This window comes from Pelodiscus sinensis, chromosome 3 (genome assembly GCF_052426305.1).
Source record: "Pelodiscus sinensis isolate ZL-2025 chromosome 3, ASM5242630v1, whole genome shotgun sequence".
Lineage (NCBI taxonomy): Eukaryota > Metazoa > Chordata > Testudines > Trionychidae > Pelodiscus > Pelodiscus sinensis.
Window position 1 is genome coordinate 30,530,234 of NC_143054.1, and position 288,358 is coordinate 30,818,591.

Sequence of the window (288,358 nt, forward strand, 5' to 3'; positions counted from 1 at the left end):
TGACTTTAAAGGAGTATATAATTATTTTAGATTCTTATTTTAGTGATATTTTAATCTTTGAAAAGAAATTTGACTTTTTTTCAGATACAAAAGTACCCTGCTTTTAAATTTTCAGTCTCATTTTATGTACCATTTCATATACACATAAGATGAAGGATGAAATTGGATTCTAATTCAACATTTTTATGAGGGCTAAGTATAACACATCCTTTTTTGTAATTTGATGGTGCTTTCTAGACAGTTGCATATTGAGGAGAGTTCTTTTGGGTACTTAATGAAGAGCTGGTGCTTATTTTTTTAAATGTAATATCCCTCTTAGTATCTGTACACTAATCATTTTTAACATTTTTACACTTATTCATCCACTGAAGAAATATAAAGAAGAATAGTTTGAATGGTGCCTGCTACTGTCATTATAGTGAAAAATCTGCTAGTTTTTTTAAAAAAAGTATATAAAAACTGTTTTATTCAGCCATAGATATTCCCTCAGCTGACATATCATATAAGACAAGATTTCAGCGCAAGTAAAGTTGAAAAAGTAGTTTTGTCTGTGTTTCAAATAACACCTTACAGATTTTCAAAGAGAGGTGCATATAAATAATTGCATGTGGTCTCAAATACAAAAAGATTACCAAAATACATACATGGTATAACTCCTAGTGTAGGGGTGGCCAACCCGTGGCTCTGCAATGAAAAAATTGCGGCTCCTACATCCACAGCTCTTAAAGGGGCAGCGTGTTTCTGTCTGAAAGAGGCAGAGCCGATGTCCAATGCAGACTTCAAAATGACCGCCTTCAAAATGGCCACTTTAAAAGGGCAATGCCTACTCTGCTCTTAAAAGGACGGTGGCCAGACTTTTTTTTTTGGCTCAGCAACTTTTTTCCTTCCATTCTTTGCACTGTATCCACCACTAATTTGGCTCTTTGTCTGTAACGGGTTGGCCACCTCTGTCCTGGTGTGTACTTTATTATAGTGCTACAGGTTGAACCACTGAACCGGGACTCTCAAGACCATGGATGTCCCAGGAACAGAGAGTCCCTGTGGAGGGCTGGTGACTGGGAGCCCTGCAGAAGGACTAGAGCCCAGAAGTGCGGCAGCCTGCAGCAGGTGAGAGTGGGAGGACAGGATGCAGTGGGGCTGAAGCCCATCAGTAAAACTGCCTGGTGAGACTGGGAGGCAGCGGAGTCGCTTGGCAGCAGAACCAGGAGCCTCGTAGGCCTACTACTGCCAAGTGGCTCAGCTCCCTGTGGAACTGCGAGACAGGGTGGCTGTTCCGTGGGGCTGGGAGCTTGACAGTGGGGCTGCCTGGCAGCAGGGCCAGGAACCCGGGAGTGGGGCTGCCTGGTGGCACAGCAAAAAGCCCTTTGTTGGAACAGAGTCTGGACACTGTGTATGAAGCAAGCAGAAGGGTTTATTAACACACAACGCTGGTGGAGTGTCGTTTTGCTTATTAGGCTTGGTGAACACCTCCAGAGAATAGGTTACAGTAGATTATATAAGATGCTGATGGGCGGATGAAGTAATGGGGGGAGGGGAAATGATGAAGATCCCAGACCCCCTGGATAGGTGCTAACTGTGAGGCAAAATGAAGGCAATAATCTAAAGGTTACATAGTGTTTTCTGTCCATAACTTACAGAATACCTTATATCTAGTTAAACAAGTACTTAAAGCAGTCATCAATTGTTAATTATGTGTTAAGTGGCAATGTGTCTGTTAGCATCAGGAAGGTATCTTTGCAGGGATGTGATCCGTTGTTGTTTCATCTGGAGATTAAAGCAGAGACAGTAAGAATTTGTTCCTAGCACCATTGATTGTGTTATGTCCTGTCTCTCACCCGTTGTCTGGATCGTTAGCTCTATGATAACCTTCCTCCGATGGGCTAAGGGGTGGAGGGTAATCTTCATGTACTGTGTCTTTGATATAGAAGTTTTGTGTGCCTGTTCCAGACTTGAAATTTAGAATAGGGGTTCTTAATAAAACATCATAGCCTGTCTCAGAAGTTTTTACCCTACACCCAGCAGCCCTGCTGCTGTCCGGGGGAGCTTCCTGGTGAGGCCAGGAGGTGCAACTGGACTCCAGCAGGGGGGTTGCCCCCACAGGATGGAGCCTGGCAGTGGGGCTGTGCATGCTGGTGGTGGGGCTGCCCTGGTGGGGCCAAGAGCTGGCAGCAAAGCCATGGCTTGGGGGGCTGGTGACAAGGGTGGGCCCAGAAATGACCTTCCTTACTCCAGCAAAATCCCTCATCTAGGACTGGGCAGGTCCCGAGGGTGCCTGACCAAGGAGGTCCAACCTGTTGTTTATATAAAGATGTTTATACCATAGGGCTACGTCTACACTGGCCCCTTTTCCGGAAGGGGCATGTAAATTTCATGAGTCGTAGTAGGGAAATGCGCGGGGGATTTAAATATCCCCTGCGGCATTTAAATAAAAATGTCCGCCGCTTTTTTCCGGCTTTTAAAAAAGCCGGAAAAGAGCGTCTACACTGGCCCCGATCCTCCGGAAAAAGTGCCCTTTTCCGGAGGATCTTATTCCTACTTTGAATAAGATCCTCCGGAAAAGGGCACTTTTTCCGGAGGATCGGGGCCAGTGTAGACGCTCTTTTCCGGCTTTTAAAAAAGCCGGAAAAAAGCGGCGGACATTTTTATTTAAATGCCGCGGGGGATATTTAAATCCCCCGCGCATTTCCCTACTACGACTCATGAAATTTACATGCCCCTTCCGGAAAAGGGGCCAGTGTAGACGTAGCCTAGTAGTTTATTTCCTTGCCCCTAGTGAATAAACCATGCCAGTATAAGAACCTTTATAGCAGTGCAACTGCGTCCATGCTCGGTAGAGTTATGCCATATTAACAGTAGTAATATAGTTACAGTGATACAACTATTAAATAGAGAAGGCGTAGGTACTTAAAAGGTCATGGGTGAAATCTTGATCTCTTTGAAGTCAATGGCAAAGCTTCAATAAGACTTCATTAGAGTTATATTTCACCTTTTGTATGCAAACTGTATTAGCATTCACATAGGACTACCTAGCTTCCATATGTGCATGCAAGGATTTGCATAGTGCATATGTATAAATATACCTACACCTAACTTTAATAATCAGGCCTTAGATTAAAATATAAAGAAGTTTAAAAGTATCATGTAATTTATTCAGCAAAAATTACAATATTTATTTAACTTTGCATTTTCCTTCCCATTTACGGTGAAACTAACCTGGTCCGTTAAATTTTTGCAATTTTCCTTGGGATTATATGAAATGAGCTTTGAGAACATAAAGATTTTTCCTGAAAATAGATGTGTTTTCAAGTGAAAAATTGAAATTTTGCCATTTTTCTGGAAAATTAACCTGTTTTACAAAATCACAATGAAATGTGAAGTTTTCAGATTTAATTGCAAATATTTTACATTCATAATTCTATTGCATTAGGATTCCAGTTGTGTATAGCATTTAAGTGCATGTTTAGCCTCAGGTATGTCCTTAACTCCATCCCTATTCAGCACAGCACTTAGGTATCTGTTTAAGTCCAACTGAAGTCAATTAACCATTTGAGATGAAGAATGTGTCCTATGCTGAATAAGGATGGATGTAAATAGGCACAGCTCAAGTGACAAATACACGGCTAATTTGGGACCTACTACAATAATGCAGGATTTGAAATGGGAAAACCACAAGGGATGATTAATAAAGTAAATTAAAACTACCTTTTAATCTTTTAACATCATAGATTTCAGATAATATTGTTGGATCTCTTTGTTTATCAAAATCTGCATTTCAAGCCTATTTGTATCCCCTTTAATAGTAGTTTAAAAATTCTTTTGGAACCAGTTTAGTACCAAAGTGTGCAAAATTAAGCAAATAAATGTAAGTTGATCAGTTCATCCTCACATAGCTATCGCCAGGCTATTCATTTCTAATGGATTAAGCCTGTTTTAGTATTTTAAAAGTTTAAAAATCATGTTTTTATAAATTTTTAATATGTATATCCCAATAAAGTTGTGAAAATGTGGCACTCGGGACCAAGAAACCATTATGGTCTGTGATGTGCATAACCATATTTATATGTCTGTATAACTATTTACACATGATTATTTTTCCTCCTCAAATCATATATCATTTACCACTGAATTAAGTTCTATTTTCATGCTGCTACTTCAAAGAAAAGGTAAATTAAATCTCAGAATAACAGTCACATTAAGGTCTGAATAAAATGTATGAAAGGGCTCTACTGGGCTTTGGCTTTGGCAAAAATGATTTCCTTAGCAGTATTTTAAAATGAAAATATAACTTTTAGGGCATAATCCAAATGCAAAGTAAAGTTCTCAACTGAAGTTTCAAAATAATCCCCACTGAAAGATTTCCTGCAGCCGGTCTTTGAACACCAAATTTGACTTTACATAGACGTTATTTGAATGGAAAACAATGTAGGGCTATTTTCTAAGGGACCCTTTTCAGATTGCTCCATCCAAGAGGGGAAGTGAATAAGGAAAGGAGATTTTGGAGAAAAAGGTTTTTTGCCTGGAATGTTGACCTGACATAGGAACTAGAGTGAGTCAGGAAGAATCATCCCAGTTGGATTCATGGTAAGATTCCTACCAAAATTTAGACCGTGAGTTGACATCATTGGTTCATCCTCAGGGTTAGGATTTTAATTTTCTTTTTTCAAAACCCTGAAAAGGTTTATATATCCAACATATTAAAATCACAGCTTAATGAAACTAAATGCCCAGTATTAGAGATTTCAAAACAGTATGGCATTGCATTTCAATGGGGCAGCAGCATTTTGTCACAATGGGTTAAAGAAAAGGATATTTTCTACCTGTTTTCATTTTTGCTTTTTATGTGTTTCAATGCTCTTAACTTTTTTAAACAAATTTCTCATTTTATACACTTTTTCTTGTCCAGAGATATTGACTATCTCTACGAAGAGTCTTCTGACATGTCTTAAAGTGACAAAAGGTGTTATGTGATTTAGTAGTGACTAAGTATTTTACATTCTAAACCTCAAGAGTATTCTAAATCAGTTTGAAAAGAAAATTCCAAGTGTTGAATGGAAACTAGTTTAAGTCAAGAAGGGTGAACATAGCATTATTCAAACAATATAAGATGTTATAATAAATTATTGAATTTAAGAATCTAAAATATTAAATTTAGTTCTTTCCTATCTTGGTTACACATTCAATGTTATATTATTTACCTCAGTGCAAAAATAGTTATGCACCCAAATACCCACACATCGAGTTCAGAAAATATGCCTAAAGTGGATAGTTACGAGTATTCCTCAACTTGCCTTTTCTTGTTCAGAATATAATGCATTGTCCGTGAATTTAATTTTTATTCCAAAATATATATTTTTAAAAAAGTGTTATTTTTCAACAGATCCATAAACTTAGATCTTGGCGTATGGTAAATTAAAATACCACTGTGTTAGTTACACTGTGATGTGATATTTTAATAATTACTCATTTTTAATTTGTCTCAAAATTGCTGCACAGGTAGCAAGTTGTTATGTTTTAAAGGTGTTTTTAACTTGCCTATAAATGTTTTCTAATTTGTGTCTTTAAAATATGATTAAACAGCAGTTTAAAGAAAACCTGGAATTTGTTTTGCTAATTTCACTGATGTCTAAAAAACCTGCTAAATTGTAGAATTATTCAATGCATTGCAGCAAAGCATGTGATCTACTAAGCAAAGTAGATCTTTAAAAAAATGCTTTCTTGATCAGAAGATCACACTTCTGATACCTGAACTATTCAACACTACATTTAGACCAGCGTTTTTTAACTGTGTTCCACGGCACACTGGTGTGCCACGAGGCAGTCCAAGGTGTGCTGCGGAGATATGGTGACCATACATCCCTTTTTTTCCCGGGACAGTCCCGGATTTAAAGACACCCAGCGCTAACACAGCGCAGCAACAACTCCCTGCCTCCACCCACCATGTAAGTGGCTCCCTGGTGCGTGGGCAGCCAGGGCTGCTTCTGGTGGCACGCAGTGTCCAGAGCTCCCATGCAGCACGTGCCGCTGTCCAGCAAGCCCCTCTCCCACTGTGTGGCCCTTCCCTCCTGCTGTGGGACTGCTTCCACCATGTGCCACCAGCCCGGCCACCTCCATCCACAGGTAGCCACCACCGCTGCAGGAGGGGGAGGGGTGCTGGTTGGAGCCAGTGAGCCACTCCTGGGAGCTGCCACCAGAGTCCCGACAGAGACCGCGCAAAGCCAGACTGGAGGGCTGCAGAGTGGGGAACGTTCAATCTCTGTCAGTGCGCTCTCTGCACGGCCCTTTCTCCCCTCCGCCCCTTCCCAATCCACTCGGGGAGCAGCAGTGTACACACCTGCTCACTCTGCCACGCTCTACAAGCCAAATTTGGGAGGGGGGGCTTTCTCCCTCCCCACCCCCGTGTTCCTCCTATAGGAGCCAAAGCTGGTGCGGGGACTGGAATGTGGCAGTTACATTAGCACAGTGGGCTGCCCAGTTCCAGGCCTGGCAAGTGGTCCTGCCTTGGAAGCAGCTGGGGCCAGGGCTGCGGGGACTTCTGGGGCCCGACCGCAGACTCAGAGGGGCCCGGAGAGGACTAAGGGGAAGGAGGGTGGAAAAGGAAGGGGCTTGTGCTGAGGGGAGGGGGGCAGGACAGGAGAAAAAAGGGGAAGGCACCAAGGGACAGGGTGGAGGAGAGACAAATCCCAGGGGGTCAAATGGAGACAATGAGGAAAAGGGCAGGAGGAGGGAGGGGAGGTGTCAGTGGGGGTGTGTGTCACGTTGCTGAATTGGAGGGAAGCAGCCAGATCGCTGCTGCACCCCTAGGTGGGGGTGTTGGCCCCAGAAATTGGTGTGGGGGGAGCCATGTGGGGTATTGAATGGGAGCTTATTGTTTGTTAATCTTATGTACACTATTTATGTGAGTATATAATGTCTCTGTGTGTAGGTAGGAATCTGTAATCTGTGTGGAAGCTGAATATTTCTGTGAATGTGGTTAAGCATGGCTATGGACAGGCTGAGTAGCAAAGCCCTGTGGAACAATGACTCTCAATAGGCTATGGACACACCCAAAGAATGGGATTTGTCACCTGAGGGCAGCCAGCAGGAAACATAGAGATTGGCCTCTGACCAGGTGACTTGCTCCATACAAGAAGAGGCCAGGAAGGGAATAAAAGAGGCCATGTGGTCGAGGCCATTTTGTTCTCAGCTCAGCACTTCATCCCAGAGGCAGTACTGCAGGGATTGAAGAGCCCGGAAGACCTGTGAACCCATCCTGATCGCAGGATGTGCAACAAGGACTTTTAAACCAGCAGCTGCAACATCTCTGCTAGAGCCTGCATCGAGGACTGGGAGATTCGGTGCATGTAACGTACTGTACTTTCATAACCTTACTCTCAGGCTTTTCTTTCTTGTAATAATAAACCTTTAGATATAGATTCTAAAGGATTGGCCCAGTGTGATTTGTGGGTAAGGTCCAGAGGGTAAATTGACCAGGGATCTGTGGCTGGTTTCTTGGAACCGGACAGAACTTGTTCGGGGTAGGTGGGATTGGGTGCTAGGACCCCCCACCTGTGTATAGGCCCGGGGCCATCTGGGGCACGGATATTGCTGGGGTGTCGGAGGGATTTTGCTCGGGAGGCTTCAGGCAGGCTGCTGAAGCGCTCTGTGAGACTGGTTTGTGGCCTGTTTGGAGAGGTCGCCAGTCAGGGGGACTGTAAAGAGCCCCGGATTTGAGCAATTCGCCCTGAGCGGACGCCCTAAACTGTGCCCAGACACTGCCTGGTCCGTCACAGTGTGTTACACTGAGGGAAGCTTGTACCTAAATTTGCATCTGATTATTATTAATTAAGCCTCAGTGGAAGTTGCAGATACCACCAAACCTCATCTGTCATAGGTGTTTGCTGACCCAAGAATGCCGCAGTAAATAAAAACGTTGCTCACTTTAAAGGGGCCAAACCATATATTGTAAAAGTTTTAAAGGTACAACAAGAAAGGCAGGTAAACAATAATAGTTCCCAACCCCAAGAAGGAAAGAAGATAGAAAAGTACCCCACAAACACTAGGTTACACAAAATACAATAATTACACAGTCCAGTAGTTAACAGTGGGTGAGAAGCTCCTGTCTCTCAAACCTTTGGCTAATTTAAAGCCTCTGGTGAAAGACAAGGAGGAGATCCCTTGCAGCCGTGACCCGCTGTGGTGCTCTCGACCTCAAGCCTTAGGCTCCTTCTGAGCCCTCAGCGAGGAACAGAGAGGCAATCCCTCGGAGACCCTGGGGACGGGTATGGTGCAGGCAGGGGGTGATGATCCTCGTCTGGGGCCTTCCGCTCCTAGGCGCAGGAATCACCGGTGGAGACTTGCCTGGCGCTGATCTTCAGGTGGCTTCTGCTCTTCAGCAGGAACCAATGATAGACAGTTACCTATCCCTAATACCTGGAAACAAAACCTGACTAGCTAGACTCGACGCTCCCGTCATGGACAAGTACCCAGCCGCTGGTACGGTGAACCGACGCACTAATCCTAACGGACACACTCGATGATGAGATCTAGCTAACCCTAACTAACTACAGAGACTAACACAAACAGACAGGAGACAAGCAGGGACAATGGTGGCAGGAACAAACACAGACAACTGTAAGCCAGGCCTTCAAAGCACCCTTCTCATAAATATTCATGATCTTTATCTTTAAAATCATTGGACCCTGTACAGGAAAACAAGCGTCCCTGATTGGTTGCTTTGATAAACAAGTTGTAACAGCCTGGATCAGTGTGCTGCATGCAGCAGCACAGTGTGACATGTGCAGTTACTTGCGTGCCGTGTGCAACATTCCTAGAAACTTCTATATTAACATTCCTAAACTACTACATATTCATAACAAATCATACATATTAATGATTGCTTATACATATTAATGAGGTGTCAAAAATGAGCAGGCTACTGGTGGGAGGGTGGAGGGGACAGGGTGATGCTGGAAGAGGAGAGGGGAAGGGCATTGGGGGCAAGAGGAAGCAAGGGGAGGGGAATGTGCTGGGAGAAGGGTTGAAAGGAGGGGTGGGCATGAGGAATAAGGGGATGGAGCAAGTCATGTGTGAGGGCACAGAGAGGAATAAGAGGAACTGGGGTAGAGGGTGCTGAGGGAATGGCATTGGGTAGAAAAAGGGCAGGGGCAGTGAGGGAAGGAGGAAGCACCAGGAGGGTGCAGGTGCCAGGGGATTCTGGGGGTGAAGCAGAAGGGCAGACACCTGCAGGGGAAAGACCAGCACCAGAGGAGAGAGGGTTTGGTGGGGGCCAAACTCATCCCCTATGGGTAGGAGGATGGTGGGAAAAGTTATTTGAGGGGGTTAAAAGCTTAAAAGGGGCAAGCTTCCTTTTTTTTTTTTTGCTCAACAAAAATCTTTGGTGTTCCCCATTAAAAAAATTGTTTGGTGTTCCTCGGTCTTGAAACACTGATTTAGACTATCTAATAATCTAATAATGTTAACAAATAATAATTAAGGGATAGTAGGGATGGATAAAGAGCCTCCAAGTAACAATTTAATTCAAACTGAATATTAAGGGCTATCTATTTAGGAGTATTTGGAAAACAGTATAATGGAATCAAATCTGAGCTATGCAGTGTACTTAGGGTGGCATTAACACCAACCTCACAAACAGTGAGAAATAAATTTTTCATCATGGCTGCATCTAGACTGGGATGATTTTGCGCAAAAGTGGCCGCTTTTGTGCAAAATCTTGCCACCTGTCTATACTGGCCGCAAGTATTTGCGCAAGAACACTGACTTTGTAATGTACAAAATCAGTGGTTCTTACTCAAATACTCTGACATTCCCTCTCAGGGATAAGCCCTCTTGCACAAGCATTCTTGCGCAAGAGGGCCAGTGTAGATAGCAACGTTAATTTCTTGTGCAAGAAAGCCCGATGGCTAAAATGGCCATCGGAGCTTTCTTGCACAAGAGAGCGTCTACACTGACATGGATGCTTTTGTACAAAAGCAAATCTTTTGCACAATGGCACATGCCAGCATAAACGCTCCCTTGTGCAAATACTTTTAACGGAAAAACTTTTCTGTTAAAAGTATTTGCGCAAAATCATGCCAGTGTAGACGCAGCCCATGTGTGTCTATTCTTCAGGAGCATATAGTGGCAGAGAGCTTCAGGGAGCATTGAGTTTTCAGGGCACATGATGTAGAGGACTGGTAGCAAGATAAAAGTAACAGGCAGAGAGGAAAGGATCAGTGTATGTATGTTTGTATATAACATATATAACAACGTAGTTTTTATTGTGTGTGTGTGTGTGTGTGTGTGTGTGTGTGTGTGTGTGTGTGTGTGTGTGTGTGTGTGTGTAAATTTCACAATAATGAGACTGCAGAGAACACTTCTTGCAACCAGTCTTCCAAATGAGTTAGGAATGACTTCAAAATACTTGTTACATGACTGAGCCAAATCAACTTTTCAAAACTCAGGTAAATATGCCAGAGCAGGCACAAAGTCAACTGACTTGTCATTTGCTAATGGGGATTAGTGAAAGTGACTCCTCCCCCCACAAATGTTTTCAGTGCTGTTGTATCTATGTTGGATCCAGAATTAGGAATGTTAAGTGGGTAATTTGCTAATCGTGTAGTCGATAAGGGAGGTTAAAGTTCCAGCTCACACCGGGTCCAGAAGCTACCCCCACTGCAACTCTGCAGTTTAAATGTAGTAAGAGCTAGGTGAGCAGGCAGCCCAGACCCAGCACAAACCAGGATGGAACAAGCCCGACTCAGTCCTGGTTTGCAGTGGGTCTGGGATCTACCCCTGTCATGATCATGAGAGAAGGCCAGCAGCCTCGGGACTAAGGAGTTAACTATACCTAAGCCAGGTAGAGTCGGCCAACAGGAATGTAGGTAGGAATTTCAAACTAGGACAAAGGAATTTTTGTTTTTTCCCTTCTTTGTCCCTGGGCAGTTTCTCTCTAGCTACTGAGGGGGGCAGACACTATGTCTCCCTCCAAGAAAAGACTCTTCACTATCTGTAAGTGCTGTAAAGTTTAGGTAAATCTGTTAGGTTTTATTGTTTATGGTTTGGGAATGGGAATCTGATGTCTGTGCATTTAAAAAAGGGTTTTCCTCTCCTTTGTAAGTTTTGGCCCATGGTGGAATACCCCCATGAGTATATTAATGTGTGACTTTTCCATCTAGTCATATGCTTGCAACAGGAATATTGTGGTGATAATAAAAGGTCTTTCTCTTTTCTTTTTATTAACCTGGTATTGGTTAATTTGTGTGTCCTGATTTTACTTTTGGGGTTGAGATTTCCCAAGTAACCTTTCCCTGGTTTCTTTATTATTACTTGGGTGGTGTAGATAGTGGATTTTTTATCCCCAAAACCTAGGGGTTTAAGATTTTGGGGAGAAGCTTTATACCAAAGCCTGGAAAGATAAGGTTTTGGGGTTTTTACGGGCCCCCACTTCTGCATTTATCATGCCAGAGTGGGGAAAAAGCCTCGACAACCCCTGAGCCAGGACTGAGGCAGGCTGCCTGCCCAACTGGAGCAGCCTCTGCCTGCAGTGGGTCTAGGCTCACCAGGTACAGATGCTGCTCTGCAACAGCCTCCCCCACCGCCATGCTGCTGCCTCTGTTACTGTGCTCTCAGTTGTCTCTTCTTCAGACTGAACAAACCCAGGTTTTTCAATCTTCCCTGATGAGTCATGTTTTCTAGACCTTTAATCATTTTTGTTGCTCTTCTTTGGACTTTCTTCAATTTGTCCACATTGTTGCTGAAATATAGAACCCAAAACTGGACAGAATACTCCATTAAGACCTAATAAGCACACATGAGAGTGGAAGAAATACTTCTTGGCTGTGTCTAGACTGACTAAGTTTTTCCGCAAAAGCAGCTGGAGTTCTTCCTAACTACACAATTCACCAATAAGACTGGGCTTTTCAGTTAATCCTATCGACTACACGCATTCCTGCTGCCCTTGGATCAAAGGCAGCAGGCAGGAGCTGGTGCTGATAGAGATGCAGCAGCATGGACGGTGAGGAAGGCAGGTGGGAGCTGGTACATGAGGGAAATTGGCTCTCAGTGTGTGCTGGCTCCATGGAGCTACCTGCCACCCCCTTGCTGCCTTCCACAGAGATAGCAGGAGGGGGGTGGGGGACAGGCAGGAGCCAGTGCTGCCCCTATCAGAGGTAGCAGCTTGGGGCAGGAACGGGGAGGTTGCCACGGAGCAGTTTCTCTCTACAGTGGGCCCAAGTTACTCTATGGCAGTGGTCTCCAACCTTTTTACACTGAAGATCACTTTTTAAATCTCAGAACAGGTAAAGATCTACTGCTCCGCCCCTTCCTTGAAGCCCCGCCCTCTCTATTCTCCTCCTGTCCATCACTTGCTATTCCCAACCCTTACTTACACACTCTGATAAACAGTTTATTTTTAAATTATGTGATATATAAAATTAAAATCACGTTTATAGTTATGAAATAAATGGTCTGTTTTTTATTCATGCTATTTAAATCTAAAATGAAGCATTTATAATTATACATTTTGTGGGGACAGAGTTCTGCAGCTGGGGGCAGGGGAGAGGGAACAGGGTGCTGGGAGGGCAGAGGACAGGGTTCTGCAGCAGGGGACAGGGTGCCAGTGGGGACAGAGTTCAGGGAATGGGGACGGGAATGGGGACAGAGTTCTGTAGCTGGGGGCAGGGGAGTAAGGTCTGGGGAGTGGGGACAGGGTGCCAGTGGCAGCAGAGAGTCCCCTGCCTCTGCCTTGTCACAGGATTCTCCCCCCACCCCAGAGGGAAGCCAGCACATGCCTCCTCCGGGCCCGAATCCTCCCTTCTCTCCCCCACCGCGCAGTGCAGGGAAACCCCCGCAGGAGCCTGCCCCGGGGACAACCCCCTCTCCTGCGGCAGGGCCAAACCCCTGCGGGAGCCTGCCCTGGGGACAAGTCCCCCTCCCGCGGCAGGGCCAAACCCCCACAGGCACCTGCCCCGGGGCCAAACGCTCCCTCCCGCAGTGCAGCCCGGCCCGGCCCAGCCAACCCTTGCCGGCCAACCCCCTTCCTCCCCTCCCACAGCATAGCCACCCCCGGCTGGCGCCTGCTCTGGGGCCAAACCCCCCTCCCGCGGCACAGCACGGCCCGGCCCAGCCCAGCCAAACCCCGGGGCCAACGCCCGCTCCCACGGCGCAGGGAAACCACTGCACTCAACTCACCCCTCCGGCGCTGGCGGCGCAGAGAAGCCTCCGCACTCTTCCTCCGGGGCCGACGCCACCTCCCCCAGCACGCAACAGAGCTGTGGGAAGGGAGCAGCACTTCCAGAACTCCCGGAAGTGACGCGGGCTTCAAACAGGACTTCTGTCGACCCCGCAGGAAGCCGGCACTACACTAGAGGTAGGTAGTGGGGCTTCTCGGGGGTGGGGGGAAAATGGGGGGTGGGGTTGCCCGAACGCCTCGTGATAAACCAGTCGATCGCGATCGACGGGTTGGTGACCACGGCTCTATGGGATGCTGGCACAGCCTCTTGTCTATGGGGAGCTTGGGCCTTCTGAGGACAGAGGGTGCTCCATGGCAGCTTCCCCTACCCCACCGCTTGCTGCTACCTCTTATATAGCCCCACCCTCGGGACTATCAAATAATCATGTATCTACTAATATTTGATGTGATTATATGATTGTTCTGTTACTCGATATCTAACATCCCTAAACTGGAGTACTTTGCACTTTAAGTCACGACCTCTATTTAGGCCAAGCATGATCTTTTTCATAGGTTTTAATTATATCAGGTCCTTTGGTAGCTGAAGAACCTATTCCTTGAGCCACAGACTCATTGGCAGAGGTTGCAGGTGGTGTCAGGAGTCAGGGTTGTGTCACAGTTGCTGTGTGAAGATCTCCCTCCCCCCCCCTTTTTTTTTCCTGTCAATTTGCTGGGACATAGGCAAGACAATTTTCCTCAAAGATGGATTTTCCTCAAAGTCTTCCCTAATGATCCGTATGCTGGGCTACTAAAAGTCTTTATTCTCTTGGGCTACATCTAGACCGGCATGATTTTCCGCAAATGCTTTTAAGGGAAAAGTTTTCCGTTAAAAGCATTTGCAGAAAAGAGCGTCTAGATTGACACGGATGCTTTTCCGCAAAAGCACTTTCACGCAAAAGCGTCCGTGGCCAACGTAGACGCGCTTTTGCGCAAAAAAGCCCCGATCGCCATTTTCGCGATCGGGGCTTTTTGCGCAAAATAAATCTGAGCTGTCTATACTGGCCCTTTTGCGCAAAAATTTTGCGCAAAAGGGACTTTTGCCCGAACAGGAGCAGCATAGTATTTCCTCAAGAAGCACTGATTTCTTACATGAGATCGTCAGTGTTCTTGCAGAAATTCAAGCGGCCAGTGTAGACAGCTGGCAAGTTTTTCCGCAAAAACTTGCCAGTCTAGACGCAGCCTTGATGTTTATCTTGAGGATGTTCTTAAAGTGTTTCTTTTGGCCTCCCTGTTTTCCATTCTCCATTTGGTGAGTTAGGCATATGGCAATTGTTTTGGTAATTGTACATTGGCCACTGAATTTACCGTTAAGGTCACCTTTATACATATACCTGAGGGCTTCTGACACCTGTCCCTTCTGACCCTAGTTTAAAGCCCTCCCCGGTGAGTGGGTGTTGAGAAGATGCACTTCCCCTTCTTAAACAAAATACAGGACTATGTAGCACTTTAAAGACTAACAAGATGGTTTATTAGATGATGAGCTTTCGTGGGCCAGACCCACTTCCTCAGTGGCCCACGAAAGCTCATCATCTAATAAACCATCTTGTCTTTAAAGTGCTACATAGTCCTGTATTTTGTTTCAGCTACACCAGACTAACACAGCTACATTTCTATCACTATTCCCCTTCGTAGTTAGGCAGATACCATCTCATAAGAACATAAGAACGGCCGTACTGGGTTAGACCAAAGGTCCATCTAGCCCAGTATCCTGTCTACCGACAGTGGCCAGCACCAGGTGCCCCAGAGAGGGTGGACCGAAGACAATGATCAAGCAATTTGTCTCCTGCCATCCCTCTCCAGCCTCTGACAAACAGAGGCCAAGGACACCATTTTATCCCCTAGCTAATAGCCTTTTATGGACCTAACCTCCATGAATTTATCCAGAATTTATTGCTAGAAGAGTATCACTAGTAAAGGAAGCCAAAACTTTCCTGCTGGTACATCAGTGCAGCCATTCATTCATTTCCAGGATGTGTGAGTAAGAGAACAATTCCAAACTCAGAAGAAGCAAGTGCATCTCAAGGACAGAGGAAATGAAACCATACATTTTTGTCTGAGAGATTTATGAGATTATTTGATTAATTTTGCTGCCACTGTTTGTGCTCTGGGATTTTCCTGCAAGGCACTCTAATTTGCTTGTATTGTAAGGGTTATTTTATTGGATCCAACCATTTTCTAGCTCTGGTTGGGGACTGGAAAGAAGTGTTTGGTTAAATAATGTTATTCGAGTGATGTCCCTGTGGGTGCTCCGCGGTTGGTGTCAGGCTTGTCCCAGCGCCACGAATTGGCGACTTTTAGAGCAGTATCCAGTTGGGCTACACATGCACAAGCGATGAGCAGCTTTCCTGTCCTTTAAGTTAGCGCACGCAGCCCAATTCAACTCAGTTCCTTCTTCACCACCCTTGGTTATGGACAGAGTTGCAAACCCTCTCCTCTTTAGCATACTTCTGAAAGACGACGAGATATTTATTTAGATAGATAGTGTTGACTTATCCATTAGTTCCTTCCCTGTTAATACAGTTTAAACTTTTTTTCCCCTTCAGCTTGTTTATAGCTTAGTTATATTAACAGTTTACTGCCATGCAGCTGCAAGCTACAGCAAATTACAAACCAAATAAATAAATAAATAATTCCGCAAACACAAGCGGCTCCACTCATAACTACAGTCACAAGCAGCAGAGTCTGGCACTGGGAGAGATGCCAAGCTCTCCTGAAGTCAAAAGATACGACAACTGACAAGACTCTATGCCAGCCTCTGATGGTCACAACGAATGCATACGCTGTTCGGGAAGCATGCATGTTTCACAAAAATTTGTCCATTGTTGCAATCAGACAGCAAGAGCTCACAAGGATAGAGAGCTCAGAATACGCACACTGTCTATTGATAAAGCCCTAAACTCCCATGTCCACTCAGGGGAACTTCTCAAGCCCTTCACCTCAAAAAGCACATTAAAAAACCAAGGCCTCATTGGTCCGCTCCCTCCTGTTATGAATGAGTAACAGAGATGAACCTGGCACCTCAGGCATGGCAAAATCTCGAGCCTCCTCACTAACAGGTTCAACAGTGCACTCTAAACAGGTTGCGAAACCAGCTTCCCAAGCACGTACTAAGGGCCCCGAATTAACAGAGGCACCACTGGCATTTCTGGCACATGATGCCACCAGCACAGGCAATATCCTTGGATTGGTGCAAGCCCCTCGTGCAGCTTTCACCTCGGGCATTGAGAAATTATAGAGCTAGTTCTAATTGCCCTTCCATACCTCACATTAACCCCAGATCTCCAAGGGTATTAACTGCACCCATGCCTCCACCGCAAGCACTGGTGGACTCGGCAATGGGACACAAATCAACAACACACTGCCATTCTCCAATGTGCAAAACACATGCTCCACCAATAAATGACAGGAGATCTAGAATCAGATCTCCTGCTGAGTCTCCGGCACGACACTGTTCTTGCTCCCCATCGTCAATGGGAGGCTCTCTGCCCTCAGCATGCTCACCTACTTTATCACAACTCAGTGCCTACCACAGGGATACAAGGAGTGTGTTCTCTTTACAACACTCCTCCCCAGATAGACTGTATGCATCATCTGGGGCACACAGGCTACCACATTATCAATATACCCTGTGGCATCCCGACTGGCAGTACTATTCCTGGCATAATAGCCAGTAGTCCCCCTATCGCTTCTGGGCACCATAACACACCTCGACTGCCCCCCTCCACCTGCACAGAGATCACTGCCCTCTATACACTCTCATCCATTACATTCTCCATCTGAGGGCACGGATCTCAAGGAAGGGCAGACAGGATGATCCAACCATCCAACAATCAGACATTTCACCAACTGATAACTTCTCCTCTGCTCCTAATGAAGCAGTTATCCCAAATGACTCAACACCTAGTCACAACATGAAACAATTCCAGGAGCGTCAAAAGAGTGACTGCCAGTCAGGAGGTCGTATTATCAGGAAAAACACCACAGGCTTTTAAAGAACTTTCAGCCCTCTACAAAATCCAAAATTGCGCTGCCTCTAGATGAAGCAATACTTGAAGCAGCTGAATAAGTATGACAAACGCCAGCCACAGTGCCCCAACTAACAAAAGGGCTGATAGAAAGTACTTCATCCCATCAAAAGGCATGGACTTTCTCTATTTATACCCTCAATCCATTTCTTAGTGGTTGATGCTGCAAATCAGAGGTCTAAAAATCCTCAACACAAAACACATACACAAGACAAAGACCAAAAATGCCTGGATGTGTTTAGGAGGAAAATGTACTCCTCCTCAACCCTTCAACTTCGCATAGCTAACTACACAGCCCTGCCTGCAAATCATGACTTTGACAACTATGCAAAACTAACAGAGCTCATGCAACATCTCCCAGATGACAAGAGACTTATCCTTAAAGCCATCATTAAAGGGGGATATACTATATCCCATGCAGCTCTCCAAATGGCCCTCAACGCCACAGACACGCGGCAAGAGCTACGGAAAAGTCCGTAGTAATGAAACGTGAATCTTGGCTTCAAACAGCAGGAGTTCCTAAGGACCTTCAGGCCAAAGTAGAGGATCTACCATTTGATAAGGCCAAATTGTTAGCTGCAGAGACAGATGAAGCACTGCATTCTAGCAAAGACTCATGCACTACCTTATGCACGTTGGGGATGTACACTCCCCCCTACACAAGGAAGCGCTACACGCCCTGCCAAAGACACAGGGATACAACCTTTGGCAGACAAAAGCAGTATTGACTATTTGACCAAAACTGCTTCTGACTGTGAAACCAACACAGAAGAACCCCCAAACACATGCTCTTCCATTATGCAGGTCTCTAGACAGCATGTCTGAAAATTTAGTTGAGAGTCTGCTTGACTTCCTCTCCATACCAGTGCCAGGCAAGTCCAACATCTTCCACCACTGCTACAATCAATTGGCAGCAATCACATCAGATTGGTGGATTCTAGAATTCATCAGCCACGGATATTCTATCCCTTTCATAGCTATCTCCTCAACCTCTCCACTCTCTCTCTCCCTCTTCAGGGACCCCTCTCATGAAACATTGCTCCCCCAAGAAGTTCAACACCTGAGCTGTAGAACGAATCCCTGAACAATACTAAGGGACAGGTTTTAACTCAAACTACTTTCTCAAAGAAAAGAGAACAGGGGGTTGGACGCCTATCTTAGACCTCTGTCAACTAAACAAATACCTTTGCAGCAGCGTTTCAAAATGGTTACTTGCCATGATGATTCCCGCGCTGGACAGGGCAGATTGGTTTTCTACCCTCAACCTCTAAGACGCATGTTTCGACATCACGATACATCCGGTGCACAGACATTTTCTACACTTTACAGGAGCATTAGACCATTTTCAGTACTGAGGTCTTCCATTAGGACTCTCCTCTACCCACAAAGTCTTCTCCAAGACCCTGGCAGTTGTAGGAGAGCATCTGTAGCCAGACAGGAACCCCTCTTGTCACATCCATTTTTGCTTGCCTGGATATGCAGGCTCAGTGACCGTGAATGGCTGTAAACAGAGATATGCCAATTGCTGACCAAGAGGCTGCCGAGGAGTGCCCTTGACTAAAACCCATATTGATACGAACACACAGCCGTCCGCGGGGGGAGGAATCTCCCGCCCAGCAAAGAATATCCGGCACTCCTAATTTAGCTATCTTCCTCTTTTACAAGTGTAAGTTATTTGAAACTCCCTTGTAAGACTAGAGCCACAAAATGGACCAGTACAATTTGGCATCTTAAGATAAGAAAGAGGATACGAGCCCCCAGGAGTATAAAGATGGGTCCAGCAGCACATTTACTCTGAGTGTCAATCTACCATCTATCTGCTGGTCGGGTTAGGTGTTTGACCTCCTGAGGTTCCATGGGGATGCCCACTTCGTATTCGTCTTTCCTAGGAATTGAGGGACCAGCCCTGGCCTGACACGCTGGGACCGAGAGGCACAGAAGGGGGTAAAACTTGTACCTGGATGTGGTCCTTTGTCTTAAGTGTACACATAGACTTAGAGCTCTTTAAAGATTAAGCTGTCACTTGGTACCATTATTTCTATTTTCTATCTTTATTTTCTTTGTAACCATTTTTAAGATCTATATTTTTAGCAGTTAAGAAATAGAGCAATAGCCATTGTAACCATAAGATCTGTATTTGCTAGCAGTTAAGAAAGAGAGTGATAGCCACTGTAACCATATGCTTTTATAAGTCTTTTTAATAAACCTGTAACTGTTTAAGTTTTTAACCTGACTCCTTCAGTTGCTGTAACAGAACCAAGCACAATTTAAAAGAACGTCAGCCGGTCATAAGGGACAGGTATAGGAAGAGCTTGGGCATTTTGGATTGTGTCACTCCCAAGTGACAGATCCATTGGGGCATATCTCAGTCTTCCCTAGACTGCCCGCTGCGAAGGGATCCTGTATCCTAGCAGCTGAAATCTGAGATGTAATAAGCTCTTCCTATAAACTCTGGGGCATCTGTCAGCCTGTTGGCTGCCCTCCGCGACGGGACCCCGGTCCTAGCGGTAAAGACATGGACGTTAAACCTTTTCTCAGTCACACACTCACACTCACACACACACACACACACACACACACACACACCCGACCATCGACTGACAGCATCTCAGATGAAAAGATATCACAATCTTCTCGTATTTGGATGATTGTCTCATCTGAGGTCCCTTCCAACAGACCACAAGGGACATGATCAGATTCACAAAGGCCTTCCTTCAGTCTCCAGGCTTCATTATCAACTACTAGAAGTCTACTCTATGCCCCACACAATCCCTAGATTTCAAAGAGCTCGCACAGATTCTACAACAGCACACATCTATCTCCCTAATTACCATTTTGACAATATAAAAAAAACTGGTCACAATCCTCTCCTAATTTGTCTGAAACTCATGGGGCATATAGCAGCCAACACATATGTCGTCCCATATGCCAGACTGCACTTTTGATGTTTCCAACATTTGGACTTCCTCAATCTATATACCAACCAGCCGCCAAGTCCACAGACACGTTTCCCCTCCTCCGAAAGTCCTTACTCCCTTATAAAGGTGAATGCAAGGACAGAACCTCTGCAGTGGCATGCCCTTCTACCGAGATCAATTGTCCAAACAAATCACTACGGCCGCCTCACTGCTAGACTGGGGTGCACACTTCTAACAAAAATACGTGCAAAGGAAGTGGTCCAAAGATGAGTCCAGATTCCACATCAACCTGCTCGAGCTTCGAGTGGTTTACAACGTATGCAAGTACTTCCTTCCACATATTCGAGCATCTTTGGTGCATATCCTCACTGACAATACGACCACTATGTTTTACATCAACCTGCTAAAGGGGTTCGAAATCTCCTTTGCAATGTGCAGAGGCATTCCCGCTATGGAATTGGTGCATCCACCACAGCATAACCATCAAGGCAGTATACTTATCTGGGGACAAGAATATTATGGCTGATATCGATGCAACTGCAACTTTCTCACGGAATATGAATGGGAATTGCATGATCAGATCACCCATGATCTGTTCCAACACTGGGGTCAACCGCAAATAGACCTCTTTGCAACCAGCCAAAATTTCAAATGCCCCCAATACTGTTTGAGAGCAGGCATAGGACACAGCTCCTTGGGAGACACAATGCTCCTCCCATAGGATGCTCACCTATTAAATGCATTCCCTCCTATCCCTCTCATCCCCAGAATTCTCCAGAAGATACAGACAGACAGGGCACGTGTAAGTCTAATAGCTTCAACTTGGCCTCAACAGACATGATTCCCATGTCTTTATCAACTTATCTCTAGGACCTCCCTGCCCGCTTTTGATCCGCCTGGACCTCCTCTCCCAGAACACGGGTGCGATACTTCATCCCCAGCTGCCAACACTGCATCTGACGACACGGTACATGGTTCTCGGAAGCAGTGCGAGCACTGTCCTACTACATAGCAGGAGACAAACAACACGCAAGAGTTACCTGTACAAATGGCAATGGTTTATACAGTGGTGCACACGGAGAGGAATCCAACCATCTATGGCTCCGCTCCATTTGATACTGGAATACATCATGCTCCTGCAACAACAAAATGTATCCCTTTCATCACTCTGAGTTCACATGGCCGCGACTGCAGGCTTCCATCTCCCCGATTGATGGTTTCTCTATATTTGCCCACTCCATCTCTAAGAGATTTTGGAAGGGCCTACAGAACCTTCACCCATCAGGTAAACCAGTGCTCTCCACATGGGATTTAAAACTGGTCCTTCACTCTCAAAACCTTTGAGCCAATGGCAACTTCATCACTTACCTTTCTCACCATGAAAACGTTGTTCCTTCTGGCAATCAGGTCTGTAAGGAAGATTAGCGAACTTGTAGCTCTCAATGCCTCGCCTCCATACATGACCTTTTACAGACAAAGTTATTCTATGGTCCCATCCCTCCTTCTTCCCCAAAGTCATTTCCAAATTTCCTATCAATGAATTAATAGTCCTTCCCACCTTCTACCCAACCCACACCACTCCAGGGAAGAAGCCATATTACACACTTTAGATGTGCGAAGGGCCATTGCCTTCTATCTGGATAGGATTTCGACTATCCCAGAGATTTCTGGTATCCCTAGCCAAAAGGTCCAAGGGAAAACCATTTTCTTCACAGTGCATATCAAATTGATAACATTCTGTATTACTATCTGCAGGGCTTGCCGAATCACTATTTGCTATTTGCTCCAGAATAGGGCATTACCGACAACTCCCAAAGCCCATTCCACCAGCAATATGGCAACATCAACTGCCTTCCTCAAGGGAGTCTCACTCCATGAAATATGCAGAGCAGCGACATGGTCATCCTATTGCACCTTCATGAAGCGTTATGCAATTCCATCATGCTCGACAACAGATACTGCAGTAGCCAAAGCGATCCTCTCCATAGCCTGTAACAATTAGCTGAAGCCCACCTTCTGTCTAAATGGGCACTGCTATACAGTCACCAACAGTAGAGCATTCACCGGGACATCGATCAAAGAAGAAATAGAAGTTACTCACTCTATGCAGTAATGATGGTTCTTCGAGATGTCTGTCTCAGGCGGGTAATGGAACACCCACATTCTCCCCATTTCTTCTGGCATTAATAATCTGCTACAAGGGCTAACTTCAAAGGCAGGAACACCGTTCGCCGCTTACACAAGCAGAGCCTGAATGGACACAGCTCTAAAAGTCTCTGATCCGTGGTGCCAGGATGAGCCCCACGCCAACAGCAAAGCACCCATGGAGGGGACACATCTGGAAGAACCTTTGTTACTGCACTGAGTGAGTAACTTCTCTTTTTCATATATATTTAACATCTTGGACTCTTGTTTGAAGTAAAGGGGCTATAAGACTGCCAAACACTTAACTATGTTTCAAGATTTGAAAAGGGCCCCCCGGGGCTAGTTTTTTAAAGGATGGTTAAGCTGTTTAGTGCAAGTGAGTTATAAATCTTTCACAAAGTCCTAGATCTCATTCTGTCCTTCACTCCCCCTGTCCCTTTCCCCCACATGCCCACACCAACTGGCTGGTGACTTTCTGCATAGTATCATCTGAATTTCTGGAGATATACCTATCTCATAGAGCTGGAAGAGACTTGAAAGGTTGTCCTGTCCTGTCCTCTGCCCTCACAACAGGACTAAATATAATCTCTGACAGATTTGCCCCCCATCCCTAAATGGCCCCCTCAAGGATTAAGCTCACCACCCTGGGTTTAGCTAGCCAATGCTCAAACCACTGAGCTATCCTACCCCCCATATCAAGTCTTGTCCTCCAATTACTTGAATCTAGACAAACAATGGAACATTTTTAGTTGAGAAAAAAAAGCTAATTATGTCTGGGAAGTGATGGAGACTCCATAAAGCTCAAGAGGTTAACACAAGGGACAACAAATTAATGAGACTAACTATATGAATAAAATCGTTGTGGGCTTTTCAAGACTCACGAAGCTCTTCAGCACAGGGGCCCAGTTATCTTGCCTTTGGGAACCCTCCTTTCGCCGAGGGCCACTGCTGAAACGCCCACAAATCACAACTGCTCTTCGTCTGAAGTCAGTGCATTCACACTGAAGAGCCCCTCCCGTGTGCACTTCAGGGTGCTAAGCTGCGCACAGCGGCTGCGTGTCTTAAGTTATTTCACAAAAAACCACCAGGTCTGTAGGAAGAACATGTTGTGGCCGCGCTGTCCGTTACAAGCCGGTTCACTTGTGGCTGCACAAGTTAACCGGTTGCATTCAGTCCTGTCGCACCAGCAAGGCTGCAGGGTCTCCTCGGAGCCCAGGGACCACGGGCGGGGCGCGCGCTGGAAGAACCCGTTCGTTAAAATAACCGCTGCCAGTCACCCAACGGTCCCAGGGCGCCCCAGCCTGCACCTAACACGCAAAGCCCTGAGGCCGCCGAACGGGACGGGCCCTGCCGTTGGGCCAGGAACGCTTAGCAGGCACCCGCCGCTCTGCTTGGGGCCCGCTAGGGCAGCCCGAAGACCAGCGGGGGCACAGAACTCGGACAGGCGTCTCAGCCGAGGCGGAGTCTGCCGCAGGGAGGGACCAGCGGGGAGAAGAGAAGGCGACGAGGTCCCGCGGGCGTTCCACCCCCGAGGCCGGCCGGGACTAAAGGCAACTTAGGCCACTCCTGTGCCCAGGTCCAAGGCGTCGGGAGGACTCACGTGACCGGCTCCGAGGAGAGAGGGGGGCCAGGGAGACTAGGAGGAGGCAAGATGGCTGCCATCATCGCTGCCGGGTGCTGGTGAGGAGCCCTGGGAGCTGCCGCAGTTTGCGGAACGGGGCTAACCGCCGCCGTCGTAGTGTCTCCCGGGACCGGAGAGGCCGCCCTCCCGCCCGCGAGCGCCGAGTTCCGTCGGCTGCGAGGTAAGTAGCGGGGGAGTGCAGAGCTGTCAGTCAGACAAAGGGGTGCGAAGGAGCCGCCTTGACCCCCGGCTGCGGGCCCTGCCCTGTCTGGGGCCGGGCCGGGCGTGGTCGCTGTGCGGGCCGGGGTAGCTTACCGGCTCCGTGTGCCGCCCTTTGCCTGGCGGGACGCGGCTCCTTGCTGCCCGGGTTCGGCGGCGGTGAGGCTGTAAAGGGAGAGGCGGCGCCCACCTGCTCTATCTTCCCAGCTCCCACAGCCGCGCTGGGGGCCGTGTATTTAGAGCAAAACGCTTTCCGGGCTCGTGAACGGGCCTGCTCTTGGTCCATTTTCACCCCACCTATTGTGTAGTATATTGTTATTTACACACCTTTACATCCACGTCCCCCGTCCCGCCCCCGTGCAGGGAATCGTCATTTACACTCGTCCACCACCCCGGGATATTACAATCTTGAGTAGGTACTGTCAGCCACACTACAACATCTTTCTTCTTAATGTATTTTTTCCATTATTGCTAATATGGAGAGACAAACATTGTATTGATGTAAAGTATAACTCTTATTAACCTGCATACCCATAACACTCCCCCCCCCTTCAATAAACCTCCCCACCCAAAGGGAAGCTATTTTTTAAAACCTAGTATGCAGAGCAGGTGGAAAGAAATATAGCAAAGGAAAAGAAAATTGCATTTCAAATCCCCAAAACCATATACAAAATAAAAGTACTTAATTCCTGATTTACTGGGTAGACTATTTTTAAATGTCTAAAATATATTTCAGGAATAAAGCATGTGAAATAATATATTATATAGGACCAGCTTCAAGCATGTTAAGATCTCTTTGGTTAATAACATACAGTGTTGAGTTAAATGTGTTCATTATAGAGGACCTGCCATTTAAAGGCACCATTGAAATTAATTTAGTTTATAACAATATGAAATGATTATAGAAATATGATTATAGCAATTATGAAATATTAGTGTATACCATTTTTCTATTTTACAGCTTGTGATTAATATAAATATGAGAAATTAAGAAGTCTCTGTTTATTTGAAGCCTTAATTAAAAAAGTGAACTATAAAAATGGGAAACTGACAATCTGCTGCAAGGAGTTAGTCTAAAACAGAGATAGCACAAGATGCACTAGATGACTGAAAATGGTAATTTAGACGCCAGTTCAGTAAATTGATCATCGTGAGTGGACGCCTGCACTGGTATGAAGCACTGTTTTAAGTAGTCACTAGGGCTACACATAGGCAGATAGGTTGTCCATGTGGAGCAGTTAGGAAGATAGTAGTCTTAGTGCAGTTACTTTTTCAGGGTGAATAAATGTGTTCTTGCATACAAGATAAGAATCAAAACCATTTTTAAATTAGATTTTAATAAAGTATGTGTCATTTTTATTGCTAGATTATTTGCAGTCTCAGAGGGATTGTAGTATTAATCTGTATCTTAAAAAATAATGAGGAGTCAGTCTTGTAGCACCTTAGAGACTACCAGATTTACTAACTAGGGCATAAGCTTTTGTGGGTAAAAACCACTCCATCTGATGAATTGGGGTGGCAGTTACAGAAGTAGGAGTGTATGTGAAGAAAGTTGCTTATGTTAATGAAGCTACTCAAGTCAGGGCGGAAGTGGGTCATTGCTATATAGCATTTGGTCTGGAGATGTGAATATTCAGAGAGAAGAAACTGCCTTTGTAATGTGTTAACCCGTTGAGATCCTTATTCAGTCCTAAACTGATAGTGTTGACTTTGCAAATTAATTCCAGTTCAGATGTCTCCCCTGGTTACCAGTTTTGAAATTCTTTTGTAGAAGGATAGCTACTTTGAAATCAATTATAATGTGCAGGGAGGTTAAAATGTTTCCCTACAGCTTTGTGTGTGTGATCCTTCTTCATATCTGATTTATTTCCATTTATTCTTTGGCGTAGAAAGATTGTCCAATTTGGCCAATATATGGGGCAAAGCGATATGGTTGACACTTGATGGCATATATCACATTAGTAGCTATGCAGGTGGATGAGCCCCTAATAGTGTGGATTATGTGCATAGGTCCTGTGATGGTGTCACTTGATAGATGTGTTGGCAACAGGGTTTGTTGTAGGGAGAGTTTCCTGGATTTCTTCAGTAATTGTCAGAATTGCTGTAAATGCCATTTTTTATGGATCTATTTATTTGGTAGTGTGGATGTTTAATTTAAAAGTTTATGGACTTGTCATTAACCTTATATGGAATATGTGTGTGATGAATAGTGTTCATGTTGTAAGGTAATGAATGATAAAATACACCAGTGGGATATAGTATATACTCAGTGATGACTTTACTTTCTACTCTGGTTTAAAAAAAAAAAATCTGAGCGAATACTGTGCAAAATGGTGGAGTGTTTGAGAATTAGAAATTAGATCATTGGTCCTGTGTGTAGAAAAAAGAATTATGTATAAATAATAGTTCTCTGTGTAAATAGATCTTTTAAAATGAATATTTCCTCCCCATTGCACATCTGAGGTACATTTGTAGATTTTAGTAACTGTGTACTATAAAATGCAATTGTATCCTCTGTATAAGGAGTCATCTAGGAATTCTTTGTGAGTAAGGAAAATTAGCTTTCCTGCGCTGAGGGTCAGCCCCTGGGGCAGGCGCGCACACGCGCGCGGGGTTTTCCTGCGCTGGGGTCAGCCCCGGGGCAGGTGCGCATGGGGCTTCCCTGCACCGGGGGAAGGGGTTTCAGCCTCCAGGGCAGGTGCGCGCATGGGGTTTTCCTACGCCAGGGGGTCGGCCCCGGGGCAGGCATGCGCTGGTTTCCCTCTGGGGGGCGGGAATCCTGGGAGGAGGCAGATACAAGGGACTCTCTGCCTCCACTGGCACCCCACTCCTCAGCCACAGAACTCTCTCCCCACTCCCATATTCCCACTCCCCAAACTCTGTCCCCACTCCCCTGTCCCCAGCCACAGAATTCTGTTCCCCACTCCCCGAACTCTGTCCCCACTCCCCTGTCCCCAGCCACAGAACTCTGTCCCTATTCCTGTCCCCACTGGCACTCTGTCCCCTGCTGCAGAACCCTGTCCTCTGCCCTCCCAGCACCCTGTTCCCTCTTCCCTGGCCCCCGCCTCAGTACTCTGTCCCCACAAAATGTATAATTATAAAGGCTTCATTTTAGATTTAAATAGCATGAATAAAAAACAGACCATTTATTTCATAACTATAAACACGTGATTTTAATTTTATACGTCACATAATTTAAAAATAAACTGTTTATCAGAGTGTGTAAGTAAGGGCTGGGGATAGCAAGTGATGGACAGGAGGAGAATAGGAAGGGGCGGGGCTTCAAGGAAGGGGCAGGGTGGTAGATCTTTGCCTGTTCGGAGATTTAAAAAGTGATCTTGGGTGTAAAAATGTTGGAGACCACTGCCTTAGGGTGTGTCTACACAGGAGGGCTTAACTCGAAATAAGCCAGGCAAATTGAGCTACGTCAGTTGCATAGCTTATTTTAAATAGCTTATTTTGAAACTGGGAGCATATACATAGCACTTATTTTGAAATAGAGCACTCTTCCTCTGACTTTTCTTACTTCGGGTACAATGAGGGTTATAGGAGTTTGGGTAAGAAGACCTCCAGCTTGACAGTATTTCAACATTAGTTCGAAATAACTGCTTGCTGTGTAGATGTGGATGAATTTATTTCGAAATAATGTTGCTGTATAGACATACCCTAAGTCATCTCTTTTCCAAGCTAAGGAGCCCCAGTCTTATTAATCTCTCCTCACATGGCAACCATTCCAAATGTAAAAGCCGGCTCCCCATGAGAGGCAGCAGCACAGGGGGAGGGCAAGGAAGGGTGCTGTGGAGCAGCCTCTGTCCACAGAAGGCCCAGAGGTAGCAGCGCAGAGTGACGGGGGCTCCCCAGGGACTGTCAAATAATCGTAACTGCTAAGATTACTGATGAATAAAGAGGAAGCAAGGGCGTGGTGGGGGTCTGCAGGAGCCAATACACATGGGAAGCTGGCTTGAAACCACCTCCTCGCGTGTATTAGCTCCAGCCTGTCCCTCTCACCCTCTGCGCTGCTGCCTCTCTATCAGAGGCAGCAGGGTGGGGAAAAGGAGGTGGATCTATTGCTCCTGGGGAGCTGGACCCTACTGGATACTATGTCAAAATGGGTACTATGTATTTGTTATCAATTGAATGATAATTAAATACATTAAGAGTAAGAGGAAGATGTAAGTTCTCTAGTAGAATGAACGAAAGCTAATAATAGATAAAAAGAAGAAAACTGAAGTGTTTGGTGCCAGTTTTGCTTCAGTTTTCAGACAAATAAAGTCCCAGAGGACTGAAGAACAAAAAACATAGTACCTTTCTTTTAAAAGGGGAACAAAGATAATCCAGGGAATTATAGGCTGTTCTTGGGGGCCTTGAATAACTGCACCATTAGGCACACCAAGATAGACATCAACATCACAATGGTTTGATGCAATATGGTATCCACAGCAGGGGCTGTGCTTATGCTGTGGTGTCTTTGCAGGCAACCAGGGCTAAAAAGGGCGAGAAGACTGTTTCACATTGATCTCAAGCAAGGGAGGAGGGAGTAGACAAGCGTGTTATGGGATGCTGATGACATGAACCCATAACCACCTGCTCCACAGCTTTGGTCCCTGAGTACACTGGGAGTATAACCCAGAATGCATAGCAGCACAGGCACGGTGGGCTAGTTACCCACAGTGCATTGCTCTCAAAGTTTATGGCAGTCTCCCTAATGGGAGTGTGCTACTTCGATCTACATTTAATTCTTGTGCACAGTGGGGACACAGACCTTCGATTTTGCAAAATCGGGTGACCAGAACTCATCCTTAAATAGGTTTGACCTTATCTCATAGTATAGACATGACCTAAGCTGTGTGATTCTCTTTAGAGCTATAAAATCATCCAATAGATGTAGCTCCACAGGGCCTTCTGGGCCCAGAACTACTCATTAATCCTTGGTTGCACAGTGTGTGACTTTTACATATCCATGTGATGGTATGTATGTTAGATAAAAGGAAAAACTTACTTATCATAGGAGTAGTTGAGCTCTGAAACAGGTTTACACAGGAAATTGTGAAATCCCCATCATTAGAGATTTTTAAGAACAGTTTGGAAAAACACTTAGGGTAGTTTAGGTTTACTCAGTATAGCCTCAGTGCAAAGATCATGTCTGAGGTTTCTTCTAGCCCTACATTTTTCTCTGATACTATTATTGTGGAATGTGGAAGGATAGGGAATCGTAATCACTTTGGGATAAATTCATCCATCCTTATTTATGTTCAGAGCCCTGTGCAGATACAAAATTTATACCTGCATCTGTATCTGCAAAAATGAGCTTCGGATATTCACATTGACGTTTGCAGATATAGATACCTGTAGATATCTGCAAATTTGCAGTGTTCTAGATACAAAATTTGTATCTGCATCCATATACTCAAAAATGAGCTGTGGATATCCACATCCACGGATTCGGAAACTTACAGATATGAAGCGGATATCTGCAGATTTGTGGGGCTCAGTGTATGTTCACTAGTACATTAAAGGTAGCTCTTGGAAATCATTGAAAGTATTTGCACAGTGTAAGGAAGTAAGGGTGGCACAAGCTAACTTTTTACAATTAAGACTAGAACTGAAAGATGTGAAAGGTTAACTGGTAAACCTCCACTTAATGGGTGAGGCTTACTGGTTCCAGTTAACCAGTGGAGGCTGGAGCTGCTCCCTGCCCGCTCAGGGGCCCACCGGAAACAGATGCTGCTCCAACAGGTCTGCCTGCCAGAGCAGCCACTGTCTCTGGAGGGCCCAGACCCTGACACTGTGCTGCAGGCAAGGGCTGCTCTGACTGGCCAGCTGGATCAGCCCCTGATCATGGATGGCCCAACCCCCCCGCCGCAGGGTTAAACCAGTTAAACAGAATTTTATATCCCTAGTTCAGTGTAGATTTTTCAAAATTGATCATAGCATTTTATTAACAAAATATAATAGAATAAAATAGTTTAAAATTTGTGAGGAGGTAAGTTTTACTGACTCCCAATTCTTATTAACCTCTTGTAATAAGTATCACATAGAAATGTAATTACATTGTATCCCAATGTCTAATTTACAGTATCTAATATAGATTAGGGAGAATACCACATCTGTTTATTCAGTGTTCATTCAAACACTGCATTTAGATATTTTAGATATGCACACCTATTTTGCAGCAGATTTTCTTTATTCATCAGCAAGTACTGTCTTATGTATTTCAATTTCACATCTTTTTGCAGGTAATTGAAAAAGGCATCTTCCCCTCTCAGCAGGGAAGGGAAGGTAGATTTTGTAATAAAGACAGAAGAGAAAAATATTAAGGAAAACAAAATAAAAATACTTTGCTTTGTGAACTCCCTTAAATTTCATTTTTAAGAAACTAAATTGGTTAATTTTATGACCAATTTTTTTTTCTTTTTTTAAAATTAGGTTACGAAGTAGTGCTACAGTTGACTGTCTGTTACCTAGTCTAATTTTAAATATTCAGCTACTGACATGGGCAGAATGTCAACATGTGCTCTGGTGATTTGTCAAAATCAAATCACCAGACCACATATACTCTGCCTTCCTCTCTTGACAAATAATGGCCGTATTTTTAGTTTCCCTGTCAACATACTGAGCAAAGCACTGTGGATATGCATCCCATAGTACCTAGTGACACCACCTTTCACTAGGCACTGTAAGAATGCAGAACACATACTGTTTGTTTCCAGTCCTCCAGGGGCTTCTCGCTTCCTTATGGACCATTCTGTAAATTGCCCATCTTTGCTGTCCACTTCAGTATCTGCTGTGAAAAATCATGGGTGGCACATTTCTCTCCTATGCTGTGCTGTGTTTAGTGTTTTGAAGATGTCACGCATTGCAGCAGAGTTACTTTTGAAGTTACTGACAGAGGAAAAAGACTTGCAGGTAGATAACACTGTGAATGACAGGGATAGCAGCAACCTGGCATTGCATTTGGCTGTCACTGCACCTTTGCCTTTGGGCTTGGGAAACCAAGACTGAGTGGTGGGATCTCAATGTCATGCAGGTGTGGGCCAAAGGCCAGCGGCTACAGAATTTTAGGACGAGCAAAGCAACTGTCCTGGAGCTGTGTGGTAAGCTGGCACCTGAACTGCGATGGCAAGGACACCCAAATGAGAGCTACCCTCTTGGCAGGCTTTTGGGGCTGCTTCCTTGCTACTCATTCTGAGTAACATGTTCCCATGAAACAAAGGATGTGACAGCCTTCAACCTGATGCCTGATTTGGGTTGTAGAACAAGAAAACAGTGTCATTGTACTGTTAAACGTTTTTTCCTTGATTGATCACTGCATATCACATTCACACATCTAGTGTGAATGTTTTTTGGTAAGGGAGGGTTAGGAGTAGGGGAAAGCCTCGCAGCTCTGTGTAGATCCAGCTGCTGTAGTTACAGATGTGATGGGGAGTGGAGGTTGGCTGAAACTAAGGATTGCCAGACAGTGCAAAGGAGTGTGTGGGTGTAGAGCAGGGCTGGGCAAAATACAGCTTGGGGCCAGATATGGCCTGTCTAACAATTTGATCTGTCCTGCAGATTGCATCTAGCTCCTTTCTATGTACATCCTTCTGCCCGAATTTCCAGGTAGTGATTCCTACCACAGGAACCTATTTAAATGGTTCACTGTTGCGGCACTACTTGGCAAGGACTTGAGCTGTGAACCTTTTAAATAGCTTCATCCACCCAAGCTGGCTGCCATGCATTGCAGTAATGGGCAGAGTTAGGGTTATGAGTCCTTTACAGTGTTTTTAGTTCAGACCCTCCAGTCCCAGACAACTTCGTGGGGAGACTGGTCCCCAGCCCCACCCCTTCCATCCCAGGTCCTCCCCTTCCAGGGGTGGAGCCAAACTGTGACCACATAGCAAAATTAAGTAGCCTCCCTGTGAAAATTATTGCCTGCCCCTAGTATAGAGGGTGGGTTGCTGGACAAAGAATTCTGTATCTATTGTCAGAGATGTTGATGCCATTTCTGTTCATTCTGCATCTTGATTAAACATTTCAGCATCTCGGTTTGGTCCTCCGGGAGCTTGATCATACAGTCAATGGCATTTTTCCTATCTTTCATCTCTATTATTCATCTCCCCTCTCTTCTCTCTACCATTGACCTCCCTCACAATTTCCTCCCTATTTCGCCTTGGTCTCCCCCACAGTTGATGCTGTTGTTCAGCAGGAGAAGTTTTCTGAATTGTCAAGGTCTTCCCTGCAGCATACATGAACAAAAGAGGGATTGTAAAATTTCTGCTCAAGGTTTAAACACTTCACTCAGTAACACCTTTTGCAACATAAGCTGCCACTTTCCCATGGACTTTTGAGCAAAGCACACATCTCTGAAGGCTCTGTGAACATGGTGAGTTTTGGAGACAGGAACAGAGAAAATAAGGGGTGTAAATGGAGGCATAAGGCCTTGTGCAGCAGGTTTGTATTAGAGATGTTAGATACTGTGTAATTGGATAATCATGTAACCACACCCTATATGATCAGTTATATAATTATTCAGTAGTCCCTGTGGGCAAGGCTGGCAGCCAGTGTGCTCCCAGCCCCACTCCTGAGGAGCTCCCTGCATGTTGCTGCTTCTGTGTCAGAGGCAGCAGCGCAGGGTGGCAGGTGGGAGCTGGTCTGGGAGGGGAGCCAATTTAAAAACTGGCTCCCCGCACTGACCAGCTGCCCTGCGCTGCTGCAGCCCCTGTTTGTCGGAGGCATGAGCTCCCCACAGACAGACTGCTCCATGGCAGTCTTCTCAGCTCCCTGCAGTGCTGCCTCTGATAGCTGGCTCCCCATGCATATTGGCTCCTGCCTGCCTTCCCTTGTTCTGGTGCCTCTGATGGGGGACGGAGAGGTGGGGGGGGGGGGGAGGAGGCAGGCGGAAGGTAATATGCACAGGCAGCCCCCTTGAAAGCTGGCTTCCTGTGTGTACCAGCTGCCACTTGCCCCCTTCACCCTCTGTGCTGCTGCTGCCTCTCTATCAGAAGCAGTAGCAAGGGGATGGAGATGCAGGTGGCTCCTCAGGATCCTGTGCTTTGGGGAGCTGGCTTAGAAGGCAGCAAGAGGGTGTGTGTTGCATCTAGATAGCTGATAGGATAAACAGATAAGCTTTGCTTAATCGTGTACTATACTACACATTGACATCCCTGATTTGTATGGACATAATTCTAGTAATGCGCCACTTGTCCACAGGCTGGCATCACTCTTGCTGATATCTCACTCATTGAGGGTAAGCAGGGAAACCTGGGTTCTACTTCTGGATGATGGTGGTGTTTGCCCCACTCGTTCTACAGCCTAATAATGTGCCACTTTGGTTCCTTCAGTACTGATTGAAGAATTTACGGAAGAGTATCGTACAATGGCGGGGGCACTGCTATGGAATATGCGAGAGATGATTAATAAATACCTCAGGCAAAGTTCCCAGAGCATCTCTTTTCAGGATTCAATTGACATCTCAGTGTGCCTCAACATTTTGCTTTGACATAACATCTAGCCATGCAGGATTGCACCAGCTGACAGAAACACAACCACTCTCCTTTATTTCTCTGACCTTCTTCCTTCTCCCCCTCAAATCTCCAAGCCAGAGCCATTTATCCCGCTTCTCTTCTGAGCTACTGCTCAGAATCATTCACCTTTGGACTTGAAAACAGTTCCTGGCTGCTTTTCATACTAGGCAATCCTGCTGTGAGCCCCATGTCCTCATCTAGTTCTCCCTCCCCATCTATAATTTCATCCTCTGGGTTAAATCTTTTTCCTCCTGACTCAGTGCCTTTGAAAGTATTCACAGGGCTCTTTGCAGTAGAGGTGGGGTCTCCATTCAGGATTGCATCTGACTCTTTATAAAAATGGCATGTCTTGGGTGCAGCGCCAGAATGATGGTTTGTTTGCCTTCCTCTGAACTGCATTGTGTCCCACTTATCCCTTCTCACATAAGGATCGAGAAATGTGGCCATGTGTGTCCCAGTTCCTACGGGACACTGCCAGTTGTGACAGTGCAGACTACTCTCTGTATGCACTGATGAGATTCAAAATCTACACAGTGGTCCAAGCAGGTGAGCATCTGAAGTGACATCCAGGCATGATCAGCTGGGAAGATAGCTTGAGAGCACTCCATGCTGATTTCAAAGTTTTTTGGCTTGTGAGGAGGAGGAGTGGATTGTTGTCTACCTGGCTGCAGAGCAGTGGAGTTCAAAGTGCTGCCCAGAGTGACTACTTACACATTGTGGGAAACGTCTTAGAGTTGAATAAAGTTAATAAAAGCCTTTTGTGACACACACTGAATACTTGTGGACAGTACAGGGAGAGAAAAAAGTTCATGTGAAGGTGAAAGTTTTTTGTCATCAAAACTGGGTAGTGTTTGCAACTTTTATGTTGCCGTGTGAACACTATTGGGCTACGTCTACACTGCAGGCTTCTTGCGCAAGAACTGTTTTGCGTAAGAGTTCTTGCGCAAAAGGTCTTCCACAAGAGCGCATAAACACTGCCATGTGTTTTTGCGCAAGAATGTCCGTGGCAGTGTAAACACTCTCTTGCGCAAAAAAGCTCTGATAGCCATTTTAGCCATAGGGCTTTCTTGCCTGTCTATGCTGCCTTCTTGTGGAAGAACTCTTGCGCAAGATGGCTTATTCCTCACGGGGAGAGGAATAACTTCTGGAAGAAGCCCTATTTTCCAACGCTGTACTATATACTTGCATGCACAAGAATGCACGTAAAGTGTAGATGCTCCGCAAGGTCTTGTGCAAGAACCATTGTTCTTGCGCAAAAAGCCTGCAGTGTAGATATAGCCTTGGGGTTTTGTCACCAAAAATGGGTTTGGCAATAAAACTTGCCATTGTAGTCATGTCCGAAACAAAGGAGAAGAATTATTTAGAAATTAGGGTTTATCATACTTTCAGGATTTTATTCCCAAAAGGGAAGAGTACTGAGTTTAAGGAGGAATTTATTTTATATCAGTGACATGTGGGGAGCCCTAAACAGCAGTTTTACTGTGCTGCTAAGAAATCATTTATTTCATGATGCTTAGCATTTGAAAAAGTAAAACTTCAAAATGCATCTAACACAACAGATTTGATTTAAGCCACTGTTGATATTTTTTCCCTTGAGGACTGCTATGTCAGTTATTTTGCCATTTCCTGAATGTTTAATTGGTATCTGAGGGATAAAAATCTACATTAAAACAGAGCATTCACCAGCTGAATAATCATCAGCTTAAATAATAATTTGCAAAGCAGTACACTTATCTCTAGTGCAACAGGACTGTCTGCACTTTTGAAATGTGGAAGTCATTGACATTAAGGGAAGAATCTTGCTTTTAGTATGCAGAATACTCTTATCTCTCATACTCACTGTAGAATTGCCAACTGAGAATTTGCTGATACAATCTTATAAATATATAGAGTAATTTATTTTGGAAATGTTCATCACTTTCTCCTAATACATTTTATTTGTTGCAGGTTTTTTGGTATAGAAAAATATTTGTTCCTCTTGCGGAATGTTTTCAATAAAACATCAAAATAAAATATGTGGAATATGAAGGAAATCTGTAGAATTTTTGTTTAAAAAAAGTAGTTTTGTTGGAATTACAAAATGTAATTTTATTTACCGATATTAACTGTTTGCAGTATATGTTGTTTGGGTGATTGAATAAATGTTACTGTAACAAAGTCTTTTTCCTTATTGGGCTATTAAACTCCTGTAGAGCAGGGTACTTAACCCTTACCTAACTTTTAAGCATGGGAATAGTCCATTTGACATGGCATTAAGAACCTTGTGAATTGGAATTCTGGTGCTAAAAACAGTGGATGGAAGTATATTTGTTCTGTTGATGTCTATGATTTGTTTTTTGTTTGGAAGGGGTATCAGACCCCTTTGTATTTTGGCCACATCATAGCATGCTCAGGATGTGAACTGTAGATGGTCTGCATTCTTCTTTATGATAACATTGTGGGAGCTGACTACTTATCCATAGCTTCTTATAGAAGGGAAAAAATTCACATTTCTGCTTTTCTCTTGTGACTGTTTAGCCCTTATGGCAACTGAGCTAAATAAAGCAGGCAAAAGCTGTCAGAAAAAAACACTGTAGAAAATAGCTGAAGCAGGGAATGCTGCACAGGGAGAAAGGAAGATGGAGTGGGAAATGGCCCCAACCAGGGCAAACCCAGCATGATCTATACAGGCAGTCCCCGGGTTACGTACAAGATAGGGACTGTAGGTTTGTTCTTAAGTTGAATCTGTATGTAAGTCGGAACTGGCGTCCAGATTCAGCCGCTGCTGAAACTGACCGCCAGTTCTGACTTACATACAGATTCAACTTAAGAACCCCAAGCTGCCCCAAAGCAGCTGCTGCTAAAACTGATCAGCGGCTGATTCCAGGAAGCCTGGGGCAGAGCAACTCTGCCTCGGGCTTCCTGTAGTCAGCGCTGGTCAGTTTCAGCAGCGGCTGACTTGGGGACGCCTGGGGCAGAGCAGCTGGGGTGCTGCTGGGTTGCTCTAGTAGCACCGCTCCTCGGCGCTACTGGACCAACCCAGCAGCACCCCAGCTGCTCTGCCCCAGGCATCCTGATTCAGCCACTGCTGAAACTGACCAGCAGCGGCTGAATCAGGACCTGGGGCAGAGCAGCTGGGGTGCTGCCGGGTTGGTCCAGTAGTGCCCAGAGCGGCGCTGCAGGACCAATCGGCAGCGCCCCAGCTGCTCTGCCCCATGGTCCAAAACAAAAGCCTGGTCTGCTGGGGGGGGGAAGGGGGCACACTAGCTGCGTTCCCCCCCCCCCCCAGCAGACCAGGGACACGGGAGCAGAGCCGCAGCGGCAGCGGGGTGCAAAGCCTCAGAGGCGCGGGACCCCTCCGCTGCTGCGGCTTCAGTCCCGGTGCCTGTGGTCTGCTGGGGACCGTCCCCAGCAGACCACAGGCACCGGGACTGAAGCCGCAGCAGCGGTGGGTTCCCGTGCTTCTGAGGCTTTGCTCTGGCAAAGCCTCAGAAGCGCGGGAACCCGCCCGGTGCCCCTGGTCTGCTGGAGACGGTCTCCAGCAGACCAGGGGCACCGGAGCAGCTTACGAACGGGGCTTTCTCGCCCCGGAGCTCGCAGGTAGCAATCCGCCACCTCGACCTCCAGGGCGAGAAAGCCCCGTTCGTAAGTGCGGATCCGACATAAGTCGGATCCGCGTAAGTCGGGGACTGCCTGTACCTGGAACTGTGCAGGTGAGAGACTCCTTTCCCAGGCACTAAGAACCAACCTGCCATCTGGCCTTGAGCAAAGAAACTACAGGCCAAGCCAGATACTAGCTGCTAAGAGTAGCCAAAGAAGGAACTCCTACAGAAAATTCTGCAGTTTTGACCAGACTTACTCTGCTCTCTTTGGTTTAACTGTTTGCTCCAACTTCTATCTGCTTCCTTTCTAACAGTTTCTTAATTTCAGCCTTATACTGCATTTGTCCTTCTTGCCCCTCTTTTCTCCTGGGGATTCTTCATCTTTACTGTTCTTTCCCTTTAGCTCAGTGGTCACCTTCCAGTCGATATTCATGCAGTATTCTCAGCCTCTACTTGCTCCCCCCCTCACAACGTGCTGGCGCTACTGCATCCTGACACTTGCAGAATTGGAGCCAGCACTGGCTTCCTGTGGTGGGAGGAGGAAGTCCTGCAGCTCTGTGCCAGATCCGGCTTCCCAGGAAGCGCACACGTGCTGCTTCTTCCCTCCCAACAGCAGCACGCACACTTTCTTCTCTTCTCTTCCTTCCCCTGTGCTCTAGGGAGGCAGGGTCAGAGGGTGGGGTGGCCTGAGGCCTTGAACGTAATATTTTATTTAAAAATGAAGCCTGGCCAGCAAGCCCCTATTTGGGGCAAAGCCTTCCTCTGGCTGCAGCATCATAACACTGCTACATCCCCCACACACCCCGACTCTGAGACCATCATACACCTGAACTCTCTGCTCTGAGCCCCTACATCCTCAGTCTTGTTCCACAACACTCTTGCACCACCCACACACCAAAGCCCATCACACACCCAACCCAAACTCCTGCACCCTAATATTCACAAGTCTGTGGTTTGCTCAGCCCCCTAACCCACCACCTGATCCTAACACTCTCCAGCCTTGTGCCCTCTCCCTGAGCCAGCATCCCCTCCTGCATCTCCTCCTACATCCAGATTCCCTCCCAGAACTTGCACCTCTCACCTCTTCCCACCCCAAAATCCCTCATTCCCACCCCAGAGCCCACACCTCCTGTCTCAACCTGGTGAGAGTGAATAAGGGATGAGGACACCATCTGATGGAGAGGGTGGGAGTGTGACGTAGTGGGGGTACCTGGCTGGTTTCTATGCTGCTGGCTCTGGGGTAACCCCCCCTGGCTGCCGTGGGTACCACGACCCAGCAAAACAGGATGAGTCACTATGCAAACCAGTATGGCCAGACACCCCCCATGGAGAGGAACAAAGGAAGGTGGAATGCTGCCCTGGCTGGGGGGCAGGGCTGGAAGAGGGTTAGTTAGTGGCTGTCTGGGAGCATGGAGGAGACAGCCTAGGGAAAGGGGCTGGAGTTTAGGGGTCCAGTCTCCCCCATCTCAAGGGGGCCTGAGGCATCCTAGCCCAGCTCTGTGACCAGATTACATGTGTGCTGTGCTGTATCCTGGAGAGGCAATAAACTTCCTCTATTCCACCGGCTGGTGCAGTCTGTTTGTGCCATTTCGGGGTGCAGGAGACGGGGGACCCCCACATAAGGGATGGGGACACCATCTGATGGAGAGGGTGGGGGTCACAAGGAATGGGTGGGGTCTTGGGGAAGAGATGGGGTAGATCTTGGATTGTCCCGATATTTAAAAAGTGATCTTGGGTGTGAAAAGGTTGGAGACCACTGCTTTAGCTTAAGTTTTCCTAATGGTCTCCCAACAGTTTTCCTAACTGTCTTCCTTTTTGAGCCCCCAAACTAGGCATGCAAAATCCTATTTCATTAGTTAACGGGTTAAACAGGTAACTGATTAAATGGGGATGGATGAGGGGGCTGCTTCAGAGGGTCTGGAGTGCTCTTGTCCATTCACATCCCTACCCCCATCATGTTATTAAAAATTCCATGACTCACTTGCACCTCACTAACTGGCTTTCTGTATTTAAAAACAAGGGCCTGTATTAAAGGGTAGGAAGCAGGGCAGTTGCCTAGGGCTCTGTGCCACAGAGGGCTCTGTGCCACAGTGATCTCTGCAAAGTTACATTACAGAGACTTGGACTTCAGCCTGGGTAGCAGGAATCAGGGCACTGGGCTTCAAAGTCTATGCTGTCCTTGTTTGACCACTCCCCAGAAACCTGTTTGCTTCAGCTCGCCCTCCTCTCCCAGTGGGCTCCAGACTGCCCGATGGCCAAGGTGGGGGAAGAGCTGGGGCTAACCCAGCCTTGGCCCTGCAAGATGGCCAGGAGGGCGAGGAAAGCCTGGGCTGGCTTGGCCATTGCCAGGTGGCTGGAAGGAGGTGGAGGGGGGCCTGCTCTGCTCACCTTGGCCTACTCCTCCCTGGTGGCTAGGAGGAGAGCCTGAGGCTGCCTACCCCCAGAGATGGAGGGAGCGGGGATCGGCAAGCGTAGTGAGCACAAGGCACCACTCCTTAGTTAAGAATGTATTTTTATATCAATATGGGAGACCACCAGCCACCAATTTAACCATAAATTCCTTAATATAAGTATATAATGCACCGTTAGGTCTTTATAATTGCCCCAGACTTGCCAAACAGCCTGAAACTTAAGCGGTCACTACCCCCAGTACTCTAACAAAGTATTCATAAGCATGTGATCAGTATATTTATAAATAGGTCAAACTTAGGAAAACTGTTTCATGTGGTTGTGCTCCAGCATGATCAGATAGGGTCTCTTTTTTAATGAGGTTACAAATTTGCCTGACAAAAAGAATAATGTTGATATAGTATATTAATATCTAGTACCACATAATATTTTGGTTAAAAATCCTAAAATTTAATGTGACACAGCCATTTTTTACTCCATTTACTAACTGGTTTCAAATTCTCAGAAGTATAGCTGTGTTAGCATGTAGCTAAAAAAAGCTGTTTTAAGGGTTTGTTTTTTTTTTTTTGGTTCTTATTTCAAATTGTAATTGTAAGTGGGGAATTGTCCTTGAAACACTCTGTTTTCGGTTAGGTTTCTCAGGATCAGTTCTTGACCCTATGCTATTTAACATTTTTTATCAGTTATCTTGAAAGATCATCATCAAAATTATACTACTAAAGTTTGCAGATGACACAAAAATTAGGGGAATGGTAAATAATGAAGGGGACTGGTCATTGATTAAGAGGGCTATAGATTAGGGATATTAAAGACTAATTGATTCCCCCACCCCCACTTTCTGTCTCTATAAGATAGAGACCGCATAAGGGGGGAAGAGAGGGTACTTGAAAGCGGCAGCTCTGCACAGCTGAGCCCAGGACACAGCTGAGTCGAGGTGGCGTTCAAAGGGGAAGCCTTGGCTTTTCAAAGTGGCAGCACGTGGAGCTGGGGTCAGCTGGGGAGTCCCCAGCTGATTCTGGGTTCCGCGGAAATGTTGCACTGGAGCCTGGGATCAGCTGGGGAGTCCACAGTTGACGCCGGCTCCGCGTGGCATTTCAAAGCGGCAGCACTACATGGATCCCAGGGTCAGCAGGGGAAATAGGTTTTACATAGAAAATAGGCTTTACAGAGATTGAATTCTTTAGTCTATTTATTTAGCTTAACATCGAGAAGGTTAAAGGGTGATTTGATTACAGTTTTTAAGTATCTACACAAGAAACAACAATTTAATAGTGGGATCTTAAATATATTTTAGATAGGTAAAATACAATCCAGTGGCTAGAAGTTGGAACTATACAAATTCAGGGCGGAAATAAATAATACATTTTTGATGGTGAGGGTAATTAGCCATTGGAATAATGTATCATCGATCATGGTCAATTTTCCATTACTGACCATTTTAAAACCAAAATTGGATATAAAAGCTATGAGTTAGTAATTATTTCAGGGAAGGTCTATCTTCTGTATTATAGAGGAGGGTAGACTGATGACCAGAGTGGACTCTGGGGCAGAACTCTTAAAAATAACTTCAAATAATTGGAGTTTGGAAGATAGCTTGGGGCCAACTCTGCTGCAGTTGAGTTTCTATATACTAAGAAATAAGCAAAACAAGTAGTATCTTTTAGGGTGACAAGGACATTTAGGTGGTCTGTAATGCAGTCTTACACTGTAATGTGTGGGGGTGAGGTATGCACCCTGGTTGCTGGCTTCTCCCCAGATCGGCTCTTACCAGGGTGGGGGTGGGAAGGGAGCGGGTGTGTCCCAGTCACCAGTTTTGACCTGGAGTGGAAAGGGGAGAGTATACTATGGCCGCCAACTCTACCCTGGGGCCGTCCTGGGAATGGGAGGGGCCTGTGCAGGCCTCCCACAAGTGTTCCCTATTCCTGGCCTGGGCACAGGGGGACCACACTGGCCTCCTGTGGGTGCTCCCTGTACCCAACCTAGGGTTGGGATGCTTGCTGCCCCTTGGTGGTCATTCCACATTATAACTCTCTCCAACCAGACTCTTCTCTTTCCATTTTATGAGAAACAGTCTAATTCCAGGCACATCTCATTGTCTTGGCACAACCAAACTTTGACCTTGCTTTTAGTTAGGATAAGAGAAAGCTGCATACCAAATTTGGTGGTCCTGGTTCTTATAGTATTTTAATATCCCTAGGTACAGGAGGAGTTCTTGAACAAATGGACTCTCACACTGACAGTCAGACACACATTTCTAAAATACATAAAGTGTAAAGAATATTATTTTTCTTTCAGAAGCTGCTATTCTTACAAAATGCTAAGAATAGGGTAAGCATTTGAATTTTCAAAGAATTTCAAAAGATTTAACTACTCAGTCTTTATTAAAATGGAGAGTTAGAGTTGTTAGTCACGAGAAGTATTTTATTGCTGAGTGGCAGATAACTTACATGCAATAAGTAGTTTTCATTCTGTAATAAAATCAGATCTGAATGCTTCATTACTAACACTTTTTTTTTTTTTTTTAAAAATACAGGTATATACTGTTATAGAAGTACTTGAAGTACTATCTAAAAATGGCAAGTCTTATGACTCACAGTCTTGTGACCTATGTGGAAGAGGAAAATGTTCCTGCTCTGAAAGCACTTCTTGAGAAGTGCAAAGATGTGGATGAAAGAAATGAGGTAAGAAGAGTTTCTCAAAGATCTCTTAAATATTGTTACATGTTAATTGCAAGATAAATAACTGATAGAACATCACACTGGATATTAAATATAATTAGGAATGTAAAATCCTGTTTAATTGGTTAACCGATTAAATGTTATGTTTAACTGGTTAATCGATTAAATAAGAACCCATGGGGGAAGGGGGAGGGCACTCCAGTTCATTTGGGCTGCTGGTTAACCAGGAACTGGTAAGCATCACCCGTAAGGGTGATTCCTACTGGTTAACTAGTAGTATCTCTAAATATGATAAATTCCTATCCATAAATTTCTTATTGCTTAGTAGCTTTTTTTCTTTATTACACTGCAAGAGATATCCCATTGTGCAAAATTTATTACTAGGATAATTATTCATAATGCTACTATCTGGAAACATCCAATTAAAACTAACTTAAGAAATATGCCTGCTACATCAGAAATCTCTCATGGAGGAGTCAATGAATTTCCATAATGTAGTGTACTAAAAATAGAAGAAAGGACTTTATTAACATATTTTCCTTAATCACTTGCTGGTGACTACTTAATTACTAACCTTTACTAAAGCAGATGTCATCAGATTCCACATGTGAGTAGTTTACATTTTCAGGAAAATTACTGATTTACTACTTATAATGATATGGCTCTTGCATGCAGGCGTTCAGTGCATATCACTAAATATGAGGAAATTTGGACGCTGCTCTTTGCATTTTTAAGGGAAGCAATGATCCTTTCAGATACAGGGTAACTTCTAACTTGAAGACGTGGAGTGGAGTGGAGGAGAGTAGTGAGAAATTCATTGTCTCACGGGGGCCAGTTGTAAATACTTTCTGACAAATTCTGTCATCTGCAAACTCACTGTAAGCTTGAGTATATCAAATTCCCCCCTCCTGCCCTTCCTACTCTGTCTCACAATAAGAAATTATCTTCTACGATGCCATAATGGATGGAGGAGAAACAATCTTTTTCATAGCTGAGTGACTTATGGATTGAGAGTCACCACAAAAGAAAGTGTTTAGTTCCAAGCAATGTAATCCGGGATAGTTCTTTTCCTCCTCCAGCTGAGAAAGATGGGAAAGATGCCTTCTTGGAGAGAAAAAACAGGACTATGTAGCACTTTAAAGACTAATAAGATGGTTTATTAGGTGATGAGCTTTCGTGGGCCAGACCCGCTTCCTCAGATCAAATTGTGGAAGAAAATAGGCATGACCATATATACCAAAGGGATACAATCAAAAAAAGTGAACACATATAAAAAGGACAAATCAAAATTCGGGGGGTTTGTCCTTTTTATATGTGTTCACTTTTTTTGATTGTATCCCTTTGGTATATATGGTCATGCCTGTTTTCTTCCACAATTTGATCTGAGGAAGCGGGTCTGGCCCACGAAAGCTCATCACCTAATAAGCCATCTTGTAAGTCTTTAAAGTGCTACATAGTCCTGTTTTTTGTTTCAGCTAGACTAGACTAACACGGCTACATCTCTGTTACTATTCTTGGAGAGAGGTGTCTCCAAAGAAAGGACTCAACTTTGTATCAGTTTTCTTTTCGTATCATGAAGGCTGGATTCAGTCAGAGATGAGACTACCTGTTACAGGAGTGGGCAACCTACCGTCTGTGGGTCATATACAGCCCATCAGCTGTTTTAATCTGGCCCTCGAGCTCACACTGGGGAACAGGGTTAGGGCCCTGCTCTGCTCTGTGCATGCTGTGATATGCACTGCTCAGAGCCTCCAACCACATCCTTTGCCCCAATCCTCTGTCCAAGCCCTGATCCCCTTCCCATCCTTGTTCCAGCCCAGAGCACCATCCTGTACCTAGGGATGTTAAAATGTGGGGGTTTTGTAAACATGTAACTGCTGAAATTTTCAGCTGTTATATGCTTTCATGTGGGGTGAGGGGCAAGCAAAACCTGTTTTCCACATGTACTGGGTCCTCCCTGAACTCCCTCCTCCTGCTGTAGGTGAGCCACGAATGGCTTGTTCCCCTTGCGCTTCTGCCTCTGTATCCGAGGCAGCAGTGCGGCAGGGGTGGGGGGCAGGAGGAGCAGGGGCAGGTGGCTCATAGGGAAACTGCTTAAAAACCCCATAAGCACCACCTCCCACCTGCTTCACCTCCCTGATAGTGGTTACACAGTAACAAAATTATATGTTAGTTTGCATCTTTATTACATACTCCCACACTTCAATGTTCTGCCCCAGCCCTGATTCCCCTCCCTCCCTCCGAACCCCTTGGTCCCAGTCTGGTACCTCCTCCTGTACCCCACACCTTTCATCCCCTGTCTTTCCTCACTCTGAATCCCTCTGTCCCAGCCAGGTACCTCCTCCTGTACCCCAAATCCTTTATCCTCAGTCCTGTTCCGGAGCCTGCACCCCCAGCTGTAGCCCTTACACCCTCCCACAACCCAACTTCAATACTGTGAGCATTTGTGGCCTGACAGACCATTTCTGTACCCTGATGTACACCTCTGGCCTAGTACCTTGCCCACCTTTGGCCTAGTACCTTGCAGGATAAGACTAATAGACTCTGAGTTGCTCAGTTTTCTCATACAATGGCAATCATATTTGTATTCAGAAAATAAAAAAATGTATAACTGAACTATAGTTTCTGGACTTACAACAGAAATTTTAGTATGGACTTTTGGTGCTCTACAGATACTAACTTGTTGGTTGGACTATGGCTTTTTTTTTAATTGTATGGCTAAGCTTTTTGTAAGTGTGAATAGGAGAGAAGAATTCTGGATCTCCAGTTGTATTAGGTGGACAAATGAATTGTGGACTGTTATGTTATAGGTGTATTACAATGCTTTTCTAAAAGCCACTCTTCATATATTTGAAACCACTGTTTGACTATGTGCGGAAAGATTTAATATAGTGTTGCCATTTCGTTTTTCATTGAATTTTTTTGCATGTGTAAATGAGTTATTTGAGTGTTTGTTTCTCTACATACTGAATTAAAGCATAAATTATGAGAAAAATACCTGAAATTCTTTTATAGATTATGGGTACTTCATTTGTGATGTGTATATAACTGCGGGTTGTATAGCTTGTCTAAATAGTTCAGCTGTAACTATCATTTGATTACAGAATGGTCAGACTCCATTGATGTTGGCTGCCGAGCAAGGCAATTTAGAAATTGTACAAGAATTGCTCAAGAAAGGAGCTAACTGCAACCTGGAAGATTCAGTAAGTATTAGTGTCATTTTCTTTGTCCAAGGTAGTTCCTTAGCTAGCACTGATGTGTGTAGCTCTACAATATCATAGAATACTAGAACTGGAAGGGACTTCGAAAGGTCAAGTCCAGTCCCCTGCCCTCATAGCAGGACCAAGCACCTACTAGACCATCTCTGACAGATGCCTATCTAACCTGCTCTTGAATATCTTCAATGATGAAAATTCCACAACCTCCCTAGGCAATTTATTCCAGGACTTAACCACCCTGACAATGAGGAAGCTTTTCCTAATGTCCAACCCAAACCTCCCTTGCTGCAGCTGAAGCCCATTGCTTCTTGTCCTATCAGAGAACAAGGAGAACAATTTTTCTCCCTCCTCCTTGTAACACTTTTAGATACTTGAAAACAGTTATCATGTGCCCTCTCAGTCTTCTCTTTTCTAAACTATACAAGCCCAATTCTTCAGTCTTCCCACATAGGTCATGTTTTCTAGGCCTTTAATAATTTTTGTTGCTCTTCTCTGGACCTTCAATTTCTCCACATCTTTCTTGAAATGCGGTGCCCAGAACTGGACACAATATTCCATTTAATGATTTCTGATTGTGTTGAGGCTTGCTGCCATCAGCCATTTTGAAAGAAAATAATTTTTTAAAATTTGATTGGTGGGATGTTGCATACTTGTTCTTTGATACAACTTTAGAGAGAGAGTATGAAAGATTAGACAGAGGAAAAAATAATAATTTTATTTCAAAATGGCTGATGGCAGCAAGCCTCAACACAATCAGAAATCGAGATGGAAAGCGGGACATAAACCCTAAAAGGGGCATGGAAATCAATTAAAAGTATATAGTGATGAATGCTATTGAGATATATACTATGCAGACTTCATAGTTAGGAAATCAATGTAATATGAGATTTAATGCGAAGAATATCCACAACTTCAGAGTGGATGAACAAGTCACTCATTCATTAGTTGAATTAGCCAAGTATGTTATAAACATTAATTTGTACTTTATACTAAAACCAATATTTGGTAACTGTAAGGGAATGACTGTATACCAGGTTTAGTAGTTTGGTATGTAAAATCTCCATATTCTATTGAATTAAATACCACTAATTGAATTAAACTACTTTTTTCAACTCTTTTCTTATTTTAGGATAACTGGACAGCTCTTATTTCGGCAGCTAAAGAAGGATATGTAGAGATTGTAGCAGAGCTACTTAACTATAATGTAAATTTGGAGCACCGGGATATGGTATGATCTTTTTACTAATTTAAAATGGAATAGATACACTAATAGGGATATATATGACTTGATTTTTCCAACTGTGCAAAACCAAATTAAGATCTTCTATTGTTGGAGTGCTTTAAAATGTAAAACGTTCTGCTTTAAAATTTTATCTATTGATAGAAAAGAACATATTTTTCCAGGACTCTTTTCTTTTTCTGTATATTAAAAAATTACTCAAACTGTGAAGTGAAAACTCTGTTATTCTCTAGACTGTCTTCCATGCTGGAGGAATCTCAGATCTTTTAATTTTTAATTTACTTATGTAGAATTGTTAAATGTAATATTTTCAAATATATGTTATGGAGGGGAAAAAAACCAAGCATTTTAATGGCTGATTTTGTTCATTGTTTGGAGAACGAAGGATACATTTTAAATCCCTTTAGCAAGTTCAGTCTACTTTTGGAGCTTGATTATATGTGCAATTGCATGTATAAGTGATAAGGTAGTCTCCTGATGTGGCATATGTTAAGGGTTATTAATCTAATTGAATTGCACAATCCAATTCTTGAAATTCTGAGAATTTGATTTTGTTGTGGGAGGTGGCTAAAAAGGAAAATACTTTGTTGGTGTTCTTCAATAAAGTAAATGTTAATATGGTTGCTCTAGGTAGGGAGAAACCCATATTTGCTTGTCTTTTATGAAACCGTGTACAGTAAAGTGGCAAGCCATGCTCTTGAAATCTGTTTATGCTTCTAGAACAATGAGTTCAGATTTGTCCATGGATTTTCCCAATAATGTTTATTTAACCAACTGTAATATTGGCAGGTTTGTCCCCCTTCATTATGGAAGCATCTTATTCAGTCTATATACTGCAGTGCTTTTGTTTGAAGTCAATGATTTTATCTGCAGCAAGTTGGATAAAATTGTTTAGGAGAGAATTTTGATTCTTCCTCCCCAGATACTGCCCTAAGTTCTACATGATCTTTTTACTAATTTAAAATGGAATAGATACACTAACAGGGATATATATGGACTTGATTTTTCCAACTGTGCAAAACCAAATTAAGATCTTCTATTGTTTGAGTGCTTTAAAATGTAAAACGTTCTGCTTTAAAATTTTATTTAAAAAAGTTTAGTATTAAATTTTACATGTTTGAATTTTTACAACATTTACAATATTTCTTGTGATAGACTCCTGTTAATGAGTCTAAGAATAGATATGAATCTAAAAAAATGCATAAGTATGTGTTTTAAATAAATCACTCTGATATCTTCTCAATTATACTTTATAGGGAGGGTGGACAGCCCTAATGTGGGCATCTTATAAAGGTTGTACTAAAGTAGCTGAGCTGCTTCTTGAGAAAGGAGCAAACCCAAACATCACTGGGCAGGTAAGGCTTAATTTTTGAGAGGAGGAAAATCCTTCAAAAACCTGAATTGTATAGTGGTACTATTTGTGAAGAACTATGAGTTATATACAATTTTTGTAATGCATTTCATGGCAATAAATTGATTGTTTTATTATTTAGTTCATAGCAACTATTCTTAATTGGAGTAGATGATTTTATGTATTTAATTAAGCTTTTCATCAGAAAGATATTAAGATTGTGACAAGTAATTTCTATGTGTATGTACAGTAGAAGAATAATTCTATTCAGTTTTAATTACTATTTCTAGAAATAGATAATTTAATAAACACATATATAACTAGGAGTACAGGTTAAACCACTAAAATCTGGGATTCTGTGGTCTGGCAACATCTGTTGTACGGTAGAGAGGCAGCATCTATGGTATGGCCGGAGAGGTTCAGGGGTGGGCTGGCAGTGGGGAGTGCAGCCCCAGTGGCAGAGCACAGCCCTGGCTGGAGCTGGTGGCAGGGAGTGCTACCCCAGTATGGCTGCAGGTAGTGGGGCTGGTGCCTGGAAGAGCAGCCCCAGCCAATCTGGGACTGCAGGGAGTGCAGCCCCACCTGGGTCAGGGGCAACATAGTCAGCTGCGCCCAGGAGTGCAGCCCCAGCTAGGGCTGGCACAGCAGGGAGCACAGCCCCAGAGACAGTGGGGCCTGGGCTGGCACAGCTAGGGCCAGAGACAGTGGGGCCTGGTTTTCTCAGTGTGGTGGGGAGCACTGCCCTGTCCTCAGGCAAGTGTAGCCCTGGCAGGGCTAGGGACAGAGGGGCTGGCAGTGGAGCAGGGCTGACAGCCTTGACCTCTCTGGTCCAGCAAACTCCATGGTTGGGGATTGCTCAAGTTCCAAAGGTGCCAGACCAGGCAGGTCCTACATGTAGTAACATGTCTTTTAATTATTTCTTGGTAACTAATAGATAGTCTGGGTTGTATTATATATACAGGTATTCATGAGAACGTGTCATGACACTGATTTTTGGCAGTCTATTCTGTCTTCTGCATTTGTTGGCATCTTGAAGCGTATGTGATGTGATTATATACGTAATGGCTCTGTCATTACAATTGTTTTTTAGGCTCTGTCATTACAAGTGTGTAAATAGTGAGATATTAGGAAATTGTTACCTTTAACTGTTAAGGGTAACTGTTCTCTTTTACTGGGTTATGTCTACACTGCAGGGCTAAAGTCAAATTAAACTACGCAACTTGAGCCACGTGAATTGCACAGCTGAAATGAAATAGCTTTATTTGGCTTTTGGCGCTGTCTATACCGCAGGAAGTCGAAGAAAGAGTTTTCTTCCTTTGACTTGGCTTACTCCTCATGAAATGTGTATGTACAATGTGTACGTTACCATGAGTCAGAGTAAGAAGTCCTCCAGCTCGACTTTATTTCAAAATCAAGGCTTATAGTGTAGATGTGCACTAAGTTATGTAATGCTGCTGTGTAGACATACCCCCTTCTGATTACAGGATGTACTTCCCTGGTATGGCACCCTTAGGACCTGATGGGTCCCAAACAAGGGAATTTTTCAGACAAGGAGTGGTCAATGCTGGCCCCTCTGCTGCTGCTGGCCGGAGAGCTCCACTTTAGAGGGCAGCAGAGGCACTGGCATTGACCAAGCAGTGACTGGGGTGGAAGGTATTTGGGACAAGAGGCAGGGCAGCTGCGTAGACCCATGGCCCATCCAGTGGCAGCAGAGAGGCTGGCATTGACTGAGTAGGGCTCTCTGAGGAGGAGGCAGGATGGCTGTGGAGCCCCTGTAGGCAGGGGTCAGATAGTGGTCTGCAGTCTTGGCCCCTGCTCATGGGGCTTTGTAGCCATCCTCCATGTCCTCCCTCACTCTCCTTAAGTTTGAGCACCACAAATGAACCATTTGTAGTACTCAGGAACCTCTAGAAGGATGGGGAGGAGTTGCTGGACACATGGCCCAGCTTTTTCCCAGGAGCACTCCAGCTCTGGAGCACTCACAGGGATGGTGAACCACAGATGTTGCCAGATGATGGAAGACTGGAGTACAGAGGTCCAACCTGCTAATCAAGTGAAGGGCCTTATTTCCAGTATAGCAGTGAGCTACTGGAAGCATCCAGTTGACAATACAGATACAGATGAAGCCATGGGTTTGATGGACAAGGATGCACAGATTTACAAGGAAAGTACCAACAGAAATAATTTGACCGCTTCTGTCAGGAATTAGGAAATGAGAAGCTATCACTTCAGATATGACAGATTTCTACTTACTTAACAATAATGACAGGCTGTTACATGCCATTTAATTGGTAATAATTACTGAGGTATAATCAGTAGATAATGCTGTGCACATTTCTTTCATGTTTTGTGAAGTCCTAGACATTGTTAGATATTAATGTATAAATACAATAACCATTTATTTATTTAGTTATTTATTTTATTTAAATATTTTTACCCTGCCTTTCTATTTAAAATATTCAAGGCGGCTTACAAGAACAAACAAAAAAAATACAAATATATATAAAAATTTAAAATATGAGAATTTAAAATATGAACATCTTCGTTGTTTCACATGACTTAGTTTTTATATTGTTATTGTTTGATTCAAGCAATACAGTGTTTATCCAATCATTTGGGCAGCAGGACGTGGCCACTCGGATATAGTACATCTCTTGCTGCAACATGGAGCTAAAGTCAACTGCTCTGATAAAGTAAGCTATGATGGTGTTTAGCAATTTATATTAGTACAGAAATTTTTGTGCAGTCCAGAACAGTGTCAAAATGTTCAGGAAATTATCTGGTATATATTATCCAGAATTTTTCTTTTTCTTTAAAAAAATGCATTTATGCAGGAATATCAACATTTATACAACATTTTCTGATTAAGACATTTGTCTCTGATTCTGAAAAAAATGGTCTGAATTAAATTTTTTGCTCACATAGTTAAAATTCACGTGACATAGATCAAGCCACCAGCTTGGCAAGTATCCTTTGCAAGTCTTTGTGCTTAATTTAGTATTTAATAGTTATCTATGAATAATAAGCTAAATATAATATTGAAATATAGTGAACCCTGATTACGTTAAAATATGGTTTTTTTTTATGCTTTTATAACTCTTTGAAATGATGCTAGCCTAACTTGTGTGTACACACAATTCTGGTACCTAGAAACCTGTGAGAGAGGAGTTAAAATTGCAAGCATTTTAAATGTGCTAACTTCATTTTGTAAGGGCTAGCTTTTGTGACTAGTTGGTTGATCATTGTACAAATCAAATAGCTTCTGAGAAGGGATACAAATAAATGAAGCTTTAGCCTAAATGCTTAATGGAAATATTCAGAAGAAGTTGGATGACAAAATTATTTTTTAATTCAAAGTTACTTACTGGCCAATATAAGATACTCCAAAAGATGTTTAATGTTCCTGTTCCAAGGCATAGATCAGGTGTACTAATGAAAATGCAGACTGACACTTAATGGAAAGATGAAAAGAGAAGTAAATTACTGGCTGCTCAGTTTTGAAATGAAAATTCACTGTTGTTTTCTATTTTGCAAACTGGCAGGTCATATTTTTGAAAAAAATGAACATAATATTTTTACAATCTATATTGTTTTTCCTCAAAGTCCTGAATAACAATACAACATCAAAACCTTGCTTATTCTTTTAATTCCCTTCTGCCTCTTACCTTAAAGGGCATCTTACTTAATAGGGAAACTTACTTTTGAAATCTGGGTTGTTAATTTTAAATACTTAATGAGACGCTTAGCGTTACGAGAATAAAACCCTTTTCTCAGAAGTTTTTATGCTTTCATCTGTAAAAACTGCGTAAGTAGCTAGTCAGTTCGATTTTTCTAAACAGTTGCTATGAAGGTGACCCCTTTGAGTTATTCTAGATGTCTCTCTGAAAACTCTACTCCTGTTATATGTATCTATTGTTATTGGGGGGTATCTTTTTTTTTTTATACTGTAAAATATTTTTTTAAATTTTTGTGTATTTTATCATGCCATGCATGCTGTGCTAGACAATATATAGTCTTGCCATTGAATACAGCAACTCAACTTGAAAGAACATATTAATTTTTTGTGACTGATTTTGTTTATAGTATGGAACCACTCCATTGATTTGGGCTGCTCGGAAGGGTCATTTGGAATGTGTGAAATACTTGCTGCAGATGGGTGCTGATGTTGATCAAGAAGGGGCTGTAAGTAACTAATTTTGTTTACCATGGTAAGATGCATCGACTTCTTGTTTCAAGTATAAACAGACTAACATTTCTAGCGTGCAGAAATGAAACAAAACTACAGGTTGAACCTCCCTGGTCTGTCACCATCAGGACCCGAGTGCTCCCGAACAAGGGAATTTGCCAGACCAGGGGAGGTCAGGTATCCAGGCTCTCCTGGGGCTCCCCTCCTCTCTCTTGCCCTGGGAGCAGACAGGAGGCCTTACTTCCTCCAGCCCACCTGCCTGGTTCTGCTGCCCCCAGCCTACTTGTGGCACTCTGCTGCCTGCCCCCACCCTGCCAGGGACGGCAGCTGCCCTTGGGGCTCCCTGTCCTCGGCCATTCAGCACCATGCGGGGCAGCAGCTGTTCCCGGGGTTCCCTGGCCCCACGTGGGGCCACAACTGTTCTGGAGGCTGTCTATCCCTAGGTCACTGGCCCGGCTGGCTGCCACTCCCCAGACCAGCTCCACTGGTTCTATTTAATTTTTCTGAAATGGAATTGGCATAATTAGTGTATTGATTATTTTCATAAAACTGCAGAAAGATTGTACAGTTCATATTTTTTTCAAAATTTATGATTTGTTTTAGGTTTTAATGCTTGCATTTAGAAAGTTCTTGGAGATAGTACCTGTTTATTTTTAAAGTTTAGATAGCTTTCAGTATACAGATATTGTAATTATCTGTATTCCTTATTCAGTGTGTAATATTTTCTTTTTCTTTTTTAAGAACTCTATGACTGCACTTATTGTAGCAGTAAAAGGTGGCTACACTGACTCAGTAAAGGAAATTCTGAAAAGGAATCCAAATGTAAATTTAACAGATAAAGATGGAAATACAGCTTTGATGATTGCTTCGAAGGAAGGACATACGGAAATTGTGCAGGATCTGCTTGATGCAGGAACTTACGTGAACATTCCTGATAGGGTTAGTGTTCTGATGATAAACTTGGTGTCAAACATGTGCCTGATATATAAGACTGAATAACTTAAATGTAGTGTGTAGTGGTGTGATGAGTTTATTATAAGCTATATATATTTTATGTTGTTTTTAATTTTCTGCTACCAGGTGGCAGATTTTTATATTACCATTGTTAATCACCCATGGACAACATTCTTGACAGGGAAAAATACTGTTTGTATAGATATAGATAAAGTCTAACCTTCTGGCACTACCAGTTGTCACTAATGTATAGATGGGCTAGTGATCACCTCTTCAACGAGCCTTTTCCAAGCCCCTTTGGTTTGCAGTTGTCATGAAATCTTTTCACATCCTGGCTTAACACAACAGTACTATTCATTGTGGAAAATCCAATTATGTTTCTTAACAGATGATCTTCCTGTTTTTACATGTATTTCCAAAAGATATGCTGTAGATCAGGGGTTCCCAAACTTTTTGACATTGGGACCTGTCAATCCATTCACGAGCTTTTGGAGGACTGATAACATTCATTTGTATATTTGCATGTTCATTAAGCAAATGATGAATATTCAAATAAGTTGGCTTTTGTCCTCCCAAAGCCCCCAGTGCCAGCTTTAGCAGAGCTTTTGGTACAGTCACCCACAATATTCTTGTCAGCAAGTTAAGGGAATATGGATTGGTTAAATGGACTGTAAGATGGCTAGAAAGCTGGCTAGGCCAGGGTTTCGCAACTTTTTACTCGAGTTGGAACCCGTTTTTTTTCAGTACTGTTTTTTGCAGTCCAAAAATATAAACGCATATGAAAAAAAAAAGAACTAAAAATGAATAAATTTTCAGTGTTTCACCCGGCTGCATCCTACTCCCAACGTAGGCCCGGGCTTGGGGTACCCACATGGGCACTCCAGGAGGTGGGAGCAGATTTGTATGATCAGACAGCTAAGATTATGTTCTGTGAAATACCAACGCCTAATACGTTTGGCTCAGTGACAAAAACTTAGTGGTTGCCGCCATTTAAAAAAAATTGAAACTACTAATATCCACACTTAAATATCCACTTCATGAATCTCCGGAACAGTTTTGTACTAAACCGCTGACAGTATATACGGCATGAAAACTGTCTATTTTAAACATTTACAGAAACAAATGTTAAAATACTTAATACTTTCATCTTCTGTTAGGAGCAAGATATGTAAGTGGAGGGGATTGGAACTCTTCATTCTTTTTCTGATTAGGCTTCCAATATATGATGCCTGGTTGTGGTTGAATAAGTATCTTTTGGAACTGTAAAATAATTAGTCTTATTACATGCTCTCCCGCTTCTTTCGCCCCTTTCCTTTTCAATACAGATTTTGTCGCAATGATTAGTCAACTTAAAAGAAAATAAAATTTTGGTCAATATTACATTCACTAACACCCATTTTTATCTGCAACATTTAAGCTTAGAATTTTGGTACCTGGGAGGAGATGTTACTGAGACTCTGACCACTAGATTGCTTATACAGAGTGGTGGTCATGTTTAGATTTACTTGCTCATTTACTGATGGCACTTATTTTCTCTCTTTCATGGAGTGTGTAATTTTTTCCACAGTTATGCAAATTGAGAGGTATTAAATAAAATGTAAATTGGATTTTATGCCTTTATTCTTCAAATTGTACTTCTATGTAATTCCAATGATGCCGTGAAATTACTGCTTTTTTATGTTACGTCGGTGAAGCCAGAATTAGCTGCTTGTGTACAGCATTTATTTATCAAAAGATAGTACTTAAGTATCAAAAACTCCACATGCTCTATGAAGAAAGAGCACAGATTAAAAAAATACTTTTCTGTATTAATACCTATACATTGATACAAAATTAAGCAAGAAAAATTTGACTTTTCCTCATGTATTTTTCTTCATGTTCTTCCATGCTGGCACTATGTTACAAATTGAGGGACTAAATCTTAATCTTGCTTATGATTGTTTTACTTCAAACACTTAATGTCCGACCTCTTTTTTGAATAAAAATTCTCATTGAAAAATGGAAGCCTTTTCTACTGTGAGTATAGTTAACTAAAATAAACTAGGGATGTAAGCGACTAGTTGAATATCCGATAAGCAAAAGTTTATTGGATAGTCGACTGGTCCCTTGACTAGTCACTTCCCTATCCCCCTTTGCTGCCTCTCAGAGGCAGCAAGGTTGTGGAGCATGAGCCAGTGCTGGGGGGAGCAGGCTTATAATCTGGTTCCCTCCAGCACCCTCTTCATGTGGGATACGGGGGTGGTTCGGAATGGGTGTGAACCAGAAATCAGCTGATTCCCAGATGTTGTGCTTCTGCTTTTTAAATGTTATAAGAGCCTGCAGGCTCTTAATACATTTAAAAATCAGAAGTACAGTAGAGGGGAGAGGAGGATCCAGCTGATTCCCAGCTTGTGCTGGGTCCTCCCTACTGCACAGCCTTTTAAGTGGAGCCTTTGGCTATTATCTATGAAAAGTCGTGGAGATCGGGAGAAATCCCGGATGACTGGAAAAAGGCAAATGTAGGCCGGTCAGTCTTACCTCAGTTCCTGGAAAAATCATGGAAGGGATCCTTAAGGAATCCATATTGAGGCACTTGGATGAGAGGAAAGTGATTAGGAATAGTCAGCATGGATTCACAAAGGGCAAGTGGTGCCTGACCAATCTGATTAGCTTCTACGATGAGGTAACTGGCTCGGTGGACATGGGGAAGTCAGTGGATGTTATATACCTTGACTTTAGGAAGGCTTTTGATACGGTCTCCCACAATATTCTTGCCAGCAAGTTAAGGGATTGTGGATTGGATAAATGGACGGTAAGATGGATAGAAAGATGGCTAGAAGGCCGGGCCCAGCAGGTAGTGATCAATGGCTCGATGTCAGGATGGCGGTCGGTTTCTAGCGGAGTGCCCCAAGGTTCGGTTCTAGGACCGGTTTTGTTCAATATGTTTATTAATGATCTGGATGAGGGGATGGATTGCACCCTCAGCAGTTTGCGGATGATACTAAGCTGGGGGGGAGAGGTAGATATGCTTAAGGGCAGAGATAGGGTACAGAATGACTAAGACAATTTGGAGGATTGGGCCACAAGAAATCTGATGCGGTTCAACAAGGACAAGTGTAGAGTCCTGCACTTGGGACGGAAGAATCCCAAGCATAGTTACCAGCTGGGGACCAACCAGTTAAATAGTAGTTCTGCAGAAAAGGACCTGGGGGTTACAGTGGATGAGAAGCTAGATATGAGTCAACAGTGTGTCCTTATAGCCAAGAAGGCTAATGGCATATTAGGTTCCATTAAGAGGAGCATTGCCAGCAGATCCAGAGATGTCATCATTCCCCTTTTATTCGGCTGTGGTGAGGCCGCATCTGGAGTATTGTGTCCAGTTCTGGGCCCCCAACTACAAAAAGGATGTGGACGCATTGGAGAGGGTCCAGCGGAGGGCAACCAAAATGATTGGGGGGCTGGAGCATATGACTTATGAGGAGAGGCTGAAGGACTTGGGTCTGTTTAGTCTGCAGAAGCGAAGAGTGAGGGGGGATTTGATAGCAGCCGTCAACTTCCTGAAGGGAGGTTCCAAAGAGGATGGAGAGAGGCTGTTCTCAGTAGTGACAGATGGCAGAACAAGGAGCAATGATCTCAAGTTGTGGTGGGAGAGGTCCAGGTTGGATATTAGGAAAAACTATTTCACTAGGAGAGTGGTGAAGCACTGGAATGGGTTACCTAGGGATGTAGTGGCGTCTCCATCCCTGGAGGTGTTTAAGTCTCGGCTTGACAAAGCCCTGGCCGGGTTGATTTAGTTGGAATTGGCCCTACCTAGAGCAGGGGGCTGGACTTGATGACCTTCTGAGGTCTCTTCCAGTTCTATGATTCTAAGACTTTTAAAAAGCTAAAGCACGGTGTGTGTGTTTGGTGGGGTGGGGTGGGAGAAGAGACCCAGTGTGAGCTGGAAATCAGCTTTCCCAGCTTGCACTGGGTCCTCCCTGCTGCGCTTCAGCTTTTTAAATGTATAAAGAGCCAGATGGCTCTTAACACATTTAAAAGAAAGAGCCACAGTGGGCTTAACTCCCAGGGTGGTAGCTGACCCTGCTGCGGCTCCCCCATTTATTGACTGATTGACTATTTGATTGAAAATCCATCGACTAGTCAATTAGCTGATTAAACTAAATTTAACATCACAGTATAAACTAATAAGTAATCTGAACTTCATTATATAAAGATTTAGTAAAAATAGACCTAATATATGCATTCATGGGTTTTGACTTGTCATGTAATATGATTGCAGGCAAAATACTATGTTTTCCTTGATAAATTATTTTAATCAAATGAGGATTAATCTATTGTTCCTGTTTTCTGTCATTATAATTTATTTTCAGAGTGGCGACACTGTGTTGATCGGGGCTGTTAGAGGAGGTCATGTTGAAATTGTGAGGGCTCTACTACATAAATATGCTGACATAGACATTAGAGGTCAGGTAAGTACATTGGTGTTGATTTTATTATGTTCCTTATGTGAAATTGAGAATTTCATGGTTTTGCTAAATCTACGGCTTGAGTAATTTGTCCAAAATCTACTAGCCAGAGGACAACGCCTACTAATTGGTGTGAAGAAGTAATTATTGAATATATTTGATGCATTTTACTACTATTTCTGTAATATATATACGGAATAAATTGTATTGAAATTCACTGAATAGTACTTAGTTGTTGGTACTATTTGACAAGGGCCAATCACAACATCTTTCTTGGTTTTGTTAGAACTTCTTTCCCTTTTTAGCTTAACTCTTCAATTACTGTTCTTTTTTTTTCTTCCACGCTTTTGTTTTGACTCACTTTTTTCTGATTTGTTCCATGTTTCTCTTCTTTCCTCTGCCCCTAAAGCATCTCTCCCAATATAGTACTTATCTTCTCAAACTTATAACATTCAATTCTCTCTTGATAAACTTTCTAGCCATGTACAGAATTGATTGGTGCCCCAATGTCTGTACATTGACCTAGGGAGAAGCCAAGCTGTTTCCCCCAGCAGCTATGAAAGGGAAAGAATTTTTTTAGGCCTAATGCCATTATACTATCACTGGATCCTGCTTGGGAATTCCATCTTTGTCATATCAGATTTTGGCTAGTATATATCTGATACATTTGGCGCCTTTTGGTGTCCTCAAGGTACTGGAATAGAAAAGGAAAACTTTCTGTTAGTTGCTTGGCTGCTGTGGTGAAGAGGGAAGGCTGGGTTACCACTGCCTGATCTCCTTCCCGAAGTCATCTTGACTGAATAGCTTATAGTTCAGGTCAGAGATTTCCCAAGCAACAGTGGGACAAAACTAACTTGATTCTTTGATCATAAACTATTTGCAGTAAAACAGACTAAAGCAAGACCATTTTTCATTGTATTGTACCTTGCTAAAATTATAGCAAACAGCAGAGATAATTCAGTAATCTATTGGCAGACTTAGAAATGCTACATCAGTTCATACATGGTTAGTTTTTCAAGAGTTGTCAGGTTATCTTCAGAGGTAAAAGAACTAGAAAATTGAATTGTTTAAAGAAAATCTTTTGGTTTTGGAAGAGTTGATGATCATTGCCCATGAAAGCTGCTTACTTGCTTTTGGTGAGTAAACAAGTGTTCTCCTCTCCTCCCCCCACGCTCTGGTTGAACAAATTGTATGGCTTGTAGACCAAGTTTTAAATGTGTTAAAAACTACTCTATATTTTGGCTAAGTATTTAAGAACAAGACCATGCAAATAGGCAGAGTCATCAGTAGGTTTTCCAGGACACTAATCAAAATGAGTAAATATTTATAAACTCTGTTGTGGTAAGACCTTCTATTCTTCCTTGATCCGTGGTACATCTGCATCTTGAATACAGATGTGCTTGCCTCATCTCAAAAAAGATGTATTAGAATTGAAAAGTTTCAGAAAGAGCAAAAGAAATGATTAGGGGCATAAAGTGGCTGCCACATGACGAGAGTAATAAGACTGGGTCTTTTCAGTTTGGAAAAGAGACAACTAAAGGAGAATATGATAGAGTGTATAAAATCATGACTGGTGTGGAGAAGGTGAATAAGAAAGTTCTATTTACATCCTTCCAGAACACAAGAACTTGGGGTCACCAAATAAAACTAATAAGCAGCCGGTTTAAAACAAACAAAAGGAAGTATTTCTTCACACAATGCACAGTCAGCCTATGAAACTCCCTGCCAGAGGATGTTATGAAGACCACGAATTTAGCAGAGTTCAAAATTATTACTACTGTTGTTATTGTGTTCACAGTTGCTGTGGTCAAATCATTGCCTGGTGACCAACCTTCTAGTGATGAGCCTCTCCACACTTTGCTAGGCTGGTACTTGGACGGTGGAAATACAGTCGGCTGTCAGGACCGAACTTGAAACCTTTCCAGCTTGGTAGAACCTGCTGGAGCTTGCACTCCTCTGGAATAGCTTTCAAGAGCTCAGGGTCCCCTCCAAGCCATGATGAGGCAACAGAACAGGATTTTGTGGAGAACGATCTATGCCTGTATTGATGGTGTCCTCGAGGAAATCATGAGAAGGGAACAGGCAGGCTTTCGTAGGGGATTTCCCACAGTGGATCATATTTTTGTGTGTCACTGATGACTGAAAGGTGTAGAGAGTACATGAGCCCTCTATGTTTGTTATTCATTGACTATAAAAAAGCCTTTGACTAGGTAGAACAAAATGCAGTTTTAAGTGCTCTTCTTTTGCAGGGTTTCTCCTGTATATGTTAGAATCATACAAGATTCCATTATGGATATAACTACGGAAATGATCCCTTGATCATTGACGTTAAATGAGGTGTAAATCAGGAGGATGTTTGTGCCTCAAAGTTTTTTGCCAGTGTCCAGGAAGATGTCCTGTGGAAGATCAAAGTGAAAGATTAATTTCTTATTGATAGCGAGGTTCTTCAGATGCTCCTTTTTGCATATGACATTGTCCTAATTGCTTAAAAACCTGCAACATTGCAAACCCTCCTCAGTGACATCAGTAAGAATGCAAAGGAGATTGGCCTAACCATCCACACTGGAAAAACGAAGTGGATGAAAAACGCATATTGTTCAGAGTATGTCATGCTGTTGGATGGACAGACTGTTGAGCTGGTAGATCAATATGTATATCTTGGACAAACATTGCGATGGACAGTGAGTTGGGCCCAAAGTTGAGCAGGAGGAGGAAGTCAGGCTGGATTGCCTTTGGGAGTCTGCACAGTGTTTTTGTCAATCCCAAACTTTCCACCACCATGAAAGCCCATCTCTTTAACACCTCTGTCCTTCCAGTAAATGCTCTATGGCTGCGAAACCTGGAATAGGATGCTTACAGATTAAAGCTGCAAATCATCCAAAGAACAATGGAAAGATTCATGGTGGATGTAAGTATGCTACAACATGTTACTATTGATGATTTGTCTGCCAGAAGTGATGTCAACGATATCATCCAAGTTATGTGCGATCAGAAAAGGAGATGGATTAGCCATGTAGCGAGACTGAGACACAACAGATGGAGATCACGTATACTTCATTGGTATCCATCAGATGTAAAAAGGACAAGAGGAAGGCCTCCAGCATGTTGGGTGGATCCTTTATGAAAGATTCATGGAAGGACATGGATGAGAACTGCACAAAACCGGACAGCGTGGAAAAGTTGCTATCTGCATCAGTAGAGAGACTATTCACATCGATGAAATCACAGATCTTCCAAGTATTCCAAGTTTAAAAAAAAAATAGATAAAAATCACAGAGGATAGGTCCATTAATGGCTATTAGCCAAGAGGGGCATAGATGGTGTCCCAGACCCTAGCTTCTGCCAGGCAGAGCTGGGAATGAGTGACAGAGAATGGATCATGTCAAGATGACTTGTTCTGTTCATTCCCAGAAGATTGGATACTGGCTAGATTGACCTTTGGTCTGACCCTTTATGGCTGTTCTCTTGACCATAAATCTGGGACCAATTAGTCCTGCCTAAGCACAACCTGGTCTGGCTCTGTTTAGCAGTTCAGTGCCTACCTTCTACACTAGCTGTTCTAGTACTGTAGACTATAAAGCAATAATTTATGATTCTTTGTGCTGGCTATAACTTCTACCTACTTCTACACATGCAAAGAAAGAGCTTGGAGTCCTATAAAATAAAGAATATTTTCTGCTAATAGAGGTTCTTGTGGGGGAGGGTGTGAGGGAGAAGTAAAAGGAGCTGCTTTTCAGGAAGGGACCCACTTTTGTGACTGGATGTACGTACCAATCAACAGTAGGAGAGAGATTCATGGAGACCAGGAGCAGTTGGCACCATACCAATCTAGAAATATACCAGTTATATACAATATCAAATGACATAATGGAATTCCACATTGCAGGCATTCATGTCTCTTCGCTGCCCTTTAATTCATGAAATATTTATGGAAAATTCCCCACCAATGTCCTTTCTGAACTTGAGAGTGGGTGGGGAAAAACGTACATAGCGTGGGACAAGAAGTCAAACCCATGTTCTGAACCTGCTTGTACTATCAAAAGTATGTATGGCCAGCAAATTGGGATGGCCAGAAGGCTTTGTTGAATTGGCAAATGGTGTTCCCATCATTACCCTATGCAATACATGTTGGGTGATCCTCATTCCTCATAGAGATTAATTATCCAAACAGACTGCCTGGTATTCTAGTCTCTCTGAAGGCTTCCTTCTTTCCCCTGAATGTCACATAGTGTCTGACAATTACCAGTTTGTTTCTGCCCTACTGCTTCCAGGAAGCCAGTCCTGGGAGAAGGGATGGAGTGAATTGTTTCTTAGCTCTTGAAATTACATTTGAGAACCAAATTTACTTGTCTGCCAGTGTGCTGTTGCTCACATTTTATTTCTCATGTCTATCTGGAAACTCAGTATAAAGACCTCTGATCTTGCAAATGTAGAAGATTTGAGTTTTTTTATATTTGAATCGTAACTTATCTCAGAGAAACTAGCAATCTGGCAGAAAATATATTGATTTGTCCATAGGCAGTACGCTTTACTCTCAGTTGTGCCTAAAGCAATGCCCTAGAATGGTGTTAGGAGAAGTTGTTTGGTTAGAAGTCCTGACTATTTTGACTGACTAAAAATCCTTCTGGCACCTTGTACAGGCGGTAACCCCTATTTTCTAGCCAAATTCTGGTGCAAGGGGTTGTGTGCCACTCACCCCAAATCCACCTGAAGTTATAGTTGTATGTTGTAATGTCCTCTGCTTTTCTTGAACTATGATATAATCGTGCTGTATGACTTAGTGTTTTTCCCATATGTTCTAAAAAATGGATCCTGCTGGATGAAAACTGCTGTGTAAATCTAAAATGTTGTTTGTTTGTTTTTATAGGATAGCAAAACTGCTTTATATTGGGCTGTTGAAAAAGGAAATGCTACAATGGTGAGGGATATCTTGCAATGCAATCCTGATACTGAAATATGTACAAAGGTAAGTGACTGGGACTATAACCACAGATATGGTGTTTGTTGTTCTTCGTCAAGTAGTGTCCCTGAGGGTGCTTCACTCGAGGTGCTGGGCTCGTCCTGGCGCTGCAAACCGGAGGATTTTTGCTAGCAGTAGCCCTACCGGACCATGCATGCGTGACTGCTGCCTCATGCCACTCAGCTGAGCGTGGTCCGGTCTTGTCAGTTTCCTTTAACTGTCTGCGACCACAGACGGAGATAGGACGCGCGCTCTCTCTGATCTGAGGAGAAAGGGAACTTTAGTGTTTAGTACTTAGTTAGTAGTTTGTTAGTTCAGCGTTTCTGTTAGCTCTTCCTGTTAGTAGTTGTAGTTGTAGTGATTTTATTGCAGTTAAAAAAAAAAAAAAGAGCTGTTTCAGTTCTAGTTCTAGGCTTGTGTTTAAAACTAAGACTTTAGTACACATAGCATCATCATGCCAGGATCATCTGGCTTTAAGAAATGCTCACAGTGCCGGGAGGCAACGCCTGCATCGGGCACTCACGATGCATCAAGTGCCTGGGAGATGGACATATTCCGCTTAAGTGCGCACTCTGCATGAAACTGACAGCCAGGGCAAGGCGCGATAGAGAGATGAGGCTATGGATGCTTCTCTTCAGCAAAGCCCTCCAAGCGCCCGAAGAAAATGAATTGTCCTCGGGCTCCCCAGGCAGGCATGAAGCTTGCCTGACTACTAAGCAGCCTCTGTGCAAAATGTCAAGTCCCCCTGCCAGAGTCAGTGTGGGGGATAGACCTGGCACCTCAGGTGTACAGCCTAGGTAACCGACGGAGATGACGGGCAATGGCCATAGTTCATCAGCCGCAAGTCCTGCCCTGCCGAAACACATGGTACCAACCTTTGTTAAAGGGCCGTGGGCTGAGTTGGCACAGGCAATGGCTCTAATGGCTGTTCAGAAGCCGGCAACGGCCGCACCAGCATCAGCTTCTCCGGCGCCTGCACACATGGGAGCAACTCAGCTGGCACCCACAATAGCCAGAGTTAGGCACCAGACACTTCTCATCACCGATGCTGCTTCCGGTGCTGGAACAGCTGATAGCACCAGCGGCACCGGCTTACACGGATGGCAATGGCCGCTTTGCTGAAGCTGTCTGTGCAGCGATCAGCCCCTTGCACACGGCACCGTCCTCCCCATACATCTCCTCGGTACCGACCAAGGCACAGCAGAAGGCAAGGCGCATTTGAACGGTCTCCCTCACTCCAGATCGGGCTGCTTTCTCTCCAGGACCATTATCACCAGCATCATCCTGTTCTGCCAGTCACCATCGTGCTCCATGTTATGTTTCTACTAGGGAGCGCTACTACAGGTCACCTCGTCACTCCCCTTCACGACGGTATTATCGAGATCACTACTCTCGCTCCCCATCACATTACACCATGAGGTCTGTTTCCCCAAGGTCCTCAAGCCCTTCAGCATACTCACATCGCTATGGTACATCACAAAGATATTCCCCAAGATGCTCGCCAGGGTCGTATCATCACAGACGATACTATAGCCATTATTACCATGACCATCCATGCTCACTCAGCAGGCGATACCCGCGATCGCGATTTCCGTATCGCAGCAGTCTAGCTTCTCTATGTCACCCACCGTGAGAAGGAGAGACTGTGTTAATAAGTAATAAACTCTGAAAGTCTGTCATTGCAGGTATGTCAGCCGACGGTCAGCGCAGTGAGTCCCTTATGACCGGCTGAAGTTCTTTTAAATTGTGCTTGGTTCTGTTACAGCAACTGAAGGAGTCAGGTTAAAGCTTAAACAGTTACTATTTATTGTTACAGGGTAAACTTAGTTGTTAGATGCTACTACTGTGTTACAGATAACACAGACACTACAAAGGACAGGACAGAAATTACACTAAGAAGTCACTTACAGGTACCATGAAACCCTTTGGTTCTCTGAGCTCTTATTAAATGCATGCAAAATAGACACATAGCAGGTATATATTCTCACCCCTGCGTTCCAGACTTGGCGTGGCCAGCGTCTTTCTCTCAATCCCTCGGGAAGAAGTAGGGCGAGGTTGGGCGTCCCACAGACCTCGGGAGACAATCAATACCTGCCAGCAGGTATAGATGATTGGAGCTCAAATGGGGTGGGCGGCTGAACCTCTTTTTATACCCCTTGGGTCATGTAGGCTTCTTCCTGGTTTTAAGTGGCCAATTAGGAAAAATGGCTTTGAACACCAAGTTTCCCACGAAGGGTGCAAAGCATAATTTACACCTGGGAAAAATGCAGACAATGGGCACCTCTGGTATGTGATGGACGAAGATTCTTCTCCTGGGACAGTGCAGGCGTGTCCATTACTGGTACTAGCCATCAGGGCGACGGGAGGCCCCGGGTCATCAGCTAGCCCATTTACTGTCTGGTTTCTGTTTATGGTAGAGTCAGGGACAGGCAGCAAACCTGTGTTCCCAGGGCATCAAAGGCTGACTGCCTTTCTCTTGCTCTCTGGGGGGGGGGGGGGGGGGGAACAAGATGGGGCTCGTGGAAAAACAAGATGGGGTTTTGTGTCTGGCTACAAGGTACTGTAACTGAAAAGAGGAAATACTGTACGTAACAATGATTTAACTTTTTTTGCAAGTACATTGTTATCCATGTTATGGGAACTGTCCCTTTCTTTTAGACTGATTTTGGACTGTGTAATGAAGTGTCTGTAGGAAGGCTTTTACATTGTTTATGATCAATTTGCTATGTTCTTGAATAGTGAATGCATTTTTACCAGAAAAGTTGCGAAGCACTATTTTTTTTTTATGTAGTGATGCTTCTGAAATTATAAGTGTCCTCCCTTAAAAGTAAAGAATGTAGTTTGTTTAAACATTTCTAATTATGATGAGTCGAAAGACGATGTTTTTATGAAGGTTTTTATGTTTGTTTTTAAATCCTTTCATTTTTAGGATGGAGAAACACCTCTTATAAAAGCAACCAAGATGAGAAATATTGATATAGTAGAGCTTCTGCTGGATAAAGGTGCTAAGGTTTCTGCTATAGACAAGGTAAAGAATATTTGGTAATTTATTTTTAGTATTTCTGATCATATTAGTTTCGTACACAAGTGTGGTAGTGAATAATGAGTACTTTTTGTAGCCAGATAGAGCTCTGTTTTTGGGAGCAAGTCATGGATTTTTCCATCCTATAGCCTATATTTTATTTCCGTTCTCATATTGTAACCATCACTGTTATCTTAATCAACATGTGCTCTACCAGTGGTTGTAGTGCTGGTGTGCTGAGGCCATGGCTTGTGATGCTGTACTGTAAGTTGTCATGGTTTTCTTGTACTACCCTATCTGGCTATGTGATCTTACTTCTTGTCTTATACTTAGATTATAAGCTCTTCGTGACAGAATTTTGTGGGTTTTTTTGTTTTTTTTTCTTTTTGTATTGTGCCTAACACAATGGGATCCTGGTCCATGATTGGTCTCCCAGGTACTGTATTAATAGCCTTCTCTCCTTGCAAACAGGTTTCTGCATGGAGTCCATTCAAAGTGAAAGGATCTGCTAGTAGATACCACATTGTTCCAGCAGTTTAGAGTTGTTCAGTGTTAATGGCTCTTTGAATGTTCTGTGTCAGCTTCTTAGACATAGTCTCAGGCATAGTCTGTCCACTAGGTATCAAGTCTGTGCTACAGGATGGATGCTCTGATCTACGCTGAAGATTACAGTTATAAATAAGGTTGCCATCTAATCACAGAGAACCATACACTCTTACCCTGCCCCTTCTCTGAGGGGGAAGAAGAAAGAACAGGGAAAGAGATTGACAAAATGCCAGCAAAGGGTTTAAAAAGTGCAACAAGTGTCACAACCCTATGCTCACTTCAGATGGCCATGGGTCATGTATTCGCTGCTTGGGTGAGGCACATGTTCTGCAGAAATGTGTGCATTATTGTAGCCTCATGGACAGGGCCTGAAAAGACTAGAGAGCTCAGATTCAGGATGTTGCTGTTTGATAAGGCTCTGGAGCCTCAAACCAGGTTTGCAAAGGGAAGTACTCAGCAGGAGATCCCCTCTAAGCAAAAGAAAGGGGCAGGTTTGTTTTCATCTAAGCCGCCTGCAAAAAAGAGAGCATCTCTAGCCCGCTCCTTATCTCCCAGAGTCAGCACGGGAGATAAATCAGGTACCTCCGGCACTGGGCATCCCCATGCCACATCGTTTGCAGAACCGCAACAGCAAACTCCAATGTTGGGGATGCACATATTAAAGAACCGTTGTTACTGCACGGGGGAGTAACTTTCCCTTTCACAGGCCTTAAAATATGGAACAAGTCAGCTGAATTTTTTAAAATGTATTTTTCTGTTATAGTCCTCCTTGTCTGTATGTTAAATTTTGGTGAATTTCTTCAATGTTGTGTTCATGAGCACGTACCAGAGAGAATTTGTGTCACTAAGTTTTCCACAGTAATACTTTGGAATATGTATTATGTTCAGAATCTCACTTTTCAAAAATAATACCCATTGCTATTAAGAGAACTTTCCACTTGATCTAATTTCAGAAAGGAGATACTCCACTTCATATTGCCATTCGTGGAAGAAGCCGTAAACTTGCAGAACTGCTTTTAAGAAATCCAAAAGATGGCAGACTGCTTTATAGACCCAACAAAGCAGGAGAGACACCTTACAACATTGACTGTAGCCATCAGAAAAGCATTTTAACTCAGATATTTGGTGCCAGTAAGTGCGAGTGTTGTTTCTTTTTCTTAAGTATTGCTATGTGCTTTTAAGGAGAACAGAGTTCCTACTAGGACTTAAAGATTAAACCAGGTGCATTAGAATAATCTTCCTAGGCTGCCTTTCTGTTTATCCCATTGTATGATGAAAATTGAGTGTAGTTTAGAAAAGTGCAGTTTTAATGAGGGGAAAGGTGGTAATCTAAAAAGGAAATCAGAGCTTGACTGGTATATAGTAAGAAAATCCATTATTTTGGCGCCCTAATACAGTTATAATTAACTCTTTTGTCATTTGTTTCTGAACAGTAAACTCATGTGAAATGTGTTGACAAGGACTCCCTTACGTTTGGTTTTGGTTATATTTAGTTTTTTGTTTTGAAAGGAATTTATTTTCTTCAACTTGTTGCAACTATAGGATATTGTTTGAATCCTTGCATGCTAAATCTTAATAGTCTTGAAACTATAGTTCTTATGAGATGTGTCCTGTTTTCTTGCTATATTGCTTATGTACTTACAGTTGAAATCCAGTTGAGCTAGACTATATAATCAAAAGCAATGATTTTTAGTCTTCCATTGAATTTTTTATTACACAAGTGGATTTGTCATGATTTGAAGTAATTGTGTGAAATATATAACATGAAAAAACATAATGTGTTATATTTACATTGCAGGACATTTGTCTCCTACTGAAAGTGATGGAGACATGCTGGGTTATGATCTCTATAGCAGTGCCCTGGCTGATATTCTCAGTGAGCCAACCATGCAGCCACCTATCTGTGTAGGGCTGTATGCCCAATGGGGAAGTGGGAAATCTTTTTTGCTCAAAAAACTGGAAGGTAATATTTGATGATGGCTTTTTTGTATGTTTAGATACATTGTCTATAAAATATCACATAGGTGTTACTACACTGAGGTAGACCATCAAGTTCAGTATCCTTTGATTCAATAATACAACTCTTCTCAGAAACTCTCCTCCTCCATATCGTGCCCATAAGTCAGGGAAAATATATAGCATGAGGACTGATAACCTTTAAGTTAGTTAGTGCTGTCCTAAAATTATACATTTTATATAGTTTCTAACCAGTTTTTGCTAACCTTTTGGTCTACAGGACTTCCTGTAGTAGTGAATCCCCCACATGGTAATTCTGTTGCTTTGAAAATATTTAATTTTCTTAGTTTGGAATTCTACTTTGAATATTAAATAGTTTTATTTTTTTATTATATGAAAATGTGAATACTGATCGCCAGGGCTCGACAAATTATACAGTCTACTCGTCATGGGCGAGTAGATTGTAACCCGGAAGAGCTGGGTTCCGGCGATCTGCGCATGCACAAAACGATCTGCACATGCACAGATCGCCAGACAGCACGGCTGGCGAGTGGGGCTCACCGCGGTTCGGCGAGCCCTGCTGATTGCTGTTTCTTTATTACAGTAGACTTCTGATAATCCAGTACCTTTGGGACCCAGGGGGTGCCGGATTATTGGATATACCGGAGTATCAGGAGGTACTGCAGTGGTGGGGGCTGGGGCGGCTGGGAAAGGGGATCGGCGGGGAACGAACCCTCCGCTGTTTTGCAGGGAGGTGGGGGAAGCCCCGCGCAGCTGCCGGCGACAGGCCAGCTAGGGCTACACGCGGCAGCAGCGAACTTGGGGAAGCGGTGGGGCAGAGCAGTTGGGGTGCTGTTGGGTTGGTCCTGCAGGGCCGCCCCTCACCTGAGCGGCGCTGCGGGGCCAACCCAGCAGCACCCCAGCTTCTCTGCCCTGCCTCTTCCCCAAGTCCACCGCTCGTCAGTTTCAGCAGCGGCAGACTTGGGGAAGTGGCTGAGCAGAGTAGCTGCGGTGGTGCCGAGTTGGTCCCACAGCGCTGCCCCTCACCTTGCCCCCTCTCCTCCACTACCGCTTGCAGCCCCAGCTGGCCTGTAGCAGGCGGCTGAGCGGGGCTCTTCCCTGCCTCCCTGCAAAACGGTGGAGGGTTTGCCCTTCGCCGCGCTATTCCCTGCCGCCCCCTGTCCCCCCGGCCGGCCACAGTGCGGGTCCTGGCAGACCCGTCATGGATATAATCCCCTTCCCTTCTCCTCCCCTTCCCTTTCCCGGCTCGTGAGTGTGCGTGGGGCTCACAGGAGCTCCAATTGTCCAGCTGGCTGGAGCACTTCTAGGTTCTAGTTGGTGCTGGCCTATCAGGAGTGCCGGACCACTGGATGCTGGACAATTGGAGTTTTACTGTATATCATTTGCTCCTTTTATGTATATTACCCATTTTATCTTTCAAAACTAAACTCTGGAATTTTAATTCTCTTATGTGGTTTGTGATTCTAGTAACTTGTCTTGCCATTTTCTTGCCTTTTTTATTGTAGAGGTCAACTTTCTGAGAGTGCATAATTAGGCTAAATGCAATATTTGAAGAGAGAATCATGATTAACTCATTTAATGCCATTTAAATATTTTCCATGTATTCTGTATTGTCTGTTGTAATGCATATAAACACTTATTTACAATTTTGACAACTACCGCTCATTGAGATTTCCAGGTTGTTCCTGTAAATATTTGAGATGTTCTATCAAATTCATAAAAGTTAAACATACCTTCTAAAATGTATAATGGATTTATTCAATTTAATTCATCATCCTAATATCCAGTCACTCATGCTCACAATTTTTTTATGGTTTGAATAACTTAAAAGAATTAATACTTGAGCAGATATATCCATTCACTTTTCCACCTTATCCTTCCCATCATAAATAAAACTAACATACATTATTGGCTCTAATATCTGCCCTAAGTTAATGTTTTTTATTTGGAGAACTTTTGTTTGTTCTCAGTCTTTGCTAGCTGTTTCCCAGACATTTTTTAACCTAGGCTATAATATTGTTTCTCCTTTCGCTCCATGGACACTAACTATGTGTTGCAGGACATCTCATTTGTATGAACTTAAACTGAAAACAAGAGATAAATGCATAACATAATGACTTTCATATTATGATGGTTATCATCAGGGTTCTGATATAATTTCTTTAATTGGTATGCAGGGATTTATTTACGTGTCATAAAAATATATAGCTAAAGTTGACTTTTCTGTATGCTTTTCTCTTCTAGATGAAATGAAAACTTTTGCAGGACAGCAGATTGAACCTCTGTTCCAGTTCTCTTGGCTTATTGTGTTCCTGACGCTCTTGTTGTGTGGAGGGCTGGGTTTATTACTTGCTTTCACAGTAGATATAATGCTTGGAATAGCTGTCGCATTGAGCTTATTAGCAGTTCTATACATATTCTTTAGTAAGTCCATTTTCACTTCATATTACAATATATTGGTGCTATCTATCTTTAGATTTCAGTATTCGTAAGTAAATGTTGTGCTTCAGGAAAAAAATCAAGTAATTCTGCAAAAAATACAAGAAAACTCAGATTGTTAATTTTCATTGATTTTAATAATAAACATTGGTGAATAAACTTAGGAAGAACAGTGAAATAATGCATTTGACTTCATTAATATGGGTTAGAACAATAGCTGTTCAGTAAAAATTCATAGACTAGACTCCCATATATTAATTTTGTCACTTCAGTCTTATAACTGTTTATTTTTGACAGAAATGCTTAATATTGAGGCAATAACAAGGTTTTAAAAGTGCAGGGCTCAGTTTTAGAAATGAACACAATACTTCAAATGATTGACATGGTCTGATTAAAATTGTAGAAATATTTGAAAACAGTTGGAAAAATATATTAGGATGGGGTTAAGAGCTATATCACATTACTTATAAAATATTGTATAAAATGTAATTGTCACCAAAATCAACACTGCAAATCTTGGGAATTTAGAGGTAAATTTAACTGAAAAGATGCCCGTATGTGCTAAAGTGCAGAAATGCCCAGTTTAAGTTCTCAGAATATCCATAATTCTTTATAGTGGTACCATGATTAGGTCACAGAGGGTTAAAAATAACATTTCAAAAAAATTAATCTCAGAGCAGAGATTAATATGCTTTAAACATAAGTGCATGATTATTTTTTACTATCATTATAGGATTGAGTTGAGATTGCATCTGGGGAGCAGCACAAAGCACATGTGTATTGGTGAATCTGACTAGCATGAAGCTACAGACAGCTCTAAAAGCAGTAGTAGTTGGGGTCAGTTCAGTGATACTTGGCAGCTAAGTGATCTGTGAATGAGAACTCTTGACATACAGGCCCTTTCACTCTACTAAACTGTTATCGATTAAAGGAATTACAGCAGGCATATTAACTGGAGAAGGAAGGTGGTGACTGGTTGATTTACTGCATGTATTAGAATTCTACAATATAAATTATCTGAGCTACTGGCCTGGACCTGTTTTAGTCTATAACCATAACAACCAGATTCAGCTGTTAATAGCATTGTTTTATTGAAATCTAATTTCTTCAAACATAGACAGTGCACAAGTTTTCAATGGTATTTAATTATTTTGAAGACTCTCTTTCAATAACTGTCCATTATTAAGAAAGCTTGAAGAGCTATTTCTTGAGGGACATATTTTTAGTTTGTTTTAATTTCAAGTAAATAATTTACTTAATTCTGGAGTCCTGACTAGTATTTCCATAATAAAATATGATCAGTTTCTCATTAGCTTTCTTTCCAAGCTCTGCGTTAGACAATCTGTGTATGTACAGATACCTTTACATACCTGACAGAGTTCTCAGAACCACCTTTGTTTTCTTGCTTTAAAATCCCCTCTCAATTTTCAGAGTCACATTGCAGCTGCTATTCTTGTGATCAAAAAAAGACTGAACAAGGCCAGTTTTAGAATGCAGAAAAGCTCGTTTTCATTTGGCGATGGGACTTCTATTGGGTGTAACTGTACTTCAGTGCCTTGATGTAACTGCTTCCAAAATACTTAGTCCAGGACATTAGTTTGGAACTAGCTTTAAATAGATGCTAATTCTTTTTTTTTGCATGAGAGACAATTCCAAGTACAACTAAGCCACTAGGCTTCATCAGTTCTGCAAGTTTTGATAAGTAGTAAATTCTTACCTGTTGAGACTTTCATGACTTTCTTTATATCTCAATATAAAATAAAGCATTTTATTACAGCTGTGATTTACTTTGGTGGCCGAAGAGAAGGAGAAAGCTGGAACTGGGCCTGGGTATTGAGTACAAGGTTGGCAAGACACATTGGGTACTTGGAGCTGCTTCTCAAACTGATGTTTGTGAACCCACCAGAATTACCAGAGCAAACCACTAAAGCTTTACCTGTCAGGTTAGAGATATTTCATATGTACTTTTCTTTTTCTCTTTCCTTTGTAATTCAGCTTCACATACAGGCAGTCCCCGGGTTACGTACAAGATAGGGACTGTAGGTTTGTTCTTAAGTTGAATTTGTATGTAAGTCGGAACCGGTACATATTGTAGGGGAAACTCTATCCAAACATTTCTCCAGAGCTCAGTTTTATTCTCCCACACCTCACTTCCCTCAGTCCTTTATTCTTGAGCTGAGGGGTCTGCTGAGAAAAGCCGCTCCGCGTCTCCCTTGTCTGCTGGGGGGGGGGGGGGGGGCGCTAGCTTTGCATCTTCCTGGTCTGCTGGGCAGAAGCAGCTAGTGCAGGGTTGCCTCACCCAGTTTGTAAGTAGGGATCTGATGTAAGTCGGATCCATGTAACCCGGGGACTGCCTGTATATAACAATCTACAAACTGTGTAATTTATTCTCCTTCAAATAACTCTTTATGATCCAATAACAAAAAAGAGTATCTATAAATCAGGATAAACTTTTTTTCTACTTTGAAGAAAATAATATTGGTTGCCAAGATAACTATGCAAGATTTCAGAGGGGTAGTAGCCATGTTAGTCTGTCACTTAAAAAATGAGTGGTCCAATGGCACCTTAGAAACTAGACAAAATATATAAAAATGATGAGTAATCCTATGGCACCTTAGAGACTAACAAAAAATGTAGTATTGTGAGCTTTTGTGGGCACAGGAAGGCTTTATTTCTACTAGCTAATAAAGAACTTAAAGCTTCTTTCTACATAGAAGATGTATACTTTTTTCTCTCTCTTCAGATTTCTGTTTACTGACTACAATAGACTGTCCAGTGTAGGTGGAGAGACATCAATGGCTGAGATGATTGCTACTCTGTCTGATGCATGTGAAAGGGAGTTTGGTTTCTTAGCAACAAGACTTTTTCGAGTGTTCAAAACAGAAGAAACACAAGGTATTTATTACTTAAATTACTTTTCTAATTTTTCCAATTCACTGCAGTTGTAAAGTGTTCTGTTTTTTCACATGAGTACATTGTTATAAAAAACTTTTAGTTTAGACATATGTAGATTCATGTAACATCCAATAACTTTGATGTTTTATAGGTAAAAAGAAATGGAAGAAAACCTGCTGTCTCCCATCCTTTGTTATCTTCGTCTTCATACTCAGTTGCATTATTGCAGGCATCACGCTGCTGGCCATTTTTAAAGTAGATCCAAAGAACATGACAGTGAATGCTATTCTGATATCTGTTGCGTGTGTTGTTGGTTTGGCTTTTATCTTGAACTGTCGTACATGGTGGCAAGTGTTGGATTCAGTCTTAAATTCCCAGAGAAAACGTCTTCATAATGCTGCTTCCAAGCTTCACAAACTGAAAAGTGAAGGGTTCATGAAGGTAAGCTTTGAGATTATGTTAATGATTGGTACTAAGGAGTGCAGTAATCCTCTTACAGTTGGATGTCATCCATCTAATTAAACCAAGCCTCACAAAAAGAACAAACTTTCAAATAAATGAATATTGTTCTCACACTGAAAATTATATTCAGTGCATGTGATCTGTTCCACCAAGGATTACTTGATTGGCTAAACACATTTTTAGTTTACAGTTGTACTTGGTTGTAGAAAGACACAATACTCTAGACCAGGGGTGGGCAATAATTTGATGGGAAGTGTCTCCAAGATTTGGTAAATGGACAAGGGCTTCACTTTTCCCTGGAGAGGGGGGTGCAGGGTCTGGGACAGAGGTTGGGTGCAGAAGAAGGTTTGGGGTAGGGGATTGAGGTGGAGAGGGAGTTTGGGTGTTGGAGGGGTTTGGGGTGCAGAGTCCTGGAAGGGGTATGGGTACAGGAGAGGAATCTCGCCTAGGGGAGGGATGTTAGGGCAGATGCAGGGTCTGGGAGGGAGCGTAGAGGGAGGGGGATGCAGAGAGCTTGGGTGGCAACACTGTGGCAGAGGATTGGAGTTTTGGGGTCAGGAGACAGTATGGGTGCAGGAGAAGATTCTGGTTTGGGGGAGCAATGTAAGGAGTGCAGGATCTGGGAGGGAGTGTGGATGTGAGAAAAGGTGGAGGTCCAGAGGTAACTAAGCTGCTTCCAGCAAGCAGCACTTTCAGACCGGTTTCCCTGTCTGCCAGCAGCCCTAGACAGCTTAAAGTGGCTGGCTGTTCCATGTGGCTCTCTAGGGTGAATGGGAAGCTTTGTGTGTGGCCCTCATCTCCTGCAAAATCTCTCAGCTCTCATTGGCTGGTTTTCAGCCAATGGGAGCTGAAAAGCAGCACAGAAAGCCTCCGCTCCTCCCCTCCTCCCCCCATTTCAGAGTGACAGAGAGCAGCCTGCGACTTTGAGCGGTGCTGTTCTGTACTGCAGAGGTGGGCTGCAGGCCAGATTAAAAGGCCTGTGGGCTGTATTTTGCCCACCTCTGCTCTAGACAGTAAATTATTTAAATGACCTTTGAAAGAAGTCCCTCTCAGCACAGGGTGCTCCTCATTGTGGTTGGGGTTGAGAATTAGCTCTTACCTGTTCTGGTGCACTCTTCATTGGTTGTTTGCATCATGTTCTCTCTTTCTCCCACGGTGCTCTTTGTGACTCATGGCACATAATGTCCCCCTCCTCCAGAGAAACAAATTCCTTCCAGAAAAGCTATCTGGATGCTGCCTCGGGAGGCCTTCAGTTTCATGTCTCCAGTTCTTGTGCCACTTTTCAAGTGGCTTAGAGGGGAGTCTGCGTTCATCTTGTGCTCCAGGTTCCTGTCAAAGAATCCTATAACTGGCAGTCCATATCTACTCAAATTTACAACTTGTTGCTGTCTCCCTGGGCTCCTTTCTATCCTACTCCTTTATCTCCTTGGCTTTTCCTCTGCTCTCTGTGGCTGCTTCATCCTTCTCAACCTCTTGCCAGACTTCACCTTCCAGAGCAGAACTCCAGGGTATACTCGTCTTCTGAGTCTCCTTGTTTATTGCCATCTTTCTTTCCCTCTAGGGAGTGACTGCAGACCTGCTTCTGGCATCCCCTTCCTGTTGTCACTTTCTGGCTTTATACTCTGATCTTGGCTCATCCCACATCTGGGTGTCTTCTGCCACTAGGCCCTGTCAATCTGTGGTTCCTCTCCAGGTGCAACATCTGAAGTTAATTGGCTCTTTCTGGCCCACATTAATATGCTGAGGATATGCACGAGTTGGATGTCCAATCACAGGACCTGCACTAGTATGATAAAAGTAATTGCATCAAATATTAAGATACATATTTGATCTTATGAAAGCAAGGAAACTTTACTGCAATGTTAATGAAATTAAAAATAAACTACACACATAACTTTGAGTGTTGTCAGTTATTTGCCATCTCTCTTTAGTAAAAAAAAAAAAAAAAAAAAAAAAGAATAAAGCCAATAGGAAAGTGACTCAATTTTTAGGAGCCGGTTAAACACTTAATAACAAAAATGATAGCATTTACTGAAGAAGCCAACTGGTGACTTCATAGTTACAGATTGCTTTCTAAAATTGAATTAAAATGGAACTTAAATTCCTGTTTGTCCACTTTTCTTAAAGAGGAAAAATCAGTGTGAAATTTCACATGGAGTTATATTTTTATACCCTTTGAATTTGTATATAGTTTTTGTTTGGTTAGTTTTCTTAAATTTTTGACAAGTCTTTGAAATTAGATGTTGGCTGAAATTTGTTTGTGGACTGTCTTACGTTTCATTGCTATAGCTGAAAATATGTGCGCTGTGGACCTAAATTCATTTACTTGGTGCTGGGTTCTCATGAAATCTTGTTAGTCAGATAAAAGTTCTACTGTTTTATCGTATTCATCTTATTATGGAGAATAGTTCATGCCCAACTATTCTGGAGAAAATTATTTCCATCAGGCACTGCACTTGCATCTTTCTTGCTCCCTAGTCCACTTCCACTTGAATGTTAAGAAAACACTAAGAAATTGATTTACCTTAACCAGGGGACTGTTTCCCCAGCTCACTGTGTTTTGCCAACCCCCCTCTCGCAGAGTGTAGGTAATCCTTGCTCTCCCACCTGACCACCGGAGAGGGCTAGGCTGTGGCTGCACCAGCCTGGATCTCTGCTCCCTCCCCGCTCACCTGCCATCTCGGGTCCTGTCTCCCTATCCCACCGTGCAAGCCCAGGCCCCACTTCTCCCTTCCCCACTCCAGCAGTGCCCTTTCTCTTTCCCCCCAGCTCTAGCCCTTCCCAGTGGGGGCCTGGCTCTAACCCTGGTGGCTAGGTAGGTGCAGGGGTACCTGCTCGCCTTGTGTGGGGCGCAGTGAGGCGCAGGTAGTGCTGTGTACATGGCACCCCAGCACACTGCAGCCTGCTGAGGTGGGGAAAGCAACAGCGTGGGGGGCCACTGTCCCAGCCTCTCCCCCGTGGAGTTCCGCCGGTGCTGCTCGCTACCCAGCCCTGCCTGCAGAGCTCAGGGCTGCCAGCCACCTGTCAGGAGCAGTCGGAAAGGAGCATATTATATGAGTGCAGTGGCTTTTCATATAATAAATAAGAAAGTGCTGTAAAATTTAAAACAAATTTAGTTTTCTCCAAATTTCAGTTGATGTACCCCCCAAGACTTTTCTCGAGGACCCCTAAGGGTACTTGTACCACTGGTTGAGAAACACTGAAGTAAAGTGAGTAGGAGCTTGGTTTAAAATAGCAATTCTAAGTGGCAAGTGGGAGCAGCGAGATCAGGCTTGAGCTGGAAGAGAGGGCAGGGGGGGAAAGGGAAGAGGCAGGCGGGATGCAGAGTAATGTTGATGACATCACTGTCATCCCACAGGAAAAGAGGTTTTTTAGAGAGATTGTGTCATTTAGGGTTTCTTCACATAGTTACAAAAACCATTTAGACAAAGGCAGATAAGGAAAATCTTTGCATAAAATTTATGCGAAGTAATTCTTTTGAAGTTGGTTTCACTGGAGAAATTCTTTTGAATTCTTTTTACTCACTATTGAAATGCTGAGTTACTGTAAATACATATTTATCATTGTTAAATTAAGCTAGTATGATATTAACTTGTGATAGTCTGTGACCAGACTAAAACTACAGTAAACGAAAAATATTCATTTTTTCAGTACAGCTCTCTCAAACTTTTTCTTAAGTAAGAAAAAGCCTGATTAAGATACATAAATAAATGTTTTAATGGTTATTTAATTGATTTCTTTTTAGAATCCATTTGTTCACCCTTTTCAGAACTTAAAAGCATTAATGATATGATTGTTGATGGTTTTTTAAAAGAAATGGTATTTTTAAGAAAAAATATAAAATTTATTTAAAACTAGAATTGTGATTAGAATACCTTTACTCTACTTTCCAGGAAGTTCTCTCCATATTTCCACTAAATAGTTTCTATTTGTTTTTTTTAATTTTGAAAGTGTTGTGTTTTTTTGTTTTTGTTTTTTTTTTCAAATTTGCGCAGGTTCTGAAGTGTGAAGTAGAACTGATGGCCAAAATGGCAAAAACTATTGATAGTTTCACACAGAATCAGACAAGACTTGTTGTAATTATTGATGGATTGGATGCTTGTGAGCAAGACAAAGTTCTACAGATGCTTGATACAGTGAGTTATTATTTTGCAGAGATGATTTTTTGCTTTCCTCCCAGGGAACAGATCCTTATCTTGTATTAATTGTCCTAGCTCTAATAGAATCTGTAAGGCTACGTCTAGACTGGCCCCTATTCCGAAATAGCCATGCTAATTTCCAACTTTGGAATAGGGAAAGGAATAAGAGATCCTCCGGAAAAGGGCTTTATTCCGGAGGATCGCGCCAGTCTAGACGCTTTTTTCCAGCTTTTCCCCAAGCCGGGAAAAAAAGCGGCAGACATGTTTATTTAAATCCCGCGGGGGATATTTAAATCCCCTGCGGATTTCCCTATTCCAAAGTTGGAAATTAGCATGGCTATTTCGGAATAGGGGCCAGTCTAGACATAGCCTAATTGTTTATATCGGCCACAGATCTGCTCCCAGAAGTATTGAGACTAACTCTTTAATGATAGTGAAGTGCTTTGAGAGCTAAGGTGCCATATATTAGTGTCCTCTTGTGCTTAGTTCTTCAGGTGAAGAGTTTATTTTTGAAACTGCTCAACTAAAATTTATGTTAATTAAAAGGTTATTTTAGCTGAAAAAAATTCAGGAGTTAACAACTCAGTATTAAATTCTAGTGGTATGTCAGTCATAACTTTCATAGGATCATGTAATTTAATTACTTGTGACAGTATATGGAGTAGAAAAATGTTGTGTTTCACATGTATGTTGTGCTTCATCAGAACAAAATCAATATACAATTTTAACTATAAAAATGTTTAATGGCACATAGTAAAAAATAATTTACAATTTACCTTTTTTATTGCAGGTACGAGTCCTGTTTTCAAAAGGTCCATTCATTGCCATTTTTGCAAGTGACCCGCATATTATTATAAAGGCAATTAACCAGAACCTCAATAGTGTGTTACGTGATTCAAACATAAATGGACACGATTACATGAGAAATATAGTCCATTTGCCTGTCTTTCTTAACAGTCGTGGCCTCAGTAATGCAAAAAAACTGATGGTAGCTGCAACTACCAATGGAGATATTCCATATACAGATACATCAGGTAAGCTTGTAATGCAAGGAGGCTACAGCAAGGTTATAAAGTAAGTGATTTTGAAACCTTTCATCTTAAGCTTTTAAAATAACGTTTTGTGCAAATATTTGATATCCATAGACATTCTACAGTTGGAATAAACAAAATGCAAGTTTGAAATGTATTTTAATGAGAGTGTCATTTTTAGGAATACATGAAGATGTTGACAGAAGAGTTTCTCAGAATAGCCTTGGAGAGACAACCAAACTTGGCAGCAAAACTGCTCTTAATAGACGGGTGAGAAAGTAGCATAAAAAAAGAGATATTTACAATGTGTACCTATTTTCTGCTTTAATTATGATAATTCAAAACAATTTAATCATAATATCCCTTTCAAAGGCACATCAAACCCTTCTCTTGAAATCAACAAAATTAAACCCTTAATAAAAAGCCTGACTTTAAGCTCAACAAACTCAGGCTTGAGCAGAGCAGCTGAGAAGCACATTTCAGTGGCTATCCAGCCCACAAAAGCTTATGCCCCAACACTTCGGTTAGTCTGTAAGGTGCCACAGGACTCCTCGCCGCTTATCCAATCATAGAGACAGTTATTCCATAAACATTACTATCTAGGGGCTATTATCTGTAGTACCTCAAGATAATCTTTAGGATGAGACGCAAGAAGAAAGGTGGTAATTTTCAAGTAACTCAGACCTAGATCCATTTTTTGATTTTGCAGATCCCTTTTTGTAGCGTAACCTGTCATGGTCATGCATTGATTCTTCTGGGACAGCAGAGTAGCCTGGAACAATGTGGATGCACTGCTTTGACTTTTCTTATTATTCTGTGCAGAGCTTTCTGTTGTTTCCACACTTTTGGACAGAAACACTGTTAAAATCCATACATCCAGGAGCAGAAATGAACAGCTTCTGTTCCTGGGTGTATGGAATTTAACATTGTTTCTGTCCAAAAGTGTGGAAACACTGCAGATCAAAGAAGTATCCATTAGGACTGCAAAAAGCACTGTCTGTCCTCATGCCCTGCTATCAGGCTAGCCCAACAGCTGTGGGCTATTCTTTTTTTAGTTTCTTCTTAGTTTCTTCTCATCTGGCCCTGGCTAGAGATTAGGAGTCTGTTTGCAATCATTTGCTTCTTTAACATTTCTGTAGTTAGTCTCTCCGGTCTTAGTTGTAGTTTTCTTATCTTTATTGCTTCTTCCTGAACAAAAACAAAGAGAAAAAACTTTATTTTCCTCCCTTTTTTGTTGTGGATCCTTCTCCTAGTGGGGTATGTCTAGTGCATCAAGGCTTCAAGAAGTGCCACTTCTGCAGTGAGGCCACCCCTGTAGCCAGCAAGCAGTACTGGTGCATATGCTATTTTTGGGAATGTGGGGTCTGCCAGCAGCTCAGACCCAGAGCTCAAAAGGACCGCTCCCTGAGCACCAGCTCTTACAGAGCCATCTCTCTCCTCCCCTGTGCTGCTGGCTCTGTATCAGAGGTGCAGGGAGCTGGCATAGCCTCCTGTTTCCTCTTACTGCCTCCCACAGATGGTGAGGACGGCAGGTGGGAGATGGTACGCGTGGGAAGCCAGCTTTCAAGCCTGCTCCTCACACATATTGGCTCTCGCAAAGCTGCCTGCCATTGTAGGAGTGCTTGGGTTGCCAGCACTACTGATCAAAGAAGTTTGTAGTATCCATTAAGACTGCAAAAAGCACTGTCTGTCCTCATGCCCCACTATCAGGCTAGCCCAACAGCTGTGAGCTATTCCTTTTTAGTTTTTTCTCATCTGGCCCACACTGCTGCCTCTTTTAAGACGGTTCCCAGCAAGCACTGGCCCTCTCCTCCCATGTGATAGGGGAAGCAATGCACACTTTCTTCCACATTGAGGGAGGAGGTGAATTTCATATAATTTTAGGTTTGTACTCCAAGAGTGGCAGACACCTGGAGCTGTGTCAAGTTCCTTGAGCCAAGTCTTCCCAGAGCTGATCTCAATGTCTGTATCGTTCTGCAGATGTGTGTGGCCCTGCTTGTGTGCTTGGCTGGAAGAGGCTTATGCACCTGGCTCAGCAAGACTAGGTAAAGTGTGCCCAGGGTGACAGAGAAGGCAGTCTCGGTGGTATCTTCAGCACATCAGGTGGCATCCTAGCTGGTCCATCATGTCTAGCTATCATGCCTACCCCATTGACTTTAGCTGATGTCTTCTGGCTTTTCCAGGATTTGGCAAGGAAAGCTGTAGATACTCTGCAGATTGGAGGAAGTTAAGGATACCCATCACAAACTTGAAGTACTACTCCCCTCCTCATCCTCTAAAATAGCCCTTCCTATTAACCAGGTTCTCATGAATCTGTCATGAAACATATGGAAAACCTCAGCATATAACACACCTGTTCATAAGTGGGTTTATTAAAAAAATATTATGTCTGGCTGGAGAAATGGAATTCCTTGTCTTTCCCTTTCCTCCTCAACACCAAGTGAGGCCCACTGCCTATGAAAGGGTTTGTAAATGCTTGGACCTCTTTGGGATGAAAACCTTTACTTTAGTGACATTACCATTCTGAATTGATAATTATTAAGCCTTAATGGTTACATATGACTATGAACTATTGAAAATGTAGCAACTTTAATGATCAGTTCCTGAGTCACAGCTCAACCAGTTCAAAGCGATCATCCAGGAAGGACAGGTAGATGGCACAGTGCAGATGACCCAGTGGCCCGGTCTATCTCCACAGCAGTGGTTATGTGACTGTGCCTTGGTTACATCTGTCAGGCTTCCCTACAGAAGTATAGTTGGCCGTTGAAGACTTTCTTTTTCATGCCACCAGGAGAAGATGGATGTGTCTCTTCATACCATTATAGTTTCCAGGGTCACTCTTTGCACATTAGAAATCTACAGGCACAGACAAAAGAAAGAATTGAGTCTGCAGCCTCAACACAAACCACACACCTCCAAATATACCTCTCAGTGCTTTACAAATCTCAGAAAAAAGAATCTAGATTACCCAGGTGTAAACCATCTGGCCAATAGTCTTCCATGTCCCAACCATTCACCTCCAAACATTGAGTTTGATGTGTGGGTAGAGGTATCAGCAGACAACTCCCCCCAACTGCTGCAGCTGACCAACTCCTTTTGGCTATTATCTTGGAATGTTCCACTGCACCTGGGAATGAAGCGATGGGTCCTGGGAATTGTTTGCAGTGGGTATTCCTTCCATTTTAACTTCTCTTCTCTCCATAATACCCTTCTCCATCCCTCTTCAGGGATCCCTCTCTCAGGAGTTTACTACAAGAAATAGCTCATCTCCAGTTAAGAGCAGTGGAACCAGTATCTCAGCTTCAATGAAGCAAAAGTTTTTACTCTTGCTATTTCTTAATACCCAAGATAAAGGGAGGTTGGAGACCCACACTAGATTTCAGAGCACTGGAGTTTGTCAAAAAGGTCATTATGCTACAGTTGTTACTGCATTGGAACAGAAATACTGATTTTTGGCTCATGACCTTCTGGATGCCTACTTTTCTATTGCAATCCTACTGTCCCACAGATGGTTCTTTAGCTTTGCCCTGGGACAAGACAACTACCAGTACAAAGTACTCCCCTTTTGGACTACGTCATCTTTGAGAATATTCTCCAAGGATCTCTCAGTAGGCCGTGCTCTCTACGCTTCCAAGGAATCAAGATTTACTCCTGCCTGGACAATTGTCTCCTTAGAACACAGTCCCTCCAAGAGGCTGAGTCACCAAATCCACAATAAATTTACCCACAGAGCTCAGCCTACAGATGAGTGCCTAGAAATCAGTCCTCACTCTAGAGCAGCACCTGGAATTCATAGGCTCTGATCCTGACTTGGTACAGGCCAGAATGCCCTTCCACCTCAGGGTCATTGCTTCTTAGTGCTGACATATCCCCATGGGATGGCACACACATCTAAATGGCCTTACAACACAGTGCTAGTGGTCCCTTCACAGCTTCTGCAAGCTCAAGATGGTAGAAATGCCTGAATTTATTTCCTGTCGGTGATCATGGGATCACACACAAGTGTCCTAACTAACAATATAGCATATACGTATTACATAAACCAACAAAGAGGAGATAGATTGCTCTCCCTCTGTGTAGAGGCAATAAGACTATGGGTCTGATGATTCTCCCACAATCAGAAGCTTAGCTTCTGGGTATGCAAACGTTAATAGTGGACACTATCAGTCACAAGTTCCCCATATGACCACAAATGAAAGCAGTACTCTGTGACCTTTTCAGGTGGTGGGAGACATTGACTACAGACCTCTCTGCCACTTTCCTGAACAAGATAAAGTAAAACTCCAATAGTTCGGCATCCAATAGTCCGGCACTCCTGATAGTCCGGCATCAAAATGGCTAGAGCCTAGTGAGTGAGCTTCAGCAAAAAATGAGTCACAAGGTAACAGCGGCAGCAGCTGAACTGAGCAAAAAGGGTAAAAAAGGCTTAAAAAAACTAAAACATTACTGTATACTATATACAGTATGTACAATAAAAAGGGTTAAGAACACTTTATATACAGTATATAATGTATAAAGTGTGTGTGTGTGTGTGTATATATATATATATATATATATATATATATATATATATATATATATATGTATGTATATGTATGTATATATAAAAAAACCCATTTTATAGTACCTCCTGATAGTCCGGCATAGCTGATAATCTGGCACCACCTAGGTCCCATAGGTTCCGGATTATCGGAAGTCTACTGTATATACTCATAACTGCCCCAAATCAGAGATAAGAAAACACTGCCTGGGCAATACTCTTTGTTGTACAGTCAGTTCTTCTTCGAGTGGTTGCTCATGACTATTCGAATTAGGTGTACGCACTGCGTGCATCGCGTCTTCTGGAGCGTTTTCCCTAGTGGTACCCGTAGAGCTGGCAGGGCGCCACCTGGAGTGGCGCCGCCATGGCGGGGCATAAGTACCCCTGCTGGCGCTGCCCCACCTCGGTTCCTTCTTACCGCTCGTGACGGTCATTGGAGCGTGTCTCTCTCCTTGCTTAGTTAATGGTTCCCATTTCTCTCTTAGCATTGTAAATAGTTCTATTTGATAGGTAGTTACTGTCTACTTCATCCTTTGTTCATCCTCCCTTTGGGGGTGAGGAATGCCAGGGCCGCAAGGCTTCAAGGCGTGCGCTGTCTGCGCAAAGTTCATGCCCAAAGGAGATCTACACGACAGCTGTCTGAAGTGTCTGGGTGAGAGCCACCTCACAGACGCCTGTAAGATCTGTAAGTCTTTCAAGCCGCGCACTAAAAGGGAGAGGGTCTCTCGCCTAAAACTTCTCCTCATGGACACGGCTTTACAGCCGGTATCCACTGGCCAGCCTATGGTGCACAGTGCACCGGCTTCCACGCGGGATGTCCTGCCTCGGGCCCGGGCCTCGGCGTCGAGAACCCGGCATCGGTCTCACTCTCCGGCATCGAAGAGGGCGAAAGTCTTGTGGGAGGTCCCCGTCTCGGAAGACCACGCCAACCCTGTACCGTGGTGCCGACTCACCAATGCACACATCCTCTGCGGTGCGGCATAAGCGAGTGGAACGCCCCTCCAGCCCAGGGCAATTGCCCCCGCACTGCCCGTCCACGCCGGATACCTTTGAGGTGGCGCAGAACCTCATCAGTCTCACCACCTCCCCTCTGTCGTCGGTTGAGGCGGAAGGGTCGAGGTCGTCTACGCCAGAGGCCGTGCTGGCTCTGGCTTCGCCTCTGCACCGGCATGACTGGCAGGCTCAGGCCCCTTACACGTTGGGACCGTCCCTCACGGGACCAGTACCGATTGCCTCGGCATCGACGCAGTTCTCGATGCCGGCTCCTAAGCCTCACTCCGCATCCGACTGGGCTCGACCCCCATCGGTGTTGGGCTCTCACCTGGCCTCTCGTTTGGCTGCACCAGTGCCGTACCACCCTTGCCTTGTGTCTCCGTCCACGGCACCGTCGCCTTCGACTCTGGCTCAGAGCACCCTTCCGGGACTGTGCCCCCAATCGTCGGCACCCGGCTGTTCGGCACCGACGGCACCATCGCAAGCACTGGCACCGACCATATGGACCTTGCTGGTGTCCCAGCCGACGGTGATGTCATCCTCTTCGGGATTTGCCTCAGCACCGTCATGCTCTGCACCGGTGATGCAACGTGCACCGGGACTGGGTCTCCCAGCACTGCTTTTGGCGCCAACAACCCTTTCGGCACCGGGCCTGGGCCGCAACAGCCACCGGCACTGGCATATCCCCGCCGTGTACATGCCGGCAAGCCCGAGTCCATGGCCAGGTTTGCCCCTCCGTCAGTTACAGGTCACTCCTCGTCGGTGCCTCCCTGGTCAGAGTCCGATTATTCGTCCGATTCCAATGCGACATCCCTCAGGTCGGGGTCTTCGGGAGCCTCTTCGGCCCATAGATCCCATTCCCGACATCGACGTGACCATTCACAGGTGCAGCAGACTTGGCCGCCGCATCTGCGGTGGCCTTTCTGGATGCTGTGGGCGTACCACCAGTAGCAGGGGCCCGTGCACCCCTCTGTGGTGTCGGACGCTTCGGGTCACCGAACGCAACCATCAGTGTCGTTGTTGTGACCTCCTCCTTCTCCCCAGAGGCCGCCTACATCAGATCTTGCGGCACAGGTACAGGCCCCGGTGCCGGAAACGTGCCCGCAGGCGGTGCCCTATGTCCAACCGGTACCGCACGCGGCTCCTGCGGTAGGTCCGGCACCGATACAGGAGTCATGGTCATTATCATCTCCTGACGAAGCCCTGGCGGATCCTGCATCGGCCCTGCCTACTATGGATGCCCGAGCGCATCAGGAACTGCTCCGGCGTCTGGTTTCCAACCTGGGTGTCCTGGTGGAGCCTGTCGTGGAGGACACCGATCCGATGATCGATATCCTTTCGGATGACGCGCCCGCCCGTTTGGCTTTGCCACTTAATAAAATGGTGGCAAAAATTACCAATGCCCTGTGGCAAACACCGGCGACCCTGACCCCTACCTTAAAAGTGTCGAGAGGCGCTACTATGTTCCCCAGTCGGGGCACGAGCACTTGTACTCCCAGCCTGTCCCGGGGTCCTTGGTCGTCCAGGCAGCGGCTCAGAGGGAAAAGCTCCCCCAGCCGGGGCCGTCCCCGAAAGCTAGGGAACCCAAGCACCTTGACTTAATGGGCCGAAAAGTCTATGCCACTGATGGGGTGTAGCTCCGCATCACTAATCAGCAAGCGATGCTAAGTCGTTATGCTTTTAATACCTGGCAGGCCATGGATAAGTTCAAGGATAAGCTCCCTGCCGAGTCCCATCAGGTGTTTGCGGCCATGACCTGTGAGGGTAAGGCCATCGCCCGTACAGCCCTCCAGGCTTCCTTGGACGCGGTTGACTCTGCAGCTCACACCATGGCGTCAGGTGTGGTGATGCGCCGTGGTGCCTGGCTGCAAGTGTCTGGAATACCTCCTGATGTCCAGTCTACTATCCAAGATCTGCCTTTCGATGGAAAGGCATTATTCTCGGAGCATACGGACTCGAGGCTCCATACGCTCAAGGACATGAGGTCTACCCTTCGGTCCTTGGGGATCCACACACCGGCTCCTCAGCGAAGTCAGCTGCCCTACAGACAGCAGGGGAGACCGTAGTCCCAGATCCCCCGTGGGGAATACTGGAGATGCCGTCCTCGTGCTTCCGGTGGGAGTATGGGGGCGGCTGCGGGCTTCTCGGCCTCAAGGGGTCGTAGGCGCCGCCCGAGAGGGGACAACTCCCGTGGGGTTGGTCAAGGTCCCTCCCAACAGCACAAACAACAATTTTGACAGGCTCCCAGAGAGTCTCGCACCAGCCTTTCACCCTGGCCCCCTGTTTGGGGCCAGGTTATCCCGGTTTGCTCAAGCCTGGGCAAAAATCACAAATGATGCCTGGGTCTTAAACATAGTCAGGGGTGGCTATACCATCCCTTTTTTGGGCTCGCCCCCTTCCGACCCTCCTTCCACATCCCTTTTCAAGGACACTTCTCACGAAGACACCCTACGCCAGGAGGTACTGACGCTCCTCCAAAAGGGGGTTCCACCGCACCTGGAGGGCAAGGGTTTTTACTCCCGATATTTCTTAGTCCCCAGACCCAAGGGCGGGGTCCGTCCCATCTTAGATCTACGGGGCCTTAACAAGGTGGTCGCGAAATCCAAATTCAGAATGGTAACTGGCTTCTGTCATTCCGGTTCTACAGTTAGGAGACTGGTACGCCACTCTCGATCTCAGGGATGCTTACTTCTTTGTGGCAGTAAGACTCAGCCACGGGAGGTTCCTCCATATTATTGTGTCCCGGTGCCACTTCCAATTTGCTGTGTTTCCATTTGGCCTTTCTGCAGCACCCAGGGTTTTTACAAAATGCATGGCAGTCGTGGTAGCGTTCCTCCGCAGATCAGGGGTGCACGTGTTCCTGTAACTAGACGACTGGCTAATTGATGGTCGTTCCTATGAACAAGTAGAGGCCAACGTGTCCCTCACAAGGACCCTCTTCGTAAGGCTGGGACTCATGCTGAACGAGGAAAAGTCATGGTTGACCCCCCTCTCAGCGCCTCGAATTCGTGGGTGCCCTCCTGGACATAGTGGAGCTCGTCTCTGAATTAGCTCAGTCCCCCATCACGGCTGCCAGGATCTGCTCGAGGTTGCTGGGACACATGGCGGCGTGTACGTACGTGGTCTGCCATGCCCAGATGAGGCTCAGACCTCTACAGGCTTGGCTGGCAAGGGCATTCAGTCAATCCAGGGGCCACTGGGACATGGTTCTTATGGTGCCCCCAGAGGTAATAGTTTTGCTGCAATGGTGGACTCAAGAGTCTGTGGTGTACAGCGGGGTCCCCTTCTCTGTACCTCCCCCCCTTGCTCACTCTGGTCACGGATGCCTCGGACCTGGGTTGGGGTGCACACCTGGGGTGCCGCAGGACCCAGGGTCTGTGGTCCTCTGCAGAGCGCGCTCTGCACATAAATGTATGGGAGCTCTGGGCAGTCAGGAGAGCGTGCAGGACCTTCCTGTTAAAGCTCTTTCACCGCTCTGTTCTAGTCCGCCTGGACAACATTGCAGCTGTTTTTTTTACATCAACAGGCAGGGGGTGCCCAGTTGCCTCCCCTCTGCCACGAGGCCCTGAGCCTCTGGGAACTGTGTATACAGCACAGCATAACTTTGCAGGCAGAGTACCTGCTGGGTGCAAAAATTTACTAGGTGATGTTCTGAGCAGGTCCCTTGGAGCCCACGAGTGATTTCTCAAGGACTCGGCCCTTCATCAGATCTTCCGCAGGTGGGGCTATCCCCTACTAGATCTGTTTGCCTTGGCATGCAATACCAAGTGTCAGAGTTACTGCTCCCTGTTGGGCCTGGGGGAGCACTCCTGCGGGGATGCCATGATGGTCATGTGGCCGGCGGGCATCCTTTATGCTTCCCCCCATTCCCCCTAATTCCCAGGGTTCTGACCAGGGTCAAGACCTTCAGGTCCACGGTCAACCTGATAGCCCCCAGGTGGCCCAGTCAGTTCTGGTTCCCCATACTGGTGGACATGTCCACCAAGGAGCCTATAACACTCCCGCCAGCCTGGGATCTCCTAACCCAACTGTGGGACGGGGGGCCCATGGTTCACCCGAATCTCAAGACTCTACACCTAACGGCCTGGTTTATCCATGGTTGAACCAACCAGAAAGGGAATGTTCCCAGGAGGTACAGATGGTGCTCTTAAGTAGTAGGAAACCTTCTTCTACCAGACGGTCGTACGCTGCTAAGTGGCGGCGCTTCTCGTCCTGGGCGTCCCAAAGGGGAGTGCACTCGTCCTGTGCCCCTGTTCCGTCCATTCTGGAATATCTTTTTGAACTTGGGTCTGGTGGCCTCTCTATCTCTTCTATCAAAGTCCATGTGGCATCTCTCTCCGCCTTCCATGTTGGTTCAGCAGGAGTTTTCTCTGTTTTCTGACCCTGTGGTCAAAAGGTTCCTTACAGGTTTGGATAAGTTGTATCCCTCGGTTAGACCCCCTCTCCCCGCTTGGGACCTCAATCTCGTGTTGTTTAGACTTATGTCGCCCCCCCCTTTGAGCTGCTGGCTTCGTGTTCTTTGAAGCACCTCTCCTTGAAGGTTGCATTCATTGTGGCCATTACGTCTGCTCGCAGGGTTTCTGAATTGAGGGCATTGACTATAAATCTGCCCTATGTGGTATTTCTGACAATAACATGAGGCTCCGCCCCCAACCAGCTTTTCTCCCCAAGGTGGTATCACCTTTTCATTTGTCTCAAGAAATGTATCTCCCGGTTTTCTTTCCAAAACCCCATGCCTCCCCCAAGGAGCAGGTGCTCCATTCCCTGGATGTTAGGCGTGTACTAGACTTTTATATTGATAGTATCAAACCCTTTCACAGGTCCCAGCAGCTGTTTATTGCTGTCACGGACAGGGTGAAAGGGCTCCCCATTTCAACTCAGAGGTTGTCCGACTGGGTCGCAGGATGCATCAGGGAGTGTTATGCCCTGGCCGGGAAGGTCCTGCCCCGGGTTACAGCTCACTCTACCAGGGCACAGGCGTCCTCTGTAGCTTTTGGGGCGCAGTTTCCAATCACTGAAATTTGCAGGGTGGCCACGTGGCCGTCACTCCATACCTTTACGGCACACTACGCGCTGGGACAGCAGGCCAGGGAGGACGCAGGGGTGGGCTCTGCAGTCCTCAGCTCTATATTGTAAATATGTTTGGTTTATCAGTGTCACATTGCACTTTATACAATTTTTTCTGTGTTCGCTTGGTTGAATAAATTTTTTTGGGTTCAACTTTTCGTGGACTTTTCTGTCTGACTGCTCCGACCCCTCCTCCTTGAAGTGGGATTAGCTTGGAAGTCACCTAATTCGAATGGACATGAGCAACCACTCGAAGAAAAGAACGCTTACTTACCTGTAACTGTTGTTGTTCGAGATGTGTTGTTCATGTCCATTCAACTCCCACCCTACCTCCCCTTTGTCGGAGCGTCCGGCAAGAAGGAACTGAGGTGGGGCAGCGCCGGCAGGGGTACTTATGCCCCGCCATGGCGGCACCACTCCAGAGGGCACCCTGCTGGCGCTACGGGTACTGCTAGGGAAAATGCTCCGGAAGACGCAGTGCACGCGGTGCGCACACCTAATTCGAATAGACATGAGCAATACATCTCGAAGAACAACAGTTACAGGTAAGTAACCATTCTTTTTTCGGGGTTTGTCCCAATGGGTTCCTAACAGGTCCTCTACTCCAGCGATGATGATACACTTTTGTCTGCATGCGTACATACATTTGCTTCCCTGTCTAAAGTGTTAACCCTGTACACTTGAGTTAACACAGCAGACTCCTGAGAGAGTCCCCAGAGACCACAAATTAGATAAGGATCAAAATCATCCAAGCAGGTTTATTGCCAAATGATATACATTAACAGTTGTTAGCAGACAGACTCAACATTAAGCTGCTGTGCGTTCTGTAAGCCATGGCAATGTACCAACACTTATAAAGTTCACAAAGCACCTCTCCCCCCTCCAAAGGTCAGTTGGTGCTCACCCTTTGGGTTGCCTTTTTATAGACAGGTACAAACAAGTTACATCACTTCTTACATATCAGGTTGCTACCCTCTGTTACCTAGTTACCACTCCTGACCTTGCAGAATGGTGGCTTGCTTACTATTCTTCATGCTGTCAATTTTGACCCGGTCCTGAACCTAGGTTGGTAAGTACATTAGATTTTGGGGAGTCAATTGATACCCTTGGTCACATCCCAGAACCCTGCACTCCAGGGCCCTATGTCACAACTGCCTTCACCCAAACTCCCTCCCAGACTCCACTCTCCCTCTTTTACCTCAGTCCCTTACCCCAAGCTCCATTCTGCAACCAACCTCCATCCTAGATCCCGCACTACCTCCATTAATATGGAATAGTGCAGCCCTCGACTACTTTCCAAAATCTTGGATTGCTCCCCTGTCAAAAATTATTGCCCACCCCAATCTACAGCTCTCATAGGCACATACATCTTGAATAATAATCATTACTGCACAAGGTGAGTAACTTCTTCCCTTCACTGCTCCCACAAATGAGCAGAGTTCTTCTATCCCACTTGCAGAAAATAAATTAATTTTTAATTCATTACCCAGAAAAGCAAAAAATGAATTACTAGCACACTGTGTTGATCTCTCTCTCTCTCTCCTGTTTCCTGTATAATATTTTTCATAAAGTAATTCCTCATTTAACACGTGCCCGCTTAACACATTTTTGTGATAGCACGATATTTTTTAGGGAATGTTTTTTGAATTACATGACCATCCTCGGGAAAACATGATTTCCTCAGCTGGCCCATTGCCGGCGGCTGCACGGGGCTTCCCCCTCTCCTTGCAAAGCAGCAGAGGGTTCACCGCTTGCCTCGCTGTTCCTCAGCAACCCTCCTCCCCCTTGCCAGACGCAGTGCGGGTCCTGGCAGACCCATCACAGGAGCATACTCCCAACCCAATCCCCCTCCCCTCCCCTCTCCTCCCCTTCCCTTTCCCAGAGCCAAACACCTCCCATCCCTGCTGTAACCCAGTCCCTTTTCTCCCCCAACCTTATGTTCCAGTCCCAACAGACACCACCGCTTGAAACGCAACCCTCACCTTTTCCATTATTTTCTATGGGAAAATTAACCCCTTATAACACGTTTTCACTTAACATGATAATTTTCTGAAACATATCTATAGTGTTAAATGAGGAATTACTGTATTTATGATTTGTTAAAATTTTTCTAAACACAACAAATATAACAAAATACCAGATTCATCGAAATACACAAAGTAAATAGTTAGGAAAAAAGGATGGCAGAGGAAGAGACAAAATTGTTTTCATGGTCTACATTATCATAGATTGCTAAAAATCATCCAAAATTGCTTTGAATTTTTTCAGGTGTTCCTTTCTTGCAGAATGCCAGTTGTTTGATAGCCATGTCACAAAGGCAGGCATCAGTGGGAGTCAATTTCTCTATTTTTTCAGGTTTAATTTTTTAGTGACCAAAAGCTGCATGAAAGGACCATGCCACCTTGTTATAATGTAATCTCCAAATAGCAGAAATACATTTCAGAATGAAACTTATGGAAATGGCTCCAGTTTACCAACCAGTCTCAAACTATTCCTTTGTCCCATATCATACTGTGACGTAGTGAGAGAACCTGGCTGATTTCTATGCTGCTGGCTCTGGGGTAACCCCCACTGCTGCCGTGGGTACCATGACCCAGCAAAACAGGATGAGTCACTATGCAAAGGGATCTCTCAACCGGTATGGCCAGACACCCTCCATGGAGAGGAACAAAGGAAGGTGGAATGCTGCCCTGGCTGGAAGAGTGTTGGTTAGTTGCTGTCTGGGAGCATGGAGGAGACAGCCTAGGGAAAGGGGCTGGAGTTTAGGGGCCCAGTCTCCCCCATCTCAAGGGGGCCTGAGGTATCCTAGCCCAGCTCTGTGACCAGATTACATCTGTGCTGTGCTGTATCCTGGAGAGACAATAAAATTCCTCTATTCCACGGGCTGGAGCAGTCTGTTTGTGCCATTTCAGGGTGCAGGAGACGGGGGACCCCCAACGCGCCGTCACACATACCAAAAAAGTCTTGATATAAGGACACTCTGAAAACATATAAGCTAATGTACATCAAAGAAGTTACATTTCCAACAGTGGTCAGCATTTATGAGGCCCATTATGGGTCCCCACATAGCTTAAAAGATACTTGAAAAAGTATCTTTAATTGAATAAGCCACTGTCTCAAGTCTGTAGTTGCTTTTTTAACATTAGATACAATTATGTTTCAATGATTGGAAATAGTTGCATATCTAGCTCTCTATTTCAGTTGATTTGCAAATTATCAGTCTTCGGTAGCATTTTTTTTGTGCCAGAAAATCATAAAAGGTTGCCATTGACCAGTAAGTATTTTCAATATAAGAAAAGTTCTGGAGGTTGTGGAGTTCCCAATAGATCTGGTCCCAATATATTTGCAAGTAAGTGCATTAACTGGAGGTATGTTCATGGTCTGGAGCAGGACAAGCCAAATTATTGCTGAAGATCTACACATCATTGTCAATGAGCTGTGACACATTCATAATTCCTGGCTCCATCATCCAGTCCCTTTACATCAAGATTACATTATAACAAGGTGGCATGGTCCTTTCATGCAGCTTTTGGTCACTAAAAAATTAAACCTGAAAAAAATAGAGAAATTGACTCCCACAAAAATGCTTGGCTTAACAACTGCCTCCTAAACAATTTCTGTGTGATGTGTGCCAGAGCTATGAATGACAGTTCTTTGATTCATCAAAAGTAAAGGTGTTCTTTTGAGTTTTTTTGCCTTAATTTAAAAAGTAGTTTTCTCAAGAGTATGTGAGAAAATGGATGAAATGTAACTTTTTGAAGAGCCAGACGAATGTGGTGACAGAAGTTTTAAATGGTTGTTCATGAGAAATAACATAGAATTGCATTTTGTCATTCCTAATTGTGGTATGAAAAACTCTGCTGCTGTTTGTAAATCATATTAATGTGACTTATTAGAAATCACTAGAAGTTTTATCTAGTATCACTTGGATTCTTAACTCAATTAATTTTTGTTTCTTGGAAAATAAAATGAAAATGTACCTGCTTCATTTCAATCATTGCTATGGGATGGGGCTGGTGATGAGGAGGTTCAGTACACCGGCTGCCCTGTCGTACGACGATTATCCCAGCCTTCTCTCACCACGGCCACTCGGGATCTGGTGAGAAGCGTCTTTTCATGACTGATGTAGTTGAAAGGTGCATGTTCCCCAGCTTGAGCAGGTCTAAGTTCTTCTTCGAGTGATTGCTCATGTCCATTCCATGTAGGTGTGCGTGCACTGCGTGCATGTGTTGTCAAAAGATTTTTCCCTTAGCGGTACCCCTTGGACTAGCAGGGGAGCTCTGTGGAGTGAAGTATCAGAGGGGTAGCCGTGTTAGTCTGAATCTGCAAAAGTGGCGAGGAGTCCTGTGGCACCTTATAGACTAACTGAAGTGTAGGAGCATAAGCTTTCGTGGGCAAAGACCCACTTCGTCAGATGCATGTGGAGTGGTTGACTATATTGGCTAATATATACCCCTGCTGGCCCTTTACACCCTCCATTCCTTCTTTCCACTCCTGACGGTCATTGGAATGTGCTTTGCTCTTACTTTGCAAGCACCTCTTAGCTGTTCTCACCTGGTTTTTGTAGTGTTAGTTGGTGTTTTTCTAGCTGATTGTTTTCATCTTGTTGTAAATAGTTAAGTGTTTAATAGTTACTTAAGCGAGGAGCTCGGCTTTGGGCCCTGGTGTGTGGCAGGGCATGCTCGGCCCCCAAGGCTTCAAGCCCTGCATGAAGTGCCAGAAGCTTATCTTCTGTGGGGATCCCCACAAAGCCTGGCTCAAGTGCAGGAGTGGGCAATAATTTTTGGTGGAGGGGCCACTCCAAGATTTTGGAAAGTGGTCAAGAGCCACACTTTTCTGTAGAGGAGATGAGTGTAGAATGGAGGTTGCATGCAGAAAGGCACACAGGTAAGGGTGCAGGAGATGGTGTAAGGTCTGAGAGAGAGTTTGGCTGAAGGAAGAGGTTGTGACCTCGGTCAGGGTATTGGGATGTAGGGTCAGGGAAGGAGTATGGGTGCAGGAGAAGATTCTGGCCTGGAGGGAAGGACTCTAGGAGGAGGTGCAAAGTCTGTGGGGAATTGTGACATGGGAGAAGAGGAAAAGGGGGTGAAGACTACAGAGGGTTTGGGTGGTGACCCGATGCAGGGGATTGGGGTGCAGGGTCTGGGAGGGTGTTTGGATGCAGGAGTGTATTCTGGCCTGGGGGAGGGGTATAGGGTCTTCAAGGGTGTTGTGACCAGGGGCAGGCGGTGCAGAGGGTTTGGATGGTGACCTGGTGTAGGGAGTTGAGATGCGGGAGGGTCAGGGGTGCCAGAAGCAGGCTCTGACTGGGAGGCACTTACCTAAGCAAGCAGTTTTGCAGCACCCACAGGATAGGCTGGGTTCCCTGCCTGCTGCAGCTCCAGATCACTTTAAATTGCAGGCTTTTTACCTCCATGTGGTTCTTAGTTCTGGGAAGGGAAAAGAGGCTCATGCTGCCTCCATCCCCATGGCCAATCTCGCAGCTCCCATTGGCTTGTTGTTTCCAGCCAATAGAAGCTCAGAGATTGGCTGGAGTCAGTTCCTATTGGCCGGTTGTTTCCAGCCTGTAGGAGCTGAGGATTGGGCTGGAGGCTGGGAGATCACATGAAGCATCCGCCCCTCGCTGCAGAGGAGAGAGCTGCATGGACTGTGCTTTAAACCGTGGCAGCTATATGCCTGAGGGTCCTGGCAGGGTCATCCACAGATTGGATCTGGTGGCTTGGCGGGCCAGATCCACCTTCTGGGCCATATTTTGCCCAGCCCTGTTCAAGTGCCTTGGAGAAGCCTGCCTTTCTGAGTCGTGTAAGATCTGCAGGGGCTTCAAGCCCCATACCAAGCAGGAAAGAGTCTTGCTTGAATATCATCCTCATGGAAGTGGGTCTTCATACAGCACTGGCATTGGATCTGACACCAGTGACCCAGAGCGCACCAGCTTTGGTGTGTGAGGCACTTACCCCCCTCGCATGCCTCCTTGGTACCATGAAGTCCTCCGCATCAATTTCAGTCTTCAGTGCCTCAGAAGAAGTGGAGATCTAGCCGGGGCAGGTCTTGCTAAGGGATATGCCATCTTTGTGCACTCTGGCGGGACATGTGGCACCGGCAGATGCAGCTCATGTGTCAGCACTGCTCCAGCCTGTGTTGGGATCCAAGTCCCATGGAGGACCTCCTGGAACCCTTGACGCCTGACACGTGGGAGACCATGAGGGACCTCATCAAGTTTAGGCCACAAGGGACCTCATTGAGCTTATTTTGTCTCAGACCCCAGTACTGGGCCCGGTGATGGAGTGTGAAGCCAGATGGCACTGTACTATGGTTATGGCACCAAGCACCTCAGTACTAGATGCAAGAGGGCACCAACAACTTTGATGCCATGTCTGGTGGCAGCACCAACTCTGGTTCTGACTCCAGCTCAGGCACTTGCACCAATGCAGGTGGCCCATGTGGCACCTTCCCTGTCATTGGGCCCTCTTTCTATTGGCACTTCGGCATTGGGCGACACCGCTTCCCAATATCCCACTGCCTCCTCCTCGGCACTGAGGGAAGCCGGAGTTCATGGCTCAGCACACCTGTAGTTGGAGGTCTCTGGTTGTTACCATACCATCCTGATCGACCTCCATATACTCCACTGATTCAGGAGCAGAGTCTGCCATGCCATCGTGGGACACTAGGTCGAGGTCGCAGCACCTAATTTGCTCCCAGCACCAGAGTATGTTGGCACAGCAGTAGCAGCTATCCTGGCCTCCACAGCCTATGCCTGTCCAGCTGGTGCAGCAGCAGGGGCAGGTCCCTCCCCAGTGGTTGTTTTGGACCTCCTGGATGTATCATCAGACCCAGGGTGTGGGCCCTTCTACACCCGAATCAGTTGATTCGGGGCAGAGTAGTCTCCCACGTGGCCCTTGATGCAGCTGATGCAGCAGCCCACACCATGGCTACAGGCCTAGTGTTGTGCTGCAGCTTTTGGCTGCAAGTGTTGGGAGTGTCCCCTGAGCTCCAGACTACCATTCAGGACCTCCCTTTTGAGGGACCAGCCCTAGTCTCCAAGCAAACCGACCATCATCTGCACAGCCTGAAAGACACCCGGGCCACCCTAAAATTGCTCGGAAACTTCAACTGTTCCAGAATGCGGCTGCTCAAGTTTTAACTAACATTAGTTATATGGAACACATTATGCCAGTGCTTCGGCAGCTGCACTGGCTTCCGGTATGTTTCTAGGCACAATTTAAGATTTTAGTTACCTATAAAGCCTTAAATGAGTTGGGTCCAGGGTATGTGAAGGACCATCTTCTCCCATATGAACCTGCTTGGGGATTGAGGTCAGCTGGGGATGCTTTGCTTCGTGTTCCCCCACTTGTGGAGATAAGATTAACATCTACGTGGAACAGGGCCTTTTTAGCTTTTGCTCCCAGGCTGTGGAATTCTCTTCCTCAGGATATTCGCATGGCGCCAACGCTAGTGTTGTCTCGGCGTCAGGCTAAAGCCACCTTTTTTACTCGTGTTTTTATTAATGTTTGAGTCTGTATGTATATTTTCTCCTCTCTATATGTTTTTAGATGGTTATGTCCCTCCGAGGTCTCATATTTTACATTCTCATATTTTAAATTTTTATATATATTTGTATTTTTTTTTGTTCTTGTAAGCCGCCTTGAATATTTTAAATAGAAAGGTGGGGTAAAAATATTTAAATAAATAAATATCCGGGCTCCAGAGAGCCACTCCCTCTCAGGCAGAAGTGCTCCCAGGCCTGCCCAACAGGATTTTTCCCAGTGCAGTGGGAGGAATGAGAACGAGAGAAACAATGGGCGCTGCTCCTTCCCTTCCTCAGATTAGGCCTCTCCAACAAGACCCAAGGGCCCCGTCATGGATTTTGAGCATGCACTTGAGGACAGCCTACTAGCCTCACCTCTTCAGTTCCCTTTCTACTATGCCTTGGAGTCCATCACCTTGGATTGGTGGATCTTAGGAACAGTAGGAAGGCGATATGCCCCTTCTTGCCCCCTCCCTACTACCCCAATGCCCTGTCCTTCTTCGGGGACCCCCTCTCATGAGCATCTCCTGCTGGAGGAAATGCAGCAGCTCTTAAGTCCCCTGGAGTTCATGAGCAAGGATTTCCTGGTCCCCAAAGTGAAGCAGGGATTTTTCCTATCCTAGACCTCAGGAATCTAAACACCTTCATTGCCAGAGCCAAGTTCAAGATGGTGACCTTGGCTTTGATCATTCCTTCCCTCAATCTTGGAGACTGGTACGCTGCCCTTGATCCAAAGGCTGCTTATTTCCATAGAGGGAAACGAGGGGGAGGAGGGCCAGCAGGACAGGGTATATGTTAGCCGATAACACTTACCTTGCTTTAAGTTATGCTAAGAAGACCTGTATACTGAATTTGGCGGTCCTGACTTTTATCATGTAGGAGGAGTTATTGAACAGGCAGACTGACAAAATCAAATATATAGTAGATTTACAACGTGTTGCTTATTTTTATTATTATTATAGTTTAGCAAGGAACTTTTTTCTGTGAAAATATTTTCATTGTATTAGAACACATCTGTGCCTTTTGCCAAACTTGTAAAAATAAGAATATTTTTAAAGTACAAAATGTGTAATGAGAAGCCCTTCAAGTATATACAATTTGGAGAAACTGACCATACTTTCTGGGTTTTTTTCCACTTACCAGGATACTTACCGAAGACGACAGATGCATCGGACTATAACCCGCCAGATGTCTTTTGATCTGACCAAGCTCTTGGTTACGGAAGACTGGTTCAGTGATATCAGTCCTCAGACCATGAGAAGATTACTCAACATTGTTTCTGTGACAGGTGTGTATGATGTGTTTAATTGTGCACTGTATGCAGTATGTTGTGGTTATTGGTCAGAATTACAGTATGCTCTCAGGATGCTGCAACTCTCTGAGTAATATTTAGTACCAAAAAGTCACAGAACATCATGATATAGAAATTTAAAATAAGTTGTGGTACTTTGTATGAGGCACTATTTAAAAAATGGTACAGGTTGGACCTCAAAACTCCCTCGTCTGGCAATGTTTTTGGACCATGGAGTCCTTACTGTGAGCCCCAGTGGCCAGCTGGCAGCTCGGAGCCCAGCAGTGCTGGGGCTGCAACCATGCCCAGAGCCCTGGTAGCACAGCTAGGGCTGCAGTAGCCCTAATAGCAGGGCCAGGGTGGCTAGGGCTGGCAGTGGGCAAGGGAGGCAGGCTGGGGGGGCCAGTAGCAGGTGGACTTTTCCTGGTTTGGCAAATTCTGTCCTTCAGGACTGGTCAGGTCCCAAGGGTGCCAGATCAGAGAGGTCCACCTGTTGTTGAAAAGGTAATGTATGTGAATGGCAAAATACATGCATTTGTTTCCAAGTGCTTTTTAAAAATTCCTTCTTCTAAGGTAAGATGCTTTTCTGGAATGCTAGCAGCTATAGCCAAAAAATGATTCAGTGTCTTCATGTCTCCAAAACCAGAACAAAACTGAATGTTTTCTTACAAAATTAAGAATAACTTGAGCATTTTGTAAATCTTAAAAAAAAAAAAGTCAGTCATTAACGTTAATGGGAGCCATTCGGCTAAAACCCTGGTGAAATGCATCAAAAACATATTCTCGTGTGTATGATACATTTAGACTGCATTTGACATGAAGAATGACATTCTCATAATTAAATTAGGGAAATATGGTCTAGATGAAATTACTATAAAGTGGATGCACAACTGGTTAAAAGTAGTTATCAGTAGTTTTCTATCAAATTGGGAGGGTGTATTGATTGGGCTCCCGAAGAGGTAAGTCATGGAGAGTACTATTCAATATTTTCATTAGTGACTTGGTTGATGAAATTGAGACTCTGCTTATAAAATGTGCAGATAATATCAGACTGGGACGGGTTGCAGGCACTTCAGAGGACAGGTTGAAAATTAAAATGACCTTTAAAAATTGGTGTGAATTCAGCAATATGAAATTAGGTAAAGAGAAGTTCAGAGTACTTCACTTAAGAGAGAAAAATCAACCACAAAATTGGGAATAACTGTCTGAGTTGGGCAGGCAAATACCAGCCCACGGGCTGGATCAAGTTTGGCAGGATTGGCTACTAATGGGCCCCCATCACTATGTTTACCTGCAAATCCGTAGGTATTGGCAATCACAAATCCTGTTGGCCTCAGATTTGCTATTCCTGGCCAATAGGAACAGTGAGAAGTGTTGTGGACCAGGATACCGCTTCCTGCAGCTCCCACCAGCTGGAAACCGTGATCCACAGCCAGTGGGAGCTGCGATTGCTGGTACCTATCACTGTGCAAGTAAATATAGCAGTGGGGTCCCTCCAGGATTTAACCCTGGTGGTCCAGATCCAGCCAACAAGCCAGTATTTGCCCCTTCTTGGTCTAAGTGGTAATACTGCTGAAAAGGATTAGTGGGTGTGTGTTACGGATCAGTTTCCCAACCTGACACATTCGTTGAGTGTAGAGACGTGGCTAGCAGAATAAACTCTGAAACCTGTCTCTATAACTTCCAGAGACAAACTTGTCTGGTTTCAGTTTCTCTGAGATCCAAGAAAAAAAGATAACAAAACTTTGCTGCCACCACCCAAGTGTATTTAAAAAGATCTAAAATAAACATTTTCCAGAGAAGAGATCACTTGATGTCCTCCCTAAGGTAAAGCTATCCCCTCTGCCCCAACCTTCGTTTTACCTGGATTTAGGAAAACAAAAAGAGGGATTCTGCAGAGAATATTGGAGCTCTGCTTCTCCCAGGTAACTGCAATCTTAAGGACACAACAATCAGTCAATACCAGTTAATCAACAAAAAGGAAAACACTTTTATTATCAAAACAAAGCTACTGTTGCAAGCATAGTAAAAGACTGGGTGTTATATAGCCATGGAGTGAAATAGACTCAGGGGAAATCCCTAGGTTACAATTCTTAGTTACAAAGGAGAAAAACAATTAGCTATCTCAGATGTGATTTCCAACCCCCCAAACAAGGAAAACAATAAAACCTGAAGGACTATTTAAACTTTTCCCTACTTACATATTTCAAGAAGTCCATTCCTGGGAAAGCCTGTCTCCCTCCATACCTGAAAAAAACTTCTCTGATCTCAAAGAAGAGGGGGGGAACCCCCTCTCTCTGTTTGAAATTCCTGTCTGCATTTCACTGGCTGAATGCCATAGCCCCCTCCCTCAGGTGCATCTCCAGTTGCTTGTCCCTTACTTCAGGTAAGTCAGACTCTCCGTAGCAGCTCCTATTTATGACAGAGGGTTATTGTGCATCACAAAAAGCTTGAATGTGAATCATCAATGTGATGCAGCCTCCCAAAAAGGGTAACATGATTCTGGGGGAGTAATAGGAGTTTTATAAGACACAGGAGATTATTGTCCTGCTCTACTTGGCATTAGTGAGGACTCTGCTGGTGTACTGTCTCCAATTCTAGGCACCATAATTTAGGAAAGATGAGGACAAATTGGAAGGAATCCAGAGGAGAGCAGGAGAGCTATAAAAATTATGAAATATTTAGGAAACCTGGCAAAGGAGGAAAGGTTAATAAGATGCCTATTTTTAGTCTTGAGAAAAGATTAGAGATGGGGGGTGGGATGGGTTAGATGAACCTGATAACAGCCTTATAATATGTTAAAAAGCGGTTCTAAGAAGGTTGGTGATCAATTGTTCTCAATGTCCACTATAGATAGGATAAGAAATAATGCACTTCATCTTCAGCAAGGGAGATTTGGGTTAGATAATAAGAAAAACTCTGAGGGTAGTTAAGCTCTGGAATAGGTTTACAAGGAAGGCCTTGGGTTTCCTCATTGAAAGCTTTTAAAAACAAGCTGGACAAATACCTGTCATGGATGGCCTGTGTTTACTTGTCCTGTAATTCTGCAGAGGGCTGGACTTGAGGGCATCTTAAGGTCTCTTCCAGCCCTCCATTTATCTGATTATATAAATTAAATATATTTCCAGATTGTACAATATGATACAATGAAAAATGCTCACATTGCTATTATTTAAGGTGAACTGCAAGGAAAAAACAATAAAAAGGGTTTCTGTAATGTATAAAGAAGCCTCTTTTTTTTTAAACTCTTCTTGACTTTTATGTCAATTTTTGAGAGAACCATCTGAAAGATTAGTGGAAAACATCATCATTTAGGACTAGAACCTAGAGCTGCAGCCTTTAGTTGAGCAAGGAACAGATGATGTTCTTTGAATAGTGCCCCAAGGGTGCTCCACTCCAGGTCTGCATGTGCCCCACATGCTGTCAAATGGAGATCTCCAGTCCCACACTGAGATGATATAGGGCGGTGTGAGTGAAACACTCTGTTACTTCTCAACTGCCTCAGCCAGGGATGGAACTGCCCTGAGCGTGCCTCCACTTACTTTTTTTTTAGTTGTCGATTTAATTTTAGACAAACAACACAATGATCTGTTACATAGATATATAAGATGGTGCTTGCTCCTCTTCCCTATGCTAAAAAGCCTTCCGTGTTTTCTACATATCTCACCACATCCACCTTCAGACATCATACTTACTGGGGGAGCAAAACAAGCTAGTGGATCAACTCAGCTGTTTGTTTGCCCTCCATATCTTCTACATATCTCACCACATCCACCTTCAGAATAATACTTAACCTAGCGGGCCAACTCAGCTGTTCATTTAATACCCACAAATGGACATTCAGGGTGGACATCACCTTTTCCACATTCCACAGACCTCTTTGTGACAGGGAGCAATGGGAAGGTTAGGGTTTCAAAATCACAGCCAAAGGTCCATAGTGGATGAGTTTCACATCTCTTGGTCAAGTAACTGTTCTGCACCTTCTCACCCTTCCCTTTTATACACAGGGTCCTTCTCAAAATCTGGCAGGACAGGGCATCACTCATCTTAGTCGCACCACTGTGTCCAGACAACACTTGTTCACCACATTGCTGAACCGATCAGTGGACAGGCTGCTGGTCTTGCCCATACTCCCAGTCCTTATCACCTAGGACCATGCCCATGTGCAACACCCCAACCAGGAGTTCCCCCACCTCATTGTGTGCAACTCCATGGCTAACTCAGCTCAAGCTATAGTGCTCGGACTTTGTCCAGGAAGTCTTCCTCAGTAGTCGTAAATCCTCTTCTTGGGCCACATAAACAACAAAGTGGAAGCATTTTCCACTTGGTCCAACCAACAAGGTTTCTTCCTGAAGCAAACTCCCATTCCCACCATCCTCTACTACCTCCTGCACCTAAACAACAAGATGTGTCCACCTGACAGCCATCTTGATGTTTCATTCAGGCAGTGGGGATTGATTTGTTTTTGGGAACCTCATGGTGGGGTGATTCCTCAGGGGACCTGGGCAGGTTATACCCTCACATCAAAGATCTGTTCCCTAAATGGAATCTGAAGCTCATCCTTCTTAACCTCCTTCAAATCCCTAGCTACTTGCCGCCTGTCCTATCTCTCTTGGAACATAGTCTTCTTGGTGGCCATAACTTCAGCCAAACGCAGTCTCTGAGCTCGCACCTCTCACATCGGAACAACTGTACACTGTTTTTTATAAGGAAAGGTGAAACTGCACCTTCACCTGTGTTCCTGCCTAAGGTGGTCTCACATTTCCGTATGAATGAGGACACTTTTTGCCAGTGTTTTCCCCAAAATCTCACACCAGCGATAGGAGAGAGCATTCACTTCCTTTGAGTCAGACACACACTTACATTCTGTGCTGAATGCACTAAACCATTCCACAGTCAATGCAATTATTTATTACAATAGTGGTACTATGAAGTGGGTGCATAATTGACTGGATAACCATTCTCAGAGAGTAGTTCTTAATAGTTCATAGTCATGCTGAAAGGGCATAACAAGTGGGGTTGCACATGGGTCAATTTTGGGACTGGTTCTGTTCAGTATCTTCATCAACGATTTAGATACTGGCATAGAGTGTTATGCTTATGAAGTTTACAGAGGATACCAAAATGGGAGGGGTTGTGAGTGGTTTGGAAAATAGAGTCAAAATTCACAACAATCTGGTCAAACTGGAGAAATGGTCTGAGATAAATAGGATGAAGTTTAATAAGGACAAATGCCAAGTATTCTACTTAGGAAGGAACAATCAGTTTCACACATACAGGCAGTCCCCGACTTATGTCGGATCCGCAGTTACGAACGGGGCTGCCCCAGAGTACACAGACTGTGGGACCTCGCGGTCCTGCCGCCCGTGTACTCTGGGGCTTTCTCTGCGTCTCGCTGGTCTGCAGACTTAAGAACAAACCTACAGTCCCTATCTTGTACGTAACCCGGGGACTGCCTGTACAGAATAGGAAATGACTTTCTAGGGTGGAGTGCCGCAGAAAAGGATCTAGGCGTCACAGTGGACCACAAGCTAAACATGAGTCAGCATATGAGAGGACAGCGTGACACTGTTGCAAAAAAAGCAAACATGACTCTGGGATGCACTAACAGGAGTGAGCAAGACACAAGAAGTAATTCTTCCACTCTGCTCTGCGCTGAATAGTCCTTAACTGGAGTGTTGTGTCTAGTTCTGGGAACAACGTTTCAAGAAAGACGTGGAAAAATTGTAGAGGGTCCAGAGAAGAGCAACAAAAATGAATAGTCTAGAAAACATGACTTATGAGGAAAGACTGAAAGAATTGGGTTTGTTTAGTTCGTAAAGGAGAAGACTGAAAGGAGATGTGACAGCAGTAAGCTATAATTCTTCATTAGATTCAGGGCATTAGGTTTGTGGTGGTGGTGGTGAGTATTTTTGTGGTTTTGTTTTGTTTTGTTTTTTTTTGCTATAAGATATTTTCATGTAGTGATACACACATCTCAAAAACCCCCACAAAAAAACAAAAACCCTGCTTGGTATAGGCCAGGATAATTTTCAATACTGGTTGCTCCCTTTCTGAGTTTTCTTGGTTCTGAGAGCTTTCAAAAGTTTTAGCAGTGGTGGCTGCTTATCTTTTGTCAAGGGGCAGTTTTAGTATTTTCTAGACCTCAATAATGAGCAGTTTGAGGGCTGGTCTTGCAAAAACAGTGCTATCATCCACTCAGAGGGCTCTTCCTGAAGTTGGGCCTTCAAACCAATGTAAAAAAAAATCCATGTTTGTTCTCATATGAAAAATGCAATTTATCATAGTGTCTTTAGATTTGTTGATGACCAGGACCACCTACCTTTCCTTTGACAGTCACAAGATCATCAAATCTAGTAAAGACTATTCACAGGAACACTCAGACCTCAGAAAGAAACTGCTTTCAACTCCTAGGTCATTTGGAGTTTTGGGAAAGCTGTAGTTTGGGTAATTATTCTAAGATGTCACCTATTCTTTTCTAGTTCTCAAATTCTCCAACCTAACAGAAGTCTAGATTTCAGTGTTCCTGATACTTTTATGGTAAAAAATATTTAAAACTTTTGATGTGAAACAATCAAAGAGCAAGAAGGAGTGCATGCAACACAATTTTGTCTTTGCATTTCACCATTAGCATCAAATTTCTGACACCCATAACACGTCCCCTGCCTCAGATACAAAAAGGAGTACAGAGAAAATCCAAACTAACGTGTACTCAGGCTTGATACAATGAAGTGTGTGTGTGTGTGTGTGTGTGTGTGTGTGTGTGTGTGTGTGTGTGTGTATAGATATAGATAGTTTTTGGTACAAGTAAGAGAAGTTACTTACCTTTACAACTTAATATACACTAAGGGAGTGTCTAGACTGAGTTTTTTCGAGAAAAGTGGCCTTTTTAAAAAAAAAAACTTCACCAGCATCTAGACTGCTGTCACGTTCTTTCAAAATTAAATTGAAAGAATGCGGCAGTTTTTTTGAAATCAGTAAACCTACTTTTACCAGGAAGAATGCCTTTTTTCAAAAGAGCTCTTTGAAAAAAAGGCATTCTTGACCACAAACAGGGCTTTTTCAAAAGTGTGTCCCCAGACTGCCTGGGTGCTCTCTTTCGAAAAAGAGGCTCTCTTTTGAAAAAATGGCTCTCTTTTTCAAAACCCTGGTGGCAGTCTAGGCGATCTCTTTCAAAAGAAGCTTTTTCGAAAGGCTTATAGTCTAGGTGTACCCTAAATATAAAATATCTTTATAACCTTTCTGTGAACTGAAAAAAAAATGGTAAGGGGAAGGACCTATTTATTCAGAATAGGAAGTTTTTGAAAGTTTTTGCATATAGCAGCCGGTAGGATATGGGTAGACACATGCTGTAGTGAAAAGGAGGCAGTGTATAGCTACTGTTGCAGACCTCTGGCTTTGCCTGACAGTGGCTGGTGCTGCACTTCTGGGTGGTTAATCTTTGCCTTAGAGACTTGCTTTTGTTTTCAGTGTAGCCTCTCACCCTTTACTAGAGGCAAGGATCACACCCTGCTGAGCCACCTTCATCACAGGCCAATCAATGGGTTTGGGGTGAAACCCTCCTTGATCCCAGTTGCCAGCCTTGGGGATATACTCTGCAGTGGTGAGGGGAAGGTTGGGAGGAACCAAGGCCCACCCATTTCTCCAGGTTCCGGCCCAGAGACCTTAAGGCAGTGACAACAGGCACTGTTTCCTCCACTACCAGTGTAGCATCCTATCATTGGATCTCTCCCGAAATTGATCCCTCCTAGTACCCTCTTCCTGGTATCTGACCCCATCCTTCTTGCTTCTCCACAGTGCAACTCCTCATTCCCAGTCCTTTGATCCCCTACCCTCTCTGAAGGGAAGCCTTTTAACCTAGCCCCAGCTGGTCCTTAACAGGCTGCAAGTGCTTGGAATAGCCTGTGTTTGGCTCCAGGTGCCTGCCAGATTGTGCTGCAGCAGCCTCTGCTCTGTTCACTCAGGGAACAGTGGTCAGTATATCTGTGTTGTTTCAGACTATTATAACCAACTGGTGTTGGCTTGTCATGCTACACACAGCAGTGAATGGCTTTGGCAGAGCATAGGCAGAAGAGGAGGGCCTTTTCTCAATGCCTACACCCTACCAGAGCCTTTCCCCACTGCTGCAGCAGGGAAAAATTACAATGGAATTTTGCTCCTAGAGCCTTTCTGTGGAGTAAGGATGTTAATTTGTGGCTATCTGGTTAATTGTTTAATTGATACAATTTGTATTGACTACATGATTAGTTGATTAAGGCCACTCTGCAAAGCTGCAGCAGGTCTAGGAGCCACCCAGGCTCTTACTACATTTAAAATGCAGAGGCACAGCATCCACATGAGCTGAGACTGCTTGGTCCTGGCACACGCTGAGTCGAGCAGCCCCTGTTCACGGTGGCCAACCCTGTTCACTGAAAACAGGGGCTGCTGCAGGCTTCTGCCAGAGTAGCCTCTGTCGGAGGTGGCCAGGGCTGGCCATGAACAGAGGCTGCTCCATCATCCCTGTCTGTCAGGAACAGAGGCTACTCTGGCAGTAGCCCCTTTTGTGGAGGCCAGGACTGCCTCTGATACAGGCTGGGGGAAGGTGGAGCAGGTGGCACCATAGAGATGGTCTCCTGTTTCTCCCCCCACTGCTATCCCTATGCAGGCAGGTGGGGGGGGGGGGGGAGAAGCAAGTAGTCGACACTCAAGTCGACTACCCATTAGGCTTATGCTTATCGAGTAGTCGACTTGTTGACTGCTTGCTTGCATCCCTGATGGGGCGAGAGGAAAAAGTTTAAGCAGTTTCTTGTGGCAGGGAACAGGTCCAGTATTTGGGAGCCATTGGTGCCTTTCTCCGCTGCCTTGACTGACTGTGAGGCTTTTCTGCTCTGACAGTGAACCAATACGTTGCTAGAAATAGCAGCATAGATGGGGGACTGTAGGTTTCCCACCCCAGTCTAAAGCATTTAGCCCTAAATGACTGTGATTTTAATGATGAGAACATTCGTTTTTTAGAAAAATTGCATTTGTAGACAAGTTGCTAATATTAGTATTTCCATTGCATAAAAATGAGATGAAATGTGGTATTAACCTTTTAAAAGATAGTCAATATTAAGTATTTACAAATGTGACTTTCATGTACTCTTTGCTTATATAGATTTTTCTTATATTTAGCATAAATATTTAATACCAAAATATGAGTTCATTAGGTAGCGTTGGCAGTATAAAATTAGGAAAATTAATAATTGCAGATGTGTCAAGCTACCAGGGGAGTATTTTGATGCTGGCAGACAGGCATACTTCTTGGTGTGCAGATTAGGAAAGTAGTTTCCTATTTATAAAAAGATCCTTTTATTAAAAAAATTCCTAATTTTAAGTTTTAGAGCATGTTGAATTTCTATATAAAATTAAACTATATTTTCTTTGGTCTCATCAGACAAGCTTTTCAGGTTTTTGTTGGCGATTTTCTTGTTTATAGTATAATATCATTCAACAGGAATGTTACATTAAGTATTGTGTATAAGATATATGGAATCACAGCAGGTGTTAGTCCAGTCTTTGTTTACAAACCACCAATTGGGGGATTATAGTAGAGTAAAAAAGTAGTCAAATAGAACTACTCTAGCTCTGCCTTTTTAAATGCAGTAAAAGCTACTGGGAGCTGGGAGGGTGGGGGGAAGCAGTGTAACCTGTCTGGGCCCGGCATGGCTTCTCTCCTAGGGTATGTCTAGACTACAGGCTTTTGTCAACAGAAGTTTTGTTGACATATACGTCGAAAAAGCTTCTGTTGACAAAGAGCATCTAGACTACATCCAGTTCTGTCGACAAAGCAAGTCGCTTTGCCGACATGACAGTGTAGACGCGAAGGACAGTGTAGATGCAATAATGCCTTCTGTCGAAAGAACTCTGTCAACAAAAGGCGTTATTCCTCGTAAAATGAGGTTTACAGCCGTTGACAAAACTGCTGAGTTCTGTTGACGTTATGTTGACAGAACTCAGCGGCAGTGTAGACTCAGGTATAGTTTTTTCGACAAATCCCTGTAGTCTAGACACACCCTTTGATCTCACTGAGTCCTGTGCTGTTATCTGCCTTTTAAATGTAGTAAGAGCCACCGAGTGGCAGAACTGTAGCAGGGGTAGCGAGCACATTATCGACTAATCGATTAGCTGATTATCCCCAATTTAACATACCTAGATTATACAATCTTATATTCAAGAACTTAAGTATCCATGTAGTTAGATTTTATTTCCTAATATCTAAAGTAAATCCTCGTTAGTGCAGATTAAGTTGATTACTTCATATCCTTTCATCAATGGATATAGAATCATAGGACTGGAAGGGACCTTGAGAGGTCGTCTAGTCCAGTGGTTCTCAACTGGGCTATTCAGAGGCCTTCCAGGAGGTACATGAACTTATTTAGATATTTGCCTACTTTTCCCAAGTCTACTTAAAAAAAACCTTGCAAAATCAAAACAAACTAAAATTGCACACCAATTACTTGTTTATGCTGCTTTATATAGTATATACTGAAATGTAAGTGCAGTATTTTTATTCCAATTGATGTATTTTATATGATAAAAAGGAGAAAGTAAGTAATTTTTTAAGTACCGTATTTTCCGGCGTATAAGACGACTTTTATGCTAAAAAACATCCCCCAAAAATCGGGGGTCGTCTTATACGCCGGGTATACAGGCAGTCCCCAACTTGCAGGTACGAACGGGGCTTTTCTCGCCCCGGAGGACACAGACCGCGGGACCTCGCGGTCCCACCGCCCGTGTACTCCGGGGCGAGAAGCTGCTCCGCGTGTCCCTGGTCTGCAGACCATGAAGACGCGGAGCAAAGCCGCAGAGGGGCTCCGGCAGCGGGGCAGCCCAGGCGCGCCGCGGCTGTCCCGCTGCCGGCATCCTCAGAGGCTTTGCTCCCGGTGTCCCTGGTCTGCTGGAGACGGTCCCAGCAGACCAGAAGCACCGGGAGCAAAGCTGGGGAGGCGGAGGGGCTCTGGGGCGCTGCCGGTTTGCCTCTTAAGGGGGGGTAGTCTTACACGGTGAGTATAAGACGAAAACCTATCTTTTAACTAGAAAATTAGGGGGTCGTATTATACGCCCAGTTGCCTTATACGCCGGAAAATACGGTAATGGTGTGGACACTTTTTTTATATTTTTATTTCTGATTTTATAAGCAAGTAGTTTTTAAGTGAGATGAAACTTACAGTAAGCAAGACAAATCAGACTCCTAAAAGGAGCATGGTAGTCTGTAAAGAATGAGCGCCACTGTTCTAGTGCACTTAAGGCTGAACTAAGTATTATCTGGACCAGAGTTAATCAGTAGATGGACCATGGACCAAATTCAAACCACCAGATACCTTTTCAAGGATCATGGAATCTTTTTGTTTATTTATAATCATTATTGTTGTTCAGATGTGAAAAATGTTTTTGAATTCTTGATTTGACTATACCTTGAATAAGAAATTTGGACCTTGACAAAAAATAGATCTACACCATCCCTGACAGGTGTTTGTCTAACCCATTCTAAAAAAACCTGTGACAAAGATTCCACAAACTTTCCAGGGAATTTGTTCTAGAGCCATGGTGTCCAACACATTAGATGTTAACCACATGTGGGTGTTTGGCCGATTGACTGTAGGTAGTTGGCTTGAACAATGTGGATATTTGGCCGGTTGAGTGTGGCTAGTTTGCTGTAGCAGTAGCCACTATAGTGCCTACTGCTTCAGAACTGATTGAACACCATAGTTCTAGAGCTTAGTTATAATATCATTTAGAAAGATTTTCCTAATGTCCAACCTAAATCTCCCTTGTGGCAATGTAAGCCCATTGTTTCTTGTCCTCTGCTCATAGGCTACTACTTTTTGTTAGTAAGAGGCTACATGACTTTCAGCTGTTATGGTATGACAAAAGACCATGCTATTAAGAATTGTTTCCTTTCTCACCTCACCTTTTGTATTTTTAGGACGTTTATTGAGAGCTAATCAGATCACTTTCAATTGGGATAGATTAGCTAGCTGGATCAATCTTACAGAGCAGTGGCCATACAGGACATCCTGGCTCATATTGTATCTGGAAGAGACTGAAGGTGTTCCAGATCAGCTTACTTTAAAAACCATCTATGAGAGGTAGGAATGGTTTATGATGATGTACCAATATTTGCCAATATTTACCATATTAGTGTCTGAAATTCCCAACTCTTTCCCCAATATTTAAAATCTGTGTTAAGTATTGGGAAATGTTGACTTTTAAAAAAAGACGTTCTCTGTTAATTAAAGCAAGTATACTGTTTATCTGTGTGTACTGTTATTTTATTAAGATCTGTATGTGGTGCTTGTGCATAGTTGGTTAGCACAGCTATTGTGTTTTCATTGAGCTAATTTTCATCTCATTAAGACATCGTTTCTTTGCCATCTACAATCAAATTATAATTTTTAAAATATTAAAAGGGTCATAATATTGTATGAACAGGTGGGTGTTTATTTGGTAATATATTTAACAAAGGTTCTTGAATTATTTTCTAGACTTCTCAGTGGTTCTTTCAGAAGTTTATTATGGGGAAGGCTGATAGCATTGCTTGTTAAAGTTGTCCAACGCTTCCCATTATAACACCTTTTTTTCATTTGCTTTTAATTTTGCTAAATTTTCATAACATGTATTGGAATTTTACGTGCCAAGTGCCTATCTCAGGATGGACTTGTGTGGAATAATTTAGCCAGACATTTCCAAGAATGAGATTAGGGAAAAAAATATTTTGCCTGTTATAAAGAAAGTCTTGTGATCTTTTATGTTTTAAATTTCCTATGCTTTCAAACACGGATGTGGAAAATTGGCCTTTGTGTCAGATTTGTCTTCCTGTACTTGTGAAAATCTGCCCATATTTGGCCAAGGTACAAGACTGTGAAAAATCACAATTGACACATGCTCAGCAGAGACTTCACTGTAGAAGCTAAAATTGCTTAAGATTCTATCATCATGGAGTATGCTCAAGCATCTCACAGTTTTTAGGGTGACTGGACTTCATATGCACCACTCCCACAAAGCTACTGAACATGCTTCATCCTCTCATAAGTCTTTTATGTAACCTGACCTCTTGTGTGTCATTCCCCCAGAGCAATTAAGTATATTCCCTACTGCCTAGCTTTCAAAGCATGGGCATACTCTGTAGAGCCCAGGGCAAAGATGGACTTTCAGCACCGCACTTTGAAATGAGGCATAAGGATTTCCTTATGGTATTAGGTGAATCTTTACCTTGGCAATTGGTTTATTTGAGGATGTTCCAAAGAACATGTACTGATTGCTATTCACTGAATTCTCTGCTTGTTTACTGTGTTAAGTCTTTAAACAAACAAGGCTGCTAAGGTCATTGTCTCTCCCCTCACCTCCACTCCCTGGCTTCCAGAATCCTTTTTTCTTCCCCCTCTCCCTGCACTGCAGCCAAGAGCTGGGAGGGGGGGAAAGTGTTTGGAGCAGGGGAGCTACTTACTCAGCGTGCTGGCAGACAAGATGGTGGAGCCCGAGTCCTGCTGGACACTCGCTTGGTGGTATGGCTGTCCTCAGCGGACACTCTGCAGGATAGCTCTGCCCTGCAGACACTTTCCTATTGTGCTTCTCTGAGCAGCAGCTCATCCTTTTGTATGTTATGGAAAACTGTCCTTTCCCCAGGCTTCTGGTTGTCCTGGCACAATCAACTGTGAGCTTGCTTTAAGTTAGAAGAAGAGGAAGCTGCATACCACGTTTGGTGGACATAGCTCTGACTGATTAGGAGTTCTTCTTGAACAGACAGACTCACACATGGACACACTCTGAAAGGGTATGTCTACACATCAAAGTTAATTCGAAATAACAGCTGTTATTTCGAATTAACTTTACTAGTGTCTACACAGCCAAACCGCTATTTCGAAATAAATTTGAGTGAACCTCAAGGTCAAATTTGGTAAACCTCATTCTACAAGGAATAACTCCAAATTCGAAATAGCTAATTTGAAATAAGTGCTGTGTAGACACTTATTTCAAAATAAGCCTTCCCAGGGTGCCCTAGTGGCCACTCCAGCCTCAAATAAGAATACTCCTCTCCCTTCCCTCCCTCCCTGGAGCCTGTAAAGGGGTTGACTCTGCCCATAGTGCCTGTGCCAGCTCCAAGCCTGTGGGCCCAGAGCCAGCAGTCACTGCTTCTGTGTCAGTGGCCCCAAAACATGAGCCAGCAAGCCACTGGCAGCCAGCCCTCCGCCACTCCCCAGGAGCAGTCTGCCAGCTCCCAGGCACCTTCCTGGTCCAGGGTGGAGATCAGGGTGGACCGTACTCAGGTTTGGGGGGATGCCCTAACGTCCATGATCTCTGCACTAGACTGAGGAATGTGGCCATCTATGGCAGGATAGTTGCCAGCCCTGGCCACCAAAGGCCACATGCGAACCCAGGAACAGGTTCGCATGACAATCAAGTTGGTCCGGCAAGACCCCCAACCCTAAGCCCTGAGCTTCCCCTCTCCCTTCTTCCCCTTGCTTCCCGCTTCCACCTCCCTCCTCCCAGGTTTCCCTCTCCCCTCTCCCACCTCCTTTCTCCAGTCTCACCAGTTTCATCCCCCCCTGTGACATAGTGGGGGGTATCTTGCTGGTTTCTATGCTGGGGCTGTGGTAACCCCCACTGGCTGTTGTCTGTACCACGGCCCAGCAGGACAGGGGAGGAGTCATTATGCAAAAAGGGTCTCTCAACCTGTCTGACCAGCTACCCCCCAAGGTGAGAAACAAAGGAAGGTGAAATGCCGACCCTGGCTGGGGGGCAGGGCTGGAAGAGAGTTAGTGAGTCTCTGTCTGGGAAGCAGGGGAGAAGGAGAGGGGAGAAGGAGCTGGGGAGGGGGCTGGGATTGTAGGGCCCAGCCACCCCCCATCTCAAGGGGGCACTGAGGCCTCTTAGCCCCAGTTCCTGTAACCAGATGACATCTGTGCTGTGCTGTATCCTGGAGAAGCAATAAACTCCCTCTATTCTACTGGCTGGTGGAGTCTGTTCGTGCCATTTCGGGGGTGCAGGAGACGGGAAACCCGACGCGCCGTCTCACCCCCTACCTCCCAGTTTTGTTAAATAAGGAAAGTTTGTGTTCGTGAAAATACGTGTATTGTATTTGACATCAGGAAGGGGGGCTGGAACGATGTGGGGGAGGAATGAAGTACAACCCCCCAGTGGGGCAGACCAGGGAGGCTCTTAGTGCTCCTCAGGGTGGAAGCTCTCCCACAGGGCCTCCTGGATACTGACAGCCCCCTGATGGACCTCCTGGATGGCAGCCTGCAGAAAGTGCAGCCAGGCTCACATCAGCGCGTTCATGAGAAGCATCAGAGTGCCCAGGAGCAGCTCTGGCTCCATGTTGCAGAGTGCTATGGTGTCCTGAGTGAGGGCAACCAGAGCACACAGACACACAAATGCTTTGCTGTCCATCAGAGGTAGGCAAGCAAGCAGGGAAAGCTGAGAACCGGCTGCCTGGGGTGTGGGGGTCCCTTTAGGCACAAGCCTCAGATAGCCTCCGGCAGCAGCCACACAAATAAACTCCTGACCTGCTGGACCTGGTTCTGGCTGGCCTTCAATGCAATTCAGTGTCCACTCAGTGTGGACGAGCTATTTTGAAATAGCAAAACGCTATTTCGAAATGCATTTTGTGTGTAGATGTGGTATTTCGAAATAAGATATTTCAAAATAAGATATTTCGAAATAACATTGTAATGTAGACATACCCAAAGAGAGAGAGAGAGCTACAGGCTGCCATGTGACCCCAAAGCCGGGCAATTCCTTCCAGTAGTTCTTCAGTTATCATTAGGGACATAGATGTCTCAGGCATTCACCCAGTTAGGGATCAAAGAGCTCTGCAGCAAGGGAGGTTTGTGTTGGACATTTGGAAAATCTTCCTGTCAGGGTAATTAAGCACTAGAACAAATTGTCTATGGAGATTGTGGAATTTTCGTTGTAGGAGATTTTTAAGAACAGGGTAGAGAAATACCAGTCAGACATTTTCTATTTAATACTTAGTCCTGACTTACAGAGTCTACCTGGTTACTATTAACAGCATTTTGTTTATCATTTGATGAGCTTTCAGTATTCACACACTCTGACTGCAAGATTCATTTAGGGTTTCATTGGCCTTTTTCCTCATGTTAGAATGCCTGCTCCATCCTGGAACTAAGAAACAGAATAAACTACCCTTAGAGCCCATTGGGAGCTGTTCCCTTCTCCATTTATCTTTCAAGACCTCATTCCTTGAAGTCATTACTTTGGCCAAAAATCTGGGAGACGAGGGGGTATCTTTCTTGCAGATCCACTCTACAGAGTGTTTTAATAGAACAAAGTAACTTTATGACTTCATCCTCACTTCTTGTGGAAGAGCTCATCTTACTTGCACATGAATTGGGAAGTTCAGAGGCCAGTCTCTTATTCCAAACCCCACACTTCAAGGAAGAAAGCCAGTCTTCATACTCTTAATAAAAGAAGAGACATTGCATCCTACCTTGGAAGGACTAAGCTGTTTAAACTTTCCTAGAGTTTGTCCTTTTCATTGCCAGGATGAAAGAAGCTCCTGTTTGTACCCAAAGACTGTAAAAATGGATCTCAGGGTGCATTTTAGCATGTTGCAAAAGTTCTAGAGTGCACCCCTCCTTCTCATCTAGGGTAACTTGTCCATTCTAGTAGGGCTTAATTCATTCCTACTGCCCTGATTAAGGACATTCCCATTGTAGACACTTGCAGAGCTACCACCTGATTATCTGTGCATTTTTTCTTGCCACTGTGCTATTTTTCACTCTAGGGTAGATGAAGCTTTTCATGATGATGATGATGTTGATGTTGTTGTTGTTGTTGTTGTTGTTCTCAGAACTGTACTAGATCAGTTTCTTCAGCACCCACTTCAGTAGTTGGGGTGCTACTTGAGAGTCACCCAAAGGGAGCATCCCTAGGGAAGATTACTTGAAGGAGGGGAGATTATTTACTCGTATAGTAACTAAAGTTCTTTAAGATATTTGTCTGTATGGGTGCTCCAGTACTCCTCCTTATTCCTTTTTGCTTCAGAGTCCTTGCCTTACCAGATTTCATAGTTGAAAAGGTACTGAAGCAATGATAGGTCCTTGCCTCCCTAAATCTGACACTGCTGCTAAAAATCTCTTGATTAAAAGTGTGCAGTAAAGCTCACACTTAATGTGGAGCACCTATAGGCACAAACATCTTAAAGAATTCCATTTGCTGTACAGGGTAATAACCTCTGCTTTATCTGTTGTCTCAGATCAAGACATGAATCTGTATATAAGTTTTCGATCAGTTTCTTGTTTGGCCTTGCATGTAGAATAGTAATCGAGATGTAGCCGTGTTAGTCAGGTCTTGCTGTCTTTTTTTTGTTTTGGAGATTGATAACATTGTCTCAAGGAATTTTAGGTTACAAAACATCATTGCCTGGATTGAGTCTCAAGTTACAAGCAAACGGTATGCCTTTTTGATAGGGTTAAATGTTTATATCTAGGACAGTGGTCACCAACCAGTAGATCGGGATCTTGGAGCAAGGGTGGACAAAATCCTCTCAGCAGGCCGGATCCGGCTCATCTAGGACTTTGATCCAGCCTGCGAGGCAGTTCAGGCTCTCCCCTTAGTTCTTTGCCTGGAGCAGAAGAGGGGCACAAGCCCTTCAAACTGCTTCTATTTAAAGGGCTTGCATCTTCCCTGCACTTCACCTAGCAGCTGTGGGGAAGGCCTTTTCCTGTTGCTCTGGCTGTTGCCTAGCAACATGTTGCCTAGCCCTGGGGAAGGCACCAGCCCTTTAAATAAAATTAGCTCCCCAAACCTCTAGGGGGTTGTTGGACTGCGATCCCTTTCAGCTGTTTCTATTTAAAGGGCTTAACCAGGAGAGTGCTTTAAATAGAAACAGCTCAGAGGGATCTTGCATCTCCGGCAATGCACTAGAGGCTTTGGGAGCTGCTAGCCCTTTCAGCTGTTTCTATTTAAAGGGCTCTTGTGTTCCCTAGCTGCTTGGCAACAGATTGCCTGACAGGCACAGGGAAGGCACCAGCCCTTTAAATAAAAGCACTTAAAAGGGCTTGCAGTTCCCCCAGCCTCTAATGAGTTGTTAGGAAGCCAGACATGTGAGCCCTTTCAACTGCTTCTATTTAAAGGACTCACCTTCTGGGCAGCTGCATTGCCTGGCAGAAGCAATTGAAAAGAGCTCTCAGCTCTGCCCCAGTGGCCACTTAAACGATGCCTGGGAGCTGCCCAGAGGCATGAGCCCTTTCAACAGCTTCTATTCAAAGGGCTTGTGCCTGCTGGGCAGCTGCCAGGTAATAGGTTAGAAGTGGGGGGCATGGCTTTGTTTTCCTCTCCTTTCACATATGTGGTGGATAATCTCCCAAGTGACCTCCAAATTGAGCTTATTGACTTGCAGAGTGGTGCCTTGCTTGCAGAACAATTCAAATCAATGCCACTTCTGGACGGTAAATGGGAGGTTCAAGCAGCTGTACCAGTGGAGGTTCATATAAATAAAGCATGAAATGTAAATAACCCTGGTGAAACATATCTGCTCCATGGGCTGAAGTCATTATCCCTATGGTAATTACTGCTCCTGAAAGTGGCTGTCAGTGAGAGGCAGAGCAGGGGATCTCCACCTGCTGTCTTTGCCTTCAGACACCACTCCTGCAGCTCCCATTGATCAATAACAGGGAACCGTAGCCAGTAGAAGCTGTGGGCTCAGTGCCTGTAGATGAGGGCAGCTCATGGAGCCATTGAAGTCCATGCCAGCTGCTTTCAGGAGTGGCACAGGGCCAGGGCAAGAGTAAGCCTGCTTTAACACCACTGTTCCACCACCTGTAAGCCATCTCACTTAAACGATACCCAGCCAGAGCCTGCTTCTTGAACCCCTGTCCCAGCCCTGAACCTTCTCCTACATGCAACCTCCTGTCCCAGACATGAGTCCCCCTGCACCGAAACTCCTTCCCAGAGCTTGCACCCTGAAACCCCTCCTAGACCCCAATACCCTACCCTGGGCTAAACCCAGAGCCTCTTCCATAGTCCAAACTCTGGCCCACGACCAGAGCCTGCACCCCAAATCCCTACCCCATTATGGTGAAAATTGAGTGAGGATTGAGGAGGCAGAGGGAGACGGAGTGAGCAGGGTGAGGCCTCAGAGAAGGGGTGGAGCATGGGCGGAGCCTCAAAGAAGGGGCAAGAAGGAAGTTGGGCAAGAGTATTTGGGTTTGAGGTAGATCTTACATTGCACTTAAATTGAAAAAGTGATCCTGTGGTTAAAAGGGTTGGAGACCACTGATTTAAGAACAAAGAATGTAGAATCTATTTACAAAAATTAGGGGTAATGGTGGATAATCAGCTGAACATAATGCTTATAGTGTGACACTGTGGCCAAAAAAGCTAATGTAATGTTCCGGTGCATAAATAGAGGAATGTCGAGGAGTAGAAAAAGGGCTATTTTATCTCTGTGTTTGGCTGTGGTTAGATCACTGCTGGAATACTTGAGGTGGTATCCACAGCTCAAGAAGATGTTGATAAATTAGAGAGGGTTCACAGAAGAGCTGTGAGAATGATAGAAGGATTAGGAAAAAATTATGTCCTGCTATGGTGGCCAGGTGCTTAAGGCTCTTTTAAATTGCCACGAACCAGGACAGCTGTCCCTGTTGCTCCTCCCATTTTGGCAGCTCTGCCAGTAGGATCCAGAAGTACTACCAATCAGGAGAGGAAGAGCAAAAGGGGTAATGACATTAAAGTGCTGCTGGGGCAGCGCTTTGACATTGACCATGTATGAGCCAGGGCTCATACCAACCCACTTTCACTTCTGTCTGTCTGAGAATGAGTCACCAGGACTTCTAACAAGGATAGGTGTGCACTGCTCTCTTATTAGCTCATGGCATATTTATATCTGCCAATCACATGCATGAGGCACCAAATCAAGAGTTTTGGCTAGATCTGCCATAACTACACAGCTTGATTTCAAGAAATATAGGTGAACAATTTCTTGTGTACACTTGTGTTGTATATTTGTGGTAAGATCTAAATTAAACTTGAAATGTAGTCGTAATTTTTTTTTAAAGGGATATGCTGCAGTTAGCTTTCTAGTATCAATATCTTAACTTTAAATATGGACTCGGAGCAATAGTTTAACTTCATCACACTGAACTGCTTCTAATGCTAACTTTGTTATGCACTGTATGTTGTTATACCAGCAGATGGCACTAATACATTAATTATCTTGGCAAAGTACTATATAGAGAGCTAATACAACATGAAATTGCTCTGTCATGCATGGTTTAGGATGCCCTCTTTTCTGCAAAATTAATATCTTTGATTTTTCCCTAGAATGCATTTAATTTTGTTTTATTACAAAAGATAAATTTCATTTTTTTAACTTACATACAAACGACAAACTTTTGCAAACAAAAAACTTTGGTAAGAGTGTAAAGATTAAAATGTCATGCACTCCATATCAGAATAAAGGTTTCTGAATAGCTGTAGTTCAGCCCACCTCTACATATGCATCATAATGCAGTTGTTGATTACATGGAGTTATTCTTTTCCAAAGGATATCTGTGTCATTTGTGCACCAGACAGTTTCTGCTAAATATTTCAGTTAGAGTTGTGTAGTTTAGGAGGCAGTTGTCTGTGCAATATCTGTTTGAACTACAGAAGCTGGAAGGCATGTAGTGAATAAGGCAAGGGATTGTAGGAAGAGAAAAAGGATGATTCCATGCCAAAGGCAGTTGACTGCTGCTCTGTTTGAAGAATTAATTTTGTCCTTATCTCTGCAACAGAGTTCTTGTGTGATTCTGGCCAAGTCACTTTTAGGTAAATATTTCATGGATGGCTAGTTTGTGTGTATAATTTTCTGGGTGCCAGTTTGATATCATATGATCTGATTTGCAGAAGTATTGAGCATTCACAGCTGCAGCTGAAGTCAAGGGAAATTGTGTTTTATACATATTATGTGTCATATGAAACCTAAGAAATCTAGTATCAGAGGGGTAGCCATGTTAGTCTAAATCTGAATCCTCGCCGCTAAGAAATCTAAAAATTCAAGTCCTTGGTGTCTCAAGTTGGGCACAAAAATTAGCGGACACTTTTGATCTGAATCTCTGTACAGGCAGTCCCCGACTTATGTCGGATCCGCACTTATGAACGGGGCTTTTCTCGCCCTGGAGCTCACGGGCGGCGGGTCGCCGCCCGTGTCCTCCGGGGCGAGAAAAGCTTCTCCCGGCCTCCCTGGTCTGCTGGGGGGGTCCAGCAAAGCCGCTGGACCCCCCCCAGCAGACTAGGGACACCCGAGCAAAGCCGCCGCCTGGGCAGCTTTGCTCGTTTGCCCGGGAGCAAAGCCGCCCAGGCAGCGGGGTTCCCGCCTCCTGGGCGGCTTTGCTCCTGTCCCCCTGGTCTGCTGGGGGGGTCCAGAGGCTTTGCTGGACTCCCCCAGCAGACCAGGGGGACAGGAGCAAAGCCGTCCAGGTGGCGGGGGTCCTGCTGCCTGGGCGGCTTTGCTAGTTTGCCCGGGAGCAAAGCCGCCCAGGCGGAGGCTTTGCTCGGGTGTCCCTGGTCTGCTGGGGGAGGGGGGGGTCCAGCGGCTTTGCTGGACTCCCCCAGCAGACCAGGGGGACAGGAGCAAAGCCACACGGGCGGCGGGGTCCCTCCGGCTGTGCGGCTTTGCTTGGGTCTCCCTGGTCTGCTGGGGGATGAGGGGGCGCAGCTAGTGCGCCCCCCCTCCCCCAGCAGACCAGGCTTTTGTTGTTGGTCCTGTGGGAACCTACCGGGCAGTGCCCCAGCTGTTCTGTCCCAGGCTCCAGATTCAGCAGCTGTTGAAACTGATCAGGCTGATTCCAGGAAGCTGGGGGCAGAGCAACTCTGCCTCCAGCTTCCGGTAGTCAGCCCCTGGTCAGTTTCAGTGGCAGCAGCTGAATCTGGAGCCAGTTCTGAGTTACATACAAATTCAACTTAAGAACAAACCTATAGTCCTTATCTTGTACGTAACCCGGGGACTGCCTGTACTTCAGTTTCCCATTTCTAAAATAGGGATATCACCACCTAATCTCATGGCGGGTAAAGTCAAAATAATTGTGTTAGTGTTTTGAAGTGGTCAGATACTAAAAAGTTGTGTGGTATACGGTCCATGAGGAAGTTCTGTGATAGGAGCAGAGGTTGAATAAAGTATGATATAAGGTATGGGCCAGAGTGAACATAAAAAATTGGTGCACTGAGAGCACAGGAAAGACTTTTTGTTTGCTCTTTGTTCCTGTGCCTAGTGCCACAATAGGCAGGAAAAATACGTGTAGGGAAAGCCTTGCTAAGGCTCAGCCCTGAGCCTAGGATAGTGATTCCCAACTTTTTTCCCATGGAGGAACCCCGAAAATAATTTTTCATATCCCGAGGAACCCCTACCTATGAAAAGATTTGCTTGGCCAGAAAAAGCTGACAGCGGGGAGCACAATTCAATTGCTGCTAAATTATTGTCAAGAAAATGCATTTGAAAAGAGCTGTTATTTTTATATATATGTCAGCTTACATTGTAAGAAAAAAAATTGGAGCATTTTTCTTGTCTTTTTTTTTTTTCAAATATCAAAATATCAAATCAAAATAAAGTTTACTTAAACATCAAAATAAAGTTCACATCCAAACTCAATATAACGTTTACTTTCAGTGTGACACTTAGGCTTCTTTGTTTTTGCACAAATATTGAGTTCTTAGCTGAATTTTTGAGAAACACACTTGGAGTTCTTCCTCGACAGACAGCAGACGATTTCTTTCTTTGCTTTTAATTTTTGTAAGACATGAGAGAGCTTGTTCACAGAGGTAAGAAGTTGAAAACTGGAGTAAGATGTTCACTGCTTTTGCTGAGATCACAGGATACTCTCTTCTTATTGAAATCCAAAACACATCAAGTAGCACTTCACTGAATTTTATCTTCAAAGTTTGATCGCACTGTAGTTCAGTCAGTTGTTGTTCTTCTCGGAGACTGAGTAAATTTTGTGAGAACTCAAAAAAAGGGTTCCTAACGCAGTCATACATTTCTGATGACAAAGAAGGAAAGTATTGGTCAAGCTTTTCTGTCAGTGATTCCAAATGACTGGTAATTAATGGGATGACTTATTTATAATCTGTCTGACTTTGAAACTGAAGTTGGAGCAGAAACATTTCAATATTTCCACTTGAAAGGTGTCTTTTCAAACCTTGAGTTTATTCTTTAATACAAGAAGTCTGTCTGTGGAAGTTACAATGTTTTCTTTTGGCCCCTGCATGGTGGGGTTCAAGGTGTTCAAGTGCTGATAAATATCTGCTAAGTAGGCTAGTTTCAGCAGCCATTTTGTATCTTCAAGAAAGTCAGAAAAACTGGCTTTGTTATCTTTGAAGAAAAGCAGTAGTTCCTCTCGTAGCTCAAATACCCGTGTTAAAACTTTCCCTCTTGAAAGCCATCTAACATCAGTGTGTAGAAGGAGTCACATGGTCTTTTTGCATATTTTCACACAGCTTTGAAAACATGCGTGACTTAAGAGGGTGCTGCTTTATAAAATTGACCATGTTCACAGCAACATCAGGACTTGTTTTAAATCCTCCTCAGCAGTTTTTGAAACAAGTACTTCCCGGTGGAGGAAGCAGTGGGTCATTATGACATCAGGGTTTTTTTCTTTGACGAGTGTAACAAAGCCTTTTATTGAGCCGATCGTTGAGGGGGCACCATCCAGGCAAATTCCAATACACTGGCTCCATGACAAACCACAGGATTCCAAATAAGAAGACAAGATGTTGAAAATGTCGTGACCTTTGGTGGTTTCTGGCAGCTCTTTACAACAACAAAAATTTTCCATTATTTCACCTTCATTTTCAAATTGTACGAATGCCAACAGCTGAGCTTTACTTGTTATGTCTGTTGACTCGTCGACTTGGAGAGCAAAGTTAGTATTTTTAGTATTTCAGACAAGACATTTTCAATGCTGCGTGACACGTCATCCACATACCTACTAATAATATTATTAGAAACAGGAACTTTGTCAATTTCACTTTCAGCCTCTTTGCCTATCATTGTACTCTCTATTATTTTACATGAAGGCATTATTAGGCTTTCAGCAATAGTGTGACTTTTCATTTTTTGTGCAACTTAGCTCACCTACTAAATAGCTTGCTTTTTGAGCCTTTTCACTGATAGTTACCTTCTTCTAAAAAACCTTACATTGTTTTCCTTGTGAATCCAAAAGTTGGTGAAAGTAATTGTTTTATTTGACGAGTGGCCATGATTATTAGCGAACTGTCGATTTAACTTGGCCGGGGCTATAGCTGTGTTAGTTATTTTTCCCCTGCAAACAATGCACAATGGAACGGGGCAATTTTCGTCTCCAGTCCATGTAAAACCATGGCCAAGTAACTGTCATTGTAAAGGCGAATTTTTTTAATATCAATTACTTCTCTTCCTGTTTCACTCGTACTTGGCTCTGATAATTTTGATTCGTTTTCACTGTCCTCTTCTTCACTGACGTGCCTTCTTTTCATATACAGCCGCTCCCCGACTTACGGCCATCTCCACTTACGACCATCCGCACTTACAACCAAAGCTGTTGTAAATGCAGATCCGAGTTACGAACGGCCATCTGCGCTTACGAACAATGTGGTCGCCATGTAACTCTATGGGATCCGAGTTACGAAGTTCGAGTTATGGACCAAATGTTGGTCCGTAACTTGTTCGTAACTCGGAGAACGGCTGTACTTCCACATTTTTTAAATTTTTGATGGCCGTATAAAAATACTGTTACGTAGGTGAGATTTTAGATACACGAAAACAACCACAGTTTCAGTAAAAACGTTAATTACAAAACTGTGCAAAGACCACAAATCTACAAAATGACGAACGACCATAACGTGCACTAGAAAAGACTAGAAATGCAGAGAATTCTGGGAAGCAGAAGGGCAGGCACAATACAACCAAATATAACCTTAGATATGAACTGACCAAAAAAAAAAAGGCAGTTGGTAGCTTACGAAGATTACTCTTGTATTGCCAATTGCTGGATAAAAATTCCCACGATATTTCAAGGGATATTTGGAATTGTTTGTGGTATTTCAATATTTTTATTTATTTATTAATGATTTCTCACGGAATCCCTGACAATAACCCGCGGAACCCTGGTTGGGAAACACTGATCTAGTTTGTCCAGATCATTTTGAATTTTGACCCTGTCCTCCAAAGCACTTTCAACCCCTCCCTGGTATTATTAGCAAACTTAATAAACATACTCTCTCTGCCGTCATCTAAATCATTGATGATATTGAACAGAACCAGTCCCAAAACAGACCCCCTGTGGAACTCCACTTTTTCCGCAGGGGTCTGTTTCAAGCCTTTCCAGCATGATTGTGAACCATTAATAACTACTCTCTGAGAGCGGTTATCCAGCCAGTTATGCACCCATCATATAGTAGGTTGTACGTCCCTAGTTTATTGATAAGAAGGTCATGCAAGACTGTGTCATGCCTTACTAAAATCTAGGTATACCACGTCCACCTTTTCTCCCTTATGCACAAGACTTATTTTCCTATCAAAAGAAAGCTATGAGATTGGTTTGACATGATTTGTTCTTTACAAATCCATGCTGGCTGTTACCTATCACCTTATTATCTTCCAGATGTTTGCAGATGAATCCCTTAATTGCTTACTCAATTATCTTTCCTGGCACAAAAGGTAAACTGACTGGTCTGTAGTTTCCTGGGTTGTTTTTATTTTCCTTTTTATAGATGGACACTATATTTGCCCTTTTCCAATCTTCTGGAATCTCTCCCGACTTCTGTGATTTTTCAGAGATGATCGCTAAAGGCTCAGAGATCTCCTCTATCAGCTCCTTGAATATTCTAGGATGCATTTCATCAGGTCCTGGTAACTTGGAGACATCTAACTTTTCTAAGAAATTTTTAACTTGTTCTTTTTTATTTAAACTTCTAAACCTACCCCATTTCCATTTGTCACCATCCATTTTCTTGACTAAAACTGAAACAACAAAGCCATTAAAGCACCTCTGCCATTTCCAAGTTTCTTCTTATTGTTTCTCCCTCTTCACTGAGCAATGGACCTACCCTGTCCTTGGTCTTCCTCTTGCTTCTAATATATTTGTAGAATATCTTTTTGTTATCCTTTATGTCTCTAGCTAAATTTAGCTCATTTTGTCTCTTTGCCTTTCTAATCTTGCCCCTGCGTACTGTGATGTTTGCTTATATTCATCCTTTGTAATGTGACCTAGTTTCCACTTTTTATATGACTCTTTTTTATTTTTAGATTATATAAGAGCTCCTAGATCATGGGCTCCCAAACTGGGGGCCGTGCCCCCCTGGGGGGGCATGAAGAAATTCCAGGGGGGGTGCGAGGCGACCCAGCACCTCCATCAATCCCCCCACAAGAAAGAGCCCGGTCCGTCCGTCCTCCAGAACATTTGCAGCTTGGGCTGGCCGGGGCAGACTTCAAAATGGCCACCGTAAAAGGGCAATGCCTGCTGTGCTCTTAAAAGGGCTTTTTTTCCCCCTCAAGTTTTGCTATTTTGGGGGAGGAGGGGAGGGGTGGCATGAGGGGTTTCTCAAAAATCAAAAAGGGGGCTTGATGCTGAAAAGTTTGGGAACCACTGTCCTAGATGCTCCAAGATTATCTCCTTGCTATACTTTCTATCTTTCCCATGCAGTGGAATAGTTTGATTTTGAACCCTTAATAATGTCCCTTTGAAAAACTGTCAGTTCTTCATCGAGTAGTGTCCCCGAGGATGCTCCACTCGAGGTGCTAGGCTCGTCCCGGCGCCGCAAATGGAGAAACTTCCTTAGCAGTAGCCCTGCCGGCCCACACATGCACTCCTGCTGCCTCGCACTGTTCAAGCCGTTACAGCTGAGCGCGGGCTGGCTCGTCAGTTTCCTTTCAACCGTCCGCAGCTGAAGACGGACCTAGGACGTGCTCTCTCTCCTGCCTGAGGAGAAAAAGGATTCTTTCTTTAGAGATTTTAATTGCCACTTGGCAGTTTATAGTTAGTATAGTTGTTAATAGTTAGTAGTTAGTTAGTTTTCAAAATCTTTGTTTTCTGTCCTAATCTATAGTTTGTGTTTAGTAGCCTTTAAAAAAAAAACTGTTTGTTGTTGCTTACAACCTACAAAGACTATGCCTGGCTTTAAGAAATGTTTACAATGTCAGGATGCAATGCCCGAATCAGACGGGCACTCATGCTGTGTCAAATGTCTGGGGGACGGGCACATTCCGATGAAGTGCCCTCACTGTATGAAACTGACAGCTCGTGCCAGGCGCGATAGTGAAATGCGACAAAGTTATTTTATTCAACAAAGCCCTCCAGTCTGAGGCGAGCGCGCCGTCCCCCATTGCCTCTGGGACTCATTCAGCTCGTTCACCCACAAAGGAGCTCCACAAGTCTGGTGAACTACCTCAGCAAAGGAGCGTGGGGGACAGACCAGGTACCTCTGGCTCCTTGCTGAGGCATCCAACAGAGAAGATGGGCAAGGGCCATAGTGCCTCAGCCCCGAGTCTTGCCCGTTCCAAAGACCCGATGCGGGCTCCTTGTAAAGGGCCACAGGCCCAGCAATGGCGGCCCCGGCAACGGCTGATGCCGCGCATGCGCAGCCAATCACAACCCTACCAGTACCCATGCCTGCGGCGCCGGCTGCTGTGACCGTGCTCTCCACGGTGCTGCAAGCAACAGCGCTGACTCCGGCACCACAGGCGAGCATTGGCACCGCGCAGCCCTCTGCACCGCAGCCTCCTCCGGCAGAGCTTCCAGTTCCCACAGCAGGGCAGCCATTCGACCGGGGCCACACCACTTCAAACGGCACCGTCTTCCCCCACTGATCATTCGGTGCCGACTAAGGCTCTATATAAGTCAAGGCGTGTTCAGACTCCTTCCCTCACGCCTGATGGAGCTGGATTCTCTCCAGGACCCTGGTCACCAGCTTCATCTTGCTCGGACAACCATCATGCTCCCCATTATGTCTCCACTAGGGATCACTACCATAGATCACCTCATCGATCACCATCATACCGTCACCACTGCTGTCACGATGAACTGCGCTACTCTTGCTATTCTCGTTCTCCATCTCGTTTTTCTGGTAGATCTATCTTACCAAGATCCTCGAGATGCTCAAGATATTCACACCGATGCGATGCGTCCAGAGCCTACTCTCCCAGGCGCTCCCCAACTCACCGTCAGATATGATCATTACTATGATGACCGCCTACCTTCTCATAGCACGCGATGCCCGCGCCCGCGCTCACGATCTCCACAACCCACTAGTCTAGTGTATCCACTTCACACACCTTCACCAACGGTTCCATCAGTGCCTGTGGAGGACACTATCTCGGTTTCTAATCGTGACGAGCATGAGAACAACTATACCCCAAACAGGGAACCTCAGAGCCCTGGGTCTCCGGCCCATCTCCTGACGAAGCTGTCTTCCCTGGAGAGCTATCTCCCATGAAAGATCATAAACAATTTCAAGAGCTTTTTGCGAGGGTTGCGCAATCTCATGGTATTCAAACTACGGACGTGCAGCATAAGCAACACCCCTTGCTAAAGAACTTGAAGTGGTCACAAAAATCGAAGCTGGCTCTGCCCTTTGATGAGGCTATCCTGGAAATCGCAAATGATATATGGCAGACTCCTGCTGCTTCTTTACCGACTAACAAGAGACCTGATAAGAAATATTTTATAAACCAAAAGGGTATGGACTTTTTGTTTATGCATCCCTAGCCCAACTCCCTCGTTATGGACGCCACCCAACAGAGATGAGAGCCGGCTCAAAATAAAAAATACTGCAAGTGACAAAGAGGCTAAGCGCCTGGACATTTTAGGTAGAAAAGTATATTCTTCTGCTGCTTCAGTTCTCCGAATGTGTAACTGCATGGCTCCCCTCGCAAATCATGACTTTGACAATTATTCGAAATTAGTCCCTCTTCTAGAACACCTACCGGACTCGAAGCGTCAAATCTTAAGGGCAGTAATACAGGAGGGCTACGCAATGGCCAGAACAGCATTGCAGATTGCCCTGGACACAGCTGATGCAGCAGCTAGGGCCACAGCTACTGCTGTAGTCATGCGTCGTGTGTCCTGGTTACATCAAGCCGCTGCCCCGAAAGAGTTGTTGAACAAGGTAAAAGACTTACCCTTTGATCGCTATTCTCTCTTTGCCCAATCCACTGATCAGGTGTTCCACTCGGGCAAAGACTCCCGTACGACTCTTAGAACGCTTGGGATGTATACACCTCCCGTATAAGCGTAAGAGGTATACGCCCTATAACAAACAGAGACCCTTCTCTTGCGCAACATTCCGTGCCAAGCCATATGAGCAGCAGAGACCAAGACAACACCAGCAGAAACGAAGACAACAGTCTGGCAAGACATCTGGTCACCAGCAGGACCGGCAACAAGTTTGATGGGTCAGTCGAGGGACTGCGTACCGCCCCTTTGTCGGGAGCGTCACACAGTCAGATAGCTTTATTCCATCATCGGCTGAGGCCTTATCAACATCGCTGGTCTCTGGTTTCCACCGACTGCTGGGTCAGCGACATAGTTGTTTCAGGATATGCCATCCCTTTCAACTCAACCCCCCCCCCCCCACTCCCCATCCTCCCCGTCCCTTTTCAGGGACTCTTCTACAGCAAGAGATGTCTCGACTACTTACTATAGGAGCAGTGGAGAGGGTACCCATTCAGTTCCGGGGAAGAGGTTTCTACTTCCGGTACTTCCTCACCCAGAAGAAGTCAGGGGGTTGGAGGCCTATCCTGGACCTGCGTCGACTCAACCGTTACCTGCGGAAACAAAAATTCAAAATGGTCACCTTAGCTTCTATTATTCCGGCTCTCGACAAAGGGGATTGGTTTGCGTCCCTCGACTTACAGGACACCTATTTCCACATACCGATTCATCCGGCCCACGGCGATTCCTTTGTTTCGTAGTGGGTTCAGACCATTACCAATACCGAGTGTTACCCTTCGGTCTGTCAGCAGCACCACTGGTGTTTTCCAAAACCCTGGCGGTGGTAGCTGCCTACCTTTGACGCCTCAATATCACGATCTTCCTGTATCTTGACGATTGCCTACTGAAGGCCCCTACTCGCGAAGAGGCTGCATGGGCAGTGACCACTACCACAGCGGTGTTCAAGGCGTTGGGCCTCATAATCAACTTCAGCAAATCATCCCTGACACCGAGTCAGGACTTGGAATTTATCGGCGCAAGGCTCGATGCACTGAGTGCAAGAGTATACTTACCTACAACAAGGTTCAAGTTGATTCGGGATGTGGTGCAGACTGTGTCAGATCCCACATACTTACCTGTCTACAGCTGCTCGGACATATGGCTACCACCACATATGTGTCACATGCGAGACTTCACCTACGCAGCCTCCAGCATTGGCTTTTCACGGCGTACACACAGTGAACAAAACAGTATCCATTCCCAGACACGTCAGGACTTCACTAACATGGTGGGACAACCCCAAAAATTTGCTATCAGGGGTCCCCTTCCACGCACAAAGGCCTGCAGTGCAGATCATAACGGATGCTTCTTTGATTGGTTGGGGGGCCCATCTGCAAGAACATCGTGTTCAGGGGCTCTGGACGTCACAAGAGTCCCTCCAGCACATAAATTTCCTCGAGCTGCGAGCTGTATCCAACGCATGCAGGCACTTCCTCCAGAGGATCCGAGGTCTTGCAGTCCACATTCTCACCGACAATATATGCACGGTGTATTATATCAACAGGCAAGGCGGGGCGCGTTTACGATCCCTTTGTGCGGAGGCTATATGGCTGTGGAACTGGGCAATCCATCACGATATAACCCTTACCGCATCGTACTTTCCAGGCAAAGACAATATCATAGCCGATGCGCTCAGCAGACCCTTCCTTCCTCAGCACGAGTGGGAGTTGCACAACAAAGTGGCTCGTGGTCTTTTCCATCTCTGGGATTTCCCGAGTATAGGCCTCTTTGCCACGCGTTGCAACAAAAAGTGTCATCATTATTGCTCACAAGCGGGCGTCGGCATGAATTCCTTGGGAGATGCTCTCCTGCTCAATTGGGGTCGTCACCAGTTACTCTATGCGTTTCCACCTCTCCCTCTCATTCCGAGGGCGCTGGAGAAGATAGCGATGGAGGGTGCGACAGTGATCTTCATAGCACCCTTTTGGCCCCGACAGACCTGGCTGACGCAATTGTTGAAAATGTCGGTCGCTCAGCCACGATGACTACCACTGCTGCCCAATTTGCTGTCTCAATGGCACGGTTCGATGGTGCATCCGAGCATCGATCGCATGCACCTCACAGCATGGCTCCTAACTGGTTCTAGCCACCAGAAATGACCTGCTCTCAGGAAGTAAAACATGTACTAATAAATAGCAGATGCCATAGCACTCGCAAATCCTACACCTACGAATGGCATTGGTTCCAAATGTGATATCTGGAGAGGGACGTTGATCCTCTCTCTTTACCGGTGTAGCAAGCTTTGGACTACATCTTCCACCTGAAGGCAGAAGGGTTAGCAAATGCTTCGCTGAAAGTTCACTTGGCAGCAATCTCGGCCTTCCGCCCTCCCATCGACAGACATTCGCTGTTCGCTCACCCGTTAGTTAAAAGATTCCTAAAGGGACTCGGGAATCTGTATCCGACCCACACAATCCCACCGGAGCCGTGGGACTTAGCCTTGGTACTGGACACGCTAACTCGTCCCCTCTTTGAGCCGTTAGCAACTTGCGACTTGCGCATGCTCATGATGAAAGTGTCATTCCTTCTGCCAATCACATCAGCAAGTCTAGTTAGTGAATTGGCAGCTCTTTCGGCCGATCCACCGTACACATTATTTTCTGAACAGGGGGTTCTGCTTCGCGTACATTTCCCCCCCCCCCCCTTCCGAAGGTAAATTCTCCCTTTCATATAAACGAGCCCATAAGCCTGTCAACATTCTATCTAAACCTCATTCTTTGCCAGAAGATTCGAGTTTACATACTCTCGATATCAGACGAGCACTGGCCTTCTATTTGCATAAAACACGCGCCTTCAGGAAGTCTTGACGTCTTTTTATAGCTACGGCGGAGCGTTCCAAAGGCCAACAGCTCTCCAAACAACGTATTTCCAACTTGATCACCTCCTGCATCGCACGTTATGCCCTACGGCATGAACCCTTACCAGGACGGCCTTGCGCTCATTCCACCAGAGGCATGGCCGCATCTACTGCGTACCTTAGAGAGGTACCCTTGCAGGACATATGCCGTGCAGCAACTTGGTCATCTGCTCTTACCTTTGCCAGGCACTATGCCCTTGCGAAGATATTGAAGAATGATTCAGCGGTGGCTCAAGCAGTCTTGACCACAGCACAGAGATCATAAGTCCGAAGCACACCAATAGTGTTGGACGGGGCTGCTGTGTACTCACCTCGAGTGGAGCACCCTCGGGGACACTACTTGATGAAGAAGAGAGTGTTACTCACCCTGTGTAGTAACGTCTATTCTTCGAGATGTGTGTCCCCATGGGTGCTCCACGACCCATCCTCCTCCCTGCTTTGGAGCTTCTGTTTTATTTTTCAGACGCTTCCGGTTGGGAGGAAACTGACGAGCCGGCCCACGCTCAGCTGTAATGGCTTGAACGGCGCGAGGCAACAGGAGCGCATGCGCGGGCCGGCAGGGCTACTGCTAAGGAAGTTTCTCCGTTTGTGGCACCGGGACAAGCCCAGGACCTCGAGTGGAGCACCCACGGGGGGGACACATCTCAAAGAACAGACGTTACTGCACAGGGTGAGTAACTCTTTCCTCTCTTCAGTTGTTTTTCCTCTTAGTCTTGCTTCCTATGGAACCTTAGTTACCAGCCCTCTGAGTTTACTAAAATCTGCCTTCCTGAAATCCATTGTTTCTATTTTGCTGTTCTCCCTTCTACCGTTCCTAACAATCATGAACTCTGTGATTTCATGATCACTTTTACCCATGCTGCCTTCCATTTTAAAAATTTCAACCAGTTTCTTCCTATTTGTTAAAATCAAATAAAGAATAGCTTACCCCCTAGTAATTTTCTTAACTTTCTGGAAAAAAAAATTATCTCTAATGCAGTCCAAGAATTTATTGGATAATCTGTGCCCTCTTGTGTTAGTTTCCCAACTTATGTCTGGGTAGTTGAAATCCCCCCATATCACCAAATCCTGCACATGGGATGATTTTGTTTTAAAAAAAAGCCTCACCCACCTCTTCTGCCTGGGTAGGTGGTCTGCAGTAGACCCCTAGTATGACATCACCCTTGGTTTTTGCCCATTTTAACCTAACACAGAGATTCTCAACAAGTCTGTTTCCTGTGTCCATCTCCACCTCAGTCCAAGTGTATACATTTTTAATATACAAGATAACACATACTCCCTTTTTAACCTGCGTATCCTTCCTGAGCAAGCTGTACCCTTCTATACCAATATTTCAATCAGGTATATTATCCCACCAAGTCTCTGTGATAATAACTTTGTCATAGTTGTGTGTGTTTATTAGCACTTCAAGTTCTTCCTGCTTATTCTGTATATTTTTTGCATTTTTATATAGGCACCTAAGATACTGATTTTATTTTGCTTCCCAGTTCTGCCTTGTCTCTCCTTTATCTCTGCTATTATAGCCTATGCTCCCTCCCATTTCTGAGCCATCTCCCAGGTCATAAGTTTTTTTTTTTTACAAGGCTAGAACCATGTATTTTCCTCTAATGTTGTTCTTGGAAATGATTAAACCGTGTTTTGCTGAAACTTACTCAAAGAATTCAGCCTGAGGCTGACACATAGCATTGGAAATTTAAGACCAAATGGGAGAGTTATGAACAACTGAAAATGAACTTAAGATAGGAAGTATTAGACATATATATATATATATATAGTAGCCCAGTGTATGTGTGTCTGTAACACTGACGTACACGGCCCCGCCCCCTGCACACACATACATATATAGTAGCCCAGTGTATGTGTGTCTGTAACACTGACGTACATGGCCCCGCCCCCTGGCTGTGTAAGTCAGCACCACGCCCCCCTTCCCCTCGCTCCATGATGGTTTGGGCCACAGGGCCCCCCAGACACCCCCATCCCCGCCAGCGCTGCTTCCCTCCCCCCTTCCTCAGGCCCCCCCATCCTCCCCTCCAGCCCCCAGCCCCCCACCCCAGCTCTGCTTTCCACCCCACTTCCAGCCAGCCCTGCCCCCTTCCCCTCCCTATGTGGCGCGCTGTGGCCAAACGGCCACTTGCCACCGCTTGCTTCCCCGCCGGGGGCAGAGCTGGCCGGAAGGGGGGTGGGAAGCAGAGCTGGGGAGGCTCATAGGGTGTAGAGGAGGATGGGGGAGGACCGGAGGAAGGGGGGAAGGGAAGCAGCACTGGTGGGGGGGGGGAACTGTGGGGCTGGCCAGCAGGAACAGGGGGTGGGAAGCAGAGCTGGGGGGGATTGGGGGCCATGGGACTGAACAGAAGGAGGAGGGCGGGAAGCAGACCTGGCGGGGGTGGGGGGTGTAGCCACTGGCCACAGCCTGATCCCAAAGGGGTGCTTGCCGCTGCTTGCTCCCCCGCCGCTCAGGTGGGCCCGGTGGGCCAGGAAGAGGGGGGCGGGACAATGATGTACACAGCCAGGGGGTGAGGCCGAATACGTCACCGCCCCCCTTCCTCCTCCTGCTGTGGCACTGAGTAGTGCGCCCCTCAGCCGAGCTGCTGTGGGAGAGGAGGGAGGGGTGGTGACATAAACAGCCCCGGCCGTGTATGTCACCACCCCGTCCCTCCTGCCTCACGGCAGCCCATCTGAGCGTGCAACACTCAGCTGAGCCGCCACGGAGGGAGGGGAAGGGGGCGGAGCAGTGACATATACGGCCAGGGGATGGGGCCGTGTACGTCACCGCCCCCCTTCACCTCCCACTGTGACACTCAGCTGAGTGGTGCGCCCCTCTGCCGGGCTGCTGGGGGAGCCAGCAATGCAAGGGGCCGTTTGGGCTCCCCTGCGGTGGGAGGAGAAGGAAGGGCGGTGATGTACATGGCCCCGCCCCCTGGCCATGTACGTCACCGCCCTGCCCCCCTCCCTCGCGGCAGCCCGGCTGAGCAGGCAGCACTCAGCCAAGCGCCACGGCGGGAGGGAAGGGGGCGGGGAAAGACAGAGGGGAGAGAGAGGCAGGAGGAGGAGGAGAAGAGAAAGGAAGAGACGGAGAGAGAGGCAGGAGGCTGAGAGGAAGAGAGCTGAGAGACAGGGTGGTAGGCAGTAGGAGAGAGAGCAACTGCGCATGCGCTCAGGAGAGAAGACCTGAAAATCCCGTCTTATGATGGGCTAATTGGCCAGTAAGAACATAAGAGTGGCTTTACTGGGTCAGACCAAAAGTCCGTCTAGCCCAGTAGCCTGTTTGCCAACAGTGGCCAGCGTCAGGTGGACCGAAGACAATGACCAAGCGATTTGTCTCGTGCCATCTATCTCCCGCTTCTGACAAACAAAGACCAGGGACCCCATTCCTACCCCCTGGCTAATAGCCTTTTATGGACCTAACTTCCATGAATGTATCTAGCTTCTCTTTAAACTATGTTATAGTTCTGAAGTATAAACAGTGCTACCAGCTCTGCCGAGTATGTATGTTCTATTGACAGTAGCAAAGCTGTTATTAGGTAATCAAAGCAAAACTTTGGCTGTCTTTCAGTCAAGCATTTGACACCAGGATTATACTGTAAAAAGGGATTATCCTGTAAATTAGGTGGCTAGTTCCTGAGTTGTGGGTTACTTCATATGTACAATCTTTTTTTTTTAGTGTAAGTAATATGTTTTTAAAATAATTTGTATAACACAAATATTCTCTACATAGATTCCTCTGAGAGGCTGTTGTATTTGCTAAGTGCAAGGCATATGTTCCCTTGAAGTAATCTGAAGCTAAAGATTTGGCTTGGTGCCCTGTAATGGTGATCTTTTAACTCCAATCACTTTTGGATTCTCTGAATGGTTATAATATTTTAGTCTTGTTTTCTTTGAAAGAGGTCAAAGACTAGAAAGGTATCGAATTGCCAATGTTTCTTTAGAGATATATGTCCAGTTTGTAGTCGTTGTGAAATATTTTTGATGATCCTGCCAGGTTGTTGTCACATGGATCCAAGGCTGCATACTGTGGAACTCCACAAGGAGCTGGCTTTTCTGATGGAGAGATACTGAGAAAGAGTGGGTTGTGGATAGAAGACTTTTTTTTAATGGTCATGTTTGCTCTGAATCTTGGTTTTTGGATTGTAACTTGACTAGACTAGTCTAGTCTAGTTTTGTATTTTTGCCCCTTTTGAATACAAAAGGCATTTCAGAGTTGTAAGCCTTTCTTCTGCCTTATAAGAGTTTTTAAAAATGTTACTAAAATATTAAATCACTTAATAGAAATTCATACTTGTAATTGCTTATCTATAAGTTCTGTATATATGTAAGACTCCAATTATTATATAATGATCCTTGGAGTTATCCTTTGTAAGGCAGATTGAGGGTGAAATCCATTTCAGAAATAAAATAATTAGATAGCTTTTCTATCATGGATCTTCCTCAGTTTAGCCTGTATGGAACATAGTGAACAGTAAGGAAAAAGTATGGAGAGAGGGGTAAGAACTTGTAATAATATAGAATAATTCTTCTCTACAGACTGGAAATAATTAAAATAAATGACCAGCACATCTAAAACATGTGTGCCAGAAAATGATTGCATGTCAGTGTTTCTTAAACTATGTTCCATGGCACACTAGTGTGCCGTGGAGAACAACAGAATGCAAAATGGCCACCCTTAAAGGGGCAGGCAACTTTTTTTGTTCAATAACTTTCCCCCAACCCTTTTTTCCCCACAACTCTTTTTTGGAGCAAATCCTTGGTGTTCACCATTTACAAAAATATTGTTTGGTGTTCCTTAGTCTTAAAAAGTTTAAGAAACTCTCTTCTACAGTGTCTGTAGATACGTGTTGATTGAGGACTAGGTTGGTAGTTTGGGGTATTTCTCTGTGGTCACTTACTTTCAACTAGTGTGCAATATAGCAAATGAAAAGGACAAATGTCATGTCCCAAGTTTCAGTGTTGAACAAATGGTGTCACAAGGCTGTGAAAGTTTATCTTGGCTACTCCAGTTCTCTTGGATGTGGGAAAGTCCTGATATTTTACACCTGTCTGTATGTGGTACTCATTGCTTTGAGGAAGATGGATGAAAGTTTGGGAGTTTCTGTAGTCTTCCTGTGTGAGCTTCTCCTGCTTCTACTACTGTTTTCCATGTGGAAAGGAAACAGGAGTCTACTGGACTTGATATCAAAGGCATGTTTCTTTGGGTACACAGTAAGAGGGAGGAGCTGTTGGATGCTTTAGAGAAAGAGTCCTTAGTATCTAGGAGTTTGATAGTTCTCTACCTATGAACTCCTTTGTTTTCCCATGTGAAGAACAGATGGGGATGCCTATTGTTCTAGTAGGAAGGGTGTCATGTTGATATTTTGATTTTTATTAGTAAATATTGTGTAAGCAGCAAGATGATGTAAGTGTGATATTGTTACTTGCTACTGTTTTGCATAAAATATAATAAACTAAAACACTCAAAATAGACAGGCTTAGTATATAACATACATGTATATATACGTTCTTTCCTACAAAGTATCAAAGATTCTACAATAAGAGGTGAAATAAGAACATTTGACAGACGTGTATAGAGAAATGGAAAGTTATATGTGAAACCGAAAAAGTAATATTTAGTGGAAATTTAAACAGGTTAAAGATTGAGAAGTATTCCTATGGGGGTGATTATTATATTTATTTGTAGTGAGAAGCCTCTTAAAGGATGTAATTATAGAAAAGGAAAAATGAATAATATAAGAGGAAAGGTCCTTTCATGGATTGATAACTGGTTAAAAGACAGGAAACAAAGGGGAGGAATAAAGGACAAGTTTTTCAAATGGACCCTAGTGGGGTCCCCCAAGCGTCTGTCCTGGAACCCATCCTATTCAACTTATATATAAATGATTTAGAGAAAGGGGTAAACAGTGAGGTGGTAAAATTTGCTGATGGTACCAAACTGCTCAAGATAGTTAAGACCAAAGCAGACTGTGAGTGAAGAGCTTTAAAAAGATCTCCCCAAACTAAGTGATTGGGCAACAAAATGGCATATTAAATTTAATGTTGATAAATGAAAAGTAATGCCCATTGGAAAACATAACCCCAAATATATATACAATATGATGGGGACTAATTTGGCTACAACTACTCAAGAGAGAGATCTTGGAGTCCTTGTGGATAGTTCTCTGAAAACATCCACTCAGTGTGCAGTGGCAGTGAAAAAAGCAAATAGAATATTAGGTGTCATTAAAAAGGTATAAAGAATAAGACAGAAAATATCTTATTGCCTCTATATAAAACCATGGTACGCCCACATCTTGAATATTGCATACAGATGTGGTAGCCTCATCTCAAAAAAGATATATTGGCATTGGAAAAGGTTCAGAGAATGGCAACAAAAATGATTAGGGCTTTGGTCCCATATTAAGAGAGATTAGAAAGCTTAGAAAAGAGGAGACTAAGGGGGGATATAATAAAGGTATATAAAATCATGATTGGTATGGAAAAAGTGAATAAGGAAAAGTTATTTACATATTCCCACAATAAAAGATCTAGGGGTCACCAAATGAAATTAATAGGAAGCAGCTTTAAAACAAACAAAAGGAAGGTTTTCTTCACTCAGTGCATAGTCAACCTGTGGAACTCCTTGCCAGAGGATGCAATGAATGCTAGAACTTTAACAGGGTTCAAAAAAGAGCTAGATAGATTCATGGAGTTTAGGTCCATCAATGGCTATTAGCCAGGATGGGTAGGAATGTTATCCCTAGCTTCTGTTTCTCTGGAAGTGGGTGACAGGGGAGGGATCACATGAGGATTACCTGTTGTGATCCTTCCCTCGGGGGCAGCTAGTATTGGCCACTGTCTGCAGGCAGGATACTGGGCAAATGGATCTTTGGTCTGACCCAGTATGGCCGTACTTATGTTCTTAATAGCAATTTCTCCATTTTAATAACATGTAAATGAAGTTTTAAGGAGAACTTTAGAGAGGATTTAAGTAGGCATTTTAAATTGTGGTTAATCAGCTAATCAAGTAGTTCATGGAATTTCCTTCAACTTCTTGATCAGTCGATAAGGGGGAGAGGTGCTCGCTGCCCCCACTATGGCTCTGTAATTCAAATATAGTAGGATCTGTGTACTCAGCATGCATTAAAATACAGAGCCGCAAGTATGGTGATGCGAGCCAGGACTAAACAATCCGGGACCGAACAATCCGGCTCCGGGACACTGTGGCTCTGCCTCCCCCTCCCCATTGAAGTGGTGCTGGGGGGGAACCAGATTTTAAGCCAGCTGCCCCCAACACCAGCTCCTGCTTCCATCTGCCTTGCTGTCTCGGCATATGCTTATTGTGTAGTTGACGTCTCCCTTACATCCCTAGATTTAAGTCACTCAGGCTACATCTAGACTACAGGCTTCTTTTAGAAGAAGCTTTTTTTGGAGGAGATCTTCCGAAAGAGAGCATCCGCACACACACACGTACATCGAAATAGCGATGCGCTTTTGCAAGAGATAGTGTCCAGACTGATTGGACGCTCTCTCACATAAAAGGCCACCCGGAACCGCTTTGGGCAGAGCTTTAGGTCACCAGTTACTTCTGAGTGCTGATTCTGGAGCCTTGCAGAGAGATACACTTAAAGGGAACCCCCCCTGGACAGCTGTTTTTCTGCTTCTGCTACATGCTTGCTACCTCTTTGAGGGAAAGCAAAGCTCTTGCAGTGTCTGCTGTGGTTGCCCTGCCCTTTTTTTTTTTTTTTTTTTTTTAATGCCACAGCTTTTCTCTTAGTACCATGGAGCCAGAGCTGCCCCTAGGTATGTGATGACACCACACAACCATGCTGCCATATTTGCAGCACTTAGTGCCAGCTGCCTTCCTGGTCCTGCATGAGCTGGACCCTGAGCTCATTCTGGGGATCCTGTCCCTGGGTGCAGGAGCTACATTCTGGCAATTGCAACCCACTGTAGAGAGGCGTTTTTGGAAGCTTGACACCAGTTTGGACTGGTGGAACTGGCTGGTCCTGGAGCGGTGGGATGACTAGCAATGGCTCCAAAACTTCCACATGCAAAAGGCCACCTTTTTGGAGCTGTGTGTCTGGCTTGCCCCCGCCCTTTGGAGACGCGACACCCACCTGTGGCCCGCCATTCCCTGGAGAAGCGAGTCGCAATCGCCCTCTGGAAGCTTGCCACCCTCAACGGCTGGTGGCTGGTGGTCAGTGGTCTACCAGTTTGGCGTGGGGAAGTCCACCGTCGGGGCCCTCCTCATGGAGGTAAGGCACTCTTGGACTGCAGTCCCAGGGTGGGGGGGAAGGGAGTCCTGTTAAAGGGGGACTCCTGGGAAAGGGGGTTGGGAGCTTTGGAGAGGGGACATTTTTGTTGGGTGGTCGGGCAAGGCACATGATGCCCGAGTGTTCAGAAACTCCAGCCTGTACCGCAAGCTGGAGGTGGGCACAATTTTCCCCTGCCAGTACTTTGCCTTTGGGGACATGAAGATGCCACTCTGCATCATGGGGGATGCGGCCTACCCCATCATGCAGTGGCTTATGAAGCCGAACACCAGCCACCTGGACCCCAGCAGGGACCAATTTAATGCCCATCCTGGTCGAGGTCAAGTCTGCATTCGGCTTCCTGTAGGCACGTCTCCAGGGCCTGCTGACCCACCTGAAGGTGGGAGAGCGCAACATCCCTGAGGATGTCGCAGCATGTTGTGTCCTCCACAACATTATGGAGAGGAAGGGGGAGGTCTTCCTTCTGAGGTGGGGGCTGACGCAAGCGGGGAGGGTTTGAGCAGCCGAGGACAGCTGCTATCTGACAGGCCCCTCAGGTGTGGGTGTACATTTGGGAGGCCCTGAGGGAGAGATTCTCTGAAGGATCCCAGTAACTCTCTCCTATGCCTCTCCCAACAGAGGCCTCTGGCTTGCAGCCCTATCTCTTCACCGCCACACCCCTTCCTTTCGCCCCACCCCCTCCTTTCGCCCATTCCCTGACCTTTCAATAAACACACCTATTTGGTTTTGAGGTGGTCAGTCATCCCTGCAGATACTGTCCCTGAGGCCGTGCCCTCCTCTGTGAGCAGCGACCAACAGTCCTCAGGGCAGAGGAGGGGGATGTCCTGGGAGTAAGACCATGTGTGGCCTGCACAGCGGCCAATGCCTCACAGGAGTCCCGACGTGCTCAGAGGGCCATGCTGCCTGCTTCCCAACCCCCGCCCCTCTGGGCCCACGGACAAGCAGGCAAGGGACGTGTCCAGCCATAGTGGGATCCCCTCATGGGCAGCAGAGGAGCTGGGAGCAGCCTGGGCTTCCGTGGGGTCCACATACAAAGGTACGGCTCACAGTGCTTCGCATGTGCAGGCATGCCCATGTGCTGTGTGTGGCACTCCTCGGACTGTGTGGGGTCGTGCCTGGGCCCTTTTGGCTTGCCTGCTTCCAGCCGTGGTGGCTCCCTCCCGCCATGGCAGGACAGGTGTAGCCTCCCCTGAGCCTGCCAGAAGGATCCCACCTATGCTCGGGCTGCCTGCTGCGTCCACATGTTGCACACTAACACTGCACATGGTTGCATGTGCACGAACCACAGCACAATGTCTAGCCCGAGCGACACTCGCCCCCTGCCACCTGTGCACCTGCCTTCCCCGCCCTGCGTGTGTGACAAAGTAAGACCTCTCACCTGAAGATCTCTCCCAGACATCCAAAGAGAGGGTCACTGTGTCCGTCTCCTCTGGCTCCTCCTTCCCCGAGACCTCTGGCAGGCGATCACAGGGGAGTCCAGGCCGGAATCCATGAGGATGGGTGGGAAAGATGTTTCTCCATCCCCCAAGGTCTGGTGCAGCTTGTCCAAGTAGGGGCAGGTGTGGGGTCCATGCTCCGCCAGGGATTCGGCCATCTGTCCATAAATGTCTGTGTTTCGGCACTTGGACCGGAGATCCTTCAGGGTCTCCTCTTCGCTCCACAGTTCGAGGAGGACAGGAACTACAGTTTGGACCAGGAGGGTACCAGCCTCTTGGTCCCCCTGGATGGGTCCTGAGAACCCTGGGGTTGCTTCCTGTGAGGGCCAGAGGAACAGCAGGGGGCTTGTGGCTCAACCATGGGTGGCAAGGCCTGTGGCAGGGAGAGCCACAGGGTGAGTTTCTGCTCCATGGCTGGCTTCCCGCCACAAGGCTAGTCTAGGGTGGCTGCAGCTTTAAGAGGGGCCAGCAGAAAGGAACTATAGAGTTGTGATTACGTTGTATGGCATGGCCACCAGGGCACCTGTGCTGTTTGCTGGAGGCCTCTTTTTTTCGGGGGAAAAAAACCCCCAAAACCCTCTCTCCTGTACGCACATGCCTTTTTCCGAAAGAGTTCTTTCAGAAAAGGCGTCCTTCCTCCTAGAAAGATTACCAACATTGGAAAAACCCCTCTGTTCTTTCTATTTACTTTCAAAAGAACGCTATTGCAGTGTGGACGTTCCGCAAGTTTCGTCGGAAAAACGGCCATTTTTCCAACAACTCTGTAGTGTAGACATACCCTCAGACAGTATTGACATTACTGCATACAATGCAACACCAACTAAGAATGACCACTAACTTTGTGGGCAGGTTATCTGTCTGGCATGCGGAATGTGATTGCCAATGCTCTCAGCAAGAATTTTGTATACTCCTGGGGGAATTCTGTGCCAAAAAAAATCTGTGCACAATATTTTAAAATTTTGCATATTTTGTCAAAATAACGTGATATAATCAGACCACTTTCAATTATTTTGGCAGTTTCAAAATATCCATCAGCACATATGTATGTAATACAGAAAAAAAAGATTCAGGAAATGTTTTTGACGAAAAAATTCTTTTCTAGGCTCATGATATAGAACTTAGTAATAAATCAATTCAATTAAAATACAGTGCTTTATTTTCTCAGAAGCTGTGCAAAGGCTTTTGGTGAGTCAGGGATAACAGAAGATCTCAGGGAGAAGGGATGTAATTGCTGGGAAGGAACCTGGGTATGAAGCCCCCTTGTAGCATTTCACCCACACCCTGTCTCTGTGTCTTTGTGCTTCCATCCCCATGTGGCCCTACACTCCCCTCCACCAGTGGTCCTGCGTTTCCACTCCCATTCTGTCCCTGTCTCAGTCTGTTGTCCCCCACTAGTCCTTATGAAACTCTGTGATCCCCTAGTACCCTTATGTGCCCCAATCTCTTTCTCCCCATAGTCTTCCTCCTGACCTGGCCGAACATAACTCTGGGAAGAAGGCACTGCAGGCTGTTTCTCTTCCTTGACTAAGGCTGACAAGAAAAACCTGCTCTCTTTTTGCACCAAAGAGCCCTCTGGTGGCTGAAAGGCAGAACTGCATCAACTTTCCAGAAGAAATTACAGGAGGTAGCTGAGTTAGTCTGTACAGGATAAACTTAAAAAACAACAAAAGGTCTGGTAGCACTTCATAGAGTAACAAAACATGTAGGTGGGCACAGCCCACTTCTTCAGATGATCTGAGTTAAGAGTTTAGGATGTGTAGATCCAAAATAAATAGGGGAGAAGGGAAAGAGGCGGGAGGAGAGAAGGAGGTGGGAAACAAGGAGCAGAGGGAATGAAAATATCAAAGAGAAAAACAAGCAGGCAGAGCTGGTGCCTATACGCACCTGAAGATTGGATAGTTAAAAGGAAGCAGTCATAGATATTAGGATTTTGTATCTCTCTTGCTGCAAATACAGGAGGGCATTCAGACTCTTCCTGTGGGCTCTGGGTTTGGCCACCTTGCTTCTCCCTTCATGCAAAGCTTTGTCTCTTTAGAGTTGCAGACAAAACAATAGTTCAGTGCTCTAGCATTATCAATTGCAATGCTAATTTTTAAAGCTGATTTTTTGGATCAAAACTTTTTTTTCAAGTTTTCTCCCTTAGAGAAGTGAAATTCCATGGAGAATTACAAAGGCAGAGAGTTGAGGGCCATCTGATCATTTAGAATGTCACCATTATTTTTTCAGTAAATGAGATAATCTGGAGAGCTTCTTTCTATCTGCTCCCTATTATCTATCATTGCAGATCAGGACACAAAGCAGGGTCTAGGAGTATAAAACCATCAGCATGGATCTTTCACTTAATTCCTCCTACCTGGAGGATCTTTGATCTGCACAGCACATTGGGATCTCTGCATTTGCCATACTAACTGAGACACATTCAGAGATGCCTCTGAAGGGCTGGGTCATTCATCTTCAGCTTTTGGGACTCAGCAAATTAGACTGTCCAAAGACTCTCTTGGGGATAAGTCCATAATTCCCCATCCTACCTATTTCAGGACACATTCCTGCATCTTGGTCCAAAATATCTGAGCCCGACAGCTTGGTTATTATGTTGGAAGATCCAAACAAGATAGCTTTTTCTTCTAAAATACGTAAAATAGAGACTCGCCTATCCCTCAGGCAGGCCATCTACTCTCTGTGTATTTGTCAGTGTGAGAATAAAAACCTCCCAAGTAGAAATATCAGCCACAGCAAATGAGGCAGCCTGACTTGGGATTTCTTACAAGGTGGCCTAAATTGGACCAAAGACATCTACCATTTCATGTCATGCCTCACTGCTAAAGTGTCGTAAATGCATATTTATCTAAATCCAAATACATGTCTTAATACTGTTGTAAAAAGTTCTATAAGGCATCACACTTATCCAAAACAGTTCAAAGATTTTTTTCTACATCAGATTTGTCCATGGTGCTACAAGCTGCCATGACCAATCTATTCAAATCAGTAGCATCTCACTCTTCTAGCTTTCTGTAAATGTGTTCTTTCTGGTTTCACTAACAGGACCAAGAACTCTTTGATGTCTTTGGCACTTAACTCTTATTTTGCAATACTAGTATTTTTGTCCCCAAAGTCATAAATAAGCAACATTCTGTACTTCAAAGGAATTATTCTATGTTTATTTTGCTTAAATTTGAAATTGAAACAAGAAGCAGATATCCTTCGGATGTCATAATAATAATTAAAATATATCTAAACAAAACAGATCAGTGCAGAAAAATAGTAATTTGTTTCCTTCCATACTGGTTCCCTTCTGTTTGCAGATCCCAAGTTCACAGTTTGGCCAATGACTACTATTTCTTGTAGTACTTTTTAAACTGCTATTTGGGTAAGTCAGTTTGAGAAGTAATTTGTAGGTAAGCTTGTTGTGCCTCAGATCTTGCATACTTCCAACTTTCCAAGGAAGAGGACCCATTCCCTATGTATAGAATTATAGATAATACTGCATTGCTTGAGAGTAAAGAAATGTGTATATATATTAAGAATATATTTTTGTCAGATCAGTTGGTATGATTCATCCTAATCCTGCTGTCATTGTGCCCTGTATTCTGCCTTTTTTATCTCTCTCTCTTTTGGTTAAATAATTTAAGGCTAATATGCTTATAAATGCAATGGCAGAGGCTATAGATCTGAGGTGAGGCTTAGATTTGTGTTAGAAAGTGGACCAGCTTCATTGGTCTGTTTGTATCATGTAGAAGTGAGCCTGGCACTCAGTGGACCTATCTGAATCAAGTCAGGAAAATACTATATGCAGGTTATATATATATTAAAAACTCTCCAAGTTGAATACTTCTATCTCATTTACTCATTTAAATATGAAAAGTGTTGTATTTAAAGCTTATTAATATTAGGATATTGAGGCTATACATTATTTTATTAAGGAAATCTGATCTCAGGAAACAGTATTCTTTAGCACTAGTAGTAAAATTTATTTTTTCCATAAAAAGCCTCATTTATTTTTATAGCAATTTGATGACACATCTGCTTGCTTTATTCAGCTTAAAAAGAAAATGTTGGTTCTTGATGTTTTGTAAAATTGCTTTGTTAAATTATTTTCTAAATCGTTCAACTTTTAACAAATGACATTTGATACTAACATTGGAAAGCAATTTCAGCTAATTAAGTAGATCCTTCTATAAACCATTGCAACATTAAGATGACAAACTGTTCATTCAGGATTATTTTAATTGGTACAATTATTGTAATTTTGTTGCAATTATGTGTTGAGTTAAAAGCTTTTGTCTAAATCATTTGAGGGTTTTTTGTTAACACACATAAGTAAGAAGAAAGGGAGTAAAATAAAAAATGAAGATAAGCATTATCTGTTTCCTTTTTCATTACAACATTTTAGACCAGTATCTATTAAAGTATTCTTTCTAAAAACTGTATTTCATGTTTTCAACAAACCTTTTACAATTATAAAAATTAAACAAGATCATTTTAAAAATATTGCTTTTCTGTACGATGATTAAGTTACTAATTCCTGTTTTGACACTGTTTAAAGAATCTTTGAAAAATTTTAAAACACATTTTTGAGAGATTTGTGGGCAACATTGACTTTATTCTGATGTGTTGATTTAAGAAGTGCAGTATTGGAAAAGGGGACATGCATTTATCTTTTAGTTCTGTTTTCTGTGCTTGATATGAGATATTATGGTCCTGTGCACAAACCACCAGTTGGGGTATCAGATGAGAGTTCTGTTCTAGGCTTTGCTACTAAACATGGGTAAGTCTCTACCTCTCCTTATCTCTGTCTCATATCTTTTCTTTTTTCTTTTTCAAATTGTAAGTTCTTCAGGATGGGAATCATTTTAGTGTGTGAATGTACGTTTACTCTCTCAGGTGGAACTTCTAGGCAGGATTGTAATACAACTAAATAATATTATGCATTTTTTGTTTTGTTTTAGAATCTCAAAATATTTTACAAATGTTAATAAATAAAGTTTCCGATCATCCTTTCAGGATAGGGTATCCCAGTTTTTCACATCAGAAACTAGTGCAGATAGGTGCTCAAGAATACAAGATTTTTTAAACTTCATGGGGTAGCCAAGTTAGTCTGTACAGAATAAACTTAAAAAACAACAAATAGTCTGGTAGCAGTTTAAAGACTAACAAAACATGTAGATGGTATCATGAGCTTTTGTGGCCACAACCCACAGGTGGTCATCTGAAGAAGTGGGCTGTGCCCGCGAAAGCTCATGATACCATCTAGATATTTTGTTAGTCTATAAAGTGTTACCAGACTATTTATTGTTTTTTAAGTTTGAGATTTTATGTTAGAACTGGATGTAGGATCCAGGTCACCTAATTTCTAGTCTCATGTATTTAGACAAATTAAATTAAAGACACCAGTAAAACCTATTATAAACTACATTTTGGCTCCACATACACTCTCTCTCTCATACACAGCTTGTTAGTATTACTTAACATTGTGTGGTTAAAAAAAGGGGAAAGTATGACCAAGAGGGAGGACTGTGGATTGGGGAAACTTGTTCTTGTCTACAATGCAGTTCGACACCCATGGCTGGCCTTGTACCATCTGATGTGAATTCTGAGGGTTACAGGACTGTTGCAGTGTAGATATCTGGCCTTGGGCTGGAGTCTGCAAGGTGAGTGTATCCATGAGCTCAGAATGCAGCTAAAACCCAGAAGTCTATACTGCCATGAAATAGCCTGTCTAAACCCATGAGTGAATCAGCTGGCATGGGCCAGTTGCGGATGTCTAATTGTAGTGTAGACTCACCCAAAAATTCTATTAATTGCTCTGTAACAAACATTATACCTTTTCTTTCTTCTACATTATTGGCTCTCAACCAGAGGTATATATACTCAGAGGTGTTGCAGGAGGAATGTCAGCTTATCTAGATATTTGCCTAGTTTTACAACATTCTGCATGAAAAGTGACTCAGTACAAATTTAAATATCATAAAATGAGTTGTGTATACTTCTCTATAAACTGAAATGTATGTGCAATATTTGCAAGCAACTTCTCCTTTATATAAACTCTGCTTCTGTAACTTCCACTCCAATTTATCTGATGAAAAGTGGGTTTTACCCATGAAAGCTTATGACCTGATAAATCTGTTAGTTTCTAAGGTGTCACAGGACTCCTCGTTGTTTTTGCAGATACTGACTAACATGGCTACCCCTCCAAGTATATTTCAGTTATTTTATAATTGCATGGTAAAAATGAGACCATACTCAGTTTTTTAGTAGTAGTGTGGTGTGACACTTTTGTATGTTTGTCTGATATTTTGTAATCAAGTAGTTTTCAAATGAGATGAAACTTGGGGATTCACAAGGCAAATCATACTCCTGAAAGTGGCTCAGTAGTCTGGAGACCTTGACAAGCACTGTTCTACATAATCTGCGTGCTTTAGTTTTTGAATATATCAGGAGCTAATGCCAAATAGCAGCAGAGTAAGGATTATTTATTAATATTTGTAAAGTGCTTTGAAAGTGGCAGAAGTTACACTATACAGTAAATAAAATGTACTAATGTTTCATAATGACTATTTTACATCTATATAGTAGCATTCAAATGAGCTTTGCAAATATTGTGCAAACTGTAGATAAAATAGGAATTCCAATAGAACCTGTTTGCACTGAAGCTACTTCTGTGGTTAAACATGGGTATAGTAACACAGACACTCTACATAATTTTAGGAGCACAAATTATATGTATATATGAGTTAGGGATGTAAACAACTAGTCAGGTAGTTGACTACTCGATAAGCCTAGGCTTATCGTGTAGTTGTGTCACTATTCGACTAGTCGCTCCCCCATCCCTTGCTGGCTCTATCAGAGGCAGTAAGGATGGGGAGCAGGAGCTGGTTCCCCCCAGCACCGTCGCTGCACCAGAGTAGGGGAAGCAGAGGTGCAGCAGGGAACTGGGCATGATCCAGGACTCAGCTGTCCCAGCATGCACCCAGTCCCAGATGCTGCACCTCTGCTTTTTAAATGTAGTAAGAGCCACAAGGGTCCTGCGCTGCACCTCTGCCTTTTAAATTTAGAAAGAACCGGGTGGCTCTTACTACATTTAAAAGGCAAAGCCACAGCAGAGTTAGCTCCTGGGGCTAGGAGGTAACCCCACTGTGACTCTGCATTTCCCCCCTTATCAACTAATTGAGTAGTCGATGGAAATTACATCAACTACTCAATTAGCTGATTAAACGCAGTTTAACATCCTTAGTATGAGTATATGTACATGTGTTCTGCTGTTTCTCCTTTCCTTATCTTTGTGTGGCAATTTTGCTTCTTAGAGTAAACTCCTTGAAGCAGAAACTGTCTCTTACCTTGTTTTTGTACAAAACCATTATAGAGTAGTAAGGCCCTGATCCTGACTTCGACCTCTGCACTGCTGCAATATCAAAGTTAAATGACAGTGCTAGATAATTATAGATAACAATAAGATTGGAGTATATTAAATGATTAAAGTGCCTTTTATAAAGTACTTTTAACTTGAATATTGTGTATATCTCTCACACTGTTCTGTAGTGCATTTTCATATTTTTAGTGATTGTACCGAATTACTGTGCTGCGATTACCATCAGGATGTGTGCCCATATTTATCCAGGGGACATGAGAAATTACTTCAATGAATGTTAACTTTCAGTGGGATAAAATTACTTTCTCTTTCCAAAACGAACTAAACAGTTTGCAGTACCAAAACCAGGCACCTTATTTATTGCTAATTGTATCTGATAGCTGTAAGTAGGTTTTGCAGAGAAGGCATTCCATGATACATACTGTAATTATATATTTGCAGAAGAATTTTTGCAGTAGAAATAGTGGTAGTATTGTAATTTCCCTGCGGTATTGTATAGGAGTTTCTAATCGGGATAAAATAAAATCTTCATGTATTAAAACAGACTATTTGTATTTATTCTGCAGAGGAAAATTTAATTGTGTTATAGACCAATTCTAAATGTGATGTTCTTAATATCAGGTTTTCAGTGTTGTCTTACACTCCATTTGACAGAACTTGGATTTGAAATTTAAGCCAAAGGTAGACAGAATAATAGGTCAGATTCTTCTACGAGTACTGGTCTCTCTGGGTATTCACTGTGGATTCACATGTGCTCTGAACCATGGGTATGAAATGTAGCACAGACTGCTTTTCCAGTTTCTTTCTACTGCTCGTGGTCTGGAAGTGAATACTTTGCCTTTGTAAATCATTTATCTTAGAAAGCTGTAAATATCTTAGTTTTTCTTGGAGTGATGTCCCCAGGGTGCTCTACTGTTGTTGGTGTCAGGCTCATCCCAGCACCACAGAGCGGAGATTTTTCCAGCAGTAATTGGTCATGCGTGGCTGGGTGCGAGTGCCATTTGCACCTTTGGAGTTTGCACGTGTAGCCCGACTCTCCTCAGTTTTCTTCATACTACTGTCGGTCGCAGACAGAGTCCAATTTTATCTTTCTCTTTGAGTACCTATAGATAAGAATTCAGTTCTCAGTTAGTTTAATGTTCTTGTTGTTCCTTACTTCTATTTGTTACTTAAACAACAACAAAAAAGACTTATTCCTCATGTAAATAGTAACTGCGTCAACACCACCGTGATGCAGCATAGTGAAACTGAGCCTAACAATGGCCCTTTTGAAAGAGATGGAGAGAAAGAAAGGATCGTGTACAAAATAAGCACAAAGATTACAAAAGTCTACTACAACATATGAGAGACAGGTAGACAATGCAGAGTAAGATTTTTATTTTTATATATATATATATATATATATATATATATATATATATATATATATATAAAAGCCAACCTCATGCAAGCGGAACAAGCAGAGGAAGAAAAAGAAAAAGGAAGAAGAAAGAACAGGGAAAGAGTCTAACAAAATGCCTGGCTGTCCCAAGTTTAATAAGCGTGACAAGTGTCATGACCCTATGTCAGATGGCCACGGTCATGGATTCACTGCTTGGATGAGGCACACGTCGCACAGAAATGTGTGCATTGTTGTAGCCTCGAGGCCAGGGCCTGAAAGGACAGAGGCCTCAGACTCACGATGTCACTGTTTGATATGGCTCTGGAGCAGGGGTGGACAATAGCTGCTCAGCGGGCCAGATCCAGCTGCCTAAGGTTTTGATCTGGCCCATGCAGCAGTTCCTGGCCCCACCCCCTAGCATGTGCCTGGGAGCAGCATGAGCCCTTTCAACTGCTTCTATTTAAAGGGCTCACGCCTTCTCAGTTGCCTGGTCTCATTTCCTTGGAGCATCCTAATTTCAGTGACTTGGTGGGAAACCAAGGACTTTTTCTGCATAAACTTAAAAAAAGAAATGGTCCTTAGAGACCAACAAAAAATGTAGATGGTGTCATGAGCTTTCATGGGCACAACCTACTTTTTCAGATGCATGACGCAAGGGGTCCAGAGGTACAAATAAATAGAAGAAAAAGAGGGGATGGGGAGGGAAAGAGAAGGGAAAAAAATCTTGTCAATTAGAGTGTTCATGCTAAATGAGACTAATAGAATGGGCTGTAAATGCCTGGTAATTAGCTTTTGATGTCATTAGGATGTTGAATGTAGCTCTGACAGGGTATGGTCACAGACAACCCCTTAGGGGTGGCTCCCAGGGTGCTGACATGGCCACTGCCACTCACTCACCTTTCTGCTCTTTGGGGCTCCTCACCACCCAGTCCTGCTGGGCCAGCTCCGCTGGTCTCCCTCAGCCAAGGCCCCGGACTGATCCTTGCCCCCACTGAGAAACAGCACAAACACAGAACCCCTTCAGGTTCAAGGAGGGTGCAGTTAAGGGCCCAGTTTCCTAGGATACTACTCTCCAAATGGGATCAAACTCCAAAGAATTAGGTAAGGGTTAGCCTCCTTTTACAATGAAAGGGGGAATGTACACACTGGTTGCCTCCCTCCCCCAGGTAACAATTATTTACACTGGGTTTGATAGAAAATAAAAGTGATTTTATTAAGTACAAGCAGTAGGATTTAAGTGGTAATAAATGAGAATAGGTTACAAATCAAAAGAAACAAAAACACTTAGCTAATTCTACACTGAAACCTCAGTAAAAACTTATTCACACTCACTCTAAAACCTCTTTTCCAGCTGCCAAACCAGGGTTTTCTCCACATCCTGGGGTCTTCGGTTCCTTTCCTTCAGGTGCAGCCCAGCCAAAAGACCAAGGCCTCTGCTTTCTTATTCTTTTTGCTAAGGAATTGAGGCCACTCCCTACCAACCACTGTTCAGACTTAAGGACAAAAGAGATTGTTTAACAGTTGCTCATCAAGACTTTGAGGGTAACACCCTCTATGTCTGTTATTCACACATTTGGAGCCCACAAAGTATTCCCCACTCCATATGTCTAATTTTATACACATAAATGATACATACATTAAAGTAAGATGAACAGAACTGTTAGATCATGACATGAAGATGGATAGGTTACATGAAATCATTAACTGAAAGGTGCTTTGAGTTATGTACATGCATGTCCATAAGTCCATTTCATAAAGCATGGGGAGGAGGGCCTGTCACAGGGGTAGCTTATCTAGTTCAGGTCTTTGTTTAAACCTTAATTAAAGGTATCAGATTTGTAAATGAAGGCAAGTTCCACAGCTTCTTTCTCCAGCTGGTCTCATCACCTTTAGATCCATTAATAAGTTCCTTGGCAAGTTAAAATGTTCCCAAACAGGTTTCTGTGTGTTACCATTTCAAATATCTGATTTGTGACTGTTTATCTTTTGTTGTACAGACTCTCCAGTTTGGCCATTATACATAACAGAGGGGCATTACTGGCACTTGATGGCATATAGCATATTAGTAGATGTGCAGTTGTATGAGCCTCTGATGTGGTGGTTTATGTGGTTAGACCCTGTGATGATGATATTTGTATAGATATGTGGACAGAGTTGGTACTGGAGTTTATTGGAGAGGTGGGTTCCTGCCTGAGTATGATGGAGATATGCCATGTGGTTGCCGGAAAAAATTTTTTCAGGTTAGGAGGTTGTTTCTAGGCGAGGATTGGCCTGTCCCTCAAGGCCTGTGAGAGTGAGGGATCATTTTCCAGGAATAGTGATTGTCTTTGTTCCCCCAAAAACACTGTTGGGCGGGGGTTGCACCTGATAATATGACAGTAATTCTGTTAGCACTGTGGTGGTCAAGAGATTTCTTGTTCATCACTGTCTTACAGACATATTCTTACAAATCTTTCCAGATATACTGTCTCTCAGTGGAGGCAAATATACATCCCTCCATCTTGTGGCCTGCGTTTTGGATGGACAGTGAATGAAGAGGCTCGATGTCAGGATGGCGGACTGTTTTTAGCGGAGTGCCCCAAGGTTTGGTTCTAGGACCGGTTTTGTTCAATATCTTTATTAATGACCTGGATATGGGGATGAATTGCACCCTCACCAAATTTGCAGATGACACTAAGCTAGGGGGAGAGGTAGATACTCTTGAGGGCAAAGATAAGGACCAGAGTGACTTAGACAAATTAGAAGATTGAGCCACAAGAAATCTGGTGAGGTTCAAGAAGAACAAGTGCAGAGTCCTGCACTTGAGATGGAAGAATCCCAAGCATTGTTACCGGCTTGGGACCAACCAGCTAAGTAGTAGTTCTGCAGAAAAGGACCTGGGGATTACAGTGGATGAGAAGGTGGATATGAGTCAACAGTGTGCCTTTGTAGCCAAGAAGGCTAATGGCATATTAGGGTTCGTTAGGAGGAGCATTGCCAGCAGATCCAGAGATGTCATTATTCCCTTTTATTCGGCTCTGGTGAGGCCACATCTCGAGTATTGTGTCCAGTTCTGGGCCCCCCCACTTCAAAAAGGATGTGGGTGCATTGGAGAGGGTCCAGCAGAGGGCAACCAAAATGATTAGGGTGCTGGAGCATATGAGCTATGAGGAGAGGCTGAGGGAGTTGGGTCTGTTTAGTCTGCAGACGCGAAGAGTGAGGGGGGATTTGATAGTAGCCTTCAACTTCCTGAAGGGAGGTTCCAAAGAGGATGGAGAAAGGCTGTTCTCAATAGTGACAAATGGCAGAACAAGGAGCAATGGTCTCAAGTTTTGGTGGGAGAGGTCCAGGTTGGATATTAGGAAAAACTATTTCACTAGGAGAGTGGTAAAGCACTGGAATGGGTTACCTATGGAAGTAGTGGAGTCTCCATCCCTAGAGGTGTTTAAGTCTTGGCTTGACAAAGCCCTGGCTGGGTTGATTTAGTTGGGATTGACCCTACCTAGAGCAGGGGGCTGGACTTGATGACCTTCTGAGGTCTCTTCCAGCTCTATGGTTCTATGATTCTAAGAGAGATCATGCTCAGAAGAGGTCCAATCCAGCCATAATAATAGCAGGAAACCTTAGTACCAGTAATTGCAAGCAATTCTATTTGAGCTGTCAGCACTCATTTTCCTTTTGAGGAATGTATGATCCCTCTTACCCTGAACAACCTTTGCTTCTTGAAGACATTGAGCTTATCCATCAGTTCACTGTGTGTAAATTTAGCAGCTGCTAGTTGATGATTAGAATTTCATCCATCCCATAACCTTGAAATTTCTGAAAGACTTTCTCAGAACATTCCTTCCTGTATTAAAATTCACTTCTCTCTGGAATTTTAATCTTGTGTATTTGGCACTTTATGAACCTACCATTCAAGCTGCTGGCCTTTTGCTGCTTTCTATACCTTTTTATATAACGTATGCTTCTTAATGGCTGTGTCTGCTTCTAGCAGAGTGGATGATCTTAGGGTCTTTTATGATACCCCCATACATGATGATTCATGGGGATAAAGTATCTTTGAGGTTGCATCTGAAGTTAATCACAAACATATCTTTTGAATTTCATCTGAACCAAACTTGTTCCCTGGCCCATCTTCTACTCAAAGCCTTATGTTAACAGGGAGGACAGGAAGCTGCATCCACAGATGGATTCTCACTTTCTCTTTGCACAGGATATGCCTTTTGGAAGTCTGTTTATTGGTCTCTGTCTCAAAGAGGATGACTAGGGAAACAGTCTCTCTTCCCAAAGACTCTCTACATGGATTTCCATCTGCATTCTCCTTTGTGATCTCCTCCTCCTGAGACTATCATAGCTCATTCAGGCACAGCACAAGCTGCCTTGTTGTGTCTCTACTGGGAATTTATCAGAGGGGTAGCCGTGTTAGTCTGAATCTGCAAAAGCGATGAGGAGTCCTGTGGCACCTTATAGACTAACTGAAGTGTAGGAGCATAAGCTTTCGTGGGCAAAGACCCACTTCGTCAGATGCATGTAGTGGAAATTTCCAGAGGCCTCTGGAAATTTCCACTACATGCATCTGACGAAGTGGGTCTTTGCCCACGAAAGCTTATGCTCCTACACTTCAGTTAGTCTATAAGGTGCCACAGGACTCCTCATCGCTTTTACTGGGAATTTGCCTCTCAGAGATCCACAGGGAAACAGCTTGGGGTTCCAGTTATACTTTTTTTACTAAGCATATTTCCTAGTTCAAGCTTCTGTTAAGAATGCTTCCTTTGGCTCAGTGATCTTGTGATGTCATGTAGAATGCTTCCTTGTACCCTCCTCCTCAATGAGCACTGCTTGGGAGTCACCTAAAGGAAATATCTCTAGGGAACAGCAATCAAAGAAAAAAGGAAAGTTACTTATCTTACTGTAACTGGAGTATCTTGATTCACAGTATAATAGGAACTGGAGAGGAAATTGTCTTGTGCCCCCCCTTATATACTTGGTTCAGAGTACAAGCATATGTAGGGCTGTGATGATTGGGAAGGGTGCTGCCCTTTTCTAAACATCCCAGCATCCAGTAATTAAAGGATTAAACCCAAACTATTCAGGAAGTGTTGGCAGGGAGCCAGGAGAATCAATGGGAATTGTTGAGATTTGAATTGAAAGGGAATCTGCCTGCTACAGGTCTTTTGTTGGAGTTCAAACCAGAAGCTGGGGGAAAAAGATGAATTGAACAAGGGAGGAATATCCATGCCTAGAAAAGGAATACCCATGCCTAAAAATGGACTGGACCTTGAAGTTATGGCTATGTAGTGATAGTGAATGTTTAATTAGACATGATCAGGTTATTTTCTTTGTTTTGTAGTTTGGTTAAATTCCTTTGTGCTGACTCCATGTGCGCCTATCCCCATCACCACCATATTGTAACACAAACTGAATCCCAGGGAAGCAGTTGTCTGTGCTTTAATCAATTTTTTCTCAGTTGCACCAAGTAAGCTTTTCTAAGTTTATCTTTTTGCTTTGTTAATAAAATCACCTTTTTAAAAACTATCATCTGGTTCTTGTGGCCTGGAAGATAACGGGCGGTCTGTGTACTCATGTCTAAGACTGTGAGGTCAGCTATCAGAGATTTGTGGAGAGGGGTGAGGGGTAAGTTCGCTTATGGTAAGAGTTTGGGGTATCCTGTTGGAAAAAGTTCCCAAATGAATCTGCCTGGGTTCAAAAAGGTTTTGTTTTTTTCACTTGGCATACCACCCGAGGTCAAGGAATCTGTGACCTTGGGGGCTTTTTAAGCAGAAGTCTATAGAAGCAAGTTATTTTTTTTAAATCTCTTGCAGGGCCCCCACCTTTTGCACAAGTTCCAGAGTGGGGAATGGCCTTGACAAGGGAATAGGTGCATACCAATGCTTCTGTTTCAGGCATATGGAGCACATGCACACGCACAGTAAATAGAAACTTCGCTTCTCAAAGAATTGCAGTTTCTGTGAAGTGTAACCTTCCTTTTTCTGACTGTCCATTTCTAAACACTAGATATTTTTCAAAATTGTTTCTTCAGAATAGCCACAAAAATAAATTATTCCTTTCCTGAACTTAAAAAGTCTGCAGACAAAAATGTAGTATGTATTTGAGAGAGTTAAGAGAGTTTCCCTGTCTGTTGGTGTGTCTGTCCACCTGTGTCTGTCTGTTCAAGAACGCCTTCTAAAATGGTAAGAAGTAGGACCACCAAATGTGGCATGCAGCTTTCCTTTTATCATAACTTAAAGCAAAGTCTGGCTTTGGTTGTGCCAGGAGAATGGGATGTGCCTGAAATCTGATTGTTCTCATCAAATGGAAAGGGGGGAGTGGCTCTGATAGCTGCAGACAGCAATAACTTCTGCTCTAAGTTGTACAGAATAGTTACTTTTTGCCCCTGATATTAAAGCAGGCCTGCACAACATGCAGCCCACAGGGGCTCACTGTGTGGCCTGTGCTGACTATGGGCGGCGCGGCCCTACCCCATCCGATCCGCCGGCCAGGCGGAGGAGTGGAGCACCACTGGGGAGGGAGAAGTGTGGTGATTCTCATTGCCACGCTGCCTGCATGCAGCTCTGGCGCAAGGAGGCAGGGCACGAGCCAGAGGGCAGGATGCCGGCAGACCCCAGGATGCTGGAGTGAAGTGGTGTTATGACATCACGGCCAGCAACTGCCAGATTCAAAAAGGTTTCGGCAGCCCCGCAACCTGGAAGGCAGAAGCCAGGTAGGGGAGGGGAAGGGGCTTGTGCTGAGGGGAGGGGGGCAGGTCAGGAGAAAGAGGAAGGCAGCAAAGGGCAGGGTGCACAAAAATTTTTAGGCCACGTGTTCGGTATTTTTTGGGAGAGCATCCCTACTTGCGGCCCGCAGCTGTTTTCTTTTGAGTAATATGGCCCTTGCCGCTTTCTGAGTTGTTCAGGCCTCTGTTAAAGACACCCTATCTGTGTGGTGTAAGCACAAATAAGTTACTTCAGCATCTGAGTTGAGGGTGTAATGTGAAGCCAAGGCTCTGCCCTTTGCCCACCACCAGCACCTCTGCTGCTGTTAAACTCTTATTTTCTTGCCTCTTAGTTGTGGCAAACTTTAGGTTTTTGGATTGTGTAGACTTTACAGCAAATGCTATTATGTCAGAGGGAGAAATTCTGTCCAAATTAAAGTCAGTGGGAATTTTGCCATTGACGTAAATAGAACCAGGATTTCACCCTAAGTTTTGCTACTTAATAGAGATTATGGACTGTGCTATTTTCTGTTTTCTGTATAGGAAAATACTGCAGTTACCAAAGATATTCTGAGCAGAAAATTCCGAAGTCTAGTAGCACACACTATAACATTTTTAAACATAATAGGGTCATCCTGTACCATGCACCACAATCCCTTTCGAATTGGCTTGTACTGTTCAGCTATGCCAAGGCTACTCAACATGTGGCCCGGGGCCTGTTTGTTTGCAGCCTGTGGTGTGGTTTGGGTTTACGCAGGGCTCATCACGCAGCCTGCGGGTGGGAGTCAAAACAAAAAAGTAGTCAATATAGTAGTCTTCCATTGATATGTGTTTTAGTAGTTAAATTCCTGGACTGTCAGTGCTGTCATAATTGACTTAAATGGGGCCTATGTGTTGTGTAGTCTTGCGTTAATCTTTGTATTCATGCCCATCAGTGTGAAAAGCTATTTGCATATATATATTTGAATGTATATGCAACCATATTTAAGTTGCGGCCCTCGGCATGTGCTGTGAGTATCATTGTGGCCCCCGGAGCTTCAAAAGTTGAGTAGCCCTGAGCAGTGCTCTTTTATTGCTCTTCCTGACTTTTCTTCTAGAACTACTTGCTATGTCCCCATAACTGTGAAAACAAGTAACTGCAGGTCAGGGATGCGCCTTCACTTCAGGCATTGGAGTAAATGTTCTATGCACTGTATTGAGCATCACACAGATTTTTTGGGAGGAAGAGGGCATATTAAGGAGGCTCAATTCTCTGCATCAACTTGCTTCTCTAAAAATATTCAGGTTGCCCTCACCATACACTGTGTGTTTTCATTTTTTCCTGGCCTCCCTCTATTGTATTGTTTATTTTAAAAAACATCATGTACACCTATGGTACTGTAACAAATATTACTACTACCAGATTAAGTTTTTTTTTAAATGACCAGAATATTTCTCTGGGATATAATCCAGATAACTATCTCCTGAACTATTCATAATCATTTATTCAGGGTGGTTAGAACTAGGGACGTAAAAAGTTAAAACTAGGGATGTAAAAGGTTAACCCGTTAACCAGTAAGCCTCACCCTTAACGAGTGAGGCTTATCAGTTCCAGTTAACTGGTAGGGGCAGAAGCATCTGCCTGTCCACCCCGTAAGGGAGTTACTCCAGCTCTGTGGGGCTCTCCAGAGCAGTCCCTTACTGTGGTGGGCCTGGCTCCCCCCCTCATTCCACTGCTGCAGGTTACATACTGGCTACCCAGGAACGGGGCTGGCAGGGGCTGCTGGTCCCACTCCCCAAGAGACTTTGTTGCAGGCTATGCAATGTTGGCAGCTCTGCTCCCAGGAGGAGGCTTCACTGCGGGCTCTGCAATATAAAGCTTAAAATAAGCTGTATGCTACAGAGGCCACAGCACATGTAACTGCTATGATTTTTTAGTGGTTACAGTTACATTTTAACCACATTTTTACATCCCTAGTTAGAACCCATAATCAAAATAAACATTTGTTAGAATACTTGAGACATTTCTTCTGCTGTCATACATTTTAGGCAATATATTTTAAGGCCAGCCACTAAAAGGTTAAGATGATCACAAACTAGAAAACACTGGAGCAAGTCTTAATGAAGTCTGCTGATAGAGGACAGTGTGGTGGCATTCACTGTAATAATTGCTGTACATCACGTTTATAATAGATAAATGGGACATAGTGTATAATTTCTACTTTGTACTCTCAGCAACTTTTTAGGATAACTTTTGAAAAGTATTAGAATTGCCCAGTTGACTGTCAGTTTATGGCAGTGGTGGCCATACCTTTTGTCTTATGGCCCCACCCCCAGTAATGGAATCTGTATTTGACCTGCCTCCATTACTGCACAATTGGCTCAGCAGAGGAGCATAGCTTGAGGGTGGAGCTGGTGGCTGAACTGAGGCTGAGGGAGAGGATCCTAGGGCTAGAGATGGAACTGGCCTGTGGATGGAGAAGAAATGTGAGTAGAGCTGGACTTGGGGGAAGGGCCATGGAGTGAAGTTGGCTAGAGGCAGAGCGGGGCTAAGTGACATTCCTTCTCTGCCCTGCATGGGACCTGTCTGGGACCCTGCCATGAGCCTCCTCAAATGTTCTTATTCTGTCCCCCTCTCCTCTCATTCCAGTTATCTAAGTCTACTAAAATATTTCTTCAGCTAGCTTCAAAATCAGTAATTTGTTAATCTAAAAAACTATTTAACCTCTCATAAAAGGGGCATATAATGAGACAAAAACAAAGAAATCCTTACATTTTAATTAGTATACTGTCAATACAATATGCTATATTAGGTTCTGTTCCTGAGAAGAACTCAGTATCCATAATTCTTCTTTGAGTTATGTCCCCGTTGGCACTTCACTCTAGGTCCTGGTGCTGGCAACCGGAGATTTTTTCTAGAAGTGCCCTGCTGCACCGTGCAGGCCACTTGAAAGACTTACACTTATAAATGAAATGGTTCTCCAAGTGGGCATGGGAAAAATATAATGTTTTACCCATCTACCAATCATGCTGGAATATCTCCTTGAAGTATGAGAATCAGGTCTCGTCTTCAGCTCAGTAAAAGTCTATGTTGCAGTAATCCCTGTGTTCCAAAACTTACAGACGGGAGCTCACTCTTCGCACATCCTATGACCAAACGCTTCCTCACGGGACTTCAAAATGTGTTCCCCACAGTCATACCTCATATTCTGCTGTGGGATCTCAATCATGTCCTGAAGAGTCTAATAAGGATGCCCTTTGAACCACTTGCTACCTGATCCTGGCTACATCGCTCCATGAAAGTGGCCTTTTCTGTAGTCATCACTCCCAGCAGGAGGGTGGGGGAGATAACACAGCTGATGGCTGACCCCCGCCCCCATATACCATCTTCACCAAAGACAGAATTACACTCATCCACCACCCTAAATTCCCCCCTAAAGTTCCCACGCCCTTCCACATTAATGAACCAATACACTTACCTGCATTTTGTCCCAAGCCTCATAACGACACGATTCAGGCAGCATGACACACTCTGGATGTCTGATGAGTCTTGATAGAACAAAACCATGAGAAAATCAATGGGATTCTTTGTCTCATTTGCAGAATTTTCAAAAGTACAGGCTTTCTCCTCCCAGAGAATATCCAAATGGATCTCCTCGTGCATCCTTGCTCATTACATCATTCACAACAAGCAGCCACCATTAGTCATCAGAGGTCATTCCACCAGAGTGGTGGCTTCCACCACAGCATTCTTGAATGACATTCTACTAGAGAACAGTTGCAGAATGGCAACCTGATCCTCCAAGCACACATTTGCCAAACATAATGCACTCACCTCCAGTCTAATTCCAACAACATTAGTGGCACAGGCAGTACTAGCCACAGTCTCTGGAGCAAGGCTCCAAAACCCACCTCCATGGGACAGACACTGCTGTCTAGTCACGTAGAGTGGAGCATCTATGGGGATATCACTCAAAGAAGAAAAGAGAGATACTCATCTTATGCAATAACAGGAATTCTTCAAGATGTGTCTCCCCATGGGTGCTCCACTGTTCTCCCTCCTCCCCTATTTTGGAGCCTCTTACAGGCTATAGTCAAAGTAGAGAAGGAGTGGAGGTGCTGTGTGCACAACTAACGAACACCCAACAGCATGAGGAGACACTAGTGTGCATGCACAGCGCAGCAGGGCACTGCTAGAAAAAAATCTCCGGTTGCCAGCACGAGGCCCCACCAACAGCTAGAGTAGAGCACCCACAAGGACACACACATCTTGAAGAATTCCCCTTAGTGCACAAGGGGAGTAACCCTCTTTACTCACTGATTTCAGTGGGATTATAAAGGTGCTCAGTATCTCTTTAGAAACAAGTTATAAGCCTCTGAAACAGTTAATATTTTGCAGGGTTGAAAGTTTTTATTAACTCTTTGGTGCCTTTGATGGTAAAAAATTATTTAAGTCTGAGAAAATCCAGCTGCTAAGCAAAAATAATGTAGGCTTGTTCATAAGGATTGGAATTTGAATCTACTCACTTCAAAAATGACTTACAGTTAAAATATAAGTGCTTTGTATGCTAACCTTTTAAATTTATCTGAGAAATACAGGCACATATGATTTTTGTGGCCCTTTGCCAAAAGATTATCATTTACATAAATATCCCTTTCAACTGAATAGTTTAATATATTGAGCTCAGGAGGTTAGAAGAGAGACTTCAATCTGTAGCCCAGCAGTGGGCTATTGGCTTCTGAACAGTAGCATTGTTCATCATATTCAGAACACTGTTCACATTCAGGCTTAAGCAGAGCTGGCATTAAAATTCATCTAATTTGTTTCATGTGACTTGTCAGCTGTGTGTTTTTTTTTTTTTATTTAAATCTCTATTTTCTTTTCTTTTGGCATTTTTGTTTTATAATTTTAAAAAGTGTTGAAATGGATAAGCCAGTTTTTAACTGTTTAAATCTCTAACCATTTTAATTTTTATCAGTTGTTAAACTAATGAGACATTTTAATATAGTGTATTATAATTTTTGTGCTCATGTAAAAAAGGCCACTTTTGTTTTGTTTCTGCATATAGTTGATTTGAGGCATCTAATCAGCCTTCTAAATTCAGTTTTAGTGGAAATTGTATGTAAAAATCAATTGGAGCGCCATCATTTGAGGAACTAAATAATTTGCATTTTATTAGAGGGTTTATACAGGCAGTCGCTGGGTTACGTACAAGATAGGGACTGTAGGTTTGTACTTAAGTTGAATTTGTACGTAAGTCGGAACTGGCGTCCAGATTCAGCCGCTGCTGAAACTGGCCAGCGGCTGACTAAGGAAGCTCGAGGCAGAGTGTCTCTGCCCCGGGCTTCCTGGAATCAGCCGCTGATCAGTTTCTACAGCGGCTGAATCTGGACGCCTGGGACAGAGCAGCTGGGGCGCTGCCAGTAGGTCCCCGCAGTGCCACACCTCGGCGCTGCGGGGACCAACCCGGCAGCACCCTAGCTGCTCTACCCCAGGTGTCCCCAAGTCAGCTGCTGCTGAAACTGATCAGCGGCTGATTCCAGGAAGCCCGGGGCAGAGCAACTCTGCCTCGGGCTTCCTATAGTCAGCCGCTGGTCAATTTCAGCAGCGGCTGACTTGGGGACGACGGCTGGGGCAGAGCAGCTGGGGTGCTGCCGGTCGCTCCAGTAGTGCCGAGGAGCAGCGCTGCGGGACCAACCGGCAGCGCCTCAGCTGCTCTACCACAGGCGTCCGCGAGAAAAACCTGGTCTGCTGCGGGGGGCGGGGGGGGGGGGGCGCACTAGCTGCGCCCCCCCGCCCCCAGCAGACCATGGAGACACGGGTGGCGGGACCGAGACACTCCGCGGTGCCGCCGCCCGGGTCCTCCGCAGCTTTGCTCTGCGTCTCCCTGGAGACCAGGGAGACGCGGAGCAGCTTTTCTTGCCCCGGAGGACGCGGGCGGCGGGACCGCGGCGCGTCTGGGCGGTCCCGCCGCCCGCGTCCTCCGGGGCGAGAAAAGCCCCGTTTGTAAGTACGGATCCGATGCAAGTCAGATCCGCATAACTCGGGGACTGCCTGTACTTTATATTTGTCATCAGATGCATCTGTGGACATTGAAGCATGAGTGTAAACTCTAGCTTCTCATTTTTGTCCTCTCTTTCCTAATAGACAGTCTTTGTAGCTAACAGTTATCTAAACCAGATTTTCCCCCCTGGAATGTGATTGAAAAGTGAGTGGTCTTGGCTTGTCTAGTGAAATTTCTAGTCTCCAAAATTGTCACTGAGTTAATTGATTCTGCCGCACACCTAAAAACTCAACAATGTGATTAATCTGCCAAGGTCTTGGTCCTGCAAAAACATGTTAGCATATTGAATTTTTTACTTATTTGTTCATGAAGTGTTAACAGGTGAACAAATCCTTGCCATGTAAATATCAGAAACCAAACATTTGTTACAAGTCATCTGATGAGGTGTGTTTTACCCACAAAGGGTTATGATGTTACATATTTTTGTTAGTCTCTAAGGGTAGAGCTACACAGCAGAGCTAATGTCGAATTAAGCTATGCAATTTAGCTATGTTAATTGCATAGCTGAAGTCAAAACAGCTTAATTCGGCTATTGGCACTGTCTACACAGCAGGAAGTTGAAGGAAGAACACTCTTCCTTCGACTTCCCTTAGTCCTTGTGAAATGAGGGTTACCATGAGTCAGAGTAAGAAGTCCTCCAGCTCGACATTATTTCAAAATAATGACTTGTAATGTAGATGCGTACTATATTATTTCATTATAATGCCAGTTATTCCGAAGTAATCCTGCCGTGTAGACGTACTGTAATACCTTACAGGACTTATTGTTTTCAGTTGTTACGACAGTTAGCTTTTATACATAGAGACATTATACAGGAATACTGTTATCAGATCTTTTAGTTTAACAAGGTTTTATCATAATACATATTGCGCATTATTACAACAGCCAGAAAAGTTATTAAATTAAGTGAAACACATGGTAACGTTTATGCACAGAGAGTGGTCCTGCCTGGAGTCAATAGAATTTCACAGTTAAGTACCAAAAATATAGTAGTAGTGTAAAGTTAAGCACCCAAAAAAGGCTTTGCAGGAATATCTGAATAACAGATATTCAGCTGAAACTGAAACTCATTAGATATAGTTAAAATAGTTTAGTAAGAAATTAAAAATACTTTAAAGGTTAAATAGTTTTCCTTCAGACAAATACCAGTTGTATACACAATAGAAGAGACTATTAGTATGTAGTTGTTGAACAGAGCCATTAGTTAGCAAGCTGTGTTATGCATAGATGGTATGCATGTTCCAACCCTTCTTTATTTTAGAGGCCGTGTGAATTAAGGACGGAGAGAGAACCCTTAATCATAAAACTTTTTAGTTTGGTTACCATGATTAAAATGAATATTTAAGCTTAATGCTTCCAGATAATTTCTTCATCCTGTTTTAGGTACTATGACATTATCTATATTTAAATTGTTGCATTGTATATTAAGTACGTGTTATGCCACACCTGAGAACTATCTGACGTATGGAACTAGCTTATATAGGATTTTTCTTAAATAGTAATGCCAAATCAATCTGTCTGCAGAAAATGGCCTAACCTCTGTGTAACAGCTCTGTGCCCTAAAGGATTTGGCATCATGGATGTGATAGCATATGCTGAGACAGCATTTGAAATGGAAATATTATTCTCTGATAAATTTGACTTATTTGAAGTTTGCCTAACTGGTGTTTATTTTCTATAGAATTTCAAAGAACATTCCTACAACTAAAGATGTTGAGCCTCTGCTTGAAATTGATGGGGACATACGGAACTTTGAAGTATTTTTATCTTCACGGACCCCAGTTCTTATATCACGTGATGTAAAAACCTTTTTGCCGTGTACTGTAAACTTAGATCCAAAGCTACGAGAAATCATTGCAGGTGACTGTTTTCAAATAAAATGAAAATGGAAAAGTGTATTATAATTTTCTTCCTTATAGACATTGGTACTGCTTCAAATATGTACAGTCTCAGAGTTTAAGGTTTGTAGCGTTTGTGTCCAGGGGAATTATTAGTTAACTTAGTCTGATTGTCATACACCATTAAATTTCATCCAGTAATCTCAGTATTGAGCCATAACTTATGTTTTTAAGCATATATTCCATAAAGTCATCAAAATGTTGTTTTGAAGATATCAAGAGCTGGAGAATCAATCACTTTCATTGGTAGCTTGTTCCAGTGCTTTCCCATATCAATTTTCTACCCTTTATAACTTCTAATTTATATTGTTTGCTGTCTATTTTCCTCTTCCATTTGTTTATATATTGTGACTAGACCCATGCCAGTAGGCTGCAGTAGCCTGGTAGTAAGTAGGTATACTGGCCTTTGGATAAATAGTTTTCTGTTCCCTGAGTGACCAGGGCAGGGGCAGTTCCAGAGCAATCAGGAATGTACTAAAATCAGTTAAATCTGTAGGAATTATAAGACACCTGGAGCCAATTTAAAACTTGCTAGAAACAATTGAGAGAGATAGGCTAATCAGAACATCTGCAGCCTATTAAAAAGCTCCTGGGACTAGTTTAAAATGCTCCCCTTCAAAGAGGGTGGTTTGTCTGGGAGTTACGGTAGTGCATGGTGGAAGAATTGGGAGGATAAGAGAGATCATGTACCAGGAATAAGGTGCTGGGAGGCAGGGCCGGCTTTAGGAAGTGCGGGGCCCAATTTGAACAATTTTGACAGCAATTTTGGCTGAGCAAAAAAAAAAAAAAAAAAAAAAAGGCACAAAAAAATCCCCCGCCAACACACAGGGCACAGGAAAACCCTGCGCTAAACTCATACCTCCTATGTATAATTTTTGGTGGTGCCCCATTAACCACTCCCCTACCCCTATTAGGCACACCCTCTGACCCCCGTTAACCAGGCCTCTGGAGGTAACACGCTTGGGGCAAGATGGACACATGACCAGAAGTAAAAGGTGTCATGTCACCCCTCTCGAAGGACTTTTCCCATCATCCTACCAACTGGGATTAGTTTGGCCCCCACCAAACCCGCCTCATGCAACTATCCTGCAATTGCATTAACCCAATGTGTGTGACATTAACTTGGGGGCAGAGAGACTGGTGGAAGTGTTCCTTCTAAGGCTATGTCTACACTTGTGGTTTCTTATACAAGTATAGGCATTCTTGCGCAAGAATGCACAGAGCAGCCACACTGCCTGCCTGCTCTTGTGCAAGGAAATTTACAGTATGGCGTGATAAGAGAGGGTGTCTTGCGCAAGAGCTACGCTCTTTTCTAACAGGTGTAAGCTCTCTTGTGCAAGAGGGCAGTGTGGATGCTTGACAGGGATTTCTTGCACAAGAAACCCCTATGGCTAAAATGGCCATCGGAGCTTTCTTGCTCAATACTCATACTACCATGGATGCTTTTGCGCAAAAGCACAGCTCGCACATGGCAGTGTGGTCATGTTCTTGCGCAAGACTTCTCGCACAAGAACCCTTGCGCGAGATGTTCTTGCGCAAGAAGCCATCAATGTAGACATAGCCTAAGAGTTACCTCCCATGAGCAGAATGGATTTTGTGTTGTGCACCTGTACTGAGTTCATGTGGCTTGTTTGGATGTGCCACTGTGGCACCCAATTTATTAATAAATATTTTATAAACCTTTACCTTTTCTCTTTGCTGCCATGTCTTCTCCCCTTGCTCCATCATCTCCCCTGGTGCTGCTGTCCCCCAACTCCTCACCCTCCTCTGCTGTCCTGACTCTTGCCTTTCTCACTGCCCTCAGCCCTCCTGTGACCTGCCCCCCTCCACCAGCCCTTCTCTCCTTCCTGTGCCAACTCCTCCAGTAGCCTCACTCTGATCATGTGAGCTACCCTTCCTCATCCTAGACTAAGCCTAGACTAAGCCTCACAGGATCATGGGCATATCCAGCATCCCAGTCTAGAGTATCTCCATCTCATGGCCTGGTAACTCCATGAGTAAGCCCCTCAGTGCTCACATGCTCAGATTCCATTAGGGATGTTCTCTCTGTCAGCAAGAAACCTTCACTCAAGCCACTTATCTGGTTCAGTGGAAGAGATTCTTAATTTGGTGTCTACAAAAAGACACTCCACCATTAGTCATCAATTCCTTTTATTCTGGATTATTTACTATACCTAAACCATCAAGGCCTGTCAGTGTCACCAATAAAGTGCATCTGGCTGCCGTTTTGGTGTTCCATCCCAGTTCTGCTGACCAGTCAGTATTCAGTAAACCCATGGTTGGTCTCTTTCTCAAATGACTACATAAAATGTACCTTCACATAAGACAGGTGATCTCCCCATGGAATCTCAGTCTGGAATTCTCAAGGCTGGTAGGTCCTTCTTTTGAGCGCTTAGTAATATGCTGTCTCCTCTGTCTTTCCTGGAAAGTGGTATTTCTGATGGTCATAACATCTGCCAAGAGGGTGTCTGAGCTTAAGGTCTTAATGTCCGCGTCCCTTTATGTTGTCTTTTTACAAGAACAAGGTACAGGTGCAACTTTCTTGCCTTCCTCCAAAGGTAATTCCGCAATTCCATGCAAAACAGGTCATTTTTCTTTCAATGTTTTTAACCACATGCTAGTAACTGGGGATGTATGTGCCACTCCTTGGATGTCAGGCAAGCATTAGCTATTTACACTGAGAGGATGAAACTATTTCAAAAGTTGACAAGGATCTTCATCACAGTTGCTAAGTGGATGAGGGATTCCCAGTATCATGCCAAAAGATCTTGTTATGGATCAGGGTGTGCTATGACCAAACAGGGATAACTGTCCCAGCTTTCATAACACAATCCACAAGAGCTCGGGCTTTCTTAGCAGTATTCCTGGCACAGATCTCCATTAAAAAATCTGCAGGGAAGCAATGTGGTGATTGATGCACACCTTTACCTTACATTACACCATTACTCTGTGGGCTAGAGACAAATGCTGCAATTGGCAGAGCAATGCTTCTGTCTGGGACTTGGTGAACTCTGATCCCTCTTTCTACGAACAGCTTGGGAGTTGCCTTTATTTGGAATTCACATGAGCAAACATTCGAAGAAGAAATACAATTGGTTACCTATCTTTTTGGTAATTTGTTCAAGCTGTGTTGCTCATGTCCACTTCAAGACCCACTCACCTATCCCTATGAAAGAAAGAATTGAAGAAGTGGCTGGTCAGCAGAGCCCTATACATGCTGCCATGAAAATGTTGCTCCAGGTTCTCACACCCAACTGAACTGGTACTGCTAGGGGGGGGAAATTCCAACAACTATTAATGCAGAACGTGTGCACCTACTTGGAATGGATGTGAGCAATACATCTTGAAGAACAAACGGTAGGTAACTTGGGATTTTTTTTTTTTGTGAGATGACTTTGTAACTCTTGATTAACGTTGTGTCATCTGCAAACTTTGCCCACTCAGTGGCAAGATTACTTTAATATTTTCTCCTCTCTGTGAAAACCAACCATTCTTATGCTTGCTTCTTATCTTTTAACCAATTACTGATCCATGAGGGAATCTTCCCGCTAATCCCATGACTCTTACTTTGCTTAAGAGTCTTTGAGGGGCCTTGTGAAAGGCTTTCTTAAAATTCACTTGTGCAATATCCACCTGATCACTTTTTTCCACACATTGTAGATACCCTCAAAAAACTCTAATTGATTGGTAAGGCATTATTTCTCATTACAAATCTACATTGGCTCTTTTCCATCATATTGTGTTCATCTATGTGACTGATAATTTTATTTTTACTATAGTTTCAAACATTTTGCCTGATACTGAAGTAAGGTTAACTGGCCTGTAATTGCCAGGGTTACCTCTTCAGCATTTTTTTAAATGTTAGTTATTCTGGTACAGCAGCTGATTTAAATAGGTTACTTGAATACAAATACAGGTTAAACCTCCCAAATCTAGGAGTCTCTGGTCTGGCAACATCCTTTGCTGTACCAAAGAGCCCCAGAGGCGAGAAGCATGACCCAGTGAGGAGTCTCTCAGGTGCTAGTGAGCCCTGGCTTGGTCATCAGGGGCTAGCCTTGTGGTGGGTGGGGAGTCCAGCCCTGGGGAATCCAATTCTGGGGAGCAACCTTGGGAGCACCAGCCTTGGCTGGGAACTCCTGGCAGTAGTGGGACTAGTGGTACTTAGGCAATCCCTGACCCTAGCCAGGGGCCCTGGCAAAAGAGGGGCCAGAGGTGGCTGGGAGGAATCCCCAGTCCTGGTGGGGAACCCAGTGGCAGTGATGCTGGCGATTGCCAGGGGGAATCCCCAGCTGAAACTTGGTGAGAGCAGTGCTGGCCACAGCTGGAGAGTCCTGCCTTGAGGAGGCTGACCCCAGAAGTCCTGGCATAGGGCTGGAAGCAGGGCGTGGAGCCCAGGCTCCAGGGACCCCACAATCCAGAGAGTAGCCTTGACCTCTCCTGGTCTGGCAAACTCCCTGGTTTGGGACCACTCAGGTCCCAAGTGTGCTGGACCAGGGGGTCCAAACTGTAGTAGTTTTTCAATTTCATATCTGAGTTATTACAGAAGTTGTAAGAGAATATCATCTGGTCCTAGTGACTTATTACTGTTTAATGGATCCCTTTGTTTCAAAACCACCTCTATTAACATCTCAACCTGGGACAGTTCCTCAGATTTCTCACTTAAAAGAACTGCTCTAGTGTAGGAGTATTTTTCTCATCTTCTGAGGTGAAGACTTGGAGAAGACTTAAAACAATTACTATTAGTTTTTGTGTGTGTTGCTGCTTGTCCTTTAGTTTCGCCACCCTATCAGTGCTTTTTCACTTGACTTTAGAGTTTGATTGTTTCTACACTTTCCTCATTTGGATTTGTCTTCCAATTTTTAAATGATATCTTTTTCATCTCTAATCACCTGTTGTACTTTGTTTAGCCATAGTGGCATTTTTGGGTTCTTTTGATCCTTTTATTTAGGGTAATTTGAGCCCCCATTGTGTTTTAAAAAGTTTCGATGTAGTTTGTAGGCATTTCACTCTTGTGACAGCTCCTTATAATTTCCACTTAACTAGCCTCTTAATTTTTCTGTAGTTCCCTTTTTTTAAGCTAAATGCTACTGTGGTGGGTTTTTTCTTTTTTTGGCACAGCCCCCAAAAATCATGTTATGATGGCTGTCACTGACTGTTTCATGTATAGTCACATCTTGAATCAGCTACTGTGCACCATTCTGTAGCATAGTCTGGATGGGACAATTGGGTGGGCCCCCAGCATTAGGCAGCTACCTCTTCATACCTCCAGCTGGCCTTGGGAAAGAGAGGGATAGACAAAATGGCCCCTCACACACTTCACTCAGTACTCAGGGCTTGTTTCCTCTGCCCTCTAGTTACTCCTGCTGGAGAGAGGAATCCGAGGCTTGTCCTGTTCCATCCACCAGGTGCTCCAAGCAGGCTGCATGGTCAGGGCAGGGGGGCTTGCCCTGCTCCACCCTCTCTCCTTACTCCAAGTGGGGTCTGGGCTCTATGGCTTACCCTCTTTTGCTTGTCTGGTGTTCTGAGAAGGTTGCGGGGTCAGGATGCAGGGGGCTTGCCTTGCTGTGCCCACCCAACGGTCAGTGCAGTGTTGGGACATGGCACTTGCCCCAATCTCCCTGCCCAGTGCTCCAAGCAGTATGTGTGGTTCGGGCTCTGGTACTTGTCCTGCTCTTTCTGTCTATTGCTCCCAATGGGATTGGGGCTTGCCCCACTCTGGTACTCCAACCATAAAGCAGGATTGAGGGCTTGCCCTGCTTTTGTCCGATGCTCCCTTTGGGAAGTGAGGTCAGGGCTTGCCCTGCTCCCCCAGCCCAGGCCTCTGCTCTCAGTAAGAAGCAGGGTCTGGGCACGGGGACTTGTCCCATTCTGCTCACCCAGTGCTCAGTGTGGCTTGTGCTCCCATTGATGACCGGGATGGGGGTGTCCTGGCTTGCCAGCTCCTGTGCTACAGCTGCAAAGCAGGATTGCAGACTCGCCCTACTTTCCCTGCCCTCCCAGAACTCCTGCTGGGGACTAGGCTTGGGGCGTGGGGTCTTACAATCCCCCAACTCTGCTCCCTGGCAGGAATGCTGAGTGAGTGGAGCAGAGCTAGCCCCCGATCCTACTCCCCAAGCTGGGTGGGAGCATTAGGCAGAGAGGAACAAGTCCCATGCCTGGGTGGGAGCAGAGCTAAGACTGGGGTTGGGTGGACCATGGCCTGCTCAGGCCCAGGCTACCCTTCTGGCACCATTTAGAACTGAATCAAGAATTACCCTTCCATTGTGGGTTCCAGTACTAGCTGCTCTAAGAAGCATTATTAATGCTATCTAGAAGTTTCATCTTGCCTCCTATCCTGGGGTGACACATACCCAGTCAATGTGGGGATGGTTGAAATTCCATGTTACTTGGTTTTCAGTTTTTGTAGCCTCTCTAATCTCTCACAGTTACCATTGTCATCCTGGTCAGATAGTCGGTAGTATATTCCTACTAATATACTCTTGTTCAAGCATGGAATTTCTCCTCATAGAGATTCTATACCAAAGTATATTTTTACTATATTTGACTTTATACTTTTTCACATATACTGCCATCCCCCACCAGCACTACCTACTCTGTCATTCCTAGATATTTTGTATCCTGCTATTACCATGATAGTATGTTTTTATTATCCTATTATTCTGTTGTTTTCCTTAGCTTGTTTCTCATATGTGCAATCAAAAGCCTTTGGAACTACCTTAGGTCTACTCTTTGCGTATTTTGCAAAATTAACTCCAGTGAATTGACAAACAATAAAAGGAACTTAAAACTAAGCACTGCAATGAGTCCCTCTCCTTTCCTCATCTTCTATACACATTTTAATGTTTCAGATGTTCGTGCGGCGAGAGATCAAATGAACATCGGAGGACTGCCATATCCCACACTCCCGTTACATGAGGCACCACCTAGAGCATCATCAGTGTTCAGCCAGCCTTCATCAGTTTGCTCTTCATCCACTTCTTTTAATGGGCCTTTCAATGGTGGAGTTGTATCGCCACAACCTCATAGTAGTTACTACAGTGGTATGACAGGACCTCAGCATCCATTTTATAATCGAGTAAGTAACCAATTAACTATTAAAACACAATTAGCACAATTTAATCTCATAATATTGCACAGTTAGTCCTGTAAATGCTTAAAAGAAAAGAAACAGACAAGCCCCCACCACGCCAAAAAACCCAAACCCTCCCAGTAAATAGAGACAGTAGAATATTGCAGGGAAAAAAAGGTAAAACTTTTACGGATGGTCACCCATGTCCAGTCTATTGGAGAAGCATATGGAAAATTGAAACAAAAGGGCAAACTGTAAGGGAAATGTCCTTTAAGTTTAAAATACTATTAAATAGTGGGACGACACAGGAATTTTTTACTGGTGGTTGTGTTAGGGAGGGATTGTTTTAATACACAATTACCAAGTAAATTTGCTCTAGTGTTGTCTCAGTAAGGCACTGACAAATTAGTCTGAAATCAGGAGATGAAATTAATTGGAGACATAACAAATTATTCTCATCTAAGAAGAAAAAAATCAAATGCAAAACTATAAAATGTGGAATAACTGGCTAGGCAGTAGATTTGTTGAAAAGGATAGACAAATTGAATACGAGTCAACATGTTGTGAAAAAGGCTAATATTCTGGGGAGTATTAACACTTGTACATAAAACATGGTAGGGAAATTGTCCTGCTCTCCACAGCTCTGTTGAGGCTTCCATTGAAGTATTGTATCCAATTATGTAGACTGTCCTTTAAGAAAGACAAATGTAGACAAATTGGAATGAGTCCAGAGGGGAGCAACAAAAATGATAAAAGGTTTAGGAAACCTGTCCTATGAGGAAAGGTTAAAAAAGCAGAGTTTTATTCTTTAGAAAAAACTGAAGGAGACCTGATAAGTCTTCAAATATAGTAAGTATTGATGTAAAGAGGACAGTGATCAATTATAACTCCTGATGGAATTTTCCACCAAAAAAAAGTTCTGCAATAAAAAATAAAAAATTCTGTGCACAATATTTTCAAATTCTGCAAAATTCTATCTGTGTTATTTGTCAAAATAACAGTTTAATCATATCAGTTTTGTTTCATTTTGGTCATTTATTTTAATATATCTGGTAACAACCATGTGTAACAATAAAAAAAAAAAAAGTCAGGAAATGTTTTTTGACAAATAGATCCCTTCCTAGACACATTAATAGCCTCCAGAAGCAGTGCAAATGGAGATGAGGAAGAGGGAAGTAAATTTCTGGGAAGGAGCCTAAGTGTGAACTTGGAAGATTGTTGGGTATGGTGGGAACAGGTGTGGGGGTTTTTTTTTTGTTTGTTTTGCTTTGTTTTGGTTTTTGAGGTATGGAGAGGGATTGTTAGGGAGCTTTCCCCATGCAGAGCCTGGTTGATCTTTAGTGGTGGGTGATACATTTTTGATGTGGGTCTCTCCAAGAATTTGGTAAGTGGTCAAGACCGCACTCTTCCATGGTATGGAAGATATGTAGGGTCTGGGGTGGAGGTTGAGTGCAGAAGGGACCCGGGGGTAAGGAATTGGGCTGCAGGAGGAAATGTGGGATCTGGGAGGGAGTTTGGGTGAAGGAGGGGCCTGGGTGAAGGAAGGACTGGGAGCAGAAGAGGATTCTGATCTAGAGGAGGGGTGCAGGAGGGAGTGCAGAGTTTGGAGGAGGGCAGGGGTGACTTAGGGCAGCAGATAGAGAATTGAGGCGCAAAGTCTAGGAGGGAGTTGTGACCTTTAGAATGAGTGTAGGAGGGGGTGTAGAGTCTGGGAAGAGGTATGGGTGCAGGAGCTGGAGTGCAGAGGGTTTGGGTTACATTAGGTATGGATGCAGGAAGAGGGGTGGAGAGTGGAGGGGGGTACCAGAGGCAGGCTCTGACCAGGAGGCACTTACCTGGGCAGCTCCTGGACAATAGCCCAGCAGGTTCCTGCCTTCCATTCCTCTGCACATACTCAGAGCAGCCAGTGCTGATCTGAATGCTGTGAGCCCAAAAGGGAAGAGGAGGGTTAGGTCACATGCTGCCTGTCTTTTAAACAAGCAGCTATCATTGTTTGAACACCAGCTCATGGGAACTACAAGAAGCAGGGGCAGCATAAGAAACCCTCTCTCCTCTCCTGCCAGGCTTACAGCATTCACAGAAGCCCATGGTCCTGTGGTTGGCTTTTCTGAGTGCTAACTGAGGGGGGGGGGGGGCAGGAAAGGAGCCACATCTGCCCCCTTCCCCATGTATTCTTCACCTTCTATCCTTTCCTCTATTCCCACTCAAACACCCACTCCTTTGTCCCCATATGTCTGTGCCTCCCAGCTGTTCTTGCTACTGTCTTGTCCCTATGTATCCAAGTATCCCCTGCCCTTGTCCCCATTTGGCCCTACACCTCCCTCCCTCCAAAACCCTGTGCTTCCCTTCTGATTCAATTTCTGCCACAGCCTGTCCTCCGCACTAGCCTGTATGAGCCACTGTCTGACCATCCAGCAACTCAATGCTGTTTCCCACCCCTCCCTGCCCCATAGTCCCTGTTTCCTGACTCAGCCAGACAGTCTGTTTTCTTCACATTGCCTATCTCTTCATTACCTGGCATGGAGTGGCTGTCTTGTTATAGTCCCATTGCACCTTTTGGTGGGCAAAAGGCAAAACTGCAGCAACATTTCACCAGAAGCTTTTTTCTGTGCAAAAAAATTAAAAATCTGCAAAGCTCTTTAAATGTTCTTACACACAGTTGTGCAGAATTCCCATGGAAGTATATTGTTCTCCATGTCCACTGATTGTGTAGAAATAGTAGTAATCAGCTTCCCAATCCCTGGCAATTTTTAAAAACAAGATCCTTTATCAGGAAGCCCTTATGCTATGGAACTTCTATTTGCATGGAATTCATCACACGGAAGCCATACACTTCTCAGCAGATGGAATGTGCCATCAGATCACTTTAGCAGGTCCTTCTGCTCTCACCACAAATGGTCTGTCCGCATAGAGGTAAACAGTCCCATCTTGCAGAAGTGACAGGCCTCTCCCTCCCATGTGAATCTCTTCACCACAACAGAGAACAAGAAGCATCACCTCTTTTGCTCAAGGATTGGCTGGGGTAAGGGCACTGTAATTGTTGCCTTTCTTCTCCCATAGTTGGGCAGCCTGATGTAAGCTTTTCTGCCAATCTCTCTGGTTCATAAGGTGCTCCCGAGAATAAAGGCGAACAAGGCAAAAGTTATCCTTATCACTCTAGCTTGGCCTTGCCAGCATTGGTTTAGCAGGCTTTCAGACCTTATAGTCACAGCCCCGGGGACTTTCCCTCTCTTGCTATATTTAATCTCACAGGATTAAGGGAGACTCTTCTGTTCAACTTTACAGGATGACATTGACAACGTGGCTGCACAGTGGCTGGATCCAGAGGAGAAAAAATGCTTTGACTAGGTGTAGCAATTCTTGTTTAGGTAATAGAATGCCCTCTACCAGGGCAATCTACCTAGCCAAATGGAAAGGCTTCTTGTATTAGGCAGTCAAAGTCTTTCTCCCATGCAGGCATTACTGTAGTTTATCTTAGAATATGTCCTTCATCTAAAGCTCAAAGGCCTGTCTAAAGGTCCACTTGGTGGCTATCTCAGCTTTTCACCCACCTGTTCAGGTAGATAGTTTTTTGCCCAAGATATGACTTCCTGAAAGGCCTTAATTGACTTTATCCTCAAGTGTGTATCTCTGTCACATCTTGGGATCTGATCCTGGTGCTGTCAAGGTTCGTGGGGGCCCCCTTTTGAGTCTTTAATTTCTTGTTCAGTGCTGCGTCTCTCATGGAAGATTTCCTTCCTAATTGCAATCACTTCAGCCCAGAGTCTCTGAAATCAAAGTGCTCACTTCAAAACAAACCTATATGGTGTTTTACAGAGACAGGGTCCAACTACAGTACCACCCTGCTTTGTTGACAAAGATAATGTCACAGATTCACTATAATCAGGATATAGTCTTGCTTGTATGCTTTCCAAAGTCTCATAAATTCAATGAGGAATGCAGGCTACATAGCCTGGATGTTAGATGGACGTTGGTCTTCTATCTTGAGAGGACCAAGCCCTTGTAAGTCAATGCAGCTCTTCATCACAATAATGGCTAGATTTAAAGGCTGGCCAGTTTCTGCCCAGACCATCTGATTGTGGAAAACTGCCTGCATCCTCCTCTTCTGTTTTGAGCAAGCAGTGATTTCACTACCAGCTATTGTGACTGGTCATTCATCCAGTGTGTAAACTTGAGCAGCAGCCTTCCTTGACTAGGTGCTAATACAGGACATCTGCAAGCCACACCTTGGTCTTCGATCCATGCCATCAGATCACATTACACTGTTGTCCATCAAGTGCAGAATGATGCATGTTCAGTAGAGTAATGTTACAAGCCTCAAGACTATGAACTCTGAGCCCACCTCCAAGGTTACAGCTTGTGAATCATATAACATGGAACTGACATGAACAAGCACTTGAATTAAAAACAGTTTTGTAACTATTGTTCTTCAAGCTGTGTTGCTCATGTCCATTTGATGACCTATCTTCCTACCCCTCCATTAGAGCTGATGGCAAGAAGGAATGCAGGGCCAATAGCATATCCTATATCAGCGCATGAGTGTGGTACTCCAGAGGGTGTCAGAGCAAACCCTATGGATGACACTAAATGTAAAATTTCTGACAGTGGTGTAGGTGGCATGTGCACATCTTACATAGGGAGGTTGTAGAATATCTCTGGAGATATTTAAGAGTAGGTTAGATAAATATCTATCAGGGATGGTCTAGACAGTATTTGGTCCTGCCATGGGGGCAGGGGACTGGACTCAATGACCTCTCGAGGTCCCTTCCAGTCCTAGTATTCCATGATTCTATGATAGAATGGACACATCTCAAAGAACATCAGTTATGAAAGGTAGATAACCATTTTTTAAACCCAGCAAATTTGCTGCTGGTCTACAACAAGTTATTACTAGGTAGTGAGAACTACGACAGCATCTTGTCTCACCAAGCGGAAGCATTTTTCTGCGTGGTCATCGCAACAAGGCCCCTCACTTACTAGGTCACCTCTCCAATCTGTGCAATTAAGATGCACGTAGTGGTCTTGTTGACATTCTACCCTCCAGTAGATCATATTTTTTTTCTCTCTCAAAATGTCCCTTCACTTCCTCAAGTGCTTAGAGAGATTATATGCATACATTCACAAACTCCTTCTGCTGTGGGACTTAAACTTAGTCCTACTTAGTTCATAAGCCCTGCCATGGAGCTCCTGGCTTGTGCCCCTTCTCATATATCTCTAGGAACGTCACATTCCTGGTAATGAACCTCTGTATATTGTCGTTTTTAAGGACAACATATTATGTCACTACTACCTGGTGTTCCACCTGAAGGTAGTTTCACAGTAATCAGGCTAATCTTCCTGCCAATATTCTTCCCCAAACTGCACAAGATAAGTGAGGAGCAGTGTCTCCTCTTGCTGGACATTAAGCATGCTATGGGCTTCTATTCAGAAAAGACCAAACTCTTCCATAAGTCCACCTCACTTTTTGTAGCATTAGCAAACAGGATGAGAGGCCTGCCAGTTTTGACCCAAAGAATTTCATTCTTGGGTGTCCCGCCCCTTACCTTCTTGACTATGCTCTTGACAAAAGATCAAACTTCCTCACTGGTGTTTCTAGCCCAAGTGCCAATCCAGAATATTTGCAGATGTATCACTTGGTTGTCAGTGCATATTTTTTCATCCCACTATGCCATCACCCAGCAGGCTAGATATTGTGTTGGGTTGGTAGAACAGTGTTGCATAGTTCATATGTTCATGAACTCTGAGCCAGAGGCCCTGGAGGTTTTTCGCCTTCCTCTGTAGCATTGGGCACAGATCACAGCTGAAGGACTCTCTGCATGTTGGGGCCTTCAAAGTATTTGAAGGTTTCAATATCTGAGACATAGGTGAGAGGATTATTCTAAGAGGGGTGGGCGAGATTCTGTGGCCTGCACTGTGCAGGGGGTCAGACTAGATGATCATAATGGTCCCTTCTGACCTTAAAGTCTATGAGTCTATGAGAACCTTCTAAGGTACCACTTGGGTGTACCCTAACATGGAATGGACATGAGTAAGCACTTGAAGAAAAAAAAATGGTTACTAACCTTTTTGTAACTGTTGTTCTTCAAGATGTGTCACTCATGTTCATTCTATGACCCATCCTCCTGCCTCTCTGTCCGAGTTAGCCCTCAAGAAGGAACTGTGAGGATATGGAGCTGATGGAGGCCATTTTACTGGCACATGAGCTCGCAGCACCAGAGGGCTCTAGAGTCATTTTGTCAGGTAACACAGAGGGAAAAATCTCCAGCAGCTGTGCACATAGCTCACATGCATTTAATGTGGCGTGAGCATGAGAAACACACCTTGAAGAGTAACAGTTACAGAAAGGTAAGTAACCATTTTTTCCTGAGTCTGGTTCATTTTAAAATGTAAATGATTTTCTTATAGCAGGGGTAGGATTTAAATATCCCTAGTCTACACATGTAGACTAGTCTTGAACTACTTTTGAAAATTGTTCTGCTTTGCAAAAGTAATTCCTGTTGGTTTGTTTTTGCAGAGGTAAAGTTCAGGCCAGAAGTTCTCAGAGTTTCAGAGATCTTGGGGGCTGTGAGCAAGTTTTGGGGGAGTTATTCTCAGGTCTCTGCATTAATCATTAGGGCAAAGGGTACATTTAGAACAGCATGTTTCCAGGTGCCCTTTTAAAAACTATTTTTCACACCTGTGGAATGCACTTTACTGGTTTGATGAAGGCAATCAAGAGTACATTATTCTTGGTTGTGGTACAAAGAGTTCACGAAAGCTAGTATCATGGGGACTTTTAGACTCCATTAATTACTGGATCAACTTTTTCTCTTAAGGTGAGTCATTTAAGTAGGAACCACTCTTTTTGTTTGTTTGTTTCTTTAGTTACTGTAAAGGACAGGGATTAGAGTACCGTGAAATACAAAATTGAAAATTTACCTTCTGCATCCCCTACTGCAAGTGGTGGGACAGTTGTTATTGCTGAGTCATAAGTTACTAATTCCATTAGTCAGTTATATTATTTCCCGTTGACTGCCTGGTGAAGAGCCAAGTGTTCCTATTTGGGCTTTCTCAGAGGAATGTGAGTTTTCTCTGTCAATACATTTTTTATTTAATTTATTTCACATTTTTAACTATAACTAATGGAATAGCCTCACTTTCTCTTTTTTTGAGTCATAGAAGTGTTTTCACGAGCTGTTTGTGTGACACCAACCACTAGGGGTAAATTTATATAGTGATAAATTAGTATAGCGTACTTTGAATTTTGTCCTGTGGACCACTGAGAACTTTGTCCAATAGTGTGGATATGTATAGATGCTACTTCACTGTCAGAGAACAGCTATAAAATGGTAAATTCTTTTTTAAAAATGTCTAAATATATAATATGTATGTAGTATAGCTGCAACCATATTCATTCCAGGATGTTAGAGAGACAGGGTGGGTGAAGGAATATATTTTATTTTGCAGATCACTATTGGGAAGAGAGAGAAGCTTTTGAACCACACAGATCTAGCGGCCCAAAACCTAGTCTCTCTCATAAATAGAAGTTGGTACAATAAAAGATATTTTAAAGGCACACCACAGTTACTTTTATAAAAATATTAAAAATTGGGATCTGACAACACGTGTAGACTAGGGATGTAATACTGTAGTTGATTAACCGATAAGCAAAAGCTTATCGGTTAATGCTATATACTACACACATTTCCCTCCTCCTCTTGCCAATAAATTTTTTAGCAGCCTTGCTAGCAGCCCAGCTTAGTCCTGATTTGTGATGGATCAGGCACCTACCCCTTTTACAGCTCTGCATTTAAAGTGTATTAGGAATAGTACAGGCAGGCACCCCACATTTCTGCCTCTTTATTGGAGGCAGCAGCTCAGGGTGAAGGGCAGCCGGTTCGTGAGGGGAGCAGTGCAGAGTGGCAGGGGGCTTCTTGGGAGTGAAGCCGGAGCTCTCTGGCTATCAGCCCCAGCCCTGGGGCCTATAAAATAGTCAACTGATAAAAATCCATGAGATTACTCAACTATTCAATTAACCTATACTGTATTTAACATCCCTAGTGTAGACTTAAAATTATGAATGTACCTACAGGTCAAAACAAATATGTTGCAATGTTTGACAAGTAGTTTGTCTGTCTTACCTGCATCATGAATTGTAGGATTCCATGTTTTGCACATCTACAGTTGCTTTATTTGCATAACACACAGATCATAACAATGCAGTCATCCTTGGAGTGCTGGTCTAGATGTTGTTAGTATCTGACAGTCACAGACCAAATACAGAATCTTACATTTGCTCCCGAAAAATGTAAATAAAGGAGAAACTCTGTTTTGAATTATTAGTTTTAAATTGAGAAAATATAGTGTTAATTTTGAGATCTTTATCTGATTTTGGTTATCAATGTATGAGGCAGAGTCTTCTGATAGACTAAGCATATGTCTTTATAGCCAGGAACTTCTGAATTCTGGTTCTGACATGCTATGTATGTTTTGCAGTTTACTTAACATTTGTGTCCTTAAATCCCATCTATTTTAAAAAAGAGAGAGCCTTGCCTGTTCCATGAGAATGCTTAGAAACATTAATATTTTTCTCAACCAGAATATATTTAAAGGAAGATACATTTAACAATAATTCCCATAAAAAATTTGATTTTTTTATTAAAATGTACATTGTATTAAAATAGATTTTTTTCTATTAAGGACTTTTATATATCTGTAGTTTTATAGCATCATAATATGCTGTAAAAATGCAAGCATCCAAACTGAAAATTGAACACAATTGTATTAAAATATTTAAAAAATAGCATGAACTAAAAAGTAGTAGCTTTACTGTCTGGTTTCTTATTCATTAAAACAATAAGAAAATTGGTTATAAAAAGCATTCTATAGTCAAAATTACCACTCTTACATGCCATGAACTCCATTTTCTATGTAGTTCTGTAGATATCCAATATGAGGAATATTTTGAAGTTTTCCAAATTATCGTGTGCTCTTGTTCCCTGTAATTGTAGATTGAAGAGCTTTGTGATGGTGAAAGTAATTGCAATTAAAAATTCATCCTTCATTCTTCCTCTTCCCTGAAAGAGACATTGTGATGGGAGTTTCAAAAGTGTTCAGCATTGACATTCATTTGTTCTACTTTGGAGTCAATGCTAAAACTTATTGGTGTCAGTGGGTGCAGAGTGGTCTATACTGTAGAACAATTTCTAACTTTATTAAATTTAGCATTCGTAAGCAGAAGTTGTATTTTGTTTAAATGAATTTTCTTTGGATTAAAATTACATTTTGATTTGTGTAATTTTGTCTTTTTTGTTTGTTTGTTTTTTTGTTTTGTTTTGTTACGTGTTTCTTTCCATAGCCATTCTTTGCCCCATATCTTTACATGCCAAGGTACTACCCTGGCAGTTCTCATCACATCTCACGTCCATCACTAAAAATGAGTTTGTCCAGGGATCAGAACAATGGCCTAGTAAGTATTCTAAAGGATAATTAAAATACTAATCTAGACAATAAGAATACTGAGTAATACAGCAGTAAGTTTAGTAACTTTAACGTAATAATACACACTTTATTTATATAAATAGCTTTAAGAAATGTTATGACATTGATACATGAAATGTAAAATATATTTTGTTTTTTAACTTTTAGAAAATATCATATATAGGATAGAAATTAATTCTAACATCTAAGAACTAAGAATAGAAATTTTTACTGGCAATGGACATTGGCAGGATGGCTTTTTTTTTAGTGAAAACTGTCATTTCTTGCTACCATAAATAACATGATGTGATTTAGTACTATGACATAAACATCTTCACTTAAAAATGTATATCTCACTTGGTAAAATATTGTAATTACTTTTTATATAGGCTATTATATACATGTGTGTGCAGATGTATATGTATCTATATAAACAAAAGGCTTTGAGGAAATATAGTTTCATCCTATTACTTCATGTAGAATTTGGGATATCAAATCGCCATAATAAAATTATTATTAATTAAAAGGACTACTTTTTTAAATTGTTTTATTTCAGATTAAAACAAAATATATTTATATTCAGTATATGTCAGTTTTAGCTTTGTTAAAATACATATGATTTATATTTACATATACATTTTAAAAGAAAAAATGAGCTCTGTGCTTCTTTTCTAGGTGCATATAGAAATAAAAATACAGATCCTTTAAAAAGAATTTCATAATTTATTGTATTAGATTGGTGTTCAAAAGAGAATTTACATCAGAGGAAGGCTAAAAAAGAGCCTCATTTGACAATCACTGTAATACTAGAATAGTGATGCCTTTGGATGCAGTTTTTAAAAAAAGGATTTAAAATATTTTAAATCACTCCAGCAAAACAAATGTTTCTGTTGATTATGTATTATTATACTCATTTCCATACTTTATTTACTTCTTATTTTTGTTGAGCCTTTTATTGTTTTACACAAACCATAATATTTTGTTGTTGTTAGGATGTTATCAAGGAGGATGTCGATGAGGGGCTTTCTTCACCCACAAACCCCTCAATGGTAAATGAGTAGTCATGTGGTGTGGACACTTAGCATCTCATTGCTTCATCAGCAGTAATGAGTCTGCATTGATTTTAATTGCAGTTCACTAACACTGCATCAGTGGCTTGGTGGACAAATAGAGTAGTTGAACACTAATAATTGTAGTTTGTGAATGAATTCAAAAGCTAATATTTTACTTATAAGACCTGCTGTATTATTTTCCAGTAGTTTCTCCTGACTTTCTCTCCATAGCTATGAAATACAAAGTCTTCAGCTAAGAGTATATTGTTTTCAGATTTCACCAGCAGTTCCCTGATGGCCAAATGGAGTGGGGAATGGCAGTTGGCCATTTATTACTTAGTTTTTACAACTGAGTGGCTGAATCCTATCCTATTGTCTTTTGTTCCAAGATCCCAGCAGAAAGCCACTGCAGTAGTTACAGCATAAAGCAACTTTATATAAAAATAACAACAATCTGCTATATATGATATTCCATGAGCTGGTATGTTAAGGTCTACCTTAACTTATGAATAAGTGAATATTAAGATGTTGTATTCCACAACTTCAGTCTTTGTCTGAATATTTATAATGAAATAAAAGTATCTTCCTTTATATGTAACTATTTTAGCCCTTAATTGTGGAAGTCATTCCATAAAAAACCATTCCTGGCCATCAAACTCTGTGGTGACTGCCAGCACAAAAGGGTTATCATAGTTTTAACCATTCTCAATTGCTTTATTCTGTTATCTGCAACAGCCTAAGTGTATGACTTCAGCTATTTTTTGTCTTCTCTGACACAGGTAAATATTTTAATAAAATCTCACTTTTATTATGCAGCAATGGGGAAAACAAGAATTGCAGCATAATTATAGCAACGAAGACTGAATTAAAACGTGTGTGTCTTACTGGAATGGGGTGTTTCTCATTCTTAAACTAATGCTATTGAACCTACATACACAAGCATTGCAGAACATATACTGTTCTGAAACCCTGTAATATTTTCATAAAAATACAACGTTAATGGGGTCAAGTATCAGAGGGGTAGCCATGTTAGTCTGAATCTGCAAAAGCGGCGAGGAGTCCTGTGGCACCTTATAGACTAACTGAAGTGTAGGAACATAAGCTTTCGTGGGCAAAGACCCACTTCGTCAGATGCATGTGACGAAGTGGGTCTTTGCCCACGAAAGCTTATGCTCCTACACTTCAGTTAGTCTATAAGGTGCCACAGGACTCCTCGCCGCTTTTGCAACGTTAATGGAGTAGTTAAAACCCTGCTTCTGAATTTTATAGTGGTTGTGAATTCCTTTGTTTTAATACCTGCTTGTCTTCTCCTTTGCTCTGTGTAAAGGAGGCTGAAAGGGCTTTGGTATCTACCATCCCTAATCCCCTGAAAGCCCTTTTACAGGTAGACTCTAGGGCTGTGTCTAGACTGGCCAGTTTTTCCGGAAAATCAGCTGCTTTTCCGGAAAAACTTGCCAGCTGTCTACACTAGCCGCTTGAATTTCTGCAAAAGCACTGATTTCCTACTGTAAGAAATCAGTGCTTTTTGCGGAAATACTATGCTGTTCCCATTCGGGCAAAAGTCCCTTTTGCGCAAAACTTTTGCGCTAAAGGGCCAGTGTAGACAGCTGAGATTTGTTTTGCGCAAAAAAGCCCCGATCGCCAAAATGGCGATCAGGACTTTTTTGCGCAAAAGCGCATCTAGATTGGCCACAGATGCTTTTCCGCAAAAGTGCTTTTGCGGAAGAGCATCCGTGCCAATCCAGACACTCTTTTCTGAAAATGCTTTTAATGGAAAACTTTTCCGTTAAAAGTATTTCCGGAAAATCATGCCAATCTAGACGTAGCCCAGGAGTCTAGGGTGGTTAGCTATCTCTAAACCTCTGGGGAATCCGCTATGCAAGATAATACTGACCTTGCTGACTTTCTGGTTGAAATTCTGTGGAAGAGAGAGACAATATTACTTAATATGTTTGTTCTCTATTGATTTAACTATGATGGAAAAAATGAACTGTTTTCATGCTTCCATTGAGTATAAAGTGAATTTTTCAGAGCTATTACAGTCACAGTAGAGGCATTTGAGGCAATTCAGTTATCCACAAATGATGGATTCAATAGACATAATTCCATCCAAGTATTATGGGAGCCCTTAATACATATATCTTCGCCAATATATATGATAATAGCTTTTACATATTTAATGCATGGATCCATGCATGCAAAATAATTCAGTGTACAGGCAGTCCCCGGGTTACATGGATCCGACTTACATCGGATCCCTACTTACAAACGGGGTGAGGCAACCCCGCACTAGCTGCTTCCCCCTAGCAGACCAGGGAGACGCGGAGCGGCTTTTCTCAGCAGACACCTCAGCTTGAGAATAAAGGACTGAGGGAAGTGAGGTGTGGGAGAATGAAACTGAGCTCTGGAGAAATATTTGGCTAGAATTCCCCTACAATATGTACCAGTTCCGACTTGCATACAAATTCAACTTAAGAACAAACCTACAGTCCCTATCTTGTACGTAACCCGGGGACTGCCTGTACTAAAAATCCTTGTGAAATTTTTAATGAATACCAACTACTGTGAATGATTTCGTGATCTAATAGCAGTACCATATGGAGAATTAAAGTTAAGTCTTGATTTCTGACTGACAGGGGCTAGAAAGGCTGATTTATATAGCTCTGAATAGAGGAGAGAAGCTCCCTTGGCATGCATTTTAGTAACCTTCCTTGGTCAGAGCAATGAGCTAGTATTTCTGAAGCACCCATTTTTTTTATAAGGGTCAAAATTTCTGTGCATTGTCAGAGCTTTGTGGAAAAGGTCCTATCCAGAGGGCTGGAGCTGTTAACTCCTCAAGATCCTTTCCAGTCCTATATTTCTGTGATTCTATGATTGCAGAATACCTGTTCATGCTTTGGGGTTCCTGCCATTGATGTCAGTATGTCAATAATATTAACCTAATTTTTATAGAAGATCCTAATCTTTCCTATGCCAATTTAAATCTGAAGTAACTTCATGGAAATTAATGAACTCTGATGTGGGTGTAAAACTCGTGTAAGATTTGAATTACATGTTTAATTTTTGTTTTGTGCATTATATTGTGCAGAGCAAAATAGTGAATCAAGAATAATATTAATATTCCCTGCAGTGTTAATGCTGGCCCTCTTTAGTAAATTAACTGACTTAGAACCTGATCCTAAGGCTTTGAAATGAATGGAAGCTTTGCCATTAACTTCAAGCGCAAAATGCAGCCTACCGTACATTATAATACTGACTCTGTACTTTTGTCCTGGAGTCTCCAAAATACCTTTTCTACAATAAATTCACTACAAATTCACTATTCTTTAATGAGTTCCAAGCTGTTTCTTGTTCTAGCAGGGTATGATGTAGTAATTTTAATGAAATTTTTTGAAGTATTCACTTTTGTTTTCTACTAGCACCCATGATTTTCTAGGCACTGTTCAGACAGCAAAGAACGCATGATCTCTGTCCAGTCTAAAGAGTTGTTTGGATTCTGATCTTATGACAAAGACCTATGTTATCTATCAACATGGTATCAGGAATAAAGTTAGCACTACTAATTACATCTGTGAGGATAGAGCATGCCTTAACATAGTTATTTTTTAAAGATGTTTTCCCTGTTACATTACATTGATAGTGCCTTGTCATAATATACTTTCATTGAATAGGCCCTAAAGTGGGCCTGTGCAGTCACATACTATGAATAAACCCTGTCTATCCTTCAAAAATAATGGACGCAAACAGATCTTAGCAAACAGATCTGGGCACGAACAGAGGATGTAACTTGGGAAGTTTATCACTTATTTTTGCAAATGTTGTTAATGTGGAATGAATCCCCTTATAACTCTATTACTGTATACTCTCAAAGTCTACCTTTTCAACTAGTTTTCCTTGCTTAGCTATGAGGACTTTAAAATTATTTGACAAATAATGGTGTGACCTAATTTTGAAATGACAAAGAAATTTTAGGAAGCAAACCAAGAGTTTTTCAAGCAAAAATGATACAAATCTTCCCTCTATTCTAACATATTAAATGCCAATAAGTATTCATCTGCTTTTTTACAAATACAAAAGGAGCAAGTTACTTATCAAAATTATTTATCTTAAATGTTTTATAGCAGTATAAAAATATCAATACGCTAACTTTGTATTATAAATGTAGTTTTACATGTATTGTTTAAAATGAGATTAATATAAATGCATAAATATAAATTACATCTTTAGACATTTTTGATGTTTCACTTTAAGTTTCTGTCTCTCCATTCTGTTTTGTCCCTTTCTTGAAGCTGTGTAAATCTGGGTTAAACAGACAGAGACAGGTACAGCAACTTTCTATGAATTGTCATTCACTTATTTGATGGAATCATTGCCAAAGCTATCATACTGGCTCTTCATGCTAGGCTGTCTATAAACTAATGCTCATTACTAGCCCTTAGGTTTTCTTTGACAAGCTGCTTTTAGCTTTTGCATGGCTAATATTTTTCAGTGTAATGTTCCCTAAGCTGAAAAATGTGTCAGTTTAAGTACAGTTTTAAATCACTTACATGATGACATTATCCCTAAAGCAATTACATATTTATTCTTCAGGCAATATTCTTATTTTTTTTTTTTTTTATAAATAGTCCTTTGGATTAATGAGTATTTATTTTAAACAGTTTATACTTTAACAAGCATAATCTACATATTTTAGCAGTTTCCCCATATGATTTTTGAAGTAGAAAAATGCTGCTTTCCAAACTAACTCCTAATGCATGCAGAAATAGTGACTTCCAATAGTGCTCTTGACTGCTAAAATATTTTGATCTAATGCAAGAAGATCTATTCCATCTCAACACTGACATTCCTTTTTTATTGCTTTATCTACAGATACTGTATTTGATAGAACTTTTCACATTATTGTTAAAGTATTTATGTTAGCAGCACCATTATAAAATAGTTTTAACCATATTTTTGGCTGTCATTTTTCAAATGACAGATTTTTTTCAAATGATAGATTTTTTTCATTAACAGTGCAATTTGAATTATTAACCAATAAATTGTGATTATAGGTGGATTATCCTAGTTCATGCTTTTCAGCTTTTCTTATTCACTCTGTTCATAATAAGAATGTTGAGAGATCACATTGGAATAGGAAGAAGAATGGGATAATGCATCCAAACATCTCTAAATGTTTCTGAATTATGCTGACAACTTGGGTAAAAAAAAACTAATATCAGAATGATTAGTGCTACAACCTTTTTATTGTCTTTTGGGCAAATTTCTCAAGTCAAGGTAACAATCGTGTAAGTTTTAACCAAGAACATTTTCTAAAATGTTTGTTGTTTACTTTCATTCTACATTGGAGTTATCTATTAGAACAGAAATGTAGTTGTTTAAAAAAACCTCTCAATCTGTTTTATTAGAATTATAATGCTCTATTTAAAACCATGTTTGCTTTTATTTGTAAAAGAAACTGGAATATCTTTTACTATTTACATACTATGAAATAAGTATTAGATAATTGTGAATATCAAAAATGAGTAGTGAGTGTATGGTGAGGAAATATTAGCTAAAACTATCTGTTAAGTAGGAGTCTAAGAAGGCTAAGAATGTAAAAATGATGTAAGTATTGGAAAACAAAGATTACAATACAAATAATGCTCAATTATTGCCCTATGTGCAGCTGCCTGTCTTTTTTTCTGTATACCTGACAGCCATTGTATTATTTGGGATCATAAGAATAACCAAACCAGATCTGACGAGTAGTTGCTCTAATTCAGTATTTTATTTCTAGCATTGTACAGTACCAGATGCTTCAGAGGAAGATGCAGGAAACCCTATACTGTGGGCAGTCACGTAGTTCAGAGAGGAAGCTTCTTCCTAATGTTAATCACTTAGGCTATGTCTAGACTGCAGGCTTCTTTCGAAAGGCTCTTTCGAAAGCATCTTTCGAAAGAGCCTCTTTAGAAAGATCGCATCTAGACTGCAGGCGGATCTTTCGAAAGAGAAATCCGCTTTTTCAAAAGAGAGCACCCAGCGAGTCTGGATGCTCTCTTTCGAAGACGGCCTCTTTACATTGAAGAACGCCTTCCTTCGAAAGAGGAACTTTCGAAGGAAGGCGTTCTTCCTCATGAAACGAGGTTTACCGCCATCGAAAGAAAAGCCGTGTTCTTTCGAAATAATTTCGAAAGAACGCGGCTTGAGTCTGGACGCAGGGGAAGTTTTTTCGGGAAAAGTCTACTTTTCCCGAAAAAACCCCTGAGTCTGGACACGGCCTTAGTGATTGGCTTATATTTTGATGTATATGAGGGCTTATCCTTTTAAAAAAACTAAATTATAATATTGTCTAATGTAGCTGTACATTTTCTCATCATCAAGAGTAAATGTATTTCTTTCCTTGAATTTAAGTGCTCTTGATGCTTTCTTCAACTCATCTCTGAAAGTGAAGTGATTAAATAAAGAGAAAAAAGAGAGACACACTATAACACACTCATTTTTCATTGTTCTGGGGTGTATTAACAAGATTGTTTGCATATAAGACACAAGACTTAATTGTCCTGCTTTATTCAGCACTGTTGAGGCCTCAGATGAGTAGTGTTTACTCATCATGCTTTAAGATGTGGACAAATTGGTGAGTCCTAAAAAGAGCAACAAGAAGGATAAAAGGTTTAGAAAACATGACCTATGAGGAAAAGTGTTTAGTCCTGAGATAATAAGATTGAAGGAGTACTTGATCACAGACTTCAAATATGTTAAGAGATTTTTAAAAGGAAGACTATGATCATTTGTTATCCATGTCCACAGAAGGTAGGGCAAAAAGTAATTTGAATGACTAGTGAGAGAGATTAAGATTAGTTATTAGAAAGATAGCCATTAGCTGTTACGAAACTCCCATTATTGGAGACTTTTAGGAACAGCTTAGACAAATGCCTCTCAGGGATGGTTTTGGTTTATTTAGTCCCACTTTAGCACAGGGTGTTGGACTACATGACCGTTGGAAGTGCCTATCAGCCTTGGATTTTTAAGATTCTATTAGTCTCTTCTTTTATAGAAGACGACTGTACACAGCTATCCTTATTTGCTTCCAGGTGTGTCTTTTTCACTTGTGTTTTCTGTGAACCAATGTGTCACACTGCCCAGAGTGGTTCGTGCATTAATGTCAACCTCAGGGCAGACTGTCAAGAAGCAGGGCAGAGACTCCAAATGAGGTTGTGATTTTGTAATTAGATTTCACCAACTCAGTAAAAAATGAATGTGTAAAGCATGATCATATTACGGAGTCACAGGCAGTCTATCTTGCCACCCAAGCAGCCTGTACTTAGTGATAGTTGGTTGCTGTACACCAGGCATGTCCAAAGTCCGGCCCGTGGGCCAATTGCGGCCCGTGTTCTGGTTTAATACGGCCCCACAGGTAATTTGGCAATATCTATCTTTTATGGCCCCCAACGAATCCATATGTATTGAGATGAATACATTGTAAAATCTCAGTTAATGTCAGTTGGTCTAAATCAGTTATAAATATATTTGGACACAACATGTATACTTGGTGTTATGTTCCTGTTCATATTTTTTTAACTTAAAAGTTGACAGACAACCTTTATTACCAATAATATGTAATGTACTTTACAATGTTCCTGACACATATTTCAGCTTCCTGGATTTTTTTTCAATCTGGCCTTCAGATATGAAAGGCAGAGTGATTTAACACCTGTTTAGATTTGTCATCCATGTGACGAAATGAAAAGTATGCCATTTGCAATAAACTTTGCATAAAATAGTTAATTTGCATTTAATTTTAATGGTTCAAAGAATGTCAGGCAAAATGGTTGGCCCTCACGCATGTTCACTTCATCAAATCTGGCCCTCTTTGAAAAAAGTTTGGACACCCCTGCTGTACACCAAAAATCACAAAATATTCAAGTTGCTCCCCGTCCCAAGAGAGCAAACACTTGTCTGAGGTTATTTTGTACTTTAAATCTATCTCAAAAGACAGTGCTTGTAGCTGCTCCTGCAATAAATTAACTGAAGATTGTTGACTAAGAAAAGAAATTAGAGTTATTACAAGGTTAAAGCAAGCAATCTTACATAAACAAATGAGTTAATCTGTTTAAAAGATGCCATAGTTGTAGTAATCTGAGCTCTGAATGGGGAATTGATATAAGCTATAATGGCAATTCTTAATGTAATGTGAGAACTTTTGAACACTACATCTGATGAGTTCCAAAATTTCAGGAAATATTCTAGGCTTCATCTTGCTCTTAAAATGCAACCTAGTTAAATCTATCAAAACTATTGGTGACACATGTTAGTTTACCCCTTACTTATATTGAAATGTTAATTTGTTAAATACTGATGTTTTAATTAGTTTGGTTAAAGTAGAACATTTTCAGTATGGACAGAGTTTCAGCCATTTCTTTTTCAGTATGATTCATATTACTATTGCCTTATATTAGTATTTTTCATTATTATGTTTAGATAATTTGGTACTAATCATGGTATTCTTACTTTTCAGCTCCATCTCCAAAAATGCGTATAATTGAAGACAGTTTGATTTGCATCATTCATGCTGAATATTTGAATATATTGTTTGTGTACATTTTTCTACGTGCATAGGGAACAGGAACAGTCACAGGATCAGCCACTGGAGGATCACTTGTGTCTTTGAACTCCATGAATGTAGATGTCATTTGTGAGAAGCTGAAGCAGATAGAAGGGCTGGATCAGAGTATGCTACCTCAGTACTCTGCGACTATAAGAAAGGTGATCTGTTATTACACTTCAGTTATTTACATAGTATGTTCAAAGCATGTAAAGCATCTTTCATGCAAAAAAAATGTCTTGAACATCTTATCTTGTGCTGTTTGGACCTCTATAAGCCAGACTTCCCTCATACAGCAACATCTGTGGTTCAGGGTCTGTGGGTGCTGTGGGGTTATGCTCCTAGGGAAAAGAAATTTCTCCCCTACCCTCACAGAGCTTTCAGAGCACTGCAGTTCAAGGTCAGGGAGGGAGAGAGAGGTGCAGGGATGTGGGGGACATGCAGAGGAAGAGGCAGGATAATTGTGTAGTCCTGCAACAGGAATTCATCCCAGTGGTGGGGGTGTAGAAGCACAGCCTGTCATCCTTGGGCCTCCACCACTGGGCTGTGCCCCCAACCACAAGGCTATACAGCCACCTTGCCTCTTCCCCCAAGTGCATTCCCATCTCCACTGCATCAATGCTGATCTTTCTGGTGCTGCTGGAACAGAGCCTCACGGTTGGCAGGAGCAGAGGGATCAGCATTGACCTCCCCTGGTCCAGAAAATTTCCTGTTTTGGGATCAGTCAGGTCCCAAAGTTGCCTGACTGGGGATGTTCAACTTGTATTTGTAAGTCAGATAAGTCACTAAAGTGAAATGTCACACAGATTATTATTGCAAAAAGAATATTGTACATTGTTGTAATTAATTTACCTTGCTCAGTTTATCAAGATGATTTTCCTAAAGCTTGCATTTAATATATTTTTTTCTCTCAGATAAGACTGTATAATCTTTATCATACTTTAGATCAGGGCTACTCAACGTGCAGCCCATGGGCCACATGCGGATCACAGCCTGTTTGTTTGTGGCCCGTGATGTGGTTTGACTTTATGCGGGGCTCAACACACAGCCCGCGGGTGGGAGCCAAAACAAAAAAGTAGTCAATATAATGGTCTACTGATATGCGTTTTAGTAGTTAAATTCCTGGACTGTCATTGCTCTTTAAAAGTGCTGTTATATGGGTAATTTTTTTATTTATGCCAGTTAGTGTGAAAGAAGTTATTTGTATATATATTTGCATGTATATGCAATCACAGTTAAGTTGCGGCCCTTGGCATATGCTGTTAGTATCCCCTGGATCTTCCAAAGTTGAGTAGCTCTGCTTTAGATAAAGGGAAAAATGTTTCTAAAGACTTTTCATTTCCATCAGTGTTATTTTCTGATAAATTAGGAGATAGTTCTTCCCCCGTTTATTCCCTTATCCTGGCAGATATATAACAGGATGGAGTGTTCTGGATGTGTGCAGAATACTAAAATTCTACATAACCTTCTGAAAGGCTTAATACTGTCAAAGGGGTGCTCGGTATGAGAGCTAACAAATGAAAACTACTTCTAAAATTTCCATCCCTACATGAATTAAACAGTTCACTACAGAAGCCTAATCTGAAATGGTATTCTTTGTCTCCAAGTAAGGTGACTGCGTTTGTTTTTCAAACAAGTAAAAATGGGATCCTTGTCCCAGAGGGGATGTTATAGATATGTAGGCTGTCAAGAAAGTGGGTAAAGGAGGATTTTTGGCAAGTATAGTATCTGTAGGGAGTCAGAAGGGGAGAGAAGATCCCCTACCTTCCTAAACCATAGCTTCCTCTGTTCTCCCTTTTCAGCATAAAATATGGAACAAATTACAATCCAGTATGGGCTTCTATTTACATTTCACTGTTGCTCGAAGTCCCTGTGTATTTTCTACTCCTGTATTTGCATGACTTTTAACTATTTTATAGAAATCTCCCATGCTCCTAGATGCCTGTCTCACAGTTTTCTCATTTTATTTTTATATATTCCCTCCTCCTGTTCTGTTTTTATATTTTCTGTAGCTTTGGGTTTTTTTGTCACTTCATCCTATCTCATATCACTCAGTCCATTTACCCTTTCCTCCTCCTTAATCCCTCACCATTCCATATCTCCCTCACTTTTTCTGACACACTTATTCACTATCTTTCATTTACTCTGTCTTCCCTCTCACATACTAAAATTAATCCCTTTTGTCCCCCCTACCTTTTCACAATCCAGTGTTGCCTACTGATGCCAGGAAAGTAAGAAATGTTGAGGCTGGGTCAGAAGCCATTTTTCTATTTGGGTGATTTTGCTGAGCTTTCTGTAAATTCCGATTCCCAACTGTATGTCAGAGTAAATCTGTATTGACCTTTTTTATAATTATCCGCTGAACCCTCTTGGGTAAGTGCTGGATTACATGTCCCTGATTTTCTACATAGATCATAAGACTGAAAAATTTTAAGATTCCAGAAGAGACCATTAGACTATTTAGTACAGCCTCCTGCGTAAAGCAGGCCAGAGAATTTCACTAAGTTACTGATGAAAGAAACCCAATGATATCTTTGACTAGAACATTTCTTTCAGAAAAGCATTCAGTCTGTGTATGATGACATCAACAGGCAAAAGATCTACTGCTTTCCTTCATCATTTTTACTAAATGATTAATAACCTTTGCTGTTAGACTTATAGAACACTAGAACTGGAAGGGACCTAGAGAGGTCATCGAGTCCAGTTCCTTGCCCTCACGGCAAGACCTAGTACCATCTAGACCATCCCTGATAGATGTAATGTGTATGTGTACTTTATTTGTAATCTTAGTTTGCCTGGCTTCAGGTTCCAGCCATAAGTTCTTGGTTCATAACCAGGCTTCCCCTTGAATAGTCTTGCAGCTTTATAGGCTTGGAGCCATTGAGTCGTTTATGGAATCTTACTTTAAAAGGACCTCACGCTAGCCTCTGTGCATACTCAAACATTTTCTTGTAGGCATTGTTCATATGGAGCGTATCAGTGACCCAGAAGTGGGTCAATCCTCTATTCCAGCCATTTAAACTTTTCCTCTTTCCAAATTGCTAATAGAGGTGTTGTCCTTTCATAAGGGAAGTCTAAAATATATTAGCAGCACTACTATGCTGGAATGTAGCTTCACTCTTCCCTAACAGCTCAGAAAACTCCAAAATGTATTGCTAAAGATAACCTTTAACTCAGAAAATGTATTTGATGCAGGATATTTTAAGGATGGCTGTTGGTCCTCTTATAAGGTTTAATTTATTCCTTAGTATTAATCTATAACTCTAGCTGTATCGTGTAGTGAATACTTCTATTCAAGAACCTTCTCTGGTCATCCCTATGTGATTTCTTCTCTTATTTCCAACTATCACTTGCCTTTAGATGGCAAGCTCTTGCACTGCCCCATAATCATCTTTATTCAACTGTCTCCTGGGAGGTCTGTCATACTACTCCTCCTATTAAATACCAAAGGCTCCAATCAGTCTCCAAAGATGGAAAGATAGTATACTATGCATTTATTTATATTCTAGTTTATAAGGATAACAAACTGGAAATTTTTTGCCCCATTCCCTTTTCTTTTTGGGCCCAGTTCTTTTGAGGTTGGATTACAAGCAGAGAGGTTTCTGCAGTGGATTAGATCAGTTTAGGAAAAAATAAAAGGGAGAACCCAATTCATTCTACAAATAATTGTGACTCATGAACTGGCTGCTGCTTGTCACAATTGTTGTGAAGCAGAGGAAACTCGTCCATCCCAAATCCTTGTTCTGAAATAGAGGCCTCAAATTAATAAGAAATATTTCTCTTCTTTGAGTTCTTGTTCATGTCCATTCCATTTAGGTGTGTGCTCGCTGCATGCACAGATTGCCAGAGTATTTTCCCTTAGCTGTACCCGTTGAGCCAGCAGGGGAGCCCCCTGGAGTTGTGCCGCCATAGCAGCACATGTATACCTCTGCTGGCCCTCCACCCCCCTCAGTTCCTTCTTGCCGCCCATCATTGGAGCTGTTATCTTGCTTGATTGCAAGCAAGGTCCTAGTGGTATTTGCAGTTAGTTAGCACCATATTGAGTCCCATTGTTTCTCCAAGTTGCTTTCCCTGTTAGTTTATGAAGTCATTGTTTTAGCTTATTGTTTAATGTTACTGTTGGGTCCTGGTTTGCCAGTTTCGCCCCCCTCTTTCCCCCCCCCCCCGTCTCACCCCTGGAGCATGCCAGGTCCTCACAGCTTCAAGCCCTGCACAGACTGCACTACGCGTGCACTCTGTGGGGACCCACATGACTCGTGCCTGAAGTGTCTGGGTGAACCTCATGTCCTGGCAAACTGCAAGATTTGCCATGGTTTCAAGCCCTGGACCCAGTGGGAGAGAGACTCGCACCTGAAAATACGCCTGATGGAGTCAGCACTCCAAATGGCACCGGACGCGGACGAGGCACAGGAATCCCGCAGCGAACCAGCCTTGGTGTGGGAGGCACTGAGTTCTTCCAGGATCTCAACGGTGGTGAGATACCATTTCGCCGGTCAGTGCTCTCTGTCCCTGATGCTTCTTAAAAAGAAGAGGGTGGAAAGGGGCTAATGACCACCTCAGCACGTGCGCATGGTGTGCCCCCAGTCAGGGCACCCTGCTGCGCCAGCGCCGGCCCTGAGGCCTGCTGCTCCTGGGCCCACGCGTGGCCAGTCGACTGTGGCCAGGAAGAGGAGCCCAGAGGAGGAGCCGATGCTTATCAACCATGCCTCTATCACTCCATGCCGGACATCTTTGAGGCAGCACATGGTGCCTTTGCTGCCTTTGGTGCACCCTGACCGAGATGTCAGCACTGGACCTGAGCAGACAATCGTTGAGGTCGGCTCTAGCTGAGTTTTTGATGATAACCTCAGGCCCAACAGCACATGCGGTGTCACACTTTAGTGCATCCATTGATGCCGGCTCTGGCACCGGCTGTGGCCACTGGACTGGTGGCAACGCTCTCCCAAGAGTAGAGGGAGAGCTCATCCTCCAGCACCCCCATCCACACAGAAGTCTGATGCTTCCACCACCTCTCCGGCACGGCGGCAAGCTGGTGGCAATGGTCCGGCACTGCTTGCAGGGCACACTTTTGGCATCACCATGTTTGGAGTCCGAATACTCCTCAGACTGCAACGCAGAGTTGGCGTGGTCCTTGGCTTTAGCTTCACATTCCTGGTCTTGGTGCTACTCCAAATCCCAGCATCATTCTAGGTCTCGGCACCGTTCCACTTCTTGGCATCACTCACGTCACTTCATTGTCTCGGGCCTATTGGTACAGCAGACCTGGCCACCTCAGTGGCAACACCAATAACAGTGGTCTTTCTAGACCCTGTTGGCCTACCATCAGGTGTAGGGGAGTGCCCCATCCATTGAGGGCTCCTCGTGTTCAAAGCCTCGGGTACCATCCTTGACCACACAGCTGCCCTGATCGTTGGCGCTGAGTCAGGTGACATCAGCCTGGAGGGATTCCCCTAAGTCCTCCTGGGAAAGGTCAGTGGAGCAGGGCCCCCCGCTCCCTCTCCAAGCCAGCCTGCTCCATCCCAGGCTTTGGAGTGAACTCAGGAACATGAGGACTCAAGAGTACACAAGTACTCGTCTTCCTACACAGACGAGGCCCTGGGGTTGCCAGCAATGGATTCTTGGGACCACCAGGATCTTCTCAAGATGCTGGCGCAGAGTTTGGGGGTGCAACTTGAGCGAGTGTTGGAAGACTCCAACTCAGTGGTGGACATACTCAACTTGGAGGCCTCTTCTCGCATGGCTCTATCCTTGAACAAGATGGTGGGCAAAATTACAAAGGCACTCTGGCAGACGCCTGCCTCTATACTGCCCACAAATAAGAGGGCAGAGCAGCAGTATTTTGTCCTGCAGGCAGTGCGTGATCACCTGTTTTCTCACCCACCGCCAAGCTCTGTTGTAGTTCAGGCCACCGACCAGTGCAAATGCCAGGGTCAACCCGTACCTACTCGCAAGAATAAGGAGGCCAAACAGTCAGACCTCTTAGGTCAAAAAACCTATGTCTCTGGGGAGCTTCTGCTCAGGATGGTCAACCAACAAGTGCTCCTAAGCAGGTACGTCTTCAACTCTTGGGCAGCGATGGACAAGTTTAGGGAGCTCCTGCCCCAGAATTTCAAGCAGGAGTAAAAGGCCTTTTTGGAAGAGGGCAAGGTCGTATCTCAGCTGGCACTCAGACTATGGCGACCAGCGTGGTACTGCAGAAGGGCGCCTGGCTTCAGGTGTCTGGCATCCCAGCAGAGGTCCAGAAAACCATTCAGGATCTGCCATTTGAGGGGGGCAGGCCTGTTCTCTGAGCACACTGACTCTAGTCTCTTTGGGCTGAAAGATACTAGAGTGACCCTCAGGTCCCGCAGAGACATTCACTCCCTTGTGCCCCCTCCCATCTGTACGAGCAGGGAAACGGACCAGATTTCTCAAGGTGCGGGGGCAATAACAATAAAAGGAATGGCAGGCAGCTGTCCAGCTCCTTTTCCGATCGAGGGAGGTGGGTCACTCGAACAAGCCCTAGGGTCCTAGGCTGGACCTTTGAAGATTTGAACTGAGACCACATACCAGCCACACATCAGCGGCTTTCCTCGAGCTCTCAGTGGAATGGCCCCTGGCCCTTCCCCTGTACCTAATCTCTCAGGAGTTTGGCAGGCTTTGGCACCCAAACCTCCGATCCCTGCACCTCATGACATCGAAACTCAGTGGCTGACTGCCATGGAGAGGCAGTGCACAGACCAAGTTCAGGCAGTTCTCTTGGGAAGTCGTAAACTCTCTGCAAGGGCCTCTTACCTGGTGAAGTGGAAGCATTCGTACTCCGAGGGTAAGGGGTTCTCACCTACGGAGGCCCTAGTCCTAGCCATTTTGGATTACCTCCTGGACCTTAGAACCCAGGGCCTGCCCCTTCCTCTGTAAGGGTGCACTTGGTGGCTATCTCAGCTTTTCACTCAGGGTCGTGGGGCTGGTCTGTTTTCACAGATCCTATGGTGCACCGTTTTCTTAAGGAGTAGGATAGGGTTTTTCCCCAGGTATGTAACCTCCTCCCCTCTGGGGGTATGTCTACACTACAGTGCTAATTCGAACTAACTTAGAGCGTGGAGCTGCTGTCTCAGGCTAGCTGAGGGTTGTGCTTAAAGGGACCCGACCCGCACCCCAGACAGACAGTTCTCAGGGGTGCCCCGCTTGCAAAGCAGTCCTGGCTTGGATTGCCTGGAGTACCCACACTGGGCACATCACAGCACTCGGCCATCAGACCGGCTGCACTTGCCGCAGGCTGCCATCTGGGGAGAGGGGGCAATTGGGGGGTTGCAGGAGAGCTTCCACCCCCAGAAGCCCGCAGAGCCAGCCCAGTCCTCCCCATCAGGGGCTCGTACCCCATTCCCACCTCACCTCCTTCCACTTACCCCTCCCTAGCCCCCCTTCCTGATGTACAAAGTAAAGGACAATTGTGTTCAAAAATAGAATCTCTCTTTATTGAACAAAACTGGGGGAGACTGGGAAACGGAGGTGGGAGAGGGGAAGAGAGAGGGTGGCAGAGGGGAGGGCAACTACAATGATCAGGGGTTTGGAACAGGTCCCATATGAAGAGAGGCTAAAGAGACTGGGACTTTTCAGTTTAGAAAAGAGGACACTGAGGGGGGATAGGATAGAGGTCTATAAAAGCATGAGTGGGGTGGAGAGGGTGCATCAAGAAAAGTTCTTCATTAGGTGCCATAATAGAAGGACTAGAGGACACCAAAGGAAAGGAATGGGTAGCAGGCTTCAAACTAGTAACAGAAAGTTGTTCTTCACAAAGCAAAGAGTCAGCCTGTGGAACTCCTTGCTGCAGGAGGCTGTGAAGGCTACAACTAGAACAGAGTTTAAAGGGAAGTGAGATAAAGTGATGGAGGTTGGGTCCATGCAGTGGTATTAGCCAGGGGGTAGGAGTGGTGTCCCTGCCCAAGGTTTGTGGAAGGCTGGAGAGGAATGGCACGAAACAAATGGCTTGGTCACTGTCTTCGGTCCATCCCCTCCAGGGTCCCTAGGGTTGGCCGCTGTCGGCAGACAGGCTACTGGGCTAGATGGACCTTTGGTCTGACCCAGGACGGCCATTGTAAGATCAGGGCTCAGAGTCAGGGGTCTTAGTGGACCACCTTGATTTTCATGCACACCTGCTCCTGGGTGGCCAGGCTGGCAGCTCTCCTGCCCTAGCTGGCCACTTTCCTGTGCCTAGTGCGGAGGTCGTGGACGAGGTCCACGATGTCCGCACTAGACCAGGCGGGTGCCCGCCTCTTGCGGTCCTGGGCAAGCTCCCGGGAGCCGCCAGCCTGGTCCCGGGAAGAGGGGGAGGGCTGGGGGGCATCGAGTGGCTGGCTCGAGCCGTGCCAGGTACAGGGTCAGCTGGCTGGATGCTGGCAGGCTTGCACCTGGCACGGGCACCGTAGCCAGCCCGTGCCCCTTTAAGGGGTCCGGGGCTGGGAGGGGGGCAATAGAGTTTCCCTGGTGTTGGCCAGAGTGGCCACCAGAGAAAGCTGGGGAGGGCTAGCCTCCCACTAGTTTGAATAAAGGGGCTACACACCCCTTAATTCGAACTAGTAAGTTCGAACTAGGCTTAGTCCTCGTAAAATGAGGTTTACCTAGTTTGAACTAAGCGCTCCGCTAGTTCGAATTAAGTTCGAACTAGCGGAGCACTAGTGTAGCGCCTATTAAAGTTCATTCGAACTAATGTCCGTTAGTTCGAATTAACTTTGTAGTGTAGACATACCCCAAGATCTACACCTGGTGCTCTCTAGGCTCATGGCCCCTCCCATTGAGCCCTTGGCAATGTCCTGGCTCCTGCACCTGTCCTGGAAAGTGTCCTTCCTTATGGCCATTACCTCAACTAGGTGGGTTTCAGAGCTGTGGGCACTAATGGAGGACCCTCCGTACAGTCTTCTTCAAGGACAAGGTCAGGCTTTGCCCTCACCCTGCATTCCTGCCTAAGGTGGTTTCCCACTTCCACTTCCATCCGGACATTTTTCTACCAGTCTTTTACCTAAAACCCCACAGTTCTGGGACAGAGCAGGCTTTACACACCTTAGCTGTTAGATGAGCCTTAGCTTTTTATTTGGAAAGGACCAAACCCTTTCGTAAGTCCCTCCAGCTATTTGTGTCCATAGCTGACAAAATGAAGGGCCTGTTGGTATCAGACCAATGTATTTCATGCTGGATCACTTTCTTTATCAGGGTGTGCTATGAGCTGGCACAGGTTCCAGCCCTGCCTATCACGGTCCATTTGACCAGGGCCCATGAGTCTTCCACCACCTTCATATCTCAGCTGCCCATCGTAGAGATCTGCAGGGCAGCTACCTGGTCATCAGGGCACACTTTTGCGAACCACTATGCCATGGCGGGGTGGGGGCCTGACGACTCAGCTGGGAGCACAGCAGGGTGGACAGTGCAGCAGGGTGACCTGGTCCCAGCAGCTGGGCAGTAGCAGGGACCTACAACAGCTGCGCTGGAGAGCTCCAGCCCAGGGAACAATGGCTGGCCAGGTAGCAGCAGGATGGGCTGGAGCCCTAGCTGTGGGGCAGTGGGCGAGAAGGACAGCGGTTTAGCACAGGCCAGGAGTGGAGGGACCTTTCCTAATCTGGCAAATCCCCATGTTCAGGTCCCGAGGATGCTGGACCAGCGAAGTCCAACCTGTAATAAATTTGTTCCTGATAAATCCATCCTCCTTTAGAGTAATCCATGTTTTATCTTGGGGAGAGAGTTGGTCACCACCACAATTCTCTTTAACCTAGCCAGGGAACTGAGATTTGAGCTTGTAAATTGCCATTTGGTAGTCTATGACATACACTTCAAGGCTTTCAAGATAATCTCTATTGTATAAAGCATGGGTTCCCAAATTAGGGGGGTGTGAAGAAATCCCGGAGGGGGGGTGCAAGGCGCGACCCAGTCCCCCTTCCCCTCCCCCGGTATCAATCCTGCTATCCCCCCCCTCAAGATTTTGTGCTTTTTTTGTTTTTCGGCCCCAGTCAGTTCCTTTTTTTTTCCTCAAGTTTTTCTGCTATTGCTGGGGGGGGCGGGGGGAGAGGAGAGGGGGGAGGGTTTCTCAAAAATCAAAAAGGGGGAGTGGATTCCCAAACTTTTCAGGATCAACTGGTATAAAGGAACATTAAGCTTTGAAAAGAAAGTCAAGATTACTAAAAAGATTTATTTTTCAAGTAAATATTACATAGTTTTACTTCCTTTATTTAGGCAAACATAAATGGCCGTGTCTTGGCTCAATGTAACATTGATGAACTGAAACGGGAGATGAGCATGAATTTTGGTGACTGGCACCTTTTCAAAAGCACGGTAAGATAAAATTTTGAGTTTTTCTTAACTATTACATATCAAGAGTTAGCTGATTATTGTTCTACATTTGATCAGAACTCCCATTTATTTACTTTTTCCATGGTACTATAAGTCAGTTCTCATGGTAAATGTGCAAGCATGTATCATTATGTTGCTACATCTTAACATTCAAACTGCTAAAGTATTTATAGTATTGGACTTACACAAGCCATACATCGGGGATAATCAATTTTTTTTGTCAAGGTCTGGACTCCAGAGAATATAATACAGAAAGAACAGTAATAAGTAAATAAAGAGATTTTGAGGTCTGTTCAAAAGCGTTTGGTGGTCCAGATTTGGCCCATGATCCATCTGTTGACTACTCCTACTATACATTCAGGAGCAGCTGTATTTCTGATACCGTTAAGCTATTCATGTACAGTAAAAGATTTTTTTCTTCCCTCAGCTTTGAGGGTAAATAACATAGTTAATGAGTGCTAGGGATAATCATCAAAGACTGTTACATTCTCCACAAAGGTATTTGAGTAGTGTTGATTCTCTACTCCAGTGATCTTCAACCTGTTGGTCAGGAGGGGACCCCAAACTGGGTCATGTCCCTGTTTTACTGGGGTCACCAAGCTTTTCTTAGACTTGTTGGGGCTTCTTACCAAAGCTGAAAACAGGGCCTGGTTACAAGTCACCTATCTAGGTTTGAAGCCCTTGGGCTTTGATGTTAGTTAGCCCCCCTCCCTGGGTGGGTTTCAGTGGGATTGGCCTTTGGTCCCCAACCCCAAGTATTTTTGTTGTCAGAAGGGGGTCCCTGTGTAATGAATTTGAGAACACCCTGCCCTACTTGTACACTGAAGAATGTGTTATTTCTGCTAATTCACAGACTTGTAAATATTGTTTGTAACGAGATAGTGTTTTATTACAAGACAGTTTATAAAAACATTAAATATGGTTGTGACGGGTTGGATCACAGGGGCCCCTTTGGAATAATCACGCAGTATGCTGCTCATGCTACTGGGCCTACCAACCTCTGGGATGCTCCAACACCCTGTCCAACTGTGCCAGAAGATCTGGTTTTCCCCAGCCAAAGCAGAGTTGGGGTAACAGCCCCCCCCAGCAGAGGAACACAGAAACTGAATTAACTCAGCTCCGGCAGGGCTCAGCTATACGGCTGTTGACAGCACCTAGGAACACAGCCTCTAAAGGGGACAAAATACCAAATAAATTTGTCTTACTGTGCATAAAAGTTTTTTACACAGAAAAAGCTTATAAGTTCATCCTCTTTGTGAAAGAGAGATATGCACAGTGGTTGCTATCCCTACTCCCCAGTAACAATGATTTACACCGGGCTTGATAATAAACAGAAGTGTTTTATTAAGTATAAAAAGTAGGATTTAAGTGAATGCACATGAAAACAGATCAAAGTAAGTTAAGACAAAGTAAACAAAACACATAAGCTACTAATACATTAAGAAACTTCTTACATGCAAATTTTTACCCAAACTGTTGTTCTACTCATCTCTTTCTCAAGTCAGGCAGTCTCCTATTTTGGCCCTGTGCTTTCCCCATTCAGACGTAGATGTTTCCAACAGTCATCTTGGGTTTCCATGCATTTGGACAATCCCTCCTATTGTTTGGTTTCCCTTTCTTTATATCTCTTTTGCCCAAGGCAGGACTTGTTTGTGCTCAGTTAAAAAAATGTTCACCTTGAGTTAGGGATGTTAAGGACTAGTCGACTATCCGATAAGCAAATCCTTATCAGATAGTCGACTAGTCGCTTTCCCCCTCTCCCCTCCCTGCTGCCTCTATCACAGTGTTTCCCAATTTTATTTGGCCACGGAACCCTTTTAAACTCGAAAAAATTTTGCGGAATCCTTAATAACAGTCTTATATATGGAGCTGAAAAAATTAGACCACAAATAAGTAAGGATAATAATAAACAAATGCTAAACAGGGTCATGAGATCAACACTTAGTTTAATTGCACATATTTTAAAAACAAAAATCACATTTAATGTGTACAAAAAAATTTAAATAATAAAATGTTATTGTAGTGGAATTTTCTCACGGAACCCTTATTTTCACTTTGCGGAACCTCAGGTTTCGGTGTTACACCATTTGGGAAACACTGCTCTATCAGATAGAGGCAGCATGGGAGAGAGAGGGGGGGTACTTCAAAGTGGCAGTGCTGCACGGAGCCCGGAATCAGCTGTGCAGCGCTGTGCCTTTGAAACACCACCGCAGCGTTTCAAAGTGGCAGCGCTGTGTGGAGCCTGGGGTCAACTGGGGAGTCTCCAGCTGATCCCTGGCTCTGTGGGGTGCTGCCACTTTGAAATGCCATGGCAGTAATTCAAAGGGACAGCACTGCCCTATCCACTAATCGAATAGTCGATGCAAAAATGCATCAACTATTTGATTCGTGAATTACACGCTACTTAACATCCTTACCTTGAGTAAAGTACTAAATCCAAAATGGATTCCAGCATCAGGTAGCATGGTCAAATGTATGATCACTTTGTAGGACCAACGACAGTATGGACTTATAGGAAAAACAAAACAATTCATAGGTCGCTTAATTGATCACCCAGCATTAAGGTCCTAGAACCGTGGTCACCAACAGGTCGATTGCCATCTACTGGTTGATCGCGAGGCCTTGACCAGTCGATCATGAAGTGTCCTGTCCGCCCCGCCCCCATTTCCCTCCCATCCCCGAGAAGCCCCACTACCTACCTCAAGTGAAAATGGAGGTAGTGTCGGCTTCCCAGGGATGGACAGAAGTCCTGCAGCTTAGCGCCACTTCCGGCGATTCCGGAAGTGTGCTAGCCGCTTTGCCGGGTGTACTGCAGGAGGGAGCATCGGCTCCCTGCACCGCACAGGAGGGGTGAGTCAGCGCTGGGGGAGGGGGTTCGGCCCTGGGGCAGGGGCGCACAGGGTTTCCCTGCACCGTGGCGTAGGGGTTGGCGCCGGGGCAGGCGCGTGCGCGGGGGAGGGGAGGGTCAGCCCCGAGGCAGGCACACGCTGGGTTTCCCTCTGCGGGGGGGAATCCTGGGAGGAGACAGATACAGGGGACTCTCTGCCTCCACTGGCACCCCACTCCCCAGCCACAGAACTCTGTCCCCACTCCTGTCCCCACACCTCGAACGCTGTCCCCACTCTTGTTCCCACTCCTGTTCTTGATCCCTGAACGCTGCCCCCACTACACTGTCCCCAGCTACAGAACGCTGTCCCCACTCCCCTGTCCCCAGCTACAGAACTCTGTTCTTATTCCCGTCCCCACTCCCCGAACTCTGTCTCCACTGGCTCCCTGTCCCCTGCTGCAGAACCCTGTCCTCTGCCCTCCCAGCACCCTGTTCCCTCTCCCCTGCCTCCACCTGCAGAACTCTGTCCCCACAAAATGTATATTTATAAATGCTTCATTTTAGATTTAAATAGCATGAATAAAAAACAGACCATATATTTCATAACCATAAACATGTGATTTTAATTTTATATATTACATAATTTAAAAATAAACTGTTTAACAGAGTGCAAGTAAGGGCTGGGGATAGCAAGTGGATGGACAGGAGGAGAATAGAGAGGGCGGGGCTTCAAGGAAGGGGTGGGGTTGTAGATCTTCACCTGTTATGAGATTAAAAAAGTGATCTGAGGTGTAAAAAGGTTGGAGACCACTGTCCTAGAGTATCAGTAATGACCCTCATTAGCACATTTAGGGTGCATCTACACTGTACTGTTATTTTGAGATAACTAGCATTATTTTGAGATAACTAGCGTTATTTCAAAATAACAATGCGAGTGTCTACACAGCCGTTCTGTTATTTTAAAATAAATTCAAAATAACAAACAGCTTATTCTGAAATCTGTAAACCTCATTTTACCAGGAATAATGCCTATTCTGAAATAGCTATTTTGAAATAAGGCACGTATAGACACTCCACTTCCTGTTATTTCAGAATAGCCCCTCACAAGGGCCATTCTAATTTATTCATCCCCAGTGCCTCCTGGGGCTCTAAATTGAGATAGCATGTCTACATTAGGGAAACCTGCCTCGGAGTAATTTTGAGGATTCCCTGCAGTATAGATGGGCTGTTTCAAAATAAGCTATTTTGGAATAACTATTCCAGAATAGCTTATTTTGAAATAAGTGTTCAGTGTAGATGTACCCTTATAGTTATAAGTAGATTCATATTTCATATTTCTGACTTCATATACAAGAATGATACATGCACAAAAATAGAATATACGCATTCGGCAGATTGTAATTTTAAGAATATGTTACATGATATATGTTGTCAGAAGCATTTTCATGTTATGCATATTCATATAAGCTAATTTTTATAAAGTGGGAGGGAGCATGACAGTGTTATCTGCTTTTCACTCTTAAACTTATAACTAGAATTTTTTTTACAGGAATGGCATGCTTGAAAATGAATAATTTTTGGCATATTAATGTTTTGAAGAGGTTACATACAGTAACTAAATATTAATCATGATTTTCATTGCAGACAATGAGGACATTTCCATAAAGAGATCTCTCTGAAGTAGTCTTTTTTGATGATTTATTCAAAAACTCATATGTAATTGTACAATTTTTTTTAAAAGTTACATTTTCCTGTTTCCTTTTGTTTGGAATATAATTGTTACAATTTAAGAGAGATTACTTGCTCAACCCATTTATTTTGCTTTGCTGTGTAATGACAGTTGTGTTGGCTTTTTTTTTTATATATCTTAAGGTACTCGAAATGAGAAATGCAGAAAATCAGGTTGTTCATGAAGATTCTCGTGTAGTGAGTGAACATGTTACCAATGTGATTCCTCACAATGAGCTTGGTCGTCGTCCAGTGCATAATAGTGAATTGCCTCACACTGAGCTTACAGGCATTTCTACTCAGGTTCCCTATACTCTCAACTTCAGCTTTGAAGAACTGAACACAATTGGTCTCGATGAAGCTCCCCCACATCACAGTAATTTGAGCTGGCAGGTATTTACTAAAGAAATGTATTTTGTTTACTTAATTTGTGGAGAAATTACTGTTTTGCTAAATAACAGAGTAGACTGCAAGTCCAATCTATCTATCGAGATACACTCTCAACTCCTTGTTGTGCCCCAAGACCATAGCTTGGAGAGAGAGTAGGGAACAACTCCCAAGCAAACTATTTTCACTGCCTCGTCCTCATTTTCTCCCATCCCCAGTAGCTATTCCTCCTCCCTGGTAATTCCCCTCCAAGAGGAAGAGTATAATTAAAATACTTCATTCACCTTGCATAAGGCAAGGTACATACTAGATATTTCATCAGAAAAATGTTATTAATCATTCTGTTCAGTCCTCACTCACATGGTAAATATTTTAATATCAGCATGTACTACTCAAAGGTTGAAAAATATGTTTATGATTTTTATATTATTAATTCCAACAAGCATAGTACTAATATATTCCAGAGCATAGGTCCTGTGCTGATAAGTCATCCAGCATTAAATTCTGGATTTGGGATCCTCCTCCTATCTTGCACAAGCTTTGTGCATATAGTTTTGAGGTTATAATTTCCAAACTCACAGTAAGTGTGAGCAGTTTCAGCTATATGGGGCATTTACAGATAATTTCGTGTTATACAGTGAATGAATGCATGCAGTGGTTAAGATTTTGAAAAGCAACTAGTGATTCTCCTTCGAGTGGTGTCCCTATGGGTGCTCCACTCAGATCTCACTACATTCTTGTGCCATCGATCAGAGATTTTTGCCTAGCAGTGCCTTTCCGTGTGCATGCATGGTCACCTTCTCACGCTGTTTTCATCCGTTGGCTGCACAGTCCTCCTCAGTTACTTTTCTCCTGTCCTTGGCAGAAGATGGAGTCTCACACCAGTGTTATTTTTTTGACTGAAAAGATAAAAATGAAGTAGTTAGTTCATAACAATAAAAATAGAGTAGTTAGTTTATAGTTCATTAGTACTTTTAGTCAGCTTATAGTTAGTGCTAATCAGTTCTTTTTAGTTTAAAAAAAACAAACAAAAAAACCCCTATTTGCCCCAGTTTTTTCTCTTAGATTTTTTGGCCAAGTTTTGGACCCCTAAAGTTTTTCTTCTTAATATGCTAGGCTTACACTTTTTAAAACCAGGAGACTCTTGCAGAGACTCGATGCCTGCATCTGATGGGCACGTCTCTTGCATAAAGTCTCTTGGCAAAGGCTATATGGAACAGAAATGCCTGCACTGCTAGTACATGATGGCCAGAGACAGAAAGTACTGGGAAATGAGACTCAAAATCCTCTGGAACAAATCCCTTCAACCACTGGAGGCTAAGTCCACCGAGCCCTTGGCGCCCCATCTCCTCGTAAGAAGGCAAATTCATTTCCCTCAAGGGTCTCCGGGCCTCTCCAGCACAGTCTTTACCATCCACATCATGTGCCGCCCATTCGCTGGTGCCATCAACCTCTGGCACCTCGGAGAAGCAGAAAACCGCACCTATAATGAGAGTGGAATCCGAGCCGAAAGGAAATCTAGCTCCTCCGCACCACCTGGTGCTGCCTCTAGATCAGAACCGATGAAAGACATGCCACCACCTCCAGTGCCAACAGACATCTCAGCACCAAGCCACCATTCCAGTTCCCAGCAGCTGGAACCCAAGCACAGTCCAGCACCAGAGCCCAAGAAAGCTTCTCACAAGACTGTAGATACGCGGCACCGAGCACACTTTCACTTCCACTTTCTCCTAGCCCTGACAATCTAGTCCACACCAACTATCCTTTAAGCACATTTCCTATTCATCCACACCATTGTCACCAGGCACTGCACTGGACAGGAGAGCAAGTTCTCCTCACAGCATTCCTCACCAATGGGCTCAGTAACTTCATGGCATTCCACTCAGCACCCGCCTCCCCCCCAGTATCTGTGGTTTAATTACCTTTGGCCATATCCAGCAGAACAGTCCCAACCCCAATGGCCTCCTTAGGAGCCCTGGAACCAATACCGCACCCACTCCTCACATTGTTACTGATCACACAAGACAGTGGTATCGACTCCAGCACATACACCAACAAGGTCTCCGGCCACCACTACACAGTCTTCATCTCATCCTCTGCAGACACCTTCTGTCACTACCCAAACTGAGCCAGTGGATGAAGATGATTATCTGCCTCATTCAGAATTGGATAGCTCCTCTCCGGTTCCCCAGTCCTCTTCTCTGGATGAGGTCGTCATCCTCTCCACTGCAGATGAGCTGAAGCAATTTCAGGATCTATTCAAACGGGTTGTGCAAGCCCAGGGTATTACACTGCAGGAAGTATAAGAAAAACAACACAATTACTTAAAATTCTTCAACTAGCTACATCCTCTTAAAATAGCTCTACTATTTTATTAAGCTCTGCTATTATGAAGCCATCAGAAGCACTATGGCACACTCCATTCATCTCACCAATCGTAGAGCAGACAGAAAATATTTTGTCCCGGCCAAGGGCATGGATTTTCTTTATCATCCCAACCCAACTAACTGGTCGTGGACTCAATCCATCATAGATCAAGATAGCCACAGGATAAATGCACAACGCAGGATAAGGAGCATAAGCTGTTAGGCATTATTGGCAGGAAAGTTTACTCTTCTGCCACTCTCCAGTTCTGTGGGTGTTGCTCTACCCTCCCTTCTTTCCCACTACTTGGAGTCCATTATAGGATTTCCAATAGAAAAGGAAGGGAGGGGGATCTGCGCTGCAAATGCAGCCAACGGATGAAAACAGCATGAGACAGTGACTGCATGTGTGACATGGGAAGGAACTGCTAGACAAAAATCTCTGGTCACTTGCGTGAGGATGCACCGAGACCTGAGTAGAGCACCCACAAGGACACACATCTCGAAGAACCATCTTTACTGCACAAGATGAGTAACTCCTTTTCAGTGCCTCTATTTCTGGGAACCCAAAAATTGAAGCCTGATTTTCAGAGGGTCAAAGCTGAGGCATTCAAATCACTAATTATAACTCATCACTAATCTTTTTAAATCATCATAATTATCACTGAAATGTTCATAAAATTATTTAAGACAGAAATGAATGTTTCTTATGAACACTTCACATGGAATCTAGTCTCAACATGTCCTTTTCAACACCAATATGGTGTGGCTCACTGACTTTTATTTGTAGTTTTTCATTACATGTCAAGAACCTGGGAATAATGGAAACAAAGATTTTGAAAGACAAGCATTTTTGAAAAACCCTTTTGATACTAAAAGATCAGAACTTTAGAAACACGAGAGAGAGACAGAGACATTTAATTAAGAAAAGTAAGAGGCTAGTTTGACTGTCTACTTTTGGGAAACATTGGAATCCACTATTCAAAGGCTATGTAGCAAGTCTCATCAATGAGACTTTTCTGTGGAACGCCTTTTGGAAATGGGCAACCAAATTTAAATACACCTTAGTGAATGAATTTAGCTGTATTCAGTAGGAATATGCATACATAGCTGACCTTATCCATCTTTGAGACTGCCGTGTTTCATTACGGGTTCTGAATTTCTCCAACAGCTTGTAGTCTTTAATTGAACAGGGCAGGCACTTATTTTGGGTATTGTTCTATTCAGCATTAATCATGTTTGGTGACTTTACAAAATCCTAGTACGTAGAAAAGAATCTTGTGAGGAGCTGTTACTAATATTTAATTAACCATAAGACCCTGGTAGTAGTACAGAGGGGATAACCAAACTACAGTCCACAGTTAAGATCCTTCCAATGGCTTCTTGCACATAATAGCTTGCTAAAAGGATCATGAACAGTTTCTGAGGAAAAAAGAAACAGATTCGGAAAAATAAAAAGAATGCATGTAGGACCAAGAGCAAGGTGGAAGAGAGGATAAATGATTGAGAAGGAGCAAAGAGAGAAGAGGTGAGGAACAGAGTTAATAGTCTTGCTCTGAAAGTCTGATTTTTCTGAAATCAGCTGAATACAATTAAACTTTTAGTATATATTCAACATTAATGTGTTTAATTATTCTGAAAATTCAGCATCAGAAATGTTCCTGGAAATGTAATGTCATTGAAATTTAAATTTTACACACACACACACACACACACACGTGTGTGTGTGTGAGAAAAGCCTAAACTCAATATACCAAATAAATTTAATAATTATAAAGTGTTTTTAAAAAAGGATAAACTTTACATATTTGATAAAATACAGATTTGTATGTAATTTATCAACGGAACAGGAATGACTGTTGCTCAATTAACAAATATGACTATTAAGTATATACAGATCTTTTAATGGCTCTTTAAGAATTTTACTGCTGTGATGCATTACAGATAAATGTTTTCCATTCATTCATAGACGCTATTGCTTCTGATTATAATGAAAATGTCAATATGTTAATTTGTTTGGTTTTCTTCCAGTCACAAACTCGCAGAACCCCAAGTCTTTCAAGCCTCAATTCTCAAGATTCTAGTGTTGAAATCTCAAAGCTTACTGACAAGGTGCAAGCAGAATACAGAGATGCCTATAGAGAGTATATTGCTCAAATGTCACAGTTAGAAGGGGGGGCAAGTTCTACCACTGTAAGTGGCAGATCTTCCCCACATAGCACAGCAGCTTTCTATATGGGGCAGAGCACATCTGGAGGCTCCCTCCATTCCAGTATAGAACAAGAAAAAGGAAAGGATATTGACCAGAAACAAGATGATGGACGAAAATCCTTTCTGATGAAGAGGGGTGATGTTGTAGATTACAGTGCTTCAGGTGTTTCCACTAATGATGCATCTTCTTTGGATCCTATCACTGAAGAAGATGAAAAATCTGATCAGTCTGGTTCCAAGCTTCTTCCAGGAAAGAAATCTTCAGAAAGAACAAGTATTTTCCAGGCAGCAGATTTAAAACTAAAAGGAGTTACTTTGCGCTACCAGAAACTGCCAAGTGATGAAGATGAGTCTGGGACAGAAGAATCAGATAATACTCCACTTCTCAAGGAAGGAAAGGATAAGAAAATGGATGGGAAAGTGGACAAGCAACCAAAATCCCCAGAACATGGATCCGAGCCTATTAGAACCTTCATCAAAGCAAAGGAGTACTTAACAGATGCCCTTTTAGACAAAAAGGATTCCTCTGATTCTGGTGTGAGGTCCAATGAAAGTTCTCCAAACCACTCTCTCCACAATGATGGAGCAGATGATTCACAGCTTGAAAAAGCAAATCTAATTGAGCTAGAAGATGACAGCCACAGTGGAAAAAGAGGAATTCCACACAGTCTGAGTGGTCTTCAAGATCCAGCTGTGGCACGTATGTCAATTTGCTCAGAAGACAAGAAAAGCCCTTCAGAGAGCAGCTTAATAGCAAGCAGTCCTGAAGAGAACTGGCCTGCTTGCCAGAAAGTCTACAATCTAAACAGAACTCCCAGTACAGTCACCCTCAATAATAACAGTGCTCCAGTCAATCGAGCTAATCAAAATTTTGAAGAAATTGAAGGTATCCGAGATTCTTCTCAAATCATCCTGCGCCCGGGCTCAAGCTCCAACTCAACTCCAGTTCAGAATGAGAACCTAAAAAGTGTGGCTCACAAGCGAAGCCAGCGTTCAAGTTATACCAGGCTTTCAAAAGATTCTTCAGAGCTTCATGGTGTTACGGCCTCAGATGCAGCAGGTTTTGGAGAGGAGAGAGAGAGTATTCTGTGAAAAGAACAAAAAGAAAATAAAACAGATCATGTCTGCATGTCATAATTTTCTTAAAATCCCCGATTTGTCAATTCATGATCATGGTGAACACTTATCTCTTTTGATAGTCTCCACTTAAAAGATGTGGAATTTTTATCAGTCATTTCCTTGGAAAGAATAAATAACCCACGCTATAAAATATTTCACTACCCCTTTCCTCAATTTATATTTCTAGTAAATTTAATTATGTCTTCCCCAAATTAAAGCAGTACTTGACTTTCTGCATAAAAAATAAAATAAAATTCCTTGCAAAATAATTTTGAGAGGAATGATGTTTTAGGATTAAGTATGTAAGCAGTATTTGATAGAAAAGTAAAACAGACATTAAATGTCTGCTGCAATGCACAGAGCTCACACTTGGTTATCCCTTCTAAAAATTCCAATTAAACAGCTTCTTTTTAGAAAAAGGTTGTATTGTGTGTTGCCCTCCAAATTTACAGAAGCCAGAAGACACAGTATTAAAATACTTCATACTTAATAACGTGATACTTTTCATTAACTAAATGATCTCTAAAATTGTGTGCAACACAAAATAGAATATGTTGAATAAACAGGGCTCGACCAATAATACAATCTACTCACCTGTGGTGAGTAGATTTTAACCCAGAAGAGCCGGGTTCGGGCGATCTGCGCATGTGCAGAACGATCTGCACATGAGCAGATCACCGGAAAGCGCGTCTGGCAAGCGGGGCTAGCCGCGGTTTGGCGAGCCCTGTGGATAAATATTAAGATACCTGTTTGACTGACTGGGCATCTTTATCATCTGTTAGTTTGTTCTATATTGCTTTTGTTTCTGGCAATTTTATTTGCATTGTGCTAATAAGCTTAGTAAAGGACATTGTCTGGATGTGGTGTTAGAATTAACAGATATTTAGTATATAATGTTCTCATTGACTAGCGAGTGCTCTATTTATTCTTGATATATAATTTCACAATCATTACATTAAATAGTTGTAAATGTTGTTACTTCAGGACAATGTTGCATATAATGTCTGACTTTATGAAGTATTGTTCTGCATGCCCTTTCACTAATGTATTGTTTTCACCTAGTTATAGAAAGGAAAAAAGTAATTCGTGTCTGCCATTTTAAAAGTAAAATTTAAAAAGCAGAAGTTTAGTGAAAAGCTGATACACCGTATTATGCTAGAAATAAGAGTATTTAATCATTTGTGTTTCTCAGCTAAATATTGTATCTGGATGTCATCGTAGCAAATGATTTGTACTGTATGTGAAATTTGCATGATTTTGGAAATTTGTTCAATCAAATATACTCCAGTAGTATGGAGTGAATAATAAATTAGCATATTGTTGTGTTTGAGTTTTTATTATAGTGATTATTTTTTCATTTGGCAGAAAAATCAAATGTACTTGAGAGGATGTTGTGATTAAAGCACTTTGACTGTAATGATGATTAATGCTTTAAAAACAAGGTAATATTTTTCATTAATAGAATCCCTTAAATAAACTCATTACAAAAAAAAAACCCCTATTTGATCTATGAAACAGGTAAACTTGGGTCATTTTTAGTAAGAGGTACATATGGGAGGGAGGTTAACCTCCCTCTGCTTGAAAATATTGCAAAGTTGCAGTCACTTAGCATTAGCTAGAAGTTTTCTGTAACGTGTTCCAGTCTCATTTTATTTTAAATCAGGTTTGTATAGCTGGAGCACATGGTAATGGTGTCTTTTATCCATATTGAGATAATGCATTTCAAGGCAGAGTCAACAGAAAGAGGAGGTTGGCTGTATCTGTTTCTTTAGTTTTCCGTTTCCCACACAAACTATACTGAATACTTGGCATATAATCACTATAGAATTCTGTTAAACTGATAAGACTATATCAGTTACATTGTATATTTCCCAAAATATTATCATATTGTTAGAATTTCTGGTGTACGCTATTATTTTTCAGATGCCTATTGTAAAGTTTTGGAGAAATACTGGTTTTCAACAAACTTTACAGAAAACAGTTTAATAAATGCTGCCAAACATTTTAAAATATTTTTGGTACAATCCCTTTGCTATATTTTACATATCTCTGACTGTGCATCACTGATTACCCTGTGCACCAATGCAGAGTCTGATTTTTTTTTGAAAGACAATTTTTAAAATTATTTTAGAAAGAAGAGGTATGTTCTCTTTCATTAAATCATCTTGGCAGTATTAGAAAAAGCTACTGACAAGCCTTGTTCTCTGTAAATCATCAAATAATCGCCGAGGAAATGTCAGATAGTCTTCATTGAATTTTAAACTTTTAATATTCTAAAAGAAAGTCTCATCTTCCATCGTCCTCATGGAAACCTGGGTCTTTCTATTTGGGATGAAATATGAGATGCCATGATAAAAAGACTCAATATTTTACACAATATTTTCAAGCTTTCATTGGCCAACGCTACTGAGGGCAATTTTGATAATTAACAGTTGAAATAAAGTGTTTTAGTAAATAGCTATGTGAGGTCTATATATCTTAATCTTCTACTATGCTAAAAATTAGCTAAACCAGCTTAGTAATTGGACCCAATCGAACACACTTACAATTCAAAAATTGAGCCACCTCCTATCTTCCATTTTTGAATCTGTTCATGAGATCAAAGAGATCACTATCTTTGGAGGGAGGAGTGGAATAAATAAAAAAAGTAGCCCCAAGAGATCTTAATGTAGGAAAGAAAAGTGTGAAATCTATTGACTATGTTGGGTTTTTATGGCAATTACTGTACATGTATGTGTAAAACTTTTTGCAGCATTCCTCTGGAAATTAAAACAACATAAAATCTTTACTCACAGCTGGTTGTTTGAGCTGTATATAAAATCTCTGGGCCCATTTTAGTGACAAGTGCCAGATTTCCAAATCATTTAAGCCCTATACTCCAAGCCTTGTCTCCACTTACCAGGACATCAGTGCTGTAGAGATTGGTCCCCCGGACTTTGATTTAGCAGGCCTAGTAAGGACCCTCTAAATTGACCGCTGATCGTGCCACCGTTGACTCTGGTATTCCATTGGGTCGCAAGGAATAAAGGAAGTCACAATGACTTCTGCAAGACAGGATTTGGCAATCTGGGCTTTAACTCTGGAACTCCCGCACACTGTTTTCTGCAAGGACAAGGTCCATTTACTACCCCATCTTACTGAGGGTGGTCTTCTTCTTCCACTAGGACATCATCTTACCAATGTACTGCCCCAAACCTCACAAGACAGAGGAGGAGAAGCAGCTGCATGCCCTGGATGTTAGGAGGACTTTTGCCTTTTACCTAGAATGTACTAAACCATTCTGCAAATCATCTCAGCTATTCATTGCAGTTGCTGACCCGGATGAAGAGCATGCTGGTTCCACACAGTGGTTAGACACTGGATTACCTTATGTATCCAATCTCCTACGATTTTGACAGGGTTCCCCTAGTGAAGATTGTGCAGGTCCATTCAACCAGAGCCCAGCATTGTCAGTGGCCTTCCTGATACAAATGCCAGTCCAGGACATGTATAGAGCCGCAATGTGATCCTTGGTCCACATGTTCACAGCCTACTATGCCCTCATGCAGCAAGCTAGAGATGACATTGGGTTCAGCATGGTCATGCTTCAGTCTGAGACCATGAACATCCACTCACCTCTGTAGCTACTACTTGAGTCATCTAATGTGGAATGGACATGAGCAAACACTTTTTTTTAAACTGGTATTCAAGATGTTACTTACGTCCATTCCATGACCTGCCTTCCGTCCCCATTGTCAGAGTTTCTGGAAAAAAAGAACTGAGCTTGGGGGAAACGTGCAGCACACCTTATACTATGCCATAGCAATGCCACTTCAAGGGTCACCAGAGCTGCTCCTCTGTGCATGCTGGTAGGGAAAAAACTTCCAACACTGTTGTATGTGGTAAACACACACACCTAATGTGGAATGGCCATAAGCAAAACATCTCGAAGAACACCAGTTACAAAAAAGTATCTATTTTGTCTCCCACACATATTTAACTAAAATGTTATATATATATAAAAATCCCTCTGATTTACTGCATGTTGGCAGCATAGGAGCATTCTTATGTCCTTCAAGTGCCACTCAGCAGCCAAGATGAGCCATTATATTTATTTTATAGTGCACAAAAACATACTAGATGTTTAACAGAAATTGAAGAAAGACATGATTCCCGTGCTCTAAAGAGTTGATAATGTAACTACGAATTTGGGACTCAGCAAGTTGGGATGGTTAGAAAAAAAGAGGGCATAAAGTGAAAGAGGATCTGGATTACAGCCATACAATAATACAGTTACTAACTTCAGACATGTATACATCATGATGGTCCAGTTGAGGCATCTTTATGTAAATAACAGATGCAATGAAAGCAAGATATAAGATGATGAATTTTTTTACTAATTTATTGTAAATTTCAGGGAAAAGCTGAGTATTTGAAAGAGAGTAGATGGTAAGAAAAATGCATATCCATTTGGATAAAATGTATACATTTAAGATCAGAATTATCTATAATGTAAGTATCATTTCATCATATTGGCCTGTCATAGAACTCTTTTTATTCCATTTGATAGCATTTATGGTGACCGGACAGATAATGGGTTATAGTGGTTATACCGTCAAATTGATTTAAAAACATATTTTCATTCCTAAACAATATAGTTACTGTTGTAGGTTTACATAATGTTTGTGTTTCTGAGCTGCTTATATATGGATTCCCAGTGTAGTTCTTGAAATTGCAGGATATGAACATATCATCTGCAAGAAGAACCCACTTACAAATGTTGTAAGTTTAGAAAACAAGAAATATGTCTAGTTCTCTTTGGAATCACCTCTTAAGATGCTGTTGTTTACAATAAGTCTGTAGTTCAAAAGAATGCATTTTTATCAAAGTGTTGTTGATTTTTCCAGGTTGAAAATAAATCAGAGAAGGGAGAACGAAAGGGAAGGAAGGAGGAGAGAGAAAGACTTTTCAAAGATACAGGAGAGTAGTAAAAGCAAGGTTCACCTATGACATAATAGATGTATATAGTTGCTGTTGAAAATAATCTGTCTCATACATGAAAAAGTTGCAAAAATCTAAAAATAAAACGTTTTAATATTCCTGAAACATTTTTGAGACTTCATTTCTAGGGCTACTAGCTAGCTCAGTTGATTGTACAATTTTGGATCCAGGGGGCTATAAGTATTCTCCAGTTTTAAAATTTTAGGTCTGTGACCTCGGAAATCAGCATTAGTGGGAACCCAGAGTTCCGTGAAGAATGGGGCAATGCTCAAAATGAATGTTTAAAAAGGTAAATGAAAACTTAGAGCATGATTATTGTTGGCATGCAGGTCTTTTTAAAACATCATTATGTGATTAATTTCTATAGCATGTGTGATCCTTTAGCTTGGCAGCTCCAGAAGGCATCCAAGCCCTTATGGGTATTTCTCAAATGCTATGGTCGTCCCATGTCAACTGACACAGGCATCTGGGGCTTGTGTTGAGTGGTGGAGGTCTAGGTTGGATATTAGGAAATACTGTTTCACTGGGAGGGTGAGGAAGCTTTGAAATAGAATTCCTAGGGAGACAGTGGAATATCCATGCAAAGCCCTGGCTTGGATGATTTAGTTGGGGTTGGTCCTGCTTTGAGCAGGGGATTAGATTGGATAACTTTCTGACGTTTCCTCCTACTGTAATTTTCTGAGAGTCTTAGTGAATGGGTAAACAAGAAGAAGGACTAAGTGGACTTGCAGGCTCTAAAATATTACGGTTTTGTTTAAGTTCAGTTATTTAACAAAAATCTACATTTTAAGCTGCACTGTCATGATAAAGATTGCACTACAACTGAGGATTTTTAGGTGCAGAAATAAGAAGTATTAGTTCATTGGAATATAACTTCAGTTTGTTCGAACTCTTACAGTCTAATGAGGATGTTATGAGATGCTAACTTCTGGAAGTTTCAAGGCAGTAAAGAACCAGATACGGAAGAAAAGACAGATATGCATGAAGAAGCCCAAATTTTTAATATGAGTAGATATTACAGAATCCAAATACAGTAGAATGCCAAAGAGAAAGGATAGGAAGATAGGAGTCTCAATCCACCGTATTTACTATCGTCTTTGTCTATCTTACATTACATGCTAGGATACTGATATTTTACTATTTAAAGCCTAATCGATCAGTAAACATGATAGTTGAGAACTTTTCAACAAGAAACTTGCAATCTGAATATGGGATAATGACTTGTACTTAGATCCTAAAGTTTGCTAGATTTCAGCAAAACTAAGAGGAATGACTCTATAGGAGGGGAGTTGAAAAGTTTTAGTAAGAAACAGGTAAATGAGAATACTTTCAAAATATGTAGCCTGCAGAAAAATTCTTGTATATGTTAACCCATCAAATAGTCTCATGATGCAAGTGTAACACCAACATATCCTGGTTACTGATGGCTGGGATCAAACCTAGGACCTCTGGAAGTAATCACATGAGCCTCTACTACATGAACTAAAACACACATCTCTATTAGTCAAGAATGTAGCAGGCTCATAGCTCTCTAACTGGTCTAGCTGCCACTAGAAGGGAATAGTGCCACAGAAGGTAAGCAATTTTTTATTTTTTTGCTTGTATAAGCGCTGTACTTTTTTCCTATTTGAAACTATTAGGCAGCAACTTTCTTTTACCTTGCACATAATTCCATGGCAGAAGTGAGTCTCCAATGCAGATTGCCAAGGTTTTTGAAATTTGTTAGGTATTAGATAGTGCTTTGGTGGTGAAACACATGGGCTGACAAGTGAAGGGCCATGACTTTCTTCCCTAAATGCATTTTAGAACCATATGTTTGTGTCTTGTTCTTCAGTTCAAATCCTTTCATAAGTAACATTTGATAGATATTTTAGTTAGTTCCTGTTTTTGAAATTCATGCCCTGCTCCATGTCTCCTGGAAATCCCAAGAGACATAGGATTCTTATGTGAGAGATTTGTTTTCTAAATCGGTCGCATGGGATTGCAGCTCTGTGGTTAGATTGATATGAGGCATTTCAGCCATCTGGCCCCTATATGAGAGACCCTGAAAACATTAACTATTTCCTCTGCCTTAGTGATATTGGAGAATAAAAAGTGTTTTGGATTTTCGCCAGAGAATATTTTATATCCAGTTACACAAAGAACCTCAAAGACAGATAGAACTAGCTCTGGTGGTTGATGTCCTGCTCCTATTTCTCCTTCATTCGGAGAAACCATAGGAAGCCCCTGAGATTCAAGTCTTGGGTTGAGGGAGAATAAGTGAAATATTTAAATTCTGACAGATTCTGATCCTCTGGCAACAAAGATCTTCTAAAAAAAAATTGAGAGATCGAGCAATATGCTCTCAGATCTAGCATATCCATTAAAGGGAATATGAAAATAGGGTTCGTGATTACCAGAATTTCCTTTCTATTATGTGAATCTAGAATGTGGCCATTACTAGAACTGGTTGTAAAGTTTCTAGTGGAATATTTTTCCATCAGAAAATAACAATTGAAAGAAACTATTTTGCAGAAACATGGCTTTTGGTGAGTTCTTTGATGGAACACAAGCTCGTTTTGAGACGAAACCTTACTGATTTCCTTCACTATCCTGGCTCCTCTGCGGCCTGTGTGAAAAATTACCTCAACATCAGAATCCCAGGGCTTCTGGAGTTCTACAGTAGCTGGGCAGCCCCACCACATAGACTTCCCTAGAGCTGAGGACCTCAGGGTTTCCCAATTCCTAGGTCAAATATCTCCCAAAGCCTAGGGAGCCAGCTGCCTTGAGAGTTGGGGTAATCTGAAGACCCAGCTGGCAGAGGAGTCTGAAAGGCCTGGATCTCAGACACAGACCATCCACATGGCAGGGCTTTTCTCCCGCTTCGGACCATAAAGCCTTGGCAGGAGCTGACTGTAATACATATGATTCGTATCCATTTCATGGCTGCCCATTAACTAATCAGTGGTGTGTAGCCATGAAATGTAACAAAAATCATGTCAATTAAGAACAGCAGCTGCTAGGAATCTCAGAAAACATCATTTATGGTGTTTCCAAAATGAAATATTGCAGGATTTCAGTTACAAGAAAATTATCATGGTTTTGGCTTTTTATTCTGATTAGAATAAAAATATCCCCAAACTTGGAAATTATAATGGAACAGGACTTCAGTTTCCTGGCCACTCGAGGCATTATATGATATAATAAACATATTTCATGATGGGCTCTTAAAATAGTGCTATTATAACTCTGGCAAGTTCCTGAAATATGTTTGAGACATCTTTCGAGTAAGAGGAAGACCGTATTTAGATGCAGACTGGCTAACCTAGTGAGGAGGGCTTTAAACTAGGTTCAGCAGGTGACCAAAGCCCACAGGTAAGTGAAGAACATAGAGACCTGGGAGATGGGTCAGAAATGGGAGGGAATGTGAGCTATAATAGAGAAAAAGGAGGGACAAGGCAGAACTGGGAGGCAAGATCAAATCAGTATCTTAGATGGCTGTATACAAATGCAAGAAGTATGAGTAATAAACAGGAAGAACTTGAAGTGTTAATAAATAAACACAACTATGATGTTGGTATCACAGAAACTTGATGGGATAATATGCATTATTGGAATATTGGTATAGAAGGGTACAGCTTACTCAGAAAGGATAGGTGGGGGAAAAAAAGAGGAGGTGTTGCCTTATATATTAAAAATGTATACACTTGGACTGAGGTGGAGATGGACGTAGGAGACAGATGTTTTGAGAGTCTCTGGGTTAGGCTAAAAGGAGTAAAAAAGAAGGGTGAAGACATGCTAGGGGTCTACTATAGATCACCTACCCAGGTGGAAGAGGCGGATAAGGCTTTTTTAAAACAACTAACAAAATCATCCAAAGTGCAGGATTAGGTGGTGATAGGGGAGTTCAACTATCCAGACATATGTTGGGAAACTAACACAGTGGGACACAGACTATCTAATAATTTCTTGGACGTCGTTGATGACAACTTTTTATTTCAGAAGGTTGAAAAAGCTATTGAGGGGAAGCTGTTCTAGATTTGATTTTAATAACGAGGGAGGAACTTGTTAAGAATTTGAAAGTGGAAGGCAGCTTGTGTGAAAGTGATCATGAAATTATAGAGCTCAAGATTATAAGGAACTAGCCAATTAGACCGTCATAAGACGGGATTTTCAGGTCTCTCCTCCATGTCGGTCTTCTCTCCTGAGCCTCCAGTCTCTCGCTCTATCTCTCCTCTCACTCTGTGTTTTTCTTCTCCTCCTCCTGCTGTGTGTGTCTCTCTCTCTTTCTCGCTGTCCTCCACCTCCTCTCCACCGCCTCTGTTCTCCTCTGTGTCTGCTCTGCTTTCCTCCTTTTGAATCCGGCACCCTTTCCTGACATCAGAGATGCATGCTCGTCTAGACTCTGCCCTCTGGCTGTTCCCTCTGGGCAGCGCTGTTGCCTCCTGCTGTGGCGCTCGCCTGACTTCTGCGCCGCTCAGCCGGGCCGCCGCGCAGGAGCAAGCAGTGCAAGCGGCCGTTTGGGGTCCACGCTCCTCATGCATTTTTATTCTTGTAAATCTACCCACCTCCACATTTCAATGTTACAGAGTCACAGACATTGCACTACTATATATATGATGGTAAAAGGGAGAACAGCAAAATAGAGAAAATGGATTTCAGGAAGGCAGATTTTGGTAAGCTCAGAGAGTTGGTAGGTAAGCAAGACTAAGGAGAAAAACAACTGAAAAGAGTTGGCAGCTTTTCAAACGGACATTATTAAAGGCCAAAAAGCACGCTATTCTGCTGCGTAGGAAAAATAGAAAGTATGGCAAAAGGCCACCTTGGCTTAACCAGGAGATCTTGCATGATCTAAAAATAAAAATGTCATGAAAAGTGGAAACTAGGACAAATTACAAAAGATGAATATAAGCTAACAATACTGGTATGTGGGGAAAGATTAGAAAGGCAAAGGCACAAAATGAGCTCATACTAGCTACGGCCATAAAGGGAAACAAAAAGACATTCTATAAATATATTAGAAGCAAAAGGAAGACCAAGGACAGGGTAGGCCCATTGCCCAGTGAGGAAGGAGAAACAACAGCCATGGTGCAATCATATGCTAATATCTTTATGGATGAATAATTCTTCTGATCTACACAGGATACCATATTATCCCAACAAGATTTTTTTTCTTCTATTCTACAATCAACTTTCTCTTCCATTGTTCAAGAGACTGAAGTTCTGTGGCGTGCAATCAAATCTTGTTTTGTCAAACTTCTGGCTAGCATTTGTTGAATTCCAATGTTCCAATGTAAATGGCAGAGTTGCTTAATGACTTCTTTGTTTCGGTCTTCACCGAGAAGTTTGATGATGAAGGAATGCCTAACATAGTGAATGCTAGTGGGAGGCGGGTAGGTTTACAAGATAAAATAAAAAAAGAGTAAGTTAAAAATCACTTAGAAAAGTTAGATGTCTGCAAGTCATCAGGGCCTGATGAAATGCATCCTCGAATACTGAACGAGCTGATAAGAGGAGGTATCTGAGCCTTTAGCTATCATCTTTGGAAAATCATGGAAGATAAGAGAGATTCCAGAAGACTGGAAAAGGGCAAATATAGTGCCCATCTATAAAAAGGGAAATAAGATCAACCCAAGAAACTATATACCAGTCAGTTTAACTTCTATGCCAGAAAAGATAATGGACACGTAATTAAGGAATTCAGTTGCAAACACCTGGAAGATAATAAGGTGATAGGGAACAGCCAGCATGGATTTGTAAAGAACAAATCATGTCAAACCAATCTGATAGCTTTCTTTGATAAGATAACGAGTCTTGTGCATAAGGGAGAAGCGATGGACATGGTATACTGGGACTTTAGTAAGGCATTTGATACAGTCTCACATGATCTTATCAATAAACTAGGCAAATACAACTTAGGGCTATTATAAGGTGGGTGCATAACTGGCTGGATAACCATTCTCAGAGAGTAGTTGTTAATGGTTCACATCCTGCTGGAAGGGCATAACAAGTTGAGTTCCGCAGGGGTCTGTTTTGGGACTGATTCTGTTATTAATATTTTCATCAACATTTTAGATACTGGCATAGAGAGTACGATCATTAAGTTTGCAGATGATACCAAGCTGGGAGGAGTTGCAACTGCTTTGGAGGATAGGGTCATAATTCAAAATGATCTGGACAAACTGGAGAAATGGTCTGAGGTAAATAGGACAATGTTTAATAAGGACAAATACAAAGTACTCCACTTGGGAAGAAACAATCTGTGTCTCACATACAGAATGTGAAATGACTGTCTAGGAAAGAGTAATGCAGAAAGGAATATAGGGATCATAGTGGACCACAAGCTAAATATGAGTCAACAGTGTGATGCTGTTGCAAAAAAAATAAACATTATTCTGGGATGCATTAACAAGAGTTTTGTGAGCAAGCCACAAGAAGTCATTCTTCCGCTCTACTCTGCGCTGATTAGAGCTCAACTGGAGTACTGTGTCCAGTTCTGGACACCACATTTCAAGAAAGATGTGGAGAAATTGGAGAGGGTCCAGAGAAGAGCAACAAGAAAGATTAAAAAGGTCTAGCGAACGTGACCTATGAAGGAGGACTGAGAGGGGACATGATAGCGGTTTTCAGGTATCTAAAAAGATGTCACAAAGAGGAGGAAGAAAAATTGTTTTTGGCCTCTGAGGATAGGGCAAGAAGCAATAGGCTTAAACAGTAGTGAGGGTGGTTTAGGTTGGACATTAAGAAAAAGTTCCTAACTGTCACGATGGTTAAACACTGGAATAAGTTGCCTAGGGAGGCTGTGCAATCTTCATCTCTGGAGATATTTAAGAGCAGGTTAGATACATATCAGGGATGGTGTAGATAGTACTGAATCCCTGCCATGAGGGCAGGGGACTGGACTCGACCTACTGAGGTCCCTTCCAGCTCTAGTGTTCTATGATTCTATGGTCTTATTCAGTTAAGTGTAAGTTCCTTTTGGTATTGTGGGCTGGGACTGAGACCTCTTGAAGGGGAAGTTGTGACAGTTATGAGACTAAGAAGTTCAAAGTCTTGCACCAACATCTAAGCCTTTCTATGTCTCAGCTCTGTCTTCACACAGCACGCAGATTCATCATACCAAGGTTCTGCCCAATTCTTTGCAGGAATTCCATAATGTCTCAGGATCTTCCAGAGAGCTTCTGTGTACTCTATCAAACACTTTCATAAAATCAAGGAAGTTTAAAATATTTTTCTGTTGGTACTCTAAGATTTTGTCAATAAGTCATTACAAGTAGAAATCCTGATCTGAAATCAACCTACCAGAACAAAATCCAGCTTCCCTGAATGTTTTAACACCACCAATTTTCATCCTATTCAAAATGATAATGCAAAACACTTTTCTGGGTACCAATATAAAAGTCACCCTGCTGTAGTTATCACAAATAAGCTGTTTCCCTTTTTCAGGAATTTTACATATGACCTCACTTCTTTGAGAGAGATGTCTCCATGGATGCTCTATGTCTGGTCTTTGTGCCTATATCAGAGATTTTCAAGCAGTACCTGCACAGGCTACACATGCATAGTGCCATCGGCTTGGGTGTGCATATTGGAACTGCAGATGCGCAGCCTGAGCCCTTCAGTTCCTTCTCGAACATCCTTGGCTGAGATGAAGCTCCACAGTTCCCTTCACTCTTTAGATGGTACATAGTTCTTAAGTTAATTTAGTAGATAGTTATTTTTGTTCATGTTACTCTTAGTCTTAGCATGTTAGTATATAAAAAAAACCTTTTAAAACATTATTAAAATGCCTGGTTCTTTGGGCTTCAAACACTGTTTCCTGCAGAGAGGTGATGCCAGATTCTGACAGACATTCTCAATGTGTCAGATGCCTCAGTGAAGATCATTTGCCTCAGGACTGCCCTCACTGTGCCAACCTTAAGGCCAGGGCTCCCAGGGATAGAGATCTTCACCTGAAGATCATCTCTTGGAAAGGAATCTGCACCATGCTTCTGATCTGGGATTACAACCTACGGGGGTACGATCATCTCCAGGTTCTCCTCATGGCAAACAGGAGTTCCTCAGTTCTTCACAGTGACTTTTCTGCTAAGAAATGGTCTCCCACAAGATCAGAGGTCTTCACACGTCAGCACCTACAACGCCCATGCCATGTCAGGCACCATGGCACCACCTGCCGGCTCAGGTACTAATCCCAAAGAGTCTAAACAACATGCCAAACCAGTGCCAGCAAAGGCCTCGGCACCAACAACTACATCAGCACCACCGTTGGCACCATTGCTGCCAATGAAGACTACAGCACTGACAAAGCTGACACCACTGATATGCCCCATGGCATCGACAGTACTGTTGGCACTGACCACAGCATTGGCACCAATCATTTCCTTGGTGCCACTGACTTATCAACACTCTCTGCCTTCTACACTGACTACTCCATCAGCTCCGTACATACCAACATTGGAGAAACGGGCACCAATACTTGGGGCATCGTTGCCTTACATTCAGCACATATAACATCTTCAGTACTGACATACTGCCCAGACCACATCATCACAAGTGGTGTCCCCAGCTCCATCATGTTTCTCCAGAGACAATGAGAAGGTCATACAGGCCTTTTTCTCTCTACTCCATAAACCTCCAGCACGCTACTACAAACAGCGCCTCAAGAGCTTTCCTTACACATAAACTTGTTCGAACTCCACAGTACGTGCAATGCCTGCCAACACTTCTTGTCCATGATTGCCCATAAATGTGTGGTTCCTTATAGTGTTGCCTGTTTTCTATGTCAACTGGCAAGGGGGAACCAGGCTGTCTAAATGGATCAGATTCTGTATCAGGCTTTGCCACACCCTCAAAGGTCTTCAACCACCATTATGCTTGACAGCTCATTCCACAAAAGCCATCTTTTCATCCACTGTGTACCTTTACAACATACTGCTCACAGACTTTTGCAATGCTGCCACCTGGACATCACAACTTACCTTTGTGAAACATTATTCACTTTCCTATGGGGACAAAGTCCAGACTTAAGTGGGCACTGGGTTTCCACAATATTCTGAAGCCCCAGCCATCACAGGACGAAACTACTTGTTAATCACCAGATGTGGAGCATCCACAGGGACATCTCTTGAAGAAACGAAGGTTACTCATGCAGTAACTGGAATTCTTTGAGAATAGTGTCCCTGTGGATGCTACACAACCCACTCTCCTCCCTTCTGCTTCAGACTTCAGGGGCCTCCAAGGGAGAGAAGGAACTGGAGGGCTTGGGCTGTGCATGTGCATGGTGGCCCATGCAGGGACTGCTTGAAAATCTCCAATCTAGGCAATGGGACAGCATCAAGACCAGATACAGAGCATCCACAGGGACACTCATCTCAAAAATCTTCAGTTCTTCTTCGAGTGGCCCCGTGGGTGCTCCACTGTAGGTGTCGGGTCCCGTCCCGGCGCCGCGGCTTGGAGAATTTTCATAGCAGTGTCCCGCCAGCCCGCGCATGCGTGCTCCTTCAAAGCGCCGTTCGCGCCTTTGATCAGCCGCGCGCAGGCTGGCAACCGCCAGTTCCTCTCAACCACCTCAGGTCGCGGTCGGAGCTCCCTGTGTTGTTAGATATATCTTTCTCATTAGCATTATTAGTTTGTTTTCTCAGTGTAGATAGTTATTTTAGGATTAGTCGTGTTCCTGTTCTACAGTTCTATTGTAAAAAAAAAAATAAAAAAAAAAAAAAAGTTTTCTCTTCAGATCAACTCGTTAGCGCTATGGCCAAGCGCTAAAGAAAATTGAAATTGACAAAGCTTACCGAGGTCGGCATCTAGCCACCCTCTACGCCTAGCAATGCCGGGATCCCCCGGTTTTAAGAAATGTTCACTCTGCCGCGAAGCTATGCCCGCGGCTGATGGCCATGACGCTTGCATAAGGTGCTTGGGTAAGTCACACGTTCCCCAAAAGTGCACCCATTGTTGCAAGTTTACGTCCAGAGCCCGCAGAGAGCGGGAATTAAAGATCCGCATGATGTCGTTTGACAAAGCGCTGCTGCCTGATCCGATACCCTCTCCAGCCTCAGCAAAAGCTTCTGATTCAAAGAGGAGAGCGGCTTCTCCCAGACCGGTAACTTCAAAGAGAGCAAAGCCGTCCCCGGCTCGCTCCCTCCCTCCGGCAGCCTCAAGGGCTTCGGCAGCCCCCAAATTGACCTCCACGGGGTCCCGCTGCTCTACTGACCCTGCTGATAGGGGATCGAAAACGCAGAGGGCTCGGGCTGCTTCGGTGCCGGCAGCAGCAGCGCCGGCTTCAGTTTCGCCGGCTGGTGGTGCAGCGTTACCGCTGAAACTGACAAGCCAGCCGGTGCCGGGTTCGCAGGCATCAACGTCAATGGTGCGGGATCCAGTGGCACCGCTCGTGACAGCACCGGCATCTGCGGCACCGGACCCAGCCATGCGCATTCTTGACATGGCGCCACCGGCAAATTTAATGACGTCGGCACCGAGCACTTCATCGGCACCGACAGCGGAGCAGCTGCAGCTGATCTCCCCGGCACCGCTCTGCGTTCACTCTGTACAGAGCTCTCCAGCTGACATGGAAACTGACAGTACCTCATTACATAGGAAAGCTCTATCGAAGACTCCTGGGAGGGACAGATCTGCCTCCCCAATTTTCTCACCAGGACCATCTCCATCGCCACCAAGGCGTGCACGGTATCGAGACTGTAGTGCCTCTCCGATCCATGTTGCATACAAGCGGCGCGATTATAGGGACACAGTATATCTAGAAGCACAGCGATCTCACTCACGATCTCGTTCACCAAGTCGGTCATATAGATATGAGTCTTCTAGACGTTCTCCACGTCGCGTCTATTACATTCAACGCACTAGTGCACATTCGTCGCGTCATTCTTCTCTGTCACGCTCTGAGCGCTACTACGGGCACTACTATCGCTCATGTGACGACGGTACCCACCGTGAACATATATTACCTTCACATAGGGGATCATCCTGCAACTGCCGATCACCAATCACACCGATCACCTCATCCACAACAGCTAAACTCACCTCCTCCATTGACAAGCCAATCTGTCCAACAGGATCAGTCCGAGTTGGAGGAAGGGCAGCTGTCTGACACCGAGGACCCTAAGCCAGAAACCTCTCCAGCGGACTGCGCATCGTCCTCACCAGATGAGGCAGTCTGTCCAGGTGAATTGTCTCCACCAGACGATCTAAAACAGTTCCAGGACCTGTTTAAACGGGTGGCAGGCATGCAGGAAATACAGCTGGCAGATGTTCCAGTGAGAACACATTGCCTATTAAAGAACCTCCGCCCACAGCAGCGTGCAAAAATCGCCTTACCAATTGACGACGCGATCATGGAAGTGGCGGACGAGATATGGCAAACTCCAACATCGGTTACTCCTACGAATAAGAAAGCCGATAAGAAATATTTCGTGCCGGCGAAGGGGTTAGATTTTCTATTCAACCACCCTCAGCCCAATTCGTTAGTGGTTGACGCAGCGCAGCGAAGGACCAAAGCACCACAGTACAGAAGTGCGCTCCACGATAAAGACAATAAAAAGTTGGATCTGTTTGGTAGAAAGGACTACTCTTCAGCCACACTCCTATTACGTATGGCTAACTACTCGGCTCATTTATCAAATCACAACTTTGATAATTATTCGAAGCTAACGGAGTTGTTACATCATCTTCCAGACGCTAAGAAACCACTATTAAAAGCAATAGTTCAGGAAGGATATGCAGCATGTAGTACTGCATTGCAAATTGCAATGGACGTGGCAGACACAGCAGCTCGGGCCACGGCTACGGGTATCGCAATGAGGAGGTCGTCATGGCTTTCCTCTGCAGGAGCACCGAAGGAGATGCAAAATAAGGTTGAGGATCTCCCCTTTGATAAGCTTAAACTTTTCGCAGCAAATACTGATGAGGTTCTCCATTCAGGCAAGGATTCTCGTGCCACCTTACGTACGCTGGGGATGTACACGCCCAATTTTAAACGAAGGCGCTATTACCCTTATCAGAGAAGATATGATTTTAACTTTTCCAGACAACAGACACGCATGTCGGAAAATCAGCGCCCTAGGCAATGTCCTCAGAGGAAACGACCCCAGCAAAACCGTTCAACCAACCAGTCTTCAAACAAGCAGCAGATTTGACTTCCCTGTCGAGGTTGCAAGCACGCCTCCCTCGATCAACACGGAAAACGACACTTCTTTTTTCCACCATCGACTGAAATCATATTACCACCAATGGTCCAACATCACCACAGACAGATGGGTACTAGAAGTGGTGCAGTACGGCCTCTCAATTCCTTTCCTCTCCATTCCTCCTCCCACTCCACCCACCCCGTCCCTTTTCAGGGACCCTTCTCACGAGCAACTGCTGAAACAAGAAGTCCTCCGTTTGCTCGCTATCGGGGCAATAGAGAGAATACCCAAACAATTTTGGGGAAAAGGCTTTTATTCCCGGTATTTCCTCACACCGAAGAAATCGGGAGGCTGGAGGCCCATTCTAGACCTCCGAAAGTTAAACAGTCACCTTCGGAAGTGTCGATTCAAGATGGTGACCTTAGCAACTATCATTCCATCATTGAACAAAGGAGATTGGCTTGCAGTCCTCGACTTACAGGACGCTTATTTCCACGTAGCTATTCACGTGGCTCACAGGCGTTTTCTTCTATTCCAATTGGGGAACGAACATTTCCAGTACACGGTTCTACCATTCGGACTGGAGTGTGCTCCCAGGGTCTTCACCAAAACTATAGCAGTAGTGGCGGCCCATTTATGCAGGGCAGGAGAGACAATATTCCCTTATTTGGACGATTGTCTCATCAGGGGCCCGACATATACAGAGACATGTCATATGGTGCAGACAGTATCCAGCCAGTTTGCATCCCTGGGACTTCTCATAAATCTAAAAAAGTCATCATTGGTTCCGTGCCAAAACTTGGTTTTTATGGGTGCACGGCTCGACTCAACGGTGGCACGGGCATACCTACCGTCAGAACGTTTTGTGGCGATTCAAGACCTTATTCATACGGTCACGCATGCTCCCACGATTCCTACACGCGTCTGCTTACAGCTAATGGGCCATATGGCGGCTTCCACCGTAGTGGTACAAAACGCAAGGTTACGTTTTCGCTGCCTCCAACATTGGTTGGCCACGGTATACAGCCCAGCAAAGAACAGTATCCACAGACCGGTAGTGGTACCCCAACATATACGGGATGCCATTCAGTGGTGGGTCAAATCCAGCAATCTTCTTGCGGACATACCATTTCATCGCCCGCAGCCTACAAGACAGATAACTACGGACGCTTCCCTCACGGGTTGGGGAGCGCACATGGACAACATGACTATCCAAGGGCGCTGGTCAGCGCAAGAAAAGATGTTGCATATCAACGTACTCGAGTTACGGGCGGTACGACACGCTTGCAAACATTTTCAGTCCCACATACAGCATACAACTACCAGAATCATGACAGACAACATGGCAACCATGTTTTATATCAACAGACAGGGAGGCGCCCGATCTCGTTCCCTGTGCATGGAGGCTGTTCGGCTATGGAATTGGTGTATTCACAACAACACTATTCTAGAAGCATCCTACTTTCCAGGTACCGACAATTTAGTAGCGGACTCACTCAGCAGACGTTTTCCCCACGACCACGAGTGGGAACTCTGCACAGAGGTTTTAAACAAGATATTTGTCCAGTGGGGATCTCCGACAATAGACTTGTTTGCCACAGAAAACAACAGGAAATGCCCCATCTATTGTTCAATAGCAGGAGTAGGACATCAGTCACTAGGAGATGCCTTCCTCTTTCACTGGGGAGGGACACTGTTGTATGCTTTTCCCCCAGTCGTTCTAATACCCAAGGTTCCTGAAAAAATCAGCTTGGATGGGGCGCGAGTAATTCTTATAGCCCCAGCGTGGGCTCGTCAGCCTTGGTTCTCAATACTCCATCAGATGTCAGTAAAGACTCCGTACCCCCTACCACTACTCCCGAATCTCTTGACCCAGAGCAAAGGATCTCTACGTCACCCAAAACCCGAGACCCTGCACCTCACAGCATGGATGCTTGTTGGTTTAACAGTTTCGAACAACTCTGTTCTCAACGAGTCAAGAAGGTGCTGATGCATAGCAGGAAAGAGTCTACGCGAGCTACTTATATAGCGAAGTGGTCCAGATTCCAGGCATGGTGTGCGGCTAATAGCCTTGATCCCTGTTCCACACCTTTACTGCGTATATTGGAGTACATCTTGCAACTCCATGATAAAGGCAATAGCTTCTCTATGGGTGCATTTAGCAGCTATTAATGCCTTTCATCACATGGACGATTCTTCCTCCATATTCGCGCACCCTACTACAAAAAGATTCCTAAAGGGACTCTCAAACCTTAATCCGCCTCGAAGACCCCCTGCACCCTCGTGGAATTTGGATCTGGTATTGCAAACTCTATCTCAGCCTCCCTTTGAGCCTCTAGCAACTATCCCGCTACGCATACTTACCACCAAGCTTCTGTTTCTCCTAGCCCTTACCTCAGCTCGTAGGGTTAGTGAGATAGCAGCATTTATGGCTTCCCCTCCTTATACAATATTCTCTAAGGACTCAGTTACGTTGAGAGCTCACCCAGCGTTTATTCCGAAGGTGTCATCTGAATTTCATATTAACGAACCAGTGGTTCTACCATGCTTCTTCCCTAAACCTCATGCCTCACCGCAAGAAGCAATATGGCATATGCTGGATGTGAGAAGAGCCTTGGCTTTCTATATTGATAGGACACGGGACTTTAGGAAGACTGACCGTTTAATAGTGTCGTTGGCAGACCGTTCTAGAGGCCAACCGCTGACTTCTCACCGTATCTCGAGACTTATTGTTTCATGCATATCTATGTGCCATTCTTTACGGGGGAAACCCCTGCCGTATCCTCCAAAAGCTCACTCCACCAGAGCGGTCTCCACTACTACAGCCTTCCTGAAGGGAGTCCCGTTCCGGGACATTTGTAGGGCAGCAACGTGGTCTTCTAATATCACCTTTATGAAACATTATGCTATAGTTGACCATTTTGCTTCGGATTCTTCAGTGGCTACAGTAGTACTTAGTCGTACTTAATCGTTTAAAAAAAACAAACCATTTTTGAGTTTGGAGCGCTCCGGACTCTTTGGTTACTGCTCCAGAGTCACCTAGAATGGAGCACCCACGGGGCCACTCGAAGAAGAAAAAGAAGTTACTCACCCTGTGAAGTAACGATTGTTCTTCGAGATGTGCCCTGTGGGTGCTCCACGACCCGCCCTTCCTCCCCGCTCTGAATCTCTTTATTATCTCTTTCAGTTGAGCGGATGAGAGGAACTGGTGGTTGCCAGCCTGCGCGCGGCTGATCAAAGGTGCGAACGGCACTTTGAAGGAGCACGCATGCGCGGGCTGGCGGGACACGGCTATGAAAATTCTCCGAGCCGCGGCGCCGGGACGGGACCCGACACCTAGAGTGGAGCACCCACGGGGCACATCTTGAAGAACAATCATTACTTCACAGGGTGAGTAACTTCTTTTTACTGCATGAGGTGAGTAACTTTCGTTCTCAATCTTTAGAAATGATCTTCTTTTAAAAAGCCGTTCTGTATGGCAGCACATGCAATTCACCATCACTTTCTCTTAAGCTTTTAACATGTCTCATCAGTGGTGTTTTGCCACTTGTTAGTAGATATTCAAAACCCTACATTTCTGTTATGTATTAACCAAAATCCTTTTTGTGTATAACCCAATGTGCTTCGTATCTCCAGATCTAGTGCCCTGAACCTATCAAACTGAGAAGTTGTTTATACATTGAGTCTTAGTGGGTGATCAATGATGGAATGTATAATAGTCAAATCAATAGTGAAATGTATAATATTTTACTTTAACCCTTTAATCTGTTGGGAATTGTTTCTAGATTTCCAGGGAGGACTGCTGGTAATTGACAACATATTTGTTGTTACACATGTTCTGTGATTAATGAGACTGTGATGATTGACAAGGGATGTTTGTTATCAGATGTCTTTTGATATTTATGAAATCATGACCCATAGATTGATGTTTGTGTCAGTTAGAACCACTTATTGTCACAGTTTGGTAATAATGGATCAGTCACAGATGTCTTTAGCTTCTTGAGTAGGTAAACCAAGATAACTGGACAGACTGTATAGTTAGAACAAACATGGGAGAACAATTTATGTGATCTTAACAGTATATAAAAGGAAGATCTGGGAGAGTTAGGAGTGGATCAAGCTTCAATGTCATATCTCCAGTCTTCAGATTGGTATGTGTAGCCTTTCAGTATTCTTCTTGTGCTGTATTAATCTTTGACTAATTCCACTTGAGCCTTTTAATGCAGTAGCTCATATTGTTATTGTAGTAATTAAATTAAAACATGCAACACACTCTTCAGGTGGTTATGGCCTCATTTACTTACTCAAAGACAATTACTTATAGTGATTTAGGTGTCTGCTGTTTCTGTGCATCTTCAGTATGTATTGGTGGTTCAGGCTATCCAAATGGGCTGTGTGTACCTTGAGCCTATACCTTGCCACAATACATTAAGAATTGTGATGTACTTCTTGTGCTTTATTTTTCATCCATTGTTCTCTCTCTTTTTCTGGCTGATCTTTTAACTTTCTTATCTTTGCTTATTCTTGTTGCAGAAAAAGTTGATTACTTACCTTTCTGCAACTGCTGTTCTTCGAGATGTGTCGCACATGTCCATTCCATGTTATTTTTTTCCTTTCAGGTCGTATCTAGCACCTTCTGGGGTTGTGTGATCATATACTAGTATAAAGGGACCGACCAATCCCGAACCATATTTGTTACTTCTTTTTGGTCAAGTCTGACCGAAGGGTGGATCGTGGAATGGACTTGTGCAATACATCTTGAAGGACAACAGTCACTGAAAAGTTAGTAATCATTTTTTCTTTTTCAAGGAATGTCCCTGTGGGTGCGCCACTGCAGGTGTCTTGACGTCTTAGTGCTTCAAACCAGAACTTTTCAGCAGCAGTACTCCCCTAACTCCCCAGGTGGCGGAGCGCACACATGCCACACCACAGGTGCCATAGAGAGAGTGCTGATACATGCGTGCCGCCAACTACCTCTCAGTTCCTTCTCAACTGCTCCTGGTTTGGTCAGAACACAGCAGCACTCCATGCATTATTCAAAATTAGTATCAGAGTTTGATTAGGATAGTGCTTAGATAGTTTGTCACGGTTATCCCTCCTGAGTAATTAGTCTTTCATAGTTAACATTTTTTTTTTTTTTTGCATTTTTCATTGCCTTTGGTGAGGGGCCTTGTCAAAGGCTTTCTGGAATCTAAGTATACTATATCCACTGGATCCCCCTTGTCCACATATTTGTTGACCCCCCCCCCCAAAGAACTCTAGCTGATTAGTAAGGCATGACTACTCTTTACAGAAACCACGTAGACTTCCCCCAACAAATGAGGTTCATCCATGTGTCTATTTTTTTCTTTCCTATAGTTTCAACTAATTTGCCCAGTACTGATGTTAGACTTACCGGTCTGTAGTTACCAGGATCATCTCGAGATACTTCCTCATTCCAAAAAAAATCAGGAGGTTAGAGGCCTATTCCGGACTTGCGTTATGGAGCTTGTTGCTAGTGACTCCCACAGGGAGTGTGTGAATTTTGTCAAGACCAGCTTTAGGTCCCAGGGAAATGGGTTGCTGAACCTATGGAATATAGTATTTCTAGGTTGGGGTGGGCAATAATTTTTAGTGGGGAGCCACTCCTTTGGAAAATGGTCAAGGGCTGCACTTTTCTGTGGAGGAGGTGTGGTGTCTAGGATGGAGGTTGGGTGCAGACGAGCACACGGGGTAAGGGACTGAGGTGCAGGAGATGGTGCAAGGTCTGAAAGGGAGTTTGAGTGAAGGAGGGGGTTGTTACCTGGGTCAGGGGACAGGGGTGTAGGGTCAGGAAGGGAATATGGGTGCAAGAGAGGATTCTGGCCGGGGGGGAGGGGCTCTAGGCAGAGATGCAAAGTCTGGGAGAGAATTGTGACCTGGGAGAAGGGAAAAAGGGGATGCAGCCTGCAGAGGATGTGAGTGGTGACTTGGGGAAGGGGAATGGGGTGCAGGAGAGGATTCTGACCTGGAAGGGGGTACAGGATCTGGGAGGGAGTTGTGACCTGAGGCAAGGAGGTGCACAGGGTTTGGATGTGACCAGGGGAGGGACTTGGGGTGCAGGAGAGGCAGGGGTGCCCAGAGGCAGGTTCTGGCTGGGAGATGCTTAAGTAAGCATCTCCCAGCCAGCAGCCCTGCAGAACACCGAGGCAGGCTAGACTCCCTGCCTGCTGCAGACCCAGATAACTTGAAACTGCAGGCTCTTCCTTCCACATGGCTCTCAGCTTCGACAGGAGGAAAAGGCTTGTGTTGCCCCCATCTAGGCCAATCTCTTAGCTCCTATTGGCTGGTTGTTTCTAGCCAATAGGAGCTGAGTATTGGGCTGTGGGTGGGGAGGTCACAAAGTCTTCCCCTCCCCGTAGAGTAGAGAGCCAAATGGACTGTGCTTAAACCGAGGTAGCTGTGTGCCAGATGCAGGGTGGATTTAACCGTGGAGCTTCCAACTCATGGTGACTAGAAAAATACCTGCTGAAGTGATCCTTCAAGCTGCCTCATCTGAGGAGGACACAGGTATCACCTCCCCACAATAACCTCAGTGCTCATCAGTGGCCAGTGGTCCCCAGAGGAGTTCTCTACATGTAGATGTCAGAGAGCTAAAATCAGTCCATCTAGACTGTTAGGTTTTCTCACCCCACATCATAAACAAGAACGTGCTAGTGCTCCTGGGCAATATAGCAGCCATATTTTACCTCAACAAGCAGGGAGGGGCTTAGCTTTTTGACACAGAGTGAAAGGTATGTGGATGTTCTGCATAATGCAGATCATCTCAAAGATTCTCACCTTCTGGGACCTCTAAATGAGCTGGCAGATCATCTCAACAGATATTTCTCTAGTCACCATGAGTTGGAAGCTCCATGGTTAAATCCTGAAGAGCTGGCCTGTTGGGGTCCTTCACCTCTCCTTCTGCACAGTCTGGGTCCTGTGGGTCTAGGTACTGAGGGTCAGTACCTGGACTTGGTACCAGAATCTGTGTCAGTAGAGCCCTGTGTAGATACACTATCTACTTACCTATGTGGTAATCCACAGGTAGACCTTGGTATCCATTGATCTGCAAGGGTCTAATCTCAAGATTAGTAGCCAACAAACAGGAGAATGGCCCCATCACTCCTGAGAGCCAGTACCCCCTCGCCAGCATCTTCTCCCAGTATGCAGCTGTACTGGCCCCCTCTCGCCACTAGCGAGACTGCGTATGATCTCGGACACAAAATGCTGCAGCTGGGGGCAAGGTTGGGGAAGCAGTACAGTTGTACAGCCAGGAGGAGCTGCTGACGTAGAGCACTGGCTCCCAGGAGCTATGAGACCCCACTCCTCATTATTGGCTGCAGTGTCTCTTGGGAGCAGATCCCTGCGGATCAGTAGATGCCGATGTCTATCTGTAGATAGACATTTGTATATCTGCAGGGCTCTAAGGATCAGGTGCTGGTCAAGGAGGCGGAGGTGCACTCCTCTCTGAAACCAGAGTATGAGTTCTTGGAGGGGGGATCTTTTTGTTAGGGCAATGGTTCTCAAAGTGTGGCCCATGGACTGCTGCCCACCAGGTGGTCTGTGGCTCGAACGCTGCTCTATCCCCACGCAGTCACAAGCCCCTGCCAGACCCATCTCCCCACTCATGACCTCCCTCCCCCCGCCGGTGTCCCTGAGAACCACCCCAGCTCTCCATCAACCTCCACCTGGCGGCACAGGGACCCCATTCAGAGCAGTGACACACACCTACCCCCATGAGGATTGAGGCCCCACCCCTGCATGCGCCGACATGTGGGGACCTGCAGATGGGGGGGGGGGGGAGGAACAGGCTGCCCTGGCCCCACCCATGCACTGCTGATGTTCCACCCAGCTCTGCCACTCTGGCATACAAGAAGGCTGGGGGAGAAATAAGTCCATCCCTGGTGCCCCTGAGAGCTGTCCTGGCTCCCTGGCCACTTCCACCAGTGGCACCAGGGACCCCACAGAGCTATGGGATTGAGGTCTCACCCTTACATGTGTGTTGCTGCTGCTCTGCCCATGCCAACATGTGGGGACTGTCCCTGAGCAGCTGCCACCGTGCAAGATGGACAGGGGTATCTAAGGTGTCGAGGGCTGGGGAGTGATGAGGCAGTGGGGGTGGGGGAGTCTGCCCCTGCTACTCCTAAGAGCAGCCCTGGCTCCCCGCCTGCTGTCAAAGGCGGCACAGGGACCCTGCACAGAGCTGGGAACTCCTCCCTCCCCCCATGGGAGGAGTAGAGGATTGGGGGCCGGGCTGGGGGGAAGCCAAGGCAAGGAGGCAGTGGGGGGACTGGGGTGTGATGGGGTCAGGATCAGAGATCATAAGAACTGGGGGCACATGGTAAAGTGTGACCCCTCCCCAGAGGCAAGGCTGTTTAAGAAGCCGACCCCGGGGATCTACCCACAGCTTTACACAGGCCAGGGAGCAGGACACAGACAGAGAACAGAGCACAACCCCTGGACTGATGCAGGGGGAGAGCAGGCCTGGCCTGCTTTCAGGGAGGACAAGGATGCCCAGGTCAGTCTGTTGCTCTGCAATCACTCCCTGCTCTAACAAACTAGACCTCCCCGCCCCACCCCGCTCTGCTAGGAACAGAACATCAGCTCCTGTAGCATTACATCAGGCAACTGAGGTCAGTGTCAATCAACAGTTCTTCCTAAAACCCACTGAACAACTGTGCAATGCTGCTTTTACACAGCTCCACCCCAAAGGTGGCTGCATCTCAGCACTTAGCAGTGGATCACTGCCTAAAATACGCTTCTACCTGATCCCAGGACCAACTCCTTCTCTGTACCAGGTGAGAGCACCCTCCCCATCCCGCTGGGGGAACAGCAGTGCAGTGATGCACTGTCCAAAGGCTTTGCCTGCTGCAACAGGGTGTGAAGCCAGGTAAGCATCCCTCCACCCCTTCAAGCTCAGACCCCTGCACCTCAATCCCCCTCACTCACTCCGCTCCCCTGGCCAAGACTCTGCACTCGCCAACTTGCTCCTACACCTTCCCTTTTTCCTGCACCCTTCCTCCTGGCCACACTCTGTATCCTCCCTTGCTTCTGTACCCCCTCCCTGGCAAGACATCTATCCCCACCCTGCTGCTGCATCCACTGTTGGGCCTGCACCCTCCCGCCAGGCCACACTGAACCCTCCCACCTTGCCACACTCTGCACCTTCCCTTGCTCTTGCTTCCTTCACCCCTGGCCAGACACCCTACTCCCAGACTGCGTCTGCACTCTCCCCCCTCTCCAGACCTTGCACCCTCCCCCCTCCTGTACCCCTCCTCCTGCCCAGATCCTGGAAGCCCTGACCCACACACTGAACCCTTCATTTTCGTCCCAACCCTAGAGTCTAGGGAGGTCCACAAAATCCACTAACTCCAGAACCTCAAAAGAGTAAATCTGACCTATGGCAAGTCCTGAATCTCAGTTCTACCTGTCCCTTCCCCTCACCTTATGGTACTGGGGCACCAGAGGAGTGAGGTGTCTCAGTTGGGGGACACATCTGTGAGGGTTGGGGGGGGGGGTTGGAGGTTTTTTTGCTTCACACTTAGGTGGTCTCCAACTGATTTTTCTGTGGGTCGTTGACCCACAACCCAAAAAAGTTCCCCACCCCTGCTATAAATAAAACATTGAAACTTTTTGTGATGGACATAAATTAATATTTTACTTTATTTAAAATGAAGTTTGATAAACATGAGAAAGTTTGATCTGTTTAATACAGCCTCTCCCCGACTTACGAACTGGTTATGGACCAAGCAATTGGTCGTAACTCAGTTTGTTCGTAAGTCAGACCCCATAGAGTTACACGTGACCACGCTGTTCGTAAGCGCAGATCACGTTTGTAACTCGGGGTCCGCCATTTACAACAGCTTTGGTTGTAAGTTGACCATTTCCCCTTGCAGACGTTGGCAAACCTGCCACCTGGGCTTCTAAGCACACTTTTGCCAAACGTTATCCTCTGACATAGGGGTCCCAGATGGACCCTTGACTGGGTTGAGTGGTGCTATCAACCACATTCTTACTAACTCCAAAGCTCTGTCCATCCTTAGCAGATACTGCTTTTCAGTCACCTGGAGCGGAGCACTCACAGGGACATCTCTCAAATTAAAAAGGTTAGTCACCTTGTGCAGTAACTGAGGTTCTTCAAGAAGAGTATCCCTGTTGGTGCTTCTCTCCTCACATCCCTCCCTTCCGCTTTGGAGTTTGGATCAGGTTCCCAGTGAAAGAGGAATTGAGGAGTCTAGGTAGTGCTATTGAGGTATGAGCAGTGCATAAGGCAGGCTCTCTGTGTGTGCAACCCCTATGGACACTGCTATAAAACTCTCCAAGCGAAGTAATGGGGATGCATCATGACTTGGAATGAAACATGTATCTCGAAGAACTTCAGTTACTGCACAAAGTGAGTAGCCTACGTTCCAAGTAAAACTTTTTTTTGTTTGAATAAACAATTTACTGTGTAATAATTAGGCCATGCCATTTGTAGTGCATACACTCAGTTATTATCCTTTTCTCCTCTTTGTGGTTTTATTCTGGTACAAATTTTCATTTTCTTCCCATTTTAGTGTGTCACATCTTTAACTGTTATCTGCTAACAGCTTGAAATGTATACATGGTGGGTGTGAGATTCATCAGTATGTTCAGATACGCGTGCACTTCAGAATTTACATGTGTGGCAGTTGGAGTATTGTATCATCTAGACCAGGGGTGGGAAACCTTTTTTGGGTCAGGGGCTGCTGACCTACAGAAAAATCAATCGGGAGGGGGTGGGGGAGCAGCGGGGATTGGAGTGCCAGCTCGGGCTCCCCAAGCCTGGGACCATATCTGGCCCCTGGGCATAAGGTTCCCTACCCCTGATCTAGACTAATAAATAGCTTTACTTCAGCAGGCAGCTTTTGAGTGCCCAAAGAGACTAATGTTACCTTAGATATGCAGAAAGCAGTCTCTCTCACCAGATCTCTGTTTCACACTCTAGGACTACGTCTAGACTGGCCCCTTCTTCGGAAGAGGCATGCTAATTTCTAACTTTGGAATAGGGAAATCCGCGGGAGATTTAAATATCCCCTGTGGGATTTAAATAAACATGGCCACCGCTTTTTTTCTGGCTTGGGGAAAAGCCGGAAAAGAGCGTCCAGACTGGCGCGATCCTCTGGAATAAAGCCCTTTTCCGGAGGATCTCTTATTCCTACCCTCCAATCACCCTCATCCACTGAGTGCTCAACAAAATCAGATTGGAAACACACACGGTAATCCTTATTGCCCCGGACTGGCCGAGATAGATTTTATATGATTACCTGGCTCAAATGTCCACTAAACGACACTGGTGTCTTCCTCAACTCCTGAGCCAGGAGCAGGGGAAACTGTACCATCCCAATCTCCAAACACTCTACCTCCATGGTTGGTTCCTCAATGGCTCACCTCACTAGAAACAACATGTTCACAAGAAGTACAATAGATCTTATTCAACAGCCACAGAAAATCAATGAGAAAATCCTACCTTTATAAATGGCACAGGTTCTTACAATGGATGGAACAAAGGAAATTGGAACCAACCACAGCTCCACTGAATGTTATTCTGCAATATATACTGGAAGGGAAAGATTCATGAGTGTCGCTCAGCTCTCTTATGGTCCATGTTGCAGCCAAAACAGCTCTACACTAACCTATCGACAGTAAATCGGTTTTTGCTCATCCTATGACTAAGAATCTTAAGGGGTATACAAAATATTTATCTACCTCACAGGCCTCCTACTCCTCCTGAGGACCTGAACCTGGTTTTACGAGCTCTCACGGTGAAATCATTCAAACTCTTGGCAACATAGAATCATAGAACACTAGAACTGGAAGGGACCTTGAGAGGTCATCGAATCCAGTCCCCTGCCCTCACGGAAGGACCCAGTACTGTCTAGAACATCCCTGATAGATGTCAATCTAACTTGCTCTTAAATATCTCCAGAGATGGAGATTCCACAGCCTCCCTAGGCAATTTATTCCAGTGTTTAACCACCCTGACAAGAAATTTGTCCTGATGTTCAGCCTAAACTTTCCTTGCTGCAGTATAAGCCCATTGCTTCTTGTTCTATTCTCAGAGGCCAAGGAGAACGATTTTTCTCCCTCCTCCTTGTGACACCCTTTTAGATACCTAAAAGCCAATTCTTTCAGTCTTCCTTCATAGTTCATGTTCTCTAGACCTTTAATTATTCTTATTGCTCTTCTCTGGACCTTTTCCAATTTCTCCACGTATTTCTTGAAATGTGGTTCCCAGAAATGGACACAATGCTCCAACTGAGTCCTGATCAGTGCAGAGTAGAGTGGAATAATGACTTCTTGTGTCTTACTCACAACACTCCTGTTAATGCATCCCATAATCATATTTGCTTTTTTTGCAACAGCGTCACATTGTTGACTCATATTTAGCTTGTGTTCCACTATGACCCCTATATCCCTTTCTGCAGTACTTCCTAGACAGTCGCTTCCCATTCTGTATGTGTGAAACAGATTGTTCCTTCCTAAGTGGAGTACTTTGCATTTGTTCTTATTAAACGCCATCCTACCTACCTCAGACCATTTCTCCAGTCTGTCCAGATCATTTTGCATTATGACCCTATCCTCCAAAGCAGTTGCAACCCCTCCCAGCTTCGTATCATCTGCAAACTTAATAAGTGTACTCTGTGCCAATATCTAAATTGTTGATGAAGATATTAAACAGAAGAGGTCCCAAAACAGACCCCTGTGGAATCCCACTTGTTATGCCTTTCCAACATGATTGTGAACTATTCTCTGAGAATGGTTATCCAGCCAGTTATGCACCCATCTTATAGTAGCCCCATGTGAGTTGTATTTGCCTAGTTTATTGATAAGAAGATCATGAGAGACCATATCAAATGCCTTACTAAAGTCTAGGTATATTATGCCCACCGCTTCTCCCTTATCCAGAAGATTTGTTATCCTATCGAAGAAAGCTATGAGATTGGTTTGACATGATCTGTTCTTTACAAATCCATGCTAGCTGTTACCTATCACCCTATTATCTTCCAGGTGTTTGCAGATGAATTCCTTAATTACTTGCTCCATTATCATGCTCCATCTCTCCATGAAGGCTGCCCTGCTGATAGCGTTGGCATCTGCGAGAAGAGTTAGCAAGATTGGGGCTCTCATGGCAGACCCTCCGTTCGCTATATTTCACAAAGATAAGGTCATTCTCCATTCTCATCCTAAGTTCCTCCCAAAAGTTTCCACGCATTGTCACTGTAACAAGCCCATAAACTTACCTATATTTTTCCCAAAACCTCACCCCGATGCAAGGGAAGCTGTGTTATGCACTCTCAACACCTGTCAGGTGATTGCTTTTTACTTGGACAGAACCAAACAACTTCGCAAACCAAACAGACTATTTGTCTCCATCACAGAGAGGTCTCTGGACATGCCGATTTCCACTCAGGATATCTAGGTGGATAGTAGAATGCATCAGTTTAGCTTACAGTAATAATGGGCAGACACCGCCTTTCCAGCTCAGAGCCCACTCAATTAGAGCCACCTTGACCTCCATGGCCTAGATGCATGGTATCCCTCTCGTGGACATTTGCAGAGCGGCGACATGGTCCTCGTCTCACAAATTTGCAAGGCACTACGCACTGACTTTGAACACACTGTCCTTAATACAATACCATCTAACTGAAGCACCCACCTCCTCATGGCTACTGCTTTATAGTCACCTAAGGTAGAACACCCACGGGGGGGGGGGAGGAGGAGGAGGAAAAAAAAACAACTCATCTTGTGCTGTAATTATGGTTCTTTGAGCTGATTGTCCCTGTGGGTGCTCTACCACCCTCTCTTCTTCCCCTCTGCTTTGGTCTGCTAGATTCTCCTCCTGGGGCAGAGAAGGAACTGAAGGGACGGTTGCTGCGTATGCATTGTAGAGGCACCGCTCGTGCTGTCTGCTCCGCATGTACAGCACGCAGGAGAGCACTGCTACCAAAAATCTCTGACTAGGTGCTTGGGCGCTGCTGTGCACCTAAGGTGGAGCCTCCACAGGGACAACCATCTCGAAGAACCTCCGTTACTGCACAAGGTGAGTAACCCTCTTTTCTCCAGCAATGGGGTTACAAGTGAGAGTCAACACCAGGGATAGATGCTGCATTTTGACTCTTTGCTGATCTTTCCTTTCCCCTGTTCCATGCATTTGTATTGTTTCGTCATATGAGAAATAGGAATGGTCTTTTGTTCAAGCTCTTCTCTTTTTCCTAGAAAGAACAGCTACCTCTAAAAAACTGTCAAGTAAAATTCTCTCCAGACTAAAGGGAAAAAGAACAAGAGTCATATAGTTCACTGAAATTAATTCAGTCTTTTATCTCTCAAAAGAGTGGCCTAGCTACTAAAATATAGACTATTCTGGAGTGGGTCTTTCTCAAACCCTCCTGTTGAAGCTGTTCCACTTTGTATAAAAAACTTAATTATTTAAATACCCAATGGGTCAGAAAGTGTGAGAATGAGTCTACAGACAAATGGTTAGGGCACTTACTTGGGAGGTGGGGAGTGTTGAGCACAGACTGTTACAAGGCCTAAGCCCCTTTGTGAATCTTGCCTTGTATTGAGAAACCTGGTTTGTTTGTTCACCCATCTATAGAGTGATTTTAAGACTTCTGTTTGTAAAATACTTCACATGCATCAAATGGAAAGCTCTTCATATGTGCTAAGTTTACTTATATAATGCAATAAGAGTACAGTGCCATATGCTTCTTTTCTTCTTTGTCCTTCTCCCTCCTCCGGTACATAATGTATTCAACAGTTTCCATCCTTTATTTTGGTCTTGTGATGGTCTCTTCGGCGTCCTGTTGATGGATTTGACTTCTTTTCTCGAGTGTTCTGCATTATGTTTCTCTAGGTTGCCTTTTTTTAATCCTCCCAAGTACTGCCCATAGTATCACTTGATGTGAAAGTTGTATTGATAGCATTTTGAAAGCATATCCTAAATAAGTTTGTTGTCATCTGCTTTCCATATTTGATGTTTTGGGTTGGTGTCCTCTACCAATATTCTGATATTGCTAAAGCAACTCTTTCAAATTGATTCTGAAGCTCTGCAGGCATTTACTTTGGAATGAGCTGATTTTCAACTTCTTTCAATTTTCTGGTTTAGAGTTCCACGAGGGCACACATGCTGCTGGTGTAAAATATTTTGTGTGTCAGTGCCAATAATACTTTTTTATTTTTTTCAAGTTTATGAAAGTGGTTTGCTACTTATGATATCCGTTGCTTACCATCAGCATGGTGCCGTCATCACTGCACTTCTGACTTCCTGCACAGGTAAAATGACTTACTTCTAGTGTTTGTTCACACTGATGCCTGTTTTTGGGACACTAACAATCACATATGTTGACTTCTCATTGTTGATAAACAAACCAGCTTGTTTTGCTATGTCTACCCAAAACTGGGAGAATGTCATCAGTAAAAATGAGGTAATCTAATTCTGCTTTATTTGTCCATAACATTTCATAGTATTCCATAATTGTCCAAAGACACTCTCTGTGCCTGCTGTCAAAACCATCCTGGAAATATATAAAATTTACCATAAAGGGTGCTTTCTACTCCACACTTTGTTCCATTATATGCAAGAGTCTGCACATGAGCTCAGTGGTCTAAAACCTTCAGTCCCCCTAAGTAGAAGATCTGTTTCTTAATGCATCCCAGTGCATTGAGTGATGTTGCAAATGATTTTTCCAAGCACTGAAAGTAATGAAGCTCTCTTCAGTTGTTTCACTTGGTAATTCTTTGAGAATCTTGCTGGTAAGGCTCTCTTCTCCAGGTTGGGTTCTTTTCTTCATTCCAGATTCTATCTGAAACCACAAGGAAAATCTGGAGGGTTATTCTGTCACTTGTTTTAAGCATCTCTTCGGGAATGTTATCATCACTAGCTGTTCCAGTTTTAAGTTTACTAAATACATCTTTAATACATCTGAAATCAGTATCATATTCTGGTCATAAATCTTCCTCATGTCTAGTTGTTTGTTTGTGCTTGGTCTATTTAAAATAGTCTGAAAGTGTTCTGCCCATAGAATAGAATAATAGGGTTGGAAGAGACCTCAGGAAGTCATCGAGTCCAACAACCTGCCCGACACAGGACCAACTCCAACTAAATCATCCCAGCTTAGTGTCATCTACGAACATGCTGAGGGTGCAATCCATCCCCTCATCCAGCTCACTAATAAAGGATGTTGAACAAAGCTGACCCAGAACTGACCCTTGGGGCACTCTCCACATGACAATGATTGACAACCAGACTTCGAGCCATTAATCACCACGCATTGTGCCTGACAGTCTAGCCAGCTTTCTATCCATTTTACAGTCCATTTATCCAATCCATACTTCCTTAATCTGCAAGAATACTATGGGAGACCATTTCAAAAGTTTTGTTAAAGTCAACATATATCATGTCCACCATCTTTCCAATATCCATAGAGCCAGTTACCTTATCATAGAAGGCAATCAAGTTGGTCAGGCATGACTTGCCCTTGGTGAATCCATGTTGACTATTCCTGATCACTTACCTCTCTTCCAAGTGTTTCTAAATGGATTCCTTGAGAATTCCCTCAATGATTTTTCCGGGGACTGAGGTGAGGCTGACTAGTCTGTAGTTCCCTGGATTGTCCTTCTTCCTTTTTTTAAAGATGGGCACTACATTTGTCTTTTTCCAATCATCTGGGACTTCCCAGGTTTTCCTTTGTTCTTCTTCTATGCCAAGAATTTTTCCATTTTTGTATTGAATAAAGCCTTTGGTACAGTTTTCTGCAAGATTGTAAGTCAACTCTTTGGATGACATCTTGAACCTCTCAGTATTTTCTCTTACTATTTGTCTTTTTATCCTTTCTAGCATCCCTATTTCCTCAATTTAGAACTCTGTATTCCTCTTGCCATTTGCTTATCTCTAAACATCTTATCATTCATATGTTTTTGTTTTCTGCTCCTTTGTGTCATTTTATAGATAAATAATACAATCCCTGTCCCATACAATTTACAATCTAGACTGTATAAAATGTGTTGATACACCAAGAGATGAAATTATGACAATGAAAAGAGAGAGAGTTTTATATGTAAGTATTATTCTCCTTAATTTATACTTTGTTTTTCCTACATCACATGGATTATCCTTGGGTGTATTTGTCTGCAAACTATTTCCTTTGATGGGGCAAATAACTTTTCCTCAGTTTCTATGCACACAATGTGAAAAAACCTATCTTGTTTACCCAAAACAAATTTAAATATTGACATGCCTTACAACAACAACGAAATAATTTTTTAAAAGAATTAATTTTCATTTGACCCTCTCTTTCAGACTCTGGTACCAAATTTTTAAGAACGTCAGGCTTCAGAGTTGGATCAGCACAAGCAACAGAAGTAATGTACTAGATTTTCATCCAATTTATATATTTTCATCTGAACTCTAGGATGCAATTATAAAATTATTTAAAATAATTCATAAAGATTTGTATTTTCTCCTTTTTCACTAAAATGTAAAGCATCAATTGATTTCTTTCTTATAGATGTTTTGTGCCCAGTACAGGAATAAGTTAAACAAAGAGGGCAGGCATTTTCCAAAAGGAAAAGGGAGAATCTGTCTTCTTTATTTGGACCAGAAGGTGGCGATAACCCTCCATGGCTGGTGCATTTTACACCAGTAACAAATTATAAAGAGACCAACATGAATGGAATGTGACTCAGAGGTACTAATTTTAATCTGGAGTCAAGACTCATTGTAGCAATTTTGTCAAAATATTGGCACTGATTCTTTAAATGACTTGTGATAAATATTTGAATGCATTTGAAACCTTTTCATCTGCTTTGGAAATGACCAACAAAAACGAAATGGGCCCTCTGTGTTGTGTGTTATCTGAGAAGCTGCTTTGGAGAATTCTTATCAGCCCATCTTCTAGAGTGAGAATTTTCTGAAATCCCTTGTTGGGTTCTGTTTGCACTGGGGCCTTTACATCTTAAATCTGTGGCTGTATTTGCAACTTGTAGGCCTTGTCTATGCTACATATTTTTATAGTTAATAAACCCGTTTGTTAACATAACTAACTTGTTGACCACTATTTGATCTGAGGAAGTGGGTCTGGCCCACGAAAGCTCATCATCTAATAAACCATCTTGTTAGTCTTTAAAGTGCTACATAGTCCTGTATTTTGTTGACCATGGTTTGTCCTGATCTGCCACATTCAGAATCAAGTCATTTAACATGACTGTTGGCAGCTGCTGTATTCAGATAGAGTATATAGTTTACATCAGGCCCCAGAAAGAGGATGAAAAGTAATTGATCTAGAATTCCTTGCTTGTGCAGAAACTTTTAATGTTCCCTTGGCTTATGAGGCCAATGTCATATAAAGGGAGGCTTCATTCTTCAAGGAAATCTTGATCATCAATATGAAAGTTCCAGGGACCAAGCTTTGACTTTCCTGTTGATCTCTGAAACTAAAAAATTCAGTATGAACCAAGGTTCCCTCTTTTCCATGTGTGAAATAAACTTGTATGTGCACTAAGGCATGTGTGAATGTACACCACCAACTGAAACACAAAATCTAGGTGTTGGCCTTCTGCTTATCAGCTGGGCAGTATTTGAATTTCTCCTGAATAGCCACACACGTACACAACTTATAGGGAACACTGGTATGAACCCAATGAATGTGAATCTCTAATAAAACATCTAGAGCTATGCGACTAATAAGCCCCAAACACTGATCAGAGGAAATATGTGGTGAAAATGCCAAATTAAATCAGTTAATATTTGAAGAAACAAACAATTTAATTTGCATTTTGAAAAGCATATGTTTTCTATTCCTCTCTCCTTCCCCTGCCTGCCAAGAAACCCCTGAATTCTTGGCAATGGAAAATCTCCTGTTTTGCCACTACAGTAATTTGTGACTACTAATGTATTTGTCACCCCTTTATTCAGAAGTGTCCAAGAAGCATAGTGCCTTGCTTTCTGAGGAGCTATGCTGTAATGATTAAGGTTCTTGCCTTTTTTCCTAATTTCATAAGGCTCCTCTCCTACCCTCAAAAAATTGTCTTACAGCAGCACCCATTGGTGCCTGTTTACAACCTCAGCCTGACTCAAGTTTTAGGTAGAAAGTCAGCATTGAGGGGGAGGGAGGAACTTGGCAGCGTCTGAGTGTATTAGGTTTGTTAGTGTGGGATAAAGAGACCAAAGACCTCAAAACAGATTAAAATCCTGGGGCTACTGTTGTTTTGGGTTAGAGAAAATTCAGATGCAGTAATGATTTTAGTGGGATTGAGACCCCCCTTAACTTCATTTATATAAATCAGTGTATTTTACTTAAATTCTTTCTTGTGGGTTAATCATTTACTGTGCAACGTTAGAACAAACTGCGTTGCTGCACCAGTAGCAGGGTCTGTCCACGGGAGGCATTGAACATTGTTACAGTTCTGGATGACTTTTAATCACTGGTTTGACAAGGAGGTGGGTGTAGTGTGAGAAGCAGTAGATTAGCTCTCCTCCCCCACCTCACTCTATTCTGAATCCAGACTCTCAATGCAATGCTTGTGTTCTTAACTTCATTGATCCCTCACAAAGGGCTACATCACTGATTGGTCAGGGCAGCTTCTGTATTAAGAGATCAGAGCTGGCTTTCTCCCCAGCTTCAAAGGATGGATTTTGTGTCAAGGGCAAAGAAAGGCAGCTGATGCAGCCTGTATGGTGCCACCTACACACCTGTTCACTCTGGAAAGTGTTACCGGCCTCAGGAGCAGCTTCTGCCTTTCCCTAGTAGAGTCCCCAGAGTCTACAAATTTCAGTCCCACCTATCAGACCTAAGATAATTCCTTCTGCATGTCAGTCCTTACTTAGACCATTACCAAAGTTTCCCTAATTCACTGCAAATAACTCCATTCAGTTACAGGACTTTGAAGTGTACATGTTTGGAATTCCCAATTTAGAAAACTTAGCTTGAATTAGAATGCAATACCAGGAGAGTTCAAGTAAATGCATTCCCCTCCCCCCCCCACACACACATATAACCTTTTATGTTATGGCAACAAAATAAATCAAATGAAGACAGATAACTTACACAGGTACAGTACAACAAATGTCCTTGAGCAGTACGAGGGCATATATGCAAGAAATACCAAATCACATTTTGCTTTTAAAAATGTTAAGTCTCATTATCAGCTTAATTTCTTTCTGACTGAATTAAAGCTTGGAGCAGCCAAAATTTAATCAGTAACAGCAGTGATTTAGTTCAGTTCTCAATATCTTAGTCATATGGAGAAGCTGCTGCAACTGATTAGAAAACCCATTTCATTGAGCTATTGCATGGAAGCATGTACATTCCAGTGTGGAAAGGCAACAGTCACTTCATTATTCCAAATCACATGTTAACGCATCAGCAACTTTTGCATTCAAAGCCTTTTGCAGGAATTAAGTGGTTGGGAGACTAATAGCCACCCGCAACCCTTAATTCTGTGTAATTATTCAACGAGCAAGTTACCAGATCTTGGGCAGCACTATGGGAGAACTGAAAGTGAGTCATCAACTAAACTAGAGGGTGGGGGAAAAAAAATCAAACACCAAGGGTATCTCTTGTGACTAACAACTTTTGTGTATGTTTCCAAACCGTTCTTCAATAGCATCCTCTCTGTCATAATCCACAACTCTGGCAATTCCTTACACACTGTCCATAAGGTGTTCAGCTGAAAGTTGGAACATACATTTAAATAAGTCAAATTACAAGAATTAAAACTAGTAACTTAATAGTAATGTTATTTATGTTCTACACATACTTGAACTGTTACATTGTAAAATCACAGTATCCCATACCCAGTAAACTGTTGGTCCCCAAGAATAAGGCAGGCACTCAGTTCAATAAACACACTTGATTTATTTTGTATAAAAAAGGGTTAAGTTTACAACTAAACTTTTATAAAAAGTTTAGCATGATTAAGTACATCATTACACTTTTTTTGCAGAAATGTACATTTCTGCCACTATACAAGAAAACTCTAATTAAAGAGTTCACAAGGTTTCACTCATACACATATATATATATATATACACATACATATACATATACATATATATATATATATATATTCATATATAAATATATACACAGCATTCAATCCTAGGCTTGCATCAGAAGGTCATTTCTGACCATGGACTTCCCTAAGAAACTGAACACTGGGTCCTTCTGATACTCACGCTCCACCTTTGGAAAAAAGGCAAAGTCTGCTTTAAAATGGGCAATTCCTTGTGAGTTTTTGTTTCACTCCCCAGGCTGGGAATAGTATATAAAGGGCACCTTCCGACTAGGGAAAGGGCATTTAAAAGTCTCTTCATAAATAGCTAAGATCAGTCCAAGTTGAAGGGGAGGGAGACAATCTCAAGTTTCTTCTTTATTAGTTTTAAAAGGTCCATTCCATTAATTATAGATTCCCCCTCCAGATAAAGCTGAAAAATAAGTTCAGCACCTCAAAAAAGAAAAAAAAATCCTGCAGACATTTTCTTGTGGGGGAAAAGTCAGCAAACACCTGCAAAAGATTGAAAAAGGAGAATTTAGGAGAATGCTAACAGGGCAGAGATCCGGACAGACTGGCGCCAGAGAGGAAGCCACAGTTTGAACATTTAACCAAACACTCAAAGATTGGGCAAACCCTGGCGTCCAGATGCAAAACACACACACACAAAAACCCCCTCAAAAGCACAAATTAAACATTAAAATAACATACATTCAAGCAGGAGGGGGAGAAAGAGGATTCTCAGTCCAATCTCTATTTGGATCTCTGTAACTGCACTGCTCAGAGGCGCCAGTCTGCCTCTTACAGCAATTATTTGATTAAAAGCAGACACTTACTTAACTGATAGTGCAGACAATTCCACATGACAAAACTTAATGGATTATGCTAAAATCCTCAACTAAATCAGTCATTTCATATGAAGGTTAGGATTTTAGAAACAGAATTTACATTATGTGGTAAAATGTAAGTACAAAGAAATAGTCTCAGAGCAAACAGTCTATACTACTTATTAGCAAAGGCAAAAATACTCTTTCATTTGGGCTACCCCCAAATGAATTACTAGTGCAATTTTTATGGCTTAAATACTGGTTATAAAGGCATCCTCCAATAAACCTATTTGTATTATTCACTATGTCTTAAATCCAAGCCCATACACACATTTTAATCCCCAAAAATGAAAGTCCTTTAACCCCCCAAATGAATTGTATTTCACATTACATTTATTTTTTTTTAAAAAAAACCAAGCATGAAACACTCACCAGTGAATTTAGCCACAAAGTGCTTTGCTATCATTTGACATTAATTCTGAAGGGAATTCAGATGCCTGCAAAGAAGAAAAAATAAAACAGCACAGTGTTAAATACCTTACCAGCACAATAAAAAAATACAAAATACTCTGGATCATGAAGTTCATTCCATATACCATGCCATGATTTAGTTTCACAATGACAACCAGCATCACTAGGGCTGTCTAGGAATTGGGACATTTCCATCTATTTCAATCTAAAATTATTAAGTATTAGGGTTTTTTTTAAAGTAACCATTTCTCATGCCAGTCACTCCCTGTCATAAAAGCTACAGCTCTCTAATACTGACTCCCTAACAACAACGTCCACTGTCATTATTAAGCCAAACTCAGTCACTGTATATAGGCCAAGAAACAGGAGGGAGAAAAGTCAGCCAGGGTTAAGGAGACAAGGTAGGTGAGGTAATATCTTTTATTGGACCAACTTCTGTTGCTTAGAGATACAAGCTTTAAAGCTTATGCAGAGCTTTTCTTCAGGATAACACAACTACAATAACACTGTGTACACTTACCTGTAATGACAAGATGCTGATGTCTGTGTTTAAGGTGGTCAGAGGAGTTCTGGAGGAAGGATTTGGTCCTGGTCTCTGGTGATGGAAGCTGACAATACTGGGGTGAGAGTCTAAAGCGATCTGCAGGTCCAGGATGTAGTCAATAACATGCTGCAGGATTTCCATCTTGCTCACTTTCTTGTTCTGAGGGATACTGGGCACTAGCTCTTTCAGTTTGGAGTAGCAGTCATTCATGTTGTATAGCAAACTCATAGGATCATCCACGGGGGTTTTGCTCCGGGATATTCCCAGGGTGTGTTCAGAGAGGCTGTTTTTCCTGACGGATCTCACAGGACTGAAAGCTTTCATGCTGGAAGAGAGCCTGATTTCCAGGGCACAGAAAACACACACTAAGGGATCACTCTGCCTGCTTGACTGCCTCACTTCCTTTTCTTTCTCTAAGCAGCTGCCTGAGCTCAGACTGAAGCAGCAAGCTGCCTCTACTTGCTTTTATAGTGCAGGCTCAGCAGCTGCCAAACCTAGCCAGTGCTTACTGCCATTGGAGGCACCCAATGTGTCCATCAGACTGTGAGACATTCTCACTGGTACAAATGAAACCTAAAAGAAGGTTCAGGCCTTCCGCACTCTGAGCCAATCGTAGGGAAGGGGGCGTGGCTGTTCTAAGCACAGCTGAGGATAGTAAATACTGTACAGTAACTGCTGAGCCTCCTGACTCATTTTACAAAGGCACTGAGAAAGGAATGAAATGGGCATTATGCATTGTGGTTGCAAAGAGCCTGGTCGGATCACAGAGGATTCAGATCTCTTTGGTGCAAACAGACACTCCCCATATATTTTCTTTTCTATTTTAAAGAGCTAGCTTGCTAAAGTTGGAATGAAACATGTAGCAAATTTAGGATACGAAACTGAACTAGGCTTTGGGAGACATAAGCACATTATGAACATTTATATGTGTGGGGCTTGAGGGAGTCATACACTGATGACTATAAATACACCATAAGCAGATAGTCTCTATTGTAACATTGTGTCATTGAAGCCTGATACTTCCTGAAAGTTAAACTGAATTATAGTAACAAACCATTCTTTTAAATTATGGTTGTCTACATCAGCAGTCAGCTTCACTAATAAGTACTGTAAACTAAAACATTGCAGGAAGGGTATGCATAAAAAAGTCAAGTAAAGAAACAAAATCAACAGGAACTTTTTCCTGTAATGACAAAATACTCAGCTATAAAACTCACGCTCAGGGCTTTTAAAGACTGAGAAGACACTATTAGCTTGCTGTCAAATTTGCTATTAATTGGAGACAGGCAAATGTTGAAAATACCTTTGCACATATTACCTCTGAAAGGCTGCTGACCTAATCCACCAGTGCATGACATTACTGTAATTAATTCTGCATGGATTGATTTTAGTGACAAATGTGCGTATTTACTGTACTGTTGCATCTTTGCTTAGCACCAGTAAAATGCATCTTCCAGAAATACTACAAATAGGAATTATCTTGAGAGAAATCATCTTTGAAATTTTCCTTTTGCCCAATTGCAGTTTGCTCATTTTGTGTGCACTCAACTGCCAGATTCAGAACTAATTCCCAAGATTTTTCATACTACTCAAGGAAGGCTAAAGTTATGAAATCGTAAACTATCTATGGAAATTATTTTATTATTTAAAATATTTTTACCCCACCTCGCTATTTAAAATATTTGAGACGGCTTACAATTTTTAAAAAAATGCAATAAATATACATAAAGTAAAATATAAAACTCCAAAGAGGGTGGGGACATAAAAACCTGCTAAAATAGAGACACTGAAGAGGGACACTAACACAAACACAACTGAATACCACCAATACAAGCACGGGTAAAAAGGGTGGCTTTGACCTGGCATTATTTATGTATTTAAAATATTACTACATACTATAAAATGATTGTACAGTAACTTATTACATTTTCCAATACATATAGTTCTGTATTGCATAAAACCCACTTACATTAGATGGATAGATGTAAAGTCACTGTGGGAATTTAAGAACTGTATTAAAGAAGACACACAAGTCTTTGATTTATCCAGGTTGTTGGTTCCTTGTTGCCAACCTTCATCTTACTCCGAGGGGGGAGGACAGACATTATTGGCAACTGGAAGCAGAGCTCTATAGGGATCAATCAATATTTTCCTCCAATTAATGTTGCATTCCTTAGCTAGTATTTGGGGAGGTCTCTGACAGGACATTTTGCTGACTGCAACACAAGCTTATTTGCTTCAGGGCTTTTATCTAGGGGGTGTAGGCGGTGCTGAGCCTGACAAGAACACAATTCAATGATTTTGAAATGTGAAGGGTGAAAGTGAATCTCTCCATTCAATCTTACAGGAAGACAAGTACATTGTTTAAATACAATTAAAAGGCACAGTAAATAAAAAAATGTGTGGCAAATCAACAGCTTAATTAAAACAAATACTGACTGCAACTCCAATCCTCAGGAAATGCTAAATTGACAAAACCTCATTTATATTAAATCTGGTGATTTACTATCACAGGTTTTACCCTACGGACTTGCTTGTATTTCTGTTCCACATGTGCTCCAGTGGAACAGACTTTGTTTTGACACTATTATTGTTACAACAATAGCCAATATAAACATATCTTCATGTTTCTCTCATTATCTGCCATCCCTGGATAATGAGACAATGTTACAGAAACGTTCTCCTAGGCTTTTACAAAGAACTTGTTCATTCATAGGTGATTTTGTACTTTTATATTGAGTACTGAAGGCATTCTGGATTTTTGTACTTGTTTTATAGAGTAGAATTATATATTAAGAGGGGCTAAGTAGATCACCATGATCACTATGCCTACTTTCTGGGTGAAAAGTGTTTTCACTTCTGTTGGGTAAAGGATTGACTCTTGATTTATGTTTACACACCCTGGTACTATGAATTGGTCTTAAGGCCTGTTTTCAAAGTTTCACTCTTTAAAGATTTTACAATTGACAGACTACCAATTTGGGAGTCAGGAGAGGGAATAACTCCTTTCTAATCCGTACAGTCCTGGAATAACTTTGGGTTTTATTGTCACACTGGGCTAAAGGGGACGGGATTTTATGTAGGGAATCTCAGAAAAGAGTACGCCGGACCTTGGAACGCCTGTAGCAACCTCCCTACGGATCTTAGAAAACTTTGCAAGCAAGGACTAAATGACATTACACCTGTGACTCCCTTAAAATGGCAGTCCTGTTTCTCTACCCCCAACCTCAAAACACTGCTGCTGCTAACATCTGGAAGGAAAATATGCGAGTTCCTGTCAGACAAAGCAGGGCTCGTCTGCTGATCTCTCTCCCGCTCCCCAGTCCCGTCCCCCCCCCCACAACGCTGCAGTGGTGACAAGGGTGCCCCCTTCCATAGGGCATGACCCCCCCGTCACTCCCACAGGGACCACTCTTCTCTGGAGCACTGAGAGCCGACTCCCTGTGGTGAGCGGAGCTAGTGAGCCCCCCCCCTCCCGCCTCTGCGGTGGGGAGAGGCGTGGAGCCCCCGCCGTGGCGCACCGGGACTGGGATCCCCGTAATGAGCCGGAGTGGGGCGCACGGGGGGATTCCCAGGCTCTCGCCGGGGCTCCGCCCCCACAGCTCCAGCCCCAGGGCCGGGCCGGACCGCGCGGCGCCAGCCCCGTGACATCACCCCTCGCCTCCCTCCCTCCTTCCCCGGCCGGGCCCGGCGGCGCCGCTCAGGCGGCTGCCATGGAGACCGGGGCTGAGCCCTGGGCTGTGGGAAGCGGCGGGGCCCGGCCTGGCCGCCCCCGCCAGGGCGCACCTGCAGCCGGGGCCCCGCGGACGGCCCCGCTCCCCTCCCTCCTCCGGGCCGCCGAGCAGGGGCCCTGGGCGCGGCGCCAGCTCCCGCGCGGGCTCGTTCTGGGCCAGGCAGCTCCGCAGCTTGTCCGGCGGCAGCCTCACCCGGCCGCGGGGTGCCCCCCTTGTCAGCCCTACCCCCGTGAAAGCACGGCCAGGGGCCGCTGCTAAGAGCGGGAAAGGGCAGCGAGGCTGCGCCCTTTGGAAAGGTCTCGACCCTGCTGGCTCACCGAGCCCAGTGCGGTGGCTTTCTAGGAACCGGCCTCTGGCTTACATAAGCGGTGGGGCCTCCTGGGTTTGACCCTCACACGAAGTCCTGGGGAAATTGAGTTCTTCCTCCGAAGCAGAGCCGTCTGGCGGCACTTGGCTATCAGCCATGTATTTACCTCATCATTAGGGATCTTAAAAGTTTTCATCCCCCAACGCCGTGTAGTTGTTATAAAATGTATTTATACAAACCAACTAGAAATTCTACACAAGCCTTTAACTGCCATGTATTTACTCTATTAGACTTTATTAATATCTGTCTGGTATCCTGAGCCTTCACCTTATTGCTACAATTCAGCAAACTAAAATATGTTGGCTAAACAGAGGTTTGCAATGTACCTGGTGGAATCTCCCTCTAAGCTCAATTGCTTTCAATGGCCTGATCGTTTTTATTTGGCTCATGTTTCAGCTCCATTCAAATAATGCAGTTCTAGACTTTTTTGGGTGGGGGGGGGGGGGGACGAGAAATAGAGGGACAGCCTGCATGCAAAATATTTAGTTACAAATTCTGTGAAGTGCACTGATCTGTAACAATGTTTTCTGCTTTTACAAAGGATTTTCCTGTTATTTTGTTCCGGTCAAAAAATTAAAAAAAAAGAAAAAAAGAAACTTGGGAGAGATAAGGTCTGGAAAACAATCTGGATTTGCCAGTCTGTTGGTGGGAGCTCTGCAGGGCTGGCGTCAGGAAGTCTGCGCCGCCTTCTATTACTGTTGATCCAGCTTTGTGCAGCTGCACTTAGTACAATTAGCTTGTAGAAACAATCCTGCTGTAGGCAGCCTCTTTCCTTCAAAGTGCTTTTCTATACTGATCCCTTCACATCATGATGTTGGAAATCAAGTCACAAGCTGACCACTGTTTGGCCAACATCATCTGTGGGAATTCATTAACCTCCATCTCAGAAATGCAACAAGAGATTGTTTGTCTAGAACTAAACTTACATCTTAATATTATGATGTAGCTCATACAGGAAAAAACCTGTGTCCCATTTTTGTCTTTTTTGGTCATAACAAGAAACACATTGTGCTTAGAGAGTGGGGAATGTAGCTGAACCAAGCATGAGCCGGCTCCTGCTAAAACTTTGCCATGAAAGTGATTGTTTTTTGGATAATCAGGCTGCAGTTTCCATAGAAGCAACTTATCCCCTTGATCATTTTGCTGGGTGCACTTTGCAAGCTCATTTCCGTCTGAGTTTGCTCTGCTGCTCTCGGATGCTGCTGCTGACACATTTCCTCCTCTTGTTCTTTGCACCCACCTTATCCCTGCCTGAGATGCCCAGGGCTGATTGTGTTTAGAGGGGGTTGTTCAATGCAATCTGCAACTGCAGTGGGGATTGAGATTGTCCCCCTCCCCCCCCACACACATACCCCTCTACACATACTTTCCACTGCATGATTATCAGATCTAGGCCACACAATCAGTGAGCTACAAACAGACTCTCCCCACGCCCTCCTTCCTATTTATCACCTCAGTTCCAGATTGCAGGGACACCAACTGCTGCTCCTGCAAGCTCTTTGCCACGCGCCTGTCGTGTGCTGCTATGTGTAAACCTCACTGGTGGCTCGCGTGACTCTACTTCCACCGGCGGCCCCAGGAGGGGAGGGAGCATGGGCGGAGAGTGACAGCAGGGAGGTGGGTGTGGGGAGCTGGCTACAGAGCATAGTGGAATAGCTGCAGTTGTGGGTTGAATCAGCAGGAAGAGGAGGCTGCTGCATGGGGAGGGCCAGCAACAAACTGAAAATATCCCCTTCATCCTTTTCTCCAGCCACTGTCCTGGCAAAAGAATCCGGGGTTTGGGCCCAACAACCACTCTAGTGCCCTAAGGACATTTGCACCTAAATTCTGGCAAATCCAGGGTCCCAAATACCCTGTGCATCCCAGGGACACTTGGGACTAAAACCGTCATCCCTAGGGCCTCCACACACTCCCAGGGACGGCCAGGACCAAATTTCTTAGAACATAAGAATGGCCGTACTGGGTCAGACCAAAGGTTCATCTAGCCCAGTAGCCTGTCTGCCGACAGTGGCCAGCACCAGGTGCCCCGGAGGGGGTGGACCGAAGACAATGATCAAGTGATTTGTCTCTTGCCATCCTTCTCCAGCCTCTGACAAACAGAGGCCAGGGACACCATTTCTATCCCCTGGCTAATAGCCTTTTATGGACCTAACCTCCATGAAATTATCTGGCTTCTCTTTAAACTCTGTTATAGTCCTAGCCTTCACAGCCTCCTCTGGCAAGGAGTTCCACAGGTTGACTACACGCTGTGTGAAGAAGAACTTTCTTTTATTAGTTTTAAACCTGCTACCCATTAATTTCATTTGGTGTCCTCTAGTTCTTCTATTATGGGAACTAATACATAACTTTTCTTTATCCGCCCTCTCCACACCACTCATGATTTGTCATAGCCAAATTAGCCCCCATCATACTGTACCTATAGTTGGGGTTATTTTTCCCAATGTGCATTACTTTACACTTATCCACATTAAATTTCATTTGCCATTTTGTTGCCCAATCACTCAGTTTGGTGAGATCTTTTTGGAGTCCCTCAGTCTGCTTCTGTCTTGACTATCCTAAACAGTTTGGTATCATCCGCAAACTTTACCACCTCACTGCTTACCCCTTTCTCCAGATCATTTATGAATACGTTGAAAAGGATTGGTCCCAGGACTGACCCTTGGGGGACACCACTAGTTACCCCTTTCCATTCTGAAAATTTACCATTTATCCCTATCCTTTGTTTCCTGGCTTTTAACCAGTTCTCAATCCATGAAAGGATCTTCCCTCTTATCCCATGACAACCTAATTTACATAAGAGTCTTTGGTGAGGGACCTTGTCAAAGGCTTTCTGGAAATCTAGGTATACTATGTCTATTGGATCCCTCTTGTCTGCATGTTTGTTAACCCCTTCAGAGAACTCTAACAGATTAGTAAGACATGATTTCCCTTTACAGAAACCATGTTGACTTTTGTCCAACAAATTATGTTCTTCTACATGCTTCACAATTTTATTCTTTACTATTGTTTCGACGAATTTGCCCGGTACTGAAGTTAGATTTACTGGTCTGTAATTGCCAGGATCGCCTCTAGAGCCCTTTTTAAATATTGGTGTCACGTTGGCTACCTTCCAGTCATTAGGTACGGAAGCCGATAGGTTACAAACCACAGATAACAGTTCAGCAATTTCCCATTTGAGTACTTTTAGAACCCTTGGATGAATGCCATCCGGTCTCGGAGATTTGTTAACATTAAGTTTTTCTATTTGTTCCAAAACCTCCTCTAATGATACTTCAATCCGGGACAGTTCCTCAGATTCATCACCCACAAAGGACAGTGCAGATTTGGGAATCTCCCTAACGTCCTTGTCAGTCCCCGTAATACACGAGGTTCGAAGGGATGCCGGAAAGGATGAGACCACAACTGGGGGTTTCAAAAAGCACAAACTGATTTTATTTTGATGGCGCCAGACAATCATCAGAACAAAAATTAAACAGATTGCCAGACAACACAAAACAATTTCCTGAGGCTTTTCTAAATCACAATAATTCCCAATAACTGCCCAGGGGTTAGGAACAGTTGAATTAACACTGGTATTATCCATAGGGCTGTTTATTTACACAACTTTATACAAGGAAACAGTAAAAAACCTAAACCACAACTATTTATAAACTAACTTAGTAACTTTTTAGCCACTGTCACTTGGCAAGCAATAAGGACAACTAAAAAATCAATTAGGATAGGGATGATGGGGGGGGAGGGGGTGTTATACCAGTTCTGGAGACAGCAGGAACACAAGTACCGGTCACACGCTCATAAACTGTCTCCACTTGGGTCGACCAACTCGGAGTACGCTCAGTAAGACTCAAGAGCGGGGGGGTGCAAGGCGTCTGGGTGATCAGGCCAGGCGTTCACTCAATGCGAATCCCCAGTGAGAGAGGGGCTGCCTGCCTGTTTTATTGCCTGTGAACTTATCACCCCATAGGTTGGTTTTTGCTGCAGTGGGTGGAGTAGCAGGCCTGAGCACCAGTCAGCCCACTGGCTGATCTGTTACTGCAATGGGTGGAGCGAGCAGGGGAAGATTATTAATTTACATGCCCTTATATGGAAAACACTCCACCTCACAGACAGAGCCCCCTATACCAGCCTCAGAGGTATTACAAGCTATGGCTCCCTGCGACGGGCAGCCATTTCTGATGTTCTGCCTCGGACAGTCCTCAGCTGTGAAGACTGATGCAAAGAAATCATTTAGTTTATCCGCAATGGCTTTATCGTCCTTGATTGCTCCTTTTATAGCTCGATCGTCTAGGGGACCCATAGGTTTTTTAGCAGGCTTCCTGCTTCTAATGTACTTAAAAACATTTTGTTATTTCTTTTTGAGTTTTTGGCTAGCTGTTCCTCACAATCTTTTTTTTGCTTTTCTTATTACATTTTTACACTTGATTTGACAGTGTTTATATTCCTTTCTATTTATCTCATTAGGATTGGACTTCCACTTCTTAAAAGATTCCTTTTTGTTCCTCACTGCTTCTTTTACATGGTGGTTAAGCCACAGTGACTCTTTTTTAGGTCTCTTGCTATGTTTTTTTAATTTGAGGTATACATTTAAGTTGGGCCTCTATTATGGTGTCTTTAAAAAGTTTCCATGCAGCTTGCAGGGATTTGGCTCTAGTCATTGTGCTTTTTTAATTTCTGTTTAACTAACCTCCTCATTTTTGTGTAATTCCCCTTTTTGAAATTAAATGCCAGAGTGCTGGACTGCTGAAGTGTTCTTCCCACCACAGGAATGTTAAATGTTATTATATTTTGGTCACTATTCCCAAGCGGTCCTGTAACGGTTATCTCCTGGACCTGATCCTGCGCTCCACTCAGGACTAAATCGAGAATTGCCTTTCCCTTTGTGGGTTTCTGTACCAGCTGCTCCAAGAAGCAGTCATTTAAGCCATTGAGAATTTTTCTCTCTGCTTCTCTTCCTGAGGTGACATGTATCCAGTCAATATGGGGATAATTAAAATCCCCCATTATTATAGAGTTCTTTATTTTGCTATCCTCTCTAATCTCCCTCAGCATTTCAATGTCAGTATCGCTGTCCTGGTCAGGTGGTCAGTAATATATCCCTACTGCTAATTTCTTATTATTGGAGCATGGAATTACTATCCATCACGATTCTATTGAACATGTTGATTCATTTAATATTTTTATTTCATTTGATTTTACATTATCTTTCACATACAGTGCCACTCCGCCACCCACCCGGCCTGCTCTATCCTTCCGATATATTTTTATCCCGGTATGATTGTGTCCCACAGATTTTCCTCATTCCACCAGGTTTCAGTGATGCCTATTATGTCAATCTCCTCCTTTAATACGAGGTACTCTGGTTCACCCATCTTATTAGTCAGACTCCTAGCATTAGTGTAGAAGCACTTAAAAATTTGCCACTGCGTATTTGTCTGCCCTTCCCTGATGCATTGTTTCCATTTTGCCCCTGAGGATATTCAAAATTAGACTTTCTGTTCCCAATGCCCCTATGTGCCTTTGGGGATGATCATGAATGAACAGCCCTGCCTGCAGTGAGGATGTTAATGTCTGAATCCTGGTTCCCAACACCCCTGTATGCCACCAGGAATGTGCTTAACTCTGGGTCCCAGCACCTGAAGTGAAGGGATGTTTGTGCCTAATCCATGATTCCCACCATCCCTGTGCTCGCCTGAGGATGTCCATGCTCAAACACTAGTGCCCAGCACCTTCAGGAATGTTTTTGCCCTAACTCCACTTCCAAACTTCTCCCTGTGCAACCTGGGGGTATGTCTACACTACCCCGCTAGTTCGAACTAGTGGGGGTAATGTAGTCATCTGCAGTTGCAAATGAAGCCCGGGATTTGAATTTCCCGGGCTTCATTTGCATGAAGCCGGCCGGCGCCATTTTTAAATGCCAGCTAGTTCGAACCCCGTGCCGCGCGGCTACACGTGCATGGAACGAGGTGTACAGCTAGTTCAGATTAGGAAGCCTAATCTGAACTAGCTACTCCATGCCGCGTGTAGCCGCGCGGCACGGGGTTCGAACTAGTCGGCATTTAAAAATGGCGCCGGCCGGCTTCATGCAAATGAAGCCCGGGAAATTCAAATCCCGGGCTTCATTTGCAACTGCGGATGACTACATTACCCCCGCTAGTTCGAACTAGTGGGGTAGTGTAGACATACCCTCGAATCTTAATTGCAACCTGCCCTATCCCGATCCCTATTCACTCCAGGGACATATGAATCTGTTTGAGACCTATGTGCCCAGGGACTGGCTTCTTTACCATAGACTTATGCCATCTGAAAAGAGCTATTGTAATATTGTTGGTACCTGAAGAGAGATGATACAAAATTCTTTTGCATGTGGGTTCCCCTTGAAATAGTAAATGTTAATTGTGCAAAGTGGCCTATATTTGCCAGTATTACCGCTTGCTTATCTAGTGACTTGAAAATAAACACCTCTTTCTTTTTTAATCCTGATCTCTCTGTGTGTTCAGTCCTGCTGAGGTAATTTGACATTTTAATTAGATTAAATCACATGTCTTTGCCAAGTAAAAGTTTAGTTGCATGTGACTATTCTGACCCAATTAAATGACCCCATACCTTTTATGGTTGTGCTGAAATCTGGGACCAGTCAGATTCCCCCACTGTAGCAGGGATAATACTATCTTACAAATCAGAACATTCTTACAGCTGAATACCACATGTCATACTTGGCTGTACATATAAATTAATTTAAATCCTTAAAATCTCCTAATTTTGCACTGATAGCAGTTCTCAAAAAATAAACCAAGGGAGTTTAACTTAAAATTACTTATAAAGCATGGTGTGAAACAAAGAGATACCAAGTTAAAAAGAAGGCTACAGGCTCTTTCTGAAGATACATATACAAAGTGGCTGAAAGATTTAACTTCCATACACTAGCTCTGCTCAAGCTAGCCTTCAAAATAGCTGTGTGGCCACAGCTACTCAGGAGTGGCTTGCACAAGAGCCTTGAATGCTGACCCACTTGACTGTTTAGGTAGGTATTTTCCCGATTAGGTATCCAGTGAATAAGGGCCACAAAATTCCAATTTTAATTTCACACGAGGAATGGGAAATTCATGGTAGGACTAAGCCAGGGGTGATGCATGGGAGAGGGGGGTCATGAGAAGGCCCATGCCCCCACAATGTGGGCAGGAGGAATGAGGGGCCAGCCAGCAAGGCCAGTCCCTGGGTGTACAGCAGGGTTGAGGGGCTGTTGTTTGCAGCAGGGGTCCATCCCCCACACATTCACCAGCAGCAGCAGGGGAAGTGGACCACTGCTGTGTTCTACATAGCTTGCTCTTCTCTCCTGGCACATTGTTCGGGGGGGGGGGGGGGGGCGCTGCTTCCACATTCACTGGCAGGAACTTTGGAAGTGAAGAGATGCGGTCAGGGGAGCAGAGCGAGCTGGAGACACATTGCTCCACTTCTCCTGCTGCTGGTGAGTGTTGAGAAGCTGGCTCCCTGCAGCCAACCTCTCCGACCCTGTAGTCCCCCAGGCTGCATTGGAGCAAGAGTGGGGTAGAAGAGGAGAGAGGGCAGAGCAAGCTTAGGGAAAGGATGGAGTGGGGCAGGGAGAGATGTAGCCTGGGGGTGGAGAAATTTTTCCTGGCCCCTCCCCAGGTTGGGGGGAAGTGTCAAGTGGCTGGTGCCCTCCCCTCCCCGTGTCCTCTTCACCATTCATCCCTGCACTAAGTAATCTATATTATCCCTGACAGGTGTGTGTCTAACTTGTTCTTATAAATCTCCAGTCTCCCTAGGCAATTTATTCCAATGCTTAAACACCCTGACAGGAAGTTTTTCCTAATGTCCAGCCTAAACTCTCCTTATTGCAACCTATGACCATTGCTTCTTGCCCTATTCTCAGAGGTTAAGGAAAACAATGTATCTGCGACATCACGGTCTCAGACTGGATTTGTGACACTGTGATTGGGGAAGTCACTTTGCTGGAATTTCATCTCCCCTTTTTGACTGTAATCTATCAACACAAATAATGGAGCGTAATCAAATATAAACCAAACACTTCTACCAGGGTGAAACTATTAAGTAGAGGATTAGGGTGGCACCCTACTAAGGTTGCCAGTTGTCCAGTTTTGAACCGGACAGTCCAGTATTTGAGCTTTCTGTTCGGGAAACAAATTGAGAAAATATAAATGTTTGGTATTTTCTAAATAAGATGTAATGTAGATTGTGATGTAATGTCAAGTGTGTCCGGTATTTTTGTTGAAACTGTCTGGCAACCCTACACCCTACAAGGATTAGGGCAGCACCCTAGTATTTTCCAAATGAATACAAAACAATAGAGTAAAAACTTCAAAATTGTCCAAGTAATTTAGGAGTCTAAGTTCCATTTTCAAAACTGGAGATGGATTTTCAAGGTAGTTAAGAGCCTAAAACAGTCGAACTATCTTTGAAATCTATGTGCTTTAGAAATCTGTAAGCACTTTTAAATCTTTTAAGCTCAAGATTTTAGAAGTCCCACTAGACACCTATCTGTAGGTACCTAAATATCTTTAAAATCTTTGAACTTAGGTCTCTAAAAATTGTCCCCAAATCATCCTCAAAGAGATGACTTGGTAATTTTCATATTTCAACAATCTACAGTCTTGGAAGTTGGTAACATGTTCCTTTTAAGGTGCTGAACAGGAGAAATCTCTTTCCATCAGAGACCAACAAAAGGTCATCAGTCTTTCTTAGCAAAGCTCAACTAGTCATATTCCTTTCAGAGTCAGTTTTAACTTTGGTGAATTTGTTTATTATGAGCCACAAAATTGTAGAAAAATCATACTGAGAACATTTTATATGCATTTTTTACTGTTTCTGTCAGTGAACACCAAATAGTTATCAACTGTATAATCATTTTCAAACATTGTTACACTGTTTGTAGGTAGGCATTAGGCTTCTGACTGGGAGAAATTAAAGTAACCTGAGATCACCTGTTTCATTGATCAGGTTTCAGCTAAGTATATGGTTGGCAAGTGAGTCTGCAAACGAGACTGATGTCATAAGCACCAAAAGGTAGAACGTTGCACGTATACCCTTGTAGACTACATCTGTCTCTATTAAACAACTATGACAGTATACTCATATACTTGATGTGTGTTAAATTTAGGAACACCTGCATCATGCAACTACAGCTATTGGAATTGAAGTCAAAATTGAATTATTTAAGACTTGAAACTTACTGTTTCCAGCAGAGATGGTGGTGGGAGAACATTAAAAGGATCCAAGAACTTCTTTAGAATCTACTAGGCCCAAAGTGAGAAGAACTGATTTATAGCAGTTGAGGATGTGACTCATGATGATCTGAACCAGAACCTCTTTTGTAACTGTTTAATGTCTGCCCCTTTGTTTTCACAGTCTTTTACTCCCCTCCTGCCGCACACACTTTCCTTTTCCCTCTGTAACCTTCATGTATGCTTAGATGACAGCCCCATTTTGTACCCCATTCTACCTTTCACAGTATTGCTAGTTCTCAAGATTTTAGCATAGCTCTTGTGATAGTGTTTTCTGTAAACCCACAGCTCCTGGAGTCACTAGAATCTGTTTTAATTAATTAAAAATAGGTAAATTTCTAGCCATTGTGGTTGTGCAGAAAAGCTGGAAAATTTGACCCAATGGCAACTTAAAAACATAAATATCAGAAAGCAAAGAAAAAAAGATTCCAACTTTTATTTTAGATTCTTGTGATTTTTTCAAACCAATCTCATGAATTTTTAGACCCAAACTCATTTTGAGTGGTTAGAATTGGCAGAACTACTTTCCATGTCCATCCCAGTTGTATTTCTGTGGTTGTTTTTCCACCTCTTCAGTGATGATTTCAGAGTTGTTCTGGATGCCGAGTAACTGTGAGAAAATTAAAATTCCACCTGTTTCTGTCAAAAGGCAAAAATAATATGATGGACTGTTCATGAAGAAACTATACCTGCTAAAACATGAGCTAAAGTTTAAGGCTGGTGTATCATGTGCTTTTACCTTATACTATACAGCTATCACAGGGGAGACCAATGTTTCTCAAATTAGGGCTCATGATCCAAAGGGGAGTTGTAGGGGAGGTCACATGTGTTTTTATGGGGGGTTGTAGTATTGCCCCCCTTCACTTGTGCATTGCCTTCAGTGCTGGATGGCCAGAAAGTGGAGTCTATTGGCTGGGTGCCCAGCTCTGCAGGCAGCAGTGCAAAAGGGTGGCAATACAATACCATACCTGGCCATCCTTAACTCTGTGCTGCTGCTGGCAGCAGCTCTGCCTTCAGAACTGGGTCTTTAGCCAGCAATTGCTGCCTTCTGGCTACCCATCTCTGGATGCAGCACTGCCGCTAGCAACAGGGCAAAAGTAAGAGTAGCAGTACTGCACCCACCCTACAATAACCTTGTGACCCTCTACAACTACTTTTTTTGGATCAGGATCCTTACAATTATAATAATGTGATACATCAGAATTAAATTGCTGAAATCATGAAATGTATATTTTTTAAAATTCTACAACAGTGAAATTGTCCAAAATGGACTGTGAATTTGGTAGGGTGCTACACATCAGGCAGGTTGTGTGAAGTAAACAAATTGCTTTTCTGGTAATAAATTCCTATGATTTGCTGGATAAGTTAAGGCCGAATCCAAGGATCAACATAACCAGGCCTGAGAATGGAAAAATAAAGTTTCACAAAGTTTGTCTCCATGGTGGAAGCCCCACTGCCAGAGGCTACGTCTACACTGTTATTCTATTTCGGGACAGAGAGATAGACAGATGCACAGACAAACTTTCTCAATTATATAGCAGATAATTGAAGTGATAGAGAGTACTGCCAGCTTCTTCGACTTGCCTTTATGGAAGGGAGAGAGATCATTCCTACCCAATCAATGTCTTCATCATTCAAAAAAAAAAGCTGTTCGGAAAGGGATAGATAATGCAACATCATAATGCCACTATATAAAGCCATGATATGGCCACACTGTGAATACTGCGTGCAGTTCCAGTCACTCATCTCAAAAAAGCTGTTAGAATTGGAAAAGGTACAGAGGAGGCAACAAAAATGCTTAGGGGTATGGACCAACTTCCATACAAGGAAAAATTAAAGACTGGGACTCTTCAGCTTTGAGAATAGATAACTATGATAGAAACCTATAAAATCATGAATGGTGTGGAGAAAGTGAATAAACCAGTGCGATTCACCCCATTCATAACACAAGAACCGGGGACCATCTAATGAAATAAATAAGCAGTAGGCTTAAAACAAACATAAAGAAGTAATTGTTCACATAGTATAAACCCATGGAACTTGTAGCCAGGGATGCAACTAGGTTAAACAAAGAGAAGTGGATAAGGTAATGGATGATCCATAAGTGACTATTATCCAAGATGGTTATGGACACTATTCAGAGTTCCATCATACATCCCTAAGGTCAGGTCTTCACTGGCAGTGAAAGTGGATGAAAGATACACAACTCCAGCTGCATGAATTGCATAACTGGTGTTTGATGTACCATGCATTGATTTTCTGGAATGGCCTCATAGTGGGAGGTTGATGGGAGAAACTCTCCCGTTGACTTCCCTTACTCCTCGCTACTGTGAAGTGTTCTGAGGGCACCCTCAGTCTTCAGTTTAGTGGGTCCTTCTGTTTTTATGTTCTTATGTCCTTAACAGACCTGCTAAATCGAATGCCGGGAGATTCACCTCCAGAGCATCAATATTCTCAAAAGTGTAGATGTGTCCTTAGTGGCTTCCAGGAACTGGGACTGGACATTGATGTGTCACTCGATAAATTGTCCTGTTAATTTCCTCTGAAACATCTGGAACCAAACACTGTCAGAAAACAAGATACTGGGATATATGGCCCACTGGTCTGACCTAGTATGGCCATTTATAATTTCTTATGTGTGTTAAGCAACTCTACTTCTGTGTGAATGTACCCCATTAAATGTTATCCGTCAGACAATTTACACTCTTGTTTGAATGCATATACAAGTGCTTGTACCTTTTCCTACATTTTTTACAAAATTGAGAAGACATTTTTATATTTATAATTTGAGTGTTCTTTTAAAAAAGATAAAGGGACTAAAAATAGAATTAAGAGGAATTCTTTATTTTATAAGTATTGTTGTCAAAATCCAGCATAGCCTATTTGAATATTGGGGGCTCTAAAAAGTTTAAAAGATATTTCTTCTAACTGTGCAAAATGGAGTTTATTTTTGGGGTAGCGTGAGAGATTTCTGCCCCAAAGATAATGTATAAGCCACTGGATGCAGACACTTAAAATGATGGCACCAGTTTGACCATAGCATGTGTGATGAACAAGTGTATATTGACTAGAATAAATAAAAAGCATAAGGCCAGATGTGGACTGTGGAGGATACAAAAGAATAGCCAAATGAGTAAACGCAAAGTGAAAAATTATCCTTAAATTGTGAGAAACCAGTGGCAATTGGAAACACAGCTCAAGGAGCAGTTGAGCCTCCTTGCTAGCTAGAAGAGAATCTGCCACCTCTGTGAGAACTTCTCTAGTCTGGCACTCTCTGGTCCGGCATAATCCATGATATGGTATGATTTTAGTTAGCCAGATTTCCACTTATCATGGGGTTGGCCAAGTTTCCTGCAATCCCATAAAGTTTGTTTACAGCCACCAGTCCTGGCTCTCTCTGTTCTGTGCTATTATTTAGCTCTAATTTACCCCTAAATGTCTTCTAAGATCTCAGTAAGCAGTAGAAGTGTTGGTAATGCTGCTAGCCAGTATTGACCTCCTGTGGTCTGGCAAATTCTCTGGTTCAACTCCGGTCAGGTCCCAAGTATGCCAAACTAAAGAGGTTCAACCTGTAGTATTCTCATCAGAGACAGGTCAGTAGCAGTCTAGTGTATGTAACTTGTCACGGTATAAAGGCTGCTTTTGATTGTGAAGGTCTCTGAGACAGTTGGGCTGTCTCTACATTGGCCACTTATTCCAGAAAATCAGCCGCTTTTCCGGAATAACTTGCCAGCTGTCTACACTGGCCCCTTGAATTTCCGGAAAAGCACTGACGATCTACTGTAAAATCATCAGTGCTTTTCCGGAAAAACTATGCTGCTCCCATTTGGGCAAAAGTCCTTTTCCGGAAAACTGTTCCGGAAAAGGGCCAGTGTAGACAGCACAGTAGTGTTTTCCGCAAAAAAGCCCCAATCGCGAAAACGACGATCGGGGCTTTTTTGCGGAAAAGCACGTCTAGATTGGCCACGGATGCTTTTCCGGAAAAAGTGCTTTTCCGGAAAAGCATCCTGCCAATGTAGACATGCTTTTTCTGGAAATACTTATAACGGAAAACTGTTCCGTTTTAAGCATTTCCGGAAAAGGGTGCCAGTGTAGATGTAGCCTTGTAGTTTTTCAAACCCAACAAGTTCAGCCTGCAGCAGTTGTCAGATACACTAGTATGCATGGACCCAATGATATTTTCATTTAGATCTCTCCTGAAACAAAATCACTTGTTGCTGACCAGGCTGTGGGTGGTCAGATCTATTGGTGGAAGCTAGAGTTTGGCCTACCTGTTAGACCTGGATTCAGGGTGGGTAGGGTCCAGGAAATGAGCCATGGGTCACTATCATTCCTATGGAGGGGAATAAGTCAAATACCGAAGTTGTGGGTAAACAAGAATTGTAAGCCAAAGACAGAGCTGGGATCAAAGCCAGAAGTCTGAAGCTGGAGGGGAGCAGGAATGCAGGCTGTGATGCACACGCAGACTCACACCTTCTTGTCATCCCAATTTCTTGGCATTCTATCAATGTCAGGGCTTTTCAGATTTAATGTAAAAAAAGAAATGGCTAGGCCTTTTCCTAGATTTTCCCATATTTCCTTTTAAAATGGAAAGCAGTTGTTAAGGTTGAAGATCTATTTTCCTTTCTAAAAATTGTGGTTTATTCATGGTGCTTTCTTTGCAGGTGCTGAGATACCCATGCATCTTTGGTATTAGTGAACTGAATTTGTTTGTACTCTTTGAATTATATTTTGCTTTCTGGGCATATTTTCCTTTTTTAATAACTTGAAAGGGAGAAAGGGATGGGATAGTTGTTTGGAGCATTCATGTTATAATACTGGTACAGATGGTGGGGGAAGAAAATAGAGACAATTATCTAACTTTCACCAAAATATAGAAAAACTCCTTTGGTGTTGGAGAGCCAAATGGATGCCAGGTCTTTGCTTATGTGGAGAGTTTCCTTTGTTAAAGTGTTAGAAATGTTGCCAACCATTTTCAAACCCTAGCACAAATACCTGGGCTTCACTTCACCTGCAACAACAGAGTCTGTTAGCTCAAAGACTATTTTTTTCTTTTATAAAAAATGACACCCTTGGCCATAGTGGCATGATGAGTGGAAATATGGCTAAAGTTGCCTTTGTTTCTTACATGAGATGAAGCCTGAGAAAGTTTTAGGGACTAGATATATATAAAAAAGTTACGGAGAACTAAAAATGGAGATGTACCTCCCGACACTGCAATAAATATTATGATGGCAAAGGGATCTCCCTCCATGGAAATCATTGCAGGAATGCAGGCTTTAGAAAGGAAGTAACTATAGCATCATTAACAATGCACAGATCCTGATAATTTAGTTATACTTTATTACCCTGACAGATTGCTCCGGCTGCAGATAGCTATGGAATTTTGTATAGCAGCTGCACGATGAGAAATTAGTACGCTTTTGAACTTCAAAACAAAGTGTTGTAGTGTTGCTCTTTTTAAAAATGCTTTACCAACTACTACTTCATTTTTAATGAATTTATAAAAGAATACGTACAGTAGTCCTGAAATCCTTGCCAATCCTTCATCTTGTTTTTCTTGGCATGGTGGTAGGGAATTAGGCTTCTGAAGTCCACTGCTAATGAAGTACAGGCAGTCCCCGGGTTACATACAAGATAGGGACTGTAGGTTTGTTCTTAAGTTGAATCTGTATGTAAGTCGGAACTGGCATCCAGATTCAGCCGCTGCTGAAACTGATCAGTTTCAACAGGGGCTGAATCTGGACGCCAGTTCCGACTTACATACAGATTCAACTTAAGAACCCCAGGCGTCCCCAAGTCAGCTGCTGCTGAAACTGATCAGCAGCTGATTCTAGGAAGCCTGGGGCAGAGCAACTCTGCCTCGGGCTTCCTGTAGTCAGCCGCTGGTCAGTTTCAGCAGCGGCTGACTTGGGGACGCCTGGGGCAGAGCAGCTCGGGTGCTGCTGGGTTGGTCCAGTAGTGCGGCCGCTCCTCGGCGCTACTGGACCAACCCAGCAGCACCCCAGCTGCTCTGCCCCAGGCGTACTGATTCAGCCGCTGCTGAAACTGATCAGCAGCGGCTGAATCAGGACTCCTGGGCAGAGCAGCTGGGGTGCTGCCGGGTTGGTCCAGTAGCGCCAAGGAGTGGTGCTGCGGGACCAACCGGCAGCGCCCCACCTGCTCTACCACAGGCCCCGGGCTTTGCTCCACATCTCCCTGGTCTGCTGGGGGGGGCCACTAGCTGCGTCCCCCCCCCCCCCAGCAGACCAGGGAGACGCGGAGCAAAGCGGCGGAGGACCCGGGCCGGACCGCGGCGCTTCCAGATCAGCGGCGCTTCTAGCTGATCTGGAAGCGCTGCGGGTCCGGCCCCGGGTCCTCCGCCGCTTTGCTCAGCGTCTCCCTGGTCTGCTGGCTCCCCCAGCAGACCAGGGAGACGGGGAGCAGCTTTTCTCGCCCCGGAGGAGGTGGGCGGCGGGACCAGGCGTCCCGCCGCTCCAGACCTCCGGGGCGAGTCGGATCCACATAACTCGGGGACTGCCTGTACTTCATTTTACGAACCTATTTTTGTCCCCACTCTCCCATTATCTGAACAGACAAAAGCCCTTAGATAGGAGACCGCGGAGTCACTATGGTATGAGGAAAACCTAAAGCTGAACTTCAAGTTACAGCTAGACTAGAAGAGAAAAGGCAGGCATATTGTGGAATGCCCCCACAAGGATTTAGCACATCTTTTTCTTAGGTGGACTAAGCCTCTCTCTCTATATATTTATTATGGTTAAGCCCATATGAAAAATGTGGAGATGCTATGTGATGATATAAGAATACTGAGATGTAATTTTATGAATACTGCATGTGACCTGGTCAGCAAAAGAAAATTACAGGTAATCCCCGGGTTACATGGATCTGACTTACATCGGATCCCTACTTACAAATGGGGTGAGGCAACCCCGCACTAGCTGCTTCCCCCCAGCAGACCAGGAAGACGCGAAGCTAGCACCCCCCCATCCCCAGCAGACCAGGGAGACGTGGAGTGGCTTTTCTCAGCAGACACCTCAGCTTGAGAATAAAGGACTGAGGAAAGTGAGGTGTGGGAGAATAAAACTGAGCTCTGGAGAAATGTTTGGCTAGAGTTTCCCCTACAATATGTACCAGTTCCGACTTACATACAAATTCAACTTAAGAACAAACCTACAGTCCCTATCTTGTACGTAACCCGGGGACTGCCTGTATTGTGTATTGAGTTATACGATTTTCCAATATAAATGTATTGATCTAGCTTAACAAGTGGCTGTGGACAAAACAAGCAGGGAAGCAACACAATAACTGTAGATAAGCAACCTCCTAACAAATATGGGAGAGTCAGTTACAGGAGAAACTCAGATTTATGGGAATGGAGGTTGTTAACGCTTAAATGTTCATAACTCTGAACAAAACATTATGGTTGTGCTTTCAAAAGTTTATAACTGAACATTGACTCAATACAGCTTTAAACTTTACTCCGCAAAAGAAAAATGCTGCTTTTAAAGTGAAACAAGCACAGAAACATTTTCCCTATCTTGTCAAATCTTTTTTTAAACTTTCCCTTTATTTTTGTAGTAGTTTGTTTAATAAAGGGCCATACTGATTTTTTGTTGTTTCTTTTTGGTCTCTGTTGCTTGATTATGCACTTCTGATTCCAAATGAAGTATGTGTTTGATGGGTCAGTTCCTACCTCTGGTGTTTGTAGCGCTAAGGTATTACTGTACAGGACAGTACACTGTCAGGTGCCAGGCCATAAGGGCACAACTATTTTGCTAACAAGGTTGCCAGATGGTTTAAACAAAAATACCGGACACACTTGACATTACATCGCAATCTATATTACATCTTATTTAGAAAATACCGGACATTTATATTTTCTCATTTATATTTTCTCAATTTGTTTCCCGAACAGAAAGCTCAAATACCGGACTGTGTGGCTCAAAACTGGACACCTGGTAACTCTATTTGCCAGGAAAAATATAAAAATAGAGTTAAAAAGCCCTTCTCTGGAGAAGAGAATGGAGATCAATTGTTAGCAGATGTCCAGGAGGGCAAGCTGACAGAGGGAGACTGCGGAGGGAAACTAAAGAAGTTGGGCCTTACCCAATCCATGGAAAAGATAATCCTTAGGGAGACACAAGCACAGGGCTGTACCTAGGGCAGTGCAGGGTCTGGGGCAAGCCCCTTTTACTCCAAGCCCTGCCCCCATCCTGTGTCTGCCTGTGGCAGCAGGAAGCAGAGCAACTTGGTAGGGTGAGGGCAGTGGAGCAGAGCAGGTTGCTGAGTCATTAGTCTTCCTGCAGCTGCTGTTGCCATGGTGAGTGCAGGGAGGCCTGACTCCTGCTGCTTCTAGGTGCCATGCCCCTGAGATAATCCCAGAGGTTGCCCTGGGCTGCATGGACTAACCTTGATATGGGGGGACTGTCTCATCCATAGGGTGATCAGGTGGCTGCCACAAGGCTCCCTAAAGCACGGGGCCTAAGGTTGTTGCCCCAAACCATCCTGTGGACGGGATAGCTCTGCACAAGCGTGAGTACAGACTGTTATATTGGTGTTAACGTTTGTTTCTCCTTAAATTATTTGGTTCTAAATAAACAATACTTTGCTTTAAGAAGGCTGTTTGGTCAGTATATTAACCACTGGTCATTGCTTTGGGAAGGGACCTGAATTAGTGTTTAACCCTAAATCAGGCCTGCTGAGGCAATCTTGGTCTATACCAGGGGACAGCAGTCCTGCTCTGGGAATATGAGAACCACAGGATTCCCTCCTGAGACAGGTGACAGCAAGGGTTGCCAACTTTCCATTCACAAAACCAAACACCTTAGCCCTGCTCTTTTCCTGAGGCCCCGCCCTCCACTCACTACATTTTCCCCCTCTCTCAGTGGCTCACTTTCGCTCACCGGACATTTATATTTTCTCAATTTGTTTCCCGAACAGAAAGCTCAAATACTGGACTGTCTGGTTCAAAACTGGACCCCTGGCAACCCTAGCCCCCACCCTGCTTCTTCCAGCAGCAGGAAAAGAAGTGACCTGGCTGGGTGAGAGCAGTGGAGAAGAGCAGGTTGCTGAGTCACTCTGCTTCCCGCAGCTCCTGCTGCCATGGTGAGTTCGGGGAGCGGGAGAGGGGAGTTGACTCCTGTTGCTGCCCCATGCCAGGCCCTCCAAATAATCCTAGAGGTGTCCCTAGGCCACAAGAGAGAGCTTCAGGCTGGGGCTGATGGTCTTGCAGTGAGGGAGGGGGTTGAGCTGTGGGAGGAGGAATGGTCTCTGATTTGGGAGTACTTGCTCTGGGGAAGTGTCAGGGCTGGGACAGAGGGTTGAGACGCAGATTTATCTTGGGTGGCTCCCGGTTAGTGGTGCAGCTAAGGCAGACTCCCTTCCTGTCCTGGGTCTGTGCTGCACCCTGGAAGCAGTCAGTAGATCTGACTCCTAGATGGGGACTGGGGAAGAAGGCACTGTGCAATGCTGTCACCCACAGGCACCACCCCTGCAGTACCCAGGAAAACGAAGTGTGAAGCCAGAACTGGCCAGGGGCAGTGCGTGGAGTCCTCTGGTTCCCCGTCCCAGTCTAGGAGCCAGTCCTGTTGGCTGATGCCAAGGCGCAGCATGGAACCAGGATAGGTAGGGACTAGCTCCACCATCAACAAGACTTAACAGCTCAGTTGATGGTGCTGACCGGAGTCATGAGCATCCCTTTCTGACAGGACATTCCAGTCAAAATCTGGATGCCTGGCAACCCTAGTGACAGCTCAAGGCCTGAAGGGGGGATGCAGTTTGTGACACCAGAAAGAGTCTGAAGTCCAGTTAGTTCAGTAACTGTGGTAGGCTGCACCAGGATTTCCATTTTAACAGAAGTGAAAAACATGGGTGGTGGATGAGCGCACAGCTGGGGAAAGAAAGGCCTAGCTTTGCCCCTTCCACAACCTCCCCTCCCATGGAGCCAAGCCTAGCCCCTACCCCAAGTTACTACCCCCAGATCCTAAACATCCCCATACACCTTAATCTCACCCATCCCAGTGAGTAGCAAGGCCCCAACCATCCCAGCTGGCAAGAATCCCTGGAGGTTGGAGACCTAGGCAGCCACACTGTGACTCCAGCCCTCCCAGGCAGACAGAGCATGAGCATTTTTGGGAAGGCAATGTCTTCCCTTGCCTACATTACTCACCACTCATGGGTGAAAAAGTCTCTTTTCCTACTTAGAGCATTGTTGTAAAATGCCCAGTGTAACTGAGGCATGCTTGACTTTTCTATAGCAGTTTGTGGTGAAAACAATATTGTCTGAAACTTGCTGTGACTGTTTACAAAGATATTATGTAATAATTATATATTCTAATAGTACCCAAATGCCCACTTAAGATTAGAAACTCATTATGCTAGGCATTGGACACATGTGTACAAAGATGAGGTATTTGTCCCAAGGAGTTCATAATCTAAGTGATATTAAATATATATAACATTTGGGAAATGTATAGAGATTTTTGTTGTTGTTCCAGCATACTCAAGTAAGAATGAAAGCTCAGATACAATATGGTCATCCTGGTGGTGAGTCACATCTCACTCCTTTGCTATGAAGGAGATCTGGGGTTTGAAATAAACCCAGAACTCCTGCTGATTAGATAGGAGGAGACACATTGTACTGTAAAGGGAACACGTTTAATTTCTTGAGGATAGTAATAGTTGCACTGCCATTCGTATTCACTGCTGATAGATTCTTGAGGGGGCAGGAAGAAAAATCTTGGAGGAAGCCATATATTCCATTGAAAGGTTAACACTGCTGGGTATTAGTGATCTGTATCACATAGACTCCTAATAATAAGGACTTGAAACCTGAACAAATTTGTATGGTTTCTGATGAAACACTTAATATTGCTGGTTTTGCTATAGCAGTTGCTATATTAGGGCCCAGTTCTGCTTCCATTGAGGTCAATGGCAAAATTTCTTTTGAAGACCACATTGGGACTACAATTAGGCCCGTACACAGTATAGCTCTGTCTTTGCAGAATGTATCCTTCATTAATAATTGAAATTGTTCTTCTCTTTTTCATGTTACCAGGCTTCAGAAACTTTAAAGCTAGGACAGGGTCAAGTTCCCCAGATCAATATTGTGTGACTCAGCAGTTGTAATTTTAATGAGCAGGTAAAACAATTACACCATGGGCCATGCTCAGTTTTGAGTAATCTAATCAAGCTACATCTGTCAACTGCACATTGATTTTTTTCATATAAACAAGAAACATTATCTTCAAACTCATCCTGATTTTTATAAAAATGAAAACATTAAAACTATGCTGGTTAACCCTACTTTGTGACCAGTACACAACCAGTCACATATGTAACCATCTGTAAATTATTGTTGTTTCTCTAAATCATGTGATATTTGCACAACTAGAATATCTTTGAGAATGAATTTTAATTTTGAAATAAAAACCTGCCACATATGATCATACTAAAACAGTGTGAGTTTATAAAAATAAACTCACCCATATCTATACTTTTCATATTAAACCAGTTCACATTAAATATAGTCCAAAGCTATATATCAGTAGCTAGCAAAATAGTAGAAAATTCATAAGGGAAGCTATGGCCTACAAGAACTCCATAGCCAGTAGAGCTAAGGACAATGAAGAGTTATTAAAATATGTTAAGAACAAAAGGAATCCCAACAATGGAACTGGTAAATGGAAAAGGTAAAATTATCAATAATAACGCAGAAAAGGTAAAAGTTTACCTGTAAGAAATTTAAGTATGGTGGTGGAGGAGGGCTCAGGGTGGGGAGTTGGAAGGTGGGAAGGTGTAGGAGACAGGGCAGGGCCTTGAGGTTTGGATGCTCAGGGCAGGGGGCTGTGTGTGTGGGGATGCAGGAATTAGGGTTGAAGGTGTGAGGAGGGACTCAGGACAGAGGGTTTGGGTGCAGGAGTCAGGGTTGGGGGTTGGTATAAGGATTGGTTTAGGGCATGGGGCTATGTGTGTGTGCTCAGGCGTTAGTGTAGGGGACGTGAGGAGGTGCTCAGGGCAGGTGGCTGGAGTATGTGTGTGCGGGCAATGCAAGGGGGCAAAGGTAATATTTAGGGAAGACAGGGGGTCCAAAGCCTCTTGAGATTCATACCAGAACATTGCTTGCTGTTCCCCTTTGTCTGTCTCAGGGAGCAAGAGGAAAGCGCACAGCGTAGAATACATGCACACTATGTGCTTTGCTCTCACTCCCTGAGAGTAACAGGAAAGGAAAGAGCAAGTAACGTCCCGGTATGAATAGTAGGGATGTTAGATACCATGTAATTGAATAGTGGTGTGTGTCACTGCATCAAATTTACATGACTATTCAATATTCCCCAGCGGTGGGGCCAGCAGCCAGTGCGCTCCCAGCCCCACTCCTGGGAAAATCCCTGCCACTCTGCGCTGCTGCCTCTGTATCAGAGGTAGTAGTCGAGGGTGGGGGCCGGAGGGAGGTGGGAGCTGGTCCACCAGGAGAGCCAGTTTAAAAACCAGCTTCCCTTGCAGACCACAGCTCCCACCTGACACGGAGGCAGCAGAAGCCCTTGTCCACAGGCAGCTCGAGTTCCCTGCAAACAGAGGCTGTACGCCAGCATCCTACAGAGACTGCTCTGTGGCAGCCTCCCCTGTTCCCACCTTCGGCCGCCCTGCGCTGCTGCCTCTAACAGAGGCAGCAGTGCGGGGATGGGGGAAGGCAGAACCAGTGCTTGAAGGGAACCGGCTTTTAAGCCAGCTCTCCGCAAGCACTGGCTCTGCCTGCCCCTCCCCACTGCCTCTGTGGGAGACAGCAAAGGGGGAGAGAGGCAGGCAGCTCTGTGGAGCTAGCATGCATGGAGAGCTGGCTTGAAAGCCAAATCCCCAGGAGTATCAGCTCCTGCCTGACCCCCTGCTGCTGTCTGTTATAGAGAGGCAGCAGTGGGGTGAGGGAGAGAGGGAGGCAGCTCTGCAGAAGCTGATACATGTGCCGACTTCCTATGTGTACTGGCTCCCACCTGCCTCCCTCACCCTCTCTGCAGTGCTGCCTCTCTATTAGAGGCAGTAGCGTGGGCGGGAGGGAGGGACAGACAGCTCCACAGGGTCCAGTGCTCGTGGGGAGCTGGCATAAAAGCTGGCAGACATTGGCTCCCACCTTTCCCCCCTTGCTGCCTCTGATACAGAGGCAATAAGGAGTGGGGAGTGTGTGTAGTCAACAGGATTAACAGATAAACCCAGGCTTTTGGGTTAATCAAGTAGTTGACTACATGTTGATATCCCTAATGAATAGTTGTGGAGGGAGGCATTAGCACCCTGCCTAAATGGTGCCTAGGGGGTTTTGGGCCAGGGTAATCCTGGAGTGGTGTGAGTCATATCCCTAGCCAGCCCCTTTAACCTGCCTGCTGCTTAGCACAGCAGTTTGCTGGAGAGCCCCAGAAGCCTAGCCAAGAGAGCACTGCCTCCTGCAGCAGCTTGCCCCAGTGAGCCAATGCTTTCCTACCAGAGCAGTGTGCCAAGTCATACCTGCTTCCTTTCACCTCTGCATTTTACATTATTATTAACAATCTGGAAGAAAACAAAATAATCCCTGACAGATTTTGCAGAAGACACACAAATTAGGGGAGTGGTAAATACTGAAAGGGACAGGTCACTGAGGAACTGAGCTGGATCTATTAGTAATCTGGACTCAATCAATGTGCATTTTAGTGTGGCTAAATGTAAATGTGTACATTTAGCTCCAAAGAATCAAGGCCACATTTACAAGATGGGGGACACTGTCCAGGGAGGCAGTGACTTAAAAAAAGTTTTGGGGTATCATGGATCATATTCAACTGAACATAAACTACCAGTGTGGTTTGTGGCCAAAAGACCTAATGCCATCCTAGCAGCTATAAGCAGGGCAATTGTAAGTTGGAATAAAGAGTTATTTTACCTCTGTATTTGGCACTGGCATGACAGCTGCTGAAACACTATTTCCGGTTCTGATGTCAGCAGTTCGAGAGTGATGTTGATAAATTGCAGAGGGTTCAGAGCAGACCCACATCAATAATCAGAGGATTAGAGAAACATGCCTTTTGGTGATAAACTGAAAGAGCTCAACATGTTTAGCTGACTAAAGAGAAAGTTAAGGGGTGCCTTGATTACAGTGTGTTAGTATCTATATGGCAAACACCTACTTAAGAATTTGTGCTTCCGTTTAGCAGAGAAAGGCATAACGTGATCTAGTCGCTGCAAATTGAAGTTAGACAAATGGAAACTGGTGTAAAATTTTTGGCAACAAAGGTGATTAACTATTGGAAAACATACCAAGGGTCATGGTGAATTCTTCATCACTGACAATTTTTAATTCCGGACTGGATATTTTCCTAAAAGATCTACTCTAGGAATTATTTGGGGCATTCTGTGGCCTGCGTGAGGAGGTCAGAGTAGATGGTCAAAATGGTATCTGTTGGCCTTGGAATCTGAGACTGATGAACACTTGGCAGGTGTTAGAACATAGTTGCCATTAGCAAAATCTATTTTGGGGGGGAAGGGAGAAGGGACAAACAAGTTGTTCAGTGGCCTGTGATTTTTGTTGGTAAACACTTTAACATAATTACATCATTTTATAGCATTGTCAGTAAATAGCAGAACTGAAATACATTGTGTTGTGCATCTAGAAGACATCACGATTTGGAGGTACGTAAGTAAAATAATTGCATCTTTTTCTAAAATGCAACAGAAAAACAACAGTGTATTCTAGATCGGGAAGCCTGCAAGTTTATTTTGTCTTCCTGGTTCTGCAAAGATCCTATTAACTAGTAGACACGGTCAAGTAATAAAACATGCCAGACACAAAAAGGCAAAATCCTAGTTCACAGATGTTGTAAGGTTATGAGATAATTTTAGGGAGTGAATGGGGTGAAAAGGCTAGATTTATTAGAGAGGGGGATACCTATGGAGGCCTTTTCTGTGAGCAATACCATGACTTCATTACCATGTCAATTCTGGGAAAGGGCTCTGATTTAACACAGCAGTTGGCTGGATCCATATGGAGCTGATGAACCTCTGAATGAATAGTGAATGGAAAAACTGCTGGAATCTGCCTTTAGCTTTGTTCCCAGGATGACCAATGTAAAAGGCCTAAAAGCAATACTGCACAGATGGTGTAAAGAGGTAAAAATCTGCAGGGTTTACTTTTTTTTAATCAGATCCTGCACATTTATGTGTGTGTGTTAAATCCATATTTCAATTTCCCCAATTCCATTTCTTTCAATGTCTTTATTCACAACATTTTTTTACAAAATCAGCTTCTGGGAAGTAGAAATTAAATAAAAAAACATATGTAGCAGTAAACATTTACATAAAAATACAATTTTAAATACCCAGTTTTGTATGGTATAGAAATAATTGAAAACATAATTATGAAATCATGAAAGAGAATAGTAAAAAGTCTGAAGTTTGTAATTACTTCCTCAATTTACCCTATGTTGTGAGAATATGCAGATGTTCACATTTACACAGTCATGTATGTCCACTATGGTTACATGCTTTTATAGTCTGAAGCATCATCACAAGTGCCAATACAGTAAATCAAAAGACTCTTTGGCATTATCTAGTTTTCTTTCTGGCCTTAAAAGTTAGAACAGATGTCACAAGAGAGGACAAAATGGATTTTACCCACCAAGAAGAGCTTTTCTTGCCATCATTAATAGGAAGCTCCTTGAAATGCTAATGTACACAGTTTGTGTTGCCGGGTTTGCATAGAGATGGTGGGAAACAGCTCTGATCCCAACAAAACCTTTTGTTATTAATCAAGAAAAATCTGCTCTTCTGAAACAGCAAAGCGCTTGAAATGGTGTGGCCACTTGCAATGAAGAGATCTCTATAGCAATGTCAATGAACAAAAATTTAATAACTGTTGAACAGTTCTACAGGATATGGCAGAAACAGCAATTTATTTGCAGTGATTTTGCATACACCTCTTATTTTCCTTTGTGAATACAGCCTAGCTATTTACAGTGAAAAGAACACCGGATTCGCTATTCAGTTTAGTTCTTCAGAACTGTCATTCATCAGAATCTTGTTTCATTTTTGGCAAATCTCAAGAAATAAGATTGGAAACTCGCTTTGAAAGGGAAAGCATTTTAATTGAAGAAATGAAGCAGGGAGCAGAAGTTTGTCTGATTTAATGATAATACTCATTTAAGATATTTTGCTTGGTTAGTATATAGGATTATGGGATTTTATGGGGATTATTGTGATTTAATTTCTATTGTACTTTTTAACGATGGTGCTAAAAAGAAAGACATAGTATCTGTTTCTTTTTTATTATTATTACTATACTACATGCAAGATGTTTGATTTATTCTGTTGTGTACAGAAGGTACAATATTTGCAGACCATTCACATTTTTAGAAACTGTCTGGTGATTGGATGAAAGAAGATCCAGGGGAAGGGTGTATGGAAAGAGGATTGTGGGGAATTATGTGGAGTAAAACAGAGAGAAGGATTGGAGTAGGGAGACTTAAAGGGAAGAAATCAATGGAAAAGGAGAAAGAATAGTGTTGGGAGGAGAAGAGATGAAAAAGGAGGCGTTTGGAAGTGCAAGGTAGGAAAACCTTTTCCCTCTCATTTCACTTAAAAGAAGCAAAATATATTCTATTATAAATAAAATAAACAGGATTTCTAACTTTTTAATTGCACAAAACTCACCACTCTTCCTCACCTCTTTTCCGAGCTCTGTCCCTGCTCATTCCATCTTCCCTTCCCTCTGCTGCTTGCTCCTCCCCACCCTCCTTCACTTGCTCATTTTCACCAGGCTGAGCAGGCTGTTGGGGTGTAGGAAGGGGTGAGGGCTCTGCCTGGAGTGTGGGCTTTGGGTTGGGGCTAAAAGTGAGGGGTTCAAGGTGTAGAAGGGGGCTTCAGGCTCTGGGTTGGGACCAGGGGTGAGGGGTTTGGGATGCAGGAGGCAGTTTCAGGTTTGGGGAGTGGAGCTGAGGGGTTTGGAATATATGAAGGAGATCTGGGCTTAGGCAGAAGGTTGGGATGTAAGGGGGGGATGGGCTCTGGTCTGGTGTGGGACTAGAAACAAGGGGCTTAGAGAGCAGGAGGGGACGGGGTTGGAGGGTGGTGGGGTGCAGAGTGTGGGCTCTAGGTGGGAGTTTGGGTATAGGAGGGGACTTGGGTCTGGGATGGGGATTGGGGTATGGGAGGGGGTGTGGACTCTGGGAAGGAGCTTGGTTGCAGGAGGGGGCTCAGAACTGAGGCAGGGTGGGGGGTGGGGATGGAGAGGGATCTGGCTGGTGCTTACCTGGGGAGTGACTCCCCAGGAGTGACAACATGTAGATAGCCCCTCTTGGCTCCTTGGTGGAGGTGCAGCCAGGCAGCTTATATTGGTTTCAACTAGGGATGTGAACAACTAGTCGACTAATCGCTTCCTCCACACCGCCTTGCTACCTCTATCAGAAAGAGGCAGCAAGAGGATAGGTTTGTATTGGGTGGGGGAGAGGCAGAGGTGCTTCAAAGCGGCAGTGCTGCATGGAGCCTGGGGCTAGACCCTGGGCTCCTCCTGGAAAGGTATTATGTTCTTTATATCCCTCTGCTGGAAAGGTATTAAGTTTGCAGATGATACCAAACTGGGTGGGGTTGCAACTTCTTTGGAGGATAGGGACATAATTCAAAATGACCTTAGAAAGATAGAGAAATGGTCAGAGATAAACAGGATGAGGTTTAATAAAGAGAAATGCAAAGTGCTCCACTTAGGAAGGAACAATCAGTTCCATACATACAAGATGGGAAGCGACTGTCTAGGAAGGAGCATGGCGGAAAGGGATCTAGGGGTCATAGTGGACCACAAGTTGAATATGAGTCAACAGTGTGATGCTGTTGCAAAAAAAGCAAATATGATTCTAGGTTGTATCAACAGGTGTATTGTAAGCAAAACTCGTGAAGTCATTCTGCCGCTCTACTCTGCACTAGTTAGGCCTCAGCTGGAGTACTGTGTCCAGTTCTGGGCGCCACATTTCAAGAAAGATGTGGAGAAATTGGAAAGGGTACAGAGAAGAGCGACAAGAATGATTAAAGGTTTAGAGAACATGACCTATGAAGCCAGGCTTCATGAACTGGGCTTGTTTAGTTTGGAAAAAAGAAGATTAAGGGGGGACATGATAGCGGTTTTCAAATATCTAAAAGGGTGTCACAAGGAGGAAGGAGAAAATTTGTTCCTCTTGGTTTCTGAGGACAGGACAAGGAGTAATGGGCTTAAAGTGCAGCAGGGGAGGTTTAGATTGGACATTAGGAAAAAATTCCTAACTGTCAGGGTGGTCAAATATTGGAATAAATTGCCAAGGGAGGTGGTGGAATCTCCCTCTCTGGAGATATTTAAGAACAGGTTAGATAGACATCTGTCAGGGATGGTGTAGACCGAGCTTGGTCCTGCCTTGAGGGCGGGGGGCTGGACTCGATGACCTCTTGAGGTCCCTTCCAGTCCTATGATTCTATGATTCTTTCTCTCTGTGTATGGATAGGTTTGTATTAGGGCTCTGAAAAGTAAACATTTACTACCATGCATAGTGCTTCCACAGTCCCACTGTGTTCAAGGGGTCTGATTCTCTGCTACCTGGCTCCCTGTATTGTTTTTTATACATGTGGAAAAGGAATCTAAATTTATACTAAACCAGAATTCTCCATTTCCCTGCTGTACTGGTACAATACACGAGGTACAAGAAATCAGGCCCATTTAACTAGCACTCACTGCTTTCAGCACTTTTCTCCTGATGGGAGGTCTATATAAGATCAAGTCCCTGATTTGTGCATTAAAATAATAGTTTTAAAAAAAGAAAGAACATGTGTAAATTATGTAGGGCCCAATCCTTACTTCACTGGGACTTCTCATTGGAGTATACTTAATCAAGTGTTCACAAGGGTCTGTTGAAAATTGTATATATGCAAAAAGTGGAAAAAGGGCAATCTTTTAATACATTTAGGTCAAACTTGAACAAACTTTGAGTCTTGTTATCACTTCTCCACTCCTTGTTTTTTGTTCTTCAAACTTCCACAGTCAGGTAGCACCCTGCAAGCTGCTATGACTCCAACACCTAAGATGGCCTCATAAACCCTGCGGACATTAAACTACTGGAAAACAGATTGAGTTGGTAAAAATAAGTGTGCATGTTCTCACAGAACCTGAGAAAATCACACCTTCACTTTGTTAAAAAAATCTGTTTGTGCCACTCCAGCAATCACTTCATAACTGGTGGGATAGCAGAACATATGTCTCAGAAGTGACAGAATATAAAAGACTCTACCTCTTCTCCTATTTTTTAGGAGAAAAAAATACCTTTTCAGTGTGTCATCTCGAAAATCATTGCCAAGGATTTTCTGCTTAAAAATTACAAATTAAATGTAAATTGCCCATGAAAGCTAAATGAAACTTTTTAGGAAGTGTATAATGTAGCAAAGTCAAGTACTAAAATACTTACTGGAACAAAGATTATAAACAGTGGGCCCAATCCTCTACTTCTTATTCAGGCAAAACTTGCGTTGGGAAGTGAGTCTGCTCTTGCAAATTACTGAGGTGCTGTTGTAATATACTCATTTCTCATAGCAGGCAATGGGACTTTAGGGCACGCAGCACCTCTTAGTCCCAAAGTTTGTAAATTTAAAAAATCCAACTCATTTTTTTCAAATAGGCTTCTTTGTTTGGGTGTATAGATGTATTCTGGCCTAGATGATACAGTTATTCCTAACTTGTTTTGCTAGAAATAGTTTTGAAAAATTAACAAGGTCAGCATAGACGAGCTTTATTTTGTAAGGATCTTTATACTTTATAAAGTGAAACATAGCTCTGTCTGGTCAAAAACAACGCATTGAAAACAACACATTGAAAAGTTTAAAATAATTTCTAAATATTTCTGCAAATTTAGAAAATTCATAGATTTTGCTCAGCCAGTTTTAATAATTACCAGTGTTGGAAATTAGCCAGGACACTGGGCTTAGAGAACAATAATTCTGCAAGAACAGTTATGGGATTTTTGTGATGAGAGGTGGCTTGGAAGACAAACTGCAGATAGAGGGCCAACAGCATGCAGAACCATGATTTCATTATGTTAGGAAATGGAAGAAGTATTTTTAACTGCAAATTGGTGTACCTATGTTCAAAGAATAAACTTCAAGGGATTAATTTACAAAAAACTAAGGTAATTCCTACTCAGTTTTGAATTTCCTCTACATACTGACAAATTTACACCATTAATATTTTCAACTGACATTCATAAGAAAAAGCAATTGCTTTGACCTCCAAAAAACTATTCAGTCATTAAAACCCTGGCCTTATTGAAATCAGCTGGAGTAGGAGTATGGAGTATTTAATTCAGTCTACTGGAAAACTGAAAGAATAATGAAAATAAAATAAATTAACTAATGATTGCTCAAAATAAATTACAGGTTGGTCCTCCCTAGTTCGACCCTTGGGACCTGACCAGTACCAGATGAGGGATTTTTCTGAACGAGAGAAAGTCATTTCTGAACCCCATGCTGCTGGCACTGACCCCTGACCCGTTAGCCTACTGGTCAGCTCCTCACCGTCTGCTGGCCCCGCTGAACCACTGGGCAGCCATCACTGCCCAGGCTCTTAGACCCACAGGGAAGATGAGCATGCCACGCTGGGGCTCCAGGTCCCACCGGGCAGCTGTACGCGCTGCATGGGGGATCTGGGACCCACAGGGCAGCTGCACACCGTGGCTTCCTGCCCCACCAAACTACCGCAGCTCCCAACCCTGCCAGGCAACCATGCACATGTCTCCCAAACCCTCTGGGCCAACTTGTTGCCACGTGCTGGTGGCAAGCTCACTGCGGGCAGCCCACTACCCTGCTAGCCCAGCAGGGATCCTTGCCACTGGTCCTCCACTGGGACTCTCTGGTCCTGCAACATTCATGCCAGACCATGGATGGTGCTGGACCAGAGAATCCTGGTTAAGAGAGTTTCAGAACATAAGAACATAAGAACGGCCGTACTGGGTAAGACCAAAGGTCCATCTAGCCCAATAGCCTGTCTGCTGACAGTGGCCAGCACTAGGTGCCCCAGAGAGAGTGGACCAAAGACAATGATCAAGCAATTTATCTCCTGCCATCCTTCTCCAGCCTCTGACAAACAGAGGCCAGGGACACCAATTCTATCCCTTGGCTAACAGCCTTTTATGGACCTAACCTCCATGAAATTATCTAGCTTCTCTTTAAACTCTGTTATAGTCCTAGCCTGCACAGCCTCCTCTGGCAAGGAGTTCCACAGGTTGAATACATGCTGTGTGAAGAAGAACTTTCTTTTATTAGTTTTAAACCTGCTACCCATTAATTTCATTTGGTGTCTTCTAGTTCGTCTATTATGGGAACTAATAAATAACTTTTCTTTATCTGCCCTCTCCACACCACTCATGATTTTATATACCTCTATCATATCCCCCCTCAGTCTCTTCTTTTCTAAACTGAAAAGCCCCAGTTGCTTTAACCTCTCTTCATATGGGACCCATTCCAAACCCCTAATCATTTTAGTTGCCCTTTTCTGAACCCTTTCTAAGGCCAAAATATCTTTTTTGAGGTGAGGAGACCATATCTGTACACAGTATTCAAGATTTGGGCATACCATAGTTTTATACAGGGGCAGTAAGATATTCTGTGTCTTATTTTCTATCCCTTTCTTAATAATTCCTACTATCCTAGTTGCCTTTTTGACCGCCGCTGTACACTGTATGGAAGTTTTCAGAGAACTATCCACGATAACTCCAAGATCTCTTTCCTGATTTGTCATAGCCGAATTAGCCCCCATCATACTGTTCCTATAGTTGGGGTTATTTTTCCCAATGTGCATTACTTTACACTTAGCCACATTAAATTTCATTTGCCATTTTGTTGCCCAATCACTCAGTTTGGTGAGATCTTTTTGGAGTCCCTCACAGTCTGTTTCTGTCTTGCCTATCCTAAACAGTTTGGTATCATCCACAAACTTTACCACCTCACTGCTTCCCCCTTTCTCCAGGTCATTTATGAATAAGTTGAAAAGGACTGGTCCCAGGACTGACCCTTGGGGGACACCACTAGTTACCCCTCTCTTTTTTGAAAATTTACCATTTATTCCTACCTTTTTTTTCCTGTCTTTTAACCAGTTCTCAATCCAAGAAAGGACCTTCCCTCTTATCCCATGGCAATGTTCAGCCTGTAATCATTTATTTAAATAGTATTCAGGCATATACAATATTGGTCAAAGAGGGGACAATGTATTTGTGACAAATTTATCTATCACTTGATGCAAAAACTATTCATAAATACTATTTAACTAGCTCTAGACTACAATTGGCTGGTGAAAGTGATATCCTACTATCAATTTGCATGAGTTTCACACTGTATCCAACATAACAGAGCCTTCTCATCTTTCAATGACTTGATACAATTATTTTTTATATAATTTTAGCTACAACGATTTCAGTGAAATTTAAAGACACAGCTCAACTTTATCTACTGCTTATAAAAGTTTAGTGAACTTTACCAATGGATTGGAAACCTTTAAGATAAAGCAAAAATGAACCACCAGTGTCATGGCTATAAAAAGAGGAGCGAGAGGGAAAACAGCAGTACACAGCCATGCAGATAGACACAATGAACTAATCTTTCCATATGTTAAGGGGTGAAGAAATGAGTGACTTATTTCATAAACTGAAAGTAAGAAAAAAGGAAATTAAAGTGGAAAGGCAGAAAAGAGTAAAACAGAATAGAACTTTGTTTCTAATAGATTTTCATAACTACTGTAATGCAGATTGCAAGAGCATAGTTCTATTATTTTTCATCTGAGCCTGTTTCAAACTTATGACACATGCAGGGTACATCTACACTACAACATTAATTTGAACTAACTTAGTTCAAATTAGTTAATTCGAACTAAGCTAATTCGAACTAACAGATCCAGACTAAAAAACTAGTTCGAATTAGCATTTGGCTAATTCTAACTAGCATGTCCACATTAAGTGGACCCTGAACTGGGCTTAAGGATGGCCAGAAGCAGTGCTGGCAGGGCATCAGAGGAGGACTTAGAGCGTGGAGATGCTGTCTCAGGCTAGCCGAGGTCTGTGCTTAAAGGGACCCGACCCCCACCCCGGACAGACAGTTCTCAGGGGTGCCCCGCTTGCAAAGCAGTTCTGGCTTGGAGTGCCCGGAGTGCCCACACTCGGCACATCACAGCACTCGGACATCTGCCCGGCTGCACTTGCCACAGGCTGCCATCTGGGGAGAGGGGGCAATCGGGGGGCTGCAGGAGAGCTTCCACCCCGAGGAGCCTGCAGAGCCATTCTAGTCCTCCCCATCGGGGGCTCATACCCCATTCCACCCTCACCTCCTTCCACTTACCCTTCCCTAGCCCCCCTTCCTGATGTACAAAATAAAGGACACATGTGGTCAAAAATAGAAACTCTCTTTACTGAACAAAACTGGGGGAAACTGGGAAAAGGAGGTGGGAGAGGGGAAGGGAGAGGCTGGGAGAGGGGAAGGGGAAAACTGGGAGGAGGGAGCTGGAAGGGGGAAGCAAGGGAAAGGAGGGGGTGGGGAAACTCAAGGATCAGGGGTCGGGGTCTCGCCGGGCCAACCGCCTCCCAGTACGGCGAGGGAGGGGGCCTCGGCGTCCCCGGGGGGATGGGGTGGAGGGTGCGGAGGTTGAGGTGGGGGGTGTGGACATTGAGGAAGAGGGTGTGGGGGTTGAGGAGGAAGAGGTGGGAGGTGTGGGAGGAGGGACAGCAGTTGGGGGGGAAGCAGGCGCAGGACCAGCACGGGGCACCATGCTCTGCAGCGGGAGCTGCAGGTTTGTGCTCAGCCCTTGGACCTCAGCCAGCAGCTCGTGGCGAAGCTGCAGGTCTTCCCGCATCCAGGCCTGCAGTGTGCGGTGCACAGCTCGCAGGGCCCCCAGGTGCTGGTCCCAATACTCCTGCTCCGTGGTGGTGGTCCAGAGCAGGCCACGGGTGCGGGAGCATGTCCCGGGCGGGGTGGTGTGCCCTGCACGAGAAGCTAGTGTGGCTGTAGAGAAAGAAGAGAAGTGGTCTGTTCTCCCTGGGGACGCAGAGGATGATGCCCATCCCTCTCCCCCACCCCGCAACGTGAGGGTGACCATGTACAGAGGCCATGGTCAGGATGTCTGGCTCTCCCCAGGACTGGGAGCTGCCCCAAGACCACACCCATGTCCCTGTGCCATGTATAGTGTGGCCGGGGCGGCGGGGGGGAGGGGGACATCTCCC

At 43.7% G+C, this 288,358-nt stretch overlaps 4 protein-coding genes across 19 annotated transcripts; 2 read left to right on the plus strand and 2 right to left on the minus strand.

The window, feature by feature from the left end:
• Nucleotides 1–8,021: 8,021 nt before the first annotated feature.
• LOC149524635 (uncharacterized) lies at nucleotides 8,022–23,386 on the minus strand. Of its 13 annotated transcripts, none has more exons than XM_089777056.1 (6): nucleotides 23,177–23,386; nucleotides 22,252–22,400; nucleotides 21,519–21,614; nucleotides 21,191–21,286; nucleotides 13,168–13,247; nucleotides 8,022–8,361 (listed from the first exon to the last, which is right to left on the minus strand). In XM_089777056.1, the coding sequence occupies exons 3-6, from the start codon at nucleotides 21,609–21,611 to the stop codon at nucleotides 8,307–8,309; spliced, it is 324 nt and encodes a 107-aa protein (XP_089633182.1). In that variant the 5' UTR covers nucleotides 21,612–21,614; nucleotides 22,252–22,400; nucleotides 23,177–23,386; the 3' UTR covers nucleotides 8,022–8,306. The 13 variants fall into 13 exon arrangements, 3 of the variants coding, with proteins under 3 accessions (XP_089633182.1, XP_089633181.1, XP_089633183.1); XM_089777055.1 differs by having other exon boundaries at nucleotides 23,139–23,386; XR_016349120.1 differs by lacking the exon at nucleotides 13,168–13,247 and adding an exon at nucleotides 18,417–18,656 and having other exon boundaries at nucleotides 21,519–21,559; nucleotides 22,252–23,386.
• A 572-nt stretch (nucleotides 23,387–23,958) lies between these two features.
• Nucleotides 23,959–212,148, plus strand: KIDINS220 (kinase D interacting substrate 220). 4 transcript variants are annotated; one of them, XM_075923523.2, is made up of 31 exons: nucleotides 23,959–24,097; nucleotides 42,162–42,309; nucleotides 45,411–45,509; nucleotides 46,654–46,752; nucleotides 48,021–48,119; nucleotides 50,707–50,808; nucleotides 52,199–52,297; nucleotides 53,043–53,240; nucleotides 57,605–57,703; nucleotides 62,568–62,666; nucleotides 65,590–65,688; nucleotides 67,182–67,359; nucleotides 68,027–68,191; nucleotides 70,450–70,629; nucleotides 72,422–72,587; nucleotides 73,388–73,539; nucleotides 73,691–73,980; nucleotides 77,997–78,137; nucleotides 78,931–79,174; nucleotides 79,353–79,441; nucleotides 98,440–98,584; nucleotides 110,535–110,697; nucleotides 163,494–163,672; nucleotides 170,559–170,785; nucleotides 180,117–180,227; nucleotides 181,231–181,287; nucleotides 185,580–185,612; nucleotides 189,886–190,032; nucleotides 200,072–200,170; nucleotides 204,888–205,136; nucleotides 209,525–212,148. In XM_075923523.2, the coding sequence occupies exons 2-31, from the start codon at nucleotides 42,202–42,204 to the stop codon at nucleotides 210,794–210,796; spliced, it is 5,388 nt and encodes a 1,795-aa protein (XP_075779638.1). In that variant the 5' UTR covers nucleotides 23,959–24,097; nucleotides 42,162–42,201; the 3' UTR covers nucleotides 210,797–212,148. The 4 variants fall into 4 exon arrangements, with proteins under 4 accessions (XP_075779638.1, XP_006123681.1, XP_006123682.1 ...); XM_006123619.5 differs by lacking the exon at nucleotides 185,580–185,612; XM_006123620.5 differs by lacking the exons at nucleotides 181,231–181,287; nucleotides 185,580–185,612.
• Nucleotides 212,149–215,787: 3,639 nt separating this feature from the next.
• LOC149524636 (uncharacterized) lies at nucleotides 215,788–228,199 on the plus strand. The gene has a single exon (XM_089777054.1). It carries the CDS (start codon nucleotides 226,591–226,593, stop codon nucleotides 227,929–227,931), a length of 1,341 nt encoding a protein of 446 aa, XP_089633180.1. The 5' UTR covers nucleotides 215,788–226,590; the 3' UTR covers nucleotides 227,932–228,199.
• Nucleotides 228,200–248,778: 20,579 nt separating this feature from the next.
• ID2 (inhibitor of DNA binding 2) lies at nucleotides 248,779–251,290 on the minus strand. The gene is made up of 3 exons (XM_006123622.5): nucleotides 250,753–251,290; nucleotides 250,194–250,258; nucleotides 248,779–249,447 (listed from the first exon to the last, which is right to left on the minus strand). The coding sequence occupies exons 1-2, from the start codon at nucleotides 251,098–251,100 to the stop codon at nucleotides 250,202–250,204; spliced, it is 405 nt and encodes a 134-aa protein (XP_006123684.1). The 5' UTR covers nucleotides 251,101–251,290; the 3' UTR covers nucleotides 248,779–249,447; nucleotides 250,194–250,201.
• Between the last annotated feature and the right edge of the window lie 37,068 nt (nucleotides 251,291–288,358).

Coding starts and splice junctions, on each gene's coding strand:
- LOC149524636 (XM_089777054.1), top strand. CDS start 226,591: ATGAGTCTTCTAGACGTTCTCCACGTCGCGTCTATTACATTCAACGCA.
- ID2 (XM_006123622.5), bottom strand. CDS start 251,100: ATGAAAGCTTTCAGTCCTGTGAGATCCGTCAGGAAAAACAGCCTCTCT. Junction 250,259..250,752: donor TCAGCATCTTGTCATTACAG/GTAAGTGTACAC, acceptor TCTTCTTTGCAG/GCATCTGAATTCCCTTCAGA.
- LOC149524635 (XM_089777056.1), bottom strand. CDS start 21,611: ATGTATGGAGGCGAGGCATTGAGAGCTACAAGTTCGCTAATCTTCCTT. Junction 21,287..21,518: donor ACGTTTTCATGGTGAGAAAG/GTAAGTGATGAA, acceptor TTGTTGTTGCAG/GAGCATGATGTATTCCAGTA. Junction 13,248..21,190: donor AACCATTGCCATTTGTACAG/GTAACTCTTGCG, acceptor CCCTTCCCACAG/CTCTGTTGCGTGCTGGGGGA.
- KIDINS220 (XM_075923523.2), top strand. CDS start 42,202: ATGGCAAGTCTTATGACTCACAGTCTTGTGACCTATGTGGAAGAGGAA. Junction 78,138..78,930: donor TTCTACAGATGCTTGATACA/GTGAGTTATTAT, acceptor TTTTTATTGCAG/GTACGAGTCCTGTTTTCAAA. Junction 170,786..180,116: donor AGCATCCATTTTATAATCGA/GTAAGTAACCAA, acceptor TTCTTTCCATAG/CCATTCTTTGCCCCATATCT.